General features: G+C 36.2%; 5 protein-coding genes across 14 annotated transcripts in view; 4 read left to right on the top strand and 1 right to left on the bottom strand.

Annotated features, from left to right (window-relative positions):
* Positions 1-10,011: 10,011 nt before the first annotated feature.
* On the top strand, positions 10,012-141,322 carry LOC106058532 (sodium-dependent noradrenaline transporter-like). Of its 2 annotated transcripts, XM_056035027.1 has the most exons (18): positions 10,012-10,580; positions 43,589-44,620; positions 99,565-99,651; positions 100,098-100,155; positions 101,282-101,452; positions 106,372-106,506; positions 110,648-110,930; positions 114,217-114,355; positions 121,319-121,453; positions 122,463-122,566; positions 123,389-123,513; positions 123,860-123,972; positions 130,031-130,168; positions 132,039-132,138; positions 133,530-133,630; positions 135,350-135,529; positions 137,031-137,105; positions 139,882-141,322. In XM_056035027.1, the coding sequence occupies exons 2-18, from the start codon at positions 43,616-43,618 to the stop codon at positions 139,903-139,905; spliced, it is 2,973 nt and encodes a 990-aa protein (XP_055891002.1). In that variant the 5' UTR covers positions 10,012-10,580; positions 43,589-43,615; the 3' UTR covers positions 139,906-141,322. The 2 variants fall into 2 exon arrangements, with proteins under 2 accessions (XP_055891002.1, XP_055891004.1); XM_056035029.1 differs by lacking the exons at positions 10,012-10,580; positions 43,589-44,620 and adding an exon at positions 78,386-78,537.
* Positions 141,323-146,226: 4,904 nt separating this feature from the next.
* LOC129927231 (D-aspartate oxidase-like) lies at positions 146,227-172,374 on the bottom strand. 5 transcript variants are annotated; one of them, XM_056035035.1, is made up of 10 exons: positions 172,106-172,367; positions 157,667-157,937; positions 154,658-154,936; positions 153,197-153,262; positions 152,727-152,781; positions 150,929-151,030; positions 150,349-150,410; positions 149,451-149,574; positions 148,570-148,671; positions 146,227-146,458 (listed from the first exon to the last, which is right to left on the bottom strand). In XM_056035035.1, exons 2-10 carry the CDS (start codon positions 157,861-157,863, stop codon positions 146,315-146,317), a joined length of 1,131 nt encoding a protein of 376 aa, XP_055891010.1. In that variant the 5' UTR covers positions 157,864-157,937; positions 172,106-172,367; the 3' UTR covers positions 146,227-146,314. The 5 variants fall into 5 exon arrangements, with proteins under 5 accessions (XP_055891010.1, XP_055891014.1, XP_055891012.1 ...); XM_056035039.1 differs by having other exon boundaries at positions 154,658-154,855; positions 172,106-172,257; XM_056035037.1 differs by lacking the exon at positions 172,106-172,367 and adding an exon at positions 158,707-159,301 and having other exon boundaries at positions 157,667-157,899.
* LOC106076897 (zinc metalloproteinase nas-15-like) lies at positions 163,803-195,516 on the top strand. 5 transcript variants are annotated; one of them, XM_056035031.1, is made up of 20 exons: positions 163,803-164,056; positions 168,662-168,787; positions 173,320-173,446; positions 175,043-175,148; positions 176,588-176,763; positions 177,606-177,726; positions 178,018-178,087; positions 180,414-180,617; positions 181,940-182,075; positions 182,467-182,580; positions 184,146-184,283; positions 185,073-185,150; positions 187,576-187,716; positions 188,084-188,257; positions 189,554-189,670; positions 190,867-191,082; positions 191,741-191,908; positions 193,488-193,619; positions 193,838-193,949; positions 194,892-195,515. In XM_056035031.1, the coding sequence occupies exons 2-20, from the start codon at positions 168,761-168,763 to the stop codon at positions 195,034-195,036; spliced, it is 2,502 nt and encodes an 833-aa protein (XP_055891006.1). In that variant the 5' UTR covers positions 163,803-164,056; positions 168,662-168,760; the 3' UTR covers positions 195,037-195,515. The 5 variants fall into 5 exon arrangements, with proteins under 5 accessions (XP_055891006.1, XP_055891007.1, XP_055891008.1 ...); XM_056035032.1 differs by lacking the exon at positions 163,803-164,056 and adding an exon at positions 165,498-165,568; XM_056035033.1 differs by lacking the exons at positions 163,803-164,056; positions 168,662-168,787 and adding an exon at positions 172,011-172,155 and having other exon boundaries at positions 193,494-193,619; positions 194,892-195,516.
* Positions 195,517-198,944: 3,428 nt separating this feature from the next.
* Positions 198,945-216,020, top strand: LOC106066364 (WD repeat-containing protein 89-like). Its single transcript, XM_056036571.1, has 13 exons — positions 198,945-199,138; positions 202,460-202,551; positions 204,416-204,500; positions 205,609-205,658; positions 206,048-206,156; positions 208,803-208,866; positions 209,194-209,325; positions 209,654-209,743; positions 209,868-209,912; positions 210,677-210,765; positions 213,829-213,934; positions 214,393-214,497; positions 215,900-216,020. The coding sequence occupies exons 1-13, from the start codon at positions 199,029-199,031 to the stop codon at positions 215,960-215,962; spliced, it is 1,140 nt and encodes a 379-aa protein (XP_055892546.1). The 5' UTR covers positions 198,945-199,028; the 3' UTR covers positions 215,963-216,020.
* Positions 216,021-221,163: 5,143 nt separating this feature from the next.
* LOC106066363 (serine/threonine-protein kinase H1 homolog) overlaps positions 221,164-236,819 on the top strand; it is a 16,127-nt gene continuing 471 nt past the window's right edge. Inside the window, exons 1-2 of the mRNA XM_013225357.2 lie at positions 221,164-222,264; positions 234,468-236,819. The exon at positions 234,468-236,819 is cut by the window's right edge and continues 471 nt beyond it. Coding sequence (XP_013080811.2) covers positions 221,341-222,264; positions 234,468-234,842 — 1,299 coding nt within the window. The 5' untranslated portion in view covers positions 221,164-221,340 and the 3' untranslated portion in view covers positions 234,843-236,819. The remainder of the gene's footprint in view (positions 222,265-234,467) is intronic.

Genomic DNA, 236,819 nt, shown 5'->3' with positions numbered 1-236,819 from the left:
TTCATTAGGTCCACGCAAGTGGCCGGGTTAGAGTAGGATATGGCATCAGTAGAACTTAGTCCATTGAGCTGTGGCTTCGCGGCTTCATTAGGTCCACGCAAGTGGCCGGGTAGGATATGGCATCAGTAGAACTTAGTCCATTGAACTGTGGCTTCGCGGCTTCATTAGGTCCACGCAAGTGGTCGGGTAGGATATGGCATCAGTAGAACTTAGTCCATTGAGCTGTGGCTTCGCGGCTTCATTAGGTCCACGCAAGTGGCCGGGTTAGGGTAGGATATGGCATCAGTAGAACTTAGTCCATTGAGCTGTGGCTTCGCGGCTTCATTAGGTCCACGCAAGTGGCCGGGTAGGATATGGCATCAGTAGAACTTAGTCCATTGAGCTGTTGCTTCGCGGCTTCATTAGGTCCACGCTAGTGGCCGGGTTAGGGTAGGATATGGCATCAGTAGAACTTAGTCCATTGAGCTGTGGCTTCGCGGCTTCATTAGGTCCACGCAAGTGGTCGGGTAGGATATGGCATCAGTAGAACTTAGTCCATTGAGCTGTGGCTTCGCGGCTTCATTAGGTCCACGCAAGTGGCCGGGTAGGACAGTGGCATCAGTAGAACTTAGTCCATTGAGCTGTGGCTTCGCGGCTTCATTAGGTCCACGCAAGTGGTCGGGTAGGATATGGCATCAGTAGAACTTAGTCCATTGAGCTGTGGCTTCGCGGCTTCATTAGGTCCACGCAAGTGGCCGGGTAGGATATGGCATCAGTAGAACTTAGTCCATTGAGCTGTTGCTTCGCGGCTTCATTAGGTCCACGCTAGTGGCCGGGTTAGGGTAGGATATGGCATCAGTAGAACTTAGTCCATTGAGCTGTTGCTTCGCGGCTTCATTAGGTCCACGCAAGTGGTCGGGTAGGATATGGCATCAGTAGAACTTAGTCCATTGAGCTGTGGCTTCGCGGCTTCATTAGGTCCACGCAAGTGGCCGGGTAGGACAGTGGCATCAGTAGAACTTAGTCCATTGAGCTGTGGCTTCGCGGCTTCATTAAGTCCACGCAAGTGGCCGGGTAGGACAGTGGCATCAGTAGAGAATGTTTGGATCACTGGAAGTTCTTTTGAACACTCTCACGGCAACATGGCCACACTCCTATCTTTTCCCCTCTCTTTCGAACAAAATAATGAAATGTTTCCAAAAATATTTATAGGCCCATATGTACATCTACTACATGCACCGAGTATAGGCATTTTATTGCTTCCCAGATTGATCTTTAAAATTTGGTTGCACGGATTTACATTTTAAATTAATCATTGGTTATTAAGAATATTGAAGTGTTCATTTGTAAATGCTAAACATTATACATTTATATATTTTCTACATAACAATTTTTCAAACATTAATCCTCATACAGAAGCACTGCCCTGAGATCATGTTTGTTGAATGTTTATGTCATGTTTTTAATATTTCTGTGCAATGTTTGTCCCCCTTTTTTAATTAGCATATTTGTGAAACAGTTTGTGATATGTTAGTGACATGTTTGCTACATGTTTTAGCATTTCTGTGGCATGTTTGTGACATGTTTCTACAGAGCCTATTGAAAGATTGGAATGGAAGATGAGTGACTCGCACTTTGCTTCAAGACTTCGTTCAGATCTGGACCAAGCGGTGTATGGTTCAAAAAGAAAACAGTTAAAAAATTATGCGTATTGTTATGATGACATTTTAAATTGTTTCCAGGTTTTCTATGAGCACAGGGGGGGGGGGGGGAGGAGGAGAATCTGCGATGCACCTCTGCTCAGGTGAAGACAACCCAACATTTTATTGTCTTTGAGTTAACCTGTGTTGAACTCGTCAAACCTTAACCTAACACTTAGTAGGGCCTACAATAATGTAGAGAAAGTAAATATTCCCCTTAATACACGATTCTGAAGTCACGTTCGTTGTAACTTAGACCTAAGCCATCTATGAACTAGGCCTACAACTAGATCTAGATATTGAGGATTTTCATGCTAATAGGTAAATCACAGTAATATGATCGTATTATTTTTTTCTTGACAGAAAAAGAAGATAAATCGTAATAAATAAATGTGGTGGCGATTAAATCGAACCTAAAGAAAAACCTAAGAAAATGAATAGAGGACGATTTGGAAAAGATTTTGAAAAAAAAAAACAATGTCAAGGACGCTGTATTGAAAGGTCACTTTGCCAACTAAATAGTGAAATTACTTGCTAAAAGTGAAATAGCTTAAAAATTTGATTCTACGCTGCTGAAAAGTGCTTTAAAATATTATTTGGTTTATTAAAATGTTTCGCTTATCAATACCTCCGTTTAAAAATTAGCCCCTTTGCAATATCCCCGCCCAATTGACACTCTTCAAAAGTAAAGAATTACAAAACTGGTGTAGTTTAGAGGTGTTGTTGTACGTCACTTCCTGTATCTGGCATCTGCTGATATATTGGTATAAATGATGAGCGATAAGAATCAGCCAGTGTAAACAATGTCACTCCGTAGAGAATGGAAGAAAACATTCAGTTTTAACTCTAACTTATCTGTTGCACCTGCCGTGCTCTTTCTTTTTTAACTCATTGTTACCGTCAAGAGTTTAAACAAGGGCGGTAACGCATTTTCTCCACAAGCGCTAAAAAAGCTTTTTGAAATCGCAAGCATCTCAAAAGTCTAGCCCTTTATTTTTTTTTTTTTCGGAGAGGCTGAATTCATTTTTTCCCTTCTATTGATTGTTTCCATTAACCCACTCGAAAAAAAAAAAAAAAAAAGAAAGGCTATTTTTACAATGTCGAGTTATTTGGTTGGAGACGTCTGCCTGTTGAGATAGATGATTGGTCCTTTCATCTGAGAGCAGAAGACTAACTACAGACTTTCTACACATGACCCTGATTCAGCACAAGAACTATTTATATGTACAAAGTATCGTACATGTGGTGTACCGCTATAAGGGATCAAAGCTCTGGTGATAATACAGTGGGAGTTCAGTGAATCTGACCACTTCAAATAGTTTTGGTCATAATAGGCGGTAAGTACGATTAACCGGATTTGACTGTATAAGAGCATTGTTACGGTACCCAAATATTCCGTCCGAATAAGTGGCTGGTCCGATTAACTGGTGGTCCAATAAACCGGATTCAGTTGTATATTTTAAGTTTTACCAATAAGCATCCACTTGTTACAAAACTTATATCAACTCACTCTGTCTATCTGTCTGGTAAAAAGTTTGTTCACATCATTTCTCCCACACCCTTTTTCGGATCAAGTTGAAACTTTGCATAATTATTCATTGGCATGGAAAAGACATGAATTAAAAAACAACAAGAAACAAACCAAAACAAAAAAAAAAAACAACAATTAGTCATTTAATTTATGGTAATTAACTAATTTGATTAACATAACAAGGGAAGTTAATCCTTCAGTATTCATAAATATGGCTAAATATGTAGTGGTTGGACCCCTTATACAACTGTACACATTATTTCTCCAACATTCATTCTCAGATGAATTGAAACTTTAAACAATTATTTATTTTACTTAAAAATAACATGAATCAATTAGACAATTAATTGTTTTGTATGATATCAAATAAGTGAAATAGTTTCTATATTATTAAGAGATATAGTTGTCAGTGCAAAGTTCTTTCCCTTAGATAAGCTTTTGTTTCTATTTTTGGATTTTGTTCTTGTCTTAAATAGTGGTCTTGGATTATCTTCCCTGCTGTCTACATATCAATGAAAGCCCTCTACAACGTTTCCTTACTTCAACACCTCACTTACTGCACCACTTGGTGGCTCTCTCTAATCCACAAACAAACAAAAAATAATCCTGTCAGCCATGGGCGTAGCCAGGATTTTTTTTCGGGGGGGGGGATTTTTTTTCTCCCCCCCCTTCCCCGAGCGAACCACCCCCCACCCCCCCGCGAAAAAAAAATATTCATATGTATGTATGTGTGTGTGTGTGCATAATCGTTATTACATTCTGACCTTTCATTCTTTCGGAAAACGTTTATTGTGCCCTAGAAGAGGTTCTTCCTGTAGCTAGTTGAAAAATTTTTGACTCTACGCCATTGCTAGCAAGGGGATCTGGGGGGAGCTTTAGTAGCTCCCCCAACGCGGGGCTAAGCCCCGCCGCCAAACACTATTTCTGGTATTAAAAGCCAACAAAATGCATATTCTGAGGTATCTCCAGTGCATTTTCCTGCTATTAGAAAGTTTTATTGCAAAAACTTAATGTGCAATTCTTACTGACTTAGACCCTCCCGCGCCGTTCGGCTCATTTGCCGTCAAGCTTTCTCCACAAAAATCTGTCTTATGCGTAATTCATTTTGTCGGAGAAGATGTCCCGCAACCCTCATGCGACGCTCTGTCACAATCTTACCAAAGGGTCGACTCCCAGTTCGCCATAGGATGTCCTTGATTTAGACCCGATCTCTATAACTGACTCCTAAAATCTGTCTTAGCCATCTTTGTTGAGCCACATTTAGTGTTTTTCAATTTCGACAGATGACTATTCACTGCACTTTATTAATGGAGCCCCGCCACTAGTAGAAATGTGTAACCTCACTTGAATACGCTCTTGGAATTAGGTGACTGTAGTTTGTTTTAGATTTTATATCGAAAAGAGATGTTTTATCGTCTAAATCATCTTTTGGGGGTTTGAAACTAAAAAATCTCTGGAGTTATTGTATTTTTTAAAAATAAAAAACCTCATTTAGCTACGGTCATAGAATTTAGTAACTGTAGTTTGCTTTAGAATAATATTGAAGATAGAGGTTTTCCAACTCAAAACGTTCTGTAAGGGGATTTTAAACTCAAAACCATCTGGAGGGGTTTTAAACTTTTTTTTAAAAAGCCATCTATTGGAGAGGGGTTTAAGCTCAAAATCCCCAATTGGTTTGGCTACGCTCAAATAATTTTAGTGTGTAATTTGCTTTTTTTTTATATTGAAGAGGTATTTTTTGCATCAAACCCCTCTGAAGGGGGTTTAAACTCAAAACCCCTTTTGGGAACGCTCATAGCATTTTGAGTGCGTAGTTTGCTTTTTTTGAAAAATGAAGGTGTATGTTTTAGCTTCAAACCCGCTGTCGGGGGGTTTAAACTCAAAACCCCTTTGGCTACGCTCATAGATTTTAGAGTGTGTAATTGGCTTTTTTTATATTGAAAAGGTATTTTTTAGCTTCAAACTCCGCTGGAGAGGAGTTTAAACTCAAAACCCTTTTGACTACACTCATCAAATTTTGAGTGTATAATTATTTTTTTTTTAATATTGAAGAGATATTTTTTACCTTCTAACCCAGCTGAAAGGGGGTTTAAACTCAAAACTGAGTCAAAACCCATTTAGCTACGCTCATAACATTTTGAGTGCATAATTTGCTTTTGTTTTTCATATTGAAGAGGTATTTTTAGCTTCAAACCCCGCTGAATGGTGGTTTGGACTCAAAACTGAGTCGAAACCCATTTAGCTACGCTCATAACATTTTGAGTGCGTTATATCGAAGAGGGGGTTCATCGTAATTTTTGGAGAGGTTTTAAAATCAAAATCTTCCTTAACTGTGCTCTTGGAATTTGGGAATTGTCGTTTACATTTTTTTGTTTTGTTTTATAGAAGAGGGGGATTTAACTGCAAAAACCCCTTGTAGGGGGTTTTAAACTCAAAACCCCCTGGAAGGGGTTTTAAACTCAAAACCCCCAAAAAACCTCAAAACCCCCTGGTAGCGGGTTTTAAACTCAAAAACCATTGGCTGTGTTGGGGCAAGTGTTGGTTTAGTATTAAAATCTCACCTAAAATAAACAAAATCAAAGGAAAAATAAGTCACTTAATTCCGATCCCCCTCCCTGCAGGGGGGGGGGATTTCATTTCTACCCCCCCCCTGGCTACGCCCATGCTGTCAGCCCATCTCCAGTATTGTAGCTCATTGCTATTCTTTTCCGGTGGCGCCTAGAGTAGAGTCTGAGAACCTCTGGTTGAGAAGGGCACACAATAAAGGAACGTGTCGCCGCATTGCTCAGAATGAAAACTCAACGAGCTCCTCAGTTTGTGTACACAATGCAACGAGAGCTCGTCAATGATCTTTTCACTAGAAATGCCGATATGTTGTTTTTTTTTATATTTATAACTTTACGTCTTTATGACGCAGCCTAGTTTGATTCACTCTAAAGCTGCCTGGCCGTGTGCTGTGCGCTTCGGACTGTCATCTCATTCGAACACCTCCTCTGTAATTTGCTACAGTCTTGTAGGGAACGTTGGAGATACAAGTTAATAATCTTCAGTCCTGAAGGAACGTATCTACAAGTGAAAGAATAAACAAACAAGCAAAATAAAAAAAAAAAAACAAAAAAAAAAGCTTATCTGAAGGGGAAGATCTCCACTCTTAAAACTATACCTACCAATAATGTACAAGTTATTTCCCTTATTCGATATCAAAACAAAATAAATAATTATCAATAATTAGTTAACTAATTGAGTATTTTTGTTTATCAATTCGTGTTTTGTTGGGTCCACTAAATAACTGTTTAAAGTATCAACTTGACCGGAGAATGCGTGAGGGAAAAATAGCGTTAACAATTATTGAAGGGGACTAAAACCAACAAAGTTAGCCATATCTGTGAATACTGAAGTATTAGCTTCCCTTGTTGCTATTATACAAAATTATGAATTACCACAGTACTTAATTGTCTAATCTGTTACTTTTTTGTTTATTGATTCATGTATTGTCTATGTCAATGAATAATTGGGCGAAGTTTCAGTTTGTTCAGAAAATGGTTGCGGGAGAAATAAAGTGAACACACCTTTTACCAGACAGACTGACAGAGTGAGTTGATAGAAGCTTTGTAATACCAAAGTCAGGGAAAGTGGAGGGGGCAGCACGACAGCTCATCAGATTGTTTGATCATGTTAACCGAAGGAGGCCACGCCAAATACCGATGTTTTGCTTGTGGAAAGGAAAAGATCAACTCGTCGACCACATGAGGGCTGATTTTATCGACACTTTCATTCAGAAAGATCATGCCGCCTGGCCCAGAGATCAGAAGAGCAGACGTCATTGCCGCGGCGAGAACAAATGAGAGCTGGAGAGTTCTGCTGACGTTGCCTCACAAAAGAGTCGGGCGATCAGAACCACAAGCACCATCAAGCTTGATCAGAGTCAGCAATAAGCTGTAGTTAGTGAAACCTTCAGTCATTAATACATGTGGATGAAAGATATATATATATAGAGAGAGATGAGAGGTAAGGAGAGAGACAGCGAAGAGGGAGAGAGAGAGAGAGAGAGACGGAGGGAGAGATTGAGACATAGAGATAATATGATTTGCTTAGACTCTGAGAGCATCCAAAGCAATCAAAATTAAATAAGAGAGAAAAAGAAGAGAAAACGATGTGTAGCATTGTGGTGGCAATGAAATGGAACCTTAAGAAAAACATAAGAAAATGAAAAGTGAAAGATTGGCAGGAATTTTAAAAAATAGAGAAACTAAATGTCAATGATACTATATGAAAAGATCACTGACTCCAACTAAAAACCATTAATTAATTTGTGTGATAAGCGATAGAGCTTATCACTTTTTGCTTTATCCCGTTACCACACTAAAACAAATCGATAATACAATAAGGAAAAAAATAATAAAAATATAAGATTATTGGTGCATATTGTCCGTAATAATAAAACATACATAAAGTGTTTTTGTATTTTCTTGTCCTTGCCAGAAATGTCATAAATTTCAAACCTGATGGCGCCATCTGGGGAGAGAACTTCTGTACATGTCAAGTAGTAATAAAATGTTGAGAAGATAGCAATCTCCTGAGCTGTGCACAGAGATCTAGATCTACATCTTCCTGCAGCACGCGACTTGAGACAAGAGAGAAAGGAAGTTCACTAGAGGTCAGGTCTAGGCAGGATGGTGTAGCGTTGGGTAGCCCATTGACCGCGCGTGAACACAAGAGGAGTTCCATAAAGTCATCTCAAAACCACATTTAATCAGAGTAGCTTTAGTTAATTTACGAATATTTATATATTCTGTGTAGTGGCCCAGCGGTAAAGCATTTGACTTACCCACCGAGGCAGGGCTCACGAGTTCAAATCCATGATAAGACAGATTATGATTTTCAAATTTTTAGGACCTTCCAACAACAGTATTGATAGTTAGGGAAACTTAAGTAGGTTGGTCGTTGTGGTAGCTCCATGACGTGACACCCCCGTTAACCTAATCTTACTAAGCAGCCCCCCCCCCCCCCCCACGGTACGTAGGAACATTTCTGAAACTGACTCTATCCTAAGTCCTTAAATAAACAAGGTTACAAAGACCTACCCTGTTCACGTGCTCATGTTAATGAGATATTAAAATATAAGTCCATCATGGTTTTTCCCTGACTGATTCAGGCAATCCGCTCCGTGCTCGAATGACAATTGGGATGAAAGATAAGGGGGAAGAAGCAAAATTGGGATTTATCTGAACAGCTACAAACAGGAGACTTCGTTTTGTCACTCCTCTCCGACTTGTAGTCTCCCTTATATCAGCAGTTATCCATCTTCCTTTTATAAGCTTGTCTTTACAAATATAACTTGATCATCCATCGTCAGCCCATACAAACACACTCTTTAACATAGTATTATGAACAAAATAAACTCTAGGGTCCAATATGGAAACACGTAACAAAAACCTGACAATCCCTATTTCAAATCGCGTTACCAGTTTCGCCTGACTAGCGTCTAATTCCAGGTATTTGTGGTAGCGTTCGTATTCCTGGAAGTTTAAAACATTCGCTCACGCCTTCTCTACGCTCGCAGTTCTATTTTGACTCACATTCAACTAAAGGCAACTGCAAGCAAAGAGCGTGACGACCGAATATTACTTGTACAGTAACAACGTAACTAAGATGTACCATTAAGACTAATATATCATATAATATCTCCTCGATTTGAAAATATGGAATCAATGTGATACGGTCAATGAAGAGTTGTAATATAGGCCTACAAAATAATACATAAACATATACTTAATGATTTTCACATATGCAAACACCTACTAATTACAAATGTATTATGCTATTTCAAAGTTGTGTCATGTTTTTAAAATGTAAGGTCTCGTGAGCACTAAGTCATTTAGTTAAAACTATTTCTATCATTACAGTTGGAAAGGGAGACAATAAGGACTTTGAAATATGAATTTTTAAAAATGTGTCTATGCACAATTGGATCGGTGAGTTTTTTGTGCGCTCTTCAAGTCATCCAATAGGGTCATACAAATCTATAGTCCAAAGGTTTATACAATATGATTTTTTTCTAGTAACCCAAGACCGTGTAAGTGATGTGAAAAGATTTTAAAAATATAGGCTTCGATGAGTTGTCCTATATAATCAATCCGACATAGAATGTGTCCCAGACATTAATACTGAAACTTGATAGAAATATTGCTAAAATGTCCCCGAACTCCTAATGGGAGTTTTTATGATGATAACACGGAAAGACTTCGATAAGCACAGAAAAGTCTGTTTTCAAGTGGTTTGCAAAATACAACATTAAACATCTATGCAGATACAGCTTTAAACTTAAAGACCTGCTGGAGGAGAAAGTGGCGAGTAGAGCACCAACAGACACTGGCGACAGACACTATTAGGGAACTTGGGCTAAGTCACAGAAGAACAAAAAAGTTTTCAAAGAACTTCGAGCCAAACCTGGATGTGTTACAGCCAAGCAGCTTGAGAATACTTGCGGTAGCTAAAATCAGTCTGACCTATGTACATCTCACCACCCTGAAAGTCCACCCCTATGTTCTCCTATCAGTTCAATCTACGAGACGTAATGACCCTCACACCGTCTCTCACAACAACAACAACAGCAGCAGCAACAACTTAACGGAAACAACAAATCACACACCAACAAAACAGAAAAAAAAAATTACATCGTTGCGGGGGAGGCGATGGTGGGGCGGGTCTAGGCGAGAGTGGGTGCAAGGGGCAGGGGGAGTCGCACTTAAAGGAATCACCTCCTTACAGAATATGAGTACGTGAATCTCATGTTGTTTCCACCCCTTCACCTGTGTCCGCGAGCTTGGCATCGTCAAGAGGAACATTTTTTTTGAAAGCAGATTTTAATTTCATTCAGAGTTTGGAAACTCTTTACGAAATAAATAAAAATGTCGTATTGAAAACGAAAACTCCAGTTTGTGGAGGTACATTGTGTATGAACTAGAAGTGGAAATAAACATTAGTATAAACAAAGAAAAGTAAAAGAGAAAGTAAAACTAGAATTTAGCAAATCAAATAAACCCTAGCAGTAGCTTAGAACTGACTATCAATGCTCCCGGTACAGTATTTAAGGTGGTTCTAGAGTAGTTGAGAGGATATTCTACGCAGTGAGCCAAAGACGTTATCTTTAGGTGCGAGCCTCATTATCCATTGTTGGCATGTTGTGGACCAGTGATACCATCCTTATACATACCATATTACGGAGATGTAAACAAGCTTCGCTCAACGTATTCAGTGAGACGATGGAGAAACAGATCAAATAGAAGTTCAAATATAAACGTGATTCTTGAATTGTTATTTTTTTTAAATAATTTAATCTAAGGATTGATTGCAGTTTTTGACTAGATGTAAGTATAATGTTTTTAAAAATTGTAAAAATATTTGTTCATTATAAATGTAATGAAAGATCGAGCACTTGGCTACAGAGTACAAACTTCCGAGTCTGTTTTTGTTTTATAACTTTGCGACGTTGTGTCCAGAAATGAAGACTATTTGACGCCCTATCTCCAACCCGCTGGAAGAGCAGTGTTCAAACTCAGACCACTGTGATGACACTCCAAATCTCATACAATACGACCACATCTCTTAGGAGATCGCAATTTTTAATTTTTAAATTTTTAATTTTCTATTACAGTTTCGTTGTCAGAACTAGTTGGACTTCACTTTTTAATGTATTTTACATCTTTACCAATGTTTCTGAACTATTTTTCTGTCTTCACCCTTTGCAACTATAGTCTAAAGTCGCTTCATTTTGGAATCAATTTTTTAAATCAAATCAAATCATAAAACGAAATTGAGTTGAAAATACTTTATCTTAGAAAAGGCAAAAGTTCCTTCAAAGGAAGGTTAATGCTCGTTGGCTATTTCTATATTCTGTTCAGTGTGTGCCTGAAAATGTCACTACCTTATACGTGCACGTAGGAACATGTTGTGTCTGCAGTGTAGTAATAAGTCTAATTACAATCTCAACAGCACCCCAAGCACACAACAACATGACGCTTTAGGAGATAATCGTAAGCGTAGGAAGAACTATTCAAATTTAAATGTTTTGCTTTTTTAGCGGTCCCCGAAAGGGGAAAAGACGCTATTAGTTTTGTGTGAAATGTCTGTCCGTCCGTCCGTCCCGTTAAGATCTCGTATACTAGAAAAGATAGTGAAAACACGACATATAATATTTTAATCCATTCAAAGTTATGATGCAACAGCTACTTTTTTCTTTTCTAAAAGCGAAAAATCTAATTTTTTAAATCACCTATGCAAGCAGTTTTTTTTTCATAAAAATACAACTATTCACTATTAATAGTAACAAACACTGGAGGCTCTTTAGTAGGGGAGATGAATATTTGCCATATTTATAACACATTTATGAAAACAATTATTGAGTTTTTGTCAATTTAAATTAAGTAAATTCTGTTACTAACTATTTCATTTAGGCTACACGAAAAAAAATGTTTACTTTTTTAAAGAGAAAAAATCTATTTAGTATGCATTTAAGTTGGACATAGTTAAAACAACAATTAATAAGTAATTTTTCGTATTATCGCGTAAACTGCATTTCTACATAATCTAAATAGCACACTTAATTAACTAAAGGAAAAAATATTTTTTTTTTTACGAAATGTTTTTTTTTTTTTTTAGAGATTGACCATTTACAAAGCAATTAGATCAATTAGATATTCATTATAAGACATCAGTTAGGCCAAGTTCATATTTGACTTCACATTCACTTTCACCTATCCTTTGGTTTGCTGGACCGCTGGGGCACCACACAAGATCTGACAACCTTCTTTCTCCATTCTTCTCTGTCATTTGTCTTTGATCGAATTCAATTCTGATGTTCTTTCTGAAAATATTGATACCTGCCTTTTTACCTGTCTGGGTGGACCACTTCGGGGGCCGATTTTGAGTTTATGTTTCCACACAAACTGTCTTTGTAACCTTGTTCTTTTTGGTTTGTTGTATATCTCATCTTATCTTATATAATACAGACGTTACTTTAGAGAAGAAGAACATTGTCCTAGTCCAAGCCTCCTGGAGGATGGCAGGGGATGGCAGCGGGAAGGGTTTGAGCTTGGGACCTCCGTGATAACAATCCAAAGTGCATATCACACGACCAGTTATCCACCCTGTATAGTATAGGGTGAATGTCATTCTTTTGCTTCGTATTTTTTGGTTCTTTTGCTACCGTCTTGCATCTAGTTGACTTGTTATTATAGGCTACTTTAGATCTGAATAGAACAAGTTCATCGATAGTCTGTTTCTAAGTGTATGAATAATTGAATTTATTTGAATGTTAGAACCAAAGTAGTGTCTTTTAGCTCATTAGATTCCACAGACCAGAATCTATTCTCCGCATTCAAGTCTAGAAAACGTTAAGCATCCTATTTCACGTATGTCTGGTTTTGTTTTTAAGATTGTCAACAAGCATTTAAAGGGTTTCGTTTCGATCTATCATTTAAATGTAAAGTTTCATTCACATGTTTTTTTCTGAATACAAATTCAATTCTCAGTTTTATTGGGAAAAAAATTACTAGGGAAAATGATAAATATCAATGTTTACGTTTTTTTTTAAATTATTGTTCAAACGTGTAATCAGGCCGGATTTAAGGGAGGGCAGACGGGGCTACTACCTATGAGACTCCATATTTTGTAAAGTCTGCAACTTTACGTTGTTTTTTTTTTTCCTCGCATTATTACCGACAATACATTAAATCTTACAGTTGGCACCACTGTCTCGTGGTTAACAAGTGTCCACTTCAAGATAGCTCGTCCAATACTTCTGAATAGCTACTTTGCGTAAACCCTAACCGAAAATTACATTCTTTGTTACTAAGATATGAGTATTAGAAAATGTTATTATTTTTAACCAAGGAAAATTAAATTAAATTTCCAAGTACTCTTTTTTTTTTTTAGATATTAGTATTTTTAAAAAAAATTAATAAGTGGATTTTATTAAAGCTTTCGAAAAAGTGTTGGGGTCTCCACATACTTAAATCCGGCCCTGAGTGTTTATCCAAAATAAACATCTTCCCTTAAGATATTGGGCCTACACCAGGCGAGAAATGAAGTTTTGAATCCGGAAAAGTGGAATAGTTAGTGCCAGACTTAAACCACTATAACGCCAATGTGATGGCATCCAAATCTACAAAAGTGGGATAGTTAGTGCCAGACTTAAACCACTATAACGCCATCGTGATGTCAACCAAATCTACAAAAGTGGGATAGTTAGTGCCAGACTTAAACCACTATAACGCCAACGTGATGTCATCCAAATCTACAAAAGTGAAATAGTTAGTGCCAGACTTAAACCACTATAACGCCAACGTGATGTCAACCAAATCTACAAAAGTGGGATAGTTAGTGCCAGACTTAAACCACTATAACGCCAACGTGATGTCATCCAAATCTACAAAAGTGAAATAGTTAGTGCCAGACTTAAACCACTATAACGCCAACGTGATGTCATCCAAATCTACAAAAGTGGGATAGTTAGTGCCAGACTTAAACCACTATAACGCCAACGTGATGTCATCCAAATCTACAAAAGTGAAATAGTTTGTGCCAGACTTAAACCACTATAACGCCAACGTGATGTCATCCAAATCTACAAAAGTGAAATAGTTAGTGCCAGACTTAAACCACTATAACGCCAACGTGATGTCATCCAAATCTACAAAAGTGAAATAGTTAGTGCCAGACTTAAACCACTATAACGCCAACGTGATGTCATCCAAATCTACAAAAGTGAAATAGTTAGTGCCAGACTTAAACCACTATAACGCCAACGTGATGGCATCCAAATCTACAAAAGTGGAATAGTTAGTGCCATACTTAAACCACTATAACGCCAACGTGATGCCATCCAAATCTACAAAGCTAATCACATTTTATTTTGCTGAAAAATACTTTATAAATACAAGACTTGCATATCCTGATTTTGTGTGTGTGTATGTGTGTGTGTGTGCGCACGCGCGCGTGTTTGTGTGTATATATATATTGAGCAAAAAACAAAAAAACAATGTGATTTAGCTCAAAAAAGAGTTTTCAGATTTAACAAAGAATTGCAATGATCTTTTTTTTTTGAACGCAACATGTTCTTTTGAAGCTGCAATCACGAGATGGTAAATATTTAGGACTTGACTCGTCTCCGTGTAACACATTTACAATATCGATTGTGTTAGTTACCTGCCGATCATATCTTCCAAAACTTGCTTTCGTCTTGTGTTTCAAAGAATAGTTTTATTTCTCTTAATAGTTTATAGCATTCCCTTGAACATCAAACTTGATTCGTTTCATTCTATGTGTAACTTACAAAAAGATAATCATATATTGGCTATCATTGTTATTATTATTAAATATAGAGATGGCTAATTCAACAGTAGATTTACTTTTCAGAGCAGCCCTAACAGACCTCGAGTCTGTCATTGAATATTAACTGTCGCTCTTTGAGAGAGCACTACTTATTGCTTGGTTATCTCAAGAGTGGTAGCTCGTTTGTTTCTATGTGGGCAAAGAAAAAAGCTTGTCGTGAAAGATTGTTTGCTGTATTGGACGTGTGGTTGACTGACTGAAATCGTCTGCTGAGCGTCTAAAGGCAGCACGATAACCCCAGACATGCCTTTCCCTGACAAGTCCACAAAAGAGATCGGACTATACGCATGAAGGATGCGCTATTCCAAAGTAATTTCAAAAGTAGAATACTCTTTCGTGAAAGAAAATGATTGCGTGCTGGGAAAGTAAGTCTGTTGACGCTCTGTGGTTAAAGAAGAAGATTCTTCCTCATAAGAGAAGATTGCTACCGAAGTCTCCAGAAATTTAAAGTTTGTAAACATTTCTCTTAAGGTTGTGGAAATACACAACTAATGACTACATCTTGCTTAATGTATGGTGGTTGCCTGGTCGTGAGGTATGAGCGATGGAGTGTCGTTCTGTCGTCTAGATGGTCCCGTGTTCATACCCTGCCCTCCGCCATCTCCCGTCGTCTTGTGAGTGGTTTGGTCTAGGAAGTAGATTATCTTCAACTCTGAAGAAACATCCGTAGCATGTCAAACAAAACAAACGAATAATTTAACAAGGTTAGATCAGTAAGAACTTTTCGGTTTTTATTCCATTTGTGGAAAATTCAAACTCAAAACTCGGTTGACCAAATTTATACAAAACAATCCCTTCAAGAAATGATGAAAACATGACTGAAACAAATAAAATACTTCATAAAAATCAGAAATTGAGCTTCGTTTCTATGACACATAAACAAGGTTACAAAGACATTTTGTGTGGAGACACAAACTCAAAATCGGCCCCAGAAGTGGTCCACCCAAGCAGGTAAAAAGGCAGGTTTCAATATTTTCAGAAAGAACATCAGAATGAAATTCTATCAAAGACAAATGACAGAGAAGAATGGAGAAAGAAGGTTGACGGATATTGTGTGGTGCCCCAACAGTCCACAGACCAAAGGATAGGCGAAAGTGAATGTGAAGTTAAATGTGAACCTGGCCTAACTATTGTCTAATAATGAATATATAATTGCTCTAATTGTTTTGTAAAGGGACAATTTCTTTTTCCTCAAGAAATAAAAAATTCCTTTAGTTCAGTGTCCTATAGTAGTGTATGGACTCTACAGTTCAAGCGATAATATGAAAAAAATACTTATTAATTGTTGTTTTAAATTATGTTCAACTTATATGCATACTAAATTGATTTTTTCTCTTTAAAAAATGTAAACATTTTTTGTGTGTAAATGGAGTAGTTACTATAACAGAACTGACCTTGGCAATACAAATGTAAAAACAATATTTTCTTGATAAAAATCTAAAACCATATGCATAAATGTGTTAAAAATATGGTAAATATTCATCTCCTTTACTAGGGAGCCTCCCGTGTTTGTTACTATTAATAGTGAATAGTTGTAAAAGTGGTATATTTTTACGAAAATAAAACTGCTTGCATAAGTGATTTAATAAAAATAGATTTTTCGCTTTCAGAAAAGAAAAAAGTAGCCGTTGCAACAGAACTTTGAATGTTCTAAAATATTATGATGTCGGATTTTCACTATCTTTTCTAGTGTTCGAGATCTAAACGGGACAGACGGACGGACAGACATTTCACACAAAACTAATAGCGTCTTTCCACCTTTAAAAATAAGATTAGCAATAGTTTATGTTTATAAAAAAATTAAACGTTTCTGATGATTTAATCCAAAAATGCGTCCCCCACGCAACCTCTAAACCACCTTTCTCCTTTTTTAATTGGTGTCCAGTACTCTAATTTTAGATACAGACTTATTTTGTATTCATTTTTGCAGAGCCACATTTTTCCATTCTAGAGATTACGCCTTTGGCGCGTGACTTCGAGTTGGGTATTTCTGTATAGAACTCAAAAAGCATGTACTTTCAGGCTTGATAGCGTCCACATGGTGCAGACAACATGTATGTTTGCACAGTCTCAGCAAATGAGATGCAGACCCGTGGAATCGAAGAGGAAAACAACGTAAAAATAATTCATTCATGCTCAAACCTTGGGTCAGAGCGTTTGAGAGCTAGCATCTAGCATCAAGGTGATAACATTGAGTGTCTATTTATACAGCCTACCTAGATCTAGGAGGTACACTTCGGCATCTATTTATATATCACTATCTTTTACCACGCCCCAAGAATTACATTTTAAATTTATAAAAAAAAAAATCTCAACTATTTCAGCATTATCTGTGGGGGGGGGGTATGTTACGCAACTGTTACAAAAATGTTACCGCTAGTGAAGAATGTCAAACAGTTACAGGTTGGCTGTGACGTCTTTAAGGGAGAGATTTCTTAACTCTCCGACTATTTCTCCATTTGAAATATCTTCTGCACATAACTCGCACAATCTGTCTCGTACTAGATAAAGAGTTGAATAGTGTATTTTAAGCACGTTTCTCGTCCCTCCATCCCAGACAGACATACCAACGACTTTTTTTTTTGAATGTTTAAGTTTCACTGTATAAAAATATATTTACAGATTTACTAGGTCAGTAAGGTTTCGACGTACTGACAAGGGACAGCAACTCTGTTCTATTTATCTTGTCTTTATAAATCCATTAAGATTATCAATGAGTAAAAATGACATTATTACCAATGTTTAAAAAATATTTGTTGAAATAAAGAGATGTATTTTCATCTTCGAAGTATGACCATTTATACAGTTTTTCCAAATGGTATCTGCAACAAGATCAATTCGAAACGTTTTCTTGTAGAAGACTTTTACCAGTCTCCACCAATACGATTCTGGCCATCTTTTACAGTAAGAAGAGTAGAATTTCTCCCAAAGCTCCGTACTATTCACTTTGATGACGTCTTTTCGTGACAAAAAAACAGGTTCGCTCCAAGACGTCTTCCTTATTTGTCTTTATTAAACAGACACTTTTTTATAACTACACTGCAGTGTACTTTGTAGTCTGTTGTAGAAATATATTTCTGCCGCCCAGAATGCATGGAATTGTTTCGATTGGATAACCGCTTATGTCGGGCCCTCTACCTAAGTGTGTGTGTGTGGAGATGTGAGTGTCTTTTTTTTTTCGCTTTGTGGGGGTATCACTCAATAGGATGACATTAATCGACAGTAGCGTAGCTAGGGTTGGGGGGTGAGAAGGGGGGAGAATTCGAAAATCACCCCTGGGCTCCTACTTGAAGCGGGCCCCCAAATGATTTTTTTTTTACATTAAATATTAAATATTACGCAAATTGCTGGGGCCCCCAAAGAGGTCTAGCCTCCCAGGGCCCCCAAATGAGGAAAAATTCCTAGCTACGCCCCTGTTCATAGATAAGTATATATGTATGCCTTAGTTCTAAAACTATAACAACCAAATGTCTGGAGTCTGGATTGTTTGCATAGTAATTCTATAATTTCAAGACTACTTCTACGTGTAATAGCTTACTGTATTAGCTAAGCTAAAGTCTATTATTAAAAACAAAACAACATCTGAAGGTTTTTAATTTTGCGGATGAAATCCAATTGTGAATTGCCTTTGTTTTCATTAACATTTTTTTCAAATAATTATTTTGTTTATTTCTTTAATGTGAAAATGTTTGAACTTTCCAAGATGTTGAGAATGTTTTAAAACCAAGTCTATTTCGTTTTCTCATAAACGAAGTGCAACTTAACAAAACTTAGCCAAATCACCTCATGTCAAATCGCTTATCGTTATTACCTAATTACTCGGTTTTACATTTTCTGATTCTGCTTGAAGGTAATGGAATTCAAAGGAAATATGTAGTCAAAACAGAACTCTGATCAAGCTCTACGCCATTCTGTTGGGTAATATCAGATCCTATTCATATTTTTCTGTTGGCTAGTATCACTTTAAATGGGCATCTTTCTGCTAGTTATTATTAAAATTGATCTTCTTTTCGGCTAGTTTGTCGAAATTTAGATTGACAAGTGGTGTCTAAGTTTACGCTAGAGCAGTGGTGTCCAAGCTTAGACTAGAGCAGTGGTGTAGAAGTTTAGACTAGAGCAGTGGTCAGTGGTGTCCAAGTTTAGGCTGAATGGTGGTGTCCAAGTTTATGCTAGAGCAGTGGTGTCCAAGTTTAGACTAAACAGTGGTGTCCAAGCTAATCTGGCAAGTGGTATCCAATTTTAGACTGACCAGTGGTGTCCAAGTTCAGACTAGATCAGTAATATCCAATTTTAGGCCGACCAGTGCCACCAGTGGTGTTCAACTTTATTCAACATTCGTGTCGCGGGCAACAGTATCACGTGCAACAAAATGGCGAGTCCTATGGAACCAAGTCTCAGCGGCGTCACTGTTAGCAGAAGCGTCTAATAGCAGATTTGCACAGTGGCATTGGTCGAATGTTGCCCGCATGCCATAGCCCTCTCCTTTTCTTCAAAAGTTCTGAATCCGCCCTTGATGGTAGTGGTATGTTGAACCTTAACTGTCTTGGTGCAAGTTCTCTTGGTCCACTATTATAGCGCATCCTCTTTGGCTTTCATCCCAATCTATGTATGACTCGGAAACACGAACTGGTTCAGTTATAGAGAATGAACTAAAGGTAACATTGATAAACTTACATCATGGCATTTTGATTGAAACAGAAGCTGTTCTATTATTTGCTCACAAAAGAAAAAAAAACACTTTAAAATTAGGCTAATTCAAAATTAACAGAATCAATGTGCCATTGTAAGATGACTGTATGAACTATTGGTCCACTCTTAACATCACGACCATCCTTTCAATTAAAACTTGCCACGGATCTCTAATTGAAAGAGCTACCTAAATGCATACATGTCACAAATGTAAAAAAAAACAACAACATTTTGTTGAAGGAGTATTTATTGAGATTATAACTTTTTGTTTAAAATAAAATTTAAAAGAAATAATTGGATGAGGTTAATTAGGTTTTATGAGTGTAGTTATGCCCAGATCAACGAGCGCAAATTTGAGTAGTTAAGGTTCATTGTGCCAAAGTTGAGAAAATGCCTAAACATCCAAAATCCCTCTCTACCCGGAAGAAATGAAAAAAATAGAAAGTTGAATAAACTTGAAATGGACCAGCTTTCACACAAAGTCCAAGAAAAAAGGATACCTATTACATACTAAAAATACAAACTCTCCAGACATGACCAACATACATTTCGTCTCAGAACCGGACACAGCAGAATAAGACCAAACAAGTTCCGGAAGCTAAAAATAGGGACTAGTGAGATTTGCCCTTGCGGAATATCACCAAAGAATGTCCTTCAAAGCTGCCCGAACAAGACACTGGCCTTAGGTCGTTTCGCGGACATTTGGTGGTCCGCATACCTCAGTTTGAGAACCACTGTTTTAAATCATTACGAAGGCTTTTAAATGCTAGAAGCTCTCGACATTAATCGGACGGAGGGGGGTTGTGTGCTGATTTAAAAACAAATACTTCAAATTTATTTTGTCTATATAAAATAAATAAACAGTCTGTGCTCAGTTTGTACTCATTTCTACTGTACAAGGTTTTGTTGTGTTTACCCAATGACTAGAATGACTTCATGAAGACCCACAAGTACAAGTAGAGTCTTTGAATCAAAGACATTCCGAGCTTAAATTCAGTGGGATTTAATGGTATGTAATAGCAATGCTTGCACCTGCAAATGTCATTTGAATAAATAATGCAAACCTGAAATTTTCAATGAATATGAAGTTGAGTTTCGTTGACAGATGTTTGAATTCAGACGTGTCTTGAGCAATGCTATAAATAAATCCGATGATTTGCTTGTGGATATATATAGAGAAGAACAGAGAAAGTAAAAGTTGCAAGCAGATTCAACGAATGAATAGCATGGAATGGAATATAATTTAGAATAGAGCTTTTTTGTCAGCGTAGAGTTATAGAACAGAATGAAGGCAACATACAAATAGATCTGTCTGGCATCAGTTACAAAATACAAGTAGATCTGTCTGGCATCAGTTACAAAATACAAGTAGATCTGTCTGGCATCAGTTACAAATACAAATAGATCTGTCTGGCATCAGTTACAAAATACAAGTAGATCTGTCTGGCATCAGTTACAAAATACAAGTAGATCTGTCTTGCATCAGTTTCAAAATACAAGTAGATCTGTCTGGCATCAGTTACAAAATACAAGTAGATCTGTCTGGCATCAGTTACAAATACAAGTAGATCTGTCTGGCATCAGTTACAAAATACAAGTAGATCTGTCTGGCATCAGTTACAAATACAAGTAGATCTGTCTGGCATCAGTTACAAATACAAGTAGATCTGTGTGGCATCAGTTACAAAATACAAGTAGATCTGTCTGGCATCAGTTACAAATACAAGTAGATCTGTCTGGCATCAGTTACAAAATACAAGTAGATCTGTCTGGCATCAGTTACAAATACAAGTAGATCTGTCTAGCATCAGTTTCAAAATACAAGTAGATCTGTCTGGCATCAGTTACAAAATACAAGTAGATCTGTCTGGCATCATTTACAAAATACAAGTAGATCTGTCTGGCATCAGTTACAAATACAAGTAGATCTGTCTGGCGTCAGTTACAAAATACAAATAAATCTATATGGCATCAGTTAAAACAACAAGATATTCTCGGTTATGAATTAGCTGAGAATAGATTTTTGTGAAATATAGGGTCTGGTTCCTTCGTCTGAAACGATAGCTCCGAGATATTTGAAACTTCTGACACTTCTGTTCTTTTTCGGCTATGATGTGCATGCCATATGCTTTGAAACTCTTGACAATGCACATCACCAAGTCAGATAACTCTTCCAGCTCATTTCTACATACGACGGTGCTCAAAATGTTCATGGACGACTAGATTTATTTATTGAACTCTGGACTGAATACACAGAAACATTCGAGTTGAATGCTGACAGCGCGTGTTAGAATAACGAAATTTAATTGTGAGATGATTATATTTTGACAAAATTATAACGGTTAAACCAGAGTTTTCACTGTGTAGCCAATTAGCTAGTATCTTTTTGTCCCAAAGATATACATGTAATGTTCTATTGCTAAGAAAATCGTTAGAGCCCTTTTCAAAATCCCTGTTCACCCAGTGTCCGTCCACCCATGAAGAGTTTGCTAATAAAAAGAATTGTAGAAATTTGGCTAATATTGCAAATTTTTATTTATATAACGAAAGTTGTTCGCTGCATCAGCTGACTCGAAGCTTGTGCAAGCTATTGGTTGTGTTTGCTGTCTTAAAACTTGCACAAACCCAATAAGAACAGTTTCTATTAAACGATGTATTATGAAAACTCTCTGAATATTTCAAATAAAAAAATGGTCCATCAGAAATGTTCCTTTTAGTTTTTGGTCCTAAATAATTCCCAATCATATTTTTTATTCTAACCTGTAAACATTTTCGTTGAAACCCTAAAGTGCTTCGCCATTTTATTTTTTACTATCGATGTCTCTATTTATATTATGTTTCATAAATGTATTTATGTTTATTTCTCTGTCCATTAAGGGGGTATATGTCTGTCTGCTCCTCACTCTGTCTTTTCTAGTCCATTCTTATCTCGCAATCTACGCCATGCAGTCCAAAGAGTTGTGCAATGCGTTCAGTCGACGACACAACGTGCACATAGTGCGACCAATCTCAACAGTGATTTGTGAAGTCATGTGGCTGGCTGCTTCTTGGCAGACGTCAGCTTCTCTCACCACACCCTCACACTGTCTGGCAGAGGAGGAGGAGGAGGTGGGGGATGGTTCTTTCGAGAGAGAAGGGGAGAATAGAAAACCATACGCAATGAAAAGAGAAAAACGCCGATGTTAGGCTGACTCTGTATAAAAGAAGTAGTAAAAGGAAAAAAAACTTGATAAAAAACTTAATAATTGGTTTTAATACTGACACTAAGTAGCATAGTCCGTTGTGTGTGTGTGAATGTGTGTGTCTGGGAGTGTGAGAATGTGTGTGTGTTAATGTGGCCGTGCATAGATAGTAAAGGAAGTCAAGTTTGTGAGTGGTTCTATGAGATAGTTGAAGGAAATGGAGTCTGAAAGTTTATTTGGCCTGAATAAAGGCAAGAACTCTTCACGAAGAAAACCGCTTTGTTTATAGCCTCGCTTTCAAGCTACGTTCACATCAAAAACTTCAATTAATTTTTACCTGTAAACAAAAATAGGTTCGAACAAAAGTGGCAACAGAAGAACAAGAAATACGTAGAAGAAATGGAACAATCTTGAACATCACTATGACTAGATTTGTGTGGCTATATCAAGCAGAGAGGGACCATCTTCATATCTTTAACACAGAGGGACTTATAAACAGCAGTGGTCAGTGGTCATCTTCCTACGTTAACATGAAGTTAATGTATTACATTTGCTCATGCCATCCATGCGCTAGTGACATGTACAGATTAAATAAAGCCTCACTATTGATGAGCGCATACATTTATAAATTGAAATGTTGAGCTAGAGTTTCAGTCTTATATTTGGATCGAAACTCAAAGGTTAAGCAGTTGGGCATAATCCTATTGTACGATTTAATTGGGTGGTGAATACATATCAATCTACTTATATGACAAATCCAATGAACCAAAAAATAATGTATGCTGGACAATTTTGTTGAAGTGAAGAAATAAATTTTTATTATTGAAATGAAAACAGCTTGATTCTCCAAGTAAAAATCATGAAATATTAAAAACACACTGTTAACATACAATATAAATTAATTTCAATAATAGATTCACCATAGAAAACTTAATATGAAGCTTGAAACGTATTGACGTTTCTCTTATAGTTTCCCATGTATGTATATTCTCTCTACAATTATATTCATCAAATTGACAGGAAAGAACCAAGAGCCCTGCTTATTTTCAACTCCCTTGGCTATTTTTAGTTCTATTGGAAAATTACTGTTGTTTTATTGTTTATACAATTAAAACAACCTTGACGGCAACACTTATTATTACGTGACACTAATTAATGAGTGAAATTGTTGTGATGAGTAGAGACTAGAGACACTAGAATTTCACGCTATACAAGCTTTCGGGAGCTCTCCACAAAGTTATCAGGTGTCTCCAAGCGTTCAAAATGTCAGCTTTCAATTGTCTGACTAGATAAATAACAACACGTGTTCGGCATGAGAAGTACAATGTCATTAAAGAACAGAGCCAAGATCTAAGCATTCTCTGATAGGTATTTTTGTGTCTCTATTGTTGCGATCTCCTGATAAATGTACAACTGTGTGAATATTGCGAGGAAGTTGAAAGGAGCTCAACAACTGAATGACTGGAGAGTCAGCTAGCAGACCTAGTCGCTAGTCAAAGAGCTAATGTCCATTGTGTGGATATATAACTTCACATAAGTGATTGACTCTTAGTATTATAAGGCTTTCTTTTTTTAAGCTTATATCAATTCAGTCTCTGTCTGTCTGGTAAAAAGTTTGTACATGTTATTTCTCCCAAACAAAATCTCGGATTAAGTTGAACTTTTGCACAATTATTTCTTGTACCTGACAACACAAGAATCAATAAATAATTAGTTTATTAACTATTGATAATTAATCATTTTGTTTGGTATTGTACAAAGGAAAGAAATTGTACTTGACAGATGTGGTGGTAAGTTGAAATAGTCCCCTTTTTACTTTGTGTACACAAATTCACGCAAATATCTTCTTCTTCTTCTTTCCCCGACCTCTCGTCACAACTGGCCCAGACAAGCTCAAAGCATGAAATGAAATAAAAACAATTGGTAAAATAGTACAAATCGCACAGATCTATTGTTGTTAGTCTAGAACTAGAACTATTACACATTTAATGACATGACTGATCCAAACTCACGGATACAGTTACACTCAATAGAAGTTTTGTTTTTAAAAAAATATTTTTTCTTATGTTTTTCTTGTTGTTTTTTTTTGTTCTTCAAGTTCTATGGTACTTTTTGTGCACTTTTTAGCTCTGCAGAATCAACTCTTCTAAGCACTTCCGTTTGTAGCACAAACTAATGTCACAATGGAAGAAGCACTCTGGCACTTCAAACTTAGAAACCAATGGGAAGCTAACTAGTGAAAAGTCAAGAAATTTATTCGAAGATTAACTTTTACGCATTGAGAGTTTGTTAAAATTATAGCTTAGTTCTTTTTGTTTACAACAGTGAAATTCAATTTAGAGTCCTTGACGACCTACTTTTTTGATAAGCTCATGCTAAGGTTTGAAATTTTTTCTTCTTTCCAGTTTGAGTTTGAGAACACTTCTCCACTTTTACACTAAAAGCAATCTCTACAATTTCATAGGCAGTCGTAAAAATGTTGCTTCTGTCTTTTGTACCTTCTAAGATATTTTTGCCTAATTTGTCTTAACACCATTCTTTAAAACAGTACACGTTGTGTGTGTGTGTGGAGATGGCCAGCTCGTTGGACTCTTCAAAAGGAATGTAATTAGCTCCATCAGTTTGAAGTGGGAGTTGAACGTGTCAAGCAATGCAAGCCTTTCAGCTAATTATGCTGGGATCATTGGTGTATGCTTGGAAACTTTTACAGTTCAGTCTGTTTTGGTTTTTGTTTGATTTGTTCTTGTTACTCTTGTTACATGTTTGTGTCAAGATGGACGCGGCGAAAGAACAGAATACTGTAATCTGCCTTCTGCCTTCTAGAATCGTTTTGTATTTTTTTTTAAACTATTTTTTTTTGTATTTAATTGATGTTTAAGATTCTCTTTTACTTTTTAAAGTTGTTTTTTTCTTATCGATAGCTATAAATAGAACAGAAGATGCATCTGATACTTACGAATTGAAACTTTGGCTAAAATAAATGTTTATATTAACAACAAAACATGTTTTCTTAAATTAAATTACCCTTTTTATTAGCAATACTCCCGGGGGGGGGGGCGATTGAGGAGCACCCGATTCGCTTCACTAAATAATGTGTGTGTGTGTGTGTTTAGTTGTATGTGTGTAGTAGTTTTTTTGTTTGTGTCTGTGTGTACTTGTGTTTGTGTGTATACACTTGTGTGTGGGGGGGTTAAGTACATAAAGGTCACGTCTTAAATGTATAATAACCTTTTCTCATCATTTATATATCAATAAATAAAAACTATCACAACAGTAAATCGAAGTACAATTCCAAGCTTGCACTTAATCAATTTGAATTGATCATTTACACACAAATGAATAAATAAATCGTACAGTCGTTTGCAAAGTAAACATGACACATGTATTTAGTTTCAATGCTTGACAACAATCTTGACAACTGTCTGGCTGAGAAAAAGACAGGAGGAACACCACAAGACTGTGAACGAAATCTGAGCTGGCTCGTTTATTTTGTAAGACCTGACTCACTGGCAGCAGTCATCTTTCAATGTGCAGTGGTGGCAACATGAAGGAAAAATCGTCCAAAGAAAAGCTAACTGGACAACGTAAAAGAATGGACCGGTCCCTCTCCTGATATCCTAACAGGAAACGCCACTGAAAAGATTTTAAGTACTCGAACTCCCACAACACCCCTACGTAGAAAGTCAAGGGACCCATTCGATGATATGATACTGTTGAAAAAAATAAACAAATGACACGTGACACGTTTGTCCAGGTTAATAAGTGAAATACCAATTGACATTACTTTCTTAAGTAAGTCAGCACGACATCATAACACATCATAACACATCATAACATCCTAACGTTTAACACATTTGAAAATATTATACAGAGCTAAATATATCAGGGACAATAACTCACTCCAATGACGCTAAAAATCTATTTGTATTGCACTACCTCCCCCTGCTCAAGGTTATAGGAGTTTAAAGTAAATAGAGTTTCCTTTCTAGGCTTTATATTGTCCAGAAGCCTCCAGAAGGAGAAAAACAGTCATTAGTTTCGTGTAGTCTGTCTGCCCGTTCGTCTGTTACACTTAGATTACCGAAAACATGCTCTTTTGTTTAGTAAATCTAAGCATTCACATAAGTAATTCATACATTCATGCTATTTAATAATCGATTTGTCCAGCTCTATATCTAGATGTAAAATAAAATTACAACAATTCTCAGACTGGGTGTATTCAGGTTTGTGACATGACCTCATGCACTATTGTCACAGTTCCTGCATTGGATGTGCTTGTGGGCAATCCTATTTTAAATATATATATATATTTTAATGGAGGAAGAAAGTGTTATGGTTATTGATAGTTTGTATCGGATTGCTTCCGCGTAGGAAATTTTAGTTTCCCCCAAAATGTGCACTAAGTTCTTGTTATTAAAAACCTATTTCTATACCACGTGACTGTAGACAGATTCATCTGGCCAAAATTTAAAGTCTTATTTTATCTTTACATTCGTAATGCCTATAAATGTGAAACGAAAATCTCTACTTTGACCTGCATTGCCCACCAAACATCGGACCCTAAGAGGCCTGCGTGGTATTGCTGTCTTTGTGGATCACGTGTCTGAATACATTTGGTGGGATAGATTAAAAAGTGAGTAAATTAATGAATGTGTCTCAATGAGACATGAATATCAGGTGCCACAGGCAATTGTCGACCAAAAAGATATCCAGTAGATTCATATTGTGATGTTTTAGGAAGGAAACAGTTGCAGACGACATTGACTCTCCCTTGTAACTCCTTCAAGCGACCATTTCATTGTATGACGTTAGGACACAATTAGCGTGAGCTCTTCTAGCAATGAGATATCCACTCGCTCATCCTACAGGGAAAGGAGAGGGGGTCATAGATAACATCGTAACACTTGAATCAGCTTCACCTGAACTTACCACAAACCACCTGAACTTACCACAAACCAACTGAACTTACCACAAACCATATGAACTTGCCACAAACCACCTGAACGTACCACAAACCACCTGAACTTATCACAAACCACCTGAACTTACCAAAAACCACCTGAACTTACCACAAACCATATGAACTTGCCACAAACCACCTGAACTTACCACAAACAATCTTAACTTTCACAAACCATCTGAACTTACCATAAACCACCTGAACTTACCACAAACCAACTTTTTAAAAATTACCCTTCACCCCTCCTATATCATTAAATCAATTTTTCTTACTTATTTTTTGTTTACTTTTACATTAAAAATTTCTTCGCAATTTCAACTTCTAGTTTTTGTATACCTCGAGTTCCTTCCCATAGACCTGTGCTGTGCGTAATGAAGTCAGCGTACTTTCTCTTCTTGAGTCAGCCGATAGATAACAATAGCTCTTCAAGATAGACAATATCTCGACACATGGAGTTTTAGTTTTTTGTCCATGACGTTTTTTTTAAAACTCTGTGTGTGTGTGTAAGAGGAAGATGTCTTTTGTAGGATAGATTTCACCTTGACCTTTGTGTCTTAAAAATGTCACGTATTTTATCCTACCTATATCTCTTCGAGTCCACCCTCTTCCCAGTTAATGATATATAGATACTGAAATAAATATTTATAGAAACAGTTTAATGATATATTGATACTGAGATAAATATTTATAGAAACAGTTTAATGATCTATAGATACTGAAAACAATATTTATAGAAACAGTTTAATGATATATTGAGATATATATTTATTCAAACAGTTTAACAATGATACTAAAATAAATATTTATTAAAACTGTTTAATATTTCTTTTTACTGAGTACCTATTTCAACATCTATTGGCAACCTCTTTTATTTTTTACCTATGAGCAAATACTTGTACTTTTTCCACAAGCGTGTTACGGGCTGAAGTCATACATCCATGGCGTACTGTGAGGTCAGATAGTACCGCTTTTCGGACGATATTTAACCCGCTTGTTGTAAAATGTTTCTAAAAGGTTTGACATGTTTCGTATGTTCCTTCAGAGTCGAAGATAATTTACTTACTAGTCCAAACTTCCCTCAGGACGACGGGGGATGGGAGCGGGCGGGTATGAACCCGGGACTATAGAGAAGTCCGAATGACAGTCTAGCGCGCATGTCGCACAACCAGGCAGCCGGCCATGACTGACTGAAAGCCTTGGACGAATAGTTGACACTTAGGCAGAATCATTGACATGGATGTTAACTATTGTTAACCACTTAGGCAGAACCATTGACATGGATGTTCACTATTGTCAACCACTTAGGCAGAACCATTGACATGGATGTTCACTATTGTCAACCACTTAGGCAGAACCATTGACATGGATGTTCACTATTGTCAACCACTTAGGCAGAACCATTGACATGGATGTTCACTATTGTCAACCACTTAGGCAGAACCATTGACATGGATGTTCACTATTGTTAACCACTTAGGCAGAACCATTGACATGGATGTTCACTATTGTTAACCACTTAGTTAAACAACAAACTATGATGTACCAGTGTATCACCACAGGCACACAAGCCTCAAGTTTAAATTATGTCTAGAAATAAATAAATATAAACTGATATCTATTTCTTAGCTGGGGTATAGATCTAGATATTGGACCACAGTGCTTTAGAAATAGATTTTCTCGGTAAACTGGTATCTATGTCCTAGCTGGGGTCTAGGTCTAGATATTGGACCAGAGTGCTTTGGAAATAGATTTTATCGGTAGATTTGATTTTGTTTTACACTCTATCTGTAAGGTACAATTTCGTTATTCTTGGATCAAGTTGAAACCTTGCAAAATTATTTGTATCGAAAAAAGGCAATAAATACTACCTATTCAGATGTGTGGCTGTAAACGTTGAGTTATTGCCCTATTTAACGTTTTGTACCAGTTTTTTCTCACAATTCCCAATCTCCGATAAAGTTTAACATTTGCATAATTCTGTATCCATAGTCGATGACAATGCATGAATCAATAAAAAAATAAGTTGATCAATTAGTGATAATTAATACATTTTGTTTTTTTTTTTTTATAGAAAAAGCGTATACCTGCAGTAATTAGATCTATAGTAAATATGGCGGAGATTTTTTAGATTTTTTCCATTAGATAAGCTTTTTTTTTTCAATTTTTTTTTGTTTAAATATTTTTGCTTGTTACATCATTTTATTTCTGTCTAGATGTGCTACCATTTAGCAAGACAAATAACTCCCTGTCTAAGAGAGTGTGTGAAAGTTTCGTATCAGTTATTAAACAGTTTGTCACAGTCAATGATTCACGAGCTCAAACATGTCAAATGCATCTTTCAAGAGTTAAACGCCTCGAGGCTCCTATCATTGATATCATTGTATGACACTAAATCACAGGCCCACAGTGCGGCCTACGCATGGTGTCCTACAAAGAAATATAAATAAAACCATCTTCAGAATGTAAATTCTTTACCCTATCAAGAGTCCCGCAAATGTTATCTCCCTCAAGTAGCGCCACAATAAATTCATTATTCATTAGGATACGGAAGGATGGCATCACATATAAGCAGCGGAGAAGTTTATCTTTTCATTTCTTTGTTTGTGTTTGCGTGTAGGTGCGTGTGTTGGTGTGTCGATATACAAATGCTATAGGATATTTCGTTCTCATGAATAGATCCAGATAATGGGCGAAACTTTTGTCAATATTTAAGGTTGAGAGATCATGCTAACCATTTTCAACTTCATTTAGAAATGGGGTAGTCACCTAGTATGTCTTCAAGTGTCAGGTAGTTCGTGTGTTAGAGTATCTGGGATGCATTAAAGTGTCAGGTAGTCAAGACGTTAAGAGCCAGGTAGTCCGTGTCCTAATGTGTCAGGTTGTCCGTGTCCTAATGTGTCAGGTTGTCCGTGTCCTTTGTCCGTGTCCTAATGTGTCAGGTTGTCCGTGTCCTAATGTGTCAGGTTGTCCGTGTCCTAATGTATCAGGTAGTCCGTGTCCTAATGTGTCAGGTAGTCCGTGTCCTAATGTGTCAGGTTGTCCGTGTCCTAATGTGTCAGGTTGTCCGTGTCCTAATGTGTCAGGTTGTCCGTGTCCTAATGTGTCAGGTTGTCCGTGTCCTAATGTATCAGGTTGTCCGTGTCCTAATGTGTCAGGTAGTCCGTGTCCTAATGTGTCAGGTTGTCCGTGTCCTAATGTGTCAGGTAGTCCGTGTCCTAATGTGTCAGGTTGTCCGTATCCTAATGTGTCAGGTTGTCCGTGTCCTGATGTGTCAGGTTGTCCGTGTCCTAATGTGTCAGGTTGTTCGTGTCCTAATGTGTCAGGTAGTCCGTGTCCTAATGTGTCAGGTTGTCCGTGTCCTAATGTGTCAGGTAGTCCGTGTCCTAATGTGTCAGGTAGTCCGTGTCCTAATGTGTCAGGTTGTCCATATGTGAAGGTGTCAGGTGAACAGAGAGCCCTTTTCAGCACCAGCTCTATGCAAGCGACCAGAAAGTTTGGATCCATATTAGGATAATGCACTGCTGCTGCTCTTGTTGCTCTGACTCTAAATAGCGAAGCTGGTGTGTGTCTTAGCAAGAATGTTGAGCAACAAGTCTTAGAAAGTCTTATGAAAGTTGTGTCCCTTTATGATTAGGGAAGTCGCTACCTGTAGTTGTAGATCACAAGAGTACTCGAGAAGCCAGTAAATTAAGTCGCTACCTGTAGTTGTAGATCACAAGAGTACTCGAGTAGCCAGTAAATTAAGTCGCTACCTGTAGTTGTAGATCACAAGAGTACTCGAGCAGCCAGTAAATTAAGTCGCTACCTGTAGTTGTAGATCACAAGAGTACTCGAGCAGCCAGTAAATTAAGTCGCTACCTGTAGTTCTAGATCACAAGAGTACTCGAGTAGCCAGTAAATTAAGTCGCTACCTGTAGTTCTAGATCACAAGAGTACTCGAGCAGCCAGTAAATTAAGTCGCTACCTGTAGTTGTAGATCACAAGAGTAGTCGAGCAGCCAGTGTATTAAGTCGCTACCTGTAGTTGTAGATCACAAGAGTACTCGAGCAGCCAGTGTATTAAGTCGCTACCTGTAGTTGTACATCACAAGAGTACTCGAGCAGCCAGTAAATTAAGTCGCTACCTGTAGTTGTAGATCACAAGAGTACTCGAGCAGCCAGTAAATTAAGTCGCTACCTGTAGTTGTACATCACAAGAGTACTCGAGCAGCCAGTAAATTAAGTCGCTACCTGTAGTTCTAGATCACAAGAGTACTCGAGCAGCCAGTGTATTAAGTCGCTACCTGTAGTTGTAGATCACAAGAGTAGTCGAGCAGCCAGTGTATTAAGTCGCTACCTGTAGTTGTAGATCACAAGAGTAGTCGAGCAGCCAGTAAATTAAGTCGCTACCTGTAGTTGTAGATCACAAGAGTACTCGAGCAGCCAGTGTATTAAGTCGCTACCTGTAGTTGTAGATCACAAGAGTAGTCGAGCAGCCAGTGTATTAAGTCGCTACCTGTAGTTGTAGATCACAAGAGTACTCAAGTAGCCAGTAAATTAAGTCGCTACCTGTAGTTGTAGATCACAAGAGTAGTCGAGCAGCCAGTAAATTAAGTCGCTACCTGTAGTTGTAGATCACAAGAGTACTCGAGCAGCCAGTAAATTAAGTCGCTACCTGTAGTTGTAGATCACAAGAGTACTCGAGCAGCCAGTAAATTAAGTCGCTACCTGTAGTTGTAGATCACAAGAGTACTCAAGTAGCCAGTAAATTAAGTCGCTACCTGTAGTTGTACATCACAAGAGTAGTCGAGCAGCCAGTAAATTAAGTCGCTACCTGTAGTTCTAGATCACAAGAGTACTCAAGTAGCCAGTAAATTAAGTCGCTACCTGTAGTTGTACATCACAAGAGTCGTCGAGCAGCCAGTGTATTAAGTCGCTACCTGTAGTTGTAGATCACAAGAGTACTCAAGCAGCCAGTAAATTAAGTCGCTACCTGTAGTTGTAGATCACAAGAGTAGTCGAGCAGCCAGTAAATTAAGTCGCTACCTGTAGTTCTAGATCACAAGAGTACTCGAGCAGCCAGTAAATTAAGTTGCTACCTGTAGTTGTACATCACAAGAGTAGTCGAGCAGCCAGTGTTTTAAGTCGCTACCTGTAGTTGTAGATCACAAGAGTACTCGAGTAGCCAGTAAATTAAGTCGCTACCTGTAGTTGTAGATCACAAGAGTACTCGAGTAGCCAGTAAATTAAGTCGCTACCTGTAGTTGTAGATCACAAGAGTACTCAAGTAGCCAGTAAATTAAGTCGCTACCTGTAGTTGTAGATCACAAGAGTACTCAAGTAGCCAGTAAATTAAGTCGCTACCTGTAGTTGTAGATCACAAGAGTACTCGAGCAGCCAGTAAATTAAGTCGCTACCTGTAGTTGTAGATCACAAGAGTACTCGAGTAGCCAGTAAATTAAGTCGCTACCTGTAGTTGTAGATCACAAGAGTACTCAAGTAGCCAGTAAATTAAGTCGCTACCTGTAGTTGTACATCACACGAGTAGTCGAGTAGCCAGTAAATTAAGTCGCTACCTGTAGTTGTACATCACAAGAGTACTCGAGCAGCCAGTAAATTAAGTCGCTACCTGTAGTTGTAGATCACAAGAGTAGTCGAGCAGCCAGTAAATTAAGTCGCTACCTGTAGTTGTAGATCACAAGAGTACTCGAGCAGCCAGTGTATTAAGTCGCTACCTGTAGTTGTAGATCACAAGAGTAGTCGAGCAGCCAGTGTATTAAGTCGCTACCTGTAGTTGTAGATCACAAGAGTACTCAAGTAGCCAGTAAATTAAGTCGCTACCTGTAGTTGTAGATCACAAGAGTAGTCGAGCAGCCAGTAAATTAAGTCGCTACCTGTAGTTGTAGATCACAAGAGTACTCGAGCAGCCAGTAAATTAAGTCGCTACCTGTAGTTGTAGATCACAAGAGTACTCAAGTAGCCAGTAAATTAAGTCGCTACCTGTAGTTGTAGATCACAAGAGTACTCGAGCAGCCAGTAAATTAAGTCGCTAACTGTAGTTGTAGATCACAAGAGTACTCAAGTAGCCAGTAAATTAAGTCGCTACCTGTAGTTGTAGATCACACGAGTAGTCGAGTAGTCAGTAAATTAAGTCGCTACCTGTAGTTGTAGATCACAAGAGTACTCAAGTAGCCAGTAAATTAAGTCGCTACCTGTAGTTGTACATCACACGAGTAGTCGAGTATCCAGTAAATTAAGTCGCTACCTGTAGTTGTAGATCACAAGAGTAGTCGAGCAGCCAGTGTATTAAGTCGCTACCTGTAGTTGTAGATCACAAGAGTACTCAAGTAGCCAGTAAATTAAGTCGCTACCTGTAGTTGTAGATCACAAGAGTACTCGAGCAGCCAGTAAATTAAGTCGCTACCTGTAGTTGTAGATCACAAGAGTACTCGAGTAGCCAGTAAATTAAGTCGCTACCTGTAGTTGTCGATCACAAGAGTACTCAAGTAGCTAGTAAATTAAGTCGCTACCTGTAGTTGTAGATCACAAGAGTACTCGAGTAGCCAGTAAATTAAGTCGCTACCTGTAGTTGTACATCACAAGAGTACTCGAGAAGCCAGTAAATTAAGTCGCTACCTGTAGTTGTAGATCACAAGATTACTCAAGTAGCCAGTGTATTAAGTTGCTACCTGTAGTTGTAGATCACAAGAGTAGTCGAGTAGCCAGTAAATTACGTCGTTACCTGTAGTTGTACATCACAAGAGTACTCTAGCAGCCAGTAAATTAAGTCGGTACCTGTAGTTGTAGATCACAAGAGTACTCGAGTAGCCAGTAAATTAAGTCGCTACCTGTAGTTGTAGATCACAAGAGTACTCGAGCAGCCAGTAAATTAAGTCGCTACCTGTAGTTGTAGATCACACGAGTAGTCGAGTAGCCAGTAAATTAAGTCGCTACCTGTAGTTCTAGATCACAAGAGTACTCAAGAAGCCAGTAAATTAAGTCGCTACCTGTAGTTGTAGATCACAAGAGTAGTCGAGCAGCCAGTAAATTAAGTCGCTACCTGTAGTTGTACATCACACGAGTAGTCGAGTAGCCAGTAAATTAAGTCGCTACCTGTAGTTGTACATCACAAGAGTACTCGAGCAGCCAGTAAATTAAGTCGCTACCTGTAGTTGTAGATCACAAGAGTAGTCGAGTAGCCAGTAAATTAAGTCGCTACCTGTAGTTGTACATCACAAGAGTACTCTAGCAGCCAGTAAATTAAGTCGCTACCTGTAGTTGTAGATCACAAGAGTACTCGAGCAGCCAGTAAATTAAGTCGCTACCTGTAGTTGTAGATCACAAGAGTACTCGAGCAGCCAGTAAATTAAGTCGCTACCTGTAGTTGTAGATCACAAGAGTAGTCGAGCAGCCAGTAAATTAAGTCGCTACCTGTAGTTGTAGATCACAAGAGTACTCAAGTAGCCAGTAAATTAAGTCGCTACCTGTAGTTGTACATCACACGAGTAGTCGAGTAGCCAGTAAATTAAGTCGCTACCTGTAGTTGTACATCACAAGAGTACTCGAGCAGCCAGTAAATTAAGTCGCTACCTGTAGTTGTACATCACAAGAGTAGTCGAGCAGCCAGTGTATTAAGTCGCTACCTGTAGTTGTACATCACAAGAGTTCTCGAGCAGCCAGTAAATTAAGTCGCTACCTGTAGTTGTAGATCACAAGAGTAGTCGAGCAGCCAGTGTATTAAGTCGCTACCTGTAGTTGTAGATCACAAGAGTACTCAAGTAGCCAGTAAATTAAGTCGCTACCTGTAGTTGTAGATCACAAGAGTAGTCGAGCAGCCAGTGTATTAAGTCGCTACCTGTAGTTGTAGATCACAAGAGTACTCGAGTAGCCAGTAAATTAAGTCGCTACCTGTAGTTGTAGATCACAAGAGTAGTCGAGCAGCCAGTGTATTAAGTCGCTACCTGTAGTTGTAGATCACAAGAGTACTCAAGCAGCCAGTAAATTAAGTCGCTACCTGTAGTTGTAGATCACAAGAGTAGTCGAGCAGCCAGTAAATTAAGTCGCTACCTGTAGTTCTAGATCACAAGAGTACTCGAGCAGCCAGTGTATTAAGTCGCTACCTGTAGTTGTAGATCACAAGAGTACTCGAGTAGCCAGTAAATTAAGTCGCTACCTGTAGTTGTAGATCACAAGAGTACTCGAGTAGCCAGTAAATTAAGTCGCTACCTGTAGTTGTAGATCACAAGAGTACTCAAGTAGCCAGTAAATTAAGTCGCTACCTGTAGTTGTAGATCACAAGAGTACTCAAGTAGCCAGTAAATTAAGTCGCTACCTGTAGTTGTAGATCACAAGAGTACTCGAGCAGCCAGTAAATTAAGTCGCTACCTGTAGTTGTAGATCACAAGAGTACTCGAGTAGCCAGTAAATTAAGTCGCTACCTGTAGTTGTCGATCACAAGAGTACTCAAGTAGCTAGTAAATTAAGTCGCTACCTGTAGTTGTAGATCACAAGAGTACTCGAGTAGCCAGTAAATTAAGTCGCTACCTGTAGTTGTACATCACAAGAGTACTCGAGAAGCTAGTAAATTAAGTCGCTACCTGTAGTTGTAGATCACAAGATTACTCAAGTAGCCAGTGTATTAAGTCGCTACCTGTAGTTGTAGATCACAAGAGTACTCGAGTAGCCAGTAAATTAAGTCGCTACCTGTAGTTGTACATCACAAGAGTACTCGAGCAGCCAGTAAATTAAGTCGCTACCTGTAGTTGTAGATCACACGAGTACTCAAGAAGCCAGTAAATTAAGTCGCTACCTGTAGTTGTAGATCACAAGAGTACTCGAGAAGCCAGTAAATTATGTCGCTACCTGTAGTTGTAGATCACAAGAGTACTCGAGCAGCCAGTACTTTATGAGCTGGCTTTGTCAATTAAATGTTTGCAGTTCCAAATTTTCTTGCCTAGATTTGCTAACCGGGCTTGCTCCTTTACATTTTTTAATTATTTTTTTTTACTTTACTTCAGGCCTACTTTACTTTACTGCTTCAGTCGTAGATCTACTAAACTATGGCAGACGTAGGCCTACTCTACTACCGCAGACGCAGGCCCACTTTACTACTACAGACGTATGCCTACTTTGCTGCTACAGACGTAGGCCTACTTTGTTACTGCAGACGTAGGCTCAGTTTACTACTACAGATGTAGACCCACTTACTACTATATATGTAGGCCTACTTTACTACTACAGATGTAGGCCTACTTTATTTACTGTAGACCTAGGCACGGGCCGACAGGGTGTCAAAATTGGTCCGAGCATTTCTATACAATCCGGCCCACAAATTGTATGTCATATGTCATATCATGGGCATCCAATCATACCTGTCCTCAAAAGTATTGTGTAAATTTGAATAATGTATTGAAAGTAGTTAGCTATTTGAATAATTTATTTGATGATTTTGATACTATCTAATAAGCGCTATTACTAAATGAATAAAGTATAACACTTGGAATGAGGAATCTCTTAATGTGAAAACATTTCTGCTACCTTATACATTAACATATACATGTGCTTGACATTCTCATCTGAAGATCCTCCATCAACGAACATTTTGTTTATGATTCAGTTTCATTCTTCACCATTTTCTTAGGCCTACGGACTTCAATGCACAAATACAACTCTTCATCCTCCAGTAGTTAACTTCCCATCTCACAAGGTCGTGGTGACGCTGTGGCCGAGTGATTAAGCTCCTGCGAACCTGGGGTCCTGGGTTTGAATATCGGTAAAGAATAGGATTTTAAATTTCGAGATTTTTAGGGCGCCTCTGATTCCACTCAACTCTAACAGGTACATGACTTAAGGAAAAGTAAAGGCGGTTGGTCATTGTGCTGGCCACACGGTAGTTAACTATTGGCAAAGAAACAGATGACCTTAACATCATCTGCCCTGTAACACTTAATTTGACTGCATCTCAGAGCTGGCTACATATGCTACAGAAGATTAAGTCCAAAATTGTTTGAAGATACTTGCATAACATTACGTTCATTAAAACAATGCTGTCAAGATTGTTTCATATGTTAGCAAAGCGTCTTTGTATTTCGACTTCAGCGTATTCATTTGTCGTTTTATGGCGGTGAACCTGTTCATTCATAAATACTGTCATCATAAGGTTGGTTAACATTTTTTATTTGCACAGGTTTCCAGCAATAGTTGCTTTAAATCTGATTTATTGTCTGCTCTTTCTTTTTCGATTATTTTGAATTTTGATTCTAATCAACGCTACACCGTTCAAGCTGACAGCCTATTTGTGATTTATGAAGGACTTCGTAGCGGAGCCAACTCGAGATCATGCGACACCAAACCAATAAGAATTTGCATGTAACCGGATATGTTATCTCTAGGACTTGGAACTCTGTTGTTGGTCCATGTATAGATTCATCCGAATAGATTCACACTAACGTCGGTCTCTATAAGAAATGAAGGCCTTAAGTTTCTTGTATTTCGTTTAGTCTGTTTAAGGAATTTACTTAAAAGTGCAAAGGATTTTTTTTCAAAATCACGACGCTCAAAGTGTTATAAAATCTTTAAACAATTTACTGGCACACTTGCGGCCCTTTTGGTGGCCGTACCGGCCCAATTGGGTACCGGCCAATTGGGTACCGGCCCACCGGGCATTTGCTCAAAAGCCTATATAGCCAGACCGCCCATGGACGTAGGCATACTTTACAACTGTGGACGTAGTAATACTTTACTAATGCGAACGTAGCAGGGGCGTAGAAAATATGATGCGGTAGTCCACATTTCTACGTATTTATTTTTTCAGAAGGTGCTCTTTTAACATGAGATACTAGAGAGAGAGAGGGGGGGGAGGGGTTAGATAAACAGACCCTCTCTTTATCCGAATCTAATCATGTGTTGAAGTCATCGATTATTCATGTTTTTATTTAAAAGAATGTTATAGAAAAAAAGTATTTTTGTTCATATTAATAAATCCAAACACTTTATATGTTAAATCTTTTACTTGTAAAAATGCATTATATATAAATCTAATTATAAGTGTTTTACCTGGCATTAAAATAGCTCAAAAAAATTTGATGTAAACACAGTTAATGTACTCATAACTTATATACATCTGTAATAATAACAGTAAGGCTTGTCTTTGAGTCCCATTGCCATAGTAAGTAAAGATTCCTCCCACTAAAAGACACCCGTAAATGTCTTGAGAAACACCAGCAGTTGAGAGACTCCAGAAACTGCAAAAGACTTCCGCAGTTGTGAGACTCACGCAGCTGAAAGATTCCTGCAACTATAAAACACCTGCAAATGTCTGAGAAATTCCTGCAATCAAGAGACTCCAGCAACTGTCTAAGAGACTCTCGCAATTGAGACTTCTGCAACTGTCTAAAAGACTCTCGCAATTGAGACTTCTGCAACTGTCTAAAAGACTCTCGCAATTGAGACTTCTGCAACTGTCTAAAAGACTCTCGCAATTGAGACTTCTGCAACTGTCTAAAAGACTCTCGCAATTGAGACTTCTGCAACTGTCTAAAAGACTCTCGCAATTGAGACTTCTGCAACTGTCTAAAAGACTCTCGCAATTGAGACTTCTGCAACTGTCTAAGAGACTCTCGCAATTGAAACAGAAAGACCTGCAACTAAGAGACTCGCAATTGAAACAGAAAGACTTCTGCAACTGTCTAAGAGACTCTCGCAATTGAAACAGAAAGACCTGCAACTAAGAGACTCGCAATTGAAACAGAAAGACCTGCAACTAAGAGACTCGCAATAGAAACAGAAAGACCTGCAACTAAGAGACTCTCGCAATTGAAATAGAGGAACTTCAGCAACTGGTAGCAATAAGGTCTACAACTTTTCTCAGCTCTCAACCTCCTTTAGTCTGTATCACTTCTACTGCCCCATTCTTCCTCCACTTCTGACAACGTGGTACTATTATTAATTGTACATTTCTTCGCTGTTATGTGTGTGTGTGTGTTTGTGTGTTGAGCCTGTGTCTTGCATACATTACTGAGACTTAAGTCTTCGTGTGGTAAATAGCTTTAAATGTAATTGTATATACATAAACCTAGACCTAGGTTTCTAGGTGGTAAAAAGTTTAAAGTGTATTTGTGACAGGTACAAAAAAACTTCTTGGCAGTGGTGCGAAATCAAAGGGAGGCCAAGACGACAAATCAATTAAAGAACACATGAAACGAATGAATGATCGTCTCCCCTGTGCCAAAATCTGTTGGCCAGGTTTTGATTTACGGTATTTCGTTTCGACGGCGGTTTTGGCTAATTACGAAAAGAGTGTTTTAAAAAAAAAAAAAAGAAAAACAAGAAATTTGAAGAAAGAATAGAGATTATTTGAAACCTGGCAACCAAAAGAAATGAATGAATCTGAAAATAGAATTTTTACTTAAAACAAAAAAGACCTAGTGACTTAACTGGAATTGTAAATAGTTGTAATAAAAAAAGGACATGCAATAATTTTCAGGATCATAATAATAATACTTCAAAGTATAAAGCGCCGCTAACTAACATAATGTAGGCTCAAGGTGCTATGAGATCATAACAGACAGAAACAGGCGTTACAAAGACCAACAAATCTAAAAAAAAGTTTTAAACAGTTAGGTCTTAATGTACTTCTTGAATGTAGTGAAGCATGTCGTTTGTCTGAGATCAATGGGGGAGTGAGTTTCAAACCTTTGGTCCATGCTCTGAAAAAGTCTGCAAACCGTAACTTTTGAGGGAGAATCGTGGCACGAATAGAAGCGTTGAGTCCTTGGAGCGCATAGACATATGGAGTGATCAGTTCTCTAAGGGTACCTATAACTGTAGCTGCATTGGTGACAAAGTGTGGCCACCTTTTGGTCGATTCTTCCATTCACAAGAAGCCAATGGAGTGTATGCAAGAGAGCAGTAGCATAATCCTGTCTTCGTACAGCGTTGTTCTGAATTCTCTAAAAATGAGCGATTTTGTCATCGGGTTTACCTTCTAGCACGGCATTGGATTAGTCATAGGGGGTAGGGGGAGCATGCTGCAGCTACCTTTTGTTTTGTTGACTCCGTTGTTAAATATGGTCAGATCTGGCCTAATATGTGCAGCTGCAGCTAGAGACCCTTTGTATTGCCTATGTATTTAAGAACAAGTCTATCCCAAGAAAAATACGGAACTCACACAAAGTTACATTAATAGGACCTCACACAAGCTTACATTAATAGGACCTCACACACAAGCTTACATTAATAGGACCTCACACAAGCTTACATTAATAGGACCTCACACAAACTTACATTAATAGGAACTCACACACAAGCTTACATTAATAGGACCTCACACAAGCTTACATTAATAAGACCTGACTTACAAGCTTACACCAATAGGACCTCACACAAGCTTACATTAATAGGACCTCACACAAGCTTACATTAATAGTACCTCACACAAGCTTTCACCAATAGGACCTCACACAAGCTTACATTAATAAGACCTCAGAATTTATGATCATTGAATGGCAACGTTCAACAGAATTGCGGGTTATATCTCATCTTGCATTCAAGTGTTCTACCGAAGACTCTAGAGTGAATGAATCTTGTATTTCGTCAGTGAAATGATGTAGTTTAAAATGTATTTTCAGTCATCAAATGTTGAGGGTGGAGAGCTTCGCATGCGTCATAGAGAACAAAAAAAAAAGTCTGAATCCCTGACTTTTCACTGAAGCCTCGTCACAGAGATGGTCTAAGCCTAATCACAGTCACTGGCTGTACTCGGCTTGCACAGCTTAAGTCTGAAGTGGTACAAGGCAAAATTTACTTCCGCTTTCCAGAACTGTTCAACTACAGAACTTTGCTTTGATTCTTTCAATTCATCCATCACATTTGAGACTGTTAAAGTGGCCAATACCTCCAGTGTTCTGTTCACCTGCCTGAATAATGCCAAAGCGCTTTCACAGTACCGTAAATCCCAGACAACTCTCTGCAAGACCTGAACATTAACGGTGCCCTCTCATTTCGTAATAATGATGCCTCTCTTTCCCCTCCCCATTTAACGGAGGGTGTGCTTAAAGCCTTACACTTTTTTACTGGGCTACTAAGTAAATGTCTATAATGCTTTTGATACGCGTTGTTTAGCGTGAAACTACTGTATTCATTCGTAGAGACCTCGTTGTCTGACAGCCAAAGTAGCGGTGTAAGATCTTCTTTCAAAAATAATTTTAAAAAATTCAATTACACTTAAAGAATAAAATAATCATGAATAATTTAGTAGTAAACTTCAAATAGAATGAAACATATTGAGCATTATGAAGGTCTAGTCAAACATCAACCTTTACAAACGAAATCACATACGCGCACTTGCCTAAAGAAATTAATTGTTTAAGAGAAGAGATATTCTGTCTCAACTATGTTCAATCTTTGCTAATGCTAAAGTTGTTTAGTGTGAGTGTGTGTGCTGGTATGTGCGGATGTATGCGCGCGCACTGTTGGAGGGACACTTTAAGACTTTATTGCCTTCTGCTTTTTTTCTCAAATTATGTTCTCGTCAAGTGTTTTAAGTACTTACAGGTTCTTTCATGTGGAACCAACCTGAGTAATTCCCTTCGACTTTGTAACATCGACAATGTTATTGAAGTCTGGTTTTAAAAGTTGTAAATGTGTTTTGTTTCTTTAGTTGTAAATGTGTTTTGTTTCTTTAGTTGTAAATGTGTTTTGTTACTTTAGTTGTAAATGTGTTTTGTTTCTTTAGTTGTAAATGTGTTTTGTTACTTTAGCTGTAAATGTGTTTTGTTACTTTAGCAGTAAATGTGTTTTGTTACTTTAGCTGTAAATGTGTTTTGTTACTTTAGCAGTAAATGTGTTTTGTTACTTTAGCTGTAAATGTGTTTTGTTACTTTAGTTGTCAATGTGTTTTGTTACTTTAGTTGTAAATGTGCTTTGTTACTTTAGCTGTAAATGTGTTTTGTTACTCTAGTTGAAAATGTGTTTTGTTACTTTAGTTGTAAATGTGTTTTGTTACTGTAGTTGTAAATGTGTTTTGTTACTCTAGTTTTAAATGTGTTTTGTTACTGTAGTTGTAATTGTGTTTTGTTACTGTAGTTGTAATTGTGTTTTGTTACTCTAGTTTTGATTGTGTTTTGTTACTGTAGTTGTAATTGTGTTTTGTTACTCTAGTTTAAATTGTGTTTTGTTACTGTAGTTGTAAATGTGTTTTGTTACTGTAGTTGTAAATGTGTTTTGTTACTCTAGTTTTAATTGTGTTTTTGTTTACTGTAGTTGTAAATGTGTTTTGTTACTGTAGTTGTAATTGTGTTTTGTTACTGTAGTTGTAATTGTGTTTTTATTACTGTAGTTGTAAATGTGTTTTGTTACTGTAGTTGTAAATGTGTTTTGTTACTGTAGTTGTAATTGTGTTTTGTTACTCTAGTTTTAATTGTGTTTTGTTACTCTAGTTTTAATTGTGTTTTGTTACTGTAGTTGTAAATATGTTTTGTTACTGTAGTTGTAAATATGTTTTGTTACTGTAGTTGTAAATATGTTTTGTTACTCTAGTTGTGAATATGTTTTGTTACTCTAGTTTTAAATATGTTTTGTTACTCTAGCTGTAAATGTGTTTTGTTACTCTAGTTGTGAATATGTTTTGTTACTGTAGTTGTAAATGAATATGATTACTCTAGTTGTAAATGTGTTTTGTTACTCTGGAAGTAAAGGTGAAACGAAATGACATTCACAAAACTCTCTGATTGTTTCTGTTGTGTTTTTAAACTCTAACTTTCTCACATTTTGTTTGTTCTGACTCTCTGTTTCTTTTTGTTCTCTCCCTCTTGCATACTATTTCAAGCTTCCTACGAATACTAATTAATAATTCAAATCAGTTTCCATTGAGACTACGCTTAAGCTTCACCAAAATCACCTCTGATGAATAGTGAAATTGGAACAGATATGTTTAGTAAATATTTTTTTTTGTCTTTTTCTTCTTTGGAACTCAATTGCCTCCGAGTGAAACCCCATCAGAAACGGAACGCAAACAAGGGGGCATTAGATGAAAATATGTAGGCCTATTAAAATTAGTCGAAAAAATACTCTATCTACTAGATAGCGCCATCTATTCTAATTTTGTAACAATGAATATGATAATTATGAACTATTATCTTTGTTTTTAATGATTGTTTTTCTTACTTTGCCATCAGCTCTGGTTGGATCCCAAGAGTCCAGAGATGAGCAAGGACAAAGTGACCAAAAATGGGATAAAATCCAATTTTGATTTTGTGAGATCGATGACATTGAAACGTTCAAGTACCATTCCAAACCAAGGTCACGCACCCGACTCGTCGGGCACGGTGCGGGGGGAGCCCCCTCCACATCCGGGTTTCCTCGTCAGAATGACGCCACCTTCTTTCCCCAAGCAGCATTCCGATGTTACGTGTAATTTGGCGCCATCGCTCATTCTCGACAGGCCGGAAACACAGTCTTGCTCCGAGCAAGGGCGGCGAACGCACATGCCCTCGGTTGGGGCGCCCAGGGCGAGTCCGGAGGAGAGCTATGATCTCGGTGAAGTGCGCAACTCTGCAGACGTGTTCTCAGAGCCTGACATTCACATGACGAACTCCTCGTGCCACGCCTACCCGCCATTCTCTGACGGGAAACGTCACAGCTTTGGGTCTTTGGGGTCAGAAGTCATGCGACATGAGACTATACCCTCTGACCTCTTGCCCAACAACGTGAAGCCGGCCTCGGACCCAAGTTTTGACCAATCGCCAGCTATTTTACGAAATGTGAACTCCATATTGTCAGCGGCAGGTTGGGGCGGCGGTGTGCAACAACCAAATATTGACCATCCGATCGGCGCCTCGAATGGTCGAACTTCCGGCACCGATTCCAGTAGATCCTCTCAGAACAGCTTGGCGCACCCTAGCAACCTCGACTCCAAGGAGTCTCACGCGGAGACCTCAACCAAATTCCTTATCCCACCCTGCATTTTTAATGTCCCCAAAACAAGGAGCGAATCGGCGCTGAGCAAATTGACCACGCCTAACGCCCTTGACCCCAGAGTGAACTCCTCCCACAGCAACCTCGTTCCACCCTCGGATTTAATCTCATCCCACCCCCGCAGGGACTCTGCGTGGACAGCTGAAGTTCTATCCATAGAAATCCAGGTGGATTACGTCATGGACCCCGCAGAGCTATGGGGAAGTGGAGTCATCCAAAAAATGCCAACTAAGGTAAGTTGTCTGTTCGGTGTAGACTACTATGGTGTGAAATCTCTTTTCAGCTTTTTCTCTTTTTTTACAAAGCTTATATCAACTCACTCTGTCTGTATGGCCAAAAGTTTGTACACGTTATTTCTCCCACACCCAATCTCGGATCAAGCTGAAATTTTTTATAACTATTTCTTTTACCAGCCAACACAAGAATCAATTAAAAAAAACAACAAACAAACAAATTGGTTAATTAACTAATGGCAATTAATTATTTTGTTGGTATCTTGAATAAGGGAAAGAAATTGTACTTGACTAAGGCTGCGGTATAAGCTGAATTAGTGCCCTTTTTAGGTTGCCGCTTTAAATAAAGTTTAAAACAAACAAAAGATAACTATACAATCTTCTATTTTCATAAATATCTCACTAGCAGAGTGGTTAGAATGTCGGCTTGATAGGCTGATTACTGTAAAATTCACGCAGATATCCCTTTGTCATTTTTCCAACTGGTCCAGATAAGTGATAGGATCATAGCGTACTGAGAAAGCTAAAAGCATGAAATAACGCTAAACAAAACAATTGGTAAAATTTTTTCTTATCTCACAAATCTTTTGTTTGTGTGTCTAGATCTATTACAAACTTAATTACATGACTCATCCAAACTAAACTTCGTATAAGCTTTTTTTTAATTATTAAGTATTTTTTAAAATGTTTTTTTCTTGTTTTTAAAGTAATATCATTTACGCTTGTTCTGATTTTCTCAAAAAAGATTTTTACATTAATCGCCAACTATGTGGAAGGGTTCCTGTTCCCTATAATGACATACGCTAGAACAATTATTGTGTTTTAGGATCTACATAGTGATTGATGTTAAAACTCTTGTGTCTGAAATAGAATTATAGTGAGAAGATATAAGCGATATTCCACTTGTGCCAGACTCACAGGTGCGCTTTAAAGACTACTCTATTTATGTCACGTTGACAGTGTTCTATTCAAGGTGTCCATCCCATGACTTTTATATTCAACGATCCTCACCCCCCCTTCCTGTAATAACGTTCTCATAGCTATTTCGTCCTTTTATTTGAAACTGTATTCCCAGTGCAAGTTTGCCGAGTGTCTTTAGTTGAGAATCTCTGAGTCGTTAGGTGTCTCCAGGTGGCACAAACTTTCAATGAGTTTTTCCTTTTAAGTTTTTCTCATTGTTTATCTTGTAAGGCATCTGAAGTTATTTGCTTCATTCATTAGTTTAACAGCACTAAGAAAACAGACTTTTAGAACGGTTTAAATTACGTCCTGCTGACCATGTTGATGCGGGGCTATCTGACAATAGCCCACAGTTCCTAAAGAACGCAGAATGTTGGTCCAATTACACTCGACGATATATATATATATTTTTTGCGGTGACTCGGCCCGTGACTCCGCCTTGACCTATGTCTCAGAGATGTATTTGGCTCCTAGGTCAAATACAAGATTAAGTGTCACTGATTTACACATATCTTCATCCCACAAACATTCATCACAGACTTGACAAAAACAACAACAACACGTTCCTGTCCAGATAAATATGGAAAAAAGAAAAAAAAATTATTGGTCATTGCTCTGGTTGCACTGTGTCTTCGTTAGCTGTGAAATATTTCATTACCTGCCTCATAACTTATCTGAAAGGTACCGGACTCACTTATTTCTACGCTTAGAAATCTTTCTCTTTCTGTTAAAGAATATACGTCCATAGAATGTTGAGCAGGAAACTTAGAGACAGAGAGAGAGTGTTTGTGTGTGTGTTTATGCGTGCGTGCGTGTGTGTGTTTGCTTGTGTGTGTATGCTTGTGTGTGTATGCTTGTGTGTGAATGCTTGTGTGTGTGTCGACTGATGTAATACATGTACTCTGCCTTAGATACATTTTTTTAGAAGGATAGATTGCATGTGCACTGTGGGGAAGGGAGAGAGATAGAGAGTGCAGTCTACATCACGAGAACCTCTAGATTTGAAGGAGCTGAAAGATACTTCCAAACCTTTTAACATCTTGGGATTGAATTTGTCTATTTCTACACTGATATTGAAATCCTGTAGATATGTAATAAACCCAGAATTGATCTCATACACATATTTCCAATATGGATTGTTTCTGTCACCTCGGCAATGTGTATCAGTGCGCTCTGAATCCATGAAATATAGTTCGTCCATCGTGGTTCAATGATGACCATTTTTGTCATCCAGGGGCATGAATGCTTTGCAATGGGGTTTTGTGCCTCATGTGGCTGATGACACCTTTGTGAGCCCGGAATGTTCGGCTGCACACTGGGCAAGTTATTCCAGCTGGATCTAGTGTCATTGGCCTTGCTTTTTTTTCTCTGACGCTTTTCTTCTGCCAGCGCTGTTCTCTTGCCCTCTGCAATTTTTGCGGCAGTTTTGACAGCGCGACGCCAAGATGTTCTATCATGTGCGTCACTGAAGCGTTTTCTTTGTCCCCCCTTGTGAGCGCTTCTTTTTGCCTTATTGACCATAAAAAGAGTCGTTGAGGGATGCGGGAGTATTCCTTTCTGCAGACGTGGCCTGCCCATCGCATCTGAGACTGCATCAGGTTTTTTGTGGATGTCCAGACCCGCTTTTGGAAGAACTTCAGTATCTGGTATTTTTTCTTGCCATTTAACATTCAGCGAACGCTAAGATTAAAAAAATTACCTAGCTATGGACAAAGCAGAGTTTGAAAAACGCCCACTTGAATTAAGAGATTACATTATTATGAGACTTTTGTATATTCAAAGACATTTAAAATAGAAATATGTTAAGAAAACTCCCAGCGTCCTGTAAGTAAATCTAATGTAGTAATAAACATTGGCTAATCAGTATAGTGGATCTATTTTGGGCTGGAGAAGTGCTTGCTAGGTAACACAGCATTGAAGTTTGACTTGGGCAGGTGAGATCTCGGTGGCATAAGTGAATAGGGAGAGAGTGAGCAGATAATGCTATTAGTGAGTAAAAAGTAAATGCAGATAAGAAAGACAGAGAGCGAGAGAGAGAGACAGAGAGAGACAGAGAGAGACAAAAGAGCGATAAAAGAACGAATTAAGAGGTAAGAAAAACGCAAGGAGTAGAGAGATATTCAGAGAGAAAGAGTGAGAAAGCGATAAATAGGATGAGGTTAAGAAAGTGAACAAGAGAAAGGGGGGGCGGAGGAAAGAGAGATAGAAAGAAAAAACAAAAGAAAAAGAGATAATCTAAGGAAGAGTACCTAGGAGAGACAGACGGTGAGATAAGACGACATGTACGTTGGTATTAAAAGACGACAACATTAAAAGGGAGAGAGAAAGAAAGAGAGAGTTAGAGAGAGAGGGAAGGAGAGCGCGAGAGAGTTAGAGACACAGAAAGAGAGAGTGAGAGAGAGAGAGTGAGAATGATTAGAACGTAAGGAATGGGAATGAAAAACTTGATAAGAAAATAGACATCAATATCCTCAATGAGTTCAAGTTTAATCAAAGAATGCATTTGATTATATGAAACTGTAAATTGTAAACTTGGGCAGCCGTGAGATAACTAAATCCTGTTCCCACAACGTAAGACACGGAACATCTGGAAACTTAAATCAGGTCAGGCTAAAACAAATATCGGCCTTGATTATTTCTGCACCTCTTAAATCGTTACCTGGATACTATATCAGATCAGAGCAGAGGTGAAGATTTAGAAGATAAAGAGATGGCTTTGCTAAATCAACAATATCTTAGTCCCCCCCCCCCACCGGCTCCACATGTTTATTTTCATTAGTTGCTTCTCAGATCCTATGGAAATCATGTATTATATCTACCACCGATGTGCCACGTAGATTTACTCTCAATGAGTCTGGAGGAGATATTGACTAAATCAGAGCTCTTCGGTGGCAAGAGCCTCAAAGTTGGCACCACGTTTTCGGCTCGTTTGAACGAAAGAAATAAAAAGGAGAATATTTCTAATACCAATACAAAGACTAGATCTACTTGTTCTTTAAATCTGAGGAGATCCTTCAGCAATACAAAGACTAGATCTACTTGTTCTTTAAATCTGAGGAGATCCTTCAGCAATACAAAGACTAGATCTACTTGTTCTTTAAATCTGAGGAGATCCTTCAGCAATACAAATTCTCTTAGTCCAGAACTCCCACAGGATGGAAGAGGGGTGATAGCTGGCTGGGCTTGAAATGTCTGACTGTCTTTTGTCACAATGTTATAAACAATATAACATCACACAAGATTGCTGATTGTTTGATTGTGAAGACATGACAATGACTAAAACGTAATTAACTGTCCTAACATTTGAAGAAATGAATAATGCTGTCTTCTCGACTTGAGATAATGGCAAATTATATTTATAGTTGTAAACTTTCATAAGACTGGCCTTATCAAGTTTCTAATCGCCATTTCTCTCTCTCTCTTTGTAGTCCTTATACAAAGTTTATACGAACTTGCTCTGTCTGTCTGTCTGTCTGTCTGCTCCACATTTAGTAAACGTTGTTTCTCTCACTTCACATTCTGGGATCAAGATAAAACTTTGCACTCAATGATTTTTTGCTCTTAACAAAACATGAATCAATAAAAACAAGGTTACAAAGACAGTTTGTGTGCAAACACAAACTCAAAATCGGCCCCCGAAGTGGTCCACCCAGAGTTTTCACCAGGATTCTAACACGGGACTTTGGTTCCAAGTGCTATACCCCTCAGCCACAGCATCTCCATATTTTCATTTAGCGTACACTTATATTTTTTTAAATAATAATTATAAACCTTATCCATACATTCAAAATCAATAACATGTTGCATCATCGTTACATGTCATAAAGAGAAACTAAAATAAGATTGATTCTTGTAACAAAATTATATGAATTTGCAACACAAAAAAACAACAAATAATTCTTGACCTACTTTAAGCTAGAATTGTGCACAAGTGACTCAAGACTTACCCTCCAAATAAAAATTAATATATTCATAGTCATTTGTCATACAAACTAGACATAGATCTAGCTAGATCTACACCTAGATTTGGATCTAAATCTAGATGCAAGATCTAAGTCTAGATCTTGAAATAGATATAAGTCAAGATCTATAGTTAGATCTAAGTCTATATCTAGATCTAAGTCAATCTAAGTCTATATCCAAGTCTAGATCTATATCTAAAACTAAATATAGAATCTTGACATAGAATCTACTATATCTAGACCAGGGGCGGACTGGCTATATGGGCATTCGGGCTAATACATGTCTAAGTCCACCTAAAGGGCCTCACGAATGCAACTACAGAAAGTATTAAATTGTTAGAGATTTTATAGTATTCTGTTGTAAAAGGGGGCCTATGAGCGTCGTGTTTAATAAAAAAATAAAAAATTTTTTAACAGACTCTTGCAGTGTAATGCTAAATTAATCGATCACATTTTCCGAAATAATGTAATAGCCATCATCCGTAGTAGGCTTCGTCCTTGAAGGGCCTCTACATACTTAGCCATTACAAAGCAACATAAGTCCTAGATTTCATATAAAGATATAGAGTTCATATAAAGATATAGAGTTCAATGTATGCATGCGTATAGTTATAATGATTTTTAGGTCAGCTAAAATTAGAATTGGATGCCCGTTATATGATATTCAAGTTTTGGGCCGAATGGTATAGAAATGCCCTGGCCGATTTTGACACCCAGTCCGCCCCTGATCTAGACTAGAACTCGTATGAATTTACACGTTTAATCTTAAAATGACTAGACATAGGCCAATGTAATGATCATGAATAGTAGGCCTTTTGTTACCGGGTAATGGTGTACTATGCTGTTCATATCCGATTCATTTCTTAATGTAATACTTTTGTTTACATAATAAATAAATATGCACCCCTAAGCTGTCAGAAGATAAGTTATTGCCTTAATAATTAACATTTTGTTCCAATACAGTTATAATATATATATATATATATATATATATATATATATATATATATATATATATATATATATATATATATATATATATATATTGTCACGGAAACTATGACCATATGGTAACGGTTTTGAATTGTTCGCCAACGTAGCTCGAAACAGTGGGAGGAGCAAGTTGTTGATCACGTGATTACAAGCTGGGACCCGGCGAACATGCAAATTAGCTTCAGTCGGTTGTAAATATTCATAGAGATAGGATCTAACTTGTATGTAGTTAAGAATATATATATTTTATTCATATCAAGACTCAGATGTATTATTGAATAGATCAGTTATTCAAGTACATTTAAGCATTGTAACTATTTTGTGTATAGTGTTTTCAAGTTATTAATTAAAGTAATTGTTTTTGAACGAAGAGAAGTTTCTCCATTGAATTTAGATCGTACTTAGATCATATTTGTCAAGTTGTAACTCCTAGAACTAGATGATCCTCTTATCAATTGGCAACATTCTATATGATCGTATCATCAACATAGATCTGTCTACTTCTATACGATCATCTTATTGAAAGATCATTTCAAGATCCTCGGCAACACAGTCATTGATAGTGCAATATAGTTCAAGTCTGATCGTGACATCTGGCATCATTGGTGACACGTGACAGTAGCACTATTAGTGATTGTGACATATATATATATATATATATATGTATATATATATATATATATATATATATATATATATATATATATATGTATATATATATATATATATATATATATATATATATATATGTATATATATATATATATATATATATATATATATATATATATGTATATATATATATATATATATCTGGGCTCTATTTAGTCTTATTTAGACTGTCAAGTGTAAGTCACAATAATGAGGATATGTCAAAAGTGCGCGCTATAAAGGTAGTTTTTTTTTTTTTAAACTTATAACTTAAACGAAGTTCGTATCAAAATTCTATTTTAAAAACAACATTTGAATCAATGAGTTAGTTAATAAATGGGAAATATATTTTAAAATGATCCATTGAAACATTTACCAATGTGACCTTAGATGCAAATTTTGTGTACTAATACGCGAATCTATGAATGAAGCTTGAGTTATTAAAGAAAAAGTCCATGACCTCCCCTGAAGTTTTTCGTAGAAAAGTGGTGTAATTTTTTGAAAAATCTGCTTGCATATATAATTTTAAAAAATTAGATGGTTCACTTTCGGAAAAGAAAAATGTAGCCCTTGCATCAGAACTTTGAATGATCTAAAATATCATAATGCCCGAGTTTCTCTTCTAGTTTCTGAGATTTAAACGGGACGGACGGACAGACGGGCCACACAAAACTAATAGCCGTGGGCCGGTAAAAATTGACAAATTATTATGTCTATTAGTGGTAATTAATTAATACATAGAAAAACAAAACACCGATTTCAGATAAGGTTTCTTAGATAAAGGGAGATAAGCTTTTGGTAAAGAATTATTGATTTCTTTATGCTCAAAGGATTTTTTTTTTTTCAAATTTTTCGCAAGTTATATAACACTATGTAGTGTGAAAGTATTTTTTTTTAAAGACAATGATTTATGTCTGGCTTAAAAAAAAAGGAAGCCACAGGTTAGAAGAAGACAACCTGATCTCAAGGTCAAACACTGTCTACCTTTCTCACCCACCTCTTTCTCTTCTTTGTATCCCCCTTCACCAGGCTCGAGCCTCCTCACTTCAAAGGTAACTCCGTGGGCAGGATGTACAACTGCATTGACTCACACTCTTCATTACACTCAAGTGCTTATTATGAAGTCTAGGTCTTGTTACTAATGATTCAAAGAATAGTCTCAGGAGGTATTGAAGGAAGAAATAGATGAACAAGAAATACAACAATATTAATCCAGTCGAGTTTCCCTGGGCTACATTATAATTTGCTTAGAAGGTCCTTTAATCACATGCATTAGTCCATTGACTGTTTTTCTCTGCTAGTAACACATACATTAAGATGTACACCGTAATTGCTTTGTTCTAAAAAGTTGGTAGTCTTCTGTTATCATAGTCAGTAATGATCAACTGACATGCATAATAGAAAAATTGAATTTGTAAATCAAGTCCATATCGGACATAAAGAACACCTCTGGGCGCCTCTGTCTCTCACAGCGTATGCTCTAATAAAAACATATTACTTCATACTACGTCAACCTTATGTATATTTTTAATTACACAACAACAGCGAGAAAAGAGCGATAAAACGCTTGGCTTCCGAACCAAGGTCCAGGGTTCGAATCCTGGTGAAGACTGGGATTTTTAATTTCGGGATCTTTAGGCACTGAGTCCACCCAGCTCTAATGGGTACCTGACATGAGTTAGGGAAAAGTAAAGGCGGTTGGTCGTTGTGCTGGTCACACGAGCCACTCGTTAACTGCAGGCCATAGAACAGATGACCTTTACATCATGTGTCCTATAGATTACAAGGTCTGAAAGGGGAACTTTACTTTAAAATTGAATTTAATCATTTTACTCGTCTAGTTTATTATCATGATACAAGTAAACAAATAAAAATATTAGGAAATGCTAATTATCTTAAGATAACTGGTAGCTTATTATAAAGTGCAACGAATTAGTTGCTAGATCTAGATTTTCTATATCAACTTGATTAATGGAAGGAATACAATCTGTGTGAGTGTCATTATCTGATTTTATAATTGCAGTGTGTGCAGATTTTTTAAAAATGGATAATTCTGATTTGATAGTTTCATTACATTCTTTGTACACATTAAAAAAAAATAAAAAAGATCCCCACCTTATTAATTAAAATTTAAAAAAAAAAAAGTGATTATCTTCTTTACTGCCAGGAGAAAAAAAGCACCACCAACTGTATTTTTTATAAGTTATTTTGAATCTAGAATGTCAGAAGTGCTTGGACCTGGCCACTAATTACAGGATACTGACTTGCCAGATTTCTCCAAGAAATCTGGTTGATAATTGTAATATTGACTGCCAAGAAGGACTCATTACTTACGTTGTATGTGATATCCTCTTGACGTTTTTAGTTGTTATACCTCCTTCCCGCTCCCTCTCCTAACGATGTGTTTGCGAAATTATTTCTGATAGATTGACTGTCTGACTAACTAATGCCACTGGGCCAAAAAAAAAGTGAATTATCATGAGCAGTCTTGAAGCGTAAATATTTTCTGAGCGCAGTTTTAATACCATTTTTTATAGCCTGTTATTTCACCTCCACCTGTTTTGTAAGACTGATGGGTTTGTTGATGCAGAGGTTTTCTTCAGCGTGTTGAGAAACATCATTCATGTTTATGTATCTTGTATAAATTTCAAATAATTATATCAGAGCACAGTTTTCTTGGTACCGTTATATGATTCGAGTGCAGTGTACCTTAAACAACAAGGGCGTCTCTGAAACCGTAGTGTACGTACGATATATTTTTTTTTAATTTTCGAGGCTCGGGAACTTACAAAACAACCGATGCACCAAACTTCTATTATCTTTTGAGATATCTAAGTCTACTAGCAGATGATCAAACTTCTATTATCTTTTGAGATATCTAAGTCTACTAGCAGACGATCAAACTTCTATTATCTTTTGAGATATCTAAGTCTACTAGCAGACGATCAAATAAAAACATTAACTGTAAAAAAAATTCGGCAAACTGGAGAAAAGAATTTGGAGAGATCCGAGGTGAGAAACTGAAGTCTTATTTAATGCCCTAAGACTTAACATATTTCTATAGTCTTTTTTCAATATCAGGGCCGGGTTATATCCCTTTGAATAAGGCCAGCACTGGAATGGTGCATGTCATGTCATCTAAATGATGAGCTGAGTCATTCTGTCATTAGTTCTGAAGATAGTGGCCTTCGGCGGAAGCTCGACGCCCTTATTAAGGTCTTGCTATGACCAACGTAGATTAAACTTTCCCTCTGCCATGTGATCAAATGTGTCACTAGCTACCAATAACAACAGACGTTAATTGTTACACTTTTATTTTGGAAATCTCTGAAATCTTACGGAAGACCTGGGTGCGTGGTAGCTGAGTGATAAAGCGTTTGGCTTCTGAACCGAGGAGTCGTGGGCTAAAATCTTGGTGAAGACTGTGATTTTTAATTTTGGGACTTTTAGGGCGCCCTTGAGTCCACCCAGCTCCTCATATATGGGGAAAAGTAAAGGTGTTTGGTCGTTGTGCTGGCCATATGATACCCTCGTTAACCGTGGGCCAAAGAAACAGGTGACCTTTACATAACCTGTCCTTTAGATCTCAAGGTCTGAAAGCATAATTTACCTTACTTTTACTTGATGGAAGAGATAGAATTCCATGGGAGCTAAAAATAAACCCTAACTTTTCAGTAACCAGAATCCATATATTTCTAGAAATATTCTTTGGTTGCAGAGTATAAAAAACTGCTAATTTGTATAATGTTTCTTGTGTTTTTTCACTATCACTGTGGATTTATTATTTATATTCATTGACACTGAGTCTTTATATTTGAAGCATCGTATTACACAAGTCAAGATTGTGATATTTTAGTTTCTAAAATGGACTTAAATAAGCTCATTAATATTTTACAGATCTCCGGCATACGCTTGTATTTTGTTTCACTAGATTCATGTCTAGAACTGCAAGTTTGTAATAGCCATGAGGGAACGGCGTCTCGGCCCTTAGAAAATATTAGTAAGCCTGTTTTGCTGAACAAAGATTCACGGTGGACAAATCTCTTTAGTTTGTCGTATAATTTTCTCGTCGCTCTTCTTCTGTAGGATAGCATGGTCTTTTTGGTCAGTCAACTATCCATAGGATGGTGTTTTTGGTAGTCAACTATCCGTAGAGTGGTCTTTTTGGTCAGTCAACTATCAGTAGAATGGTCTATTTGGTCAGTCAACTATCAGTAGAGTGATCTTTTTGGTCAGTCAACTATCCGTAGAATGGTCTATTTGGTCAGTCAACTATCAGTAGAGTGGTCTATTTGGTCAGTCAACTATCAGTAGAGTGATCTATTTGGTCAGTCAACTATCAGTAGAGTGGTCTATTTGGTTAGTCAACTATCAGTAGAGTGATCTTTTTGGTCAGTCAACTATCCGTAGAATGGTCTATTTGGTAAGTCAACTATCAGTAGAGTGGTCTATTTGGTCAGTCAACTATCCGTAGAATGGTCTATTTGGTCAGTCAACTATCCGTAGAATGTTTTTTTTGGTCAGTCAACTATCCGTAGAATGGTCTATTTGGTCAGTCAACTATCCGTAGAATGGTCTATTTGGTCAGTCAACTATCCGTAGAATGTTTTTTTTTGGTCAGTCAACTATCCGTAGAATGTTTTTTTTGGTCAGTCAACTATCCATAGAATGGTCTATTTGGTCAGTCAACTATCCGTAGAATGGTCTATTTGGTCAGTCAACTATCCGTAGAATGGTCTATTTGGTCAGTCAACTATCCGTAGAATGTTTTTTTTTGGTCAGTCAACTATCCGTAGAATGTTTTTTTTGGTCAGTCAACTATCCGTAGAATGTTTTTTTTTGGTCAGTCAACTATCCGTAGAATGTTTTTTTTTTGGTCAGTCAACTATCAGCCTTCTTTTTCCTAGCCTGAGCCCAACTATAGTCATGGATGATTTGATCAGAAACTTGTCAACACTAGAGAGGAGAATAATGAATGATAGAGCGAACATTTTTGTTTTTAATTGAATTCAGTCTTTTAAAGGAAACATCTTTAATTACTGTTGTCATAGATAGGCAAAGTCTGTGAACATTTGCATTCAGTTCATATCGACATGGCAGATAAAAGTGAAAGTGGGTTTTTTATTACTATTTATCTCAGCCAATCAAACAGTATACAAATTAAAGCCCCCTTCTTCCCTTCTTTTCTATCTCAGTCTCTCTCTCTCTATTTCTCCCTTTCTCTTTGTCACACTCACACACACACTCATGAACATACCAGCACTCTCTAAACATAAAACTAATAGTTTAATCGTCACGTGCATGTGCTGACACATTTAAAACTCAACTTTCATATTTCATCTCCAAGGAATGCCCCAATTTTTGTTTCTTTTCACGCGCGATTCACGGATTGGTTGTACGCTCTTACTTTATGTATTTTCCAATCAACTGTCTGTAGCCGAATGTAGTCAATCTGGTGTATTCCTCCGCGCACTATTTTAAGTTCAAGCTGCCAGTATACTGAACGATGTATACAGTTTTAGGCCTACATACGTGAACACAGAGGAAATCGCTTGACCAAGAGACAAAGAGGGCAGAATGGAAATGGACCCAACTGAGGGGAATGGCCCTGAACAGAGTCCGATGGCGAAGTCGTGTTGCGGCCCTATGCTCCACTGGGACTTAAAAAGGATTAAGTCAATAAGCCAATATGTGGCCTGTGTGGCTTAAGAATATCTTGAGTTGAGACGATTTGGCTTGAGATAGAACAACTATCACTAAAACGTTTAGAAAAACAAAATCGACCATGTTGCTCTCGGTCAAGTGGTAGTAAACCTTAATTGACGTAAGTAGCTACTATTAAAAATGTTGGAGCCTCGGTAACTTAGTCTATGTACCAAACTTCTATAATCATTGGAGATCCATACGTCTACTAGTATACCAACAAACTGCCTATATAGAGTATATTTGGCACTGTGAAGTTCAAACAGCCGTTTAAAAGAAGATTTCCAATATGCATGTGTCCTACGTTTTGAAACGACTCCATTTTCTATACATAAGAATTCCCTCAACTACTTGTATAGTCCAGTGATGCCCAACCTAATTCGTCCAGCGGGCCATTTTAATTTCCGACACTCATAACACGGGCCACACGAACGAAAAGGTACAAAAAAAAAAAAGAAATGAAATTGACCTGAATTTATTTTATTACAAATCCGTGGAGCTAAATCTAATACATTAATTTGAGATATTTGAAGTTGTTTTATTCCCGCGGGGATGTTCTACGCTCTGTGACGACTTTTTGGCGGGCCGGATTGAACCACGTCACGAGTCTGATATGGCCCGAGGGCCGTATTTTGAGCATCACTGGTATTGTCCATCTGGTTTTGTGATGTGACTTACCACTGATAATATTCTACTATTTGCTAGTAATGAATAATGGCCCAGGTTGTTTTAACTAAATTTTAAAAGATGGAAGCTTCTAGTGACCTCTTTGTTTAGAAGCTTCCAACAACTTAATTTCCTGATTGACGACTTGCTGTCAATGATTAATTAATATAAAAGAATATAAGCCCCCACACACACATATACACAAGCAAATACACTTACGAAGCACACACACACACATACAAAACGGGCACGCACCAAATATAAACAAACGTGTATTCACACACACACACACATTTGTTAAACCCATTGAGAAAAGAATTCAAAAGAAAATTGAAAATGACGTCACAGAAGGGCTCTAAGTGTGTATTTATTTAAAACTTTGACGTCATACAAAGAGAGAATTTTTTTTTTACCTTCTCACTATTTTCCCCTGTAAATTTTTCAAGTGTGAAAGAACAGAACTATTTGTTGACAATACAATCGACTTTGACTTGCTTTGGCAATGAGGGATTGAAAAAATGATCTTTTTACATGAAGCTATTTTTCTTACATTTATTGCTGTTTCCAAAATAAAATCTTTTTATCTATCTATCTATCTATCTATCTATCTATCTATCTATCTATCTATCTATCTATCTATCTATCTATCTATCTATCTATCTATCTATTTATTTCTATCTATATATTTTTTCTATCTATCTATCTATCTATCTATCTATCTATCTATCTATCTATCTATCTATCTATCTATCTATCTATCTATCTATCTATATCTATTTTTTCTATCTATCTATCTATCTATCTATCTATCTATCTATCTATCTATCTATCTATCTATCTATCTATCTATCTATCTATCTATCTATCTATCTATCTATCTATCTATATCTATTTTTTTCTATCTATCTATCTATCTATCTATCTATCTATCTATCTATCTATCTATCTATCTATCTATCTATCTATCTATCTATCTATCTATCTATCTGTCTGTCTATCTATCACACATCCATCCGGAAGTTTATTGAACAAAAACTCTCTATAACAAACTCTGCTTGACAGACCAGCGGTCAATAGCATGGAGTCTATCATCATCAAGAAATCAACTCATCCATGTTGTTAGACACTACAGATGATATAGAGTGTTGTAGTTGCAAATCTTTAAAGTGTTTTGAAATTTCACTAGCTTCATTAAAATTTCTGTCCACGTAAACTTTCTCACCTTATCCACCTTCCCCCCCCCTCTCTCTCTCTCTCTCTCTCTCTCTCTCTTTGCCCTCTCTCTTGACCTAATATTTGAAACATCTACCGTCATTCTGAGATATTTTTACCTATCTGTTTGGCTAATGTATTTTTTCTCCTGACATAGCCCCCACTACAGAATTCCCGGCAGATAATCTCTCAACCTTATCATTTATTTATTTTTATTTCATGTTCATGGCTGAAATGTCTAGTTGCGTTAGTTGGATTGATCTTGGTTGTTTTTTTTTTGTTTTTTTTAAAGAATTCAAACCACTTAGCATAAAGTTGAAAGGTCCAGAAATTGAAAACGTGGTATCGGATAGTTCCATATTTCAGTTCGACTAGCTAGTCTATGGGAGAGAACTGAGTCTAACCGAGACTAATCGACATAGAAGGCCTCAACATTGATATTCGACGTCAGAACCTGTAGGCAGTGGAGACCAGTAGCTTGTTGTCACGTCGTACACACCTGTGGCGTGGCTAAGAGCTATTGGTCTAAACTGCCTACAGGTTGCGACATTGTATGTCAGTGTTCAGGCCTTCTATTAGTCTCGGCTTAACATCACTGAACTCCCGGCTACGCCCATGCTAGTACTGTCCCTTGTCCATTGACACAGTGCACTGCCATGCAGCATGTGAAATTGCTTGTGCTACATAACATTAACTCTTTCACTCCGCCAATACAGTTACAACTATATATATATATATATATAAAATTTTAACTTTAAAAACGTAGGCTAATGAAATACCCAGACAGACAACGATTATAAAATTACAAACTACACATTTGATTTCAATAGCTTGAACAAATACTTTGGAGTATTTTTAACGAGTGGCATTTGAGCCTTAGATAAATAACAAATACAAGCCACTAATTATTTGTTAAGAACCATAGACGTCACTGAAACTCGTCCGACATTATACACATACTTTTCTTCTTATAGATCGTCTTCAAATTATAAGCTAAACAAAGATAAGAAAGTCGCTAATTAGAATTTTTTTGTACAATACCTCTATTCAAGTCAAAACTTCATGGAGGGTGGGTGAACGTTGATCTAAAAAATGGCTTAAAGGATTTTTTAAACAGAAATTTAACTGTTGAGACATTTGGTTGAGAAAAGAATTACTAGCTCATTGACCGCACGGGGAAAACTCTAGTTTGATCGTTATAATTTTTCAAAGTAAAAAAAATACATTTATTTTGGCTAGAGGGCAAGAAAATACTTGAATTGAACAAACTAAACGTTTTCGGGTAGTTCCCCATGTAGGCATTATCCATTAGGCATTATCCATTAGGCATTATCCAATAGGCATTATCCATTAGGCATTATCCAACATTTTTAAATAATCAGATATTATTTATTTTCTGTTTAGTGCCCCCATCAGGTTAAAAGCCGCTTATCTTTGTGAATTCTGTCTGTTGGTCGGTCTGTCCGTCACGTTTAGATAACAAAATGAAACACTAATAGCTATTGAAAATCTGATTTAACCTTTAGTGTTCCTTCTGAAACATCTCAATAGTGTTAAGTATCTATAATAGATTGCACCGGATGTTTCTGTGAAAAACAAATCAATGCCAACGAATGTTTGTTTGCTCTTCTAATTTATATTACATTTAATTTCGGTGCTCAAACGTTGCAAAAACACATGATCAATTTTATGTTTTTCCGTTGTTTTTTTAAAAGTAAATAGCATATTAATGCTAAACGAAAATCTCTTGACTGACTTATATTTCATTAACTATAAATTTGTTCCGGATATTGTTTTATAAAAAATAAATGATGTCAATTGATTATTTGAAATCTCATAATAGACTTATATTCTTGGACAATACGTCACTATAGTTTAATTATCGATATCAAATTGTTCTGTATTTTCAACTTAAACAGATTTATATCAAATGACTTTTTCATAAAAAAATATCGACAAAATGTTGTTCAGGATTTTAAAATAAGAAAGTAATTTACTAGAAACGATTATTGAAAATCACTTTTGAGACTTATTTTACATTTAATTTTTTATTCGGTAAAAAAATGTTCCGGATTTTGTTTTGAAAAAGAAATCGACCTACATTACTTTAATTTTCTTACAAATCGTCGTCAAAGTTGTCCCGAATTTTATATGAAAAATCTACTAACGCCGAATAACTGTTTGAAATCCTTCTTCTAATAAATAGAACAAATAATTTTCTTCTCATTTACAAAAATCGGTTGTTTCGGATTTTTATGAAAAACTCTTTAACTCTATTTATGTCAAATCGAACTTCTGTCTTACAATACATTTGATTTTCTTGCCAAAATGTTTACAAAATCTAATTATCGTTAATATTATGTTCCAATTGTTAAGGAAATCAACTTCCTAACACCAAATTATGGTATAAAAATCTCTCCACAAGGCTTTGGTACATCTAATATTCATAGGAGACCATCCCAAAAAATCTAATTAACGATATTTGATTCATCTGGAATTCTCTTTTTCTCCCACTATATATATATATTATATATATATTGTCACGACCCGATTCCCCCCTTTCGTCACTACCTCATTTGACTATACATGTACCAGTAGTATTACATTGGTTCTTTTCTTCTAGTGATGATTCTCACTCTTGGTGCGTGTAATTACTTTGTCTGCATAATTATTAAAGTACTTTGAATTTATATAAATTAAACTAATGACAACAATGTCACAACATAAATGACCACATAATGAATACTCATAAAGTCAAACTCTCTAATTAAAACTAATATTTAATATTCTAAATAGGGCACCGACGGCCACATTAAAATCAAGAGCCAAGATCGCGAGCCAGCCTCTGCGACTTCACCAGAAAACGCCTAGCACACGACACACGCCCCTGCTAACACTACTTGGCGCTGTGACCCGACTGCCCCAAAACTCTACTCTATATAGGCTGAGACCCTGACCCACGCCTAAACTAACGCTACTAAATCGTCCGTGTCTGTCCGAACCTACGGGTATCGAGCGCCCTACAAGCTATACATCTAATTGTCACACTATTCTACCCTTTATCTGTCACACTATTCTACCCTTTGTCTGTCACACTATTCTACCCTTTGTCTGTCACACTATTCTACCCTTTGTCTGTCACACTATTCTACCCTTTGTCTGTCACACTATTCTACCCTTTGGCCGGCATACTATTCTACCCTTTGTCTGTCACACTATTCTACCCTTTGTCTCTTGACTCAATCGTTTCAAGAACTAATCAACCAAGCTTGATAAACTCATAATATTTCAATATATGGCGGCGACTTGCTCCCTATGTCTGTATGTGTCGTTCATCAGAAAACGCCTAACAAACGACACATGCCACTGCTAACACTACATGGTGCTGTGACCCGACTGCCCCAAAACTCTACTCTCTATAGGCTGAGACCCTAACCCACGTCTAAACTAACGCTACTAAATCGTCCGTGTCTGTCCCGTCCTACGGGTATCGAGTCGCCCTACAAGCTATATATAAATATCCGGAACAATCTATTATAAATACTAAAAACTGTTGGGAAATTAAAGGTTAATAAAATTTTCAAAAGCTTTTAGTCTTTTTTTTAATATTAACTTGACGGACAGACTGACAAAATGCAAAAAAAAAAAAAAAAAATGCGGATCTAATTTATATCTATCTATCTATATCTATATCTATCTATCTATCTATCTATCTATCTATCTATCTATCTATCTATCTATCTATCTATCTATCTATCTATCTATCTATCTATCTATCTATCTATCTATCTATCTATCTATCTATCTATCTATCTATCTATCTATATCTATCTATCTATCTATCTATCTATCTATCTATCTATCTATCTATCTATCTATCTATCTATCTATCTATATATATATATATATATATATATATATATATATATATATATACACACATCTTTAAATGAAATGCTATTAGAAATCGATGCACCAATGTCTATGAACCCTTAACAGCTTGCTCGTATTAATAAAGACAATTTTTAGTCTAACTAGGCATAGTGTGATATAGTGGATTTATCCCTTTGACGTCATATGGATTTATTCTTTAAATGAAATGATATGTTTATTAAACCTCGTCATCTTTCTCGAATAAATAAAAAAGACATAATAGCTAGATTTAGATTTAATCAAGATTTTTTACTCAGATCTAGATTTTTTACACTACATCTAGATTTTTACACTACATCTAGATTTTTTTTACATTAGATCTATATATTTTTACACTAGATTTAGGTTTTAAACTAGATCTAGATTTATATTCTAATTAAAATTATTGTAGATTCTAGATCTTGAATTTCTAGGTCTAGTTTAGAATGATATAAAATAAATCAAGATCTAGAATTTCAATGTCTAGACTTAAAGTGTCTAGTTCAATATTGTAATGTTATAAATACTAAAACTAATCTACTATTTTTAAATTTAATGTTGTATTCAGTCTATTGACAGATTATCTATGCTTTTTTTTTATACACTAATCTTATCTAAATTACATCTAATTTATTCCAAATTAATATTTTAGAAGTAGATCTAGTAGGTATAGATCTTAAGAGTGTTAAATCAAAAGTTTAGTTTAGGTAGATCTACATCTCTATTCTAGTTCCATTTAAATGAAAATCTCAATAGCTCTGTTGGTAACTTTGCTGGGACATCGAGTAGACTTTTTTTTTTCAATTACAAATCAGTTCCAAAAGATTATCTAAAATCGCTCGTCTGACATATTGTACATATCCGGTAGTTGTCATGCCGTAATGTGTAATAATTCCCTTTATCAATAAAATTAATAGGCAATTAGTTTGTTATTAAGTTTACACCAATGCCTGGTCATGCGGTTTGCACGCTGTACGGATTATCTCGACGTCGTCCAGCGAGAGGTTTATGACAAGTAAGTAAATTATCTTTAACTTTGAAGGAACATCCGAAACATGTAAAACATTTTACATAAAAAAAACATTTTTTTTTTACATCGCCAAATGAAACTTTGAAACATTATTACTTTTGACAATCAAAACAAAATCATGTTTTGAATATTCCTTGCGATCCGACAGGGATACGACGAGGGCCTAGTTAATGTGATAAGTCTCATAGTGAAAACTATTTAGATTTTTGTCTTTGCTGAATGTTTCTGTTTCCATGGCGTGGACACATTTTCAAAATTCAATCTTATCTTCTTCTTATATAATACAGACGTTACTTCAAAAAAGAAGATGATTACGTCCTACGCGTCATGCATTTAGTCATGCATATTAACCAATGACTTAAATTCTGCCAAGTCACTGGTTTTCCTGGCTAGCTCAGGCAACCCATTCCATGCTCTAATAGCACTAGGGAAGAAGGAGTATTTGTACAAATTTGTCCTAGCATATGGGACGAGCAATGTGTCTTTATCTTTGTGTCTTTCAGAGTATTTTATTAAATTCTGTTTTTGTATTTGAAGATTTTGGTTCAGTGTTTTATGTATAACTGCTACTTTACTTTTGAGTCTTCTGTCCTGAAGGCTTTCTAAATTTAGTGATTTTACTAAAGGTGTTACTCTAGTCCAGTGATGCACAAAATACTGCCCGCGGGCCAGATCCGGCCCGAGACGTGCTTCCATCCGGCCCGCCGAAAGGTCGGCACAAAATACAGAAAATCCTCCTCCATAAAAAAAATGTTTAAAATGTATTTTTACCTACGTCATGGCCCTCACTTTCATTTCTAACAGATTGCTACCAAGGCCTTTAAAATGTGTGCGCTTATGAAATAGGACTCAGAATATAGAACCTACCAGGAAAAGTGAACGGATCTTTACTTTTTGTGGGACATGATACCATGCGAGCCAAAATTTTTGTTTTATACGGAAAGTGGGGCTGTTATACAAAAACTAAACATAAATAGAACTTGCACCATTTTCTGACGCGTAAGAAGATGTTTAATTAAGTTTTTGTATCTTTTCGATCATGTGGCCCGCGACACTAGTGTTGGAAATTAAAATGGCCCGCAGATTGAATTAGGTTGGGCATCACTGCTCTAGTCAAATGTGAATATTAGTTTGTTATGAATCTCACTTCTCTATTTTGTGTCTGTTCCAGTTTCTTAATGTTTTCTTGAGTTGAGGGGTCCCAAAAGGAGGATGCATATTCTATTATTGGCCTAACCAAGGTTAAATAACATTTTAGTTTTATGTTCTTATTTGATTTATAGAAATTTCTTTTAATAAATCCTAATGCTTTGTTTGATTTTTTAATAGTTTCATCAATATGTGGATTCCATGACAGTTTTTCATGTATTATAACACATAGGTATTTAGCGTTTTTAGTCTGTGTTACTAGTTTGCCATGAATAAGATAAGTGGAATTAATTTGTTTTAGTTTTTTTGTTACTCTTAACAACTGATATTCTTCTGGGTGGAAAGACATGCTCCAATTTGATTCCCATTTCTGTAATTCATCTAATTCTCTTTGTAAAATATCTGTGTCTTATGTTGTTTTTATTGTTCTATATATTATGCAATCGTCTGCAAATAATCTGACTTTTGTTCCTGAACTAATGCAATTTGGTAAATCATTTATGTAAATTAAAAATAGTAGTGCACCCAAGACTGTTCCTTGAGGTACACCTGAGTTTACTGTTATCGGTGTTGATTTAGAGCCATTTATTATTACAGTTTGTTCTCTCCCTATCAGAAAATCTTTAAACCACTGATGCAGTGGACCATTAATGCCGAAATATTTTAATTTTTTAAGCAAACTATGGTGGTGAACTTTGTCAAAAGCCTTAGAAAAATCTAGTAAGATAGCATCTATTTGTTCACTATTATCTAAACCTTTTGAAAAATCATCAATTAGTCCTATTAGTTGTGTTTCACATGATCTATTTTTTCTAAAGCCCTGTTGGTATGGTGTGAGGACATTATGTTTGTCTAGGTCAGTGGTCTTCAACGGGGGCGATATCGCCCCCTAGGGGGCGTTTTCGAGATTTTGGGGGGCGCTGAGAGCCAAAGGGGCGGTAGGGGGGCGCTGGGCACAAAATGGGTCGGTAAGGGGGCGCTGGGCATAAAGGCGGAAAGAAGAAACTTAAGGTGCTCTGAAACAAAACAAATTTAAAAATTCTTCAACATTAAAGCTGGGAAACTAAATATAGACAAAGTATAGTTAATTTGTTTCTAATTTAAGAACAGAAACAGCGTTAGAAATTGAGTTCGGGAATCCCATATTCTATTTTTTAATTCTTACTCTTTTGTTATGATCGGAGAGTATCTATTGTCCTTGAATCTTTCTATAAACGTTTAAGATTTGATCAACAAAGTAGGTAATACGCCTTTTAGGTTATAGTTTATTTTATCTACATATGTTAATATATTGATAAGTAAAAGTTAATTGCAAAAAACATTAAAGGTTACATTTAATAGAATAATTTAACTTTTTTAAAAACAAAAAACATTGATAAAATATTGTTACGAAAACTCACTGGTATGTCATGTAATATTTCCTTGAGATTTAGTGAATTGCCACTAGAAAAATAGTAAGTTCTACTTTGATGGCATTTTCAGATGAGGTTATGAAACCAAGTCGGCTTCACGAACATATAGCGATATCCAAAAATAAGTTAAGAATATTCATGAACAATTATAAAAATCTACAATTAAAACAATATTAAAAACAAAAAACGGCAAAGCAGGATATGTTTTAATGGCTTTTTAGAAAAATGCATAGTTTTTAAAAAATTCTTATGATATTGTTGAAAAATTGATTAAAACTAAATTTATTTTAAAACATATGTAACACAAAAAGACTTTTTTTCTGTTAGAATTGAAATATTATTTCAAAATTGTCTAGTTATGTAGCTTATGAGGACATATAGGAAACCATCAGTGGTTGGACGCTACAATGACTTCATAGGTAATATAGAATAAAGAACAAATCTATTCCCTATTCACATTGTGAGTTATGATACACAAGAAAAGTTTAGCCCGCAATTTCATTTCTATTTGAATCTAATTATAAAACTGTAAATAAAATACAAGCCCATGCCGAAAATAAGCGCATCTTTCAACAGTTTTATGAAACAAATGATAAAAAGGTGTTAGACTCTTGTAAAATGAAGTTCGCTGGATTTCGAAAGGGGTTTGTTAATTGTTATGGCTCGTTTTTTTAAGCTCTTAAATAATTTTTTTTTTTTGAGAAACGGGAAGATTCAACAGTTGGCGATGACTTAAAGCTGGCTAACACAAATGAATGAAACGAACCTCCGACTGCTAGGAAAGATATTGACTTTTATTGATAATATCATTTTCTCTTTTATCGAGATATTAAATCTATTTTAAAGAGTTTTACAATCTCACATAATTTGTTTGTTAACAAATGAATTACTGCCCAAGGACACCGATATCTATGCAATTCCCATAACAATGCTCTATGAAGAAATTAAGATTCGCTTCTAAAATTTAGAAAAAAAATATATAAATGACAATTATTAAACATCTGTTACTGACGTTCAAATTGAGTTGCATGAAAAAATAAATTTACAAAACTATGTCTTCAGTAAAAAGAATGTAAACATAGGAGGCACACAGTGGCGTAGCTAGGGTGGGAGTAAGGGAAAATTGAAAATCACCCGGGCCCCAATTTAAGGGAGGGGCCAAATTAGTGCTTTTTTTAATTAATTAAATTAAATATTACGCAAAATGCAGCGGCCCCCAAAGATGTCAAGCCCCCTGACCCCAAACGACGGAAAGTCCTAGCTACGTCCCTGGAGGCACAACAGGTATGTGGCTGCATTGAAATGTTTCAGTAAAATTCCAAAACTGTGGTCGAAATTGGAATTATGTTTTAGCTTTTCAGTAAACATACATGGTTAACCTAGATTTAGTGCATAACAAACTTAATGAATAAGCAAAGAAATAGACAGGATGTAGCGACTAGAGGAGACCTTCGCCTTGCTTTGGCTAAATTAAAGCTGGAAATTTCTAATATTGTCAGACCGCAGGGGACACAAGGTTCCCATTAGCTTAATTTCATGTTGTAGTGAATTCTGCAATAATAATATTTATATTAAAATATAAAACTAAATATTTACAATTAAACCTAAAAACAGTAGGCCCTAATATTCAAAAATTTAAACGGAGACTTTTCTTAGGATTTGAAAGAAAGTCTTTACAATTAATTTTTGTGTGTAATCACTGCAAATTATTTGACAAAATTTTTGCATAATGGTAATATTGGCTGTTATTGCCTTTAATTCCGAAGATTACGGCTGAGTCCACTGTTCCACATAACTACGCAAAACCAACTGCGACCTACATATTTTCCCGAATTTTTATGCAGACAAAGCCGTTGTATGCTGGCTTTTCTTTGAGTATCAAATGTTTGTCCCGCAGTTTTTGTAAGAGCTCTCGAACTGTTTCTCTCAGAGGCTATCTGCTGCCAGAGAATGCTGCCAGTTACTTTCCTCTATGCCAGTGAGAGCGAAATGGCGCCTGAATGCCTGAATAAATCTTTATAGCGCTCACGGGGTAGGGGGGCACCTCTGCAACTCAGTCCTCCTTAAAGCTCGTCAGACATAGGCCAAGGAGTTTACAACAATCGCCTTTGGCATGCGGTCGTCTCCCAAGCGGGATAAGTGTTATTGACAGCATACAAATTAATAGATAGATGATATTTTGTTAAAATTTGCCTTCTCACGCTTCTTTATAACTGTTTTTCTTAGAGGGGGGCGCTGGCGGATTTTTTTAAAGAAAAGATTCGAAAAGGGGGCGGTAGGCCAAAAAAGGTTGAAGACCCCTGGTCTAGGTGGTTTATGATATTGCTACATATTATGAGTTCTAGGATTTTACATGTGATGCTGGTGATACTGGTCTGTAGTTTCCTGGGTCAGATTTTTCTCCTTTTTTAAATAGGGTGTTGACATTAGCTTCTTTCCAGTCCTTTGGTACTCTGCCCTGGTTAAGCGAAGCCTGAAAGAGTATTTTGAACACTGGGGCTAGCTCATTGCTTAGTGCTTAGTTTCAGGATGTAGCCAAGTTTCTGTTCCTGCAATTATGTCTGGTTTCTCACATTCTAATAAAATTTCTAAGTCTGCTGTTTTGTTCCTAATGCTTTGAAAATTTATTACTAAGGTTTTAAGGTATTTTGGTATTACTTCTTTAGTAGGTTTGTTTAGTGAGGCTGTTGTATTAATTTTAGTAGATTTAGGTTTAACAGGAGTGGATCTGGCTAGTGGTCTGTGAGTTTGGTTTGGGATGGTGTTTATGATGTTGTATGGGTTAGAAGTGTCCGCATCAAAGGAATCAAACAGTCCTGATGTAAACTGAGGTAACCCACACGGTACACAGTGCCATGATGTGTCTTTGATGCTTAAGGCATAATACAGAGGTGTATTCATATGGAGACATGATGCATGGTACCATTCATCGCAGGTGTCACATTGAATGGCTTTCTGTTTCATGGTGCATACTTTTTTGCAGATGTTGCATCTATCTTTAGATAGAGTAGAGTATGGGTAGAAAAGTCCATGCAGAGAAAATGGAGAGAACTTAATTCTTAATATAAAAAAAGTTTGAAAAATTTATTTTCTCTAAGTTAGTACTCTCACGTTTCCTTTGATGTATTTCATACTAATCTATTGTCTTGTTAGTTATTCATGTTCATTTGTTTTCTATAAGAACACAAGTTTTTTTTTTTTCGGCGACAAGTATTGACAGTTATTTTAGAGCCTTGGACGATGTTGCGGCTGTCTTGAGCTAGCAATGTCCTTGACATGTCATGTGTGTAACTTAGCGCATCTTTTCTACATCATTTTTGTTCGTATACTTCTGACATCAACACGATTGGTGACATGTAACATTTGTAGCTTAATGAAATGAGAGTGTCGAAGAAACGAAAATTGGATGTTGAAACTTCCAGGACAAGTGGCTGATCTTTATTAAATCTAAATTAACAAGCCAACGTATTTGATTTGTACAGAGAACAAAGAACGTAACATAAAAAGGCATTCTAAAACAAATCATTACAAAAATATGGAGACACTGTTGGATTGAGCCGCCAAGAAAAGAGTCTCTAAGTTATGACTAGAGTTGAACGAGTGACGAAAGTATTTACCAAGAAGTCAAGAAAATAAGTCGCGGCTGTAATGGAGGCTACAGAGTTGATCACATTTTAAGACGAGAAATGAAGCATAAAAAAGTGCGTGCTAGTAGTGATAGAATAATTAAAATCGTCCTGAAAACAAAAGTTGAAGCTGTGCCGCCTTTCTGGCTTGACAACTGCAAAACGGATGGACGATGTTGGTGAAAATCTCCAATCAAAACTAAATGACCAACAGATTGTGAAAAATTACTAATGCCACTAAAGAGTGACACCAACTGGAACTGATTGACTTACAAAGCCAGACTTCCCTGCTTGAGAAATTTCGAACAATACAGACAATAGATTTCTATTTCCGAAAACAATTGCTGGGTATGATCACAATGTTTACAAGAACTTAATTTAGTAGAAAAACTTTTCAGTAATAGACACCTAAAACCCTTGTTACGTAATTGACTTATGGGTGTAAGTAGATCTACTGCATCCACGGGATTGTAATAAAACTATCTAAAATGGTTTAGTCTCTATTTCATTTTTCTGTTTCTTTTCATTAATGTGGCCCACGACTCGAGTGTCGGGAATTAAAATGGCCCGCAGGCTGTATAAGGTTGGGCATTACTCATCTAAACGATTTAATATTCAACCAAAGTTTCAATGTACAACAAAACATAAAGTCTAATTAAGCGTTATTTTCAACTTTTTTTAAAGCTATATATTCCAATAATATATATCAAGATGTCAGCTCGCTTGTAATCACGAGCCTTTCAAAATGTTTCGAATTCCATAACACTATATCTCGGTCTGTTCTAAAGCTTAGAGGAGGGATGAGCTATCCACTCTGAGGTGGGACGGAGCCTCCACATGTATTGTAGGACTGGGATGCTGACGTTTAATTTCCTTTTATTTATCACGTAATGATAGTCTTATGCTATTATTTATGACGGGAGAGACGAAAGAAGGGCGGTAACCCGAAGACACCAAGAGAAGATAACGCAGGTAACAAGACAAATATCTAATACAAAAATATCTTTTCACTTCTCGGATGCAGTAAGTAGTGGGAGGCAGGGAAGCAAAAGTATATAAAACAAAATTAGGACATTTCTTGAGCTGTGTGAAATGATTAAACACACAATAGCCTCAATACTTCAGACATGCACTCTTTTGTTCAAATTCAGATGCTGTATACTGTATAAAATGATGATTTAAAGATGGCGGTGACCTGCAGGGTTCGAGTTCTTGGTATTGAAAGGACATTCTAGAGCACGACCAGACAACCATCCACTGACAGACAGACAAATAGATAGATAGATAGATAGATAGATAGATAGATAGATAGACAGACAGACCGACAGACAGACAGACAGACAGACTGACAAACAGACAGACTGACTGACTGACTGACAGACAGACTGACAGACAGACAGACAGATAGATAGAGAGATAGATAGATAGATAGAGAGAGAGAGAGAGAGAGAGATAGAGAGATAAATAGATAAATAGATAAATAGATAAATAGATAGATAGATAGATAGATAGATAGATAGATAGATAAATAGATAGATAGATAGATAGATAGATAGATAGATAGATAGATAGATAGATAGATAGATAGATAGATAGATAGATAGATAGATAGATAGATAGATAGATAGAGAGATAAATAGATAGATAGAGAGATAGAGAGATAGATAGATAAATAGATAGATAGATAGATAGATAGATAGATAGATAGATAGATAGATAGAGAGATAGATAGATAGATAGATAGATAGATAGATAGATAGATAGATAGATAGATAGATAGATAGATAGATAAATAGATAGATAGATAGATAGATAGATAGATAGATAGATAGATAGATAGATAGATAGATAGATAGATAGATAGATAGATAAATAGATAGATAGATAGATAGATAGATAGATAGATAGATAGATAGATAGATAGATAGATAGATAGATAGATAGATAGATAAATGGATAAATTACATTAGATTAGATTGAAATAATTTTCATTTTCCCCTCATTAACTTTTCATTCCTAGGCAAACAATGATCTGAACAAAAATAATTGGTTAGAGAAGAAAATTAATTGTTTAAACAAAACATGGTAACAGCTACACGCCCACGTGGTTGTAGGCTAAAAATAACTATGTGGTACAAATTCCAATTTGATCCCCTTTTTTTATTAACCGATAACTATTTTCCCTTGTCTGCCACCCAGCCACCACACATCCGCACACACACACAACTACATACAAACGAGAAGCTCTGAAGTTTATAGACTATTATCTGGCAACCTTTCATTCATTGAGACCAATCTCTATCCGTCGTGTGCATGGCACCAAGTCTTGCAGAGACTCCTCAAAACATACTAGAAAAACAGTGTGTTTGTGTGGACTGCAGTGCACAGAATGCTGGAGATTAAACTGTCAGGAACCATCTCAAGATTAGACTTGAAGTACCACTAGAGGCGGGGCTCATCGTTAACCTGAGATACCTCAGCATCAGATAGACAGGCGCCTGGGTAGAGTACCACACCAAGGCACTGAGTAGAATGAAAATGAAGGATCAGAAGGACTGCCGATTTGAACGGCGCTAAGTCTTGTGTAATAGTTTAGAACTCATGAGAGTGATTTAAACATTCAGAAATCATAAATCATGAGAGTGATTTCTGTATTCAGAAGAAATGTCTATGAATGAACTTACATTGATATATTTGTAACATATTTCTGTTAGAAGAGGAAGACAGAGGAAGCGATGGCAAGACAACATCAAAGAATGGACAGGCCTGTCATCGTAAGAAATTATACCCAATGCAAAGGGCAGAGAGGAATGGAGAAAGACAGTTGACAGATCTTGTGTGGTGCCCCAAACGGTTCAACAGACTAAGGAATAGGTGAAGGTGATATGTAATTCGAATAAATTATTCTAACGATTCTACACTTCAAGTTGAAATGTTTATTTCACAAACTTATTAAAAAGCGAAACATTTTTTTTATATAGTCAACCTGTCTTTCTTTTCTCAAGCACATTTTATATAGGTCAGTGAAAGATTTTTTATTATCTTATCACTATCTCGTATTTTCCATGACCTTCAACCTTACCACAAGGATGCTGCAACTGATCTTGCTAAGAACACAAATATTGAATTCAAAGCTCGAGGGGCCCAACGTTTCGTCGTCTGCTTATTGCTTCTCCTTTGTTTTCCTCAAACTCTTTGAAAGTCTCCGAAAGGAACAGCTGGGATAGGACTTCACCTACAAAAAAAAAAAAAAAAGAAAGGTCTCTCTTTCGTCTCGCTACCACCTCCAATGTTAAGAGGGGAATCCTGGACGACCTCACCGCCATGCTGATGTGTTTCAATGCGATGCCTGCTTGTACGATTGTTGAACCAACGTGACCTGCGAATGTTTTCCTAGAGGCTATAGTACAACAAGTTTAGCGGTTTAAACAAATACTGACGTCACAACTCCTGGATCATTTTACCGTAGGTCTGAACGTCAAGTGATGTCATTTTTCTTAAAGTTCTGAATGGCCTGAAGAATTCCGTTGCACGACCTACATTTCAAAATAGGTGATGAACTAGAAAAATCGTTTCCTAAAGATTCTCTGTATTTTAACTGTTAATTTTTGACGCAATTCTCATATGATAATTCAAAGTTAGATGACAGACAACTTAACTAATGTGGCATGTCGATTTATCTTAAACTGGAGTTTAATCCATTTAACAAATGATTCAACCCGATATGTGGCGCACCCAATATCCAGAAAATATAATCAAGATCACAGACCTATATATTATATATATATATATATATATAAAATATGGCTTGTCTTCGAGTCCGAAGATTAATGTGAGTGCAGTATTTCCTGTGGCTGCGCAGCCCCAGCTGTGACCTACATAATTTGCCACACCCAGGGCAAGCATAACCATTGTCCGCATGTGGTCGATTTAGATTTTCTTTTCGCCGTCTGCGTTTGTCTGCGCGAGCCAATTATCACTTTAAAAATACTCTGCGCAGGCTGGAGGCAATGCAGTAATTAGTGACTAGTCCCAATCGAGTCGATAAAAGGATATATATATATATAAATATATATATGCTGAGCTTGTGGAAGGAGTCAGACCCAAGGGCCGCCCAAGACTAACATATAGAGATGTCTGCAAGCGAGACATGAGAGCCACAGGCATCAGCGAAAGTATGTGGGAAAACATAGCCAAAGACCAGAGTGCATGGAGACAGACTATGCGTGCTGGGACAACCCTTGCTGCGAACAAAAGAATCCTTAATCAAGAGGGGAAAAAGAAAAGCTGTCCTGTCCGCTAGCCCTGAATCAGAGGCATACACATGTATGAATTGTGGCAAAGTCTGCCGTTCTAGAATTGGCTTGACTAGCCCCAGATTCTGCCCCGTCTCAAGATTAAGCTAAAACCAGTGACTCACTTGGGCGCATCCATTGCCTTTCGAGACAAAAGGAGCCATATATATATATATATATATATATATATATATATATATATATATATATATATATATATATACAGTGGCGTAGCTAGCCATGTGCGGGTGGTGCTGGCCGCAAGTGATGTGGGGCATCAAACTGAGCACAACATTCCTCAGTAAAAACTGCACACATTGTACATAGAGTCTACATGAACAAACATTAACTACTGTATTTGATTAAAAAATTTATTTATTTTGCCACTCTGTTAATAATATGGGCGCTCATAAAGCTAGCTTAGATGGAGAAATTGTCTTCTCTGGTTAAAATGGTTGACGGCAGGAATCAAAGGGTTGTAAAAGAAAAAAATCTGATAATGAAAAGAATCTTGGATATCATTCCTTTTCTCTCAAAGCAGAATCTGGTCATCAATGGGCATAACGAACGAGTTAAAGAAGAATTGTAAAGACAAAATCTCTTAAGTAGGCTGATTGTTAGTTGCTGTGAAGTCTTAATTTTCTCACCTATTTTGGATTCTTGGCCCTTGAATTAACTGAAATAAACGACGGGTAAGTCTACCTTCAAAAACAATGATCGTCAATTAGAGACTGAACACTTAAATGAACAACATTAAAAACATCGATAACTACTAGATGGAAGGGCAAAGCTGAAGCCATTATCACTGTCAACAAAAGTATGTGCTCTGATCAGAGGATTAGTGGAGAACATCAAAGACGTATTAACTACAATCAGTGGCGTAGCATGGGTACCCGTGGGCCCGGGTTCAAGAACATTTTGGTGCCCCCCCCTCCTCCCTTCCTAATAATAACTTAGCGTGTGACTAAAAAAATCGAGGTCTGATTAAATTGGTACATTTACTAAAAGACATTACGATGCAAATATTGTACCGCTTTTATTAAAGTTGTATTGTCATCAAGTTTGACTCAGGTCTCAGTACGTTACAGTGTCTAAAAAGTCCATTTCTGAACAGAATGAAATGACTTCAAGGTGTTTCAAATGGACAAACAAATGTCTTAGGAGTTCTTTTTTTTCCATTTTACATATTCACATTGCGAAAACAATTCAAGCTGTAAAGCTTTTAAACATTAATGAAAACTAGTTTCTGTGTCCATTTGTTTTTTAAATGTATGAACTAAAATTACATTCTCTGACAAGCTAAATAACAAAGACAGAAACCAGTTGCATCTATTTCTAAAACTTTGTCAGTTTGTCGTCTAATAGAAAGAACAGCAAGTGAAGCCAACCTGCTTTTTGTCATATGAACAAGATTTATAGGGCAGATGAGACTGTCATCTGTTTGTTGGCCAACAGTTAGAGAGCAGGGTGTCATGTGTCCAGCACGACCAACTGTTTTTACTTTCCAAAGCGCTTAACCACTCAGACACCTCGCCCCCCCTTTTTGTCATAGAACTTCTGAAATAATTTTTTGATCATTCGCGACTACGACACAAACCGCTCTGCTGATAATATATAAAAACTGACGCGGATTGGATCTACTTGAGTATTTGTATTTTCACTATAACTGCATTAATATTGCGCTCCCAGCGCTCCCCCAGACCTGCTTGCTGGCAAGGGCGGGAAGTCTACAATTTTTCCCACTAACTCCAGGAAGAACATATTCTAGGGTACAATATACTTCTTCTGAAAGAATGAAGGATCAGAATGTAATAAAGATTACTTATGTATACACACACATATATATACCACCCCGAAAAAAATCCTAGCTACGCCCATGATATATATATATATGTCTGTGATCAGGATTAAATGTCTTAATAAAGCTTTGAAACAGCAACAAACAAACCAACAACAAATCCTTCCTACACGTACTACCTTGTTTGTTTCCCTCTGCTACTACTTAGTGTACAAACAAACAAACGGGTGAGTTACCTCACTTGATTGTTGGATTGTACAGTTTAAAATGTAAGTTTTCTTACAACAGCTCATGTTTCTTTGAAACAGATTCACCGTCTCACCAAGTTCGTGAGGTTGATGTTGTTGCCAACTTGCATTCAACTGATTCAAATTGACGAAGATGTGTTTGGCTGCTATTTGAAATAAGAGCTTTAGCACTACATGTCTTCATTTTTTTTATTATTTTCACAAGATTGTTAAATTATAATAACATCATACATATATAAAATTTATAAATTGTAATGATGAAAATATTTTTTTTTTTACATTTATAAGTTTGATATTCTTCTTCTTCTTCTTGAAACTGTCAGGTAGAGTTGAGCCTTCGACTCTTGGAACTCTAGACCAGCAAAAGTGAACAAGAGCTCCCTCTCACACGCCATATTATTATTATGTAGATATACAAAGCTGGCACATCATTGTCTTCATGCTTTGCTTATGAGTTGTCGAATGTTGCCTTGCACCTGCGTGATTGTTTGACTATGTTGGGGCCTTGACCTGCGTGATTGTATGACTATGTTGGGGCCTTGACCTGCGTGATTGTTTGACTATGTTGGGGCCTTGAACTGCGTAATTGTATGACTATGTTGGGGCCTTGAACTGCGTGATTGTATGACTATGTTGGGGCCTTGACCTGCGTGATGAACCATGCAGTACTGAGATATATAGCAGTGATTGTTGGGTGTATTTCCTAATATAAACTTTGTTTAAACAAATTTTTTTGGGGCTTTTTTTTCCCCTATTGCATTCATGTATTACACACTTTATATTTTTAAACTGCCTTAAAATGCATTTGTATAAAAAAAATGGTATTTGAATTCGGACATGTTTTTTTTTTAAATTGAATCGGTGTTCCGAAAAATTGTAGGGGTCATGAAACTGTTCAGCTTTAAATGGAGACCGCTCTGTCATAACCATTCAATTGTTTCTATACTCTCGAGTTTATGACATGCACACACACACACACACACACACATACAGATCTTGAGCACGGCGTCATCCCTCAACAACATGGAAGACTTTTAGCCATTTGATCACAAATTAAAACATCCCAGCTCTGACCCGTCAACCAACGTAAAAAAAAAATCCTCCCATTGGCCGATTCAAATCTATCCCGTCGTCCAACGAGCTTGTAGGACCATTAACGTCACTGACACGTGCCCAGAGAAGATTGCGTTCATACACTTGGCTTAGTCTAGCTTGAAGACGCTTTCTTTATGCGCACCGCCATACCACTTCCGGTGAAGGCTGTTATACTTCCGGTGGTCAAGAAGTCTGTCTCCGGTGTTTGTAAGAGTTTGCCCCCCCCCCCCACCTCCCTTTTTTTAGGGCCTTTATTTTTATTTATTTAATTAATTTATTTTACTTCGTAAACAAAAAAAAAATCGAAGGTGGGGAGTGGGGCAGGGGAGGGGAGATGGTTATTAATAGTCACGTAATTGTATAAACACCACCGATTGACCTAACTAAGAAATAGAACGAAGCTAAACAAAAAAAACAAAAAACAAGTGTTTGTGTGTGTTTGTGTGTGATTAACTTTTGACCACAGACTATCTGTACTTCGGAATGTTTTGGTGTATATAACAGAATAGTCTCAGAATCACTAACCATTGCCTATATAAAAACTTTAGTGGTACAATGTAATTTTTTTTTTTAAATGTAGAAACACTTCATATCGTATTAGTTCAGTATTTTGGTAAACTAGGTCAATATATACTTTCATTTGTAACAAACCTTTCTGAAATTTTGAAGCTAACAATTATTTGTAAATCTTTATATCTCCATTTATACAAAGAAAAAAACAACAACAATTTTATGTAATTCTTTCGTTGGATTTTCTATAGCGCCTTTACTTTTTACTTTACTTTTTGTGACAGATGGACATGACATAAACAATAGCGGCTTGTATCTACGGATGTCACCAAAGCTATCAATTTCGGACTTCAACATATTTTTTTTTTAACTTTGAATGAATGATAATTTGGCCAATGGGAGTGAACTTATTTCTCCTGGTTCAAATGTGTCCTCTATCCTCCTTCTTAACCACTTGTCAAAGATTCGCTTCCCCCTCCCCCCCCCCTTTTTTTGTCTTCTCTCACCCCTACGCGTTCACCTTCCCATGAGACATGTGAGCGTTGTGGAAAGAAACGTTTGTGGACTGTGGACTTACTGGACACGATGGAGCTAGATGCCAAAAAATGAGATTTGCATGTGGAAGATTTGTTTCTTTATATAACTCATGATAATCTGTCCGTAACATGAATACAGAATTTCTCAATAACCATAAGGTATTTCGTATGTTACTTTTGTTGTTATTACTTTTTTTCCTTGTTTTTTTTTTGTGGGAGGGGGGTGTTGTGGAAGCTTTATGTTTTTGATCATTTATTTTTTGTATTGAAATCTTGTAACAAGGTAATTTTTCATGTCATTAAATTCATTTAAATTCATATCAGAGATTATTTTTCCTTAAATTTACATTTATTTAAATAAAATAATAATCTATACATGAAATTTACAAAATTACCAAATTGTAAAACAAATATTTGTAACTAACAATTAATCTTAGCTTTTACTCCGGACTAATGTGCATCGCACGGAGATAGGCTCCTGTGTTTCATTTCTTTCAAATGGTCGTTTTAGCTATTCAATCCTTTTTTTTTTTTTGGTTTCAGTAATTTACATTTTTTTATTTTCTTCTTCAATCTGTCGTAATTCATTACCAATACATTGAACGTTTGTCTTATCGCCACCCCCATTCCTATAGTATTTATATAACACTGCGTCTTCCATGCTTCTCTTACTAAGACCAATGCACATGGCGTAGCAACCATGACGCAAAGGGGTTCATTGCACCCGAGCCCAAACGGAGTTATGTAAGGGAATGTGTTGACTATAAGAGTTAAAATGCATCATATCATTACATTATTTTAATTAATTAAATCATGTTCATTGTTCTTAAATAAATCTTATTACTGAAGCACGTACTAGATTAAAGGAATGTAATTCTTAAATTGTCAGTACAGCTTTTAATTTAAATCTAACGTGTTAGATTTTGTATTTAATAATAATAATTATAATAACTACTTGTAAGCCTACTCATTGTGAAAATGTTCATATGATATATAATATATGCTTTTGTTTTGGTACAAGTGTTATTTATTTCTTTATTATTACAACGCATATTGACTAGTTGAAATATTTAAATTAATTGTATGACTTAACAGTAGATTTGAAGTTTGTTCTAATGCAAGTCCTGTGCAGATTGTACACATGCACTTTCAGTATGATTAACTGTACATCAAATTTAAAGTAAATATACACGAATCACTCACCCATAGACACTGTCTTCCAATATGTTTGAAGTAACAACAATTAGTGCATGGGGTCCAATCTTGAGATCACAATCGACTTTCTACTCAGTTGGTTGAACATTAATTTCTTTACAAAGGTACTTTAAAAACCATCGTCTCCTAACTAGACGAAGCTGATGTAAAACAGGAGAATAGCGCTGTGAAAGTCCAGCAGTTCCTATACCTGAGACGACCATTAGACATTCAGAATTTTTGAAGATGTTACATGATTGACCAATGACATTGGCCCTTCAAATGATCTGCATTGACCTAGTTTAGTTTAGAGATTATGTTAGTTTTGTAAATAAATACATTGTGCATTGTTTTTAGCGACAGTAAAAGTAGTGACGTAGTCAGACAGATGAATGGCTTGCAGGATACGGGTACACCCGGGTACGCTGTTCTACCTCATCGTGGCACCCGGGTGGAAACGACCATTAGAGGAAGTGGTTAGGCTAAATGAATGGCGAAACAATACTCCCGTGGGGGTGTCCTCGGGTAGGCGAGAGCTCACCCATTGCACGGAGCGGAGTTGAAAGAGAGCCCTCACGACCCTGTCAATAATCCATGCGCCGTTCCTCAAAGGACCGTTATACTAATGGCGAGTCCTCCACGGTTAGCTTGGTACAACATAGGAAAATGGCGGAGGTTCCCGGTGTACTCGGCCTTCGGCCGTGTCTAGCCCATGCGTCAGGGGCCAGATGCATCGGAAACAGCAATGCTTTACAGACAGAACTGTTGTTCACACAGGCTTTTTTTTTACTGTTTGACGCTCAAACAGGTTTTTTTTTCAAACTTAGAGCTCGAAGAGCCTTCGGCTCAACTCTTAGACCAGTGGTTCCCAAACTTTTTCGTCTCATAGACCCCATGCCATGTTTTCTAGTTTTCGGTAGACCCCCTGCTTAACTTGCAAATTTTCGCAATTTCATCAACATTTTTTTAAAACTAATTTCTAACTGTAGTGAGTTGAAGAGTGAAAAAGTAATTTAAAGCTACATAGGCCCTATTACATATTGAAAGCTACATATTACATATTTAAAAGCTACATATTACATATTTAAAAGCTACACAAAGGGCCGCCGCGAGGGTTGTGGCTGCCTGCGTGCGAAATAAAAAATGCCGCCCTCTCCCCCACCCCTTTTTATTTTTTCTCTAAAAAACAAGTCCAGTAAGACTGAGCTGGACGCTGTTCCAAAAGTGGCCTTTGATTTAAATCCATTTTTTGTAGACCTTTCCATTTTTTCCTTGCATATTTGCACCGCTGTTGTATCCCTCAAGTACAACTATGAGCCATGCCATAGGAACAATTTTGAATATACGTGCCTACAGAAATCTGAATTGTTGTAATTAACAGTCAAAACTGATCTCGTTATATGACTACTCGCTTATGCTGCTGTATTTGCGACCATTATAATTGATGAGCTGCGGCAGGTATATTAAGATGAATAGCGTAAATGATCATGATCTATATACAATTTCTCGATAACTTTGACTGCTCACAGTGTTACATGGTCTGGACGTGGGTATGTTCACGTATTTGTTATTGTAAGTTAAAGCACGATAACAAATAAAAGCTTGAAATACAAAAGCCAGCAGAACTATCTCAACGTTCGTAAACTTTCATAATAATTATCACGATTGTATTTTGGAGAGATGTGCATTGTATCCACAATCATCTGACATACACTGATTAAGAGTTAGGGTTAGGGCTATTTATCCAACAAATGAAGCAACTCAGCACTGAATATTTTTCATGAGTTTAATACAAAGTAAATAATCTAAAGTACAAGTCACTTAAACAATGACTTGAAATAAAACATAGTAAGGCAATGTTTCTCGCATTCATGGGTGGCGACTCTCTAGATAACTACATTTTTGTTCGAGCCCCATTTAGAAGCTGGTGCACAGAGGAGCGGTGTAGGCTTGCAGAGTTAAGTCTGTGAGTTTTTTAAAAAAAAAAGAAACTTAGTCACAACTTTTAGGTTTTATTTTTCATTTCGCCTTCTTTAATTGAACACTGTGTATAGAAATGATAGAAACCAAATTAACGTCTTGTTTACATCATTTGTAAGCCTTGTAAAAAGTTCCCCCTGAAGGAAGAACCAAAGATACGGCAGGTTTCCACTCAAGTCGGCGACGGTCTGAACATTTTTTTTTGTTGGACAGCTCCAAAGCTTTAAGAAATTGTTCTCTTTTACCCAGGAACAGGCATACCTTGTGTACTGTCTGGCGTTGAACTTTATTTTCATTGACATGTATTCTCTCATTAGGCACAGTAGGGCACATTTTCGGTTCCGTCCCACTGTAAAAAAGGGGGGGGGGCAACTTCGCATTCCTGAGCCCGGGCCCACGGGTATCCAGCTACGCCACTGCCAAAGCACTATGGCCTAATCTCTTTTGGGAACATGTTAGGGAGAGAGTGTGAGAGAAGCCTTTGCCTTGAACTAACAGCCAAGTTGAGTCTCTTAGTATCCGTCGGGATTTGAACCTGAGCTCATCAGGTATTCAAGCAACTTAACACATCAACTAAACCCACAGCTCATGCAAAAAAAAGATGTTTGAAATAATAAATTTCATAAGCCCTTCGAAAACAATATTTTTTACAAATACGCAAGAAACCATTTAGTGCGGATGGCTGCCTGGTGTGTGGTATGCGCTCTGGACTGTCGTTTCGATGGTCTCTGGTTCGAATCCTGTACACCGCCATCCCCAGTCGTCCTGCGGGAGATTTGGGCTAAGATTTAATAATGTTTAGTTGCAAAGGGGCATCTGAAACATTTAAAACTAATGATACATCGTCTGGGCCAGTGCGATGACTAGACTAATTGAGATTAACACTATAAAAAAAAAAGTCTTACTTTCTTTTGTCTTTCTCCACATTCTAATCTTACTTTCTTTTGTCTTTCTCCACATTCTAATCTTACTTTCTTTTGTCTTTCTCCACATTCTAATCTTACTTTCTTTGGACTTTCTCCACAGTCTAATCTTACTTTCTTTTGTCTTTCTTCACTTATTCTAATCTTACTTTCTTTTGTCTTTCTAGACATACTAATCTTACTTTCTTTTGACTTTCTTCACTTATTCTAATCTTACTTTCTTTTGACTTTCTCCACATTCTAATCTTACTTTCTTTTGACTTTCTCCACATTCTAATTTTACTTTCTTTTGACTTTCTTCACCCATTCTAATCTTACTTTCTTTTGACTTTCTCCACATTCTAATCTTACTTTCTTTTGACTTTCTTCACCCATTCTAATCTTACTTTCTTTTGACTTTCTTCACATTCTAATCTTACTTTCTTTTGACTTTCTCTCCTCCATTCTTGTACTTTTTCTTTTTTTTCTCCTTTCTCTTGTTCTTCCATGCGCAGCTCATTGGAAAAGTTTGATAAGACTTACAGGTACAACGGTTATAGTCTTCACCAGACTTGTCCATGGATCATGCTCCAGGGTAATTGAGCTCCAATAGTCTTTGATCATAAGGTATGAAGAACAAGGCGCGCTTGCCATCTCTTGATTATTTGGGATTTGTTTGATTTTTTGTTTTATTTTTAAGTTTTGAAATGCAGTAGCATAGAGAGGGAGAGAGGGCGATATAGATAAATGTTGGGAGGAGATAATGTTACCTAAAGAAAAATAAGAATAATATAAGATTATGAAATAAATCGGTAAACTAAACAATGTCAAGGATGATGTAGAGAGAACTTGCCGAACAATTAAAAGATTAATTTGTATCTACAGCTAAAAGGGGCACAAACAATTATTGCAAACCTTTTGGAAAACTTTCTGCACACAAGAAACACCGGAATAGATATCTTTTTATAACTATCCACCTTAGAAACCAACCTCCAATGTGATACATAGAAATACAGTCACGCACTTTTCCAGACCATCAATAAACTATAGTACAGAAAATATTAAGTGTTGAGTGTGTTTTATATATATATATATATATTACTCTTTTTAGCATTGAAAAAAAAAAACGATTGCTGAGCTTTTATAGTTAGTTGGTAACAGTGATTATTTAATAAAGCGACCTTTCTAGTGTGTTGGATCGATCAGTCATCGCGAAAATGTTCTATTTATTTCTCCAGTTGCTCCGACTAGCTACTGGACTCTTTAGCCATTCTCTTTGAAAAAAAAAAACAACAACTTTTTTTTTCATATTTACTGTATTTATTTATATTTATTTCTATGTTCACTTAAAAGTACAAAAGCTAATTTATTTTGTCTATGAAAACTTGAGGCTAACATGTTTACCTTGGAGCTTGACAATAGGGGGAGTAGGGATGGAGGAGGAGCGCCCCGTGTGAGGTCTACAGGTTCTGCTTTGTGTCACCCTAATTGAAAGCTTTAAGTTCAATTAAATATAAGAGAGAGAGAGAGAGAGAGAGAGAGAGAGAGAGAGAGAGAGAGAGAGACGGAGAGAGAGAGAGAGAGAAGAAGAAGAAGAAGTGAATAAGGCTGTAAATAACCCATAACCTACTGGGCATGTATCTATCTCACAATAGACATTCCTTAGGTCATAGTCTCCTCAGTCAGCATCCTTTCATTCTGTATCTGCATGTCCTCAGTCAGCATCCTTTCATTCTGTATCTACATGTCTTCAGTCAGCATCCTTTCATTCTGTATCTACATGTCCTCAGTCAGCATCCTTTCATTTTGTATCTGCATGTCCTCAGTCAGCATCCTTTCATTCTGTATCTGCATGTCCTCAGTCAGCATCCTTTCATTCTGTATCTGCATGTCCTCAGTCAGCATCCTTTCATTCTGTATCTGCATGTCCTCAGTCAGCATCATTTCATTCTGTATCTGCATGTCCTCAGTCAGCATCCTTTCATTCTGTATCTGCATGTCCTCAGTCAGCATCATTTCATTCTGTATCTGCATGTCCTCAGCCAGCATCCTTTCATTCTGTATCTACATGTCCTCAGTCAGCATCCTTTCATTCTGTATCTGCATGTCCTCAGTCAGCATCCTTTCATTCTGTATCTGCATGTCCTCAGTCAGCATCCTTTCATTCTGTATCTGCATGTCCTTAAAGAACTTTCTATCTAGGTGAATTGGATTAGGGGATGCTTGAAGCATAAATGGAGGCCTACTAATACAACCATCTTAAAATGTATCATGTTCCCCTTTGAGACCTTGCAATCTACAGGGCAGATGTTGTAAAAGTCATCTGTTTCTGTGACCCACGGTAAAAAAGGGTGGTCAAGTGGTCAGCACAACGACTAGCCGCCTTTACTTGTTCCTCAACTAATGTCAGGTACCCGTTGGGGCTGGGTGGACTCAGGGGCGCCCGAAATTCAAAATACCAGTCTTCACCTAGATTCAACACAGGACCCAGGTTCGGAAGCTAAGAACTTTACCACATGGACATTCTGACTCCAAAAATAAATCAATGTATGATATGTTCCGATATACACACAGTGAATCTGTACACTCTCAGTTTATATGTATAATAGGTTTGTATATATAAAGGTAGAAGACTATGTAAATAGACAGCAGATAATAAATATGAAGTAAGCTGTGGAAAGGACGACCTTAGGTATATGCTTGAAAGTAGAATACATTATTTAAAAACTTCAGTTCTTCAAATTACATTATTTTGTGTTCTTAATCGTTCAATGAGTTGTCTTCTCCTGTATATGATCAGAGGTGAAACCAGCTCAGTGAGAACTAGCGCAAAAGAAAACCATAAGCTTATTTCTAAAGGCTCTAAAAAAAAAGATTTACGTTGTAGATTTACAACGTTGTTACGATTTTTTTTACGCTAGCGCTCAAAGTCGTTGCGTTTCCCTGGCATATTGATTGTTAGAAACGAACTTTCTGGATATTTTCCCACTAGTTATTATTGGTCATATACTTCTCATACAATAAACACAATAAATTGTAAGGGATTCAAAGATAGTCTGCAGTGCTACAGATAGGCCGTAGTGCTACAGATAGGCCGCAGTGCTTCAGATAGGCTGTAGTGCTTCAGATAGGCCGTAGTGCTACAGATAGGCCGCAGTGCTTCAGATAGGCTGTAGTGCTTCAGATAGGCTGTAGTACTTCAGATAGGCTGTAGTGCCTCAGATAGGCCGTAGTGCTTCAGATAGTCTGCAGTGCTACAGATAGGCCGTAGTGCTATTGATAGGCCATAGTGCTACAGATAGGCCGTAGTGCTTCAGATAGGCTGTAGTGCTTCAGATAGGCCGTAGTGCTTCAGATAGGCTGTAGTTGTTCAGATAGGCCGTAGTGCTTCAGATAGGCTGTAGTGCTTCAGATAGGCCGCAGTGCTTCAGATAGGCTGTAGTGCTTCAGATAGGATGTAGTGCTTCAGATAGGCTGTAGTGCCTCAGGTAGGCTGTAGTGCTTCAGATAGGCTGTAGTGCCTCAGATAGGATGTAGTGCTTCAGATAGGCTGTAGTGCTTCAGATAGGCTGTAGTGCCTCAGATAGGCTGTAGTGCTTCAGATAGGCTGTAGTGCTTCAGATAGGCTGTAGTGCCTCAGATAGGCTGTAGTGCCTCAGATAGGCTGTAGTGCTTCAGATAGGATGTAGTGCTTCAGATAGGATGTAGTGCCTCAGATAGGCTGTAGTGCTTCAGATAGGCTGTAGTGCTTCAGATAGGCTGTAGTGCCTCAGATAGGCTGTAGTGCCTCAGATAGGCTGTAGTGCTTCAGATAGGATGTAGTGCTTCAGATAGGATGTAGTGCCTCAGATAGGATGTAGTGCTTCAGATAGGATGTAGTGCTTCAGATAGGCTGTAGTGCTTCAGATAGGCTGTAGTGCCTCAGATAGGATGTAGTGCTTCAGATAGGCTGTAGTGCTTCAGATAGGCTGTAGTGCTTCAGATAGGATGTAGTGCTTCAGATAGGCTGTAGTGCTTCAGATAGGATGTAGTGCTTCAGATAGGCTGTAGTGCTTCAGATAGGCTGTAGTGCTTCAGATAGGCTGTAGTGCTTCAGATAGGCTGTAGTGCCTCAGATAGGCTGTAGTGCTTCAGATAGGCCGTAGTGCTTCCCATTCTGTGTCACACAGTGGTGATGCTCTCCACTAGAAAATGTTTTGTGTCACCGTCTTCCGTTGTGCGCTTATTGTTCAGACCCGGACAACACAGGACTTTGAACCACTGATAGGACAGTCGTGCCAAGGGAAGGAATGCACGTATTGAATGTTTTACTTTGAAGACATACTGAGTGTTGCCTCTCCTCTATTACAATTCAAACCAAAGACAATGTCGTAAAGCTATTAAACGATAAATTTATTTGAACTGTTAGAATAAATATTTGTAAATTTAGAGACAGACTAAACGAGTTTTAGGAATAACACACAAAAAAAATGCAATTGCTTGTTGTAGCTCCAGTTCTTTTTATCTTGTCAATGTTTGAGTTTTACCTTGAAACTTTGCTGGACAAATAGATTTCACAGCATGAACATTTATCTAGCAGAGAATTATACATCTGCGGCTATACAACACGTTTTTACTACAAGACATATTTAAGGTTAAGATACTTATTTCTCATATCATTGAAAGACTTTCTTTGAAGGGAAAGATATTATGAAATTGTATACTTATCAATTGGCCCGTATTAGTTTCGAATTTGCCATATGGTTATGTGTGCATTTAGTGTTATGTGGCCACTTTCTGCGTGGTTAGTGTTATGTAGCCACTTTCTGCGTGGTTAGTGTTATGTGGACACTTTCTCCGTAGTTAGTGTTATGTGGTCACTTTCTCCGTAGTTAGTGTTATGTGGCCACTATCTCCGTAGTTAGTGTTATGTGGCCACTTTCTCCGTAGTTAGTGTTATGTGGCCACTTTCTCCGTAGTTAGTGTTATGTGTTCACTTTCTCCGTAGTTAGTGTTATGTGGTCACTTTCTCCGTAGTTAGTGTTATGTGGCCACTTTCTCCGTAGTTAGTGTTATGTGTTCACTTTCTCCGTAGTTAGTGTTATGTGGTCACTTTCTCCGTAGTTAGTGTTATGTGGTCACTTTTTCCGTGGTTAGTGTTATGTGGCCACTTTCTCCGTAGTCAGTGTTATGTGGTCACTTTCTCCGTAGTTAGTGTTATGTGGTCACTTTCTCCGTGGTTAGTGTTATGTGGCCACTTTCTCTGTAGTCAGTGTTATGTGGTCACTTTCTCCGTAGTTAGTGTTATGTGGTCACTTTCTCCGTAGTTAGTGTTATGTGGTCACTTTCTCCGTGGTTAGTGTTATGTGGCCACTTTCTCCGTGGTTAGTGTTATGTGGTCACTTTCTCCGTGGTTAGTGTTATGTGGCCACTTTCTCCGTAGTCAGTGTTATGTGGACATTTTTTTCGCAGGTTTTTGTTATGGGCAATTTCTCATTGATTAGTTATGTGGGCATCTGCTTTGTTTCTATTTGATGCTATTCACAAATCGTACAAATATGTTTAAAATATTTCAAAAAGTTTAAAATAATTTTGTTCTAGACAACAACCCATTTTGTCTCTAGCGGCTCCCGCAAGGGAAAGAACCGATAATAGCTGTGTGTAGTCTGTCTGTCCGTCTATCATGCTATGATCGAAACAAAAACCACCAACAAAAACAACCACAAAAAAAAACACCAACAATAAAAGCTATAGAAAATCTGATTTCACAATATTTGATAACTTGCTAATTTTAAATGCAGCAGCTTCTTTTTGTCTTCTGACAGTGTTGTTCAAACCTTCGATCTAGAAATATCACTTTAGAGAAACAGTATCAAAGACATTGAGTTCACCCACAAATTATCAGATGATCTAAAAAAAAAAAGGGACAATAACAAATAATGAGAACTTTCTCATTCTGCCCAACATCTATCTTGCATTCTAAACCCTCTGTATTTATTCCAATTAATTGCTTGTAAAAAATTAATTAATGACTTATTGATGAAGTCCTGGTCCTGTATGCATTCTCTATAGTATATTAAATAAAGTACAGAATTAAAGTATTTTTAGTTAAGTCCTCAAAAAATAGTACGAGTGAACTGTGGCGTATTCAGGGTCCGAATTTAATTGAATTTAACGAACGTAGCGACAGAAATATATTCTATGTAGTGTTTTGATATCAATATATGGCGCACGTGCTCTCTGGCTCTCCGGTACTCTCCGGCGCCTGGGCGGCTGCCCCACCATCCCTCTCTTCTGTACGCCGCAGTGTGTGTATGTGTGAGTAAATAATAAAACTGTTTGTTTGTTTTTACAAGAATTTGTTCTTCAGTTTCTTGCATTACGGCACAATTTGTTTTTCAGTTTCTTGCATTACGGCACAATTTGTTTTTCAGTTTCTTGCATTACGGCACAATTTGTTTTTCAGTTTCTTGCATTACGGCACAATTTGTTTTTCAGTTTCTTGCATTACGGCACAATTTGTTTTTCAGTTTCTTGCATTACGGCACAATTTGTTTTTCAGTTTCTTGCATTACGGCACAATTTGTTTTTCAGTTTCTTGCATTACGGCACAATTTGTTTTTCAGTTTCTTGCATTACGGCACAATTTGTTTTTCCTTTCAGCCAGTGTTTCGTGTAACTTCTTGTCATTCCGACCATCCAGAACTCGTGACTTGTACCTGCCATCTTCTATGCCCCCCCCCCAGCCAGGTCCAATGATGTCACAAACAATGTATAGGCCTACGTTTTGTGGGTGCTCTGTGAACTCTGGGGGGGGGGGGGAGGGGGGGCCTCCCTATTTAATGTTACATCTTGAATACCTTTCAATGTTGATCTACTGAGAAGTGTCAAATATGTCAATAAACAATTAGATTTAGATGGATTGAAAAAGGTTTTAAAACAAATAGTGAGAATTTGTTCCAAGACGAAATGCTATGACATAAAGCTGTTCTCTGTAGTCAGACTAAGCAAATAATGCTGAAATGGACATAATTTATGTCTTAGTTCGTTCCTCGCCTGTTCAGAGAAAACCCAGAGTATTGGTCAATAAATATAATAGTTACTGATACATTGCCAAGTTGATATCTACTGATGAATCAATAATTGATGGTAACAGAACTAGATCTATATCTTTCAATGTGAAACACATTTTCTTTTTAAACTGTAAATTGAGTAATAAGAAGATGACTAATTAAATATTTGTTTACTAATGTGAAATACATTTTAAGACGTTCTATAGACATAAGCGCTGTATGTAATAACACTAGTGCTTGGCGTGAACAAACAATGAACGCTCTTTTGTCGGCGCTATTTGTTTCAGGTGATCAGTGCTTGTACTATTTCTTTGCATAACGTAGTTCTTGCAATGGATTGACGTTTTGTAATATTCAAATGTATACCGTTTGGCTCACTTAAGGGCTATCATTTTCTCACAGGTAGCTGCTTTGTATTAAAGTATTTTTGGGCAAAGGCTGAAGGGGCTTGGCTGTTCCTTGCTGCCTGATCATTCTCAAATATGAAACAACAAACTAAATAAGCTGTATACTTTATTTGTCACATCTAACTAGATAGCTACCTTTTAACCCTTCAAATGTTTGCATAAATTCGTCTACCCCTGGGTTCGCCACTGCTTTGAGCAATGTGTTTTGCGTCCAACTAGATTTGTAGCAGGGGGAGTTTCTTTGAACACACTTTTATTATAGAATGAGACTTTCGTAAGATAAATGAAAGATTAGAATGGCGTCAACAAGCTGCCAACTCAAAAACAACAACATATTTAATCATTTTACTTCTGCTAATCGTTGTTTACAGCACCAATAGAGTCAAGTGGTAAAATGAGTGGCAGTGGCACAGGTTTGGGGTGTTCATCTTAACCCACAACCCAATTGTAACTGTATATAATAATTTATAAAGTAAGTAAGTTCCCCTTTTAGACCTTGGTGCAGGTCATGTGAAGTTCATCTGTTTCTCTGCCCACAGTTAGCGAGGGTGTCATGTCTTTTTCATTTTTCCAAAACTGATATCAACTCCCACTGTCTGTCTGTCTATCTGTCCGGTAAAAAGATTTTACATTTTATTTCTCCGGCACCCAATCTAGGATGAAGCTGAAATTTTTTATAATTATTTATTTTACCAGACAACACAAAAATCAATTTAAGAAAAACAACAACAATTAGTTGATTTACTATGGGCTATTAATTATTTTGTTTGGTATCAAAAAAGGGAAAGAAATATTACTTGACTGATGTGGTGGTATAAGCTGAATTAGTCCTCATTGTACTCATTATACTTTTTTGAGAGAAATAGGTTGACGCTCTCTTTAAAGTTCACGTACCTTGGCAGCGTCATAACAAACGATGGGGATGTTTACCATGATGTAGCGTGCCGAATAGGAAAGGCAGGGAGCATTTTCCAAAGGCTGCAGCCTATTTGGACTAGCCAAGCCATTGGACTCGACAAAAATACACCTCAGCACAATCGTCATTCCAACTGCTACATATGCATGTCAGGCATGGAAGTCATCTGTCAAAATTGAGAAAAGACTAAATGTGGCTCGACAAAAATGGCTGAGACGGATTTGGGAGTCAGTTACACAGACCGGATCTCAAACAAGGAAATCCTATGCCGAACTGGGAGTCGAACACTTAGTGAGGTTGTGACAGAGCGTCGCATGAGGTTTGCGGGACATGTTCTACGTCAAAATGAATTACGCACACCAAGAGTTGCGATAGCATAGAAGCCAATACGAGGAAAGCGCAAACAGGGACGTCCTCGTATTACTTGGCGACACACCTTCATGGAACACCTCAAAACAGTGGACACCAGGTGGGAGGAGGCTTCAGACATTGCCAATGACAGATCTTTATGGAGACAGCTTGCCGCCCAATGCGACCTAAGTCTAAGTCTAAGTCTCTTTAAAGTTTGAAACTAAGAATAGATAACTATAAAACCTTCTATTTTCATAAACTATTCGCTGGCACGGTGGTTGGTGTATTGGATTGAGGAGGCTTGAGCCCGCGAGTTCGAATTCAGGTCGTAAAATTTTGGTTCATAAACACATTTAAAAAACAACCACATATCATTCTCACAGATACCCCCATCTTTCTCTTCCCCTCCCCCCAGATCTATTACAAATTTAATTACAACACGGATTTTTTTCAAAACTATTTTTTATTTTTACAAAGCTTATTTTAATTAACTCACTATGTCTGTTAGTCTGGTAAAACTTTATACTAGCTATATCCGCCACCCAATCTTGGTTCTTGTAGCAAAAAAACTATAAATAAACACAATGTGTGAATATTTCGTTCAAATCAGAGTAATCGGAGCTCCGCATTGTGGTAGCAATCTTATTCATGAGTCACTTAGAAAAGAAGATGGTATTAACTGAATTGACCATTACAAACTCGTTGAAACGACTCTTGTATATAAAACAATATGTTGAGATAATGATTAGTGTTTCAACCGGTATAATTAATTGTCTTCTTTTTATCAGAAAATCAGGTTTTCAGAAGTAAAATGTATCAAAGAATTATGGGCTGCAGATTGTAGTAACAATGATATCTAACGATGTACATTTGTAATTTTTGAGTTGGTAACATTGAAGTCTTCAGAGAGAAACTTTGGATAAGTAAAAGACAAGTTTCGAAAGAAAAGTGCACAGTTAGCAGCTGGACATACACAAAATCTGGCTAGGACATTGCTGCCTCGCGAGATGAAAACCTAGAGATAATACATATAGAGTATTTATTTTCAAATTTCATTTCGTCCTGGACATTGTGACGAACCATTTTAGCTCACTCGAGGTATCACTCAGGTCTAAGCATTTAATTAATTTATTTACTCGCTATTAATCATCAATTTTATTAATTTAGCCAATCAAGCGCTAAAAACACCGCCACCACCCCTCCAATCCAACCCCACCCCCTTTGGCAGCGATGTCACATTTTACTATCCCCACCTTGACACGTGCCACACTAGACTCTTGACAAGAGTACGCTCCCCTTTTCCTATCTTGGCAAAACTCCGTTGGACCCCCCCCCCTTGTTGGGAGCGGCTGGTCACTTCAAAGTGCCCATTCAACTCAACGCCTCGGGCAACACTGTTCGTCTGGCACTAGCCTTTATCAAGGCATAATCTCCATTGATGTACCCAGCTCTGATAATCTCCCCTTCATGATCCACCTGACCACCTTGATTGGGCTTTCAACTCGCGCCCTCGCGCAATGTCTATCTCCCGGAAACTCTCGTCACGGTCAAGCGTGGACCCCTTTTGTCAAAGACGTCAAATAGTCTAGACCACCTTTGCACCTATCTCCCGCCACTCACCCCCCCCCTTGGCTATCCACGTGTATATGGACAAACTTCATCGTCCGATCTCATTCACGCTGGAGAGCCCAGAGGGAGCACGTCTATCTCTTGCTTGAGCTCTAGACTATTTTCACTCCCTTATTTCACTTTGGATTGGTGGTATGTAACTTAGTAAAGTGCTTGAGAACCATTTTACTTAGTAATGTATATATGTATATTTGTGCATTTATTACTACATTACTTGTGTATATATTTGTGCATTCTTATCATGGATAATGTAAGTAGATTACTGTATACATATATTTTATATCATGACTTTTGTGGCTAAATGTTCAAACCATCTGGACTAGAATTTATTAACAATTCTTACCAGATGTATTTAGCTCTTTAACTATTATTAATTTAACTCTGATATATTAGCGCTCAGCACGAGCCTTTATTATATTATCATTGATTAACTCCTTGGCAGGGAGTTATCAAAGCATTTCTGTAAACATGTCTTATTACTGAGTATGTATTTACTTATGCTCTATGTTTACTTATGTGAGAGCACGGGCGAGTATCACACGTTGATCTCCCCTTCTCCTTTCATCTCATTTATCTTAGTGATGTATGTACTTGCTATTCACCGTGATTGGCTAGCGTCACTTATATTACTAATCACATATCACTTATTACTGTTTGTTATTTCCCTTTATGGGAGTCCCCATTATTATTGTTATCTCCCTTGATGGGACACTATATTCATTTGTTAGGTCCCTTTGATAAATATGAAACTAGCTTATGGTTTCTATACATCAGTCTGAAGATGTCCTTCACGAAAAGGCATCTACCTCCCAGTGTTATCATTGTAGCTAAACCGACGCATACATCATATCGTTGCAGCTTTTATCTATAGGCTACATCTGCCTGAAATCTTAGCAACCTAAAGCTGATAGCAGATTTGCTGGCACCAGATCTGTAGACATCAGACCTACTCATCCTTCAAGAGTCCAAGTAACAACGCTAGCCACAGACTCGTCACTGGCTTAACTGATTGGTAGACGCAGCTTAGCTCTGCAACCATACAAGTTGGACTGCACACGGAGCCTGGATCCACTACGCCAGCCCACCAGCAGACAGCATCAGTACCAGCCACACCCGTCTCACCAGTGCAGCACCGGACCAAAAGCTAAGCAACCAGCCTAATGACACTCAGACCATTTGGTTCTAATATCTGATGATGATAGTCTCCTAATGTAAATACGCTAGATCCCATTCTAGCATCTGTACAGCATTTTACCTTTTAACTATCCTTTGTATAATAAACTGTACATAGTTTTACATCTAAATATAGTATTTGTTGCCTGCATTATAACGCTGTGCTTGTAGTTTATATGTGCAAGTAAGGATTCTCAAACTATAAAATCCCCTAGACACCCAAAACGGCCAAATCTTTAATCCGACTTGTCACAGACATATCAACTTAAGTCAATAGGGACACTAACCTTATTATCTTAAATCAGGCTGGACACTAGTAATATCATCTTAAATCAACATGGACACTGGTCACTTCATCTTAACTCAAGCTGGACACTGGTTATATCATTTTAAATCAAGCTGGACACTAGTCTTATAATCTTAAATTGAACTGGACACTGGTCTTTAACTTCTTAATTTTGAACTCAACACTGGTCATATCGTCTCAAATAGAACAGGACACTGGTCATACTGTCCTATGCAAATAGACGCTTTCATAATATAATTTATGAAGAAAGTGCGCACATATTGTATGGTAGCCTTGTAAAAGAATATACACTTCTTTCAAGCTGTTTCTTTTCTAACACATCAGTTGTTGTCCAAGAATTTTGTTTTCGCTTCACAAAAAAAAAAAAAAGAAATAAGCTGAAAGATTTTTAAAAATGGTTGAAAACTTGTGGGACCCCATAGGTCGCAAGGTCTGAAAGGGAAACTGTACTTTTTTTTTTTACTTTTATTGTGGGACTAGTGAGCTATTTGTGTGTGTCCCCCCCCCCCCCTCTTCATTATCTAAACTTTCAGACAGTTGGAATGGTAAGAGACAGCGTATCACTAACAATTATTATTAATGAATATAAATAAAATCCATGCTGGTCTCTGTTCCTATTTTTTTTATAACAGTTGACATGTTACTAAACAATAATTAAACTTTTTTATAAAGCCGCCATCAGCAGTCTAATTAACTTTGCCGTCACCTGCTCGTATGGTAATACTTCGCAGGCACAAAGACATCGACTAAATAGACATATTAAAAAAGCATCGTACACAGCTACCATCTCTTGAAGAACTTGAAAGATGCCTTTCCAAAACACGCACGATCCGTAAAGACAACCTGCACCCATTAAACCACTGTTACATCAGATCTGAACGAAGTGGTCGTCTCCTTTCCATTAGGACTAAAAAAGAAAGATTTAAAAACTCCTGTATTCCACTTTCGGTCAGAGATTATCTGTGGTCACCGAGGAGTACGTAGAAGTCTAATTTATAAAGCGCTGGTTATGAGTGTGTATGTGTTTCATGTGTGAATGTTGTTTGTATATGCATCTATATTGTTATTGTTACTGTAGTTACGCTGAGGTGGTCAACTGTAGTCAAACGGAATTTCTATTTGATTGGACCAATACAAATTATCATATCTCTTATGATATGTTATCTTTTCTTAAAAACATTGAAATATCACATAATAATTATGATTTAAACAATCTAATTTTAATGATTTCATAATTTCAATGGTCTTTAATGGTCCAATTAGAAACCCGTCATGCTCAATCGAGAATCCCAAGTCCCCGTCATAGCGAGCCTCACATATCTAGATAGAATAATACAGTAAGGTTGCATGTGGAGTTATTTTGGCCTTGAGCTGCTTGATGGCCTGGCCAGGCTCGCAACACCAAAACGTCACATCAACACGCCATTGCCAGAGTGAGTTCGAAGGTCAAAGAACAAAGCCAAGATGGTGACACCAATGGTAACGTTCAGTCGTATAACAAAGAGACTCACCAACCAACAGATTGTCAAAAGCACTTCCAGATCTTAGTAAAAACAACAATAAAACAACAACTCTTGAGTGGGTTGGGCTTGGGGAGAAATGTTTGATGTTACTTGAAAAAAAAACCCATCACAACTAAGAATTATGTGTTGAGTAACTAGACAGTCGAGTTGTGCCAAATGTCATAACAAATGAGAGTTAGCGAACATTCTTTGAAACTTTCAAGATCTTGTGATAAAACCTTTCGTGAAAAACAAATGTATCATAGAAAGAGAGAGAGTGAGAAAGAGAGAGAGAAAGTGTGTGTGTATGTGTGTGTTAGAGAGATAGAGAGAGAGAAGATATAGTTGAAGAAAGGAGAGAAGAAGAGTGAGAAAGAGAGATGGAGAGAAAAGATGAAAAAGTGATTTCACACTGCCAACTTGAATATTAAAAAGAAGGTCAGGTTGTCAGATAGTCTTGTGGCTTAATGAGTATTAATGATTGATTGTACAATTGCCATACGGTAATATTGTGTGATGGTCAGATGATCTTAAAAGGATGATCTCTTACGGTCTGATGGACCGATGATCTGAAGGACAGATCTAATCCTGCGACTTCGCTTCACTTACTATTTGGGCGACTACTGTCAAGAACAGAGCGGTACAAAAACTCGTTCGTACCTTACTCGGTCAGACTATATGAACGCCACCCGTTGATCAGGAAACATGAAAAGGACCAAGATGCATGTGGGTAGTTGTTGAATGAACTCTTTATGTTGTATCTATCAATAAAGCAGTCTTAGTCTTAGGGGCCAGTACAAAGTGCAACAGTGATGTCATACCCGCCAGGTGATAAGGTACTATCCGGACCTTCTGTACTTCTACAGAAAGTGCTAATGAAGACCAAAATGGTTGGTTCCTTCGGTTTGGACACAGTGATTTGATGCGACCCATGACTGATGTACCAGAATGAATATTGTCCATATACAGAAACACCATTGATGTATAAGATTGCTCTTTCAATTAGAAATTTGATTTATAAAAGGAAAAAAAAACATAATGAACATAAAAAAGGACAATACCCACTTCAATACATCTTATAGAGCGATAAATTCGCTCTTAATTACTAATAAATGTTAAACTTTGTTTAAAAAAAATGTCTAATTTACCTCGCCCCATTCGTCCCCCTCCCCACTCCCCTTCAGAAACAAAATGTTGTTTAGCAAGCACCGTGTCCACCCATCCAAAAGGTTTTGCCCACCCATTTAGAAAGTGTGACTCAAATACAGGTATTGTAAAAACTATTTTTAGCGGCCCCCGAAAGGGGAATAGACGCTATTAGTTTTGTGTGGTTTGTCTGTCCGTTCGCCCGTCCGTCCCGTTTAGATCTCGTAAACTAGAAAATAAATTGAAAATCTGACATCATGATATTTTAATACTTTTCAAAGTTCTGATGCAACGGCTACCTTTTTTCTTTTCTGAAAGCGAAAAATTTAATTCTTTAAAATCAACAATGCGTTTCTTCATAAAAATATACCATTTTTACAACTATTTACTATTAATAGTAACAAACACGGGAGGCTGTTTGGCAAGTGAGATAACTATTTACCATATTTTTAACACATGTATGCAAAGGGTTTAAGATTTTTTGTAAATTTTTTTTTTACTTTGCCATGTTAATTAAGTTCTTTCACACTAACTACTATATTTACCAAAAAAAAACTTTTTTTAAAGAGAAAAAATCTATTTAATATGCATATAAGTGGAACATAATTTAAAACAACAATTAATAAGTAGTTTTTCATATTATCGCGTGAACTGTAGCGCGACACACTAGAGCTAGGACACTTAACTAAAGGATTTATTTTTTATCGGAAACTTTTAAATTTTTTTTGAGGCTTTGAATAAGAGATTTACACTTAACAAAACATTTAGATCAATTAGATAATCATTCTAAGACATCAGTTAGGCAGGTTCACATCTAGCTTCACCTTCACTTTCACCTATCCTTTGGTCTGCTGGACCGTTGGGGCACACACATGATTGGTCAACCTTCTTTCTCTATTTTTCTCTGTCATTAACCTTTGATAGAATTTCATTCTGATATTCTTTCTGAAAATATTGAAACCTGCCTTTTACCTTGCTGGGTGGACCACTTCGGGGGCCGATGTGAGTTTGTATTTCCACACAAACTGTCTTTGTAACCTTGTTTATTCTAAATACCGGAAGAATGTCGATCTGTCTTGTGTAACGCTAAAATCCAAAGCTTTTTCCAATTACTAGATATATCTTCTTTAGTAATTGGCTAACTTCTTTTAAAAGCTGGCCAAAGTCCTAAAGGAAAAAAAATTACTAAGTAGTTTGTGTGGAAGCACAAACTCAAAAACAGCCTCCAAAGTGGTCCACTCAAGCAGGTAAAAAGAAAGATTTCAATATTTTCAGCTTGAATGAACTACAAACTATGAACTACAAACTATGAACAACCTCAACCCTATCTCCGCCAATACAAAAAGGGGATACATTTACATTTAGAAAGTGTTGCCGATACTAGTGTATTGTTAGTCCGACTGACGACATGATATCACAGGATACTGAGATTGATTAATGTTATGATCATTACATTGTTAAATACATATGTATTCAAAATACTTACTATGACATAGGTATTGTTCAATTTTAATCTGGTCCAGCTGATGTTATGGAATGATTATCTAATTGATGGTTTTCTAAAGGGCCAAATCTCTCATTGGGGATGTGAAGGAAGAAACTTTTCTTTTCCATTGAAACCTTATATACGAAGTACACAGCGCACAGTGTGGTATGTTGCATAGTATAAAACGCTGCTTATTATTTAAATTAAATTCGACTTATATACATACAGTAACAAACTTAATGCATTTTTTTCTTTTAAAACAAATTTTAGTTGAAAACAGAAGTAACTCGTTGAATAGAAAACGCTTAATTTATTGATACAAATATATTAAAGAACCTTTCTTTTTTCATACAAAAAAATCAAAACCGTTTGCATAATATTCAGAAAGTATACTTAAGAATGGCCTTATCAATAGAGTCTCCCATTCATTGTATTATTAATAGTGAATAGTTGTTAAAAGGGAGTATATTTTGTAATGTCTGTGGCATTTTACGTCTTCAGGGAAATCTCTTCCTTTTGCAACTTCTTGTGTGACTAAAGAGGCAAATCCTTGATACACAGCTGCGGTCGCAGGTTGGGCATATGTAATCACCAGGCGCCTTTGCATTTAAAAAAAAAATTTGTTATGTATTACATATGAAAAAAACTGCTTGCATATTAAATTTAAAAAAATAATCAGAACTTTGAAAGATCTAACGTATCACTTATTATCATGCATGACTTGGTTGACACATGAAATGTGAAGACTTCCGAGTCGTCCTGATTGCATGTATTACAACAGTTCTTCAAATCTGGAACTCTGTTTTCCAAAGAAGAATTTTTACATTCTTGAACTAGTCCAAGGAGTCAATGCTCCCGAGCATCACCCAGTCATCGACAAACTGTGAGGCTGTGATCTGCAGTATTATGGGATTGTCAAGTGATGAAGTTTAGACGTTTATTGACTCTTCTGCAGATAATTTGTAGGTTATCAAAGTAAACTGTTTTTATCAACTTTCTTTACGAGAAAACTTTGCTCGAAATGGGTTATGGTTGCGATAAACTTTTTAAAAATTTACATTTATCTGAATAAAGGACCTATGGCATAAAAAAAAAATTCCGAGAATCAGTGATCTAGCTCTTTTATTTATTTTTTCCCTAGGGTGTGCCGGACAGTGATGGTGTAAATGACAACGGACCCCAATCAGATCTTCCAGACTACGTAGGTGATGGACCAGACCTGTCGAAGGTCAGTTACAAGTCGAATGTGTGTGTGTGTGTGCATGTGTGCGCGCGCGCTCGAATCAATGCTATGAAAGTTACATACCTATGGAGTATGTGTTTAACTTCAGTGTTGTAATTCCTTAGACAAAAACTGAAGACATTTCATCCTACATCAAACGCATTATAAAATAAAACCTTTTATTGAAATTGTACTTCTGTTTCTTCATTTGAAAAAGTTCTGACTTTTATTTGTTCTTTCAAAAGTTTACATGATGTTTGTGTGCGTGTGTGAGAGTTAAAAAGTGTATGTATGTGTGCTTTTCTGTGTACGTGTTTGTGTGAGAGAGTAGATCAAGTCAGAATGATGACGTATAGGGAGACTAACGTTTGGACGACTACATCAATAGATAGATCAATAGACTACTAACCAAAGATGCACTACGATCCAGGTATTGTTCTGTGTGTCTACAGGTAGACCTAACTCGGCCAATTAACAATGAAGATGGCACGCACAAACAGGAACCAACAGGTAATAATCTCCTTCGCTTTCCCTCCAACCTCACTCACCTCATAGACACACACACACACATACTCTCTCTCGCTCACACACAGATACACACACACTCTCTCTCGCTCACACACAGATACATGCAGACACTCTCTGTGTCCCAACGTCTATCTTTTGATATACTTTTCTCATTTTTTATCTGGCGCATTTTTTTTCTTCAGCCTCCCCCCCCCCTCCCCAACTCTTTACCTGCTCCTTCCTCTTCCTCTTTCTCTCCCTTCCTCCTTCTTCTTCTCTATCTCTCTCTCTCACTCTCTCAATTTTCTTTGACATTTATTACCTCTAAAAATCTCAATAGAAGTAGAACTGAATTGTTTTCAACAGTTTCATAGTGGCCTCCCCCTTAATCAAGGGCGACGTTGCAGTTCTTTGCGTGGGCAGGGGTAATCAGAGGTGATGCTAGTTGGTGGATATCATCAGGTGGGTGGAGGATGCAGTGGGCCGCCTAAAGCCAGACATGGGGTAGCGATTGTAGCTGTTATTGTTCTCAAACTCATCTTCCTATACAATTGTTCATGGGTCATAGAACACGGCCTGCCACATTCCACAAAGGTTCGCAACAAAATAGCCGCCTGATGCTTCTTTTTCTCTCCACCAACTCCCAACACAGGATCGCAATACTATAGCAGCGTTACACCTTCTTCTCTCAAGGATACTAACGCCTTATCAGCCCTACACTGCTTTCCCCTTAGCATCGAAATATTATAGAAGTCTTACACCTTCTTCTCTCAAGGATAGCAAAACTTTAATTGCCCTACACCGCATTCTCTTAAGCATCGCAATACTGAAGCAACCCTTGATCTCCTTTCCCAAGGATAGAAACACAATTACAGCCCTAAACCACCTCCCCAACAGATAGCAACACTACAGACACTTTAATTTTTTTAAAAGTGTTACAGTAATAATTTTAACAAATAAAAAAATTTTCCTTTTTAAAAAAAATCTATCACTCATTAGATATTGAGAGCGAAGTATTCGCTCTTACATAAATTTACCCGCTTCATAGAAGAGCTTTTTTTTTTTTTTTTCAAGAACTTTTTTTTCATGCACTTGTTAATGTCATACTTGATTACTTCTATCTCCTCAGACGTATCCAATCCAAAAGAAGACACCAAGTCACGTGATTCCGCCCAGTTTAACCTCCCCCCAAGGGAACACTGGGAAAACAGGTTCCAGTTTCTCTTGTCCACTATCGGCTACGCTGTTGATTTGTCCAATGTTTGGAGATTCCCGTTCTTGTGTTATAAAAATGGAGGAGGTGAGAGCAAAGGCTGAAGTTGGTTTCTTCAAAGTATTTAGCAAATAGGTCAGGGCCAAATACAGCACACTTTCTAGCTAGCGTAAAACACATGACCCTCCTGTCACTGAGTCGCCGATTTCATTTTCATTGATTTTTACAGCAATTCACTCCTTTTTATGACCTCTCCTCAAGACATGAAGTTATTGTTATTATCAGAATCTAATCAGCCAATCCAAACACACACACACACACACTACATTACAAATAGGTTCAAATGATTTAGGCTGCTGTATGTAGTAAGATTAATCATTTCAGTTGTGGCGTGAGATTAATAAGTACGAAATAACACATGTAATCTTATCAAGACTATCTAAGAAAAGCAATCTTATCAACGCAATATAAGACATGTAATCTTATCAAGGCAATATAAGAAAAGCAATCTTATCAAGGCAATATAAGACGTAATTTTATCAAGGCAATATAAGACATGTAATCTTATCAAGGCAATATAAGACATGTAATCTTATCAAGGCAATATAAGACATGTAATCTTATCAAGGCAATATAAGACATGTAATTTTATCAAGGCAATATAAGACGTAATTTTATCAAGGCAATATAAGACATGTAATTTTATCAAGGCAATATAAGACGTAATTTTATCAAGGCAATATAAGACGTAATTTTATCAAGGCAATATAAGACGTAATTTTATCAAGGCAATATAAGACGTAATCTTATCAAGGCATAGTGCAATGAGAATTAGAACATGACAACACATAAACTCAAATCAGAAAATGTTAAAGCGTGAAATTAAAATGGTAATTTACTTAAGTTTAATTCTACACGTCGATGTCTGTAGATCACTGCATTTAGGTTGAATTGCATAGATTTTGCAAGTATTTTGAAGCACGTATGTCGCTGCATGTATGTTGTAATATGTATGTCGCTGTATCTAGTTTTCAGCTAGATCAGGTATTATGTATGTCGCTGTATCTAGTTTTCAGCTAGATAAGGTATTATGTATGTCGCTGTATCTAGTTTTCAGCTGGATCAGGTATTATGTATGTCGCTGTATATAGCTTTCAGTTAGATCAGGTATTATGTATGTCGCTGTATCTAGTTTTCAGCTAGATCAGGTATTATGTATGTCGCTGTATCTAGTTTTCAGCTAGATCAGGTATTATGTATATCGCTGTATCTAGTTTTCAGCTAGATCAGGTATTATGTATGTCGCTGTATATAGTTTTCAGTTAGATCAGGTATTATGTATGTCGCTGTATATAGTTTTCAGCTAGATCAGGTATTATTTATGTCGCTGTATATAGTTTTCAGTTAGATCAGGTATTATGTATGTCGCTGTATATAGTTTTCAGCTAGATCAGGTATTATTTATGTCGCTGTATATAGTTTTCAGTTAGATCAGGTATTATGTATGTCGCTGTATATAGTTTTCAGCTAGATCAGGTATTATGTATGTCGCTGTATATAGTTTTCAGTTAGATCAGGTATTATGTATGTCGCTGTATATAGTTTTCAGTTAGATCAGGTATTATGTATGTCGCTGTATATAGTTTTCAGTTAGATCAGGTATTATGTATGTCGCTGTATATAGTTTTCAGCTAGATCAGGTATTATGTATATCGCTGTATATAGTTTTCAGCTAGATCAGGTATTATGTATGTCGCTGTATATAGTTTTCAGCTAGATCAGGTATTATGTATGTCGCTGTATATAGTTTTCAGCTAGATCAGGTATTATGTATGTCGCTGTATATAGTTTTCAGCTAGATCAGGTATTATGTATGTCGCTGTATATAGTTTTCAGTTAGATCAGGTATTATGTATGTCGCTGTATATAGTTTTCAGTTAGATCAGGTATTATGTATGTCGCTGTATATAGTTTTCAGTTAGATCAGGTATTATGTATGTCGCTGTATATAGTTTTCAGTTAGATCAGGTATTATGTATGTCGCTGTATATAGTTTTCAGTTAGATCAGGTATTATGTATGTCGCTGTATATAGTTTTCAGTTAGATCAGGTATTATGTATATCGCTGTATATAGTTTTCAGTTAGATCAGGTATTATGTATGTCGCTGTATATAGTTTTCAGTTAGATCAGGTATTATGTATGTCGCTGTATATAGTTTTCAGTTAGATCAGGTATTATGTATATCGCTGTATATAGTTTTCAGTTAGATCAGGTATTATGTATGTCGCTGTATATAGTTTTCAGTTAGATCAGGTATTATGTATGTCGCTGTATATAGTTTTCAGTTAGATCAGGTATTATGTATGTCGCTGTATATAGTTTTCAGTTAGATCAGGTATTATGTATGTCGCTGTATATAGTTTTCAGTTAGATCAGGTATTATGTATATCGCTGTATATAGTTTTCAGTTAGATCAGGTATTATGTATGTCGCTGTATATAGTTTTCAGTTAGATCAGGTATTATGTATGTCGCTGTATATAGTTTTCAGTTAGATCAGGTATTATGTATGTCGCTGTATATAGTTTTCAGTTAGATCAGGTATTATGTATGTCGCTGTATATAGTTTTCAGTTAGATCAGGTATTATGTATGTCGCTGTATATAGTTTTCAGTTAGATCAGGTATTATGTATGTCGCTGTATATAGTTTTCAGTTAGATCAGGTATTATGTATGTCGCTGTATATAGTTTTCAGTTAGATCAGGTATTATGTATGTCGCTGTATATAGTTTTCAGTTAGATCAGGTATTATGTATGTCGCTGTATATAGTTTTCAGTTAGATCAGGTATTATGTATGTCGCTGTATATAGTTTTCAGTTAGATCAGGTATTATGTATGTCGCTGTATATAGTTTTCAGTTAGATCAGGTATTATGTATGTCGCTGTATATAGTTTTCAGTTAGATCAGGTATATTTCTGTACGTAGGCCTACCTCGCTTTGTTGGAACCTAAATATACCACAATTTTTAGCAATATAAATAGATGACCAGAGAAACCCTGCTGCATCCTGTTGATGAGGTCTTCAAATTGACCTGCCAATTGTCTTTCAAACGGCTATCATTCTTTGATCCCAAATTCAATGCGATTTTATCAAGTCTATAAAACAGGTCTACACTATATGTATTTAAATCAAACGTTTCCTAGTGAATACTTAATGTCTATCGACTCTATACCGAACATTCAAACGAAAAGCTTTAGACACTAAAGCTTCACTCATTAATTTCATAAAGATCAGATGTTTCTAAAACCTTGGCACTTTACGTTTTAACTTTTAGTTGGCAGCAAATGAAACACTGTCTGGGTTAAAAAAAAAAAAAGGCGTTATGTTTAAATAGTTTTACCAAGAATTCTAGATCAAATAAGACATTAGCAAGCCTATTCTTTAATCTTGAAGTGTATTTTGCAATCCATTGAAAATATAGTAACTTTATACTACAAACAACAAATAAACAAGAAAAATATATTAAAAAATATTTAAAAAAAAGAAAGCTTATATTAAATGTAATTGTATCAATCCAGTCATGTATGATAGACCTAGACATATAAATGTGTGAGATAGAAATATTTTTACTCATTGTTTTTGTTTAGATTTTAGAGTTTTCAATTCGCTATGATCCTATCACTTGTCTGGACCAGTTGGGAAAGGTTGAGAGAAGAAGGGGGGTATCTTGGGGAATTTAAAGTAAAAGTAGAGTAGCAATTATGCATAAAACTCTAAACCATAATCTTCAAATACAAAATCTAATAAAATACTCATAAAGACACCAAGATAAAGGGCATGATACACTCCACGTTCCATATGCTAGGACAAATTTGTACAAATGCTCCTTCTTCCCTAGTGCTGTTAGAGCATGGAATGTGTTGCCTGGCCTAGCCAGGAAAAATAAATGGCTTGTGGGAATTTAAGTCATTGGTTAACATGCATGACGCGTAGGACGTAATCATCTTCTTTTTTGAATTAACGTCTGCATTTTATAAGATAAGATAAGATGTTTACATGATCTTTTTCTAAATGCATAACAAATGTTCACTCGGCTCTCAAGATTCCTCAAGGGGACTAATTTAGCTTATTGCACCACATCTGTCAAGTACAATTTCTTTCCCTTGTTCAAAATACCAAACAAAATAATTAATTACCAATGGTTAATTAACTAATTAGTTAATTTTTTAAATTGATTCTAGTGTTGTCAGGTAAAAGAAATGATTGTGCAAAATTATTTCAGCTTAATCCGTCATTGGGTGTGGGAGAAATAACGTGTACAAACTTTTTACCAAACAAACAGATAAGCAGAGTGAGTTGATATTTGTAAAAAAATACTTCTTTTTAAAACAAAACTTATCAATAATGTAGGATTTTTTTTCAATATCAATGCAAACAATTAATGACCACTAATTAATTGACTAATTGTATTTTTCTTTATTCATTCATATTTGTTTTGTACAATAAATAATTGTGTGAAGTTTCAACTTGATCCAAGAATGGGTGTAAAAGAAATAACGTGTACAAACATTGTACCAGACAGACAGAGTTGATATAAACTTTGTGATAAGTGACTCGTATTATGCAGAGAGGTGCTGGGAATGACTTCATGTTGGTTTTAATACAATTTATTTGAATGTGTTGCATTATATAGGCTATGATAAGTTATCCCATGTCTATAATGAGCTGTGAAATCTTAATTAGATGCATGAATCTTATTCAAAATTTTCATTGAGGGGCTTACAGTAGCCATGAAGTAGTAACATTTTTTAAATGTTTAATGTGAAGAGTCATTGAAAGTGGAATCAGGTAAATAAGCAGAAGGACTTCTTTTTATTATGTTGTTAAAGTGAGTTGTATTTTGTTTTAATTGTTCACCATATTATTATTAATACTCCTCTATATAGATAGATAGATAAATTGATGGATAGATTTATAATTCCTACTCTTCTTTTTTTTTCAGGGGCTTTTCTTATTCCATATTTTACCACATTAATATTTGGAGCCATGCCTGTGTTTTTTATGGAGATGTGTTTGGGTCAATTTAACCGTTGTGGACCAACTGCTGTCTGGGACAAGATGGCCCCCATGTTCAAAGGTAGTCTCATTGAAATACACAGATAGAATTAGACTAAGCGAGTCGTCTTCTTCGTGTCAGTTGGGTCCATTTTATGGTCTGTCAAAGCTTTTTTAAAATTCCCCTTTTTTTGTAAGGCTATAATTACTCAAATTAAAATTAACAGATGACTTTAAGAAGAGCAATTACTTTAGTCTTAATAATTAATGAATTAAATATAATTTAAAAAAAAATGAAATTTACTCTGTCTCTATTCCTCCGCCCCCGAAAGAAATAATCCCGCGCATGTATAAATCTAGTGAGAGTATATATAATTCTTGTTTAGTGATACAGATCCAGACATGGAAACATTTCAAAACAGTCATCTAGACTAGAAGACCAGACTCATATATGCGACATAGAAGGTTCAAATGTTGGTGATATGCCAATAGATCCAGACTGAAAAGACGGCGCGCAAAATGTTCGAGTACTTCTATTTCTTTCTTTCATTCTTTAAAGCAGTGATGCCCAACCTTACTTGTCCGGCGGGCCATTTTCATTTCCAACCCTCGTGTCGCGGGCCACGAAAAGATACAAAAAAAACGAAATGAAATTAGCCTGAATCTATTTGATTAGTAATAGAAACCAGTTGATCTAGTACCCCTAGTTTAACAATCTATCATTCGCGGCTCAAATCAAGAATGTCGCCATATTTGTTTCATAATGCCGTTTATATGTTGTTGTATTTTTAAACAGCCACACTTTTCTAATGAAGCAAATATGTTGGCCTACTATCATGTTCCACAAATAAGTAAATATCTGTTCACTTTTCCTGGTAGATTGTCCATTCAAAGTCCCAACTCATAAACACCCAAATGTTACAATTCATGGTAGGCCTAGCTAGCCACTAGAGAGGGGGCCATAACGTAGGTAAAGATACATTCGTCATCCTTTTTTATTTCGAGGGTTGTCTTCTACACTTTGTGCTAACGTTTAGGCGGGCCGGATGGAACCACTTCGCGGGCCGGATCTGGCCCGCGGGCCGTATTTTGGGCATCACTGCTTTAAAGCATGCCGGCATACATAATAAAGATTGTCTACACCTCCACAAGATTTAATTTGAAAGATTAATATATTTCGAAAAAGCATATTGGTCAAACCAGAGTTTTCTGTGCGTGGCCAATTAGGTAGTATTTTTTCCCCCAAAATATACTTTAGCTGCAAATTTCTTTGAAAATCGTAAAGGCCGTTTTCTAGATCCGTGTCCATCCACCTTGTTCTACCCATGAAGACTTTGCAAACTGATAAGAGGAATTGTAAATAACTCTCGACTGTGGTTTTTGTGAATTGCAGAGCCTTACTGTACTAGCGTAGTTCTCAGCATTGAAGGCTAGATATAGAACCAAATATAAACAAGAAATTTTTTTAAAAATCCTTTTTTAAAAAAAGTTGCTTAACTTAATGCGAAAATCTCCGTCCTTAAAAACAATATCTACCAATCATGGGCGTAGCCAGGTGGGGTGGGGTTTTGGGGTTCAACCCCCCCCCGAAGGGGGGAGTCGGAATTTAGTGACTGATTTTTTGCTTTGATTTTGTTTATTTTAGGTGAGATTTTAATACTAAACCATCACTTGCCCCAGCACAACCAAAGGGGTTTTGAGTTTAAAACCCCCTACCAGGGGTTTTTGAGTTTAAAACCCCCTACCAGGGGGGTTCGAGTTTAAAACCACCTACTAGGGGGGGTTCGAGTTTAAAAACCCCTACCAGGGGGGTTCGAGTTTAAAACCCCTACCAGAGGGGTTCGAGTTAAAAAAAAACTACTAGGGGTTTTGAGTTTAAAACCCCCTACCAGGGGTTTTGAGTTTTAAACCCCCTACCTGGGGTTTTTGCAGTTAACTTCCCCTCTTCTATAAAACAAAACAAAAAAAATGCAAACGAAAATCCCCTAATTCCAAAAGCACAGTTAAGGAAGATTTTTATTTTAAAACCCCGTCTAAAATTTACGATAAACCCCCTCTTTAATATAAAAAAAGCAGCTAATTACTCACTCAAAATGTTATGAGCGTAGCTAAATTGTTTTGACTCAGTTTTGAGTTTAAACCCCACTTCAGCGGGGTTTGAAGGTAAAAATACCTCTTTAATAATAAAAACAAAGCAAATTATACACTAAAAATAAAAATGGTATGAGTGTAGTCAAAGTGGTTTTGAGTTTAAACTCCCCTCCAGTGGGGTTTGAGGATAAATTTAAATACATCTTTAGTGTAAGAAAAAAAAGCAAATTACGCACTCAAAATGCTATGAACGTTGCCGAAAGGGGTTTTGAGTTTAAACCCCCATTCAGAGGGGTTTGGTGCTAAAAATACATCTTCAATATAAAAAAAAAAGCAAATTACACACTAAAATTATTTGAGCGAAGCCAAGCCAATCGAGGGTTTTGAGTTTAAGATCCCCCTACAGAACATTTTGAGGTGGAAAACCCCCAACAGAAGATTTTGACGTTAAAACTTCTCTTTTCGATATAAAATCTAAAGCAATCTACAGTCACTTAATTCCAAGAGCGTATTCAAGAGAGGTTAAACATTTTTACCAGTGGCAGGGCTCCATTAATAAACTGCAGTTAATAGTCATCTACCGAAATCGAAAAACACTAAATGTGGCTCAACAAAGATGGCTAAGATAGATTTTAGGAGTCAGTTATAGAGATCAGGTCTAAATCAAGGAAATCCTATACCGACCCCTTAGTAAGATTGTGAGAGAACGACGCATGAGGTTTGCGGGACATGTTCTCCGACAAAATGAATTAAGCATAAGAAGAGTTGCAATGATATCCTAGTACAACTTGACGCCACTCATTCATGGAGGTCCTCATAGTTGGTGGGAAGAGGCTTCAGACATTACCAGTCACAGATTTTTATGGAAACAGCTTGACGTCAAATGCTCCAAACGGCGTGGGAGGGTCTAGGTCAGTAAGAATATTACATTAGGTTTTTGAAATAAAACTTTTTTAATAGCAGGAAAATGCAGTGTAGATACCTCAGAATATGCATTTTTTTGGCTTTCAATACCAGAAATAGTGCTTGGAAGCGGGGCTTCGCCCCGCGATGGGGAGCTCCTAACGCTCCCCCAGACCCCCTTGCTAGTATTGGCGGGGAGTCTACAATTTTATGAAAACAGCTTGATGGCAAATGCGCCGAACGACGAGGGAGGGTCTTAGTCAGTAAGAATAACACATTAGGTTTTTGAAATAGAACTTTTTAATAGCAGGAAAATGCACTGTAGATACCTCAGAATATGCATTTTGTTGGTTTTCAATATCAGAAATAGTGCTTGGCGGCGGGGCTTCGCCCCGCGTTGGGGGAGCTCCTAGCGTTCCCCAAGACCCCTTTGCTAGTAATGGCGGAGAATCTACAATTTTTCCACTAACTCATGGAAGAACCTATTCTAGGGCACAATAAACGTCTTCTGAAAGAATGAAGGGTCAGAATGTAATAAAGATTTTGTACGCACACACACACACACATAAATAGATATAATTGTTTTTTCGCCGGGGGGGGGGGGGGGGGTCGGGGGGGGAGAAAAAATTCACCCCCCCAACCCCCCCCCCCCCCCCAAAAAAAAAATCCTGGCTACGCCCATGCTACCAATAATGTACAAGTTATTTCCCGTATTCGATATTATGCAAAATAATTAATTACCAATAATTAATTGAGTAATTGAGTATCTTTGTTTATTGATTCATACTTTGTTAGGTCCAATAAATTATTGTTTAAAATATCAATTTGATCGGAGAATGCATGAGGGAGAAATAGCGTTGATAATTATTTAAGGGGACTAAACCCAACAAATTTAGCCCTATCTGCAAATACTGAAGTATTAGTTTGCTTTTTGGTATCAAACTAAATAATTAGTTGCCATTAATTAATTGTTTAATTGATTACTTTAAAAAAATGGATTCATGTCTTGTCTATGTCAATGAATAATTGTGCGAAGTTTTAGCTTGATCCGAGAATTGGTGTGGGGGAAATAATGTGTACACACAGACAGACAGAAAGACAGACAGAGAAAGTAAGTTGATATAAGTTTTGTAAAAAGATAAGAACAATTCAGGAATACCATCAAATTAACTTCATGACGAGACGGGTACTCACGCAGCATCTGTCAATTCTGTTTCTTCCTTGTTCAGGGATCGGCATCGCCTCTTGCTTCATGGCCTACATAGTGGCCTTCTATTACAACGTCATCATTGGCTGGAGCTTCTTCTATCTCTTTGCCTCATTCACCAGCGTCTTGCCGTGGACCACATGTTTCAACCCTTTCAACAGCGGGAACTGCTGGCAGATCGGTTGGGACGCCAATGTCACAAACGCTTCCAGCGCTTCGGATGGCGCGGATGTCGACTCCCGGCCGCCGGACAACAGGACATACAATGCGAGTGTGTCTGTCTCCTCGACCATGGAGTATTTTGAGTAAGTTTTTGTATGCGTTTAGGCTCAAAGCTATATTCCCGACATTGTAACATAGCTGAGAGTTATATTATGACACTAAGTTATATTAAGACAGTAAGTTTTATTAAGACATTAAGTTATATTACGACATTAAGGTATATTTGAGACATTAAGCTATATTTGAGAAAGTAAATTATATTTCAGATACTAAAAAAAAACCTATATTTCCGACAATGTATCATTGTTAAGACACTGTTATATTTGAGACATTCAAGCTTTATTTGAGACATTAAGTTATATTGGAGACATTAAATTATGTTTCAAACAAAGTGTTATATTTGAGACATTATTTGATAAACCAATGTATATTTTAGACACCCTGTTATATTTGATACAGTACTTTCAATTTGAGAAACTGTGTTATATTTGAGAAACTGTGTTATATTTGAGACTCAAAGCTATAGTTAAGACTACGTTTTATTTGAGACATTTATATTTAAAACACTTCTTCATATTTACATATTGTGTTCGAGTTTCCATCTGTTTGTGCAGACTCTATTGTTGAAAGTCAGAAGAGTTTCTTCAGTACTTTATAACTTCTGGAAATGTTTGTCAAATGTTTTTCAAGTTTCGGATGTGCCTTCCAAGTTGAAGAGAATCTACTTCCTAGTTCAAGCCTTCCTCCGGACAACGGGGGGATGGCAGCGGGCAATGTATGATCCCGGGACCATCGACGTTCGATTGACAGTCCAACGCGCATACGGCACGATCAGGCTGCCATGTGTAGTCATCTAAATGCAATACTTGATGTTAAAATAATTGTGTCAGCTTTTTTCTGACGGGTGTAAGTTTCAGATGCTTCTTCAGAAATGAAGATCATTACACATAGAACCAAGTTTGCCATAGGAGGGCAGGGGCTGGAGTAGATGTCTGGAGGATTCGAGCCCGTGTCTTTCGAGATCTTGATGACAGTTCGGAGCGCATGCCACACGATTTGGCAGACACTTTTTTTATACAGATTTATTATATTTGAAATTTTGAGTCTGTTGAAAAATAATTTTCCTTTCTTTATTATTTTGAGATTAATGTAACCGTTGAACACTGAACGTCAAGATAATTACTTCCCCCTGTGGTGTATCTTGCTGAAAATATGACCTTCAGACGAGTTCAAATTTAAGTGAGATTTCACATTTATCTTCCCTTGTCTACTTTTAGTACGTCATTCTGAGACAACGCCCATTCTTTTTTGACGTCATAGAGTCACGTGGTGTTTAGAAATTTTTTATTAATAGAACCATTGAAACCGAGGAGACTTTCTTCAAACTCCTACACACTTGTAAAATTTGAACCTACTGAAGAAAAAAAATCACACACAAAAAAGCACAATAAAAGAATAACAGATTTCAAAAATGGAAGATTTGCTTCCACAGAAAAAAAAAGAATAAAAAAAAAGTAAAATAACAAAAAAAAAAAAAAAAACTTAGAATGAAGAGAAGAGAAGAGAAGAAGGTATTTTTAAAGCAAACCTGGGAGACTATTGGAAAGAGAATGGAGGAGTGAAACAGACTGTGAGAAAGAATGTACAAGAAATTAAGCGAAATTCTAAGGTTCCATTTAAACAAAATTCAAAAACTTATTCACAACAGAAGGCTACTGATGAAGGGGCGGGCACTTATTATATAAAAAAAAATTGTGGATGGCATCAAATACAAAACAAAACGTGCGCCCGGGGTAAGGTACATTAATGGCGCCCCCACCCCTCAATTTTCCATGAACATCACATAGAAATATAGGCTGATTGTGACGCCTAGCCCCCGTGAGGGTGGCGCCCTGAGGCATCGTGGCCCCTTTGCCCCCCCCCACCTCACTACGCCTCTGAAATCAAATGTTAAGGGAAACAAACTGAACACAAGATCACTTCCGGTCCATCAGTAAGTGTTCATTTAGACGTGTCTTCTTATTATCTCAGAACACTTGTGTTTCTTTGCCGTCGTATGGCAGGAAGTTCGTTGGGAGATTCCAAGAACGCACATTGGGGGGTGACAGCAAAGTAAAAAAGGTGTTTTTTTTTCAAAATCAGACACTATTGCTAAAGACTTGACGGTAGCTACAAACAAAGTGACTTCTCTGCATTGATTTCTTTTATAACAAATAATTTCCCTTGAAATTGAATAAAGATGTCCAAAACGTAATTAGATCATTAGATCATAATTTGTATCATCTTCTAACCCTCAGCCAACTTTCTTTAACTCTAGGGCACGCTACCTAGGGAAGTGTGACGTGCTGACTAAAACTAAAAAAAAAAAAAAGGTGGGTGGGTCGAAGACTGCCTTTTTTTTTAAAAAAGAAAGTCTGTTATTTGCATTGGAATTATAAGTATGTCTAAAATGTCTGGAACAGACGTGGTATCACCACAAATACAAAGCTAGGGATCTATAGAGCTGTCATCCTCCCTACATTGCTCTATGCCTCAGAAACGTGGTCAGTGTACAGAAAACATGCAAAGAAACTGAAACACTCCCACAGGACATGTCTTAGAAAAATATTGTATGTCAAATGGCAAGAAAAAATACCAGACACTAAAGTCCTTCGAAGAGCGGGTCTGCAAAGCATCCACATAATCCTGATGCAGTCCCAGCTGCGATGAGCAGGACACGTCTGCAGAATGGAAGACCGCCGCATCCTGTATGGTAAATTAAGGGAAGGAAAGCACTCACAAAGTGGACAAAGAAAACGCATCAGGGACACCCTCAAAGTTTCTCTGAAAGCGTTTAGCATAAACCCAGTCACCTTGGAGACAGAAGCACATGACAGAGCATCATGGCGTCGCGCTGTGAAAACTGGCGCACAGATTGCTGAGGAAAAGAAAACAGCGCTAGCAAAAGAAAAGCGCCAGAGAAGAAAAGCAAGGCCAATGACACTAGCTCCAGCTGGAATAACCTGCCCAGTAGGCAGCCAAACATTCCGGGCTCACATAGGTCTCACCAGCCACACGAGGATGCACAAAGCCCCAGTGCAAAGTCCTCAGCCCCCTGGATGACAAAAGTGGTCATCATCGAACCACGATGGACGAATTACATATAATTATAAATCCATATTTGGGTAATAATCTTAGCAATACAGAATGTGGCTAATCTGAAGAACTTTTTTTGAAAACATCACTGATATTTTTACATTTATTTTTTTCTGCAATGTATCACTATCAAAAGAGCTTTAATCAAATGCCTAACTAGAAATTATTAGATTTATTATTCGTAGGCTACTTAATACAATTAATTTGTGTTGGTTATAAAACCATCTGTTTAAGACGTGGCATGCTGGAGCTCCATCACAGCACAGGACTTGAGGACCTCGGGGTCATAAGGTGGCAGCTTCTTCTCTGTACATTCCTAACTTTCACCGTCTTGTACTTCTGTCTGTGGAAAGGCGTCAAAAGTACCGGCAAGGTGAGTTACTGAGCTTCGTCTGATGCACTAGAAGTAATTGAATTACTTTGTAAGTATATTTTGAAAAGTTCAGATAAATGAATTAATTATATTACTAGACATGATATTTAAGAAGGTTAATAAACACATCGTCAATATTATACAGTATCCGCATGAAGTATCATACCTGAACTTCTTGTTCACAAAAGTCATCAATTATTCCCGGTAGTTTAGAAATGTGTCCTTGGAATTAAAGCACTGGATTGCTATCAGGGGGGGACTGGGTATCAAAACCGGCCCGGGCATTACCATATAAACCGGCCCACAAATGTCATGTCATATATTTTTGGTGTGTGTGTGTGGGGGGGGGAATTTTAAACCTCTCCGCAATTTATATATATATTAGTGTGTGTCTATATGTAATTAATCTTCATTACATTCTTATCTTTCATTCTTTCAAACGTCTTTTCTACCCTAGAATACTCCCTATAATTAGTGAAAGGCAGTATACACCGCCAAGGGACAGCTAGGGAGTCTGGGGGAGCGCTGCAAGCTCCCCCAGTGGGGTCCGGGGCGAAGCCCCGGATCCAAGCATTATTTACGTTATTTTAAGCTTTAAAAATGCATATTTTGCGGTATCTACAGTGCAGTTAGCCTGCTATTCTTCCGCTAAAAAAAATCAAAAACTAAATCTTCTATTCAGTGGAGTCCAGCGACTGGTAGAAAAAAGTAAAATGCTTTAGTTTTTGTATTGGAGGTGGAGGGGGGGGGGAACCACAAAACCCCTTTTGGCTACGCTCATGAAATTTGGTGACTGTAGTTTGCTTAAGTTGACTGCAATGGGGAAGTAAGTAAAGTTTCCCTTTCAGACAATGAGATCTGAGGCCGGTGATGGTTTGAACTCCTCCCCTCTCGGCTACGCCCATGTGTTTTAACATAGGTGTAAGCCTAATTCTATTCAAAATATATAAAGTTTGATAACGCATCGAAAACTGGATGTATGCTTTCGTAGGCTTACATAATGTATTCTATTTATACATGTATGTAGTCTGAAAACTATAAACACTACAATAGCAGCCTTAATGAGTTTCAAACTTTTTGATATTATTTATAGATTACAGACGTTTCTTCAAAAAAATAAATATAACTAGGTCCTACGCATTTCATGTGTCAATCTAGTCATGCATGTTGATCTGTGACTTAAAATATGCTAAGTCATTGGTTTTCCTGGCTGACTCAGGCAACCCATTCCTTTAAAGTGGTATCACCACAAATACAAAACTAGGGGTCTATCGAGCCGTCGTCCTCCTTACATTGCTCTATGACTCAGAAACATTGATAGTGTACAGCATGGGCGTAGCCAGGATTTTTTTCGGGGAGGGTTTTGGGGGGGGGGATTTCATTTCGGGGGGGGGGGGTTTGAACCCCAAAAACCTCCCCCTGGCTACGCCCATGGTGTACAGTTAACATGCAAAGAAACTGAATCACTACCACGACATTTCTGTGAAAAATACTGAATGTCAAATGGCAAGACAAAATACCAGATAATGAAGTCCTTCAAAGAGCGGGTCTGCAAAGCATCCACACAAACCTGATGCAGTCCCAGCTGCTATGGGCTGGACATGTATGCAGAATGGAAGACCACCGCATCCTTAAACGACTCTTGTATGGCCAACTAAGCGAAGGAAAGAGCTCGCAAGGTTGTCAAAGAAAGCGCTTCAGGGACACCCTCAAAGCTTCTATGAAGGAGTTCAGCATAGACCCAGCCACCTTTGAGACAGAGGCACATGACAGAGCATCATGACGTCGCGCTGTGAAAACCGGTGCCAAGGTTGCTGAGGAAAAGAGAACAAATCTGGCAGAAGAAAAACGCCAGAGAAGAAAAGCAAGGCCAATGACACTAGCTCCAGCTGGAATAACCTGCCCAGTGTGCGGCCGAACATTCCGGGCTCACATGGATCTCACCAGCCACACGAGGAGACATAAAACCCCAGTGCAAAGCCCTCAGCCCCCTGGATGACAAAGTGGTCATAATCTAACTACGATGGACGAACTATATATATTCCTTTACAAGATAAGAGAAAGCAGAACGGTTAGAGAGGTACTTCTAAATGTGTTAAAGCTCTTGCTTCGTCCTAGTACATTCTCAAAAAAGCGATTTGTATATGAATATATTATTTAAAATAAAAATGATTCTAAATCTCCTTTCATTAAATATCGGATGTGACAGCGCTATATAAATTATTGTAATAATTTTCATCATCAATGACTTCGTACTAAGCATAAATTTGCCATTAATCATACAATCATAAATGTACTTTTGTTGGTTTCGATCTAGATTTATGTTTTAACTAAATAATTTTTTTTTGTAAGCCTTAAGTGTAGTATTTTTAGATCTGTTATTACAAATAAACAACAAGAAAATTACTTTTTTCTTTTCCAATCGCAGAAAGTAGAGCTTTATACGGTTATACCCATATTGAGCTATGAATAAGTTGGGTGGTTTGCTATTTCGCGGCTGTGTGTATGTGTTTAATTTAACTTCTATTAAGTTTTGTTAACGAGCTAATTGTCTCCCCTTTTGACGCATTATATCAATGTTTTCAAACTTAACCTCTCCCATCCCTCTTGTGGTGAAATAGTTACTATTTGTTTATGTTTGTGTAACGTCGTGAGAATGTGTTCACAACATTGATCTAGTGTGCTACAGTCCAAGTCTCTTTCGTCAGTTCATGTGTCGTTCTAGTTTAATAAAGCCCTGTTTTAGGTTACTCTTCAGTGTTCCTTTATTTCTTATTACAATTTATGCTTGGCGCTAAACTGAAGCCTAGATTCTTCAAACAGTTTTCAGGCACCCTCATCAAAGCTACCCAACCATTTCAGAGAGTAAGCATTGATTTTAAGGGGCCACTCCCATCTGCTACTCACAATAAATACTTATTAACAATGGTGGATGAGTACTCACGCTTCCCATTTGCCTACCCATGTCCCGATATGTCCTCATCCACTGTCATAAAGTGTTTCAATCAGCTGTTTTCCTTTGTTGGGATGCCAGAGTACGTCCATTCTGACAGAGGTACGTCCTTTATGTCGAGGGAGGTGCAATCCTTTCTGCACGAGAGGGGAATAGCTACAAGTAGAACAACCGCCTTTAATCCTTCAGGCAACGGACAAATTGAACGACTAAACAAAACTCTATGGAACGCTGTTACTTTAGCACTGAAAGACCTCGATCTCCCGATCTCGAGATGGGAGCTTGTCTTGAACCAGGCCCTATACTCGATTAGATCATTACTATCTACGGCAACAAACGAAACTCCACATGAGAGAGTTTTCCGGTTCAACCGGAAATCCTCCTTCGGGATATCTATCCCCACTTGGCTATCTAGCCCAGGTAGAGTGTTGCTGAGAAGAGAGAACCGATCTTCAAAGTATGATCCTCTCACGGAGGAAGTCGAATTGCTGATGTGCAACCCCCAATATGCTGTCGTACGGTTGCCCAGCGGTAAAGAGGAGACGGTCTCTCTAAGACGCTTGGCTCCCACCCCCTCCCCATCCACAACAACAAGTGAACCTTCGTTCTTCCCTCAGGGTGAGGATAATGAATATCCTCCAGAAACTCAAAACACGGAAGTACCAGTCAACACCCCTACGGTGATACAAGAAAGGAAAGAACCCCTGGTAGGCTCTGAGGACCTCCGAGCGCTTCCTCTTGAAAATACCCCACTTGACGCTCAGGAACTCACTAGTGACTCCCAAACTGTAGAACAGGATAGTCAACCCCGTTACAACTTGAGAGAGAGAAGAACCAGACCGAACTATAGAGTCTAGAGTTGTTCCTTTATTGCACTACATATGTTCTACATAAACTGGCATTGTTTATCTCTTGCTACTGATATTAGAGTTTACTTTTCACTTACTTACGTACATGTCTACTTACTACACTATTTGTTAATATTTAAAACAGAAACTAGTAATTGTTTATAAGTCATACAACAGATACTGGTTTTTAGGTTTCTTTGCATCACCATTCACTATTGTTTACAAGAGAAATTAATATTTCGACACTATTTATTGATCTATTGTATTACAGGCACTGGCATTCTCTTTTATTTATGCTATTGGCCTACTATATTACTATACTTGCTATTTTAATTCTAGGCGGGGTGAATGTGGTGAAATAGTTACTATTTGTTTATGTTTGTGTAACGTCGTGAGAATGTGTTCACAACATTGATCTAGTGTGCTACAGTCCAAGTCTCTTTCGTCAGTTCATGTGTCGTTCTAGTTTAATAAAGCCCTGTTTTAGGTTACTCTTCAGTGTTCCTTTATTTCTTATTACACCTCTTTTTCGTTAACTTTCAATGGAACCATAAAAAAAAAAAACGGGTGAGGGAAGGAGTAAAACAAAATAGGAGTGCCATCAAAGGCCCATGCCGACCAGCAAAATGATCAGGCCAAACAGTCTTGAAGACATCAAAGTAGTGTTGAAGGCCATGCCGCTCGTGCATAACAGAAAGTACGCTCTAACGTTTTACAAATGATAACACGTACAGTGTATAGTGTAATTCTTAAATTTTATTCTTGTTGAATTTCAAACAAAATTAATTGTAATAATAATAAAAAAAAACAAAAAACAAGAAGAAAACGTGTTCGGGTCTTTGTGTCTTGCTGCTGTCACTTTTTTTAAAGTTGTCTGCATTTAATTTTTTTTTCTTTGGTCGCGACCAGACCGGCCCATTTTGGTACCGGCCCACCGGGCATTTGCCCGTTTGCCCATATAGCCAGTCCGCCCGTGATTGCTATTTAAAAGTGAGGAGGATATGCAACGATCTTAACAAAGGTGCCTCAAAATTCTTTGTCTCCTTTAAATTGATGTCAAACATTTTGTCAGGACTTTTGCGCTGTGGGAAGTCCTCAGGACTTTGTTGTGTGGGACCAGTTAGGACGATGTCTTCTGTTTCCCATACTTGTGACGAGCAATACAAATTAAGATATATGATATTTCAACATGTGACTCGGAGTCCTAGCCAGTGACATGGTTGACCAATGACATTAATTTTTCAAATGACCCGAAGTTTGAGAACCTGATTCTCGTTTTCCCATGAGGAGCTTGAGTACTTTGTGTAGGGTAACAGATAGCAGGAAAATAATACAAATGAGTTTGTATATCTAAAAGTCAACAGTCTGGCTGGCAAAAAGGAAGCACTCATCAGTGTGTAAGACATATTGTAAGACGTGACAAGCTACAGTGGAGGGAGCACAAAGAAAGGTTCGTTCAAAGAAAAGTTGGCTGGATGACATGAAAGAATCGACCAGCCTCTCTCTTGATATCCTGCTAAGAACAGCTGCTGAACATGAAAAGTGTAACCGTCACAGCGACAATGATGATAATGTTGATGATGACCTTCGCTACATTTTCTGGACGCTGATTGGCCGAAATAATAGTATAGCACATGAACTGGTTCAATCGCCACCAATCGTTAGAGTATGTCTCACCACTGACCTGCTAGGTGTGTAGACCAATAGCTCGTTGCCCCGTCACAGGTCTTGACGTCAGAAACAGTTGGAGCGTTAAAGTTGTTAAAAGAATGGGAAATAGTTCGTTTGCAAAAATAGTGTACATATATAAAGTTAAATAATTTAATTTCGCGGGCGGTCTCGGAACGTATCCTCTTCGAAAGTCAAGAAAACACTGGACTATTTTTTTTTTTATTAATTTTCATTAAAAAAAACAATTTTTCAAAAATTGCATTTATGCTACAACACTATAAAAGACCTATAACTCTTTCTGTAGAAATACCTATTACCCTGCAACCGGTTCAAAGTTAATCAATATGTGTCTCCCTATTCAAATAGGATTGGATGTTGTTTATGTACGAAATATCCGATGTTAATTTGTAGCTTCCGGCTATTTGTTTTTATTGATGCCAAGGTGAACTGTTAAACAATGACAGCCTCGTAGAATCGACAGGTCATAAGATGCTGTCTTTACCACAACTGAACTGTATTTAAAACCCAAAATGTCATCTTAAGAGCTTGCATGGTAATTGGTGTCATATAGATACCAGAGAAGCTACCAAAATATTGAGTAACATGTCCTAGTTAATAAAAAATATTCTAGATTGCGAAGTTGAATGTGACTAGGAGATTTACGATCGCTGGGCCCCCCTCAGGAGAGAGGCCTGGGGTGGTTGCCCCACTTGCTATTCTCTATGGCATTACTAGATACACCAATTCACGCCTAAAAGAGTATTTTAGGTTCATCGTTAATATGTGGCCTCTTTTGTGGTCGACGTAACAGAGGCGCCCCACGTAAACGCTTCAAAGACCAGCTTAGGCGCCAACTTGCCTTAGCTGACATAGAAAAGAGCACCTGATTGCACGCGGCCTCAGAACGAGACAGCTTGAGGTCACTCTCAAAGGCCGCGGGATACACATTTGAGACCAAAAGAAAATCCGCTGCCGAGGACAGACGCAGACGGTGAAAAGAAAATCTAAATCGACCACCTGCGGACAATGGTTACGCTTGCCTTCAAAATATGTAGGTCACAGTTGGGGCTGCGCAGCCACAGGAAATACTGCATTCCTCACTGATCTTCGGGATCGAAGACTAGCCTTATTAATATGTGGCTCGTTTATTACAATTTAAAAATTTTTAAAAAAGTGGGTATTTCGGTCATAATAAACAATATAAAGCCTGGGAAGAAATCAACGGGCGTATCCTGTGTGGAGTGCTAGGTATTATATTATATTATATTATATTATATTATATTATATTATATTATATTATATTATATTATATTATATTATATTATATTATATTATATTATATTATATTATATTATATTATATTATATTATATTATATTATATTATATTATATTATATTATATTATATTATATTATATTATATTATATTATATTATATTATATTTCGTTATATTGGTAAAAGTCACTCTTCTCTCCTCCCTCTTCACATCAGGTTGTTTATATCACAGCAACTCTACCGTACGTCATCATGACCATCCTGTTGGTCAGAGGCGTCTTACTGCCAGGGGCGGAGGACGGGATACGCTACTTCATCACACCAAAGATAGACAGCCTCAGAAAACCCAAAGTAAGTTGAGATGGCTCTGGATGCTGTTATTCATTTTATTCTTTCCCTTGAGATTATTCCTGATTTCATGGCTTATACTGGCTTGGACAGTGAAATATAAATTTAAGTAATACACAAGTATTTAAAAAGAAAACAACTTATTCAGGGTAAACTTTACTTAACGCACTGCGTCTGATACTAATTTGGTACATGTTTTTTCTCCCACACAGATTGTGCGATCAAGTTGAAACTTTAGACACAATTATTTATTAGCATAAACAAGAAATGAATCGATAAAATAAATAACCAGTTAGTCAATTAATTACTGATAATCAATTATTTTTATTAAATTAATGCTTCAGTTTTCACATATATGATTAAATATGTAGGGTTTAGTTCCTTTTAGATAGTGGTACATGTTATTTCTCCCTCACCCACTCTCGTTTCAAGTTGAAACTTTAAACGATTATTCATTGTACCTAACAAAACATGAATAAATTAAAAAATTAACCATTTAGTGAATTGACTTTTGGTAATTAATTATTTTCTTTGAAATTGAATAACGACTACATTATTGTGAGATAAAGTTGTACGTTTTGAGTTCTTATAACTTTTTCTGTTGAATACAAAGTTTTTGTTTTGTTTTTTTGTTTTGTTAATAAATGTATAATAATTGTATACATCAAAAATATATTTTTGTTTTACTATTAAAAAGATAGTTTTGTAAGCCTAACACTGGTAAAGCTAACAAGTGAATTTGTATTTCCTGTCTGTCCTTTTAACTAAGTGAACGCTGTCACGTTTTATTAAATCCGCTAATTAACTCATTAAGTGCGATACGTTCCATTTCAACTTTTGATAGTTTGATATCATTCTTGACTGCGGTTGTCTGCACCTGACAAAAACAAAAGTTTTGGAAGTTGCGAGGTCAAGGAACTGAGAAAAAAAAAACGGTGTGGTGGGGGAGGGGGTTGGATTGCTGAAAGTTTTCAATTCACTAAAAAAAATGTTTTGTTGTATTCCTTTACAGGTTTGGATTGATGCGGCTGTCCAGATTTTTTTCTCTGTTGGTTCCGGTTTTGGAACGCATATTGCATATGCCAGTTATAACAAGTTTCACAACGACTGTAAGCGGTACGACAAAATACTAACAGATTTTGGCGGGAATTGCACTTCAATTTAAAAAAAAAACAAATTAGGGGCTGGGTTTGGGGTTGTGGCAGTTAGTAGTCTTGTATGTGTCGACTCACCCAATGTTTCCTACATGCATTTAACAAATTGTTTCTTTTGCATGAAGTTCTTTTTTCAAAAAAAATTCTAGGAGTGAAATGGGAAGTTTTCAAACAATAAAGTTGCCTTATGGTTATTAACTCTTGTTGTGAGTGCTACTATTCGCATCGCATTAGATTCTTCAGGACAGAAGATAAGAAAGTGAAGTTGTATTAATACATAGGCAATTAAACTATTACTTACAAATTCAAAAACAAAACTTACTAAAACTACTCAGAAAGACATAAAGATAAAGGCATATTTGTATTCCATTTGCTAGAACAAATTGGGTGTTAGTGTTCCTTCTTCATTATCGTCATAAGGGGCATGGAACGGGTTGCCTGAATCAACCAGGAAACCAATGACTTAGTAAAGTTTAAGTGTATAAATAACATGCCAAGGATAAGAGCTAAACTTCACGCTTACATACGACTGGTGGCTTTGCAGACGTCCAGACAATCAAAGAGTTTTCTCAGGACCTTACTTTCACAGGGGAGTGCTAAATTACGAGATGTATAACAAAGTTAAGAATTGTTTCGTGTTTTAAATTTTAATCGACTTCAAAATGTTTTTTATTGTGGCGAAATTTTGACCACAGGCGTTATCCAATTAAGTAAAATAAATAGGGCGTTAGTATTTTTTTTTAAGCGTTCAGCAAGTTTCTATAGTGACTAATTTTTTTTTCAGTGACTGCATCATTACTGTCATCGTCAACTCATTCACCAGTTTATTTAGTGGCTTCGTCATCTTCTCCTATCTGGGCTACATGGCCCTCAGGACACAGAAAGATATCGACAAAGTGGCCACAGAAGGTAGAGCTATGGAAAGCATCTGGCATAAATGTTGTTGTTTTTTAAATGCTAAGTTAATTTGCACACACAAAAGAAAATGAGTCTACTCCAGTTTTGTCCCACTTCTGTGTTACTACTAATTCTTTGATATTTCTAACAAATTCCATTTTATTAAAAAAAATAGTGCATAACAAATTTCTAACATTAATGAATCAACTAGTCTATTTTTTTTTAAGTTTTGATTAATAAAAAAAAATTACTCTCAGATTTTCAAAAATCACTTTGTTTGATAATGTTCCTGGTAGTATAGATCTATCATCTATTGATCTAGTCTGCTTATGATAGGTACAATGTTTTTTTTCTATAGGTCCAGGTCTTGTATTTATTGTTTATCCTGAGGCCATAGCAACACTTCCGGGTTCAGTGGGCTGGGCCATAATCTTTTTCTTCATGTTGCTCTCCCTTGGACTCGACAGTGCGGTACGTATTCATATTTTTTTAAACAAGCAAAATCTAAAAAAATAAAACAAATATTTCTTTAAAAAAAAAAAAGCTTACATATATGCAGCCATATTTTTCAATCTTGCAGGATTTATTTCCCATTTCTATATTAAACAAAATTAATCAATTACCACAAATTAATTTTTTCATTGATTCATATTTTGTGTCTACTTTCTGTTTTAAGGCCTAGTTTATGTATGGAGTCTTTTGAATCCAATGTTCTGCTACTTTAGTCTTTTTGAATCCAGCGTTCCATTGAAGTCGTTTTGAATCCAACTTAAGTCACCAAAGAAAAGTTAAACTCTGTAAAGATATTTAAAAAATAAAGAAAGTTTTAACTACAGATATATGAAGAACAATGTTCTAAAAGGTTATTATCATGAAGATAGCTGGGGTCCTATAGTTTGTTTTGTTTCTGATCCTGTTTTATATTGGTTCATGTTCTCACCACGTATTAGTTCAACATTTTTCAGAAATAGTTCACAGTTCATGTTCATTCCGTTGTGCATTGTTTCTTGTTACAGACACGTGAAAGACCTAGCCCATTACCAGGACCGGTCTTAAATACTTGGAGGCCCTAGGTGAAGAGAATCTGGTGGCCCTAAAAGGAAATAGAAAATTAAAAAACATCGAAAAAATAAATGTGCGCAATTTATTTAAAACCTAGTGTGCCTTAACAATAACATTGGACATAAGTTCCACAATTTCTTCTCTAAAGAAATATCTAATTTGCGGTTGAGGTGCCCGCCAATCGGGAGACCTAAGCGGCTGCCTAGTTAGACTTTGGCTAAGGCCGGCCCTGCAATCACGCTTGTGCTTCTATCCCACACGAAGTCTATGATTTTTAGAACGACAATGTCTTTTAATTACAATTTGTTAAAGAGTGTATGTGTGTGTTTCCAAGGTAACCATGAGGAAAGAGGAGAGAATGTTTCTGATGAAACCATGAAATGGTCTGTCATGATTGATGTTGTCAAGTGGGTGTTGGTGGAGGGGGAGGAGACGCGAAAAGAAATGACGGTGTTTGTTTGTACTGAGCTATGTCTTTATTTTCAATGTAAATCTATGTATATTTATAAATAAAAGTTAAAGTTCAAGTTTATTTCACCAAGAATTTAATACACCTACTTCGGTTTAGTTGTTTCAATATGGAATCCTAAATCTCTTCAGCAATTTGAAACAGGGCAGGGGGAAGAAGTAACTGCAATTATTGTGCCTAATCAAAGCTGTTTTTCAATTGATGAATGATTATACTAAATGTTAAACACGTATCAGGTTTCTGTCTTTGTGAATATAATTGTAATCCTAAGTACAGGACAACAAAAACGGATACAAAAATATTAATCTTCAGATAGGATTGGATTAGAGAAAGGTTAATGAGGAGACATTTAGCTCGGATCCACTCTGCCTCTTAATTAACGTCCTGACTTTTTTAAAAAAATAATGTGCTGACCTTGTAAGTGCACACAGATGTATTACGTCATTAAGCAAGTTTATTTGTTGAGTGACAATATGCATCCAAACTTGATGTTCCTGGAGAGAGAGAAGACGTTAAGTACAGGTCACGAGGTCGGAGAGTGTGTTTTGAACACTTGTGCTAAGTGATGGGGGAGGGAAGAAGGAAGCAGACGGGTAAGGCTATGGCTTCCAATGACACACGTGCTAGCCTAGTCAAAAATATGACGAGATGTTTGAAGACAGTAATTCATCACATCATGAGCGTAGCTAGTGTTTTTTAGGAAGGATTCCCCCCGCACCTACATATGTGTGTGTGTGTGTGTACGTAATTAATCTTCATTACATTCTCAAACTTCATTCTCTCGGACGTTTTTTGTACTCTAGAATAGTTTCTTCCTGGAGTTAGTGAAAAGACAGTAGACATCTCACTGCTTGCCAGCTGGAACCCCTGCGCCAAACATTATTTCCGGTATTTAAAACTAAAAAAAAATGCATACTCTGAGGTATCTTCAGTGCATTATCCTGGCTACTTTAATTAACAAATTGTAGGTCAAAAACAATTCTGCTTTTCACTTTACTTTATTAATGGAGCCCAGAGACTGTCAGAATTTGAAACTGTAGTTTTGCTTTAGTTTTTTATTAGAGGTGAAGGGTAATCACAAAACCCCCATCGGCTACGCTCATGGCATTAAGTAATTGTAGCTTTGCTTTTTCTTTTGTTTGAGAGGGAGGGGGATTACCTCAAACCCCTATTGGATACGCTCCTGGAATTAGGTTACTAAAGTTTGCTTTAGATTTTTTATGGAAATGTGGGGTTATATCGTCAAAACCATCTGTTTATGGACTTCAAATTCAAAACCATCTGAAAGGGGGTTTAAACTGAAAACCTCCATTGGCTACGCTCATAGAATTTGGTGATTGTAGTTTATTTTAATTTTATATTGAAGATGAGATTTTAAACCTCAAAACCCTCTCAAAGGGATTTAAAACTCAAAACCCCTTTTATTGTCAAAACCTTCTGTTCGGGGGTTTTAAACTGAAAATCATGTGAAGGAGGGTCAAAACTCAAACTCTGGAAAAAGGGGGGGGGTTACACTGAAAGCCCATTGGCTACGCTCATAGAATTTAGTGATTGTATTTTATTTTTCAGGCTCTGCAAAGCGCTGAACCAGGGGTCCGGGGTTTGAATCCTGATGAAGACTGGGATATTTAATTTCGGGGGTCCTTGGGCGCCTATGAGTCCACCCAGCTCTAATAGGAACCTGACATTAGTCGGGGAAAAGTAAAAGGCGGTTGGTCTTTGTGCTAACCACATGATACCCTCATTAACAGATGACCTTTATATTGCAAGGTCTCCTCTCACATGACTACATTAGAGGAATGTGGAGCGTCCCCTCGTGGTCTCGGCCTCCGGACTCGCGTGATGACATGATCATCTAGTTGATGGAGGGGGTGGGTCCTACAGACATAGAGGTCGGAGAAGAGCCAATCGTCCATTCTGGACACTGAATAAAAGCCTTTTCCGGGTCAAAGGGTCATAAAATGAAGAACTCTCGATCCTTAAGGAACACTTCACTGAGGTTAAGTCACAAACTGACTTCTGTAGAAGGGAGGACTATGTCCCGTATTTTATACTTATTCTCATGGGCGTAGCCAGGGGGGGGGGTTCTTGGGGTTCAAACCCCCCCCCCCCGAAATGAAAGCCCCCCCCCCCCCCCAAAGGGGGGGAGGGCGGAATTAAGTGACTGATTTTTGCTTTCATTTTGTTTATTTTAGGTGAGATTTTAATACTAAATCATCACTTACCACAGCACAGTCGAGGCAGTTTTGAGTTAACAACCCTCTACCTGGGGGTTTTGAGTTTAAACCCCCCTACCAGGGGGTTTTGAGATTTTAAAAACCACTATCAGGGGGTTTTGAGATACAAATCCCTCTACCAGGGGGCTTTGAGTTTAAAACCCCCTACAGGGGGTTTTGAATTTTAAACCCCCTACCAGAGGTTTTTGCACTTAAATCCCCCTCTTCTATAAAACAAAACAAAAAAATGCAAACAACAATCACGAAATTCCAACAGCACAGTTGAGGAAGATTTTGATTAAAAAAAAACCTCCAAAATTTACGATAACCCCATCTTCAATATAAAAAAAGCAAATTAGATACTAAAAATTCATGAGCGTAGCCAAAGGGGTTTTGAGTTTAACCCCCCTCCCCCTTCCAGTTGGGGTTTGAAGCTAAAAAGTACCTCTTCAATATAAAAAAAAGCAAATTACACACTATAAAATCTATGAGCGTAGCCAAAGGGGTTTTGAGTTTAACCCCACTCCCCCTTCCAGTTGGGGTTTGAAGCTAAAAAGTACCTCTTCGATATAAAAAAAAAAGCAAATTACACACTATAAAATCTATGATCGTAGCCAAAGGGGTTTTGAGTTTAAATCCCCCTCCTCCAGATGGCTTTTTCTTTAAAGTTTAAAACCCCTCCAGATGGTTTTGAGTTTAAAATTCCCCTACAGAGCGTTTAGAGTTGAAAACCTCTCTCTTCAATATTATTTTAAAGCAAACTAGTCACCAAATTCTATGATCGTAGCTAAATGGGGTTTTGAATTAAAAACAAAACAAAAAAAACCCAGAGATTTTTTAGTTTAAAACCCCTCAACAGATGATTTGAAGAAAAAACTTTCCTTTTCGATATAAAATCTAAAGCGAAATACAGGCATTTAATTCCAAGAGCGTAGTCAAGAAAGGTTACAAATTTCTACCAGTGGCTTGGGCTCCATTAATTAAGTGTGAATAGTCTTCTGGCGAAATTGAAAATCATTAAATGTGTCTCAACAAAGATGGCTAAGACAGATTTTAGGAGTCAGTCATAGAGATCGGGTTTAAATCAAAGAAATCATATGCCGAACTGGGAGTCGAATCCTTAGTAAGGTTGTGACAGAGCGTCGCATGAGGTTTTGCGGGACATGTTTTCCGACAAAATGAATTACGCAAAATAAGAGTTGCGGAAACAGCTTGCCGGAAAATGCGCCGAACGGCGCGAGAGGGTCTAAGTCAGTAAGAATAGCACATTAGGTTTTTGAAATAAAACTTTTTAATAGCAAGATAATGCACTGTAGATACCTCAGAATATGCATTTTGTTGGCTTTCAATACCAGAAATAGCGCTGCGAACTCCCCCAGAGCCCCTTGCTAGCAAGGGCGGGGTGTCTACAATAAACAATAAACGTCTTCCGTGGAATCACCCCCCCCCCCAAAACCCTCCCCGAAAAAAAATCCTGGCTACGCCCATGCTTATTCTGTCTCCCATTTACCAGAACCACAAGGCACATTCATATTTATAAGTCTGGTCCCGCCCTCCTCTAGTATTTCAAAATGATGGAAATAATTTTTTTAAGATCCGAAGTGTAAATGAGTTGGTTAATTAGTTTAATAATATTTGTTTTGTAGCCAACACGTAAAGTTCATGCACACGTCAGATACCTGTAGTGTTTACCTGTCAGGTGATTTACTCTGGAACTTGTCAAAAAATACTCCAAATATTTTTGTGCATGTTAAACTAAACTTTCAACATTTAGGCTCTGACTTAGGCATATAAACACGTGTTGGCGGCGTTTTTAAAACAACAAACAAGTCCAGAGGAGACTACTGACTGCGTAGTGATTAGGGGATGGACACGTGTTGACCGTCCGTAGTTGACCTACGTATAATCTGATGCACTACATTACAATGAAGTGATTTTAGGTGTGATTTGTTATTAATGTCCATAGTTGAGAGATGTTCATTAATATAGCATCAATATTACTTCCAATATCGTTTCTTTATGTTGTCGTCTCATTACGTCTGATGTTGTTTCGTGAATCATTTCAGAGCTGGTAAATGGGGGGGGGTTTAACTAGCAATAGCTGGAAACGCATTCAACTAATGTTATAGTTAAGTGATATCCCAACTGTGACGTGGTATTCTCCTGGAAAACTTTGCATAATGAAGCAACAAATGATGTGATGCTTCCCTGGAAGCTTCTGACCACAGGGCATAATGAATTTATATGACCACCTGATTTGTTAATATCTATTTCATGGTCAAGAAAGGAGTGTACAGACATTACCTGGTCCGGTCCCAGCATCCTCTCTCTTGCCAAAACCAACCTGGGAATCATGGACACATTATCGTGTGGCTGTAAATGTGGAGTTGTTCCCTTAAATATTATTACAATACTCTCATCAACTCACTCTGTCTGTCTGTTTGTCTGTCTGAGACAAATTGTTTTAAACACGTTATTTTGCCCACTTCTCATTCTCAGATGAAGTTGAAATTTCGCACAATTATTTATTGTTGAAGATTACACACGAATCAATAAAAACAAACAAATAGTTTATTAAATAGTCATAATTAACTAATTTGGTTTGATTTCGAAAATGGAAATTGCTCTTCAAGTATTGAAAGATGTTGCTGTAGATGTGGAGTTGTTTCCTTAAATATTATTATTTTTCTTCTTCTTTTTTTTATTATTTTATGTAAATACTCAATGTGGAAAACATTCAAGAAATGCTAAGGTCATATTTGTATTAAATGTTCTATTTCAGTTTGGCGGCCTGGAGTCTCCTCTGACTGGTATCAGAGATGAGCTCTCCCAGCTGATGAAGTACAAGTACTTTAGAGAGGTTCTCACATTGATCATCATCATGTCAGCGTTTTTGTTCTCCATTCCTTGCTTGATGCAGGTGAGTTCTTTTTGGAAAGTTTCACTCTTTGGTTCCAATCGCTTTTATCTCTGACTAAGGCAACCTTAACAGTGCGCAGTGCACTGGGTGAATGTCATATCAAGGTCACGATGGGCTGACGGTGACAAAAAATTCTCTTTTTCACTGGGCCACCTAAGGCGCGGGGCCTGGTACAGTTGCCCCTCTCGCCACCCCATAAGGCCACCTCTGGCTCTGGTTTTCTTAGAGATGAATTGTTACTTTTGAATACAGTCAAACCAATGTAGTGTGTAGAGTTTGGGTGTGTAAGTCTGTGGGTGTGGAGTTATTGTGTGTGGAGCTAGGTTGTGTGAGTCTGGGTGTGTGGAGCTATGGTGTGTGGAGATTGGGTGTGTAAGTCTGTGTGTGAGAAGCTATGATGTGTAGAGCTTGGGTGTGTAAGTCTGTGTGTGTGGAGCTATGGTGTGTGGAGCTTGGTTGTGAAAGTCTGGGTGTGTGGAGCTAGCTTGTGTAAGTCTGGGTGTGTGGAGCTATGGTGTGTGGAGCTTGGTTGTGTAAGTCTGGGTGTGTGGAACTATGGTGTGTGGAGCTTGGTTGTGTAAGTCTGGGTGTGTGGAACTATGGTGTGTGGAGCTTGGTTGTGTAAGTCTTTGTGTGTGGAGCTATGGTGTGTGGAGCTTGGTTGAGTAAGTCTGGGTGTGTGGAACTATGGTGTGTGGAGCTTGGTTGTGTAAGTCTGGGTGTGTGGAACTATGGTGTGTGGAGCTTGGTTGTGTAAGTCTGGGTGTGTGGAGCTTGGTTGTGTAAGTCTGGGTGTGTGGAGCTATGCTGTGTGGAGCTTGGTTGTGTAAGTCTGGGTGTGTGGAGCTATGGTGTGTGGAGCTTGGTTGTGTTAGTCTGGGTGTGTGATGCTATGGTGTGTGTAGCTAGGTTGAGTAAGTCTGGGTGTGTGGAGCTATGGTGTGTGGAGCTATGGTGTGTGGAGCTTGATTGTATAAGTCTGGGTGTGTGGAGCTTGGTTGTGTAAGTCTGGGTGTGTGGAGCTTGGTCTTGGTTGTGTAAGTCTGGGTGTGTGGAGCTTGGTTGTGTAAGTCTGGGTGTGTGGAGCTAGGTTGTGTGAGTCTGTGTGTGTGGAGCTATGGTGAGTGGAGCTATGGTGTGTGGAGCTTGGTTGTGTAAGTCTGTGTGTGTGGAGCTATGGTGTGTGGAGCTTGGTTGTGTAAGTCTGGGTGTGTGGAGCTATGGTGTGTGGAGCTTGGTTGTGTAAGTCTGGGTGTGTGGAGCTATGGTGTGTGGAGCTTGGTTGTGTTAGTCTGGGTGTGTGGAGCTATAATGTGTGTAGCTAGGTTGAGTAAGTCTGGGTGTGTGGAGTTATGGTGTGTGGAGCTATGGTGTGTGGAGCTTGATTGTGTAAGTCTGGGTGTGTGGAGCTTGGTTGTGTAAGTCTGGGTGTGTGGAGCTTGGTTGTGTAAGTCTGGGTGTGTGGAGCTATGCTGTGTGGAGCTAGGTTGTGTGAGTCTGTGTGTGTGGAGCTATGGTGTGTGGAGCTATGGTGAGTGGAGCTATGGTGTGTGGAGTTTGGTTGTGTAAGTCTGTGTGTGTGGAGCTATGGTGTGTGGAGCTTGGTTGAGTAAGTGTGTGTGTGTGGAGCTATGGTGTGTGGAGCTAGGTTGTGTGAGTCTGTGTGTGTGGAGCTATGGTGTGTGGAGCTAGGTTGTGTAAGTCTGGCTGCGCGGATGTAATTGAAACTATTGAAACATGTATGCTGTGAAAAGTGCAGCCTGTGCCTAATTTGTCCCATCAATATATTTCTTTTCTTCTACTTTTGCTGAAATTGAAGAACTTTTTAAATAGCTGTCTTTTTTATCAAATGATTTCCTATTCTTCCCAGGGAGGCATGTACGTCTTTACAATCCTGGACACCTTTGCTGCTGGCACCTCCATCGTGTTCATTGTCTTATGTCAGGTGGTGGCTGTCTCTTGGATCTACGGTAAATCTTGTTTGTTTGATGGCTGCACTCTTATGTAGAGCTCTGGCGAGATCCCAATCTGAAATCTCCTAAACCTAAATTTATTTAAGATAGGCATTTGTATATTAGCAATTATATTACAATAATTATCTCATTACGTAGGACCTAATTATCTTCTCTTTTGAAGTCACATCAGTAATTTATAGAATAAACATTATTTACAAACAAAAAGAACGGATTAGACTATTCGTTATGCAATAGTTACAAAACAGTCTAGTAGTCTAAAGCATGTTTATATTCTTATTCCCCATTAAGATTAGCAGGCATTAACTGACAAGTGAGATTTATTTATCATTGATATGCATCTAATTATCTTTGTAGCACTAAAAACATGGACACTCATAGAGCTCTCTGGTCCGGTCTTTCTCTTGGACTTGTGGTAGAATGTTTCCATTCTGCTTTTGACAACCTTTCTCTTCCTCCTTCTCATTTTTATGTTGGAGCGTTCAGATGACTAGACCAATAGACGAGATGAACTGTGCAGTAGTTTCCAAATCAGGGAGCTCTCCATATAGTTTTCTTTCTATAGGGGTATTTTGGGGCCAGTGTCTTGTTCGGGCATCTTGGTAAAAAATGCAATTTTGAAGGACATGGCCAGCATTCTCTGGTGACACTCCACTCACTAGTTCCAATTTTGAGCTTCCAGAACATACGTTGTCTCATTCTGTTGTGTCTGGTCTTGAGGCATCAGAGTTTACAAGGATGGCTCATTTCATTAAGCCACCGCAAATGGAGGAGCTGGAATAATCATCGAATGGCCCGATGGAGAAAAACTATTTTAAAAAATCCATTGCAACTGGAGAGCTCTCTGACAGCCACAAATCAGAAAAGGAAACACTAGAACTAGCTGCTACCACGCCCGCACAGTCAATTTGTCTTTTTAAGCGATGCGAATACAATCCTCCAAAGCTTGAAAAACTCTGATTTCTCCTATATGAAACGACTCAGGACAGCAGTTATAACGTTCAACAACAACAGCAAAAAAAAAACAAATTGTTATTCAATGGATACCAGCACATATTGAACTAGAAGGAAATAAGAAGGTTGACGCACTCGCCAAGTGAACAATCAAACACCAACTCAGCTTGAGTTCAATCATGAATTGAACATATAGATAAAGTCAAGCTGCTCATGGCAGTCACACAACCCTAATTGTCAAAAGTGAAAATATTTCTATACCTATGTGCTACAGGCTATGTGCTAGAGGGTATTTGCTACATGCTATGTGCTGCTAGAGGGTATTTGCTACAGGCTAGCTATGAGTCTTATTAAAGAACTGTTCTTGTTTTTTTTATTTTAAATATTTGCTTAAGAAAAATAAATCTTGTAATTTTCTCCACTTCAACTTCCAGGCATGCCACAGTTCTGTGATGACGTTCAAAAAATGACGGGACAACGACCTAGTATCTTCTGGAGGATTTGTTGGAAATTTATTTGTCCTTCTCTTCTATTAGTGAGTCGGTTTGTGAACATTGTTTTTATAATGAGACCTCCTTGAACTGGGCTTGTACATTAATGCGTTCCTTCAGGATTAAAGAATTATTACGCCCTAAATCAACCTCCTTTAAGACACAAGGGAGTGGCGGCTAGCAGGGCTTAAACTCGGGATCATTGTTGCACAGTCAGGAGCACATACTACACAACCACCCATCTTTAAAATGATAAATGCGCCTTGTTACAGGCATTATAGAAAATGTACCAAACTACAGTTGCCTGCACTTGCATGACTAAATATCTAGTCATTATAAACACGCTTATCTGTCTAGTCATTATAAACACGCTTATCTGTCTAGTCATTATAAACACGCTTATCTATCTAGTCATTATAAACACGCTTATCTGTCTAGTCATTATAAACACACGCTTATCTGTCTAGTCATTATAAACACACGCTTATCTGTCTAGTCATTATAAACACGCTTATCTGTCTAGTCATTATAAACACGCTTATCTGTCTAGTCATTATAAACACGCTTATCTGTCTAGTCATTATAAACACGCTTATCTGTCTAGTCATTATAAACACGCTTATCTGTCTAGTCATTATAAACACGCTTATCTGTCTAGTCATTATAAACACGCTTATCTGTCTAGTCATTATAAACACGCTTATCTGTCTAGTCATTATAAACACGCTTATCTGTCTAGTCATTATAAACACGCTTATCTATCTAGTCATTATAAACACGCTTATCTATCTAGTCATTATAAACACGCTTATCTGTCTAGTCATTATAAACACGCTTATCTGTCTAGTCATTATAAACACGCTTATCTGTCTAGTCATTATAAACACGCTTATCTGTCTAGTCATTATAAACACGCTTATCTGTCTAGTCATTATAAACACGCTTATCTGTCTAGTCATTATAAACACGCTTATCTATCTAGTCATTATAAACACGCTTATCTGTCTAGTCATTATAAACACGCTTATCTGTCTAGTCATTATAAACACGCTTATCTGTCTAGTCATTATAAACACGCTTATCTATCTAGTCATTATAAACACGCTTATCTATCTAGTCATTATAAACACGCTTATCTATCTAGTCATTATAAACACGCTTATCTATCTAGTCATTATTAACACGCTTATCTGTCTAGTCATTATAAACACGCTTATCTGTCTAGTCATTATAAACACGCTTATCTGTCTAGTCATTATAAACACGCTTATCTATCTAGTCATTATAAACACGCTTATCTGTCTAGTCATTATAAACACGCTTATCTATCTAGTCATTATAAACACGCTTATCTGTCTAGTCATTATAAACACGCTTATCTATCTAGTCATTATAAACACGCTTATCTGTCTAGTCATAATAAACACGCTTATCTTTCTAGTCATTATAAACACGCTTATCTGTCTAGTCATTATAAACACTCCTATCTGTCTAGTCATTATAAACACGCTTATCTGTCTAGTCATTATAAACACGCCTATCTATCTAGTCATTATAAACACGCTTATCTGTCTAGTCATTATAAACACGCTTATCTGCAAAGTTTTTATCTGCACAATAAATTTCAAACGTAAACAAACTCTACTTAACTTTATATATGTATATATTCATTTTCATAAGTAGAGGCCGACCATTTTAACATTTAAATATTATCCCGTTTGAAATTTTTTTAATGTCAGAAGTTGAAATGTTCTGTTGAATAGGTCATCGTGGCTTCCAGTATCATCTCCTACCAACCACTGACCTACAGGACGTCAGTAGGGACCTACGTCTACCCGTACTACGCCAATATCATAGGCTGGATCATAGGCATCTCTTCCATGATCCTGGTACCGGGATATTTTGTCTACAAGTTCTTCCGGTTGAAAGGTTCCTGTAAGCAGGTCAGACATCTTCGTACTATAAGCTCTTTCCCTTCTCACAACTACTCACAATACCCCAGTGGCGTAGCTAGGTTAGGGGAGGGGGTCCGAATTCGAAAGTCCCCCCGGCCCCCCAGATGATGGGTCCACTAATGGATGTTCTAATTTTTTTTTACATGATATATTAAATATTACGCCACTGCCATGTAATTTTGCTATTCACGTGGAGTCAAAACTACTAGACAGCCTTGATCTAGAGCTAGATGGTGTTATAGATGCCTTTGCTGGACAGAAAGCACGACGTGAGGCGATATGAATTGAGATTTGTCACTTGTGCACTAGCTCGCCAGTAAACAACGGTGTTATTCATTTAAAATGTCCTAAAGATTATTTTTTGTTCATTTTACTGATATACAGGTACTGGAATTAAGACATATTTATTAAGTACATTATCTCATGTCATGATATCGACTGTCAAAATGCAGGGGCCCCTAAAAAAGGTCAAGCTCCCCGTGCTTCCGAATTCGTAGCTACGCCACTGCAAGACCTCATAAAGCTTAAGTCGATTTCTTGTAAATTGTTTTTGTTTATTTGTTTGTATTTGTCTTCAGAAGATCATGTCACTAATTATTGTTGTCCATACGCCTCGAATACATTCAATATTGAGAATGTTCCCCAAAAGGTTTCAACGCAATAATCTCGCTCTTTGTTTGCATTTCCATCTTTAAAATCTTCAGCAATAAAATACAAACAACGGAGATAGAGACGAGAATGGGATATGGAGAAATGGGGAGGCGATGTAAGAAAAACGAAAGCAAAATAAAAAGAGAACGTTTTTGAGAAATTTCGTAATAAATAAACAGATTCACAGAACGATTGAACGATTGCTGTTGTCAACTAAATAAATACAATGTGACTTTGTTACTAGCGAGCGGGCAAAGAAATTTGAATTTCTATTGTTAACAAGCAAAATATTTTTTAAAATAAAAACAAATCTTATATAAGGGAAAGAACTGCACATTTACAGACACACGCACATATATACACACACACATTCAATGTCTCAATGTGTGGCAAGTGATCTTCCTATAAATTGTCCTTAATTACCACTTGTTAGTTGTGTTTTTTTTTTAATAACTTAAAAGTCATAGAGACCAAGTTCAATGCTTGCCACAAAATGCTTTTGTCTCACAAACGGCAGAGCTTAGAGGATGTGATTCTGAAATGCTAAAAAAAAAGAGCAAAAAAAAAAGTGTATTATACACGTTGTAATAGACACATCCATAGAGGCCTGTACGGGTGTATCTTAGCAACACTCTCTTTCTCTTTTACACTAGATATACCACAAAGATTGCTGTTTATAGTTTTTTCCGCCTTGTATAAAAAATTTCCAAATAAAATGCATACATTTATAGAAATGAAATCTGGATATGTAAAAGTTTTACTCTGCAGACGTGATCTTTATTCATGTTTTCTATCATTTGATTGTGTCACATGACGTCACTTGCATTTCTGTTTTCAGAGACTGGCTTTGGGAATGTCCCCAGCCTGTGAACACGAGGAGATAATTCAAAAAGGTTACGTCAAACGATTTCAGGTAGAGATTTCTCTCCCATGCCACACGTTATATTACATATTTGAAATAAATCGTTCAATATAATGAGGCCATAGATATGTTATATATATATATATATGGGCGTAGCCAGGATTTTTTTTCGCCGAAACCCCCCCCCCCCCCCGAGAAAAAAAATATGTGTGTGTGTGTACATAATCTTCATTACATTCTGACCCTTCATTCTTTCGGAAGACGTTTATTGTGTCCTAGAATAGGTTCTTCCTGGAGTTAGTGGAAAAGTTGTAGATTCCCCGCCATTACTAGCAAGGGGGTCTGGGGGAGTGCTAGGAGCCGCCAAGCACTATTTCTGGTATTGAAAGCCAGCAAAATGCATATTCTGAGGTATCTACAGTGCATTTTCCTGCTATTAAAAAGTTTTATTTCAAAAACCTAATGTGCTATTCTTACTGACTTAGACCCTCCCGCGCCGTTCGGCGCATTTGCCCATTTCCATAAAAATCTGTCACTGGTAATGTCTGAAGCCTCTTCCCACCTGCTCTGAGGACCTCCATGAATGTGCGGCGTCAAGTTGTACTAGGATGTCATCGCAACTCTTCTTATGCGTAATTCATTTTGTCGGAGAACCTGTCCAGCAAACTTCATGCGACGCTCTGTCACAATCTTACTAAGGGGTCGACTCCCAGTTCGGCATAGGATTTCCTTGATTTGGACCCGATCTCTATAACTGACTCCTAAAACCTGTCTTAGCCTTCTTTGTTGAGCCACATTTAGTGTTTTTCAATTTCGGCAGATGACTATTCACTGCACTTTATTAATGGAGCCCCGCCACTGCTAGAAATGTGTAACCTCTGAAAGACACAAAGATAAAGGCACATTCCTCGTCCCATATGCTAGGACAAATTTGTACAAGTGCTCCTTCTTCCCTAGTGCTATTAGAGTATGGAATGGGTTGCCTGAGCTAGCCAGGAGGACCAGTGACTTGGCAGAATTTAAGTCATTGGTTAATATGCATGACTAAATGCATGACGCGTAGGACGTAATCATCTTCTTTTTTGAAGTAACGTCTGTATTATATAAGATAAGATAAGATATGCTCTTGGAATTAAGTGACTGTAGTTTGCTTTAGATTTTTTTTTATTGAAAAGGGAAGCTTTATCGTCAAAATCATCTGTTGGGGGTTTTAAACTAAAAAATCTCTGGAGCTGTTTTTTTTTAATTCAAAACCCCTTTTAGCTACGGTAATAGAATTTAGTAACTGTAGCTTTAGAATAATATTTGAGATAGAGGTTTTCTACCTCAAAATGATCTGTAGGGGTATCTTAAACTCAAAACCATCTGAAGAGGTTTCAAACTTAAAACAAAGCCATCTGTAGGAGAGTGGTTTAAACTCAAAACCACCAATTGGATTGGCTACGCTCAAATAATTTTAGTGTGTAATTTGCTTTTTTTATATTCAAGAGGTATTTTTTAGCATCAAACTCCTCTGAAGGGGGGTTTAAACTCAAAACCTCTTTTGGCAACGCTCATTGAATTTTGAGTGCGTAATTTGCTTTTTTTTTCTTACACTAAAGATATATTTTTTACCTTCAAACCCAGCTGAAGGAGGGTTTAAACTGAAAACTGAGTCAAAACCCATTTAGCTACGCTCATAGCATTTTGAGTGCGTAATTTCCTTTTTTTATATTGAAGAGGGGGTTTATTGAAGAGGTATTTTTTAGCTTCAAACCCTACTGAAGAAGTGGGGGGGGTAAACTCAAAACCCCTTTGGCTACTCTCATAGAATTTAAAGTGTGTAATTTGCTTATTTTATATTGAAGAGGGGGTTTATTGTAAATTTTGGAGGGGGTTTTTGAAATCAAAATCTTCCTTAACTAACTCACCTAAAAAAGCAAAATCAATGTTACAAATCAGTCACTAAATTCGGGGGGGGGGGGGGGTATAGGCCTACAATGAAAAATAATTGTTACTTCTACAAAGTGTAATTGTATTCTTGCCATCAACTCAAAGGACAGAAATAGCACAGGATAGCATTGTAGAAAGACAGGAAAGTAAAGACATCAGGTGTCGATGTAGAAGTAACTCTGAACAGAGCACAAACCCTCTGACCCAACTAAATGAGTTTACCATCACCCGAAAGCAATCATTTGATTTGAAAAAAAAATTCGCATTAGGTTTAACAGAAGAAATTAAATTATTACTTTCAAAATTACAATTTACTTTAATTATCTATCTATCTATCTATCTATCTATCTATCTATCTATCTATCTATCTATCTATCTATCTATCTATCTATCTATCTATCTATCTATCTATCTATCTATCTATCTATCTATCTGTCTGTCTGTCAGTCAATCTATCTATTTTTGCCTGTCAGTTTCTCTTTTTCTCTATATCTCTTGATGTATCTATGTAGCTTTACTTTCTTTGCCAATATGTACTTATTGAGTCAAACAAGTTAGATAATATATAAACTTTTTGTTGTTGTTGTTGTCAGATCAGCCTAGACCAACACTTTAAATAATTGTATGAACACCAAGAGAAATCCGTCGTTAGATATTAAGAGCTCAATCATAGTCCAATGAGTATTTCGCTCATTTCAAAGTCTACCGTTGATTTAATAGCATGTTGCTCAGGTAGACATTGACTTGAACAGGTGCAAGACACGATTATAACAAAAGTAGTCGCTTTCCTCATGTATCTTGGGACTTGAAGACAAGCCTTAGTATTCTATTGTAACTTTAGGTTTAATTGAACGTGTCTAAATGAAGTTTAACCCAAAGTTTCTTCCATTTTCAGAGAAGTCATTGGCTGTCCTTATAATCCAGTGAAGAGAGTTAATGTTTCAATACTACATGCACTGCACAGTGGGGTGATCAGATGACTGAAGACTACACTTGATGTTTTTTTAATTTGCCATTTGCACATTGGATGTCACGTGACCATGTTTTTGATTAAATATGCTCCCTTTGACCCAAAAATACATTTGCCCCGTTGTGCTCCACACATTGCTCCCCACCTCCGAGGAAACAAAAAGTACACACCTGACCTAGTGTAAACAACTTTCGTTGTAGAAGGCGTCAACACTGACCTGCGACGTCGCAACCTGTGGTCAGTGGAGACCAATAGCTCGTTGCCACGTCGTACAGACCTGTAACGTGTCAACGAGCTATTGGTTTAAACTGCCCACAGGTTGCGACGTTGCAGGTCAATGTTCAGGCCTTCTCTGACGATTGGTCTTGCCTAGTGTTGACCTAGTGCTGGGGTTTATAAATCAACACCAAAATGATTTCATCATATAAAGTAAACAGATGTACACACTCATCAGCGCACACATATTCCACCACACACATTCAATACCACACACACAACACGACACATAGAACGTCATCACACGCAACAATATTATACACACAACACCACACACAATCTATATCTCTCACACACACACACCGCAATAATATTCTTAACACCACCTACACAAGCTCATACACACTCAAGAAAGTTCCAGTTCTGACGCCAACTTGAACAAAAACAAGTACTTTTAGGCTCATTGTGTTACAAAGTGGGGAAAAACGTTACATGGACAGTCTCAAGACTAGACAAAGCCGTTCATACACACACCTCTCACACCAATGACAACACATACACACTCGACACAAAACACACATAATCTTAAAGACCACACACACACAACACAAAATATATACAACATCACACACGCATTCCGCATACAAAAACAGAAACACGATAATTTTTTTGTGACCAAACACCTACGTTAACAAAACAACACTTTAAAATTGAAAAAAAACAAAAAACTTTTTTGATGTCAAGGTATTTGTATCCCTCAATCTTCGTAGCACTGGTGTACTTTCATTCAGCTCCAATCTTCATACACGAGACACATATATAGGTTCGTTCTTTTTCTCATCCATTCAGTCACTGGTCAGTCACTGGTCAGTTGGGTAAGATCCCTCCCCCTTTTTTTTCTCCACCCCCCCCCCCCGAGGTGACCTGTGGACAATGAAAGCAATTGTGATACTCTATCTACTTGTATACAAATCTATGTCGTATTTAATGTTCACCGTGTCGTAGGTCGAGTCTATTGTCAACACAAAGAATGTTTATTAAAGCGACTACGCAATGATTAGAATGGGTAACCCAACTATTACAATCAATAGACGGACCACGGTTCGTTAGTCTCACTTAATTTTAGTCCAAATAAAATATACATATTCATGAGGTCCTTTTGATTTTTTTTTATATTATAAAATAGAGCGTTGAAATGATTGCGTGTATATGTGTTTATGAGTGCATAATTATAATGTAGTATTAATTTAGAAATACTGCCTTGGGGACAAACTTGTCTTGTAAATGGGGATCAGGATATGTCAATACCTGAAGACAGAGAGCCCAAAACTAGTGCACACGGGACACGACCGGCCCTCCAAACGTCTGTCCACAATTCCTACTAAAGCTGTAGAGGTTCTGTCCACAGTTCTTATCTTATCTTATATAATACAGACGTTACTTCAAAAAAGAAGATGATTACGTCCTACGCGTCATGCATTTAGTCATGCATATTAACCAATGACTTAAATTCTGCCAAGTCACTGGTTTTCCTGGCTAGCTCAGGCAACCCATTCCATGCTCTAATAGCACTAGGAGTATTTGTACAAATTTGTCCTAGCATATGGGACGAGGAATGTGCCTTTATCTTTGTGTCTTTCAGAGTATTTTATTAAATTTTGTTTTTGTATTTGAAGATTATGGTTCAGTGTTTTATGTATGATTGCTACTTTACTTTTGAGCCTTCTGTCCTGAAGGCTTTCTAAATTTAGTGATTTTACTAAAGGTGTTACTCTAGTCAAATGTGAATATTCGTTTGTTATGAATCTCACTGCTCTATTTTGTGTCTGTTCCAGTTTCTTAATGTTTTCTTGAGTTGAGGGGTCCCAAACGGAGGATGCATATTCTATTATTGGCCTAACCAAGGTTAAGTAACATTTTAGTTTTATGTTCTTATTTGATTTATAGAAATTTCTTTTAATAAATCCTAATGCTTTGTTTGATTATTTTGTAGTTTCATCAATATGTGGATTCCATGATAGTTTTTCATTTATTATAACACCTAGGTATTTTGCGTTTTTAGTCTGTGATACTGGTTTGCCATGAATAAGATAAGTGGAATTAATTTGTTTTAGTTTTTTTGTTACTCTTAACAACTGACATTTTTCTGGGTGGAAAGACATGCTCCAATTTGATTCCCATTTCTGTAATTCATCTAATTCTCTTTGTAAAATATCTGTGTCTTGTGTTGTTTTTATTGTTCTATATATTATGCAATCGTCTGCAAATAATCTGACTTTTGTTCCTGAACTAATGCAATTTGGTAAATCATTTATGTAAATTAAAAATAGTAGTGGACCCAAGACTGTACCTTGAGGTACACCTGAGTTTACTGTTATCGGTGTTGATTTAGAGCCATTTATTATTACAGTTTGTTCTCTCCCTATCAGAAAGTCTTTAATCCACTGATGCAGTGGACCATTAATGCCGAAATATTTTAATTTTTTAAGCAAACTATGGTGGTGAACTTTGTCAAAAGCCTTAGAAAAATCTAGTAAGATAGCATCTATTTGTTCACTATTATCTAAACCTTTTGAAAAATCATCAATTAGTCCTATTAGTTGTGTTTCACATGATCTATATTTCCTAAAGCCATGTTGGTATGGTGTGAGGACATTATGTTTGTCTAAGTGGTTTATGATGTTGCTACATATTATGTGTTCTAGGATTTTACATGTGATGCTGGTAAGTGATACTGGTCTGTAGTTCCCTGGGTCAGATTTTTCTCCTTTTTTAAATAGGGGGGTGACATTAGCTTCTTTCCAGTCCTTTGGTACTCTGCCCTGGTTAAGTGAAGCCTGAAAGAGTATTTTGAACACTGGGGCTAGCTCATTACTTAGTTCTTTGAGTAATCTAGCTGGAATACCATCAGGTCCAGAAGCTTTATTTGGTTTGGTGTTGGCTAATAGTTTTTGAATTCCATTTTCTTGTACTACTATATCTTCTATGTTGTCTACTTGGTTCAAATTCAGTAATATGTCTTTGTCTCCTGGGGTTGAGAATGCTGATGCAAAGTATTTGTTTAGAATGTTTGCTTTAGTTTCATTATCATTATGTATTATGTTATGTTCATCTTTTAATGGCGCTACGCCTGTTGTTTCCATTTTCTTAGACTTAATGTATGACCATAGGTTTTTGTTTTTATCTTTAGATATTACATTGTTTATGTATTCACTCTGCAACTGTCTGCTTACTTTTTGGGTTAAGTGTTTAATTTTTATATACTTTTTGTAAACTCTTTCTGCATTAGTTTCTTTAAATTTTCTATAGAGGTTTTCCTTCTGTTTACAAAGCTTCTTTAGTCTATTATTAAACCAGCATTTATTTATTTTGTTTGATGTGTATTTAGTTGGTATATGATTTTCTATTATGCTTTCAAGATGGTTTTTAATGAAATTCCAGAGGTCATCGACTGGTTGGTTAATGTCTTTTTCTAATAAGAATGTTTGTTGAAAGTTTAGTGCAGCTTGGTGTAGTTGTGTTAGGTTACATTTATTCCAGAGTAAGATTTTTCTTTTGGGTTTTGTATTGGCTACTGCTTTTATCTGACTGTGTATTTTTATGATCTCATGGTCTGATAGACCAGGGATAATTTCATAATCAACTACTAATCCAGGTCTGTTGGTTAAGAAGAGATCTAATGTGTTGTTTAATCTAGTTGGCTTTTTAATGATTTGATCTAAACTTAGGTTGTGTAAAGTTTCTATGAAAAGCTCATTTATGTCCTTAAGGTTTTGGTGTTTATCTATGGTTAGTGTTTTCCAATTTATATCAGGTAGGTTGAAATCACCCATAATCCAAAAAACTGCATTTTTATTTGTCTCTTTAAGTGTAGTAATCTGATTACATAGTTCCTGCATGTATTCTAAACTAGAATTTGGTGGTCTGTAAATGCTGCCTATTATTAGGGATGTTGAGGTGGTATTAATTTTACAAAATGTTGATTCTACATTTTTTGAGTTAGGTAAGGTAATTTCTTCTGCTATAAGAGTGTTTTTTATTGCTAAAAGAACTCCTCCATGATTATCAGCCCTATCTTTTCTAAAAATTTCATAATCACTATTGAAAATTTCTGCATTATAAATTTCAGGATGCAGCCAAGTTTCTGTTCCTGCAATTATGTCTGGTTTCTCACATTCTAATAAAATTTCTAAGTCTGCTGTTTTGTTCCTAATGCTTTGAAAATTTATAACTAAGGTTTTAAGGTATTTTGGTATTACTTCTTTAGTAGGTTTGTTTAGTGAGGCTGTTGTATTAATTTTAGTAGATTTAGGTTTAACAGGAGTGGATCTGGCTAGTGGTTGGTGAGTTTGGTTCGGGATGGTGTTTAGGATGTTGTATGGGTTAGAAGTGTCTGCATCAAAGGAATCAAACAGTCCTGATGTAAACTGAGGTAACCCACACGGTACACAGTGCCATGATGCGTCTTTGTTGCCTAAGGCATAATACACAGGTGTATTCATATGGAGACATGATGCATGGTACCATTCATCGCAGGTGTCAGATTGAATGGCTTTCTGTTTCAGGGTGCATATTTTTTTGCAGATGTTGCATCTATCTTTAGATCTAGGCCCTGGATTTGACTCTACATCTCCTGCCATTAATATTAACAGTGATAGGTATTTATTTCTGCTGTGTCTGATTGAGAACTTCCATTTGTGATGGGTAATCTTCTTTAATGTTATAGATGTGTATGTTAGGTTATTTTTGAAGTTGCATTGTTCTAAAGTGTGATGATTGATTATGACTGTTCCTACTAAAGCTGTAGAGGTTCTGTCCACAATTCCTACTAAAGCTGTAGAGGTTCTGTCCACAGTTCCTACTAAAGCTGTAGAGGTTCTGTCCACAATTCCTACTAAAGCTGTAGAGGTTCTGTCCACAATTCCTACTAAAGCTGTAGAGGTTCTGTCCACAATTCCTACTAAAGCTGTAGAGGTTCTGTCCACAATTCCTACTAAAGCTGTAGAGGTTCTGTCCACAGTTCCTACTAAAGCTGTAGAGGTTCTGTCCACAATTCCTACTAAAGCTGTAGAGGTTCTGTCCACAATTCCTACTAAAGCTGTAGAGGTTCTGTCCACAATTCCTACTAAAGCTGTAGAGGTTCTGTCCACAATTCCTACTAAAGCTGTAGAGGTTCTGTCCACAGTTCCTACTAAAGCTGTAGAGGTTCTGTCCACAATTCCTACTAAAGCTGTAGAGGTTCTGTTCTGTTAGGATCGACGATTGCTTGCAGTGGTGCTGCCCCTGACACAGGTTTGGACATTAATATGGCCCTCAGACTGAAAAAGGTTTGGTATCACTGCCATATTATATAGTCAAATAACATAAGTTGAACCCATACCATCTAATATATAAAGTACACTGTAAGGAGGGTGTATGTATGTGTATATGTATGAATGTATGCGTGTATGTATGTAAATTATACAAATCAAAATGGTTTAATCAAGCTTGCTAATAATTTTCATTAATGTACCATAGATCATATCGGAGACAGTAGTGTATGTTTAATGTCTCTCCCACAGCGAGAAGGCTCTAAAATAAAAAAAAAAGCTAAATTAATCTCTGTTGAAGAACGAAACTTTTAAACCCATTTTGACAATATATGCTATGAATATATCGGCTAAACTACTTTCATTTTCGTGTGAAGTTTAAAAATTTGTTAAGGGAACTTCTCAGCCATGTTTCACATAGACCTAAATACAACATAAACTAGATCAGTGATACTCAAACTAAGGCCCGCGCGCCGCCTATCATATTATTATTATCGCTTTTAAATAGCGCTAATTTCATGCTTATAGCATGCTCAGAGCGCTTTTGGTCCAATGTGAATTGTGGATCAGTTGAGAGGGGGTATCTCTGCCCGAGTCGGGTGTCGAACCTCGAGACCCCTTCTAGGTAGCCAAGCCAAACCAAGTTCAAGCGCATTTGGCCTCTCGACCACGCTTCCTTCATATCCTGATTGTCTCAAATATAACAAAATTGTCAGCTCGGGAGTGAAAAACAAAAAAGAAGGTATGAATTTCTGGTTTCAAGTTTTAGTTCAAGGTCTAAACAAAGACGTGAAAGTATGGAAGGCACTGGAAGCTCCCTTCACGTCTGCTGGTCAGCCGAGCATCATGAAAGGTCGCCATACCCATGCAAAAGGTTTTATCATGCGGCCAATATCTTGGACCAGGTGTGCGGCGTGACAGCCGGCGCCCCAAGCTAAACTGTAGGTGCTGGTGCCCAAGGCGACAATGTGGACAACCTGGAAGATATCAAATGAAACGAACTAAAAAATTTAAGTAGATTCAGAAGACAAGTACATTTTTTTTTAATCCTTTAAAAAAAACTACAAAGCTTTATTAAAAGAAAAGAACTCCAGATTTACACACACACACACACACACATATATAATATATATATATATATATATATATATATATATATATATATATATATAAAAATATATATATATATATATATATATATATCAATACTGTATAATTTATTTCCTTTTTTGCAATATGAAACAAAACAATCCATTACCACCAATCAGTCAATTTGATTTATTTTTTATATATATTAGTGTATTGTCAGGTACAATGAATAATACCAGAGAGATTCAGCTTGATCAGAAAATGGAAAAAAGGAGATATAACGTGTATAAAAATTGTACCCGACAGACAGAGTGAGTTGATAGAAGCTTTGTCATAAAGAGAGACAGAATATGTGGGTAGAAAAGGGAGATAGAGAGAGAGAGAAGAGAAAGAGAGGGAGAGAGAGAGAGAGAAAGAAAAAGTATGAGAGAGAGTGTGTGTGTATATATAAAAAAGGAGGAGAGAAAGAGAGAGACTTTAACAAGAAAGATATTGAATTTGAGAGAGCGAGAGAAAAACTAGAGAGAAAAGAGAAGGATAGAGAGAAAGAGAAGGTAATTAAAAGAGCGGAATAGAGACATTTTAATTTCTCCATTCTTGTCGATTCTATTTAGTCTCAGATTAAAGGCAAATCTAATTCTAATATTAAGAAAAATATTGTTCTATTAAAAAATAGACTATTTGATTTCATAACCTTTTGTTTATTAGAAATGATTTACTAATGATGCCTAATAGGAGGAGGTGTGGTAGCTGAGTGGTAAAGCTTGGCTTCCGATCCGGAGGGTCCCGGGTTCGAATCCTGGTGAAGACTAGGATCTCCGGAATCTTTAGGGAGCCTCTGATTCCACCTAGCTTTAATATTCGTTGGGGAAAGAAAAGGCGGTTGGACACCTCGTTAAACCACAGAAACAGATGACCTTTACACCATCTGCTCTGCCCGATAGACTGCATGATCAGAAAGGGGACGTTACTTAGCCTAACGTAATAGGACGAAAACCTAATATAATTTTCTAATAAATTTGTTCGCCAAGGAAAATTATCGACGTTTGAACATCCACTCAGTTTTCTTATACAAATAGCCTCCCCTTCCTCTCTAAAGATAGACATTTTCACCAGCCTTTTACGCTTTGTTGTACATGTTTTTCTGAACTCTGTGTGATTACCCCAACCAGTCTCTCTAAACTCTGTGTGATTACCCCAACCAGTCTCTCTGAACTCTGTGTGATTACCCCAACCAGTCTCTCTGAACTCTGTGTGATTACCCCAACCAGTCTCTTTAAACTCTGTGTGATTACCCCAACCAGTCTCTCTGAACTCTGTGTGATTACCCCAACCAGTCTCTCTGAACTCTGTGTGATTACCCTAACCAGTCTCTCTGAACTCTGTGTGATTACCCCAACCAGTCTCTTTAAACTCTGTGTGATTACCCCAACCAGTCTCTTTAAACTCTGTGTGATTACCCCAACCAGTCTCTTTAAACTCTGTGTGATTACCCCAACCAGTCTCTTTAAACTCTGTGTGATTACCCCAACCAGTCTCTTTAAACTCTGTGTGATTACCCCAACCAGTCTCTTTAAACTCTGTGTGATTACCCCAACCAGTCTCTTTAAACTCTGTGTGATTACCCCAACCAGTCTCTTTAAACTCTGTGTGATTACCCCAACCAGTCTCTTTAAACTCTGTGTGATTACCCCAACCAGTCTCTTTAAACTCTGTGTGATTACCCCAACCAGTCTCTTTAAACTCTGTGTGATTACCCCAACCAGTCTCTCTAAACTCTGTGTGATTACCCCAACCAGTCTCTTTAAACTCTGTGTGATTACCCCAACCAGTCTCTTTAAACTCTGTGTGATTACCCCAACCAGTCTCTTTAAACTCTGTGTGATTACCCCAACCAGTCTCTTTAAACTCTGTGTGATTACCCCAAACAGCTATGTATGAAACAACTTGGTTTAAATGTCCTTGTTACTCTCCACTCATCATTAACAACACTACTTACTGGTAGGACTGGCCCACCATAGCATCTGGCCATTTCTATTTCTACCAGAGGTGGCTCTCTGTGCGGTTTCCTTGCTGCCCATTTTCGAATAACTTCAGCACCCTATATAAAAATGAACAAAGTCTTGACATTGATTTGTGTATAAAGTCTGAATATTCCGTAAACAGTATTGTTATAGATTACGTCTGAACTAGAAAAGAAAAAATATATATTAAGCACAAAACTGCATTATATTCACAAACATTTCCTTAGATTGAATTACGGAGTATTAGATTGAACATGTTATAGAATTTAGAAATCGCTAAACTAGTTATGATATGAAAGAATTTCTTTAACTTTTACATGAAATTTTGTTTACTATTAAAATGGTGTTCACTTCAAAGATAATGGAGTAGAGTATATCTGCTGTTTAAAAGACGAGAGTCAAATAATAAAATCTTACATAATGAGTGTTTGATGGAGTTAATGGATTGTTACAGTGAATTATAGAATGTTACAAACAGAAAGATATAAAGTAAAAGTTACAGTATGTTACAAACAGACAAAAAAAAAAAAAAAAAAGGATTGCAACAAGCAATAGAAAAATATACTTTTAAAGAAATAACAAAGCTTATCTAAGGGAAGTAACCACTAAGTACTGAGGTTTATCTGAAATTTACGGGGTTTATCTCCCTTTCTGCTATATAAAACAAAATTAATTAATTAGTAATAATGATTAATAATTGGAAAAATGGAAGACAAAACATGTTTAAATTTTTTTACTAGACAGACAGAAAGACAGACTGAGTTGATATAAGCTTTGTAAAAAGGTACTATGTTAATATAATTAAGTTATAGAATGTTACGCGTATAGTCACATAAAGTTATATAGTGTTACTCACAACAAGGTGCGGTACGAAAGACTTGATCTTGTTGTACATGAGTGCAATGATCTCTTGGTCCACGTCTGCTGTGTATTCGTCAGGCTCCGCGTAGAAACCAACATCCACCACATTTGTCTCGGCGCTGTCAAGAAGACAAGCGGGGTGAGGGAGGAGGAGAGGTTGGGGGATGAGATCTAGAGGGAAGAGGCTTCTAGATTAAATGGAAGGCAACCTCCGAGATGTGTGTCTCCCTTACATTTAAAACAACACTTCCCATTTTTAAGGTGACAGCCGGCTGGAAATGTTCATGTGATGAAATGTTCATGTGATGAAAAGTTCATGTGATGAAAAATTCATGTGATGAAAAATTCGTATAAAAATTGATAACATGGAAGAAAACAAGACCCAGTAAGGTGACACATGGGACCTAATTCGTTGCAATTGGCGGGGATGAAAGAAAGCACCAGCAAGTGACGATCCAGACACAGTTTTCCTTACAATTGAGGTGGTAACAAGAAAATGAGATGGCATCCCTAGAGTACATAACCCTTCAGTCTCGCTATCTAGTACTGAGTGTCTCAGGCACAGAATAAAACAGGAAGTCCAATTGGCTCCTGCTTGGAAAGATTGCTTTCCTCTTGGCCAGTGGTGGGAAGCCTAATTGTCTTAGTGTTTTCTGTACATTTCAAAGAGGCTTTCGCAAATTGGCACTAACAAGATTCATTTCAACTTTCTGGCATTTTGGGATACCTTAAAGTTGTCCTAAACCTTGAATTAATCCTGAACTACTTTAAAAAAAACTTTGTATGCTTTAAGTTAGAAGAGACGTCTCTTTCTGATAGAATGATCATGTATTCGTGAACTTTCCCCCTCTCTGCCTCCCACTGATAGTACTTATCCCCCCCCCCTAACTTACTCAGGTATGACCGAAATGTTGTCTTCGGTAATAAGAAACTCTTTCGTCCACTCGTGCATCACCTGAAACAAACACACACACACGAATGTAGAACAATGACATCATCATGGGACTTCATTAATACCAAAACACATATTACAATATTCAAAAATAAAGTTCCCCTTTCAGACCTTGCGATCTATAGGGCATCTGCTTCTGTGGCCTACGGTTAACGATGGTGTCATGTGACTAGCACAACGACCAACAGCCTTTACTGTTCCCTACTAATATCAGGTAAGCCTATCCATTAGAGCTGGGTGGACTCAAAGGCTCGTTAAAGGTTCCGAAATTGAAAATCCCAGTCTTCATCAGGATTCGAACCAGTAACCCCCATTTGGAAGCCAAGCGCTTTACCACTCAGCTACCCACCTTCTTTTACAATATAGATCATATAAATAGAACTGATTTAGTTAGATCTAAGGAGGAATATATACACTCATTGCACCTTTAGATTCTTTGAATTCGACCAACAGATTGTATATTAGCAACCAAAAGTGTGTCTAAATTAATCTTCAGACAAACGAGAGTAGTCATGACTGACCTGAATGGCGTGACATTTCACGGGGTACATATGTGGATCGTGTAAGAATGTCCTTGCCCTATTCCCGGTACAGTTGACCACAATGTCATACTTCCCGTACAGCTAGACAAACAAACAAACACACACAAAGTTGCACGAGTGAATTCAACGTGACAGCAAGTCTAAATCTAAAATTAAAGTCTTTTTAAATAGTGAGGCAATTAAAAATGTCACTTTAATGCCGTGGCGTCGCAGCGGAAGGGAAGAGTTGAGGTCACAACGGGTGACTACCATCATTGGGTGAAACAAATGTGATAAAATGCTAGAAACAACTAAATGTTTAAAACAGGTGCAGATTTTACAGTTGTGTACAAATCAATAAGTGCAGATAATCAGATATTTGTGTTGAATGAATCAATGACAGATTTGATTTGAAAGTTCATTTTGCAAAGGAGGGTGGGAAGAGAAATAGGGTGACACAATTTATTTATCGCACCGGGTGACACCAGCCCTTACGACGCCCCTGCCCAATCGCTATATGCCGAATTTGAATTCAATCAATAAAGATTGACCATGTACATCGCATGTTATGTTAAGAGGCTGTTTTTTTAAATAAACTTCTTAAATATTTATTGAGACATAATTAATTATCCTATGCACCAATAAGTGCTTTCATAATAGCTTTATTAAAGCATTTGAGTTAAACATTACAACGGATGTACATGTGCCCACATCTAAACATTACAACGGATGTACATGTGCCCACATCTAAACATTACAACGGATGTACATGTGCCCACATCTAAACATTACAACGGATGTACATGTGCCCACATCTAAACATTACAACGGATGTACATGTGCCCACATCTAAACATTACAACGGATGTACATGTGCCCACATCTAAACATTACAACGGATGTACATGTGCCCATATCTAAACATTTCAACGGATGTACATGTGTCCACATCTAAACATTACAACGGATGTACATGTGTCCACATCTAAACATTACAACGGATGTACATGTGCCCACATCTAAACATTACAACGGATGTACATGTGCCCACATCTAAACATTACAACGGATGTACATGTGCCCACATCTAAACATTACAACGGATGTACATGTGCCCACATCTAAACATTACAACGGATGTACATGTGCCCACATCTAAACATTACAACGGATGTACATGTGCCCATATCTAAACATTTCAACGGATGTACATGTGTCCACATCTAAACATTACAACGGATGTACATGTGTCCACATCTAAACATTACAACGGATGTACATGTGCCCACATCTAAACATTACAACGGATGTACATGTGTCCACATCTAAACATTACAACGGATGTACATGTGCCCATATCTAAACATTACAACGGATGTACATGTGCCCACATCTAAACATTACAACGGATGTACATGTGCCCATATCTATGATTTTTAGGCAAATTTCTTATTCCCTTTGAAAAGAAAATTGCGTACAAGTGATCATTCTTCACTAATGCCATTAGAGCATGGAATGGTTTGCTTGTATCAGCGAGGAAAACCAACGACTTGCAGAGTCAAAGTCTAATTAATATGCTTGATAAGATGAACCTATGAATAGCCGAGGCACAGGACGTACTTGTTTTAGTTTTGTAGAGAACCTACAACGAATGTCATGTTTATAAGATAAGATAATACAACCGTGAGCATTCCGTATGTATCAAATATATATATATATAAGGTCATTTAAAAAGTGACCAGATCAATGCATTAAACTTTTGTTCACTAAAGATCTTTTCATTTAATAGTTCACTGACCTCTTGCACTGAGTATACTGTATCGAAGACCACCTTACCCCCAAGCATTCGGAACCTGAAGTCAAAGAAATATTTCTTTATTTGTTTGAAGAAAAAAAGTATTGCAAATTGATTTGTAAAAGTCTCGGGTACAAAAAACAAAAGTGTAGTGTATACAGTAACTTAGCTTGAATGGTCTAACTTAGAAACAAACAAATATAGGAAGGGATTTACGATTTTCTCATTTCTAAAAATCGTTTACAGTTGTCTCATTAAATAAAAGTAGATAGAAGTGATCTGTGACTAATTTCCGAAAGAAATTAATTGAAGTTCTGTATCAATGTTTGGTTGATCAAGAAGTGCAGTTACTTAGTTCTAAATGTCCTGAAAATGTGTAGTTCTAAATGTCCTGAGAATGTGTAGTTCTAAATGTCCTGAGAATGTGTAGTTCTAAATGTCCTGAGAATGTGTTCAACCTAAATTCCACTTACTCCTTCATTAAAGCAGGCAGATATGTTTCTCTATTGACAACAACTGTTTTGAACCTGGCCCCAAAACTGAATAGAGAATCACAAAACACAAATATGCATTTAGAACAAAAATTCAATTTAAATTCCAATTCGGTTATGACCAACTGGGGTCATCTATTAATGTCGTCGGTATTATATATATATATATATATATATATATATATATATATATATAATCACCGGATGCGCCCAATGATTTATTTCCAGATTTATCATAGGATGAAGTTCCTCCATTTTTTTCTGTTTTGAACTTCCAGTAAACTAGTCTACATTTGAATGATCCCCAAACGTTACTGTTTAGCCTGTATAGTAGCTGTTCAAATAACATGAAACACCCCCAGCTCTCTTTCACTTTCCCTGCCTCTCTCTCTCTGTCTCTCTCTCGCTCTCTCCTTCTCTGTCTCTCGCTTTCTCTCTGTCTCTCTCTCGCTCTCTCCTTCTCTCTCTCTCTCTCTCGCTCTCTCCTACTCTCGTACTCTCTCTCCTTCTCTCCTTCTCTCTCTCTTTGTCTCTCTCTGGCTCTCTCCTTCTCTCTCTCTCGCACTCTCTTTCTCTCTCTCTCTCCTCTCTCTCTCTCCTTCTCTCTCTCCTTCTCTCTCTCTACTTCTCTCTCTCTCGCTCTCTCCTTCTCTCTCTCTACTTTTCTCTCTCGCTCTCTGTCTCTCTCTCTGTCTCTCTCTCGCTCTCTCCTTCTCTCTCTGTGTCTCTCTCTCGCTCTCTCCTTCTCTCTCTCTCTCTCTGTCTCTCTCTCGCTCTCTCCTTCTCTCTCTCTCTCCTTCTCTCTCTCTCACCCTCTTATTCTCTCCTTCTCCTTCTCTCGCTCTCTCCTTCTCTCTCTCTCCTTCTCTCTCTCGCCCTCTTATTCTCTCCTTCTCCTTCTCTCGCTCTCTCCTTCTCTCTCTCTCTCCTTCTCTCTCTCTCGCCCTCTTATTCTCTCCTTCTCTCGCTCTCTCCTTCTCTCTCTCTCGCTCTCTCCTTCTCTCTCTCCTCTCTCTCTCTCTCTTGTTCTCTCCTTCTCTCTCTCTCTCCTTCTCTCTCTCTCGCGCTCTCTCCTTCTCTCTCTCTCCTTCTCTCTCTCTCTCGCTCCTTCTCTCTTTTTCTCTCTCTCTCTCTCTCTCTCTCGCTCTCTTTTTCTCTCTCTCTCTCGCTCTCTCCTTCTCTCTCTCTCTCTCTCATCAAAATGGCATAGAGTTTTGACTTTATTTGGAGCAATCCGTTTATTAACGCCCCCCATCCCGGGACACGCACATGCTCACATGTTTTAGGTCCGTGAATTCTAGTATCACTTTTACTTATCCGCTTATCTTCCAATGGATCAACCCGCACCACAAGCTTTTCAGCTTTTGATCTCTAGACTGACAATGCGTATGAGTTTAGACTTTCTAATGAAACAATCTGCATTTAATCTAAACAGATATTTACCCATGATTAGATCCCAGTTGTAGTATCTCTTCTTTGGACAAGTTCTTGTAGTCCAGTACCAAAGTTGGCAAGATGTAGTCCGTAGTATAGGGCGTTGACCACAGGCAGTGACCGTACATAAAAGTCTGACCAGAGAGTTTCCCTTCCGATGAGTTGGCTTTCTCGAAATGATGTTTCCAGCTGTCAATCAGCCATTCTCTAAGGTCAGCAGTGATCGAAAGTGGTGATTGGTGGAGAAAATAGATGCAGTTACAAAATGTAGAAATCATTGTAACAAATCTGAAAATGTAGATGCCACTAAGTAGTAGTAAAACTAAATTTATCAAGCCATATATTACACTTGAGTAACAGTCGGTTACCTGAAACTTGTGATAACTGGCTATTTCACAATGGTACTCGCTGTGTCACAGTGGTAATAATGGTACTGGTTGTTTCACACTGGTACTGGCTGTGTCACAGTGGTAATAATGGTACTGGTTGTGTCACAGTTGTACTGGCTGTGTCACAGTGGTACTGGCTGTGTCACAGTGGTACTGGCTGTGTCACAGTGGTAATAATGGTACTGGTTGTGCCACAGTGGTACTGGCTGTGTCACAGTGGTACTGGCTGTGTCACAGTGGTACTGGCTGTGTCACAGTGGTACTGGCTGTGTCACAGTGGTACTGGCTGTGTCACAGTGGTAATAATGGTACTGGTTGTGCCACAGTGGTACTGGCTGTGTCACAGTGGTACTGGCTGTGTCACAGTGGTACTGGCTGTGTCACATGGTACTGGCTGTGTCACAATGGTACTGGCTGTATCACAGTGGTACTGGCTGTGTCACAATGGTATTGGCTGTATCACAGTGGTACTGGCTGTGTCACAATGGTACTGGCTGTGTCACAATGGTACTGGCTGTATCACAGTGGTACTGGCTGTGTCACAATGGTACTGGCTGTGTCACAATGGTACTGGCTGTGTCACAATGGTGCCCAAACGTTTTTTCGACACATGTGTTACGAACAGCCTCACCGCAAAAAAATTCGAGTCAAATGGGACTGATCTTCTGCTGTTTTATCTTGCTACGTAAGAAGAAATTTGAAAGGTCCCTAGAGCGAAACTGCAAATGTCGAATATGGCCAGAGGGCCATAGTTTGGGCAATTCTTGTCTGTGACTTCAGTTAAAAGAAATTACTGCAATTAGTGCTTTGCTAATGACATAAGATGGGTGTGACATTTGATACCTCGAGAGACAATCTTTTTCACTTGCGAATTCTCTAGTGACTAAAGAGGCCAATCCTGCGGTTTGTGATCATCATATGTCGCAGCACTTTCAGTGGCGTAGCTAGGGTGGGGTGAAGTGTTCAAATTCAAATCCAAAGTCTCCCAGGCCCCCACTTGAAGGTGAGCTCCAAATGAATGTCCGAAAATTTTATTTGTACATTAAATATTAAATATTAGGCCACTGCGATCTAATCTTGCTATTCATGTGGAGTCAAAATTACTAGACAGTGTTGATCTAGATTGATTCCAGAGGATGTTGTGGATATATTTGCTGCACAGAAAGAACGACGTGAGGCAATATGAATTGGGATTTGTTACTTGTGCATTATTTCTCCAACAAAAAAGGTATTATTCATTAAAAGAATCTTAGTTATTATTTTTTGTTAACATATACACATTTGAATTTAGACACATATTAATTATCTCATGTCATGATGTCGAATGTCAAAATGCATGGACCCCTAAAAAGTCAAGCCCCCCTGGGCCCCAAAACCCTTAGCTACGCCACTGATCACTTTCAACCTTCTTCCTACTTCTGGTGTGTACGCCATCTGCAATCCTGGACCGTTCGACAAGTTCTTGCTATTTGTCAGAAATTTTTTGTTAAAAGAATAGCTAGATGTTGTGCTGCAGACACCTCAGAAAATGCATTTTTGGAGTTCCGAATAAAGGGGGAAAAAAGTGCTTAGTGCACATCGCTCCCCAATACTCACTAGATAGTAAGAAAGGGATATCTAGTGTCATGCCATTAAGTGAGGAAAGAAAATATTCCAGGGGAAAATACACCTCCGAAAAAAATGAATGGACTTACTGTAACTAGCATTTATTACGTAAAATTATAGTACATATATATCTGACTCAATGTCATAGTAAAATACCAAAATACATGAAATTGATATTGTCATAACATAAAATTTATCTGTCGTATAAAGAAGCGAATCAGATAAAAGAAATGACAGGATGACACTATTTTAAAAGACCTGGGTCTTGCTGTGCTTTTCTTGATTATATATTAAACAATGGTTCTAAATCTTTCTCAACATTGAACAACCACAGTTGATATTCATTTTCACTAACTCTTTGAAATTATGACCTGGTGCTGCTCTTTAAATTTTTTATATTTTCTAACTCTGTCTGGTAAAAAGTTTGAACATGTTTTTCTGCCACTTGCCATTCAATTAAAAAAACAACAACAATTATTGGTAACTAATTATTTTGCTTGACATCGAAATAAGGAGAATAAATGCTACTCAAATAGAGATATGGATATAATTACGGATTTAATCCTTTTATTACATTTTGACACGTTTTGATCGAACTTCCCATTCTCGGATCAAGTTAAAATTTCGCTTAATTATTCATAGTCAATGATGAATTGCGAATAAATCCAAAAATTAATCCAATGAATTAATCAATTAATTAATTTGGTTTTGGATGGCAGAAAGGAAGCTAAACCCTGTCATCTTGAGATAAATGGCAGCAATTAGAGGTTCTTTACCTAAAAATAAGCTGTTTTTAAAAGCATTTTTTTTTCTTGTTTTTTTTTTAATGTAAGATCAGCTTAATTTTACTTTTTGTTTTCATCTTATGTGGTGTTTTAAAAAATCAGATCTCACTAAGAACGAATCAAAATCTAGGGAAGTTATTATAAGGATCCTCTAAAGTAATAATGAGATCAATAAGTACATGTTGACCTTCAAATACCAATGATAACATCTAGGTGACGATATAAGCCTTGAGACTTACCTGACCAGCACCTGATCCATGATCATCTTGGAAGGGATGGGCAGAAAAATCCCAGGGTCCACGGGCGATGACGTGTCTCTGCCGAAGGAATCTGCGATGATAGTCACCATGACCCTGGGGATGAGCTTCTGAATATTGATGGCTGAGGACAGGCCGACCACGCCAGCGCCGATGACCGCCACAGAGAGAGTTGTCATGGTTTACTTCAGTTGGAGGGGTCAGTTTGGGCTGGCCTGCTATACAGTGAACTACGCAAGCTAGTGCTCAAATCCTAAATAAAATCTACATTTATAAAAATATCTATCCATTTATCTATCTATCTATCTATCTATCTATCTATCTATCTATCTATCTATCTATCTATCTATCTATCTATCTATCTATCTATCTATCTATCTATCTATCTATCTATCTATGATTGCACGTTTAATTTTTCAGCCGTTAACTTAAAGATCCACAACGGAAGGGATTCATTGACGTGACCAGCAGAGAAACCAATGCAACAACTTTTTCTCAAACTGTTCAGCACTCACCTTAGTGGGACACAACGTTCTGACAAGGGGGGTGGGAGGGGCACAAAGAGTTTTAATTTGTTTCTCAAAAGACATCTAGATCTAGTTGTAAAACCATGTTTGAAAGTTAAGTAAATCAATACCAATGCTCCAAAATAGAAATAACATGTATTTAAAAAATGTAGGGTTATCTAGATTTACATCACGGTCAAACGCTAAGTATTCTAAATCTAGATTCTATGTATTTCTATTTTGTATACAAGTTAATGAAGTTTCCTTGTAATTACGACATGTATTCTAGATCTTAATACAGAAATTAAATGTATTACTATTTCAGTATTTGTGCTAATAAATGAGTAAATCTATATCTAGTTATTGGATATTCTATACGAGACCAATATATAGTCTAGATAATCTATGGAGTTAATACATTTCAGGTTTAAAAGATCTCTTTTTTAGAGAGTTGCTGGCCAAACAATAACTAATATTAATTGTTATCATTTTTTTTTTTGGTACTTATAGGTTTACCTTAATTGCATTTTCCCGTTTCGGTCACTTCCTTGATACTTTTATATCTTTTTGAATCTTGGTGCTGTTTTTTACAGTTCTTTTTTTTCGGTGCGTATTTTGTTTAGGAAACTATAATGGTAATATCTTCCGAAGATAAAAAATGCTTGCAGTGATTCACACGAATATGCAGACCCAGTTCAAGCTGCATATTTTCCTGAATCTAGTGCAGACAAAGCTTTTGTCCGCTGGCGGTCTTTTGAGGTTGTTGTTTTTTTCCGTCTGTCTCTATTAGAGGTCATCTGCTACCAGCTACTTTCCTCTATGCTAGTAAGGGCGAAATGGCGCATGAGTGGATCTTTGTAGCTGGGCACCTCTGTTACGACGTGCTCCTCTAAGCTCGCCAAAGAAGATCGCATTTGGCCTGCGGTCATCTCCCATGCGGGATAAGTGTCCGACCCAGCGCAGGTGTCGAATGGTAATTAGTGCTTCTATAATGTATACTGTCCACACCGGCCTCTAGCAGAAACTAACATTTTGCTATTTCACTTTGATATAACATCAGAAAAATCCAATTGCTCAGATGATAACCTAGATTTAACTCTCTCTCTCTCCGTAAATAGTTACCACATTCTGGTGGAATCAACGTTGGTATCGTCAGTTAGGAGAGAAAGAGTTAAATAAAAATTATTTAAAATTGTTATAGGGAACATGATCTCTGTATGAACGATGTACAATAAAGAAGAATGACTTTATGCTGTCATTTTACTGTCATCTTCATGGCATGTCATTCAAATAAATGAAAATTGTCCAGCGTGCTAAAAGAACATTTAGTATATGTTGTTCCTATGTCAATGATGTTGTTTTAAAGTAGCCTATTAATTAAAGATCTAAGACAAACAGTCTACTCATCTCTTCTTAATTACGTCATTATATTTTGCCACTGTTAACGCATTTGAAGTGATGCCCCTTGCTTTGGTCAGTGTTTGGTGTTGCGTACCCGGATAAAATAAGGGGAGATAATGATGACAGAAACATGAACATGTCCGTGTATATTTAGAGAGACTGGACCAGCCCCAGATGTACATAGATCATATCTAGTGCAGGGGTCGGCAACCTTTTGAGTCGAAAGAGCCAAAAACGACAATTTACCAAATTTTAAAGTTTTTAAAGAGCCGCCACAAATTTTTTCTTGTCAACAATAAATAGTATTTACACAATTAATTTTTAATTTAAAAAAACGAATATATTAATTCATATATACGTTTTTTCCACACCATATAAGATAATATATATATGGTTTTATTTGATAATTATTTTTTCTTTCGGTAACAACTAAAGCAGTTAAACGTTAACTTACAACACTAACTTGTACTTGAATTACAAACAATTGAGAAAATTCAATGGGTGGTTGACTTCGCATGGTTATAGAAAGTTTGGATACGATACATTTGGTTCATAAATTGTTTTAGTTTCAAACACGACTCTAAATTTTCATTTGTTATTTGACTTCTTACTGTACTTTTATTTATATATGAATATAACACTTGCACGAATATGTCGATCCGAAGATACTCAGTACTTCAAATGCCAACTTCACCTCACTCTAGCATTCTGGAAGACCATTCCATGCTTCGAATATAGGCTCAACTCTCAACTTTTGAGAGGATTTATTAGGATTGCTAGCATAGTTTTGTTGAACTACTCAAATCTGTCAGAAACTCATCTTTGATGTTTTTTTATAACTGTGCTGAAGTAATTTGTGTCAATAGTTGCACTGGTTTTTATCGCGAGTCTGCTTTAGACATTGAAAATGAAGTAAGTGCATATCTTCTGCAAAAAAAAATAATATTTTTTTCTTCAAAATAAACTAATTCTTCTACCAAAACGTAGCCTGGGTTTCAATTTCCTTGTAGTTTTAGATTCAGCTCATTTCCTTTCCCTGTTATATCCACCATAAAGTAAATTTTTGCGACCATTTGTCGTTCTCTTATTCAGGGTGATTAATGCTTTTTCATTTAGGAATGTATTTATTTCATACAAGCACAAAGCAAAATGTTTCAAGCCATCGCACTTAATTGTAAAGAAGGAGGTCGGAATACTTTGTCTCCATCTCGTTAAAGAGTTCTTTTAAATGAAGATGGTAGAGTGCAATGGATAAGATGATGTTTACTATCTTGATTATCAAATTTATGACTTCAACTATTTCTGCCATAAATGTTTGGGCACAAAGCGCTTCTTCCTGTATGTGAAATGTAAGAATGTGAAATGTAAGAATTCGGTGGTTTATTTGGCTCGAAGAATCGTTGTTGCTCCTTAACTTTTCCTGTCATACTTCAGGCTCCATCAGTTGCTGCTTAAACGATTTTATTTAACTCTTATTGTCTTCAAGGCATGTCTGCACAGCATTCGCTCTATCTTCCCCTCTAGTTTGTCATGAGAGTAGCAATCCTGGAAGATCTTCTTTTGGACCTTGGGAAGACATATACCAGACAAAATGGGCAACTTGTGCAGTGCCTTTTAGGCCGCAAGTGATAAGGCAGAAGAAAGTTGAATATCTTCTACCTGGAAATATGTTGAAGATATTTTAGCTATTCTATCTTGTACTGTTTTAGCGGATAGTGGCATAGCTTTGACTTTTTTTCAAGGTTTCTGTTTTTGTTGTTTTGTTGAAATCACGAAACTGTTCTTCAGACGCACGTAGGAAGCAGTCTTTGACATACTCACCATCTGAAAATGGTTTGCCTTTTTGTGCAATTTCTATTGGTACCGCAAAGCTTGCCAGATTAGCATTACTTGTAGATGTTTCTAACTTTGAGAAGATCATTCGCTTCTAACTCATTTACTTAAAACAACAAACTATACGTCACATCCAAAGCACGCAGTGAAGATACCGTTTCGTCTTGCGTCGAAAGCGAATTAAAACCTACATAGAAACATCCGACCATGGCGTCATTTGAGAGCTTCCGACGACTGACGACACGTGTAATGGGGGGGGGGGGTGGTATAAGGCTGAGAGATAGAATCGGTGCCTTTTCTTAGTTAAAAGATTCAGAACTATTTGAAAAATGTTTCGATAAAATAAATAATATTTAGGTATGGAAGTAAAGAGCCGCAGCTTCACGTCCAAAGAGCCGCATGTGGCTCGCGAGCCGCAGGTTGCCGTCCCCGGATCTAGTGTTAGGCGCCTCCGCGGTGTGTCTTGTGTAGTCAAGTCTAAATGGAGGTAACACTCAACTAACCAAAACAATTCACACAGCCAACAACGCAGAAAATAATCGAAGCTGATGAACCATGTCGAACAAAAAGTTGAATACGAACTGAAGGGAACCGTCGAAATAGTCGAATGTCGCTACTCTAGAAACTAAAGCCGACCTCTCTCTGAAGCTGCCAAAAGTAGTCTGTGTTTACTTTCTTTACACTTTTTCTTCTAGTATTTTTTATACAAAGCTTATATTAACTAACTTTGTCTGTCTGTCTCTGGCAAAAGTGTGTACACATTATTTATCTCACACCCATTCTCGGATCAAGCTGAAACTTTGCACAATTATTCATTGACATAGATAAGACATGAATCAATAAAAAATTACCAATTAATTAATTACTGGTAATTCATTATTTTGTATAATAGCAACAAGGGAAACTAATACTATATATATATATATATATATATATATATATATATATATGGCTAAATTTGTTGGGTTTAGTCCTCTTAAATTATTGTTAACGCTATTCCTCCCTCACGCATTCTCCGATCAAGTTGATATTTTAAACAATTATTTATTGTACCTAAAAAACTTAAATCAATAAACAAAAAATACTCAATTAGTCAATTAATTATTGATAATTAATTATTTTACATCATATCGAATAAAGGAATGACTTGTACATTATTGGTACATATAGTTTTGTAGAACGGAGTTCTTCTTTCCCTCTAGATAAGCTTTGGTTTTTAAATAAGATTTTCAAAATAGTTTCATCGCGTCATTGTCTATAAATCAAAAGTTTACCCCCTTGATGAAACAAGTTTTCGCGCCAAATTCCTAATCGTACCCTAACACAAGACTGGACCAGCCACAGATCTACATATATCCTATCTAGACTGGACGCGCCAAAAATAAAAAGTTGACTTGCAAAATTTGAAGCGATGAGACGTCGGCCATGGATCAGGGAAATCATTAACATAAATAGATCTAGAATTCACTGCTAACATTTATTTTCAAAACTGAAGATCAAAATTTTTATACGCACAAATACGTGTTGTCTTTTTTTTAAACGAAACCCCTTTCTGTTGACCTTTTTTTTTGTCTGTCTGTAGCTCTATCTCTCTTCCTCTCTTGGGATCTTTTTGTCTCTTTTTCTTCATAATTGTTTCTTTCACACTTTTTCTCTTTTTTGTGCTTTCCAAAATAGAGGTCCAGCAGACAGATTAATTTCATAAGACCATAAGGCCTGGGAGTCTTATTTTAGTTTTTATAAGTAAGTCAATAAGTAAGTTGGTTAGTTTTTTTTTCATGGCCTCTGGTTTACGAGTATATGACTTTCTCAACGCTGATGTTGTCTTCAAACTCATCCTAGCGCCAGGTTTACACTTTGATGTGATGACCGTTGTTGTTGTTGTTGTTTCTTTAATGGATTGTTGGAGGTAGCCAAGGGTGAGAGTGTGTCCCTAATTTCCTGATGTCCACACCTCAGGATAGTGTACAATGAATTTGACCGTTGACCCAGTGCATTTCAAAACACAAAACGCTTTCATGTGTTAAGCAGAACAATAACAAAAACTATCCAAGTGGTTGAAGAAAGTGGATTGCTAAGTGGGTCACTTCTGACGTGGTGCACGCGCCATCTCAATCATCTTCACCGCCCCCCAAACATCTTGCCCTGATTAAAAACCTCTCCATCCTTTACTCTCTCTCTTTCTCTCTCTCTCTTTCTCTCTTCCTCTCTCTCTCTCTCTTCCTCTCTCTCTCTCTCTCTCATTTTCGTCTATGGACAATAAAACAAAAATGTCTTCCTTAGAACAAACGTCAATGACGTCATGTCGATAAGAACACGCACAAGACACGGGGGTGGGGGGGGGGGAATGTGTCCAATCCGATAGTCAAACAGGATTGAACGCAGCTCTCCGAAACGAAGCTCTGAATCAGTGCATCCTGGGCCTGAATGGGGGATGAGCAGATGTGAACGAGCTGCTGACGACATTATCACGAGTCATAAGCTGTGAGCTCACGTTTTTGAAAACCCAAAACAACAAAAAGCGTGACACCGACTGAACCAGTTTAAACCAACCGTCTCAAGTGCACAACTTATCTTATATAATGCAACTGACTGATAATTGTGTTTGATGTTGACAGCTAGTGAACTAACGGTAAGAATTATAGTTTTTAATTAGTAAGAAAATGATACACGATTTTGATGGGGGTAATTATAAACTTGACATCTTTGCTTGATAGCTTTTACATTGAAGTGCTTTTTAAAGCGGAATATATTTCGTACACAGGTTTCTTTTACCTCCTAGGTGCTCACTAAGACACAGGTTTTAATATCATCGCAACCTGAGGACAGCTATTCGCGAAAAAAACGGAAACTTTCTACCAAATCTTTTTATTTTATTTTCGGTATTTCCTAAAAAGGACACATTATACTTATATAGATCTATAAAGTATAAAAATAAAATATCACACGTGTTTCGTATTTTAAAAGCATGTTTTTTTCTCCCATAATTCATTTTCAATTCCTTTTGAAAGCAGTCTCAAAAACACTGCAAGAATTCTTCTTACATTATTATTATAGCTCTTATATAGCGCTACTTTCATGCTTATAACATGCTCAGAGCGCTTTGGGCCAATCTCATTTGTAGACCAGTGGGGGGGGGGGGGAATCTAGGAGTTGGTTTTCCGTGCTGACTTTAGGCTTTAGGCGCTCAGAGCCGGGTGTCGAACCTCGAGCCCCCTTCTAGGTAGCCAAGACAAGCCAAGTTCAAGCGCATTTAGCCTCTCGACCACGCTTCCCATCTTTAAAAAAAAAAAACTAGATCTAATGCAAATAAATAAATTTCTTTTTTTTTTTTTGTCAATAACTCTTGTATGCGTTTGGATGATGCAAAGTAAAATGTTCAATTGTCCATTTTGTTGATTGGTTTGTCGTCTTGGCTCTTAGTAATTGTTGACTGAAAAATTGTTTAGTTAGCTAAAGTAAGGCGAATGTATGTATTTTTATGTATGTATGTATGTATGGGTTTATGTCCCGCATAGAAATTTAAACCATTTGAACATTTTTCATAAAACTTGACATAAATGTTTCTTGGGTACTAACTGGAACCGTGACGTATGTACAGTAGCCCTAAAACAAACTAAAGACCCTCAAAAAAAAAAGTTGCCCAACTCTATGAAAGTATTAGTATTTTATGGATCTAGGCCATGTTTACCATGTTTAGATCGAAAGGATCTACATCTAGATCTAATTTTTAAAACTACACTTTGCACAGATAGTTTTTTACTACGACACATGAAAATTACAAAATATAGTCTATTGATTTCATTATCTAATCAAATTAACCTTCAAATGTGTGTTTCAAATGCATTTTTACATAAATGTAAAATGCGTAATTCATTTAGTCGGAGAACATGTTCCGCAAACCTCATGCGACGCTCTGTCACAACCTTACTAAAAGGTCGATTCCCAGTTCGGCATAGGATTTCCTTGATTGAGACCCCGATCTCTATAACTGACTCCTAAAATCTGTCATAGCCATCTTTGTTCAGCCACTTTTAGTGTTTTTCAATTTCGGCAGATGACAATTCACTGCACCTTATTAATGGAGCCCAGCCACTGGTAGAAATGTGTAACCTCTGTCTATAGACTACGCTCTTGGAATTAGGTGACTGTAGTTTGCTTTAGATTTTATATCGAAAAGGGAAGTTTTATAGTCAAATCATCTGTTGTGGGGTTTTAAACTAAACAAGCTCTAGAGTTGTTTTTTTCTTAATTCGAAACCCCATTTAGCTACGCTCATAGAATTTGGTGACTGTAGTTTGCTTTACAATAATATTGAAGAGAGAGTTTTCAACCTCAAAACTCTCTGTATGGGGATTTTGAACTCAAAACCATCTGGAGGGTTTTAAACTTTAAAAAAAAAGCCATATGGAGGAGGGAGGTTTAAAGTCACCCCCTCCCATTGGCTTTTCTACGCTCAAAGAATTTTAATATCTAATTTCTTTCTTTTGTTTTTTTGAAGAGCTATTTTTTTAGCACCAAACCCCGCAAAGAGGGGTTTAAACTCACAACCCCATTTGGCTACGCTCATAGCATTTTGAGAGCGTAATTTGCTTTTTTATATTGAAGACGTATTTTTTAGCATCAAACCCCGCTAAAGGGGGTTTAAACTTAAAACCCCTTTGGCTACGCTCAAAGAATTTTGAGTGTGTAATTTGCTTTTTTATAAAACATCCCTGGTTACGCCCATGTTAGATAGATAGATAGATAGATAGATAGATAGATAGATAGATAGATAGATAGATAGATAGATAGATAGATAGATAGATAGATAGATAGATAGATAGATAGATAGATAGGGAAGTAGGTAGAGGGGAGGGGGGAGAAGTAGGTAGGTAGACAGACAGAAGACAGACAAATAAATAGGTGTCCAGATGTTTTCTTAGTTCCTACACCCAGAAAATTTCGATAATTTCGAGTATGATAAACTAGTGACAGACTAAACTTTTTATAGGAAACTATAATATTCAAAGTCTTAACAAAGAAATTGTCCTCATTAGTTTGGTGTTCGAGAAGTCATGGACTGTAATATACTTCAAAAGTATATTTGCAAACACTAATTAATAATTGTTGTTTCCATACATATTCTACTTATATGTATACTAAATAGATTTTTTCTCCTTAAAAAAAGTAAACATTTTGTTTAAAAGAAAATAGCTAGTATAATAGAAAATGCTTAATTTAGTAATATAGATTTTTTTCAAAAACATTTTTGGACCAAAATTCTAAAACCTTTTGCATAAATGTGTTAAAAATATGCTTAACAATCATCTCACTTACCAAATAGTCTTCCGTATTTTTTTTTTACTATTTATAGTAAAAAATGGTGTTATTTTATGAAAAGACTACTTGCATAGTTGATTTAAAAATTAAAATTTTTCGCTTTCAGAAAAAAAAAAAAAAAAAAAGTAGCCGTTGCTTTAGAACTTTAAAAGATATCGGATTTCCAATATCTGTTCTAGTTTATGTGATCTAAAAGGGGACGGACAATCGGACGGACTGACAGACTAGCCACACAAAAACTAAGAGCGGCTAATCCCCTTTCGGGTGCTGCTAAAAAATGAAACGAAATAAAACGCATCAAAGAACGTGTGCCACTGCAACCTATGCGACCGCAGTGGGTCACGCACTTTCATAGGACCCGAGCTAGTTCTAGCTGTAAATGATTAAATTAAACCATTTTATAACTTATATAACACATTTCCCGCGGCCTCCTGGAATCCTGAAAGGCTGAAATTGCAAAATATACGAAAAAGTCATGGAAATCTCTGAAAATTATTAAAATCTTTTGAAAACTCATACAAATCTCGTGAAATTTATGGACAAAAATTGTCATTTTGGGGTGTCATTCAATATGGAAAACGCCATTGCTAAGTGCGAAAAAAAAAGGCATTATGCAATACCCGTAATTGTGGAATCTGGTGAAAGAATATTCTCTCAAACTAATGAAGAATTACTTGAGTTTAACAATTCTCGTAGATAGATTGAAACATTTGGTAATTCTTGCTATTGAGCGTAATCTATGTAGGAAGAACTTTTATGATATACTGTATAACTTCGCTACACGCAAGGCTCGTAAAGTAATTATGTACGTAGTAAAGAATGAATAAAATGCAAAGACGAATTTATTTTCTAATACAAACTCTTAATTTTCACTTATTATCCGTATCCCTACCCAAACCTGGCCCCGCGAAATCCGTTTCGCATAGGGCCCCACAGTGGTTAAGTCCGGCTCTGCTGTTTAGTGACTGGTGAATACAGAGTAGATTACATTTTCCCTCCCCCCCCCTCTTTTTTTTTTCTTTTCGCCGTTAAAAATTCGTGGGGTAACTCTAGTCCGACTTGCAGAAATAAAAGAGTGATCTTTCATTTACTTCTTGGTGTCCAAACTGTTGAGCCATGAAGAGAATTATATATGTATATAGATATTAAGAGGAGGCGCGGTGGCTGAGCGGTAAAGCACTTGGCTTCCGAACCGGGGACCGGGGTTCGAATCCTGGTGAAGTCTGGGCATTTTAATTTCGGGATCTTCGGGCGCCTTTGAGTCCACCCAGCTGTAAAGGGTACCTGACATTAGTTAGGGAAAAGTAAAGGCGGTTGGTCGTTGTGCTGGCCACATGACACCCTCGTTAACCGTAGGCCACATAAACAGATGACCTTTACATCATTTGCCCTATAGACCACAAGGTCTGAGAAGGGAACTTTACTTTACTTTATAGATAATAAGGATGACTTGAGTCCGAAGATTTATGAGGAATGCAGTATTTCCCGTGGCTACGCAGCCTCAGCTGTGACCTACATATTTTGCCACATCCAGGTCAAGCATAGTCAAATACATAGATCTAGCAGAAATTGCGAATAAACAAAAACATTTTTGGTAAATGTAACCGCTGGGATTTCAATATTAAACTTGCTTTAATTGTGCTAGGCTTAACTTAGGTAAGAATATGTTACATTTTATGTCATATATTATAATCCACGGGAAGTGGGAGAATTAGTTAAAATGAAGGAATGAATGATTGGTTAGGATAGTCTATGGTCAGGACTAAGACTTTTATATTGTAGAAGAATATATATTAAAACATGTTATTGAATTCCCACAATGATAAAATAATTTATTCAAGAAATAGATTTTACATATTTATCAAAAAAATTAAACCAGTTTGTATTAAATGAGAGAATACTTTCTTTATTGTAGTCACCTACTATTGGAAGCTATAGGACAGTGCTCGCTTTTTGAAAGTCTATTGAACAAACTCTACATTCACTGATTCAAGATATCACAGTCTAGTCTACGATGACATTTATAGCGTACGTTGCTTTGGTGAGTACTTTTGAATTTCTATATCAGAATATAAGTTATGGCTAAATTATATCAGGATTTTATGGGATTTGTATGCATTCATTAAAGTGTATTGCCACTACTAGTGATGGATACAACCAGTGCTTTTTTGTAACGGTACGCACCGATACGGCGTATCGGCGCCTTTTTCAATGTAGGGAACAAATATGACTTTTCTTGTATTTTAACGTTTATTATTGATTTATTAGTAGTTAGAAGTAAGGCTGAGTACCAGCACCTAATCACTGAGTACCGGCACCTATTTTTTTTTTACAAAAACAAAGCACTAGATACAACTATTAAGTAGCGGGTGGGAATACTTGCTAATGTGTGGGTACTTCGTAGAGAATTGCACAGGAAAGTAAAGAGGGGATAGAACAAAGAAGAATGACGTACTGGGTAGCAAAAGTAAGAATGACATACTGGGTAGCACAAGTAAAAATGACATACTGGGTAACACAAGTAAGAATGACATACTGGGTAGCAAAAGTAAGAATGACATACTGGGTAGCAAAAGTAAGAATGACATACTAGGTAGCAAAAGTAAGAATGACATACTGGGTAGCACTAGTAAGAATGACATACTGGGTAGCACAAGGAAGAATGATATACTGGATAGCAAAAGTAAGAATGACATACTGGGTAGCACAAGGAAGAATGACATACTGGGTAGCACAAAGAAGGATGACATACTGGGTAGCACAAGTAAGAATGACATACTGGGTAGCACAAGGAAGAATGACATACTGGGTAGCACAAGGAAGAATGACATACTGGGTAGCACAAGGAAGAATGACATACTGGGTAGCACAAGTAAGAATGACATACTGAGTAGCACAAGGAAGAATGACATACTGGGTAGCACAAGGAAGAATGACATACTGGATAGCACAAGTAAGAATGACATACTAGGTAGCAAAAGTAATAATGACATACTGGGTAGCAAAAGTAAGAATGACATACTGGGTAGCACAAGGAAGAATGACATACTAGGTAGCACAAGTAAGAATGACATACTGGGTAGCAAAAGTAAGAATGACATACTGGATAGCAAAAGTAAGAATGACATACTGGGTAGCAAAAGTAAGAATGACATACTGGGTAGCACCAGTAAGAATGACATACTTGGTAGCACAAGTAATAATCACATACTAGGTAGCACAAGTAAGAATGACATACTGGGTAGCACAAGGAAGAATGACATACTGGGTGCACAAGTAAGAATGACATACTGGGTAGCACAAGGAAGAATGACATACTGGGTAGCACTAGTAAGAATGACATACTGGGTAGCACAAGTAAGAATGACGTACTGGGTAGCACAAGTAAGAATGACATACTGGGTAGTACAAGTAAGAATGACATACTGAGTAGCACAAGGAAGAATGACATACTGGGTATCACAAGTAAAAATGACATACTGGGTAACACAAGTAAGAATGACATACTGGGTAGCAAAAGTAAGAATGACATACTGGGTAGCAAAAGTAAGAATGACATACTAGGTAGCAAAAGTAAAAATGACATACTGGGTAGCACAAGTAAGAATGGCATACTGGGTAGTAAAAGTAAGAATGACATACTGGGTAGCAAAAGTAAGAATGACATATTGGGTAGCACTAGTAAGAATGACATACTTGGTAGCACAAGTAAGAATCACACACTGGGTAGCCAAGGAAGAATGACATACTGGGTGTACAAGTAAGAATGACATACTGGGTAGCACAAGGAAGAATGACATACTAGGTAGCACAAGTAAGAATGACATACTGGGTAGCACAAGTAAGAATGACATACTAGGTAGCACAAGGAAGAATGACATACTGGGTAGCACAAGGAAGAATGACATACTGGGTAGCACAAGTAAGAATGACATACTAGGTAGCACAAGGAAGAATGACATAGTGGGTAGCACAAGGAAGAATGACATACTGGGTAGCACAAGGAAGAATGACATACTGGGTAGCACAAGGAAGAATGACATACTGGGTAGCACAAGGAAGAATGACATACTGGATAGCTCAAGTAAGATTACGTAAAATGGCACTATGAAACATTACTATGGACAGCACAAAGAAAGATACATACAGAATTACATACGGGATAACACAAATAAGGATTACATAAGGGATATCACTACTAAGGATTACATACGGGATATCACAAATAAGGATTACATACGGGATATCACAAATAAGGATTATTTACGGGATATCACAAATAAGGATTACATACGGGAGAACACAAATAAGGATTATATACAGGATATCACAAAAAGGATTACATACGGGATATCACAAATAAGGATTACATACGGGATATCACAAATAAGGATTACATACGGGATATCACAAATAAGGATTACATACGGGATATCACAAATAAGGATTACATACGGGATATCACAAATAAGGATTATATACGGGATATCACAAATAAGGATTACATACGGGAGAACACAAATAAGGATTATATACAGGATATCACAAATAAGGATTACATACGGGATATCACAAATAAGGATTACATACGGGATATCACAAATAAGGATTACATACGGGATATCACAAATAAGGATTACATACGGGATATCACAAATAAGGATTACATACGGGATATCACTAATAAGGATTACATACAGGATATCACAAATAAGGATTACATACGGGAGAACACAAATAAGGATTACATACGGGATATCACTAATAAGGATTACATACGGGATATCACAAATAAGGATTACATACTGGATAATACAAATAAGGATTATATACGGGATAACACAAATAAGGATTACATACTGGATAACACAAATAAGGATTACATACAGGATATCACAAATAAGGATTACATACTGGATAATACAAATAAGGATTATATACTGGATAACACAAATAAGGATTACATACTGGATAACACAAATAAGGATTATATACTGGATAACACAAATAAGGATTACATACTGGATAACACAAATAAGGATTACATACAGGATAACACAAAGAAAGATTTCACAAAAAAAGGACTGCATATAAGTTAGCACACATTAGGATGACATTGGATATGAACATCAAGAACGACAGAAGTTACGTTTATCAGAGTGTAAATAGCCCAGTTATCATATACCGGTATTAAGAAAAGATGCACTAAATATAGCAACCAGACTAGGCAAAAAGAAAGGAGAGAGAGAGAAACATAAAGAGATGTGTATTCCAGTGCAGCAATGGGAAGTGGATAGAAAACGTGTGGAGACTGAACTCAAGAAATGACTACACGCGTGTTAGCAACAGAGGTACTCACCTTTAAAAAAAAACACTATGGGGAGTTATAGTTTCTGGACATCTTTTGTGGTAGGTCCACTTCCACTCAGTACACTAGAATCTGACTGTGTTCTTCAGAAACAACGATGTGAGGTGTTATCATCTTTAGCAAGGCTTTTGTTTTAAATCTACTCACCAAATACTAAGTGTTGACATCAGCGTGTGAAGTGTGTTGGTACATGATGTGTTTTTAAAGAGTATTGTGAGTGAGGATAGATTCTAGTAAGTGGAAAGTCCCAGGACCGGATTTTTATAAGGCCCTCCCCTCTTCAAGCATTTCATAGATTACGTTTCTGAAGTATTATTAGTGTTTGTATTGTATGTGTGTTGATGTATTGTGTTTCTGAAGTATCATTAGTGTTTGCATTGCATGTGTGTTGATGTATTGTGTATCTGAAGTATTATTAGTGTTTATTTTGCATGTGTGTAGGCCCTATATATATGTTGTTGTTTTTTTTTTTGTCTGTGGTCTCTCTTTATACTCATCGTACTTCGGGTCTATAGTATTGAGCTTTTAACATTGAATATATTTCAAGGTTTACCTGTTTTGTACAGTTTTGTATCTAGTATTCCTATTAGCGGCTCATAATTCACTTTTCTCTATTTTGCAACGTTAACGGGCAAACAAAATTCTTCTATATTTTTTTTCATTTGTAAAGAAACGGAATTTCCATTTGTTTTGAGCAATATAACTCTCTAATCATATTTATGCATGCTTTTTTGAGATGCGTATGTTTAGAGTGTATGTTTAGAGTGTATGTTTAGAGTGTATGTTTAGAGCGTATGTTTAGAGTGTATGTCTAGAGTGTATGTTTAGAGCCTATGTTTAGAGTGTATGTTTAGAGTGTATGTTTAGAGTGTATGGAGCTATGTTATTTGTCGGATGCTGTTTACCTATTTGTCCATTAAGAAAGTACATTTGCTGTTATTGAAATGTGAGCTCGATAGTTCTAATGAGAGTTGAAGATTGTTTGATTTGAAACGACAAATTAAACACCAGACAATAGATTTCCATTGATGTTTCTTTGAGAGAGAAAAGAAAACAACTCTTTTGTCTAGAACTGTTTTCGGAAACGTTCATCTTTCATAGAGAATGAATGAGATAGTGTCATATGAAGGAATGTGATCATGTTACAAAGTCTGTATTTATTTTACTAACTTAATGACTTGTAATTAACCTGTTTCCATCCCCAGGTGTTGCTGTCTCTGACGCAAGATGCTGGCGCCAAGGCGCCAAGACCTGACTTTAAGAACATTTATGAACCCAAGACAAATAAAACCATTGACCAGGTCATCTCTGAAATGTTGGGAGGAATGGACAGTAAGAATGCCATGTACATCTTTCAATCAGTCTCTTCATTATCTACTTTGTAAATAGAAAAAAAAGTAATAATGTCAAGTACATCTTTCTGTGTCTATATATAGTTACATGTACTTTGTAAATAGATGGTAAGAATGGTCAGATCCTCCATGAACTGTGAGATGCATGAAGTACTGTGTACAAACTGTTGTTATTGGCATAGTGTTGCTAAGCAATGTACGCGCCTTATAAACTACTGGCAAGATCTAGCATATTGTTACGAATCTCACTATCCAGGCTCTCTGCAAACTGCACCATACACCACCAACTTAAAGAACTTGACAAGTCAGGGCTCCAAAATAACGTAAAGGTTTAATGTCCATAAATAACAGCCAATACTGTACAATTGGCAGCACGTAGAACAGTACAAATAGCTCTGCGATAACAAATATCTCTCCGATACCACCGTTCCGCCGTATCAAGTCTTGCACTGGCCTCTCCGTCTCGTTCCGGGCTTGCACTGGGTTCAACAGTTCGGGACTGACTTCACACACTTGGGCTCGTTGTGTCGGACTCGATCACAGACCAAGATCAAGACGCCGTTCGTCTCAACTGTACTTGACAGTACTCCGCACTGAACCGTCGTAATGCTCCGTACAGAACCACACCGTTGAACTGTGCTGTAGTCGACCGTGTTCTGAACTCCTGTCGTGAACCCGCTTTCTGAACCGTGTTGACTGCGACACCTCCGCTCTTTATATAGGGTCCCTACTGGCCTTCTAGAACCGGGCAGAACGTCGCTCGATTATTCTGGGACGCTCCTGAGCTCTGTTCACGACACCGATCCTACTCGAACCTTCATGTTGTTAACTCGTCTCGGCCGATCGTCGTAACTCGTCACGGTTGACCGCTCGTCTAGCGCTGGCCTGGGGCGATTTGCGTCGGCTGACTACACTCACACCACTACCCCCATCTGTGCCACCACCAGGTTTATAACAATATGTTCTATGCCTTATGGACGTAAAATATGAGTTTAAGTTTTCTCATCTGTATGCAAAGAACTTTGAAATGACAAGTACATTTTCATACGTTCCCTCAACAATAACCTAAGCTATAACCTCAGCAATAACCTCAGCAATAACCTAAGCTAAAACCTCAGCAATTACCTAAGCTATAACCTCAGCAATAACCTAAGTTATAACCTCAGCAATAACCTAAGAAATAACCTCAGCAATAACCTAAGCTATAACCTCAGCAATAACCTAGGCTATAACGTCAGCTATACCTAAGCTCTAGCCCATAAATCCTGCTGGATGGCAGGGTTCGAACCCGATACTATCAAAACAACACTCCGGAGCGCATACCACACGAACAAACTGCAAATATATCTTGTTTTTAAAACGTGTGTCTTAAGATTTTAAAACACACATTTTAAAAACAAGATATATTTTGAATGAATTTTGGGACAAATGTATAACAAAAATAGATATAAAGAAAGCAGTTTAAAGAAAAACTTGTTTAAAACTTCAAAAGTACGATACTTGTACCAGCAGGTCATCAACTTAACGTAAGAAATGTTTCTAAAGCATGTTCAAACATTGCAGTATTTACTTGCAGTTGCCTCCAACATGATCTTGGCAGACGACGGAAAGATCCTTGCAGAGCTGGACATGTATTTGTCACGTGATCAGTTCTTACACATGTACCAACCTCCCAGGGCTGAGTAAGTCTATAGAAGTTGTTTTCTTATGTTGTAGCAAGCAGGTCCGTGGATCAGTGGTGAGGATCTCATTGAGAGATAAATGTAAAGCATCATTATTATCATCTGTCACTTGACTTTGTCGAAAGGCTGCTTTGAAAATTCGCGAAAATCAAATCCCTCCACCTTTCCCAGTCATCAGCTGTCCTTTACAGGAGATCAAGAGAGAGATCTGTCCATTCTTTTGCATTGTCCAGCCAGCATTTATCTGGACGACCCTTTCTTTGTGCTCCCTACACTGAAGCTTGAAGGAAGACTTTCAACTGTGAGTCATGTTTTACAATATGACCGAATCGGCTCAACTTTCGTATCCTCATATTATTGAAGAGTTCCTCCTTTTTGCCATCCAGAGTGTTGACTAGTACAAACATTTTGTCTTATTATCCTGGTATTTGATACGCAACATTTTTTTTTTGTAGAATTTACTCTCAAAATGTTTAAATGTAATTAGACATTGCAAAATGTGTTCCTGAAATGAAAACTTATTACTATTACTAAACTTACTAATGCTAGATTCCTTGAAACCCAACAGCCACATGTATAGGATTTCTCCCAGCGCCTAAGATTAAGCAGAGACTCTTCGCTTGTCTGAAGGTTCTTCTATGGTCAATTGGTAAATACCATTCGGGATGTCTACATCGGTCAAATCGGCCACGGGTCTTCAGCAATCGAACAAGACTAATCTCAAGAATTTCCTTCATACTTATTATATTGTTAGCACCAATTTAAGGTGGGGAGACTGTTAACTCGCAATCGCTTAAATTATTGAGACTCCTCCCTTCCCCTTCTTCTTTTTTTTTGGAGTCGTTTGTCAGACGATTTAAATTGCCAAACGAGTCTGTTGAATGTTGGACATTAGGTTTGGAGGGCGATAAGGTAACCCACTGGGATCCAGCTTCGTTTTTTTTTGTAGACACACTTGCGGACATTTCTTCACCACGATGAAGTCCTGAGAGAGGAAATCCCACTTTGTTATTTTATACTGATCTCAGGTAAAACTTTAGCGAGTATACTCTATTCCTGGTCTCATCGTGGTACCTCTTGGAAATGTCTTTAAGATGAAAGGAATAAGCGAACAGGGAAAAAGAAAAGAAACCTCCAGTGTCCTAGATCAATTACATTGCATGTGAAGAAGAAAAGCTCACCAGCCCATGTGCCATCCACCACATCATTCCTCGTAAGGGTCACAACCTGCGGTGGCTGTCTTCTCATGGTTAGTGACGGTACATTGTAGGAATACGAAGAACTCCGTAATAGTTTACGCACATTGGGAAACAAATTATGTATAAGTGTTTCATCAGACTGAACTTAAAACTTGGTACCTGCATTAAGCTTACTCTTTTGTTTCTTTATGTTTCCATCTGAAGCTAATCTTGACGGTCTTTTGCTCTCTTGCTGCACAGAGAAATGTTCAAGATGGGCATGATGCCAGCACCTGATGGTGTTTCTCTGGATGAAAACTACTTTGCCAATTTAGCCAAGGACCAGACTTCCAGAAAGAAGAGAAAGGCTGCCAAAAGTACTACACTCCGATGGACAGAAGGCATCATACCATATTCTTTTGCAAGTGGACATTTCGGTATATACAAATTTCAAAGATAGTTTTGTCGTTGTGTGAAGCTTGTGACATAACCATAAGTGCTAAGGTTATTCTTGACCTTTTAAAGGAATGTACGGATCAGTTACTCTAGTCGTGCAACAAATAGTTAGCAATGAAAAGAAGGTCAAGAGCACAGAGAGTAGAACTCAGCTGTAGCTCGAAACACTTTGGAACTCTTTTTTTTTTCAAAGATAGGAGTGTTGGTGTTGTAATCGAGAGATCTCATTCTAGTCTGAGTTTGGTTTTACACAGCTTATATCATATCCCCCTGTCTGTCAAAAGTTTGAAAACGTTATTTCTCCCACACCAATCCTCAAATCAAGTTGACACTATTTGCAGTTATTTAAAGACGTAGGGTAGACAATACATGAATCAGTGGGAAAAAAAATTAGTCGATTAACTTACTGGCTATTTATCCCCTTGTTTGATACCAACAGTGGAAATTAATCCTTCTGTATTCACAGATATGGTTAAATATATCTGGTTTAGTCCCCTTAAATAATTGTGCACGTTATTTTTCCCACATCCAATCTCGGATCAAAATGAAACTTTAAATAATTATTTATTGTACTTACAAAAACATGAATCAATTGAAAAATTAACCAATTAGTGAATTCAGTATTGTTAATTATTTATTTTTTGATACTAAAAAGGGAAATAACTTCTACATTATTGACATATATAGTTGAAGGTGTGGATTTCCCCCCATCCTTTTTAGATTAGCCCTTTTTTATATATATTTTTTTTTAATTATTTTATTTTTTACAATTTATTTTTGATGTTGATGTTTGATGGATTTTATTCCTCGTTTCTGTGTCCAGACGAGAAGGAGCAGTACATGATGAGACGGGCTTTGACTGAGTGGGAGAGATATACATGTGTACAATTCAGACCTGCAACTAACCAAGACAGAAATAGTGTCCGATTCCAGAATGGCGTAGGGTAAGGCTGTAATAATTAGACTAAAACAGCTTTGTTATTAGAGGAAGTACACCATTTGGCCACTAGCTCGTGGTGTTCCGTGGGAAAAGCCGTATTGTTATTATCTAATGCTACCACCTCTAATCCATTTCATTTCCTGAGGAAATCCATTTCAAGAGGAAATGAGTGATGGTTAAGTAACTTCTAATTCCTCATGATTTCGGGAACCACTGGGAATGTGAGAATTATAGATAGGTGATTGCATTTGTAATTCATTGATTCGTTTAACTATTTCAAAAAATAAATCTTCAGGTGCAATTCACTACTTGGAATGGTTGGTGGTGTCCAGGATTTAAACCTACAGGCTCCAGGATGTAGATATGTAAGTACTCTCAACATTTTAATTAGGGTGTGCCATAACTTACTCTTTCAAACCAATAAATAAAAGCGCGTTCTGTACTTCTGCTAGTGATTGTTCACAATGGCTTAAGGTAGAGCAAATATTACAAAAGTGAAAGGTTTAGGTTTGATCCACCATTCTTTGGTTTACATTTACATTTAGTCATTTTGTTGTCATTTTTAAATCTTTTTGAGCTCAAACGTAAACAATCCGGTACATTAATTCAGGCTTTTCTTTCACATCTTACCAATGCCACATCTTACCAAAGTCACATTTTACCAAAGTCACATTTTACCAAAGTCACATCTTACCAAAGTCACATCTTACCAAAGTCACATCTTACCAAAGTCAGATCTTACCAAAGTCACATCTTACCAAAGTCACATTTTACCAAAGTCACATCTTACCAAAGTCACATCTTACCAAAGTCACATTTTACCAAAGTCACATTTTACCAAAGTCACATCTTACCAAAGTCACATCTTACCAAAATCTTACCAAACATTACTTTGACCCCCTCCCATATTCCTCCAGCTGCCCACCGAGATGAATGTTATTGCCTTACAACAGTGTTTCTCACACTTTGGACTAAAGTGTACCCTTTTATAATTTTGGTAACTCTGAATACCCCTCGCCTTGTATCTATGAAGAGAAGGAACATAATAAATGGGTATTTTTTTTAAACAGCCTGGTTCATGAGGTGCAACGCGTGCCTCTTCCAAAGTCTTCCCGAACCCCTCGGGGGTACGCTTACTTTGGGAAACACTGCCTTACAGCATAAACATGATGAGAAAAAGTAAAGATGCATCAGATCACATTCTTTCATCACCGAGGTTCACGAGAAAGTGTAGCTTCAGAACCACTGTACTTAGTAGGAGTCTCCTGAATGAAGTGTGTTATAGAAGTGAAGAAATGGTCTTCACACTTGATCTTGTTGGCCTGAAGGCGAGACAGAAAATATGTCTCCCGTTGTTTCAGTGTACGAACATTCACTACTCTATACTCATAACGCCTTGAGACTACATTATGTAGTTTAAAAGTGCTGTACTAATCAAATTAAATTATGATTATTATTGTCCTTGCGAACGGGGGTATGGACAGTCTAGAAGGACTTCTTATGGTCCGATAGCTACGCTGGGCAGGGCACGTATCCCGTATGGGAGGTCACTCACGAAGGCCGCGGGATAGGCCTACACATTTGATACCAAAAGAACATCTGCTGCCGAGGACAAACGCAGACGACGAAAAGAAAATCTAAATCTACCACCTGCGGACAATGGTTATGCTTGCCCTGGTTGTGGCAAAATATGTAGGTCACAGCTGGGGCTGCACAGCCACGGAAATACTGTATTCCTCACTAATCTTCGGAATCGAAGACAAGCCTTATTATTATTATTATTATTATTTTTATATACACAAATGACTACGACTATTCTAGTTCAGGTATGGACGCGATACTATAAAGTATACCTGGTAGGGAACTCCACAAACACATACCGTCTCCCAACATATACTATTTCCAAATGTTAATTGAATTGTTAGGCAGTACTGAGTGGACAGCCTGCCATATATATATTAACGTGATTGTGATTGAAACATATCGCACAGGAACCAAGTTTATATACATTGCAAATAGATTGACCGTTCAGATCGTTAGCTTTGACTCCTCAGAGAACATATTTCATTTGTATAGATCATACAGACAGAACTTTGCGGTGTTTTAAGTATACGACCTAGTTTGGGCCTAAAAACTGAAGGAGCTTCGTTATTTTTAAACAAAAACGCAACATAGCCAAGAGTGCTTGGAAAGACACTTTTTAGCTTGCTAAGCTTTGTCTAAATAACAAGGGGCAGGGTGCTTCGTGTAAACGATTAACGCAAAAGAGACTGAAACTCTATCGTACTTCGCCTAGGCCTCACCACAGACAATAATTCTAACCACTGTCATTTGCTGTACTCAGCTCACACCACGCAAATGTGAAGCTGACCTAGCTCCAGAAGCGTAGCTAGAGTGGGGAGGGATGGTAGAATTGGAAAATTCCCCCGGGCCCCAAATGAGTGTTCGAAATTCTTTTTTACATTAAATATTAAATATTACGCAAAATGCAGGAGCCCCCAAAGTAATCAATCCCGGGCCACCAAATGCTGCCAAATTTCTAGCTACGCCACTGCCTGGCGCACAACGAAATTTTTCGTGAGACGCTAGAAATAAATCATTTATTAATGTGTAATTTCCATTGATTGAATTTCCATTATCCACTATTGACAATGATACATTGGCTGACTCTGTTTATCTCTCATTGTCCAGAAAGGTCTGTACCTGCACGAGGTTGGTCACGCCATTGGCTTGGTTCACGAGCATCAGCTGCCTGACAGAGATAACTACATCTCAATTCTCTACCAGAACGTTCAGCCTCAGATGAGAGTCTGGTTTAACAAGTACACGCTGGACGTGGTAGACCAGATGAAGGTGCCATATGAGCTTTCCTCGGTCATGCATTACGGAATAACGGTGGGTGTAAATATGACATAGAAACAACTGAGTGTAAATATGTCATAGAAACAATAACATTTTAGATTCAATTTTTAAACATCTCTGATAAGGTGTTTACGGACTGTGTTATCTTTCTGTCTAAAACGTTCCCCCCTTCAGACCTTGTGGTCTATAGGGAAGATGATGTAAAGGTCATCTGTTTCTGTGGCCTACGGATAACGAGTGTGTCATGTGGCCTGCACAACTAGGGTCCGAAATTAAAAATCCCAGTCTTCACTGGGATTCGAGTCCCGGACCCCAGTTTGGAAGCCAAGAGTTTTACCGATCAGCCACCGCGCCTCCTTTCTAAGTTTAAATATTCCATTTCCTTTTATCATCTCATCATGTGATCGTTTTCTTTAGAGGTAGAGGTGCTATAACCAAATCTCTTTTCTTTAGAGGTAGAGGTGCTATAACCAAATCTCTTTTCTTTAGAGGTAGAGGTGCTATAACCAAATCTCTTTTCTTTAGAGGTAGAGGTGCTATAACCAAATCTCTTTTCTTTAGAGGTAGAGGTGCTATAACCAAATCTCTCCACTTTTCCTGTCAGCAGCTTGTTTTTAGTTGGATATCAAGAGAGAAGCCTGTCCATCCTTTATATTGTCCTGAAAACTTTTTTTTTTTTTTTTTTTGGGACGATCCTTTCTTTGTGCTCTCTTTATTGTATCTAGAAGGATTGGGTCGTGCCCTATGTTATGGCACTATTAGAAATTAGTTATTTGTTTCGTAAAGAGGAGAAATTTTGACTTAGAGACGATGACGCGACTAGTAATAATTAGACTAGGTTTTGAGCATAGACTATAGTCTATGGTTTTTAGAAAGAATAGCAAACTAGAAACCGATGTGGACATACTACTCTTGACATGCACTTAGAGATTTAACTTGGTGACCTTTTGCCTGTTTTATTAGAATTGCTATTTGAGAGTTTCCTTCGTTTGACTTATCTGCATTACTGCATAGCATAACACAAAGCGCGGAAGCGCCTATCACTTACAATGAATATGATATGAGTCTTATGACCAAGCCACTCAGCTTTCTTTTTCCTCTATATCGTTTGTACCCTTAGTGCTTGACTTTTAAAAGTACAAGTAACAAACTCATTTGTCTTCTTTTTCTGGTGTCTGTAGCACTTACTCTTCTTTCAGCCTCAGAGTTCAGTGTCCAACTTTCACAACCATAAAGACAAAGATATCACTAATAAATTTAATTAATAAATTCTCCCTCGATTCGTCGTCTACCTGCTCCATTTTATTCTGTGACCAAACATTACTCATGTTGTTGTTGTTATTTTTATTTCTAAGGCATTTTCAGTGGATGGACAGAAGCAGACTATCAGAGCCAATGACCAATCAAGACAAGATGAGATTGGTGAAGTCTATTTAAAGGAGTTGTCCTACACTGATGTCGAGATTGTTAACTTTATGTACAACTGCTCCAGTAAGTTTTTTGTCTTGGCCATTTTCAACAAGCTTATTTTTCATTTTTTTGTACACTTGTTCCATGTGGTGTACAAATTTTGTACAGCTGTTCTCTTCGGTTTGAAAAGAGGGCTTACCTAGAACTGTTAGATATTGCTCTATCGCTTCAAATTGTTTTTAAATAGATATAGAGTTCTTACCGTTGAATATGCAGATTTAACCTTTTTCCTTTAAGTTTTTATTGATTTTAAAATGATAGCAAAGATGCTGCTAAAAGATTAACTAGATAAAACGAAACCATTGTGAGTCTTTGTGAATATTTTTACATAGTACATGTTAACATTGTGTTAACAAAATTATTCTTTTTATTTTAAAAAGTTCTGAATTATATGTAATTTTATTCTTAATAGGACGCTGTCCTGATCCTAACAAATGTGGACCCACTGGACATCTAGACCAGAACTGTGAATGTATTTGCGAGGACGGAAGCTCTGATTGCGATAAAACAAAAACAACTAAAAACGGTAAATTGCTGTTATTTTTATCTCTAGATACTTATCTTATAAAATACAAATATTCCTTCAAAAAAAGATGATAATTGTTTCCTAAGCTTATCTTTGTGTTAAATGTAAATCTAGCCATTCATGTTAATTAGAGATTAAAACTGATAAGTAATTGATTGCCTGAATTAGGCAAGCCGTTCCATGCTTTAATGACATTAGGAAAGAAGTGTGATATTGTCCTAGCATATGGAAAAGAAAAGTGCTTTCATCTTTGTTTCTTCTTGAGTATTTTATTAAGCTGTATTTTTTTTTTATATTTGTAAGTTATGGTTCAGTAGGTTATTTTATTTATTGCTACTTTCATTTTAAAGAAGTTTATATCAACTCACTCTGTCTGTGTGGTAAAAAGTTTAAACATGTTTTTTCTCACATTTCCCACTTTCGTATGAAGTTAAAGCTTTGCAGCTTTGTACCTGACAAAACATGATTCAATCAAAATAAATATACAGATTAGTTAATTAATTATTAATTAATTAATTTGTTTGATATCGCTATAAGGGGAATTACTGCTCCTTAATTAGAGATGTAGATGCATGTGAGGTATACATGGATTTAAGTCCCATATTATGTTTTGACATGCTTTTTCTCCTATTTCCCATTCTCTGATCTAATTGAAACTTTGCACAATTATTCATAGTTGATGACAGTACACAAATCAATCCAAAAATTAACCAATTAGTTAATCAATCGGTACTAATTAAATTATTTTCTTTTATATGGCAGAAACCCCCTTATTTTTCATTTAAATGTAATTAGTAATTACCTAATTAGTAATTAAATTAGTAATTACCTTAGATAAGCTTTGTTATAAAAAAGTAATCTTTTTTTTGCTAGTTAGTATTTTGTTCTGAAGTGTCTTGAAGTTAAGATATTACACAACACTTATAGCTAATAATATGTTACAAAAGAATTTGCTGAGTTTCAATCTTTTTTTGAAGTTAATCCCAGTGCTCCTCAAACTGTGGGCATGACCCAGTTAACAGGAGCGTGAAGCCATTGTGTATATATTCAAAGACGAAAAAAAGATATCTTCATTGCAGATATGTTTGAAAATAGTTTGAATATTAACCAAGTAAAATGACATTAATATACAATGTTTAAAAAAATTAAAATATTTTAAATAACAGACATCGTTTAATAGTATGACACTTTTGCATGTTTTTTTTATATACTTTTATTTTTGGCACATCAGCACATTTTAGGCCATGTCGTGCCCTTTAATTTTTCAATGAATCTTTTCCTCTACTCTTTTGTTACTTAATTTGGCAAGCATTTCTATTTATATTTTGTTTATTTAAATTTCTGAAGCTTTAAGTGCTCTTCTCAACTCCAATTCTTGCTGGCTGGGTGTGAGGAACCTGCTTTAATTCCACAAAACTTTTGCACCTAAGGGAAATTGCAAAAGTTTCAGAAACATTGTTTCAAGCAGAAACAGACTTTATTTTGACATTGAATAATTATATTTTATAAAACTATTCTATTTCAATTTTAGCTTTAAAATATTGCAAACTTTCTGTTCTGTACAGCTCAATGTGTGAATGACTACAACAGCTGGGCCTGCTACATCTGGGCAAACCAAGGAGAATGTGAAAGAAACCCTAAGTACATGAAAGCCTACTGCAAGAAAGCTTGCGGTGAATGTGGAACTGGACCTAGAAGTCAAGGTGACTTGAAACTGGGTTTATTGAGCTGTAGATCTTGTTTTCAGATTAAAATCGCTCTAGAATAAAATGTTCAACTTTTCTGAGTAATGAAAAGTTTAAACCTCGGGCCATATATATTTCCATGGTAGATCCCATCGCCACAAAAAAAGTAATTGTCAAGGTCAGTGGAACCGAGCCTTAGTCTACAGCTTCAGAGGATAGTTTAAGAGGTGTGGTCAGCAAGGGGTGTGGTCAGCAGAACATCCTTTGAGCATCACTGTTTTAAATGAATTTGTAGGCCTTAAAGTTAAAATAGGCCTACATAATGTTTGCCGGCTTAATACGACCCTAATTCTAACTGCCCTTTAAAAAAGAGTGTTAGCTGCTCAAAACAAAAAAATTTTAGCCGCCCAACACAAGAATGACACAAAATCAATTAATCAACTACCAGAAATTTAATAACTCATAGACTGTAAGAGAGACGTGTTTTGACAACTATTGTCTTTCTAATAAGTATAAGTCAGCAGACATCTTCCAGAAAATGGCAGCTTGATGCCAAAGTATGTTTTTTTATATCTGAACTATTAAAATTGGTTGTCTGAAGTTTGACTGTAAACTAAAATTGTAGATAAAATTAATTCAAATAAATTGTTTAAATTCTAAAATATACGCCTATATTTTCAAAAAATAGTAGTAACTAGCCTAAGTCTCCTAATATTAAAAGTGATATTTGTAGGCTTCTAAACTACCACAAACTTTCCATTGCATTCTATTTGTATGTTTTTTAAACCAGTCATTTCGTGTACTCAGGTAAAAAATCTAGGCTCTGGTCTTGGACATGGTTTCCATTAATGACCAAAATGTTACCAAAACAATTAAGAAACATAGGTGAGCTTATTTGTTACAAATACTGAGCTTGGATGTTGTTTGATATTTGAAGGTGCTTTTTCACTAAATGCTTCATTGGTGCCGGTAGTAAGTATTAACCAATGTTTGTTATTGGAGATTTTCAGGATAAATGTCTATCCATCTTTGTTTGGCTTTTGATTTTGAAAATCGGGTCTACATTCTTGAAGCAATGAAATACAGTAACATATGAAAGGAAGAGATAGAGAAATGTGGTGGTATTATTAGGAAAACATAACATATGAAAGGAAGAGATAGAGAAATGTGGTGGTATTATTAGGAAAACATAATATATGAAAGGAAGAGATAGAGAAATGTGGTGGTATTATTAGGAAAACATAACATATGGAAGGAAGAGATAGAGAAATGTGGTGGTATTATTAGGAAAACATAATATATGAAAGGAAGAGATAGAGAAATGTGGTGGTATTATTAGGGAAACAATATATGAAAGGAAGAGATAGAGAAATGTGGTGGTATTATTAGGAAAACATAACATATGGAAGGAAGAGATAGAGAAATGTGGTGGTATTATTAGGAAAACATAACATATGAAAGGAAGAGATAGAGAAATGTGGTGGTATTATTAGGAAAACATAATATATGAAAGGAAGAGATAGAGAAATGTGGTGGTATTATTAGGAAAACATAACATATGGAAGGAAGAGATAGAGAAATGTGGTGGTATTATTAGGAAAACATAACATATGAAAGGAAGAGATAGAGAAATGTGGTGGTATTATTAGGAAAACATAACATATGAAAGGAAGAGATAGAGAAATGTGGTGGTATTATTAGGAAAAGAAAAATGTAAGAAGATAACAAGAGGAAGACTGAGAAATTTTGTGATAAATAAACAGATTAACATTTTCAAGGACACTATTTCGCTGTCATCAACAAAAGGATAAAAAAATATGTTTAAACTACAATGGAAAGTGTGTAAAGCTTTGATTTTCCAGTGCTAAAAAAGTGCACACTACTCAGGCCTATCTTAGACAATGCATTGATTAGCAACACTTCCTTATATTAGAGTTTGTACACCAGATACACTAAAAGCTAGTTTATTTTGAGTTGTCCACCAAAGATGAAAATCTCTAATAGATGTTGTAATATCCCTTGCTAAAATTGTCATGTTGGCATGCTCTTTTATAGAAGGTGAAATTGTTGATTCCATGATGTGTGTTTATTTTTTATGTTTTGTATGTTGACCTAAAAACTAAAACAATTAAGTTTATTGATAGCATGATCTGTTATATCATTTTAACATAGACTCTATAGTAGCCTATATGTGATCTGTAGACGTACATTATTAGGTTGGTGTCATGATGATCAGCATGTTTTGTTATAGAATATTATAGATTAATATAAATGATTGATATTATGATGTATATCGCTAATTTTAATCAATTAACTTTATCTTAAGTTAACTATATACAGAAAATTGGCAAATCATTACCATGGTTTGTTCAATGATACTCTTGTATGCCTAATATTGTTTGCCTGAACTGCAATGTTAATATAGGCTAAGTCTGATCATTGCAGATTTGTATTCCACAATGAACATGTGAGAGCATATTCTGATCTTTTTTCTAGATAAGAATTCAACAAAAATCTTAATTTAATAATTACATCTAGACTAGAGTCCATATTGAGATATTGCCCAAACATTACTTTATGATATTCCAGGAAATCATAAACAAAAAATGGCATGTTTGCAATGAATGTAGGCCTAATATACTCCTCATTGATCTAAGTTTTTCTTTTGGCCATTAGCAAAGTCACAAAATCCCTACTTTGTGTTTATGGTTTGTTGGCCTACTTACTGATATATTATAGCTAACTGCTAGTTGCCATGGTTATATTTGTACGTCTCACTCAACTGGAAGTAAGGTTTTTCTTTTCTTTTCAAACTAATCCACTATCCAGTAAACTTAAAGGCAAATTAATAGTTGTATGGTAAACAATGAAAAAAGTAATTTAAGTCTATTAATATTTTAAGTTGACCTAGTTTTCTGTATTGTTGCTTAATTTAACACTTCATATGTTAATCATATAGTATAAGTGTGATTTTTGGTAAATTGTTATGTATTGTGTTTTGCCCTTTTTTTTTTTTAACTTGGTAACAAAATATTATAATATTTGGATTTTTTTTTACATTTATAATTTAGATCTAGTAGAGCTATTAAAATAATTTTGCTAATAAGAAATGGCCATATTCTTGTTAAAAAAAAAAAAGCAACAAGGAAAGTATAATAATACCAAATCTAGAATCTAGATAGTATGACAATTTTGACTTTTAAAATCATTAGATCTGTAGATCTATAAATCTAATAGATTTTACATAAATGAAAAATGATAATTTTACCAATGAAAATATTTGGTCTTTCTGTACTTATCATGTGACCAGGACCTTGCAAAGATTTCTACTCGCCCCAGAAATGCAAAACATGGAAAGAAAGAGGAGACTGCTCAACCAACACAAGGTGGATGATCAACAATTGTCAAGCTACATGTGGTTTGTGTGGAGATGTTGCCACACGCCCTCAGTGTAAGGTTTAAAGTAATTTAGTCATTTTTACACCACTTCTTCATTTAAATGTTCTAGGTTACAAAATTACAAATCCATTCATGGTTTGACTTACCTCTTTGTTTTTATATGACTTAAACTTTAGTTTAGTTTTAGAAAACATAAAGTTATAAGGATACTACTCCACCCATAAGCCTAGGTTTCTTTTTTAATAGAAAAGTATCAATTCAATATATACTGTTGCATAATGAAAGCAAAAGATTTTTCTAATTGCATTTTATACCTAGGCCTATATTTAGATCTAAACTTTATTTTAAGAAAATCTTTTTATTTCTATGTTATCTAAGGTCTCCAATACTACTGCTTTATTTATTTACTCTTTTTCCAGTTAACTGTAGCAACATTCATATAGACACTCAGAAATGTGAGGAATGGGCCAAGATGGGTGAGTGTGTGGTCAATGCCCAGTGGATGTTTGACAACTGTAAAAAGTCTTGTGGCATGTGTCTGGATAAGGAGGTGACTGGTGGGGGAACAGACAATAGTGTGGATGAGGACAAATGTAAGTACTGCTTTTGTTGAGGTCACTTTGCCACTAGGAATGCAGAGCCAAAAAAAAGAGGTCAAAGAAAGTATAAATGTTATACTAGATAAAAGAAATATAACTGCTCATAGAAATGACTTCATAGTTTTCTTCAGTCTATGTTGAATTTTTAAATATTCCTGGTACTTTACCTTTACCTATCCCTTAGTCTGTTGGACCGTTGGGGCACCAAGCAAGACTTGTCGACTGTCTTTCTCCATTCCTCCCTGTCTTTTGCATGTTTAAAACCTCTTTCAATGGTAGGCTCTTCCATTCTTTTATGTTTCTGGTACTATAATATTACGGGTAAATATTCTTAATGACCCAAAGGCCTGAATAAAAATGTTGAAAGGAAACTAAAATGTGTATTTCCCTGGTGAATTATGTGGGTTATCTAGCAATCACAAAAAAAAAAAAGAAATTAGGAAGCAAAGGTTGAGCTATTTACATAGAGTGACCATTCCTAACAAAGAAGACAACATCAATTTTCTCCTTATAACTCAAAACAGGAAACACAACATTAAATTAAAATCTAAATATAATAAACCTTTTGCATCTAACCCACCTACCAATTTTTGTTAAACATATCCCTTTAGAATATCACAAAACTTACTCTGCCTCAGACACACCCTTTTCTTCATCAACTCAGCATAACCCAAACTCTGTATTGCCTTTGGGGAACAATGAGAAGAACAGCAAACTACTTTTCCTAGGTTCAGAGGGCAAAAGAGCTTAAAGTTTAGTAGCCAAAAGCCAACAGTACCAGGAAGAAATAGACTTCTTGTTGAAAATTCAAATGGAGGCACGCTGGCTGAGCGGTAAAGCACTTGGCTTTTGAACCAGAGGTCCCAGTTTGAATCCTGGTTTGAATCCTGGTGAAGACTGGGATTTTTAATTTCAGGATCTTTGGGCGCCTTTGAGTCCACCCAGTACCTGACATTAGTTAGGGAAAAGTAAAGGCGGTTGGTCATTGTGCTGGCCACATGACACTCTCGTTAACCATGGACCACAGAAACAGATGACCTTTACATCATCTTCCCTATAGACCACAAGGTCTGAAAGGGGAACTTTACTTTTTTTTTAATGGAGAAAGATGCTGACATGGCAAAATGTCAAAAGCAGTTGATTTTTTTTTTAAATAATTCACATAAAATGAGAGAAAAATGATATTAAATGACAAACATTTTATAAACTTTTTTTTAATATAAAAGAATATATATATATATACATATGTATAAAGTCTTTTCATTCATCAGTGCCTTGTTTCTATTTCAGTGGAATGTGTAGATACACATGAGAACTGTAAGTCATGGGCTGATAATGGAGAGTGTCAGGCCAACCCAAGCTGGATGATTAACAACTGTAGAAAGTCTTGTGAGAAATGTGAAGATGGTAAGTCATTTGAAGAGATAGACATGTGGATTCAGAGATGCCATTGATATAAGTCAAACACTACTAAAATGCAATAAAATGACACAGAGTAGACGTAACTTTCTTTATTTTAATTCTTTTCTCAAACCTGAAACAATAAATATAGATAAAGAAAATACAATTCAGACAAAGGATACACACTAATATTAGAAATGATGAAATAAACTAACTAACTTTGTATCTTAAGTAGCTCTCACAATTTTAGTCCCTTACTCTGACTACCAAAAAAAAGCTTCAACTACCTCCTTAAATAGTCTCATCCCCAACTACCTCCTTAAATAGTCTTGTCCCCAACAATCTCTAGAACCTTCCTCTCATGCCTACTCTATCTTAACCTTCACTTTTCTTTTCCCACTTACACATGTAAGCGTGACAATTATAAAGTAGAAAAGGTAGAAACAAAAAAAAAACATCTGCTAAATAGACGCTGGAAAATATGCAAAATAAACGCCTGAGTTTTATCACTAAGGAATAGTCATATTAACTAGTTACCAGAGTTACACCTTTGGTGAAATCACTAAATTTATAAATACTGTAGAACAGAAGACCAAAAGAAATACATAAATAAATAACTAACTTGTAAATTTTGCATGTAATGTTAAAGAGAAACTGGGGTATAAATGTATATCTTGTGTGCTATTGTACAAATGTTTGCTCTAATCATGTATTGTTTTTTGTTATGCACAATTGTAAAACAAATTTCCTCACGGATAATAAAGATTATTATTATTATTATGTTAGAAACAAATGAGTATACATTTTCTGGCACTGCCAGGGTCGAGTTTCGCTAAAGAGAAACAAAATTCATTATAGTCCCTTTATCAGTGTCCACAGAGGAATTATTATTATTATTAAAACACTAAACCATAACTTACAAAAACAAAACCTAAAAAGTACTCAAAAAGAACAAAAACAAAATGCACATTTCTTTTTTCTATTTGCTAGGACTCCATGACCAATTTATAAATGTATTCTTGTGTTTCCATGAATCAGCCAGGAAAACTCAGATTATTCTCTAATTAATATGAATGATTGGTTAACATATAGATCTGTGTGTCTTTTTTGAAGGAACATTTATAAAAGAAGATATTAGTTTAATCTAAGTTGAAATCTATAATACTTTACATTTTACTGTTATGTTTATCCTATACATTTAGGTTCATGTAAAAATCTGTATGATGATGTCCAGTGTGAAATATGGTCCCAGAAACTGGAATGTCTGAGTAACCCAGAATGGATGATGAAGCACTGTACAAAGGCTTGTGGAACTGGTAAATGTGCCGGAGTGACCACATCAGCTACAGTTACCACAAGAAGACCTGGTAGTGGATTTACCAAATCAACAGCTAGACCTGTGGTGACCACAACTTCCTGTAAGAATGTATAATTAGCTGACTTCTATGAAGGAGCCACTGCTTACTCTTTTTTGCATGATTTAAACAATTTTAGTTGACAAATATGTAGCTTGCATCATGATGAACAACCCTAAATGTTAATCCATTATTTCTTATGAATAGATGTAAATTACTTATTAGAACTGGGTAGTATTAATTATCCTATCTATAACTGGGTTACAAGTGTATTTTTTTAAAGTTTAAAAGCAGATGGGTATTTTTTTACTATTAAATGTAAAGTACATGTTGTACTGACACTGTCCAAGATAATTTTATTTCTACAAGTTTACTGAAGTAATCACATATACCATGTGATTTTCAACTCAGTACTCTGTCCTGGCTATATAACTAAAAATCTCTCTTAAAAAAAAAAAAAAAAAGTTTAAAATGCCACAATAAGTATTGCTATTTACTTCCCTTCTATTGAAATAGTCCTTCTTTTTATAGCCATCTTCATGCTGCAGAACTGTAGGCTCTTGTACAATCAATGTCCTGGCAAAGTATAGAGGTTATGGAGTCCAATCTTTGCTTTGAAAAGCTGGCCACATACATATTCACTGTGTAGTCTTTTATAAAACATCATATTACTAGATTATTTCTTTATGTCATCACATGATTTGTCTAATTATATCCATAGCTACTTGCAATAATCTGCATAATTCGGACACTGAATGCCAGATATGGGCTAAGAACGACCACTGCCACATCAATCCCCGTTGGATGAACAAGAACTGCTACAAAGCATGCTCTGGCTGTGATGGATCGACCATACTGACCACTACACCTACACTGGTCACTGGCACAGGTGTGTTGGCCTGACAATATGTATTGAAGTTCAAATTTAAATCTGTTAATGCTATAGTTTCTTTGCTTCACTTGTGGTCAAGGATGGTAATGCTAATGTGACATGAATAATCCATTTTATTGCAAGAAAAAATATCATGTCATGTTGACTGAACATTTTGTAGAACAAGAAAAAAATTTCAAGCAGGATATGTGTAAAATTAAATCATACTAGTCGACCCACAGTGTAGCATACACCGTTATTTTGCAGGGCTGGCCTTAGGCCAATGCAACCTATGTGACCACTGTGGGCCCTGCACTTTCAAAGGACCCACGCTAATTCTAGGTGTAAATTATTAAATTAAAACAGAATTCCCGCAGCCTCCTGATTTACCAGGAGCTCCTTAAAATCTCCTGAAATTGCAAAATATACGAAAAAGTCATGGAATGGAAATCTCGAGAAATTATTAAAATCTTTTGAGAACTAAAAAAAAAAATTTCCTGAAATATATAGACAAAATATTGTCATTTTGGGGTGTCATTTCAAAATAGAAAACGCCAATCCTACGCACGATGAAAAAAAGGCATTGTGGAATCTGGTGAAAGAAGCTTCTGGTGCCTCAAACTAATGAAGAATTACTTGAGGTCAACAATTGTCGAAGATAGATTGAAACATTTGGTAATTCTTGCTATTGAGCGTGATCTATGTAGGAAACAGAATTTTTATGATATACTGTATGGCTTCGCTACACGCTAGGCTCGTAAAGTAATTCTGTAGGTAGTAAAGAATGGATAAAATGCAAAGAGGAATGTATTTTCTAATACAAATTCTTAATTTTCACTTATTATCTGTATCCCTACCCAAACTTGGACCCCGCCAAATCGGTTTCGCATAGAGCCCCACAACGGTTGAGCCCGGCCCTGCTATTTAGTGATGGGTGAATACAGAGTAGATTACTTGTTCTCCTCGCCCCCCCCCCCCTCCTTTTTTTGGCCGCTAAAACTACATGGGGTAGAAATAAAAAAGAGTGATCTTTCCATGACCTCTTGGTCACAACGGTTAAGTCGGCCCTGCTATTTTGTGACGGGTGAATACTACTTGTTCTCCCCCCCCCCCCCTCTTTTTTGTTTTTGTAGGGTAACTCTGACTTGTAGAAATAAAAGAGTGATCTTTCCTTTACTTCTTGTCCAAACTCTTGAGCCATGAAGAGAATTATATATAGAGATTGATAAGCACAATTGAATTCAAATACAATGGATTATGATATCAAGTGTAGTTAAACAAGAAAAACACATTAAGAAAATAGTTCAAAGTTTATGGCTGATATTCATCCATCCAAAGATACAAAAATTTTGATTGTAAATTTGTTTATTCATTAGATATGCATTTCTTTTTTGTCATCCTGTGCAGTCATTTGTACCAGCCTTTTAAGAGCATCATCAGTCCTTTTCCTTGTCTCCAATTGTATTTCATTCATTATCTTCATTGTTTCTGATTTTTTAAGTTCTTTGATCACTAGTTGACAATCAAAGCACATCCAACTGATTAAAACATTTGTTGAACTAATACTTCTATTACAATAACAACATTTTTTCCCCAGTTTCAGTGATCACAGGAGATCAGTGTGAAGACATGAATGAAGGCTGTCCTGGGTGGGCTAGAGATGGTTATTGTGACAGTAATCCTAGATATAACTTGATCTACTGTAAGAAATCTTGCAATAATTGTAATGGTAAGTGTATGATATTCCTACTTTCATTATAACAAAGAAAACCAATGACTTCATTAATTGAGGTTAGGTCCTAATTAACATGAATGACTAGATTAACATATGGGTACACTTAGGACATAATTCTCTTCTTTTTTTAATTATAAAATTGTGTTTTTTTAATCCTATAGAATTAAGAGTCAGTCTGAAAAAAAAATTATTTGATCAATGTTTTTTCTTAGGTTGTAGAGATACTGAAGTGTTATGTTCTGTTTGGGCCAAAGATGGCCACTGTGAGAGAAATGCTCGTTTCATGATGAGACATTGCCAGAAATCCTGCCAGGCCTGTCTAATGTAAACAATATTCTACTTTTACTGACCAGCGGGCACTACTTATGGAACTTGTCACTTTGCTTCTGCTTGGATAGCACACACACTTATTTGTAATGTCATTTCTCAATTTGTTCAAACTGCTTCAGACCAAATAGATAGCAATTTTTTTTCTTGTCTTTTTTGTTTTGTCTTTCTCTCTTTGTCTCTCTCTCTTTATTCTCTCATGAGCATCTCTTTGTTTCTCTTTCTGTCCTTGTCTCTTATATCTGTTTCTCTCATTCAGCCTCTTTCTGTTCTTTTATTTTATATACTATTCTTCTGTATATACTGTAAATATCAATTGAACTTATATTTATATATATATATATAGAGAGAGAGAGAGAGATGCTTTAATTTCATGTGTAAATTACTTCAATAGCATGTCACATTGAACTTCTGGTATCTTGGTAAGATTTAAGCTCTTCAAATACAAAAGTAAGTTTTAATACATTCATATTTTGTACTTTATTGATTTTAATCAAAACTCTAATTCATGCATGACTTCCTAATCTCATTACTATCAGCTCCATGTATTGGCTTTCTAATGTACATCACGATTTGTATCCAGTTTAAATTATAATAGGACTATTTAAAAACAATTTAGAAAATGTATGAAATATGGTATGTTGTTTTTGACTATATTTAACTTGGAAGTAAACTATCTCTACCTAATGTGCTTTAAGTGTAAAATTATAGTAATTAGTTCAGTAATTCACGTAAACAGAAACAATTAACCTACAATCCTTAAAAAACAATTCACTATTTTCATTAGCATGAAAATAATAAGATTGCTGTGGTATAGTTTTGAAATGAGTTAAAAAATAGTTTAATTTGTAAGCTGAATGGACAAGCACGTTTTAAGAGTAGTGACCATGTATTCATTGTTTGTGTGTCTTGTATTCAGATTGTTCTCTGTCACTGCAGGTATGAGGCCTTAGATCAACTAAAGCCTGTTGACAGTGTTACTACTCCAAAAGCTAATGGGAATGCTGCCGTAGCCTTAGTGTCCTCATTGTGGTCTTTGATATTAATGCCTGTGTCAGTTACTTACTTCAAATATCTTTTGTAAATATTTGATAGTTGTTAACTAAATTTAAATAATTGAATATTTTTTGCATTATTATATTATTTATTATCATTTCAAAAATGTGTCTCTTATTTTGCCAGTAGGCAAAGTGGGAGGATAAATATGATTAAAGAAATATAGACACACCTCTTTTTTTCCCTTTTTAATCAGTTTGGATAGTTTCCCCCCCCCCTCTTTTTTTCCCCTAACATCCTAACACCAATCACAATGTATATTTAATTACATATTGCTATTGAAGAAAATGAAACATTATTATGAAACATCAATTCTAGCAGCCAATCGACCTACATCTGTTTGCTGAAGACTGAATAATGAGGGAAAAAAAAGTTTAAAAAGTAGACTGAATAAGCAAGAAAAAGTATGTTGCAAAATGTAAATCATAAACAATCATATTAAAACATATTTCACTTTCATCTAAGGTTTTATTGATGTTGTAAAATAATAAAGATTTGTATAAATCAAATAGACTTGTTGCAGTTTGTTTTTTTCTAGCAATTTTCACATAATTTTGGTAGGGGTCATCTTATATATGATTAGTTCCTACATGTGTTCCTAGTTCAATCTAGTCATGCATGTTAGCCAATGACTTGAATTCTGCCAAGTCACTGGTTTTCCTGGCTGGCTCAAGCAACCCATTCCTTGCTCTAATAGTACCATGGAAGAAGCATATGGAACAAGGAATGTACCTTTATCTGTGTTTTCTGAGTATTTTATTAGGTTTCGTATTTGAAGATTATTTATGGTTCAATGTTTTATGTATAGTTGCTACTATACTTTTAAGTCTTCTATCCTGAAGGCTTTCTAAATTTTACTGATTTTACTAAAGGTGTTACTCTAGTCAAATGTGAATATTCGTTTATTATGAATCTCACTGCTCTATTTTGTGTCTGTTCCAGTTTCTTAATCTTTTCTTGAGTTGAAGGGTCCCAGAGGATGCTTATTCTATTATTGGCCCAACTAAGGTTAAATTACATTTTAGTTTTATGTTATTATTTGATTTGTAGAAATATCTTTTAATAACCCCTAATGCTTTGTTTCAATTTTTAATAGTTTTATCAATATGGGGATTCCATGACAGTTTTTCATTTATTATAACACCTATAGGTATTTTGCGTTTTTAGTCTGTGTTACTGGTTTACCATGAATAAGATAAGTGGAATGTATTTGTTCTAATTTTTTTTTTTGTTACTCTTAACAACTGACATTTTTCTGGGTGGAAAGACATGCTCCAATTCGATTACCATTTCTGTAATTCATCTGTAAAATTTCTGTATCTTGTGTTCTATATATTATGCAATGATCTGCAAATATTCTTGACTTTTGTTCCTGAAGTAATGCAATTTGGTAAATCATTTATGTAAATTAAAAATAGTAGTGGACCCAAGACTGTTCCTTGTGGTACACCTGAGTTTACTGTTATTCATGTTGATTTAGAGCCATTTATTATTACAGTTTGTTCTCTCCTTATCAGAAATTCCTGAATCCACTGATGCAATGAAGTATCAATGCCAAACTATTTTATTTTTTTAAGCAAGCTATGATGGTAAACTTTGTCAAAAGCTGCCACTTCCATGAAGCCTAGCTAGCAGATCAGCACCTGAATGGGTATCAGCACTATTTGAAATATCAACTAAAATTGATCCAAACCTATTTGAGAGCTTCCAAAGGATATGCGCGTTTGCCTGACTTGTTTTACTAAGCACAGAGAAGGAGATGATTGAAACAATTCACTTTGATGTTGTCATTTAGATCTACAACTGTAACAGCAGCGTTTCTCAAACTGTGGGGTGCACTAGAGGGAAGGGGGTCTACTTCCTGACAAGAGGGCTCTACGACCTGGGGGGGGGGGTGAGGGCTGGGGACTGAAACTTGTCAAATTTATTTCTCAATGGACAAGAATTTTTTTCATTGTAGTTATAAATCCGTGTTTGAATATTAATCAAGTAAATTGACATTATTAAATTAGGCCTACCAATGCATAAAAAAAAATATTTTATGTTAGAGCCTTCCTCTTCTAAGTAGTAGGCCTATCTTTTAAAACGTAGATCTCTATCGTTTTTGCTAAAAGCTTCTGCAGACTGCAACAAAATATTTTGAAGAAGACATTTCAAAACATCCCCGCTAACACAAGTCTTTTCGACTTTCTTTATGTTGGAACTGTCAAATTTCTTTCGCATTTGTTATGTTTTCCATTGTTATGTTGAATTATAATTTTATAAATAAAGCCACAACAAGACATCTTATTTAACACAAAGATGAATGTCCATCAAATAATAATAGGCAATTGACCAGTAGGTGCTTCCTTCTGTATTAGACACGTATTTTTTGTGTAAACTAGGATTAATAGTGAGCTTTACACAACAGTTAAATATCGGCAGAACCCACCCCCTTTTTTTCTTTAAATAAAACCTTTGTTGTTGTTGTTGACACGCGTTCTTCTTACTACAAGAAAAGTACTTTCCAAGCACCAGGAGAAAAGAAAACAGTTTTAAAAATATAGATAATTATACACTGTCTCTTACAATATTGAAACCTTCAAAACATTTGAGGGGGGGGGATGTCATTTTAGTGGGTAGGCTAATATTCATACTTTGATTGATAACTACAATGAAAATACAACTTTTTAATTTTACCCTTTTAAAATAATTAGAATTTCCCATTGGTCAGGGCATTATGCCCCCTTGAGAGAACATCACACCTCTTTATGGGGTGCCCCCTTTCCCATTGGTCAGGGCATTGTGCCCCCAGGCCCCATGAAAGAACATCACACCTCTTTATGGGGTGCCCCCTCCCACAACCTGAGAAAAGCCTCACTAGATCAAGCAAGTTTATACTGGGCTTGTCATAAGATCATCCTTGAAGTGTTTAGCAAGACGTCTTTTAGCGGGTCTGTTCTTTTTAAAAAAGTCAATAGTACGATGGTACCTTAGTCGGGAGAAATTGGTCCGTTCTACCATAAAAGGGAGGTAGACTATAGCATTGCATTGTTGAAGAGGCATTAAATTTTTTTCTTTAAAAAAAATATTTGATCTTATTGCCAAGGTAGAAAGGTTCTACTTAGAGGATGAAACGACGTCCCTTAAATTGATATAATAATTTTTTTTTAAGTTTGGTAATAATGCTGTTTTTACCTGATTAATACAAAAATATAAAATAACTACAGTGTAAATACAAACGATTTTATTAAAAAGAAATACCATCTTTGCATCCTTTAAGGCCTTAAATAAAATATATAGTAGATAGTGGAGTAACGAGTAGTAGTGCAATAGATATTATAAGCCCATCAAGTTTAGTTATAGATATATATACCTAGAGATGTGGACCGCACACCCTAGTGACGCCACTGCTAGCACGACATTTTAATAACTTAGCTAACCGGTCATGCTCTATATATAGAGAAGAGCTGAAGAGGCATCATAAATATCGCCCCCCCCCCCCCTTATAGTTTTAACATTCAAAAATTCAAATAGGCTAACATTGACAAATCAGAAAAATGTTGCCAATTTTATTTGTTACTTCTATCCACTTAGCGTAAAAAAAAAGTGTCTGAATAGGCCTTTGGATTCGATCAAAGAAATATTGACACTAATTTGAATTTGTATCATACAAAATTATACATGTTAGACAATAATAAGGACTAGGCTTTGATTATATATCATTATATATATCCTACTATAAGGAACCAAACATTTCATTCACTAAAAATTATAAATAACAGTCTGAGCTTCAAGTCCTTTTTATTATCACTAAACTGATATAATATAATATGGGTTCGAAATAGCTATTACAAAACACTTACTCCCCCCCCCCCCCAACACTAGATCTCAAAGAAAATCCCAAAGCTTATTAACACATCACCAACCACGAAGAGCTCTTTGTAAGGAACAGTAACTCTCATAAAAAAAAACACGCTGCTAACCGAAAAGCTGTGGTAATATAAATAGATCTAGATCTATACAAAATCAACATTTGAAATGGAATCGCTGATCTCACTTTTCGAACATTTCAAATTAAAAGACAAGTCAGCTATACAGCTAAACAAGGAAGACCCAGATTATATTTTAGACTTTTCTTATCAAGAAAGGTGGGTTTCTGGGCACGGTACACGGGTACTTTGAATTACTTACTTTAACAACTAAACTTTATAATATAATTATTATATTATAATGTCTTTAACTCTTAAACTTAAAGTTAACTTTACGTCTTTACTTTTACTTTTTTAAAAATACTATATCTACATCATCTAGACTTAGGACTTAGGTCTACTTGAACTAATCTAAGTTTCTATAACTAAGACTAAGTACTTCTCTAACTATTGACTCTATTGAGTCTCTATCTACTTTAAATTAGTGTCTTTTAGTAGAGTCTAGATTTAGATCTATCATTACTACTCTAGACTCTAGATCTATTTAGTAACTAGACTAGAGGTAGAGGAGGTTCTTATATTTTGAACACTTCATCACATTCTCCTTCCTTGAACGTGTCACTTTTTTTTTTTGACTATTTGAAGTTGTGGAGCATGGGAAAGGTGACAATGGATGGTCACCGTGGTGTTCTTGTGCTGGAGTAAAAAGAAGATGGCTTCATAGTGAAAACAAAAGATTAAAACATGTTTTAGATATATTTTATTTGATCTGCTCGAGCCTTCCATTAGCCCGATTGAACTTGCTAACTAGGGGGAGAAATCCGATTGAGGAAAATGTACGCTTGGCGATACCCACCTAACACCTCTTTGACCTCATATTTAATTTTAACTAAGCCTAGTGATACATTAATTAAATATGAGGTCGAAGAGGTATTTTATAAGATAATATAAAATTTACAATTGAAAAGTCTTAAAATCTTTGACACATTTGCACAGCTCTATTATTTAGCTTATTAAATATCTTTTAAAAATCAAATATTCTCCTTAAAAAGATTGGATTTGGCTTACTTTTCTTTTAGAAATAGAAATTACATTTTTGTGTATCACTTCACCTTTCTTAATTCTAGATCTAGAAATGACCAGGGCTAGACCTATGAAGAAGGGCGAGAAACCTATTTTGACTTTAAATGTTTCACTTGACTGCAACCTCCCATTTTAAAACAAAAAAGAATATCCTGACAGCCTAAAGGGTCCTTCGGAGGGGCGGGATGATTGGCAGGGTCTGTAGTGCTCCTAAAATCTCCTAAAAAATGAAAAGTCTCTAAAAATTTGCCAGAATTCTCCTAAAATTTTGTCCACTCTCCTAAAATTTGTACCTAATATTTTTTTAAAATAATAATTTTGCTTATTTCTTGCTAAACAATGTGGGGAAAAAAGCTGTGTATCTAGGCATTCTGATCGCATGACTGGCTGGCTAAGATAGTGAGCTGACCAGTCTCCACCTTTCACCCTTTTGTATGCTTAAACTTAAGGGTGATTGTGTGATTAAAGACAGCCTTGAATTAACCAGCAGTGAAGAAATGGTTGTTTCCTCATATTGTTTCAACTGAAGATGTGCTAGATCTAGTCTGTAGTCTAAAATCTATATATCTATTAGATTCTTAGAGCAATTACTAGTCTAGTAGACTACTAGACTAACATGTTATATGCTACACTCCCCTTGGGCCTAAAATCCACTTGTCGTAACAGTATGAGTGACTTCTAGTAGATAATCTAGAGAAGATAATCCGCAAATGACCTGTAAACTTTGATTTAGACTTATCTAATGTCTAGATTAGATCTATGCTTATAAATCAAGAATCCCAATCTAGTGAAAAGTCAGGGAATATGTTGTTTTAGATCTACATCTACAGTAGATTTAGTGTAGATAATTTGCACACAGCTGTGAAAAGTCTGTGAATTTTAGTAACTTAGATCTAGAAAGTGTCTAGATATATACAAATCTGGTGAAGATAGTTCACAAATAACCATGAAAGTCAGTGAATTTTTGTGATTTAGATCTATATCTAAAATCTAGATCTACTGTAGATTTGTATTTACTGAAAATAATTCGCATACAGCAGTGAAAAGTCAGTAAAAGTTATATAAAAGCCTTGGAAACTAGTAAAGTTGAAAAAGAAATTGTGCTTGAAAAAAAATATGCTAATAGGTCTAGTCCCCCCTCACCAAACCATTATTCAGTAAGTAAGCAAATATGTCAGTGTCATTCTCAACTTTGTTTTGCTAACCCAACCCTCCCTATCACATGAAGTCCTGCAGTCCACTCCACCTCATTAGTATTTGAGTATTTTGCACCTCCAAAAAAGTTATAGATCTTGGTCTACATTCCAAGTTAATGCTAGCTCTAGATTTAGAAATAGGAGCAATATACTTTTATCTTATCTATTCTTTATCTTATCTGTTACCCATCATTTTGTCTAAAAATAGTCCTTTTTTTTTTTTTTTTTTGGATAGGTAGGGGGAGGGTAATGTAGCTTTTAAAATATTTAAAAAAAAAAATAAGTTAATGATAACTTGACTAGATCTATTGAGTATATTTTTACAAATAAAGTTCTAAACACACAAAAGGCCTGTATTATATATATTACAGACTGATTATGAGGATTTAAGCACAGTTTCTAAGAGTATAAAACATTACCTCAAATACACACCATGACTCTCTGTCTCTCATAGGAACTAAAAATGTATGTTTCCACCACAGAGAATATTATGCATAATGGGTAGGCATTTCTAAGAATGTTTCTTATTAAAAAAAAATTGAATTACAACCAGTTGTAATGTTCTTTAATAAATCTTTGAATACAAAAAAAAAATTAAAAATAAATGTTGAGGTTTTGGGAGGACAGTCAAGTTGTTACTTAATTATAAGATATCTTTCATTACAATTTCTGTAGACATATCACAGCTTACAACATTGTTTCTGTTCTGGGTGGGATGTTGGCAAGATATTTATGATCTCCACATTCAAGTACCAAGAATTGATTTATATTTTGTGTATGTTTCTCAATGTATCACACACATTCATGTCTTAGTTTCCTCCTTAAAAAAAACTCCTAAAATGTTGTTATGGAAAAGTGCTGCTACTAACCATGCAATGGGAACAGGACTGCATAAAACTATATATTATATATGGCAACAATATTTTAAATTTGCAGATTGTAAATGTTTATATTTATTCATATTTCTGTCAAATGTAGCCTAAAGTAAGACTCATTGGCATCCTTTTTTTTTCTATTATAATTAAGGAAAACGTATTAAAGCTAAATAAAATTGTGCTAGTTTAAGGGTGCGTGTGATTTACAGCTAATTATTTGTCAAACATCATGTTGTTGCATCATAGCATTAATTCTATTTTCATTAATTTAAAAAAAAACAATTCTTTATTATCTTTTATTATCATTTTAATGAAATACTTTTATTTTTGTTAGTGTGTTTGTGGTAAAGTTTATATTTTTTTATCAATTTTTTTTATTCTTACAGAAGTGAAGATCCACTGATAGCGGCTGCTTGCAGTAATTTTTCTATAAAATTAATGTCCAGATTAAGACTAGCTACAGTTTGTACATTATTAGGTAAAGATGGTGATGGTTATATGGAAATCAAATGATTTTATAACATATTTTGCTTCCTCTATATATTTTCTAAATAGGATTCAATTAGCTTGTATCAATCTCTTTTATTGAGTATTTGGGTTAAATTCCTAAAATTTCTTTTGAAAAGACACTAAGAATGCATTTTTCACACCAAGAACTAGTGACAACAACTTTAACTAAAGAAAATACTGTTAAGCTTCCGCACGGTGTTGATTCTTGACAATATGTCTAGTGTAGATCTGACTGGAAGTAACGCTGAACTAAACTAATTCAGTAACACCGGCGAAAGGCCGAAACAATCAAATATGTAGTCGACGCTGATATGTTGTTCTATAAAGATATTTAATACTCAAGAAGGGAATCGTCCGATGTCAATTATGTCGTACTCAAGTCTACTAGTCTACAAGAAGCGTCTTCCTTTTAACGTCACTTTGAGCGTTCTTAGTTTTTAAAGATCTGTCACATCACTTGTCGCTAATTAAAACTTTCCCCTTATTCCCGAAACAAATAACTAATTCCTAATCATGTCATAACAATACTTTTTAAAAACAACAAATCTTTTCTGTTTACAAAGCCTAGATATCAACTCTCACTGTCTGTTTTGTACATTTTTTACACATTAGTTCTCCCCCTTCCCATTCTCGGATCAAGTTGAAACTTTGCACAATTATTCACTGTTCCTAACAAAATAGGAATCAATAAAAATAATGAACCAATTTTTTTTTTTGTTGTAATTAATTAACTTAGGTGGATATTGATTAAAGGAAATGAATCTTACAGTTCTGGTATATCTAAGCAGAAAGTATGACGTATGTATGTCCTGAATAGAAATCAAAACCGTTTGACCAATCTTGATAAAACTTGGCATACTTGGATACTAACTGGAACAGTAACATATGTAAAGTAGCCCTAAAAGAAGCTTAAAACCCTCAAAAAAAAAAGTTGCCCAATTCTATGAAAGTATTACTTTTTCGTGGATCTAGGTCATAGATCATGTTTACATCAGACAAGACTGAAAGGATTTAGATCTAATTTTAAGAACTACATTTTGCAAAGAAAGTTTTGTTTGTACTTGGACACATAAAAATACAAAATATCCATTGATCTCATTATTTAATAAAATTAACCTTCTAATTCGTGTTTCAAAAGCATTTTTACATAAATTCGTACCTTATATCTGCGAATTTAGACGTTCTGGCGTACTTTATATAGGTAGATAAGACCGAAAGGTTACACGTGTGTAGAACTCAAAATCTCTCAAACCCTAGATCTAATTCAAGTCAAAGATGATAGAACTACTCTTTACAAAGATAGTTTTATATTTTGACACATGAACATACTGGATAAAATTTGGCATAAATGTTCCTTAGATCATGGCGGAGGCCGTGGTGTATGTTTAATGTCCTTACCACAACCGCAGGGCCCTAAAAACAGACAAAAAGTACCTAATTGTATCTCTATTAAAGTACCAATCTTTTTAACAAATCAAGTAAACCCATTTTCATAGTATTTTATATTTTATATGAATGTATCGGCTTAACGGGTAAACCCATTTTCACAAAGCTACTTTTATTTTGGTGTCAAAAGAGAAAAATTATTATGAAAGGAACATTTAGCTGAGTTTGACCTATAGATCTAAATCCAATCCACTAGATTAGTAATATACAAACTAAGGCCCGCAGGCCATGGGTAATATCGGGCTAATATGGATATAAAATATATAGATAGCTATGTTGTTGTCATGAAATATCATGCTTAAATCTATACTTTTATATTCATGTAAGATTAATTTAGAGGGCAATATTTTGTTCTTCGATAATTTTGTCCTTATTATCTGTTTCAGGTCACAAAGATACAATTACTAAAGTTCAGTTTGGTAAAACAGATGATAACTTAATTTTTTCCTGCTCAAGAGACAAAACCATTAGGTAGTTTTATTTTTTATACTCCTAAATAGCCAATAAAGAAATAATTCAGTTTAACAAAAGTCTAATACACTTTTTACAATGATAAATAAAATGCCAATATATTACATACTAATACATTAAATATTCTTGTTAGTATTGATGTTTTAACCCTTTTGCCCTTAAAGCAGTTGTCAGAGACTACTATCTACCCCATCCCGAAAAGAAGAGATATGTGAATCATTCAGAAAAATCTTTGGGTTTTTTTTTATTAAATTTACAGAAATAAACTCATTTAAAAAAAACAATAAAAGCATCCTTTTGTAATATTAGAAAATAGTCATAGAGGATCAGCATCATGTTTCAAGTCATGAGTTGGTCTACAGAGTTCAAAATCTTTAAATATGACATCAGATTTAGCTGCATTCCACTCTCTAGTTTGACTAGATTTAATATTATCAATATTTGATCTAGCATCATTTTCATCTTCGTTCGCTTCTAATGGCTGTTAATCAACCCAATCGTTATTTTCTTATTCTAGGCTAGGGTTGAAACATTAATATTTCCATCATAATCATATTCAATTAGACTCCTTAGAGTCTGAACATTAGACAAATATGTTCCATATTTGTTGGTTAGCAAAAACAACAACAACAAAATTTTCACAAATTATAAAAAAAAACAATCCAACATGCTGTTGATACTAAAATAAACATCTAAATAATGCTTCATTATTGCTCTTGAAGGTCAGAGTTAGTAGAGAATAAAATAAGCCATTAAAAACTAATAGTGCCTTTTTAAATGGAAACAGCCTAAAATCAACAATTGCTAGCCACTCAGGTTGTCTAGCAGTAGCAACGGCTATAGTTATGAAATAATTTAGCCAAGCTAAAAGATTTTAACATTATTCTGTTGGACTTTAAAAAGATATTAATCTTTGTTGTCGCTGTGTTCTATAATAGGAGTAGCTTTGATCTTGTTGCCATTGCTGCATCAGTAGGTCAAAGAAAACATTTATTTGTAGGGGGGAAAGAAAACATTTTTTAACTGATGGCTCAGCAAGAACTTTTTTTTTCTATTTTTATCTTTAATTGTCACCCTTTAGTTAATGTGCTTTGCTATTTGTTTTCAGATGTTGGGATATCAGAGCTCCATCAGATAAAGAAACACAAATATTTAGTAGTAAGTCTTGGTAACATTCAGTTTGAGTTTCATATTGTCTTTGTCGGGGGGGGGGGGGAGAAATAAAAACCTGTGAAGACAGTAGCCTGTTACACAGTTACAGTGAATAACATTATTCTTGAATCTGTTTTAAAATTAGCTTAAATTGTTGTTTCTAAATAGATTTTACTTGTCAACAATGTTTGATTATAAGCGCAATTGAGTTATAACTTGCTTTGTAACACATGAGTAAAATGTACTTCTACTTTTCAGATCTAAGTAGCATATGTTTTATTTCTTTCCTTGTACTTTTGATATTGTTATAATTATCATTAAGGAGAAGATTAGATAGCTCATGGTTCTTATGTCATCATGACAACCTTAAGTATGTCATTTCCTATTGTTCACAGACTCACCTGGTATTAAATCAGATTTTCTTTGTCTGGATATAAGTCAAACAGATCGGCTGCTTTGTGCTGGCACAGAGTTGGACAATAATGATTCTTTTTTGCTTTTCTGGTAATATTTTATTAATTCACCTTTTATTTCTTCTTTTATTTAAAAAAAAATTTTCTAAACACTTCCTGACTATTTTTTTCAACATAGAACTTGCTAATTTTTTTATGCAGTGCCATTGATTCTTTTAATACCAGTTATTTTTTTCAACACCAAAAAATATGTAGGTCCTACCTACCACTATACAAATTTACTACATGAAACAAGGGAGTGTTTCATGGGGCAAAAAAAAAGTTACAATTTCATTGTAATTATCAATCCATGTTTGAATGTTAACCATTTAAAATAACATTATCAACAAAGTTTAAATATTCTAATCATTGGACATTGTTTAAATTTTCTAATAAGGCCCTTGTAAAATGCATACCATTTTCGCTACAGGTGTCTACAACAATATGCTCTCAAAACTTTATAAAGAAATTTCAAAACTTCTCCACTAACATGATTCTTCTTGACTTTTGTGTAATAGAATAGTCAAAACTTCCACAACTGTTGTACATTGTTATGTTGCCACCTTTGGAAAAGTCTGATGCAAGTCAACTTGTTTAACATGAAAATGATTTTATGACAATCATACCCATTACAGACGTATTTGCGCTACATGTATCTGGAATAGCCCTCATATAACATTATTGTCCAGTGCTGCCTCTTTCTATATTAGACTTAAGGAGCAATTTTTTTATTTACTAGCATGAATGGTGTGCTCTGCTTACCAGAAAACACTTCAATATCAGCCCACCTCAGCCCTTATTACTTAAACTTTTTTATGTCATGTTCTTTTCTTACTACTAGTGTAGTAAATGCCAGGAGAAATAATTTTTGAAGCAGACACAGGAAAAGTCTTGGCGGAAATTATGGGTGGGGCTTACAGCAATCCTCTAGGCCCCCTTATTGGATGCAGAAAGAACCTACTTGATTCTAAACAGAGTGAAAATATTAATGCAAAATAAATCTGGAAAATCATATTATAAATATACATGATTAGGTTCTTTCTCTTTTTCAAATTCTTAAAACCCTCTCAGACCATACTGTTTGAGACTACACTGTTCCTAAAACAGACCCAACTAAGTTCTAGCTCTAGTCCTAGTCCAATTTTATGTAAACAAAGAAAATGAACTTGACCATTTACCGCACCATGGAAATTTTAGCAGCAATGGGAATAATAATAGTTGAAATCAACAAGGCCAATTACTTTACCCTTTACATGGGAACACAAAGCCTTAAAGCATCATCAAGACATAGTAAAAGAGACAACCATCACATGAAGACACCAAAGGATTGATGAGTATACAAAGTGCCTTTGGAAACAGAACACAAAATAATATTTGCTTCATGTGCTAATAGTGTGCAAAGGAAATGAAAAAATACTTCAACATGCCCATGACAGATGGTTGAATGTATCTGATCCTTTAGGAATCAAACTGTCTCCTATAGATGTCTTTCAGGCACATAAAAACAAACTAATACAATAATAACTAACACCTAAGGTTGTTTTTATGTGCATAACATTCAAGTGTTTATTTACATGAAAGTACATTTTAAAAAAGCGAAAGTAATTTATCAATAAAACAGTTAAATGTGAAAGTTTTAAAGTAGCATACTTCAGCTTGATGACTTCAATCAGACATCTGCCCAGACTTCCTATTGGTCATATACAAAACAAAAAGTCTATACATATTAAGGCACCACACCATCAACCGTTTTCTCTGTTTTTGAAAAATGTAGTTGATCTAGATTCTTTCCCCATTGAAACACTTGATGTATCTCTAATCATCACAGAGATCTCATTTCACATCGGGACTGGCCCTAAAGATAATATATAATACGCAGACTGTATAGTCTAATTCTAAATCATGTACAAGATTTTAAAAAAAATGACAGTTAACTTACCCACCAAAAGTGGATATAAACTAAAAAGGCCAGAAACAAGCGTCATAATTAAGACCAACATACATTATCAGCCAACACTATAGTCACATGTTACAGTGCAGGGTAGATTGACCTGCACATCTAACTACACAATGGTCATTCTCGCCAAACATTAAGGGGTCATCTATGACAATGGTGAAATGGAGTCATCCATACAATGAGTCACATTGAATAAAATAAGACAAAATGTAAGTATGAAGATATTGACAATATCCTTGATGCTTCTCATTACTACCAAGCTACATTAGGTCTTGTCTTTATTTGGAAGTGTTTACTACACAAAACTATAAGGAAACCTTTTGGGACTAGGATGTACAGTTTAGTAAACAACACAAATCATTTAGATCTATGTAGATTGAAATAAAGTACACTAATAAGAAACCTATCAGATTAAACTCACATAATATATATGTTGTTAAAACAGTGTTATTTGCAAACATAAAATATATTTTGTAAAACATAGTAAAATATTTTACAAGTTTTTAGTTGTTCCTTAAGATTTAAAGATAACTACATCCTAACTCAAACCTCTCGCAGGACCATGGGGAATGACTGCGGGCTAGGTTTGAACCCGGGTCCATTGAGACCACCAAACAACTGTCCAGAGCGCTTACTACATGACCAGTAGCCATATATGAGAAAGTATAAATTTACAGAACTATATATTAAGACAGTGGATCTTGTCTGATCATTTCTTAAACTTGCTGTTGTTTGCTTTAGGGATCGCAGGTGTTCAGGTTTACTTGGTTGTTATAGAGAGTGCCATCAGGGAGATGTAACTCAGGTACATGTTTTACTGTCATTACTCATTTATGTCTATGACCTTTTAGTTAACATCTCAAGTTTATAAATTTTTTTTTTTATCATTTAAAGGAAATTAAATAGCTTTGAGAAAGGACACTGGGCTATCATTTAATATCTATACTAGGCATATCTGTTCTCTGCCAGCATTTAATATTTACTATCAAAACTCATTTGGTATATGCTACACGTAACTTTTGAAATTCCAACTTTGTAAAGAGTATTCATGACATAAATCGTGTTTCTGATCACAGCTTAAGTTTGTTCAAATGTTAAAATATACATTGGTTTCATTCTGCTAATCAAATAGGTCAGTTTCCAGCCTGGCAGTGACCAGTATATGGCATCTGGCTCAGCTGATGGCTTGGTGTGTACATTTGACCTGAATGAAGCTTGTGAAGATGATGCTCTGCAGTTGACTTGCAACGCTATGTCCGATGTGGTAAGTACAATGTTGTGATGAAGGTGCACTGCGCTTGTAGAGGTTATTGCTATGCACTGTCTCAATGTTGTTGCTTTAGGGTCTTGGTTAGCAGTCATACAATGCCATGGACTTCTTGCTTTTGTTATTAGTTGCACCCATATTGCAGTTTATGTCATGAACTGCAATATAATGGAATTTTATGATTAGATTTGTCGTAGTGGTCACCAAAGTTGTTGTTTTTTTGTATTGCTGAAATGTAATTGATTTTTTTTATTTTGGATATTTTAACAACAATGTTCTTGTTTAATAGTTTGTTTTTTTTTGTTACGTTGTTCATCTCTCACAGTCTCGAGTTGGATGGTGTGGTCCCAACAGAAAGGAATACATCTACTGTGTTACATCAGACTACAATGTACAAGTCTGGGATTCAGAGGAGGTGCAAGATACATCTTTACCCACTATTTAACAATAAGAAAATGTTATTATTGTTCTATACAAAATTAGTTACTTACCAAAATCTCAAATGTAGGCTTTTTTTTTTGTTTCCAAATAACTTCTAGGGAGAGAGCTGTAATACACTGACTGACTTTTCTATTGAACTAGATGTAAGTTTATTTTTTAAATTTATCATTAACATCTTATTTTTCTATTTTGTCACTATTATCTTTTTAAAAAATAGCTTTTAAGAAGCTATGATAGCCTGCTAAATTGAATTCAACCATAATGTTGTTGTTTTTTAAAATCCTTTTAAGCAACTTTATTTCTGTCTCTACTTCACAGATTGGATGATCTTTTTGTCCATCAATTTCAAATCTCAATAACTAAAAGCACTTGAAAAATCCAATTTTATCATCACCTTCATCCTACTCCAAATGGGTGCAATGACTTTTTAATCTGACAAAAGCCAACAAGTCTTTTATTTGTTTTTTCTAAATTAAGAATAAGCCTTTTCTTGATACACACTCTTTATCTCTAATATTGGAAATGTGATTTCTTTTTTATCCTCATTCTAGTACAGAAAAAGTTGTTACTTCCCTTTCACTGACATTCTATCCTTTATTATTATTATTATTATTAAATTATTTCAGCATAAAGGCTCATTCTTCTCCTACAGAAGCTGTTAGTGTAAAAGTGATCTCTTGTTGGGCAATGTTTTGTGGATGCATTCTTTTTAAATATAGCTAAACTGAACTAATTTATTATTATTTCTCTTTAAGGACTGGACTCACTGTTCACTACTATACTTATGTTCTCGTAACTAATATTTACATACATTATAGACTTAATCTTTTCACCTATGTGGATTAATTTAGTATTCAGCCATATTGATTGAGTTTCATAATGTTCAATGATAAAATATTTATTGTAGATTTCCTCTGATTATATTGTTGATTGCATACCTGACATGACTGCCCTAGATGATCAACATACAATTGTTCTAATAGCAGGTGATCACAGGTATTTTTCACTTTGTACCTAATTATACCTTCTTTACACTGTTCATGATATAATTAGTAACATTTCCTTAACTATTTAAATTGTATTGGTTCAATGTCAAACCTTAGACAATAACCTCCAAAAAGTTCATTCTAAGGGATTCAATCCTAAATCAGGTTTTACTGATTCTGGCATGTTTTACTGATTCTGGCAGGTTTTACTGATTCTGGCATGTTTTACTGATTTAGAAGTTGAAAGGTGGTTACTAAATTGATTTTGGATCTTAGCAAACTCTGTCATTCAATTACACATAATGAGATAATCCTTTTTGTTTTAAGATTTTGAAAAAAAAATAAAAATATATATATATATAGTCTCATTTTAATAAATATCACAGCAGTACCTCATTTAAGAAATTCCATGTTCAATATAAACATATGTAGAACATTTTCCCCATATGTTATAACAAAGCATACAATTGTCTTAAGGTTTCTATTTCCATGCCTACATGCTTCTACAGGTGTGCAAGGATGTCACACAACTTTCTTATATTTTAATTACTTTAAACTAACAATTTGAAGAAATCTCAATAATGATGTTCTGAATTATTTATTATTCCAAATGTTGAAATGAGATTTGATCTTTGAGTTTGTATACAGGTTTGTTTCACACATTTTCACTTTGTAGTCAGAAGTTGACTCATAATATAAATAAATATCATGCTAACCTATTCATAACATGTGAAACAAAAAGTAAAAGTATCTAATAGAGTTTAAGGCAAAGTGTTTATTATTATTATTATTATTAAAAATACAAGATCAAAATTTAGTACAGTGGTTCTCAGACTTTTTTGACTCCCACAGATCCCTAAGTGAAAAAGATACATAAATGTATTGTTGTAACTCTCTAAGGCAGGCACTCAACGAAAGACAGGTCGGCAACAGTAAACGATGTATTTATTTATTATAACTAGTATAAGCATCAAGAAATAGCAATAGTTACTAGTTAGACTTGGACATCTACTATAAAGTCACAGGGAGTAATATGTCTAAGTTCTAAGAGTCCTACTTCATACCAGAACACAGAACAGACCACCGACACACTTCCCAGTGTCGTTCCAGGTCTCCCACACAGTTTCCTAGTATTACACAGGACAGCGCTCAGCACCAGACTGTTTAGACTCCCATGACTTTTAGCCGGCTCACAACAGTCCTTCTTCCTGTCTCTATATGTCTTTCACTAGTCGTGTTCAGTAGTGCACAGATGCGCACCATTAGTGTAGCGCGGGAGCGGGGTTACAACAGTATGCTTTATAAATTATAAATGCAAATATAAAAAAAACAACATTTTGTTGAAGGAGTGTTTGTTGAAGTTATAACTTTACTTAAAAGTAGAGTGTCTTGGACTTGGTTGATGAAATTGTATGAGTGTATATATGTCCAGCTAAATGTTTTTGAGTAGGAATCGAAACATACATTTATAGTTAGATTATTTCATTTGTTATGAAATAAATTTACATTATTTCAAATTAGAAGACAGGAACACAGTTAACAGCTTCTGTACAATGAACCATAATGCAGGATATAAAACTGTAATCAGTTTTTGTAACCAGAATTTGTTCTTGTTCAAACATTGCTTTAAATTTCTCGTTTGTAGATGTTTCAATAAGCTGCTTTTGTATTAGTATTGATTCATCTGTGCTTGGAATCAAAGCACAAAACGGTTCAATAGCCAGTCCGGAATATATAAGTGAATAATGTTTTTAAATCTTCTTAAAAGACATATTAATATTAAACAGTAGTAAATGGCCAGTTCATTATTTTTCAAATTACCCCATCAATAAACTGGCTTTTAGCGAAGAAGTTATTTTAGTTGTTTACAATTTTCATCTTTTGCGAACCCCCTACTGTCATCTTGAGGACCACAGTTTGAGAACCACTGGTTTAGTAGCAGTCACAGTGCTTGTCAACTGTTCCATCGCAATAACCAAAGAAAAAGTTAATTCATACTTTTGAAAAAAAAAAAAAGAAGTTCTTTTCATTGCATAAAGAATAAACAGCATGTTTAATTTTCCAGAAGCAACAGTAATTTTCCAATAGAACTAAAAATAGGCAACAGAGTTAAAAATAAGCAGGGATCTTTTCCAATGCAAGTTTCTTTTTCTTTCTTGTCTATTGGAGAAGTTTATTTTAAAGGGATATAAATACAAGGGTCAGACAATAAGTTTCAAGTTTCATGCTAAGTCTATTTTTTGAAGCTATTTGGAATGTGTGTTAATAATGTTTGTTTAATCTTTTCTTGATTTCTTCTTAGAGAATTAAAGTATTTTGATTTCATAAAGAGGAATTTTTTTTTAACTTAACAAGATTCTCTGGCACATTGAAATTTGGGTCATTGGCTTTAACTTATGATAATATAAGAAGACTCACTCAATTTGGTTGTAATATACCTATAACATTGAAAGGTGTTTAGACTTTACTTAACACATCTTTTCGCAAAGATAGTTTTATGCTTTAACACATAAACATACTAATTATTGTCCACTCATTTCATATTTTAATCAAATTAACATTCAAATTTGTTTTTCTAAAGCATTTTTAATACATTCGTTCGCTGTTCGCTAAATAAAGCTGCGTAGCCGTGTTGAGATAGGCCTATATTCATTCATGAAAAAAGGTCACGCATGCGCAACACAGAATAAACTCTATAAAAGGCAACTAGATTAGTGTAGATTTAGATCTATGTCTACCTCAAGATTTACTTTATACTTTAACACATGAACACAAAATTAAGTCTATTCATCTCAATTTTTAATCAAATATATGTAGGCCTACAAGCAAATGTTTTAATTTGGAAAAATGGATTTAAGCCTATTAGCTATTTTGATTTGATAGCTTCATTCACACTATTTTTACATTGACATTCGCTTTACTTATTACATTATTATTTCGTTTAATTGTTTACAAAACACTCTCAGTGACTATATCGAAAGTAATGCGCAAATAAAGACCCGCGGGTCGCGGGTAACATATGTCTAGTTACAAATAAAGTAATGACATAACATTTGTTTATCAATATCTAAAGTGGCAACCTCCAGTTGGCATCTTTTAATGAGACAAGTTCAAAGATACTGGCTAGTTTGAACGGGGGACACACAGCTACTGTCAGGTGTTCACACTGGGATCCAAAGGTAAGTTGTTACTGTCAGGTGTTCACAATCAGATCCAAAGGTAAGTTGTTACGGTCATTCACACTTGGACCCAAAGGGAAGTTGTTACTGACAGGGGTTCACAATCACATCCTAAGTTAAGTTGTAACTGTCAGGTTTTCACACTGGGGAGACAGAGGTAAGATGTTACTGACAATCAGATCCAAGGTAAGTTGTAACAGTCAGGTACTCACACTGGGGTGTGAAGGTTAGTAGTTACTGTCAGATGTAATAGTAGGACTCAAAGAATGATGAGCACATAAAGTGCCTCTGCAAACAGCACACACACAATAAAGAAAGAAATACCATTTTGCAAGCAAAGCTTTACTAAATTTATTACAAGATGACTTAAAATGTAATTCCGTTTAATCCTGTGATGAGTAGAACAGTCTACTAGATTCTATGTTCTTACACTTAGTATGTCTTAATATTAATTCCAGACTCAAACTTTGCTGACTGGCGGAGAAGACTCTCTTGTGTGTCTTTGGTCAGCAGCCGCCAGCACAGAAACATTTCAAGACAAGGGCAGCAAATCATCTTTGATAGTAAGTGGGTTAGTTTTAAAAAAAACAACCATTCATATTTACTTTCTTCGACTTGCTTTGTCTGAGATGGGTGGGACATGTTTTTATAGTCCTGAATTACTAGTTCTAGACTTCACTAAAAATTTAACCTGATCCCTTTGCAGAAACAGATGACCTTAACATCATCTAACCCGTAGATCACTAGGTTTAAAAGGGAAACTTTACTTTACCCTTTGCAGACCAGCCTATCATTACTGCTTATTCATAATGCAAGATCTCTTTTAAAAAAAAAAAAAAGAACAATTACAAATTTAACCCATAGCATTACGCATTTCATCTCCTTTTTTTCTCCCTCTCTAAGCTAGCTATTGAGAGGTCACACTAAGCCATCCTATGGAAAAAAAATAAACAGAAAAGGAGAGTTGAAGACATTACGCCCAGATCTATACATTGAATGGCTCTTGATAGCAATAACTTCTAGAATTTAGCCTAATCAAGAAAACGAGCTGTGAGTGGCCCATTGGTACCATTCAGTTAGCAACTATGCGAAGTGACTTTTTTTTTTTTAAAGCTCATTAGAAATTCATTATTTTGGAGCTTTAAATAAGTTGTATGCACAACAAAAGTTTTTTAAATATGTGATCATTTTAATCAAAAAATAGACCTACTTATTATATAATTATAGAGTCTTATGGAGACTAGATTCTCTACATTTCAGATCTAGATTTAGTATGATCAGATTGTTAAAGTTTAGATCTATTCTAGATCTAGATACATTTGTATAGATTGTCGTCTGAGATTTCATGAACAAAAACATGAAATAGAAACATGTTCATATGTTCTTCGCTAGCAAAGTGGTTACCATTTTGGCTTGAGAAGCCTGAATTCAAGTCATTCACTTTTTTTTTATAAATACATTTAAAAACGTTGACCGTTCTTTCTCCCCCACCCCACCCTTTTCCAACTGGCCCAAGTGATAGGATCATAGCCTATTGAGAAAGCTAAATGCATGAAATTTCATTCAACAAAAACAATTGGTAAAAATATTTCTAATTCCACAGATTTATTATTGTTAGTCTTGATCTATTATACATTTTATTACATGACTGATCCAAACTAATTGATACACTTAATATAAGCTTTGTTTTAAAAAAATTTTGTTTTTTTTTTATTTTGCTTGTTTTTAATGAAAAAAACTGCTTGGCTATTAAATTTAAAAAAATAGCTGGTTGGCTTTCAGAAAAGAAAAGCGTAAGGATTACATGAGAACTTTGAAGGACATAAAATATCACAGATTAAGGTGCATGACAAGATTGACACATGAAATGTGTAGGATGTAGTTATTTTGGTTGTTTTGTCTTTATATTTATCTTGCTATAAAAGTGTGTGCTTTTGATATATTGCTGTTTCTTTTACTTTGCAGGGTAAAATCAAAGAAAAATCTAAAGCTGAGGACAGAAAACCATACAGCAAAAAGCCAAAATAATGCTTCACTTTTTATGTAATATTAATAAAGAATTATGTATTTATATTTGTATACATAAGACCACTTTGTTTTTTTTATTGTTGATTCTCTTAAAGTGTTCAAGAAATATTTTATTCAAGCTAGAATTTCAGCATTGAAATAGTGTTTGACATACTTTAGCTTTTTTTTTTTTTTTAATGTAAACAAAAGTATAATACTTACCTCTAGTTGTAGCCACCTATGGTCATCATACATGAATTTTAAGTTTACTTCAGAAATTGTTGCTTTTTATATCAACAAGATGGTTATATCTTCCAGTCTTATTTTTATAATTAAAAAAAACAACACAATAAAACAATGCTAGATACAGAGAAGATGAATAATGGAAGTTTATTAGATAATTTGAAAAGATGAAGGAAAGACTTCGATGTTTCCATAATTACCCTTAAAAAAACAGATGATTAAAATATAGTGCAGTGACATGTCGGTCATTAATAACTTAGCTCTTGCTTGTACAATTCTTTTAAGAAGCTTTGCCAAATGTCCATTGCATTAAATTAGGAGCCAGCTCTACTGCTGCAAATATTCTGTGCTTATCTGTTAGTTGAACTTGATAAGTCTTTGTTAAATAAGGTTGTTTGTGGTGAGGATCACATTATGAATAGGAATATCATTTAACCATAGGCCACTCATTTAGTTATTATATTTTTTGATTGTCATTAAAGAATGACCTCATTTCTGGGACTAGAACTAATTCAATTACGTTTTTTTTTAATTATGTAATTGTCATTAAAGAGCGGACTACCTCTCTTTATACTGTAGACTAATTGGAACGCCCATCCACCAGACTTAATGATGCACTATGGGAATCAAATTGGAGCATGTCTTTCCACCCAGAAAAATGTCAGTTGTTAAGAGTAACAAAAAAAAACTAAAACAAATTAATTCCACTTATCTTATTCATGGCAAACCAGTAACACAGACTAAAAACGCAAAATACCTAGCTGTTATAATAAATGAAAAACTCATGGAATCCACATATTGATGAAACTATTTAAAAAATCAAACAAAGCATTAAGGATTATTAAAAGAAATTTCTATAATTCAAATAAGAACATAAAACTAAAATGTTATTTAACCTTGGTTAAGCCAATAATATAATATGCATTCTTTGTTTGGGACCCCTCAACTCATGAAAACATTAAGAAACTGGAACACACACAAAATAGAGCAGTGAGATTCATAACAAACGAATATTCACATTTGACTAGAGTAACACCTTTAGTAAAATCACTAAATTTAGAAAGCCTTCAGGACAGAAGACTCAAAAGTAAAGTAGCAATTATACTTAAAACACTGAACCATAATCTTCAAATACAAAAACAAAATTTAATAAAATACTCTGAAAGACACAAAGATAAAGGCACATTCCTCGTCCCATATGCTAGGACAAATTTGTACAAATACTCCATCTTCCCTAGTGCTATTAGAGCATGGAATGGGTTGCCTGAGCTAGCCAGGAAAACCAGTGACTAGGCAGAATTCAAGTTAATATGCATGACGCGTAGGATGTAATTATTTTTTTTTTTGAAGTAACGTCTGTAGGCCTATTATTTAAGATAAGAAGACTATTTCTGCGTGAAAGGGTTCCCAACAGATGCGAATTCATTAAACCGTTTTTTTTTGTTGTTTTTTTTTGGGTGGAGGGGGGGGGGGGGCTTATCCTAAGAAACCTTGCCTGGGTTCATGACTTTAATTAGATCTAGTTTTGACGACTCACTAAATCGTTTTCCTTTGAAATCATTGTTAATCCAGCAAATCTTGAGCTCCTGTTAGAACGCAAGGGGAGCTAACAAACAGAACGATGAGTTTCTTCGAACCATTAGATCCAAAGCAATACAGATTTCAGCTTTCTTTGTAGCCTAAGTGAGTTGAGTTTTAAAGATTAAGTTGAGTAGACGACACTGAGACAGACGCTTTCTTGACTTAAAATATCCACATTACCAGGGGCGGACTGGCATTCGGGCAAATGCTCGGTGGGTCGGCAGAGCCACCGAAAAGGGTACTATGACACGAATACAAATTCTTATAACATTCTCTTATATACGAGATCCTTTGAGAGTCGTTTAAAAAAATCTTTTACAGACTCGACAGTAATTTAATCTTAACAAATTTGATGTGATAGCCTACTCCGTAGACATTACCACTTGCAGGCTTCATCTTTTTAGGGATTTCACACTTAGAGATTAAAAAGCAACATAGGGCCTATACATTTCTTTTAAAGATATAGTCCACTGTATGCATGTGTAGCAATCGATACATTATCACATTTAACATAATTTTGAGGACAAGTAGGTTTATAATTGGATGCCCAACATTTATAATATACAATTTTGAGCCGGATTATATACAAATGCCCGGGCCGATTTTGACACCCTGCATATTAAACAATGTAAAGCAACTCGTCTTTTCAAGGCTGATATAGGCCTAAGACTAGATGAATATTTAAGCGATGGTTCATCTACTCGTTCGCATAATCCAAAGTGACATAATTCTTTGCTGGGTCGCGATGTTTTCGTAATCATCCTTAGACTTGTGGAGACATCGGATCGAAAACGTTTTGTCCTAGTGCGAAGATGTTGATTTTTTTTTCGTTTCTGTTGAATTTCCTAATTCTTTGAAAACTGTGTTCTGTAGTTGAATCGTGAGAAGCTTGCTGATTGGGAAAAAGAATTCCGTCAGACTGCCAGACAAATAAAAGGGGAAAAAGTGAATGTCGGGAGGGGGGATAACTGAAGGCAGTCCCAGTGATTTGTTTACAATGTGTATAAAATGGCATTGAAACTTTCTCAAAAAGTTTTGTCAAATTATAATTTTGTCGATCATGAGACTACGTCAGGAACTAGATATAATAGCTGCATGACCGAACAGATGTTTTTAATAATGAAACTTGTACATAGCTTTATGATAATGATTATGGAGCCACGTAGAGAAAATCAACAAATGCATACATAGTGTATTCGACCAATTACAAAACAGGAGAACTGTAGTATATCTCTCCAAGGGATGCACATTGTATGTTGCAAGCAGTACATTTGAAAATTGTTCCATCTATGCTCTTGCTTGATCAGCTCTCATTATCTTAAAGCAGAGAATGTCCATTCACCCAACAGGCATCGCAGACTATATTTTCTTGGTTGTTGTGCTATTTTGTCATTTTCCCAGACTCAAGAGTTTTGCCATGGTTGGCTCGAATCAGATGGAAGAGTTGGCAAAGACATAATACTATAGGCTGAGCTTGCAGAGGGAGTACCAAAGGGATCCCCAAAAATAACATAAAGAGCGGGATCTCAGGCAACATACATCATTAAAAGTAGGTGGGGAGGGGGAGAATTGACTGAAAGCATGGAGACACACACTGTGCTTGCTGGTACGATCCACTCCAATAGCAAACTGAAGGAGGCAGTCTTAGAAAAATAGGATGGAAGCTGCTCTATCTGATAGATCTAAAGCAGATGATGCATTATTCATGCACGATCTGTGGCAAACTTTGTCGCTTCAGAATCAACTTGCTTAGTCACAACACTGTCCCGATTCAAGGAGATGAAACACTAGTGCACACTGGGCGCATCTATTGTCTTTCCAGACAAAATGAGTCATTGGCCTATATATAGATCCATGTGTGTGTGTGTATGTGTTTAAAAAAAAATAATATATATCGTTTGATATTTTTAATATATTAGGAGAGTGCACTCAACTTTGTTTTCTATCGAAATAATGAGCGGTTCGCTTAAAAAAAATATCTGTAAATTTTAAAGAATGGAAATGCGTTTTATTTTTTTTCTAGCGTTTTCACTCAGCCGTCACCCCCTCCCCGTGAACTAATTTTGCTGGGTGTTTTTTTTTTTTTTTAGTAGGGAATAGGCTTTCAAAGTAATTAAGGTCTTAGCCAAAGCATATAAATACAATGTGCTAAAATTTAGATCCAAATTAATGATTCGATTTTTATTTCAACTTCCATATTCCAGCGTGTAGGCCTATATTATATTCATGAAGAAATGTGAGCTATAGGCTATATAAGCCTAATAGCAGGGGTTGAAAAATATAGGCCTATGTTTAAAATTTAACTCCTACTTTATGCTCAAATAATAGACCTATAATTAGCTATAAAAAATCATATTTTATTTAACAATGAATAATAAATATATAATATTGAACGCACGACATTGAGTTTTTAGCGCAACGTTCTAGCGGCGTAGCTTAAATTTAATGATTCAATTTTTTTCTAACCCCGCGGCCCCATTGTCACATGGTCTTAAAATTCTTACATATATATATATATATATATATATATATATATATATATATATATATATATATATATATATATATTATAATAGCACGTACACAGGACAGCCAGGCCTAAAATTATAGAGAAAGTAGGCCTATAATATTACCCTATCTATAAATACATATAGGCGCCTATTATATAGGCCTAAAATATATAGGTTAGATCTACCTCGCCAAAACCAAAACAAATAAATAAATAGGCCTTATACTTGTTATAGTCTACTTGATATTCTACCTAAATAGATAAACAGTAGAATACGAAAATCTCTATATTGCAATGAAGTAATAAAGATTTCGAGGTTTGGTACTGTAAAAAAAAATTAATAATAATAATAAAAGTACCAATGAAATTGCTTTTGAAAATTGAAAAAAGTTACTCTTTTTAATTTAGTCATTTAAGTCCCCAAAAAATAATCTAGATCTAGATCTCTTAGTAGATTGAGATCTAACAATGAAATCTAGGCCGCTTTGCCTTGTTATATTGAATATATAAAATTGAAACGGGGGAAAAGGGAGAGAAGAGATCTCCAGGTACTTGGCAGTAAATATTAGGTAGGCTAGCCTAGTGAATTTAGTACAAGTTATTAAGTTAGTTGTTATAACAACATGTGACGTCACAAATTGGTCACGTGTCTGCATTGACCGTATTATAAAGTAGTGCTTAGCTCTAAGATAAATCCGCTAAACTCGAAACGGAATCAATCAAATTTTACTTTTAATTTTTTTATTTCTATTATTATTATTTACAAGTATTCCAGTACTTTAAAATATAAGTTCTTCTCTAAATAACGTTAGTAAGATCATAAGAAAAAAACTAAAATGCTAGTGAGAAAGAAATTTTTTCAGCACTATTTTCAGCCGCGGATGCGTGTTGTCTAGTACACCTTTATCTTTCCTAGTTTGTGGCAAAACCTATGGAGGAATCCATGTGGATCCGGAAATAACATTTCATTTTTATGCTCGGATTACCCCCGTGTTTTTGTTCTGTGGTGCATCTCGTATGTTGTCAAAGGGATGTCACTGGTACCTTTGTGTAGTTTCGTCAAGCGATGGGTTGTATGAGCACCAAGTTGGTGCCCGAAACCCCACCAAACCCACACCTGGTTGAAACAGTTTTTAGACAGGACGCGAACACTAGGAATAATCGACACTATGCTGACAACCAGGCTCAAACGCACCTTCGATTGCGAGACACCGCTGTTCGTCAATCGACTCAGGTCAACAACGAAATCAACCAGGAGCACGGCCAGAGAACGAATAAAAAGGTGAAAAAATACAGGGATAAATTCGATTCCAAAGTGACTGCTAAGTACGATATCAAAGCTCTAATAGGGAGAGGGAGTTTTAGTCGAGTAGTAAGGGCAGAGCACAGGATAACAAAGCAGCCGTACGCTATCAAAATGATTGATAGAGTGCAAGGGAAAGAGGTGTTCGAAGCTGAACTGAACGTTTTACGGAGAGTGAAACATGTGTATATTATTCAGTTAGTTGAAGTTTTTGAATTCGAGGCATCAGAAAAGGTGTATATGGTCATGGAACTAGCCACGGGGGGCGAGCTTTTCGACCGAATAATTGCTAAAGGTAGCTTCACAGAGCGTGATGCTACCAGGGTACTGACCATGGTCCTAGATGGTGTGAAATACTTACATGGTCTAGGAATAACACACAGGGATCTCAAACCAGAAAACTTGCTGTACTATCATCCAGGTCATGATTCCAAAATCATGATTACAGACTTTGGGCTCAGTGCCATGGTTAAGGGTCCAGACAACCTTATGAGGACCACCTGTGGCACACCAGAGTATATTGCACCAGAGATTTTGGCACGGAAACCATATACTAGCCAGGTTGACCTATGGGCAATAGGTGTGATTACTTACATTCTACTCAGCGGAACAATGCCGTTTGATGATGAAAACAGAACAAGATTGTACAGAATGATAATTAAGGCAAAATACAGTTATGCTGGCGAGGTAAATATCATTTTAAAAACATTTCTTCAGAATTCTTTTATATCTCAATGGTTGTGGTTCATCAGTGACAGTGTTTATTTGGATACACATAATTAAATTTATATGTGGTCAGCCTAAAAAAATTCAGCTTGATGAGGCCAAAATAAAAAATCAAGGTGAAACACTCTTTATCTCAGACCTGCACTAGAATAAAAATCCCTGCATATCCAATGGAACTTTCTTTTCAGTAGCCTCTTGACAGTTTTAAAGAAATTTTTAATATTGTTTACAAAAAATACATTATATAAATATATATACTAATTTATACATATTGATGTCAAACTCAGAATGAGAGGTTTAAAATTAACATGTTCGATAAAATTCATAATGCTAAGTTTTTATGACTAGTAAATGTTAGTAGTAAAATAAAATAAGATTGGTTAAAAAGATTTTTAATTGTACACATCATAGTGTATATATATGTATTTATTTTTAAACAATGTAAAATATGAACATATAAGTATACATCTATATTTATAAATAAGAGATTCTTCTAGTCAATAGAAGTTCTTTGCTTTGTTGAAAAAGTAGGCATTGTAAAGTGATTTTTTGATTTATAGTACACTATATTCAAGAAGTTTGCCATATATATTATATACATATTCTCATAGCGCATTGAGTCTACATTTTGTTTATTAACAATGCAATAAATTAAATTATTATTTTAGTATTATTTGTACCAGAACTTTAAAAGAAATCTCAGATTAACACTTGATATGTAGCCTATATACTATTGCTTATTGTCACCTGATCTCTTTTTGTTTCAATGTGCTCCAATGGACTGCTCTGCATTGGAATAGCATCTGATCTCCCATCTGATCTCCCATCCATACAATTTGAATTATGGTAGCAATTAATAATAAAATAGCTTTGCATTGCTCCTCACACGGAACAGTTGATTAGGAATACATACCCCTTTCCACACTTTAGTCCTGCCCTCTCTCACACACACTCTTCATGCACCCATCAGTTGTAGTCCATAAGAATTAAATTTATGTACTTTTGTTTCCTTCTATGGAACTGTATACAAGTATATATATGAGAAGAACACTGCTTTCCCTAAGTTAGAAACTGCACACAAATCTCTTTTTGTCAATTAGTGGAAGAAAAAATAACATTTGGTTTGCCTCCTCCATAGCCACAATTTTAATACATATATATATCCCCTATATATCATTATATGTGTCTTCATACTATTAACACTTCTTTGGCCCATCTGTTATATCCAATGTGATGATAAAATATTTCTGCTACCCTAGATGCTTTTCTTAATCCAATGGAACAATTTATGAGACATTTTTTTTCTGTTCTTTAAACAGTTTTATCTTTACATTAAATTTTTATTTTCTTTTACACATTTAGTCAGTCTAATCTGAAAAACTAAGTCCATAAAAGTAAAGAAAAATCTGAAATTATAATGTAACATTAGGATTTATAAATTTCATCTTTTCATCAGCAGAAGTTCCAATTATTTTAAATTAAAAAAAAAAAAAGACAACCTGCGTTATTTTATGGTAAACTTGTACCTTAAGGCTTAAAAAGGTTACAAAGTTTGTATCACAGTACTTTTTAAGCTTACATTGTATCACAATACTTTAGAAGTTTACATGGTATCTTCTTATTCAAAGAATACTGTTTAAAAATATTAGTTGTGCATTCTAAGGCAATTAAAAAATTATATAACAAATGTAAAACCTAAGTTCTATTTAATCATAATTAGATTGATAGATTAGCTTATTTAAATATAAATTAAATTCATAATTAGTTGTCTCCTTATTTGGAACAGTATACAACACTGTTTACATTAATGTTTTTTAAAAAATACTAATAATTATTACCTTTTTCTTAATGTGGTCTCCCTTGATTTTTAATATTAATAGTAAATATAGTTTAAAATGTATTTTTATGAGAAAAAAAAAGACTTAAATATTTAGTTTTAACAACAAACTGGTTTGCTTCTAGGAGATGAAATGGCACCTGAACTTAGCAAGTTCTGCAAAATATCATGAAATCAGATTTTCTTTTTTATATTTTTAGATCTAAACTTGACAGATCTAACTTTGATTAGTGAATGGTGTTGTGAATGCCACTGCATATGTCCTAAACGAAGCTGACATCAAAGAAGAGAACAAATGTTTTAAAAAACGTATCCCCGGTAGACAATGCTTTAAATGTGACAAAATATGTAGGTCACAGCTGGTTTTTCAAAGTCATATGAAATATGCTTATAAATCCAAAATACGCCAAATTTTAAAAGCCTTGTTGAAAGCAGTACCTTAAAGTTTTTTATAACTAGGTTAGACTGTATGTTAAATAAGATTTATGACTGCATTTTAAAATTTGAAAGAAAAGTGTAAAGTTGACACATTTCTGATTAGATTTAAACCAACTATTCAGCTTATTTCATTGCCTATTTTAAATAGAATAAATTCAAATCATCTTCACCCTGATATATATTGCAAACATATCCAATATCAGCAGTAACATATTATATTGTTTACTTCTGAAGCATGCAGCTGATGTCACAACCAGTGTAAATATTGTTTACTGCAGAAGAAGTGCGGCTGCTGTCACATTCAGTGCCATTGCACTGGATATGGTTGTCTTTCCCTTTACAAAAAACATAATAAATTACTGGAGAAAGCAAAAAAATTATTGATCAATAAGCTAGATGTTGGCTATGAAGCAATATTAGAACACATATGTTAATTAAAAAATCAAGATTTAGAACTGACAGAGGGAAAAGATAAATTTAAAAAATGTGATGTGAAGTGAATTTATGAAACCCCCATGTTTGAAAAGCTGTAACTTAAAAAATATATGATACAGACATAATCACTCAAGAAACCAAATAACAATTTACTTCATTTTTTTTTTCAGCTCTTTTGGGAAAACATATTAATACATTTTTAAAATGTCTTAAAAAATAGTGGGATTTAAAAAAATGGAAATTTTGCATAGTTATGTTACAGAAAATCCAGCAAAACTAACATTTTGAAATAAAAATAGTTTGTAATGTATTGTACACATTGTACCTTGTTTTGAAACAACATAGTAAGAACATAAGTTTTGTAGTTTTATACAACAAATTGAAGTAAATGCTAGAAACATGACATGATAATGAGCCTTTCCATATAGACAGGTTCTAATTATGTGAACAACTTTATATATATACAAGTATTAAAGTTTAAAATAGGCCTACTTCACTAAATCATATTTCTAGCTTCACTAAAAAAAGAAAATGTAAAATTAGATGCATTCATCTTCATTCTAAAATGTAATGATGACACTGATCTGCCATTATAATTGTGTTGTAATGGATGTATTGCAACGCTTAACTATTGGTTACAATAATTGTAATGGGGTGTATAAAAGAAGCTGTTTTCTCATATTTTTTTTAAGCATCAAACTTCTAAACTGTGACATATTTATATATATATCTATATATATCTATATATATATATATAGGCCTATTAGCCGGAAATAATCCGTGGCTTGCGGGCCTTAGTTTGTGCATTACTAATCTAGTGGTTAGGATTTATTTATATCTATGTCAAACGTAGCTAATGTTCCTTTCAAGTTTTTCTATTTTGCCATGAAAATAAAAGTAGTTTTGCGAAAATGGGTTCACATCCATATCAAATATAAAATACTATGGAAACGGGTTTACCCGATTTGTTAAAGGCGAATAGAGATCACTAAAGTAAGCAATACAAATTATGAAAGTAGAGCGAGATGATTGGAATATAAAGTACAATTACAACGGGCTTACCCTATTTGTTAATTGAAGGGGATTATAAAATACGCCAGGACGTCTGAATTCGCAGATATTTATGTAAAAATGCTTTTGAAACACAAAATTGAAGGTTAATTTTATTAAATAATGAAATCAGTAGACTATATTTTATATTTTCATGTGTCAAAGTAAAAATCTATCAGTGCGAAGTGTAGTTCTTAATATTAGATCTAAATATGGCCTAGATCCATGAAATAGTAACACTTTCATAGATTTGGGCAACTTTTTTTTTTTTTTTTTTTTTTTTTTTTTTTTTTTTTTTTTTGCCAAGTTTTATCAAGATTGGTCAAACGGTTGTGATTTCTATGCGGGACATAAGCCTACACCCATACATACGCTATATACTTTCTGCTTTATAGTATATATAATTTATTTATAAAGGTCTAAGATTTAAACAAAATTCAGTTTTCTTTGTGTATTTCAAGTTTAAATGAGAAAGTATAAATTTCTGTTCAGTCAATGCCAAGGAATGTTTCTGTTTGTGCGACAGATCCCATAGTATTAGTCCTATTATTATGTGTGTATTCATTTAAGTTTTCATCTCTAATATATAAATCAAATTTTCCATCGTATTCTTAAGTTTTGAAATGGTTAGGTAACAAAGTTAGTCTTATATTAGGCCTACTTTTGAAATGGTTAGGTAACAAAGCTTTTTTTTTTTAATTACTTTGCAAAGTAAATTCTACGTCGAATGACAGCGTAAATTATAAATAGTTACAATACTTTGTGTCGCTAGAGCTGTGTTGCTGTTACTAAACTTTGCATCATTAGAATCGCGTTGGTAAAGGATTATCGCGGCTTAAAAGGTGTCATTTATCCTTGTCGTTAATTTACAGGGTTGGCTTATTTATTTTGTATATGTCAAGTACCAAAGACATTCTTTTCCACTGTTTCACATTTCTTATGTTTGGACGAACTCTTTGAAGAGCTTCATCTTCCTAAGTGCCATTAGAGTATAACGTACACCTTGAAACAGAACTATAGTCACAAGCTAAAATGGAACGGGTTGTAGGATTTAGTGAAAATCTCTGAACAGTCAAGACTAGACTAGATTGACAAATGGATGCGCAAAGAATTGAATTATCCTCTTCTCTGTAGATAGTGGCTCTTATACCCCGTAAATGTTTCAATGATGATACTGAAAAGCCAACAAAATGAATTCGTTAAATGTTTTCTTATATTTTAATATATTTTGCATATCGTTTAATACGATATAGTGCACTCTGGACTGTCGTTCAATGGTACCCCGTTGTCCTGCGGTAGGTTTTGGCTAGGATATAATCATCTTCAAAACTGAAGGAACATCCGAAATAAGTCAAATTCATTTCGTTTCTTTATAACATCAATGCTAACTTTGGTTTTTCACGATTAAATCTCCAACATAAAGTGTTTTTATACATTTCATTTTCGCCATCCTCTTCAGCGCTATATATATATATATGGACCATTATGGACGAGCATCGGTTCGCCTTTAAAACAATATGAAATGAAGGAGGTCGGGTTATGATCAGAAATGTAATGGCCCCTTCCCTGTAACATAAGTCGCTATTCTTCTTGTAGTGTTAGGAGGAGAATAATCAAATGTTTGCTAGTATCTGATTCGTTTAGAGTTGGATCTAATTTCATAAATAAATAGTCGATTCTTTACTTACATTGAGTCAAACAAACAAACAAAAAAAAAAGAGAGAGGGGATTGACATTTATTGTTTTGTCTTTGTTGAATGGAAACCTTTCTGCTTTCTTTAATCTGTAGGTCTAGATTACAATCTATTCATTACACAAAAAACAAAAACAAAATTAAGATAACTAGATTTGTGCAGTGTAGACATTAGTGAGATAAACTACTATCATTATTAATTATTTAGAGATCGTGACTATAAGGGAAAATTTGAAGAACAGTCTAATCCTAGTAAAATTTTCTCTCTTTCTGTTCCTGCCTCCCTCACCCCCAGCTACCTCCATTTTCATCAAATCCAATGGCCTCCCTCACCCACGGCTACCTCCATTTTCATCAAATCCAATGGCCTCCCTCACCCACTGCTACCACCATTTTCATCAAATCTAATGGTCTCCCTCACCCACGGCTACCTCCATTTTCATCAAATCCAATGGCCTCCCTCACCCACGGCTACCTCCATTTTCATCAAATCCAATCCGGCTACCTCCATTTTCATCAAATCCAATGGCCTCCCTCACCCACGGCTACCTCCATTTTCATCAAATCCAATGGTCTCCCTCACCCACGGCTACCTCCATTTTCTTCAAATCCAATGGTCTCCCTCATCCCCGGCTACCTCCATTTTCATCAAATCTAATGGCCTCCCTCACCCACGGCTACCACCATTTTCATCAAATCCAATGGTCTCCCTCACCCCCGGCTACCTCCATTTTCATCAAATCCAATCCGGCTACCTCCATTTTCATCAAATCCAATGGCCTCCCTCACCCACGGCTACCTCCATTTTCATCAAATCCAATGGTCTCCCTCACCCACGGCTGCCTCCATTTTCTTCAAATCCAATGGTCTCCCTCATCCCCGGCTACCTCCATTTTCATCAAATCTAATGGCCTCCCTCACCCACGGCTACCACCATTTTCATCAAATCCAATGGTCTCCCTCACCCCCGGCTACCTCCATTTTCATCAAATCCAATCCGGCTACCTCCATTTTCATCAAATCCAATGGCCTCCCTCACCCACGGCTACCTCCATTTTCATCAAATCCAATGGTCTCCCTCACCCACGGCTACCTCCATTTTCTTCAAATCCAATGGTCTCCCTCATCCCCGGCTACCTCCATTTTCATCAAATCTAATGGCCTCCCTCACCCACGGCTACCACCATTTTCATCAAATCCAATGGTCTCCCTCACCCCCGGCTACCTCCATTTTCATCAAATCCAATCCGGCTACCTCCATTTTCATCAAATCCAATGGCCTCCCTCACCCACGGCTACCTCCATTTTCATCAAATCCAATGGTCTCCCTCACCCACGGCTACCTCCATTTTCTTCAAATCCAATGGTCTCCCTCATCCCCGGCTACCTCCATTTTCATCAAATCTAATGGCCTCCCTCACCCACGGCTACCACCATTTTCATCAAATCCAATGGTCTCCCTCACCCCCGGCTACCTCCATTTTCATCAAATCCAATCCGGCTACCTCCATTTTCATCAAATCCAATGGCCTCCCTCACCCACGGCTACCTCCATTTTCATCAAATCCAATGGTCTCCCTCACCCACGGCTACCTCCATTTTCATCAAATCCAATGGTCTCCCTCACCCACGGCTACCACCATTTTCATCAAATCCAATGGCCTCCCTCACCCCCGGCTACCACCATTTTCATCAAATCCAATGGCCTCCCTCACCCACGGCTACCTCAATTTTCATCAAATCTAATGGCCTTCATCAAGTGTTAATTTCAAGATTTAGACGTACATTTAGCAAGGTTTAGAATGGGTGTCAAATTCTAAAATAGAAGTCACTTTAGGATTGCTACTACATTACTACATCTAGTAACTAGATTTATTCCTTTGCCAGAGGCAAAAAAAAGTTATTGTTTCTTCCTACGACGTTTAAAAACTGTTAGTCTCGAGTCCACATCAGACGCCTATTAACCGTCTGGGCTGTGTCTTAATCCTGAAAATAGTTAGATCTAGGTCTGCCTAGTCTAGTTCCGATCTACAGGGCACAGACCCAGTAGTCGAGTCTGCTCTCCTCACTTCCGGCTTGACAGGAAGTCTCTGCTTCCTGACCCATCACACTGTTTCAGCTGTTGCAACCGCTGCCAACACACCTTGGCAAACATCGCACACATGGGCTAAACGGTGGAAACTTTCCTCTCTACGTTTTTTTTTTTTTAATGATAGATTTAGCTCTGGAAGGTCAAGGCCAAATGCGCGTGTCTTCATTCGTTGCGAGGGAAATGCACGTGCAGACCTACGAACGCTTATAATTTAGTAGGTTTACTTCTGATTTATGAGTATTCTCTGACAATGGTTTTGTTGGCGGCTAGATATTTTTATTCGTATCAAAGCTTACAACTAGATCAATAGTGAGGGTTACACAAGGGTTATCTCTCGACCGGTGCCAATACAAACAAGTTCAATACATGACTTGGGACAAACAAAACAACAGTTCCACATCTACCAGTGGGTCTAACGTAAAACGGGAATTTTGGCGGGTGTTAGGTTTTAGAGATAGTGTCTGCATGTATATCTAGTAGATCCGTACTTATTCCCAGAATAAGTGAATTCATTTCATATAGATCCAGCAACTCGTATCCCTGCAATCACCAAAAGCTGGCTCACAAAGCACACATCTTTACATCGACACTAAAGATATATACAACAATGAACTGTTGTCAGAAAAAGAGAAGATAAAAAAAAAACAAAAAAAAACCTGTCAATGGAGGAATGAGGTTTGTGTTATATTGGTAGGTGGCCTCTCTGGGACAGCTGTACTCGCACTTGTCACTTTTCAGCACAAGGTACTTACACCTAAAGTAGCTACACTTAATCTCAATCTTAATAGCGGCTTTGCTTGGGGTGTTGAATGATTACTTGTGTCAGGTGACTAGGTGTTGACATCTGTTTCTTGCTTCATTTCTACCATATTGAAACCATATAGATCTGTTCCTGAGAATAGAGAAAACATTTAACAGTATTTTTTTAGAACTATCTAATTCAGTAGTATGATACCACAGCAGTCAAACAGACTAAGGGATAGGTGAAGGTGAATTCAGTAGATACAAATTCTTAAGATGAGAACTTTTTTTTTTTCTGGATTTACTTTCAACATAGATTTACAAATAGGACAGACTCAACCCTACACAAAATATATGTACTAACTGATGTAATATTTTCATGCACCCAATTCAGTTATTTTTTCTAAAATTACCCAGCAGTAAGAGTAGCTGTTGGACTAGAGATCAGTCTTGTGTGATTTGAGTGACCTTTTTGTTTGGACTTATGTTAATCTTTTCAACATATCTCAGATATTGATTAGACTTTATTTCCATTTTGTTGTTGTTTTCAAATATTTATGGATTAACTCTTTCTCTCCGTAATTATTTACCACATTCTGGTGGAATCAACGTGGTATCGTCAATTAGGAGAGAAAGAGTTAAAAGGACTATAGCTGCTCTAATAATAACCTCTAGAGTTGCTATTACTGCTGATGGGACAAACATATCTTAACCTCACCCCTTCTTCTTTTTATATATAGGTGACTTAATATAGAACAATAACTAAAGAAAACAAACAGAACAATGGCTTTGTCTACTTCAGGTGTGGAAAAATATGCAGGTTGCAACTGGGTTTGCATGACCATGTGAAACACTGCACTCATCATTAATCTTCAGAATCGAAGCCCATTATTATTATTAAATATAGTGATTTATTTCTTTTACAAGTTTTAAACTTAATTGTTTGGTTGTTCCAAAATAGAACCAAACAGAATCAAATAATAGACAAGAAATTAGCTGGAAATTTTAATTTGTTAAAAGGTACAAAGATGTAAAATTGTTTTCAATAATAATTTTTAATAACCTTGGTTAGGAGAATAGAATATGCATCCTCCGTTTGGGACCCCTCAACTCAAGAAAACATTAAGAAACTGGAACACACACAAAATAGAGCATTGAGATTCATAACAAACGAATATTCACATTTGACTAGAGTAACACCTTTAGTAAAATCACTAAATTTAGAAAGCCTTCAGGACAGAAGACTCAAAAGTAAAGTAGCAATTATACATAAAACATTGAACCATAATCTTCAAATTCAAAAACAAAATTTAATTAAATACTCTAGAAGACACAAAGATAAATGCACATTCCTCATCCCATATGCTAGGACAAATTTTTACAAATAGTCCTTCTTCCCTAGTGCTATTAGAGCATGGAATGGGTTGCCTGAGCTAGCCAGGAAAACTAGTGACGTGGCAGAATTTAAGTCATTGGTTAATATGCATGACTAAATGCATGACGTGTAGGACGTAATCATCTTCTTTTTTAAGTAACGTCTGTATTATATAAGATAAGATTTGTGTTGATTGGATTGAAACTGATCTAAATCTATATTCCTTTTTCCTGCTTCTTCTGGGGGTGACTTTGATTGATGGGCTGTAGTATAAATATAAATATTCCTTGTTTTTTAATTAAAACAAAAGTAGAACAAACTTCTTCTGTCTCATCAGTCATCCTAGACCTGAGATGAACCTCGTAGTGGTTTCCAGATCAGCCAGTTCTCCATATAGTTTTTCTTCTTTTGAAGGGTTTTGGAGTAGAGTCCTGTTCAGGCCTCTCGATGCAACTTTGAAGGACATTGTTGGCATTCTCTGGTGATGCTCCATAAAAGCAAGTTTTCGAGCCCAACTTTTAGCTTCTGGAACATATGTTGTTTCATTTTGTTGTCTCCGGTTCTGAGGCATTAAATTATGTATTGGTCATGTTTAGATAGCTAATAATAGTCATCATTTTTCTTGTAATTGGGATGTGAGCTGATTCATTTATCATTTATTCTACTCTTTGTCATTTTCTTCATTTCTGGGTAGAGAGGAATTTTCATTTGTTTGTTCATTATCCATCTCTGGCCAGTATGTCTGCTTTTTCATTGCCTTCTATTTAAATGTGTCTAGAATCCATTAAAGAACAGTTTCCTTGCTGTTGTTGTTTAGGGTTACAAGAGATGTCATGAGTTGTTTTATATAGAAAAAAAATCACAGTTTTTGAGGCTTCAAATGACTGTTTTGGCATTGGTCAGTAGGACAATTTGGGTGTTAAGTGTACTTGGGTAGTTTACTAGTGTGGTAGAGCAAATAACATTATAGCATTCAATAATTGATTCAGTTTATTTTACAATACCACAGAAGGAAGAATATTTCAAGATTCTTTTTGTTGCATGCACCTTTCCCACCTATTCATATGATTTAAGTCAGTCATTAAAGGCCTAACAACACTATTGATCATTAATAGAACATTTGTTTGAAGGAGAAAACAAAGAGGATATTAGTCAGCTTGATTTGCAATTTTTTAAAAGTTGTATGACTTTAAAGGGGCCAGATAGCACCATTTAAGGAGGTGACTTTGACTGGTGGGCTGTAGTATTGGCATCACGGAATTAGTTGATAAGCAGGCCCTCCTTATACGCTACTCATCCCATAATATTTCTTTGTAATGTAATATTTCTTTTATGATTTTAGTCAATTTTTTTTTATTTGAGTATTTGATCAGGTTATTTTTTTTAATTGAACTTATGGCTCAGTGCTTTATTTTCATACTTCACATGTCAATATTTAACTCTGTGGTACCTCTAAATAGTAGCTTTACCATAGTTGGTACTCTTAAGTCTGATAAATCTCACTTTATTTTTTTATTTTTTTTTTAATTGGTTTTCATAGTTAAGTAAAAAAAAAAAAAATTAAAATTTCCCTTTTAGACATTTCGATCTATAGGGCAGATGATGTAAAGGTCATCTGTTTCTGTGGCCCACGGTATATGAGGGTGTCTTGTGGCTAACACAACGACCAACTGCCTTTACTTTTCCGCAACTAGTGTCAGGTACCCATTAGAGCTGGGTTCAGAGGCACCCAAAAATCCTGATATTAAAAATCCCAGTCTTCACCAGAAATCAACCCGGGACTTCCGGTTCGAAAGCGCTTTACCGCTCAGCCACCACGCTTCTTGGTTACTCATAGTTACTTTCTATTTGCTAAAATGATCTCATTTGATATAAATATTGTAGTGTTATTCTAACTAAATTTATTTAATTGTAGTTTCTAGAATTGGCCTACAAGTTATACTTTTCCCCATGTTTCTACTATCTAGTCAAATATTTCAATCTCAGCTTTCTACTGATTTAAAACAAGTATTTTGTTGCCATATTTTAGTTTGAGAGGAGTTTACTGGTGCTTTAATTTAAGCAGTTCAGTTTTATGCATAATTAATTTTTGTAATACTTTTACATTTCTTTTTCCTATTTTAAATTATTTGGTTTATAAGTAGAAGAATCATAGAGCATTATGACACCAATTTTAATGTTCCTTGAAAAAATCTGTTTGATTTTGTTAATAAACCAAAATCTTAAAAATTTATCTCTTAAAATATATCCTTCACAGATCCTTTAAAGTGCTTACATAAAAAATGGCATCATGAAAATGATTTTAAATTAATGTGTCATGGTATCACTTATTGATTTAATCTTATTTTTTAAATAAAAAAAAATTAATGCTTTAGAGTCAACTCATGGCTTTGTAAGAAGACATATTGTCATATGGGAATTTTAGGTCTTATTACAAGATTTATTGACTGTATCTCTATCAGTTTTTCTATTTTTGTGTACATTTTTTATTTTTATTTCGCAGCACTGGAAAGATGTGTCAGCCCTGGCCAAAGATTTCATTGATAAAACTCTGGTGCTAGACCCTAATGAACGTATGACAGCAAGTCAAGCGTGCATACATCCCTGGTTACGACAGAATGCTCATGTTGCCTCCAGCAAAAACTTACATCGAACCATATCTCAGAATCTCCTTCGGCGTCAGTCCCAAAGAGCGAACAGCACAAAATCTGCCAAGTCCACAAAATCTACCAAGAGCAACAAATCAAACAAATCAGGACACTCGCTTCGCTCGGACAGACGGCGGGTCCAGCCAGAGGAGATTGATGAGTTACATAAAGACCCTGAAGTCCAAGCTGACCTTGCGTCACTTGGCAGCCATCATAGTAACAGTGCATAGCCAATACAAAAGTGAACAGGAAGAACACAAAATGTCTCATCCAGCCCTTCGTCTGAATAGAAAACAACAACACATTTTTCAGTTCCACATGTGAATGGCATTCGTTTTGTTTTCAGTTGTAAGTATATGAAAAATGTCTGTTTGATATGGTGCTCTGATTATAGTGCAAGTGATACAGGGTAAACATTTTGTTATGAAAGTGCTTGACATATTATTACACTTGGAAATGATCTAACTGAAGTGGATAGTCAGCAATAGAAGAATAAAAAGTAGTACAATGTTCATTGTCTTTGGACTTCAGGAGAGTGCATAAAAGAGTTCAACTATTTCCTGCTAGGATTTTATTGACAATTTTAAATTTAGATTATTTTTGTTTCCTTTTATTGCTTTTCTTTCAGAAAACTAATTGAATGTATGAATTTCAATTTCTTAAAAAAAAAAAATTTTTTTTGGTCGAAGATTGTATTTAAAAAAACAAACTTTGCAATATCACAATCATCAAATCAGCTATTGGTTATAAGGTTTTATATCAAAGGGAGGCTACTAAGCTCAACAAAAGTTTACACTTTACTTAAAGTACTAATATGGAAGAGTTACTGTTTTATATATACATATTTATATATATATATTTAATTTATTGATATAGGCTGTGACAAGTCCAATAATTTAGTTAGTTTGCTGACTTTTTCTAGCCTCAAAAATTTCATTTCTGCTCCTGCGCCACAGTGTAGATTCTTTTGTCTTATGGGTTGTAGTAAAGATGTTAAATGAAATTTGGAATGTCTAATCTTCTCATTCCAGAGAGTTTGTTTCACTCCTAACCTATGTATAACACCTAAAAAAATAAAGTGTTTCTGTTAACTTTTAATAATTCCTGAAAGCACTCAAATATTTTTCTTCTTTTTTTTTTTTCTCTACATAAAGCTATAGGAATTTTTTTTAAAAATTATTGTTTTTTTCTGTCTCAACTTATTGATAGAATGTGAAACATTATGCACCTTCTAATAAAAGAAAACTGTTTTCTATATTTGAATGGCAAGCTAACAAAGGTTTCCATTGTTTGATGCTATTTTTGAATCACTCTTAAAATGGCAGAACAGAAAGTGGGTGCTGACTGGTAGAATGGCCTTGTCTAATTCAAGGGAACAACTTGTTCAGGTGCTACTTGGTCTCATGTCAAATTAGAAATACAAAACTATGTTAGACAAACCTTTTTTGTTTTTTAAACTTTTTTTTTTGTTTACAAATGAAGTGAAACTTTTAATTCTGGGTTTGGCCACAGTATATTTTGTTATTGTAGATTTTACTTTGGAAAGACATTCAATTTTTTTAAAATGTTGTTCATGTATCTGCAATGAAAAATAAATATGTTGTGAGTGAGTACAGTGGTTGGAATGTTCAGTAAAAACCCAATGCAACAATGTAGTGGGTAGTGTAAATACAAGATCTGACAACATGTAAATACATTAACAATTAGTATGAAGCCGTTCAACAGATATTGCCTAGATGTAAATATTATTCTTTCAGTGCAAAAAAAAGCCATCTCTTTTTGTATTGTTCTAATTTTTTTTTAACCAACAATCAAAAACCTTTTTTTTTTTATAGGAGTTTGTATTTTAAATTAGTGATTGAGGATGAAAGTATTGTTTTAATGTCAGAGATTATGTAACATAATTTTAGAACAAGAAGTGCGTTTTGTATTAAGTGCTTATGTTTATCTCAGATAGCTAGTCTGTGAATGTATTTTGTTGGTGTGGAACTATGACTCTTTTTTTTTTACATGTGGACAAATATGACAAGATTTATGTGTGAATGTCTTGACATGTTTTAATTGATGACTGTGACAATGATGGCTGTATGTGATTGTAACTGAATTCTCTTCTAACTGTTCTCTTCAGGTACATTTGATCTTTAAACATAAATATATAGCCCTGTTCTATTGAGGAGTTATTGTAATGTTGACAAAACATTTATTCT

This window comes from Biomphalaria glabrata, chromosome 7 (genome assembly GCF_947242115.1).
Source record: "Biomphalaria glabrata chromosome 7, xgBioGlab47.1, whole genome shotgun sequence".
Taxonomy (NCBI): domain Eukaryota; kingdom Metazoa; phylum Mollusca; class Gastropoda; family Planorbidae; genus Biomphalaria; species Biomphalaria glabrata.
The sequence above is the reverse complement of the archived record's forward strand: the minus strand, read 5'-3'. Positions and strand labels throughout refer to the sequence as shown.

Excerpts from the sequence above, each read along its gene's own strand:
- LOC106058532 (XM_056035027.1), top strand. The coding sequence starts at position 43,616 with ATGAGCAAGGACAAAGTGACCAAAAATGGGATAAAATCCAATTTTGAT. Across the intron at positions 101,453-106,371 it reads GTGTTATAAAAATGGAGGAG|GGGCTTTTCTTATTCCATAT; the intron begins GTGAGAGCAAAG and ends TTTTTTTTTCAG. Across the intron at positions 123,973-130,030 it reads CCCTTGGACTCGACAGTGCG|TTTGGCGGCCTGGAGTCTCC; the intron begins GTACGTATTCAT and ends GTTCTATTTCAG.
- LOC129927231 (XM_056035035.1), bottom strand. The coding sequence starts at position 157,863 with ATGACAACTCTCTCTGTGGCGGTCATCGGCGCTGGCGTGGTCGGCCTG. Across the intron at positions 148,672-149,450 it reads CTTTCGTACCGCACCTTGTT|GGTGCTGAAGTTATTCGAAA; the intron begins GTGAGTAACACT and ends ATTTTTATATAG. Across the intron at positions 146,459-148,569 it reads ATGGTGGGCCAGTCCTACCA|GTTGTCCACATTGTCGCCTT; the intron begins GTAAGTAGTGTT and ends GATATCTTCCAG.
- LOC106076897 (XM_056035030.1), top strand. The coding sequence starts at position 172,123 with ATGGGGAGTTATAGTTTCTGGACATCTTTTGTG. Across the intron at positions 191,083-191,740 it reads TGTGGTGACCACAACTTCCT|CTACTTGCAATAATCTGCAT; the intron begins GTAAGAATGTAT and ends TTATATCCATAG. Across the intron at positions 193,620-193,837 it reads ATCTTGCAATAATTGTAATG|GTTGTAGAGATACTGAAGTG; the intron begins GTAAGTGTATGA and ends GTTTTTTCTTAG.
- LOC106066364 (XM_056036571.1), top strand. The coding sequence starts at position 199,029 with ATGGAATCGCTGATCTCACTTTTCGAACATTTCAAATTAAAAGACAAG. Across the intron at positions 205,659-206,047 it reads AGAAACACAAATATTTAGTA|ACTCACCTGGTATTAAATCA; the intron begins GTAAGTCTTGGT and ends TATTGTTCACAG. Across the intron at positions 209,326-209,653 it reads GCAACGCTATGTCCGATGTG|TCTCGAGTTGGATGGTGTGG; the intron begins GTAAGTACAATG and ends CATCTCTCACAG.